Source organism: Phyllobates terribilis, unplaced genomic scaffold (genome assembly GCF_046119375.1).
Source record: "Phyllobates terribilis strain yellow unplaced genomic scaffold, ASM4611937v1 Scaffold_8__6_contigs__length_399053987, whole genome shotgun sequence".
NCBI lineage: Eukaryota > Metazoa > Chordata > Amphibia > Anura > Dendrobatidae > Phyllobates > Phyllobates terribilis.
This window is the reverse complement of record NW_027362768.1, coordinates 82,434,458-82,722,815: the sequence shown is the minus strand read 5'-3', so window position 1 is coordinate 82,722,815 and position 288,358 is coordinate 82,434,458. Positions and strand designations below refer to the sequence as shown.

Sequence of the window (288,358 nt, the reverse complement as noted above, 5' to 3'; positions counted from 1 at the left end):
AGTGGTTAAACCAGAGATAGAGATAGATAGATAGATAGATAGATAGATAGATAGATAGATAGATAGATATGAGATAAACCATTAAAAAAAAGTGAAGGGGTCTTTATTTATTCCAAGGTCTCTCAAGTTTAGCGCAGATGCAGACAGCTCAGTATTTTCTCATCTGAGAGAATCGGGTCATTCTGCAAATCTGGTCAAACTCTGAGAAGTTGAGAAGAAGATGGAGAAAAAATGTCTCCATCTTCTCCATTCTGTCAGTCTTTGGAAATTGGTCTGAACTCAGATTTTATCTGAGTGCAGTCTGATGATTTCCACACACTCATTGATTTGCACGGCCGAGTGCGATCCGAATATCAGATCAAACTCAGGCATGCTTCGATTTTTTCCCTAGGCCGGCTCAGTCCAAGGAAAAAATCAGACATGTGTATGACCCCATTGAATAACATTGGTCTGAGTGAGATCTGATGTTTTGTCGGATCGCACTCAGACTGAAAATACGGCCGTCTGCACGAGTCCTTATGGTGGAACTGAAAAGTTGCTGCTGTAAGTCATGGTTTAAATAAAGCCACCTTTGCTTTTTTGTACCTTGACTTTGGAGTGCCGCCATATTTTGGCGCTGTATTTATTGAGAACCTGGTTAAGGCCCTGGGTTTTGTACCCGCTACTATTATGGGTTTGCTTTAAAAATAACTTTTTCTAGATAGATAGACAGATATATATATATATACTGTATATATATATATATATATATATTTATATACAGTATACAGTACAGACCAAAAGTTTGGACACACCTTCTCATTTAAAGATTTTTCTGTATTTTCATGACTATGAAAATTGTACATTCACACTGAAGGCATCAAAACTATGAATTAACACATGTGGAATTATATATTTAACAAAAAAAATGTGAAACAACTGAAAATATGTCTTATATTCTAGGTTCTTCAAAGTAGCCACCTTTTGCTTTGATGACTGCTTTGCACACTCTTGGCATTCTCTTGATGAGCTTCAAGAGGTAGTCACCGGAAATGGTTTTCACTTCACAGGTGTGCCCTGTCAGGTTTAATAAGTGGGATTTCTTGCCTTATAAATGGGATTGGGACCATCAGTTGTGTTGTGCAGAAGTCTGGTGGATACACAGCTGATAGTCCTACTGAATAGACTGTTAGAATTTGTATTATGGCAAGAAAAAAACAGCTAAGTAAAGGAAAACGAGTGGCCATCATTACTTTAAGAAATAAAGGTCAGTCAGTGCGAAAAATTGGGAAAACTTTGAAAGTGTCCCCAAGTGCAGTTGCAAAAACCATCAAGTGCTACAAAGAAACTGGCTCACATGAGGACCGTCCCAGGAAAGGAAGACCAAGAGTCACCTCTGCTTCTGAGGATAAGTTTATCCGAGTCACCAGCCTCAGAAATTGCAGGTTAACAGCAGCTCAGATTAGAGACCAGGTCAATGCCACACAGAGTTCTAGCAGCAGACATCTCTACAACAACTGTTAAGAGGAGACTTTGTGCAGCAGGCCTTCATGGTAAAATAGCTGCTAGGAAACCACTGCTAAGGACAGGCAACAAGCAGAAGAGACTTGTTTGGGCTAAAGAACACAAGGAATGGACATTAGACCAGTGGAAATCTGTGCTTTGGTCTGATGAGTTCAAATTTGAGTTCTTTGGTTCCAACCACCGTGTCTTTGTGCGACGCAGAAAAGGTGAACGGATGGACTCTACATGCCTGGTTCCCACCGTGAAGCATAGAAGAGGAGGTGTGATGGTGTGGGGGTGCTTTGCTGGTGACACTGTTGGGGATTTATTCAAAATTGAAGGCATACTGAACCAGCATGGCTACCACAGCATCTTGCAGAGGCATGCTATTCCATCCGGTTTGCGTTTAGTTGGACCATCATTTATTTTTCAACAGGACAATGACCCCAAACACACATCCAGGGTGTGTAAGGGCTATTTGACCAAGAAGGAGAGTGATGCGGTGCTACGCCAGATGACCTGGCCTCCACAGTCACCAGACCTGAACCCAATCGAGATGGTTTGGGGTGAGCTGGACAGCAGAGTGAAGGCAAAAGGTCCCACAAGTGCTAAGGATCTCTGGGAACTCCTTCAAGATTGTTGGAAGACCATTTCCGGTGACTACCTCTTGAAGCTCATCAAGAGAATGCCAAGAGTGTGCAAAGCAGTCATCAAAGCAAAAGATGGCTACTTTGAAGAACCTAGAATATAAGACATATTTTCAGTTGTTTCACACTTTTTTGTTAAGTATATAATTCCACATGTGTTAATTCATAGTTTTGATGCCTTCAGTGTGAATGTACAATTTTCATAGTCATGAAAATAAAGAAAAATCTTTAAATGAGAATGTGTGTCCAAACTTTTGGTCTGTACTGTATATATATATATATATATATATATATATATATATATACAGTAGATGGATGGATATATAGATAGATGGATAGATGATATATAGATAGATAGATGGATATATAGATAGATATATGGATAGATAATAGATAGATAGATAGATAGATAGATAGATAGATAGATAGATGATATATTGATAGACTTTCCAGATAACATAGGCTCCAAATATGTTTTATAAAACGGTGCGCCATACAATTAACAATTTTCCATATTGACCATTTTTCATTTTTTTGCTACTGTCCTCCAGGAGCCATAGCTTTTTTATTTTCACATCGACATGGCCTTATGCAGGACATGGGGAATTATTTTCTATAAGATCTGATATAATAAAATATTGTACTGACAAACAAATTAAACAAATTCCTTTGTGGGGCAAAATAGTGAACTCTCCTCCCTGGGATCCTGAAATTGTTGCTTGAGTTTAGTTTTCATGGTATGCACTCCATTGTTAAAATAGGCAAGTAATTCTGCACGTCAGTATGAGGTATTACAGCAATAACACATTTATGTCTCTTATTGTAATGGTTATTGCTTTTAAAATAATAAAAACGTCCAAAAATTAACATTTTGGTTTGTCATCTTTTTCTGAGACCATAACTTTTTTTTATTTTATGATTGACAGAGAGGCATCTAACACGCTAGATTTATATTTGAACATATAACATCCTCCCTGCACAGCGACTGCGGCATTTGGCACAGAGCGCGCTCACGACGCTCTCCCATGGAAGTCTCCTGTCTCAGTTTTGTTTTGTCCAGTTGCTGCTAAACGGCAAACCTCTATGATTGCTGTACGGAAATAAGATGGCTGTCCCCATAACCATGTTATGAAAACAAAATAACCTCGTCCTGGATTTGTATTAAAGTTTACGTTCAATTTCAGGACAAGTAAAATTTACTGTGTTGTTAAAGGAGTTGTACGGCACAAAACAATTGATGACCGATCTATAAAATAGGACCACCACCGATCTCATATTGATAACCTACCGATCTTCTTTGATTGACATTGAGCCAGAGATGTGCGGAGATAGATGGAAACCAAGAACATGGGAAGTTGTATCTAAATGTTTGGCCGTGCCATGAAGCACCGAGCTCCTGTACTTGGGTTGAACAGTCATTCTCTGCTGACAGAGTCCCAGAAATTTCAACTTGGCTCTAAATGTGGTTGTCTTCTGTATGGCTATGTGCCCACGATGCAGAAATGCTCCGGATTTTTCCTGAGCGTTTCTGCATCTCCCTGGCAGGAAAAACGCATGCGGATTGTACATGCGGATTGTACATGTGTTTTTTCCTGCCAGGGACATGCGGATGTGAAGCGTTCTTCACATGCATTTCTGCATGCAGGTTGACAAGCGCTTTCCAAGTGATTTTAGCATCACTTGGAAAGTGCTTGTCAACTTGGTCACACTATATAAATCCATGCAACCGGCATGGATTTATATACTGTGACCTTAAAGAATGGTTAAAAATAAAAAATAAATCTATACTTACATTCTGATGGCCCCTGCAGTCTTGCTTCGCTCCGTTCTCCCTTGCTGGCAGATCGCAGTACACTGCACTGAAGGACCTGCCGTCACATGACTATGACATCAGCGCAGGTCCTTCAGTCCACCGCGATCTGCCGGCAAGGGAGGAAAAGCACAGCGGGGGCCATCAGAAGGTAAATATAACATTTATTTTTTATTTTATTCTTTTTTTCACAGGTTCTATGGTACCCGGGTCCGGAGGAGAGAGTCTCCTGTCCTCCACACCGGGGTACCATCCGCACATTGGAAAGCATGGATTCCGCATCTACAGATCCAGTGATGCGTAATCCAAGCGTTCCAATGCAAGTCAATGGCGGCGAAAACGCAGCACTTCCGCAAAATAATTGGTAGTGCTGCGTTTTTTTCCGCAATGATAATCCGCAGCGGAAATTTCCGCAGCATGTGCACAGCACATGCGGATTATCATTGGGGAACATGGCAGGCCTTCTACCAGGCATTTTTTAAGCGTTTCTGCAGCGTTTTTGCCGCTGCGGAAACGCTTAAAAAAAAGCATCGTGGGCACACAGCCTATCAGAGGCTGGTTCCACCAGAAGAGACTTTGTCCAGAATCCTTGCAGCATGTGAAGTGAGTCCTCTTGTACATCACTGTACACGGTGTTAGAATAAGGATCCAGATAGCAGATCTACAAAAACCCTATGTGTAGTAATTCTAGTTCATTTATGTACACTCTTTTATTTGCATTAGTTCTGGTTCATTCAGGACAGTTTGAATGTAAAAGGTGGGAAAAGTATCAAGGAAAGTTGCAGAGAGAATTGGAATTTGTAACTGTCCTCGCAATGTTATACTTTGGTCAATGACTGGTTGGCTTCATATGAGATGCTTGAATGGATCAAACATTTTCTACACCAGGTCCATGAAAGAGAGAATGAAAGAGACTGTGAAAAATCATTAGGCCACGGCCCCACTATCAGTATTTGGTCAGTATTCGGTCAGTATTTTTTCTCAGGAGTGGGAGCCAAAACCAGGAACAATCAGAGAACAGGTATAATAGAAACAAGTCACCAATTCTGCATTTATCGTCCACTCCTGGTTTTGGCTTCCACCCTGAGAAAAAATACTGACCGAATACTGACCAAATACTGATAGTGGGGCCGTGGTCTCAATGTGACCTTGGAGATAGCTGAGCAAAGTATTCGACCAAGCTTCAGTAACTTCATTGAAAATGAATGTGACGCGCCCCCTGGGACATATTCCTTTTTGAGGGGAATACCCGGCACCGGATCAGATGGGGGGGTTTGTAGTCTCCGAGCGGCTGTGACCCGGCCCGTGCCCAGGGCGTCAACCTCAGTGTTATGTGGCAGTCCTACAGATGTTATTAAGAGTTCTTTTGTGTCGACTACGCCACCCGTTGTGATGCGGTCACTGTGGCCGCCGCTGCAGCAGGGTCCGCTGAGGCTGATGGTGGGTGCGCAGCTTGGTGGGATAAACCCCAACGGGAGGAGTATAGCCTCAGAGGGGACAGGCGCAGAGGATGGGGGTTGTGGTGGTGTAGTGCAGACGGCAGTGAAGACAGAGTCGGGTTGTGCAGTTAAGGGTGTTTACTTACTGCAGATGTTGTACTGGTCACTCCAGCTGCTAGTGACCACCCGAGCCGTGCTGCGTCCACCAGGTCCTGGATCCAGCCAACCCCCAAACAAGTCCGGAGCGTGGCCCTGAGCTCTCTTTCTGTCCCGTTCTCTGGCCGTCCCCACCAGTAATCCACCTAGGTCCAGCTCCCTCGGGCCTTCTGTTGGGACACCCTTGGCCCTGGGTTCCCTGACCCTTCATGTGGTGTGCCTTCGGGGTGGATGTGATGGGTGACCGTGGCAGACGCTGCCCACGGTCTCCGGTCTCTGGCTGGGGAATGTTTTTACCCCCACCAGCTTGGGTTCCGGTACCCTGATGCCGACTCTTCACCCGGTGCTTTGAGTTGGGATCTCAGAGTCCTTCTCTTCTGTGCTCTGGGTCTCTCTCTTTTCTCCTCTCTCACTCTGGGTCTTTGTCTTTCTTCTCTCCTCTGCTCCTGACTTGTTCTCTGCAGCTGACTGACTCTCTGCATCTGATCCTCTGCATCTGACCCTGATCTTAGTTGGTGCCCACCTTATATACACCCTCTATGTGTGAGCTCAGGTGACCAGCACCCAATGAGCTCCTATCTTTACCCAGGCTGCTCCCCCTATCTGCCCCTACACTACATGGGATGTACCACCCCCCTCCCACTCCAGCCAGGAACAGACTCGGTCGTACCTGCACATTTCTAAGTGGGAGTACCGTCGGCCTGTTCCCCGGAAATGGGATGTGTGTAGTGCATGCAGCCTACCGAGCTCAGTTCCACTCTCCATCCTTACCCGGGAGTGGAATATCACACCTCTGGGTTGAGGTGCAATACTCCTGTAGCAGCCGAATCCTCAGGGTGCTACATTCCCCCCTGGTAAATCACAGCACGTCCTCGGGCTGTAAAGACAAAAACACCAAAACATACAAAAATTTTTTTTTTCATATAAACATAATAAAACATATAAAACATTATATATATAAAACTTTTCATATAAACATTCTCGTCGTCTCTTGTTTCAGGTTCCTCCTCCGGACACTGTGCAACGTGTGTCCGGGAAAAGTGCGACAGTCTCTTAGAAAAACTGGTTTTCCTATTAAACCGGTAGGGGGCGCTTTAGGAAGCGCAACTATATACAGGGGAAGTTGGCCGCTCTCAGTCCTCGGCCAGGTAGAGGGAAGGGAATGGCTGCTCACAGTCCTCAGCCTGTGGGATTAAGGGGTTAACGGGTAAACAGTTCACTCCGCTGGTCCCAACGGGGACTATATATATATATATCAACAGTTTCTTTGGTACCCGGTCGGGTAACTATTTACATCACTTGCTCTGCCGCACTCAACGGCGTCTTCCTCCTGCTCTTTGCTTGTAGCTGGTTGTAACTTCAGACCCGTCCGGCCATGTGAGCTGGCTGAACAAGTCCTCCCCCAGGTGTGGCACCCTTGGTTTTACGGGCGCGGGCGCGGTGGTGGTGGCGCCCGGGTTGCCCAGGCCTTGCGGCCAGGCCTGGGGCACCTGGAAGGTGAAGGGCACCGTTAATACGGCGGCGCCCTGGGCTACCTGGCCTTGCGACCAGGCCGGAGGCTCCGCAGAGGTAGGGGGCGCTGTTGGTGTTGCGGCACCCGGGAATTCTAGGCCCTGCGACCAGGCTGGTGGTACTTCCTGCTTGGTCACGCTCGGGGTCGAGGCGTGTGACGTCACAGGGGTCGCGGCGGCGGCTTCCGGTTGGGGCCTAGTCTGCGTCGGTGACATGGCGTTTTCGGGCACAGCAGGGGGACTTTCGGGCTCTGCGACGGGGAGCTGGGGCAGGTAAGCGGTGTCACGGCTTGGGGTATAGGCGTCCCCTTTACCTGCCTCCATGCGTTCGGCTCCCTCCTCGGCGCCGTCTCCGGCCTTGGGTCCTCCCGCGCCATCCTCAGAGGCGGTCTCCTTCCTCATCTCGGCTGGCGTGCTCCGGGTCTTGGTTTCAGCTTGCGTCTTGGTTTCAGCTTGCTGGGCCATCTCCCGGCTCCATTCCGCCAATATCTCGCGCTGTACCCGGGCCATCCTCCGTGCGAGGCCCTCCAGGGCAGTCTGCGCACACTCCCGGTCTCGGGGGAGCTGTGCAAGGACCTCCACTAGGCCTAGTGGGGTCGTGGTGTCCAGCAGGCTCCTGACCAACGGGTCGGTGCTGCTCTGCTCTTCTTCCAGCAGGCTCCTGGCCAGCGGGCCGGTGCTGCTCTGCTCTCTGGACATCTCCGGGTGAGCTTCTCTGCTACTCCTCTCCAGACTTCTTGTCTCCGGGTGCGCTCGCTCCAGACTGCTCCAGGCGGCACCCATCTTTGTTCTCTCCTTTCGTCTCCTCCCACTTCGAGGGCGGTCCCGGGGCAACTCGGTGACTGTCAGCTCCAGGGGTAGTTCTTTCACGCTGACAGACACCTCCAGCATCACAGTCTCTGTTGGTGGGGGCGGTTTCCACTTTTGGCGCCATTTTCTGTCCTGGCCCACGATGGGAGGCGGCCTCCTGCCCTCCTTTGGCACGCCCATAATGGCGTCCGCTGCTCTTCCAAGGCGGGAAATCTGCGGTTTTGGCGGGAAGCGTCGCCCAGTGGCGGGAAACTCTGCAGATGGCGGGAACAAGTTGGAAATGGCGGACAATCGGCGGGAAACGACTGGTGATGGAGTCCGATGGCGTGGACCCTCCAGAACCGGCGGGAGACTTCTTTCTGAGGTAAACTTGCACTTTTCTTCAGGCACGCAGTACCCGGGTGTTGCGGGCACGTAATCCTGCCGACTACGCCAAAGTTGACGCGCCCCCTGGGACATATTCCTTTTTGAGGGGAATACCCGGCACCGGATCAGATGGGGGGGTTTGTAGTCTCCGAGCGGCTGTGACCCGGCCCGTGCCCAGGGCGTCAAGCTCAGTGTTATGTGGCAGTCCTACAGATGTTATTAAGAGTTCTTTTGTGTCGACTACGCCACCCGTTGTGATGCGGTCACTGTGGCCGCCGCTGCAGCAGGGTCCGCTGAGGCTGATGGTGGGTGCGCAGCTTGGTGGGATAACCCCCAACGGGAGGAGTATAGCCTCAGAGGGGACAGGCGCAGAGGATGGGGGTTGTGGTGGTGTAGTGCAGACGGCAGTGAAGACAGAGTCGGGTTGTGCAGTTAAGGGTGTTTACTTACTGCAGATGTTGTACTGGTCACTCCAGCTGCTAGTGACCACCCGAGCCGTGCTGCGTCCACCAGGTCCTGGATCCAGCCAACCCCCAAACAAGTCCGGAGCGTGGCCCTGAGCTCTCTTTCTGTCCCGTTCTCTGGCCGTCCCCACCAGTAATCCACCTAGGTCCAGCTCCCTCGGGCCTTCTGTTGGGACACCCTTGGCCCTGGGTTCCCTGACCCTTCATGTGGTGTGCCTTCGGGGTGGATGTGATGGGTGACCGTGGCAGACGCTGCCCACGGTCTCCGGTCTCTGGCTGGGGAATGTTTTTACCCCCACCAGCTTGGGTTCCGGTACCCTGATGCCGACTCTTCACCCGGTGCTTTGAGTTGGGATCTCAGAGTCCTTCTCTTCTGTGCTCTGGGTCTCTCTCTTTTCTCCTCTCTCACTCTGGGTCTTTGTCTTTCTTCTCTCCTCTGCTCCTGACTTGTTCTCTGCAGCTGACTGACTCTCTGCATCTGATCCTCTGCATCTGACCCTGATCTTAGTTGGTGCCCACCTTATATACACCCTCTATGTGTGAGCTCAGGTGACCAGCACCCAATGAGCTCCTATCTTTACCCAGGCTGCTCCCCCTATCTGCCCCTACACTACATGGGATGTACCACCCCCCTCCCACTCCAGCCAGGAACAGACTCGGTCGTACCTGCACATTTCTAAGTGGGAGTACCGTCGGCCTGTTCCCCGGAAATGGGATGTGTGTAGTGCATGCAGCCTACCGAGCTCAGTTCCACTCTCCATCCTTACCCGGGAGTGGAATATCACACCTCTGGGTTGAGGTGCAATACTCCTGTAGCAGCCGAATCCTCAGGGTGCTACAAATGGACTGGGGGTGCGTATGATCTACCACCACTTGATTCACATGGGACTCTTCGATCCCTGTTTTCAAGATCAGTGGGAGCCCCAGCATTTGGACTCCCAGCGATCGGAAAGTTACCCTCTATCCCAAGCATGCATTATGTTTTTAATTATTTCTTTCATGACAGAAGTATTATCCCTGCTATCAGAAAACTACATATCCAAGTCCAATAGTGTGACTAAGCAAAAAAAGAAGTGCAAAAAAAAAAATCAAAGTACAAAATTATAAATCAGCATTTCCTCATAAAAAGTCCTTTATTATAGAATGAAATAAAAAAATTAAGAAAGCTAAACATATTAGTTATAGTCAGTTTCGTAACTATAAAATTAGAAACATAATTGCTGAAAAAATTGAATAAGAAGCTGTGGCGCCCCTGCGGGTTCAGTCGCCACAGAGGTACTGCATCTCACCCAGAGGTGTGGTATCTCACTCTCAGGTAAGGATAGAGTGCTGCCCGGGACCCTAACACCTGCATCCAACACTACACTACTCCAGACCGGCAGGAGGGGTAAGATGCACTGCTCCTCTGCTGAGCCCTGCCCCTGGCTGGAGTGGGGGGAACCAAAGTAGGGGGAACCATGTAGTGGGTGTAGGTGGAGGAAGTAGTTCAGGGGAGCTCAGTAAGAAGCGATATAAAAGAGAGGGTGGAACATTCTAGAGGGAGTCTGAGGAGATTGAGTCAGAGGAAGAGTTGGGAGCAGGAGCTCTGCAGGAGCTCTGCTCAGGGAAGCGCGGGCCTGAGTGAGAGAGGCCCAGGAGGAGGAAGGAACGGGAGCAGAGAGAAGGCTCCAGGAGTGAAGAAGGGATCCCAGGGGTACGGGCAGTGCTGGAGGCCACCCGTACGCCCGAATCTACCAGGCGGTGGAGGGATTGATCCCCGGAAGGGGACCGGCCCCTAGACTCTGTTTGCAAGGCGCAGGGGAGGAAGGGTGAGAGCCAGCGCAGGAAGACGGCTGAGAAAGACATCTAGAACGGGGTTCTGTCAGGCACTCTGGAATTACCTGAGGGATTGCTGAACCCTTGCCCGGTGAACGCAGCACGACGTGGGAGCTGGCAATTGTAACCAGGAGCAAAGAGAGAACTGTGAGTAAATCCTGAAGACTGTACCCCACTGTCTCTGTGAATTATTGCTCCATCACCCCCTGCACTACAACGTCCAGCATCATCTACCTCATACAACATCTACACTGCCCTGGAGCTAAGCTCTACCTGTGGAGAGCCACACCATCTCTGCTGCACTCACATCAGTTCCAGAGGACCTGCTCCGCAGTGGCAGCTCCCTTTAGCCGCATACCACAGGTGGTGTCACGAACATTATATAAAAACTATAATCCCCTTTCCCAAATTCCCCTTTTATTGACCGCCCTGGGTCACGGAGCGGGTCACTGCCACTGTGACATCCCCAGCCCCAACGAAGGCCCGGCTACCGAGTACCCCACCCAGGGGGCGAGTCAAAGCAATCAAATTGTCACATGAACTCCAAAATGATATCAATAAAAAAGTTTGCCATACAGAAAACAAACTCTCATACAGCTGAATGAGTGAAAATATGAATATTGCGACGAAAAAAACACAAAACATTATTTTTTTAGAAAACTTAGATTTTATTGTAAAAAAAAGTAAAAAAATAAATAAACTATGCATACACCATAAAAAACATAGCCACAATTGCTGTTTTTTTAGACACCTTGCCTTCTAAAAAAGTGAAAAATGCACATGTAACTCAAAATAATACAAATGAAAACTATTGCTCGTTGCGCAAAGTCCTCATACACCCCCATTGCACAAAAAAAGGTGTAGCTCAATATAACAATGCAAGGAAATATATATTTTTTAAACTAATAAAGCATAAAAATACACATAATAGACTTCATTATGTCTGTAACAACCATTTTTGCCTCCCAAAAAATGTAATAAAAAGTGATCAATTTATTATTTGAACCTCAAAACAGCATTAATGAAAACTACAACTTGTCTTGCAACACAGAAAAATAAAAGATGACTACTACAATTTGGCAATTTGTTTTTTTTTTTTAAGTGTTTTATGGCCACATTCACACTATCAGTATTTGGTCAGTCTTTTACCTCAGTATTTGTAAGCCAAAACCAGGAGTGGGTGAGAAATACAGAAGTGGTGACGTGTTTCTATTATACTTTTCCTCTGATTGTTCCTCTCCTGGTTTTGGCTTATAAATATTGAGGTAAAATACTGACCAAATACTGAACGTGTGAACGTGTGACCTTATTGTGCAGACATAATAAATTATAAATAAAACTATATAAATTTGATATTACCGTAATAATACTGACCTGCATAGTACAGTTAACATTACACTTTTACCGCATGTCATACATTCATTTCTCGAAGACACTTTTAGAAGATGCCCCCTTGTCCCGTCTCTGGCCTCAGAGTAAAAAGATCAGTAGAAAGGTCTTTGTACTGTCCCCTCATATACTTGTACATAGTAATAAGATCACCCCTAAGCCTTCGTTTTTCCACAGTAAATAACCCCAAGTGTAATAACCTGTCTTTGTATTGCAGACCCCCAGTCCTCTAATAACCTTGGTCGCTCTTCTCTGCACCCGCTCTAGTTCAGCTATGTCTTTCTTATACACCGGAGACCAGAACTGTACACAGTATTCTAAGTGTGGTCGCACTAATGACTTGTATAGAGGTAAAATTATGTTCTCCTCATGAGCATCTATGCCTCTTTTAATGCATCCCATTATTTTATTTGCCTTTGCAGCAGCTGCCTGACACTGGCCACCAAACGTGAGCTTGTCATCCACCAATACACCCAGGTCTTTTTCAGTGACAGTTTTGCCCAGCGTTTTACAATTAAGCATATAATTATACATTTTATTTCCTCTGTCCAAGTGCATTACCTTACATTTATCCCCATTAAAGCTCATTTGCCATTTATTAGCCCAAGCTTCTAGTTTACATAGATCCTCCTGTAATATAAAATTGTCCTCCTCTGTATTGATTACCCTGCAGAGTTTAGTGTCTTCTGCAAATATTGAAAAACTACTCTGTATGCCCCCTACAAGGTCATTAATAAATATGTTGAAAAGAAGCGGCCCCAATACTGACCCCTGTGGTACCCCACTGTTAACTGAGACCCAGTCTGAGTGTTTTCCATTAATAACCACCCTTTGTTTCCTATCACGGAGCCAATTCTTAACACACTTACATATATTTTCCTCTATCCCCATTGTTCTCATTTTATGTATCAACCTTTTGTGTGGAACCGTATCAAAATCGTTTGAAAAGTCCATATACACAACATCCACTGCATTTCCTTGGTCCAGTCCAGAACTTGCCTCCTCATAAAAACTGATCATATTAGTTTGACAGAAACGGTCCCTCGTAAACCCATGTTGATATTGGGTTATTCTTCTTCAGATATTCTAGTATAGCATCTCTTAGGAAACCCTCCAGGATTTCACCCACAGTAGAGGTTAAGCTTACTGGCCTATAATTTCCAAGTTCAGTTTTTGTCCCCTTTTTGAATATTGGCACCACATTTGCTATACGCCAGTCCTGTGGTACAGACCCTGTTATTATGGAATCTTTAAAGATTAAAAAAAATGGTCTATCTATGACGTTACTTAATTCCTGCTGTACTCGCGGGTGTATCCCATCCGGGCCCGGGGATTTGTCAACTTTAGTGATTTTTAGACGCCGCCGTACTTCCTGCTGGGTTAAGCAAGTGACATTTAAAGGAGAATTTTTGTTATCACTAATCATGCTTTCTGTCATGCGATTTTCTTGTGTATATACTGTTGAAAAAAAATCATTTAGCATATTGGCTTTTTCCTCATCCTCATCCACCATTTCACCCAGACTATTTTGAAGGGGGCCAACACTATCGTTTCTTACTATCTATGTAGTTAAAGAATATTTTGGGATTATTTTTACTTTCTCTGGCAATGAGTCTCTCTGTCTCAATCTTTGCTGCCTTGATTTGGTTTTTACAGAATTTATTTAATTTTCTGTATTTATTTAATGCCTCATCACTACCTACTTGCTTTAGTTCTCTAAATGCTTTCTTTTTGTCACTTATTGCGCCTCTTACAGCTCTATTTAGCCATAGTGGTTGTAACGGGTCTGGGAGGCGGAACCTCTGAGCAACTATACAAGGGGGCGGTCCTTGTAAGGAAGCGGGTGGCTCCCAGGGAAGACGGGCAGGTAGTCACGGCAAGTGACAGGGACAGTCTCTGGGTAGAAGGGCAGGTAGTCACGGCAAGTGACAGGGACAGTCTCTGAGTAGAAGGACGGGTACTCACGGCAAGTGACAGGGACAGTCTCTGGGTAGAAGGACGGGTTCTCACGGCAAGTGACAGGGACAGTCTCTGGGTAGAAGGACAGCAGGCAGGTGGCTGGTGAGCGCTCCCAGGTGAGCTGGCAAGAGTCTTTGGACAGGCAGGTGGTCACGGCAAGTGACAGCGGAGCCTCCAGGTAGGCTAGCAGACAGGTAGCAGGTGAGCGCTCCCAGGTGAGCAGGCAAGAGTCTCTGGACAGGCAGGTGGTCACGGCAAGTGACGGCGGAGCCTCCAGGTAGGCTAGCAGACAGGTAGCAGGTGAGCGCTCCCAGGTGAGCAGGCAAGAGTCTCTGGACAGGCAGGTGGTCACGGCAAGTGACGGCGGAGCCTCCAGGTAGGCTAGCAGGCAGGTAGCAGATGAGCGCTCCCAGGTGAGCGGGCAGGCTGGTCCATAGACAGACTGACAGGTGTCGGAAGGCAGACCGTCGGACCGCAGGCTTGCAAGCAGGTAAACGGATATCAGGCAGGTATCAAGCAGGAATCTGGGAGGTGACTGGCAGGTAACAGGTAACGGGACCTGAGGGCTGAAGCAGAGTGAAGGCTTTGCAACAACATTGCTCGGGCACCTCCATTTTGGAGGAGGTGCCTTATATATGGTGAGGTCCTCCGGCCATTGGCCGGGGACTCCTTAGGACGGCGCGCGCGGCCCCTTTAAGAGAGGGGGAGCGCACGTGCGCCCTAAGCACAGTGGCCGGGAAGCAGCGCGCGCTGCCAGCAGAGCGGGAGGAGGACGCCGGGCACGGAGTGGAGAGGTGAGTGGAACAGCGTCCCTGCCTAGCAGGAGGCAGGGACGCCGACGCTACAGTGGTTTCCTCCTATTTCTAGCATGTTTATTCCCATAGGGTATATATTGTGCACAGGTCCTATTCAGGATGCTAATAAATGTCTCCTATTTGCTTTGTGTAGCTTTATGTCTCAGGATATCGTCCCAGTTTATTACACTAAGATCATCTCTCAACCGTTGGAAATTTGCCTTCCTGAAGTTTAGTGTCCTTGTAACCGACTCCAGCTCAGCTGGACATTCCTAGTAGGGGATTATCTTTCTCCCCCACATCCAAATTTGACTATTTTACAGCATTAAAAGATTAACAACTGTTCGCCCGCAAATTACTGTGTAAAAAGATGTTTCATAAACCAACTGACAATACATTTTCAACTCCAGAAGAACAAGAAGCGGCGAGGATTTTGGAAAGCCTGTTGGATGAACAATCTGCTCCACAAACAGGTAGGTTGCCAAAAAGTATTATTCCTACATCTACGAAATTTCCCCCTCTATCTATGTATCCGAACATAGACCTTTTTGTACAACTGGTAAGTGCCGAATTTAAAAGAATCTCAACCACACTGCCATATGATAATTTGAGTAGGGAAGAAAGAAAAGCCCTTAATGAGTTGAAGACATTGGATAATATTACAATCAAGGCATCAGATAAAGGGGGCAATGTAGTACTTTGGCCTATGACTATGTATAATAAAGAAGCGAAACATCAATTGAAGGATATATCTACATACAAGAAACTTACCGTACCTACAACCCTCTCTCCAAATTCCAGGATGAAATTCTGATTCTCCTTCAGGATGCAGTACTCACTGTAACAATTACAGAAAAAGATTGCCTTATCTACAAAACCCCAAAAGTATTTGCTCTTTACCTACTACCCAAGGTCCATAAGGACCCGGTGCATCCTCCAGGTCGACCCATAGTCTCAGGAGTAGAAAATATATGTGAGCCGATTTGCCGGTCCATTGATCATATTTTAAGAGCTCATGTTGCGGCATTACCCGTTTACCTTAAAGATACTTCTGATTTGCTTAAAAGAATGGATGGACTAGTGGTAGACGTCAACACTGCACTAGTTGTTTGTGACGTAGAATCCCTCTATACATCCATAAATCACAGTGATGGTTTAAGAGCTGCCCGATATTTTCTGGAAATGTCCAATCATGATTTGTCATTTGTTAACTTTGTCCTTGACCTCCTGGCCTTTGATTTGACACATAACTTTTTTCCTTTTTGACGGGTCCATCTACCTGCAGCTCCAGGGCACAGCAATGGGGGCGGCCTGCGCGCCCTCATATGCCAACCTGTTTCTTGGGCTGTGGGAGAATGACACCTTTTCATCTGAATCTATGCCACATTTGGATAAGATCTTATCATGGCATCGTTACATAGATTACATTTTGTTTCTATGGCAGGGCTCAAGTGATGAACTTTTCGTTTTTATGCAGGCCTTGAACACTAATGCCTTGAATATTAAATTGACCTACAAGATGGGACGCAGGGATATCGATTTCTTAGATGTGCGGTTAGAAATTGACAATTCTGGTACCATTCAAACATATGTCTATAGAAAAGAAACGGCTGCTAACTCCCTGCTACATGCAGATTCTTCACATCCGAGGAAACTTATTGATAGCATACCCATAGGTCAATTTTTAAGAATGCGCAGGATTTGCTCAAAGGATTTGAGAAACAGTCACATGATCTTACTGAACGCTTTCTAGAACGTGGCTACTCTGACAAACCTATACAACGCGGGTATCGCCGTGCAAAATTTACAAAAAGAAACACACTCCTATATAATACCAAATATAGGGAGGGCAATGACATTGTCAGATTTATATCTACATTCAACTCCAGGAGCAAAGATATTTGGTCTAGCTTGAATAAATATTGGGATATACAGTTATATGAAAAAGTTTGGGCACCCCTATTAATCTTAAGCTTATTGTTTTATAAAAATTGGTGTTTTTGCAACAGCTATTTCAGTTTGATATATGTAATAACTGTTGGACACAGTAATGTTTCTGCCTTGAAATGAGGTTTATTGTACTTACAGAAAATGTGCAATCTGCATTCAAACAAAATTTGACAGGTGCATAAGTATGGGCACCTCACCAGAAAAGTGACATTAATATTTAGTAGATTCTCCTTTTGCAAAAATAACAGCCTCTAGTCGCTTCCTGTAGCTTTTAATGAGTTCCTGGATGAAGGTATTTTTGACCATTCCTCTTTACAAAACAATTCCAGTTCAGTTAAGTTTGATGGTCGCCGAGCATGGACAGCCCTCTTCAAATGATCCCACAGATGTTCAATGATATTCAGGTCTGGGGACTGGGATGGCCATTCCAGAACATTGTAATTGTTCCTCTGCATGAATGCAGAGTACATTTGGAGCGGTGTTTTGGATCATTGTCTTGCTGAAAGATCCATCCCCTGCGTAACTTCAACTTTATCACTGATTCTTGAACATTATTGTCAAGAATCTGCTGATACTGAGTGGAATCCATGTGTCCCTCAACTTTAACAAGATTCCCGGTGCCGGCATTGGCCACACAGCCCCAAAGCATGATGGAACCTCCACCAAATTTTACTGTGGGTAGCAAGTGTTTTTCTTGGAATGCTGTGTTTTTTTGCCGCCATGCATAACGCCTTTTTGTATGACCAAACAACTCAATCTTGGTTTCATCAGTCCACAGGACCTTCTTCCAAAAAGAAATTGGCTTCTCCAAATGTGCTTTTGCATACCTCAGCCGACTCTGTTTGTGGCGTGCTTGCAGAAACGGCTTCTTTCGCATCACTCTCCCATACAGCTTCTCCTTGTGCTGAGTGCGTTGTATAGTTGACTGATGCACAGTGACACCATCTGAAGCAAGTTGATGCTGCAGCTCTCTGGAGGTGTTCTGAGGATTGTCCTTGACTGATCTCACCATTCTTCTTCTCTGCCTTTCTGATGATTTTCTTGGCCTGCCACTTCTGGCCTTAACAAGAACTGTCCCTGTGTTCTTCCATTTCCTTACTATGTTCCTCACAGTGGAAACTGACAGGTTAAATCTCTGAGACAGCTTTTTGTATCCTTCCCCTGAACAACTATGTTGAATAATCTTTGTTTTCAGATCATTTGACAGTTGTTTTGAGGAGCCCATGATGCCACTCTTCAGAGGAGATTCAAACAGGAGAACAACTTGCAAGTGGCCACTTTAAGTAGCTTTTCTCATGATTGCATACACCAGGCTATGAAGTTCAAAGCTCAATGAGGTTACAAAACCAAAAAAAGTGCTTTAGTAAGTCAGTAAAAAGTAGGTAGGAGTATTTAAAACAAGAAAATGATAAGGGTGCCCATACTTATGCACCTGTCAAATTTTGTTTGACTGCAGATTGCACATTTTCTGTTAGTACAATAAACCTCATTTCAAGGCAGAAACATTACTGTGTCCAACAGTTATTACATATATCAAACTGAAATAGCTGTTGCAAAAACACCAATTTTTATAAAACATTAAGCTTAAGATTAATAGGGGTGCCCAAACTTTTTCATATAACTGTACTTACGATGGATCCTATCCTCACGAATCATGTTACAAAACATCCAGCAATTATCTATCGAAGATCACATAATTTGAAATACTTATTTGTACAGAGTTATGTAAAGAAAGATGACCAAAAAACATTCTTCAATATTGGCAGGCCTAATTGGGGTTGTAAACCCTGTGGATCTTGTGTGGCCTGTCTCAATATTATTAAGACTGACTCTTTCACAGATTCATCGAATGCTAAAAACTATAAAATTACTCATGTAATTTCTTGTAAAACCATTGGTATTATCTACCTGGCCAATTGTCCCTGTAACAAATACTACGTTGGTTTAACCACACGTGAATTTAAAAGGCGTGTTAGAGAACACGTTTTGGACATAGAAGCAGCCAAAGATAGTACAGATTCATCGAAACTGAAGACCCTACCACGTCACTTTAAACACTATCATAATTGTGACAGCTCCAAACTAATGGTCAGGGGCATTGGTAGGGTATATATTGATTCAAGAGGTGGTGACTGGAAGAAAATTCTTGCGCAGAGGGAAGTAAAATGGATCACCCTACTTGACACTCTTACACCGAAGGGTCTTAACGAAACTGTGAGCTTTGTTCCGTTTTTATAACTGTATTTATAGTGAGATATATGCGGTCGCTATTCTTTCTCTGGTTTTAATTGTTTTTATCTTTGTTGTTTTCACCCACTGTTTTTATTTTTCTGTTTGTAGTTCTTTCGCCAACGAGAGGTTCTTCCATTCCATTGGCAGGATGATGAATACACCCGGACTGGTGATCTTCATTGGAGCTGCTATGTGTCCCTATCTTAAATGAATTTTGTTATAATTCTTATTTAACACTATTAATATGGGATTTTACTAACATCTTTCTATATATCATACTAAGCCTCTTTATGGTTTATTCTTTGTGGTCATTCTGTGGTGGGAGTAGGTATTTTGATTTAAATATTTATATAACATTGATTGCTTTATTTTGTAATGCCGTTCCTGCACCTATTTATTATATTACTCATTTTTGATTATTGATTTTTGTTTTATAATCTATGGGAAATTGATTATCACACTATGCACTTTATTCATTGGAATTAGTTTCCTCTTTCTGTGACCACTTATGATATATTTGGTACTGTTCCCACCTCCAATACTCCCGTCCGGTTTCTCAATCTATTGCGTTCCATTGGGATGCGCATTCCTTACAACTTCCGGGATGCCACATTCCATCTTGCGTTCCACGGTGGAACGCACTCCGACGTCACTTCCGCTCCCATGCCGCAACCTCATTGGTCGGATCATGTGATACGGATGTGACACCAGTGTTTACAGACGGCCCCGCGCAGCTACCAGCTGCGGGTGCTCTCTCTGATTACCCCATCTCCATTGGCCAATGGACAGTATACAGTATATTGATCTCATACCTATTCTTCCACAATCCCTCGTTAAAGCCCGCAGCGGCGAAACGTGCGCCGGGAAACGTTGTGTGGGGCACCAGTATCTCGGCAGTAAGCATGTCTATCTGACTACATTGGTTCTTCCTAACCATGGGTTGATGTACTACTCCAATTTTGGATAATGGTTGACTAGGTCTTATGAGCTCTCTATTTATTTTTTGCACACTTGCACCTTCTATGCACAGTCACTTTATTAGATTCTCTCACTACCATGTGAAAACCAGCCCGTGTAATGTTACTCCACTAACCAGTGGATTGTATATGTAGAGGTGCTTTTTCTTAATATATGTATACGGTCCTTGTTATTTACTACCTCTGAGCTCCTGGCACCCCTTTTATCAACACGGATGAACTTATACCATTTGGTTTGTCTCTTACCTGCCTTGTGATTATTATATTTATTTTCATGGGTACTCTATACAATATAATATGGTTAATCATGTATAATATGAAAGTCTATTACTATTTCTAGTGCTCCGCCTTTTGAATACCACCTGTTGGATTCTGTTTTGTTGATTCTGTTTGTCTAATTTTACAAAATAAAGTTGTTCTATTTGCTTTCATTTGCTGTTGTGCAATCCATTTATAGGTTACTACGTTTTCGCATTTGCACGGCCACCATATGTTGATTCATATTTTTTGCTATTCTTACTATTTATGTAGTTAAAGAATATTTTGGGATTATTTTTACTTTCTCTGGCAATGAGTCTCTCTGTCTCAATCTTTGCTGCCTTGATTTGGTTTTCACAAAATTTATTTAATTTTCTGTATTTATTTAATGCCTCATCACTACCTACTTGCTTTAGTTTTCTAAATGCTTTCTTTTTGTCACTTATTGCGCCCCTTACAGCTCTATTTAGCCATAGTGGTTTCCTCCTATTTCTAGCATGTTTATTCCCATAGGGTATATATTGTGCACAGGTCCTATTCAGGATGCTAATAAATGTCTCCCATTTGCTATGTGTAGTTTTATGTCTCAGGATATCGTCCCAGTTTATTGCACTAAGATCATCTCTCAAACGTTGGAAATTTGCCTTCCTGAAGTTTAGTGTCCTTGTAACCCCTCTACTACACATTTTATTAAAGGATACATGAAAACTTATTATTTTGTGATCACTATTACCCAACTCGTATATTTGATATGCGGTCTGGCCTGTTGGTTAATATTAGATCTAGCAGTGCCCCCCTTCTTGTTGGGTCCTGAACCAGTTGTGGTTCATTTGGCTTGGCTCAATTACTAACTATTCTTCAGCCTGATGATTTAATCCCTATCCTTAAAGGGTGAAGGCCAGGGCTCCCATAAGACTTGCTAATCAGAGTAGTCAGCATAAATTCTGTCCGTGGTTGACCTTTTTAAAGGTCATATATCCCAAATAATGATAAAATACAAAAACTTTATTAACATGATCAAGTAAAGGAAAAGGGGGGAAAGGAGGTAAATGCATACCTGCAAGCAGGGGAACAACAAGAGATATTTAATGCATATCAATATAGATAGTACGTTCAAGTATAGGCACTATAATCTATCTAACCCAGATAAATTGCAACATCCCATATGGCCGAAAACATTGTGTAATATATAGTATACATAATCCACTCCGAGGTATAGTACTGTGGATAACAATCACCAAATGTATCCAATCATATATATACCTCAGTCGATGTAGCCAGACGAGTAGTGGGATCCCTGGTGGACACGCGCCCACCCTGACGCGTGTTTTGGCAGAGCCTTCGTCAGGGGGCCTATGTACTATGTTAGAAACATGCATATACTCCCTATGAGTTATTTATACAATATATGGGGTGCTGATATGATATCTATGGGACAGATTGAAATACTCAGTTTGTAAAATCCATTTGGACTAATTTCTTAAAAACACCAGTGGAGTCAAAACACCCACTTCAACCCTTGATAAATGCCTTTAGTGTAGCGTATTAGTTTTCATCCGTAGGGCTCAAGCACATGACTGTAATAATTGGACGAATGTTATCTGTCGTTTTGATGCATAGCACTCGTTGATCCATTTATTTGACAGATATCACTCGTCCCCATGTAATTCAATGAGGCTGTTGCATATGTCTGATTTTTTCCTGGGACCGAGGAAAAAAATAGCAGCATGCATCATTTGCCTCCGATAGTCGAATCGTACTCAGACATCCAAGTTTATGGGTCCTTGGAAAACATCAAACCACATGTATTATATTCGAGTGTAGCACAGTTTTCACGGACAGACTGAATGAAGAAGGTGGAGAAACTTTTTTTTTTCTCCACCTCCGAGAAAATCGAGTCAAACTCTAATCAGCGTGTGATTAGCATAATTGGCCCGATTTTATTGAATGAGAGAAAATGGGTAGTGTGACCCTAAGCTAAAACTGATGAAATTATTGGGCAGTATTGTGTAAATCACCAAGTTAGGTCTCAAGTGTTCATGGTGCTCTTATACTCCTGAGTCCTGTCATATGTGCAGCCAAAAGATTAGGGTCACATGTAGGGTGTTTCTAAAGCAGCAAACAGAGCAAAATAATTAGAGAGCTGTCTTGTCACAGTGGCACAAACTGGGAACAACAAACTGGGGGCTGCGATGGTATAGCTATGGAAATTAGCAATTCCTCCCCTGCAACCTCCATTGGACACTAATTTTTGGAAAACACCTATAGAGTCAAAATGCTCACCTCACCCTTATATGAATGCCTTAAGGGGCGTAGTTCCTGAACTGGGATCACTTATGGGGGTTTCTACTGTACAGTTACCCCAGGGCTCAGCTCATGTGACATGGTGCAGAATATAATTTCAGCAAAATTTGTGCTCCAAAAACCAAATGGTCCTATTCTGTGCCCAATCAGTAGTGTAAGACCACATATAGGTATGGTCGTACTTGAGAGAAATTGTGTAATAAATTATGGGGTATTTTTAATTCTAATTATCTCTTATAAAAATGAAACATTTTAAGCTAAATCTACATATTATTTCAACAAATGTAATTTTCCATTTTCACAGCCCAATAAAAATCTGTGAAATGTGGGATAAAAATATGCACTACGATGCTAGATGAGTTCCTGAAGGGGTGCAAGTTTCCATAATGGGGTCCCTTTTTGGGGTTTTCCACTGTGCTATAACCTTTGTAAATGCAACATGACAATTAAAAACCATACCAACAACATTTGTACTCCAGAAGCCAAATGGTGCTCCTTCCCATATAAGCCCAAATAGTAATATATGACCACATATGGGGTATTGCTGTACTTAAATTGTGTAACAAATTGCAGGGTACTTTCCCTTTGTTTTACTACTAGTCAAAAAAAAACGAAAAAATTTTCTTTAAAGAATATAATTTTACATTTTCACAGCTGAATGCTACAGACATCTATGGAACACCTGTGGGGTCAAAATGCTCATTATACCCCAATAAAGTCCTTGAGGGGTACAGTTTCCAATTTGATTTTTTTTTTGGAGTATGTTTCTCATAATCCAAAGGAGGCCCCAAAATCCAAAAAGTTCTCATTTATTGTCCAGGCCTTTGTCTAATTAGCACACTAGGGTCACATAAGGGATGTTTGTAAAAACGGCAGAAGTGGGGTAATAAAAATTATGTTGCATTTGGGGAATTGGACCTTCCAGGAGTTTGATAGTCTGGGTTAGGTGTCCCTATATAATTAAGAGATTTTCAGCCTCTTATTGTTCCTTGTCTTTGCTGAAACTCAAGTCCATGACCTGTTGTATGGGAGACAGAAACTATAACAGTGAGCCACAGGCTGCACTGTTCTGTACAATAGCATTGTCTCTGCCTAAAATCCTCAATAGTTATTCTTTTCACAGGCATAATACACAAACATATAAATATATACAGTATTTCCACTTGACAAGTACTGGAAATAAAAAAAGCTTAATTGTAAAAGCTAGGGGTATTTTTTTGTAAAGTTAGTAAAAAATTGCTGAACACTGTGGAGTCCCACTACTGGGGCTTTTACCGACCATGAGAATCAGGGTCCTGTGTTCCCCTTGTGAATGCCGATGGTCGAGCAAGCGAAATGGCATGGAACTCGGTCTAAAGGCTATGTGACTGAGGGAGATAGCAGTTATGGCTATGAAAGTGGAAAAGCAAAAAAACAAAAAAATAAGTACAGCACCCAAGTTTCTATTGGTTCAGAATTAGAGAATGAATTAACAAATATGGCATACAGACAGCCGCCTTTTTCCTTTTAGGTTCACATGTGGTGTTTTTTTAAGTATTCGTGGACAGAAATTACAATAATATATATTTATGTTCTGAAGAAAAAAAGCTTACATGCTGGATGAAATTTAAAGGGTTATTCCCAAAATATAAGTTATCCCCTACCATATCCATTAAAAAGGGGATAACTTACTGATTGCTAGGAGTGAGACCGCTGGGACTCCAGAGATCCTGAGATTGGGAACCCCAAGAAAGAGGTTCCATAGCCCTGACCTGGATGGAGCAGAGGTGCTGCACTCGGCAGTCCAGTCCCAAAGACAATAAATGGAGCAGAGGCAGCGCATATGTACCTCCACTGCTTTGAGGACAGGGCTGCAAAGCCCCATTCTTGTCCAAAGTCCAGATGTCGGGATTGCCGGGGGACCCAGCAGTCGGATCCCCTGCGATCAGCAAGTTATCCCCTATCTCAAAGATCAGGGATATCTTGATTTTGAGATATACTGATGATCACATTGCCTTTATCTTACAAGGGCCAACATAAACTTGAGGTCAGTGCTGCTTGCAAGGTACAAGTATATGGGGGAATCTGCAGACCTCTTGTTCGTACTCCCATGCAGACTCTTGACCAAGAGTGGGACTGGCAGGTGTCAAAAGTTGTGGGTGTTGGTGGGCCAACAGCAGAGTATAAGAAACTGGACAACTCCCGGGACTGCACAGCTGATTTAAAGGGATTGCAGTGGCTGAGCCACCTCCAGGAGTTGACATTGCCAGCCTCAGGCTACATGAGTACCGCTCCATTAGCCCTCGGATTCTATAGTATATACAGTAACTGTTCATACATGGCTAATTACACCACTGAGGCTTCTCTAGCAAAATTAAGACAGAAGTGGAGGGTCTCTGGCCCCCTGCATATACTAGTCCTTGTGTGACTTATATTCAAGGAATATCTCCTGTTTGTCAGACCGCTCATGGGGCCATTAACAGTTGTATTGGCTTACAAGGGACTGGATCTATCCGTATTATGGATTTGCCATACTTCCCACATTATACTGTGCCCTCGATGTTATGACGCATACTCATCGTAGGAGTTCTGATTACTTGTCTTTGAGTATTTCGCAGCGCCACATTGTGGTATGTGACTACATTGCAGGGTTTACAGCTTATTTACAATACAGACGTCCTCTCCATTTTTTCTGACCCTTGTTCTGTTTTGCTTTGCCTTGTATTTTTCATCATACAGTATTGATGCATTGTTTTTACAAATGGTCTAATAATGTATATACATATTTCTTGACTTGCCTTGCATGGATATATCTTGGTGTTCTTTTTCTGGAGAATTGCCATTGACAGTTATATCCATTCACCACTGCTGCCAAATTCAGCATCTGAAAGTTGCGCCTATGGCTCGGTGATTACCTCTGCTGTTCTGTCTGTCTGCGGATGCTGGGAAGTATGGTTCTACTAATTCAAGTATGTCAGGAATCCGGCCCTGGAACAATGTGGCCCCCCGCAGCAGGACAGCCCCATGTGTAGGGGGTGAGAAGGCTCCATCCTTCTCTTATTATTATACCCCCAGCTCTTGGCGGCATGTCACTTATCCCAATATATGCCTGCATAGTGGAATATATTGCAGACATCCAACTGAGATACACATCAGTAGTTCTCCTGAAGTATACCTTCAACAGAAAGTTTATTCCTTGGTCAAAACCACCTATATGGGTATGTGCACACTGAGTCTTTTTGCTGAGTTTTTGAATCAGAAACTCTCCATATCCTCAACAACTTGGAGTTTCTGCCCTGTTTCTGCTAAAAAAAAATCCACAAAATGACTCAGTGTGTACATATCCTATTGAAGCTACCCTTGAGGCTTCCCCTAACTAAAGCTCATTCTCCACCATTGCTGTGCACTCATTTCTCAGAGGCACCCAATCTAAAAAGGCAGATCTACAATGGAGAGGAGAGCCACAGCCTAGAGCTATGATGAAACAGGAGGTGTGTCTCAGACTACCACAGACTCCCTGTAGGCACTGTAGGTAAACTGTAGAGCGTCGGCTCCCGGCCAGCACAATTACAATGAAACAACCTCTTTGGGGCTGATTCCCACCCGTCATTCCATAGCAGTCCTTGTGCATTTTATGCGGCAGTGTCTTATACAAGGGGCTAAAACACAGCAGCCAAATGACGGTTGAAAATCTGTAGTCTAGTATAGATGATCATATAGTTTATAGGTTTGGTCAGTGGCTGCTTAGTGCCATTATGGCATCCAGTAGTCAGTAGTGTTTCTCACCAACACTATGTACTAAAAATGTGACATTTTTTCAAAAACCACCTGGTGATTCACCACTACGATGGTTATATGGATAAGCACAGCAAAGTGATTTTGACATTGCTGCGCAGATTATTTTAGTCATTTTTACTATTTTAAACACTATTTCAAGCAGGTTCCAGGTTTATTTTGCCTGTAAAAGACGTTGTGTGCACATACCCTAAGAAGATATGTTTCTTCATAATTAATACAGTGCTGCTCACCATTATTGGCACCCTTCATTTTTTTCATAGACTGTACAATATCTTCAGAAATAAATGAATATGTACCAAAGTTATATCCTCAGGATTTTTTAATTAGTTGTCCAAATTAATACAACAATAAAACATTGTTTTTCAACTTCCATGTTGCAATTTCAAAGAAGAAACAGAAAAAACAGCATGTGCAGCAATAAAGGCACCCCTAATTAATACTTGGTTGCACACCCTTTGACATTGATGACAGCCAAGTTTTCTTATACTGGGTAGGACATTTTGCTCTAAAATCTCTTGATAATTCTCTGATTTCATGATTCCTGTGATACGGTCAAGGACTCCAGTACCAGACGCAGCAAAGCAACCCCACAGCATTATGGATCCTCCACCATGTTTAACTGTTGGTAAGGTGTTATTTTCCTTATAAGCTTCATTGCGCCGTCTGTAAACAAACTGTTTCTTTGCATTGCCAAAAAGCTCTATTTTTGTTTTATCTGTCCACAAAACATTTTCCCAGAAGGATTGTGATTTGTGAAGGTACTCCTCTTTGGCAAAGATCAGTCGTTCCTTTTTATGTCTTTTCTTCAGCAATGGTTTCTTCCTTGGCCTTCGCCCATTAAGCTCTGCTTGGTTTAATGTGCAGCGTATGGTACCTGTTGAAACCATGACCCTAGACTGTTCCAGGTTGGCCTTCATGTCTTTGGATGTTTGACGTGCTGTTTTTTCCACCATTCGCACCAACCTTCGAAGACATCTCTTGTCACTTTTCCTGTCTCCCCACGTCAAGGGAGGTTCTTGACAGTTTCATGCTTGGCAAACTTCTTAATAACCATGAGCACTGTTGAAACTGGGATACCAAGGTCTTTGGAGATGGCCTTATACCCTTTGGAAGTCTTGTGTTTGCTAATAATAGTAGTTCTGATGTCCTCAGATAGCTCCTTTGTCTTCACCATTGTGACAAAGGAACAGGGCCTACTATGTGGCTTTTTAAAACAATGAAGTCATCATTCATTGGCTAATTCATGTCACAAGGGCACCGACAATTAATCACAGGTGAATCTCTTTTGTGATTTACCACAGTCGAGTCAAAATGTGTTTCCATACTACATTAATGTAAAGGGTGCCAATACCAGTGTCATGGCAAGCTTTAGGTTTTTCTATTTTTCCCTTCTATTGTTTTTGTATTAAATTATTATTTATCATTTGCTCTTTTGTATTTAACACGAGTCTCTATACAAAAAACTGTTTCACTTGATTCATTTTTTTCAGGAGATATTCCACATTATGTACTTAAACTTCATGGGTGCCAATAACGATGAGCAAGACTGTACTTGTACCTTTGCAGGATTTATACTTGGATCCGTGGCTTAATGCTTACAGGCCTTTTAATTGTTTATTTAAATTATCGACTCACTCTTCCACGAATTGTGCTGCTGACCCCTCCTGGTAATGAAATTAATGTATGGTCACTGGAGTATTGCAAAGAAGCAACGCTGGAGTAATTAATAGTGAGACAGTGCCCTCTAGCTGTCAAGATTATTGTGTGACTACGCATGTGCATTATGGTGATTATCGCACTGCAAAATATTATTTCTGTCTGAAACAAATCCTTATTTTATTATATATTGGATTTTAGCAAAGGAGATTTTCTGATAATGTTGATTTTGCTAAAGTCAACCCAATCTAACGTAAAATAAGAGCTAGTTTACACTCGTGTTTATGTAATTTAAAAAGTGATCATTGATCTCATATGAAACGCATGGTCATCTGAAACACACTCATAACTAGTGTTGAGCGATACCTTCCGATATCAGGAAATATCGTATCGGATTGGATCGGGCCGATACCCAAAAAGTATCGGATATCGCCGATTCCGATACCGGAAACCAATGCAAGTCAATGGGACACAAATATCGGAATGAAAATAAACCCTTTCTTTCCTTGTAGGTTAATTCTACATGAAGTAAAACAACTAAGAATAATGTAGAATGACATGAAAAGCCGGCAATTCATCAGCGGCATTCACCGGTACCCGACAATTTACAACAGAAAGAATAGAGCTTCACACATAGATTAGGTAGATAGAAACATGTCAGTCACATATATAAGAAGTACAGTGACAGTGTTGCTTACTGTACTTGTCATTTAGTGTAAAGGATTTATTTTAAAAAATATTAGTGTTTTCGTGCACCGTCTCTTTAAAAAAGCCGGCCGGCAATTCAGCAGCGGTACCCGACAATTTATAACAGACAGAATAGAGCTTCACACATAGATTAGATAGATAGAAACATGTCAGTCACATATATATGAAGTACAGTGACAGTGTTGCTTACTGTACTTGTCATTTAGTGTAAAGGATTTATTTAAAAAATTATAGTGTTTTCATGCACCGTCTCTTTAAAAAAGCCGGCCGGCAATTCAGCATCTGTACCCGACAATTTAGAATAGAAAGAATAGAGAATCACACATAGATTAGATAGATAGAAACATGTCAGTCACATATATATGAAGTACAGTGACAGTGTTGATTACTGTACTTGTCATTTACTGTTAAAATAAAGGATTTATTTAAAAAAAAAATTGGCGTGGGGTTCCCCTTAATTTTAGGCTCTAGCGGAGGTTAAGCAGACAGCTGGGGCAGATGTTTGAAGCCTGGGAAGGGGGTAATATCCACGGAGCTTCCCAGGCTACTAATATCAGCCCCCAGCTGAATACCTAGCTTTTATTAGCTATTAAAATGGGGGACCCCCCCCAAAAAAATAACGTGGGGTCCCCCCTAATTTAATAGCTAGCAAAGGCTAGGCAGACAGCTGGGGGCTGATTTTAATAGCCCAGGAAGGGTGCCATGAATATTGGCCCCCTCCCAGGCTAGAAACACCAGCCGTCAGCCGCCCCAGAAATGGCGCATCCATAGGATGCGCCAATTCTGGCACTTAGCCTCGCTCTTCCCACTGCCCTGTAGCGGTGGCAGTGGGGTAATAGGGCTGGGGTTGATGTCAGCTTATAATGCCAGCTGACATCAAGCCCAGGTTAGTAATGGAGAGGCGTCTATAAGACACCCCCATTACTAACCCCATAGTCAAAGTTAAAAGAAAACACAAACACCCAGAAAAAAGTCCTTTAATTGAAATAAAGACACAATCCTTTATTGTTCTAAATTAAACCATACTTACCGTCACGCCCATTCCAGCTGAAGCCAACGATCTCCTGCAATAAAAGAAAAATAATAAAGCAACCTCATCCTTACCTTTCCATGGTTCCCACGACAGCTTCAGCTCTGCTACATCGAGATGACAGGCTGGACCGCAGCAGAACGCTGCCATCCAGCCTGTCATCCCGCAGACACTGAGAAGCGCAGGCATGCTTGCGCTCCTCAGTGTCTCTCTGTGACGTCATCCAGATGAGCCGAGTTCATGTCCAATGAACTCAGCTCACCTCATGCACGTCACTGACAGCGTGGGAAAATTCTCACGCTGAAGCGCTGAGTGCAGGAGAATTTTCCCACGCTGTCAGTGACGTGCATGAGGTAAGCTCATGTCCAATGAACTCAGCTCACCTCATGCACGTCACTGACAGCGTGGGAAAATTCTCACGCTGAAGTGCTGAGTGCAGGAGAATTTTCCCACGCTGTCAGTGACGTACATGAGGTGAGCTCATGTCCAATGAACTCGGCGCACCTCATGCACTTCACTGACAGCGTGGGAAAATTCTCACGCTGAAGTGCTGAGTGCAGGAGAATTTTCCCACGCTGTCAGTGACGTGCATGAGGTGAGCTGAGTTCATTGGACATGACCTCGGCTCATCTTTATGCCGTCACAGCCAGACACTGAGGAGTGGAAGCATGCCTGCGCTTCTCAGTGTCTGCGGGATGACAGGCTGAATGGCAGCGTTCTGCTGCGGTCCAGCCTGTCATCTCGATGTAGCAGAGCTGGAGCTGTCGTGGGAACCATGGAAAGGTAAGGATGAGGTTGCTTTATTATTTTACTTTTATTGCAGGAGATCGTTGGCTTCAGCTGGAATGGGCGTGATGGTATGTATGGTTTAATTTAGAACAATAAAGAATTGTGTGTTTATTTCAATTAAAGGACTTTATTCTGGGTGTTGTGTTTTTTTAAATACTTTACTAGAAATTCATGGTGGTCATGTCTAATATTGGCGTGACCCCATGAATTTGGGGCTTAGGGCCAGCTGATAATGCCAAGCTGGCCTTAACCCCTTTATTACCCAGTGAGCCACCGCACCAGGGCCCTGGATGAGTTGGGTACAGCGCCAGAAGATGGCGCTTCTATGAACGCGCCATTTTCTGGGGCGGCTGCGGACTGCAATTTGCAGCGGGGGTGGCCCAGAAAGCTTGGGTCTCCCTGCGCTGCGGATTCCAGCCCCCAGCTGCCTAGTTGTACCTGGCTGGGCACAAAAATAGGGCGAAGCCCCACGCATTTTTTTTTTTAATTATTTCATGAAATTCATGAAATAATTAAGAAAAAAAGGGCTTCCCTATATTGTTGTGTCCAACCAGGTACAAATAGGCAGCTGGTGGTTGGGGGCAGCCCGTTCCTGCCTGCTGTACCTGGCTGGACACAAATATAGTGCGAAGCCCCACGTCAATTTTTTTAAAATCATTTCATGAATTTCCTGAAATAATTAAAAAAAATTGACGTGGGGCTTTGCACTATATTTGTGTCCAGCCAGGTACAGCAGGCAGGAACGGGCTGCCCCCAACCACCAGCTGCCTATTTGTACCTAGCCGGACACAACAATATAGGGAAGCCCTTTTTTCTTAATTATTCCATGAATTTCATGAAATAATGAAAAAAAAAAAAAACGTGGAGCTTCTCCCTATTTTTGTGTCCAGCCAGGTACAACTAGGCAGCTGGGGGCTGGAATCCGCAGCGCAGGGAGGCCCAAGCTTTCTGCCCCCCTCCCCCCCCCCGCTGAAAATTGCAGTCCGCAGCCACCCCGGAAAATGGCGCGTTCATAGAAGCTGGATGCTGTACCTGGCTGGCATACAAAAATATGGCGAAGCCCACGTCAAAAGTTTTGGGAAAAATTAATTAAAAAATAAATAATAATTTAGGGACTGCATCTTTATTAACTCCTCAAATGTCATTTAGTGTTAAAATAAAGGATTTATTTAAAAAAAAAATGGCGTGGGATCCCCCATAATTTTAGTCTCTAGCGGAGGTTAAGCAGACGGCTGGGGCAGATGTTTGAAGCCTGGGAAGGGGGTAAAACCCACGGAGCTTCCCAGGCTACTAATATCAGCCCCCAGCTGAATACCTAGCCTTTACTAGCTATTAAAATGGGGGACCCCCCCCAAAAAAATGACGTGGGGTCCCCCCTATTTTAATAGCTAGCAAAGGCTAGGCAGACAGCTGGGGGCTGATATTAATAGCCCAGGAAGGGTGCCATGAATAATGGCCCCCTCCCAGGCTAGAAACACCAGCCGTCAGCCGCCCCAGAAATGGCGCATCCGTAGGATGCGCCAATTCTGGCACTTAGCCTCGCTCTTCCACGCTGCCCTGGTGCGGTGGCAGGGGGTAATAGTGGTGGGGTTCATGTCAGCGCCAGCTGCCATGAAGCCCAGGTTAGTAATGATGGGCGTCTATAAGACACCCCCATTACTAACCTACAAAGTGTTAAAAAGAAAAAACACACTACACCCAGAAAAAAATAATTTATTTGAAATAAAACACACCATTTTATTTAATTCTTAGTTCACTAAAAATAATAGTTACCTGTCCACGTTCCTGTGCTGATCTCCCATGCACAGCTGTCACATCTGGAGATGGTGACAGCTGTGCATGGCTGCTGTAAGCTCACACTGCCGGGAACACGTCCGCTCCCGGCAGCGGGAGCCACTGACTGAGGTCACCGGAGTGCATTCAGGCAGCGCAGCTCCGGAGACCTCCTTTACGGCAGTGCTGTACCGTGGGAATTTCTCACGATACAGCAGGGCCGTAAAGCAGCTAACCGGAGCAGCGCTGCCTGAACTCCGGTGAACCCGCTTATGCAATGACGGGGCTGCTTTACGGCCCCGTCATTCTAGCGGCGGCAGCGGTTCAGAGCGGTCACATTCTATGTGGCTGCTCTGAACTGGAGATCTTCGTGGGACACTCGTGGACTACTACGGAGGGGTAAGGATAAGGTTGTGGTTTATTATTTTATATTTTATTACAGGAGATCGATGGCTTCGGGGAATTAGGTGTCTAGGTGAGTATAGGTGTAGTTTTTTATTTTTTACTTTATTTTAGGTGGCGATCGGCGGGGACAGGTAATGTATGAACTAATTTATTGTAGGTAACCACTGGCCACCAATGACATGTATTTAACATTTATTGGGGCACAGTAGGGCAATTTAAATAGCAGGATCAGACTGATGGGAACTACTGCTCCCATCGAGCTGATCCTGCTGGCACGAGTGGACGGGGGACAGACATAGGCCGATGGGAGTAGTAGTGTCACATCGGCCTATGTCTGCCTGCACGCACAGACACCCGCACAGACACCCGCACAAACATCGCACAGACACCCCGCACACAGACACCCCGCACACAGACACCCCGCACACAGACACCCCGCACAGACACCCCGCACACACACTAATCATGACCGGTCTGATGGTCTGTGAGGTGTGGCTGACCTGTGCGGTCGTGGGAAAGTTCATGTGAGTTCATGCAGTCAAGCATGAACTCACATGAACCCTCTGAGGGCACCGCGGCTACTTCAAATGAACAGCTGATCGGCATCACCTGATACCTCAGCTGTTCATTTGAAATAACCGGCGGGAAAGCGCAGCACAGAACGGGAAAGCCGGCGGTGAAGTCTTTTCACTGCCGGCTTCCCCGCCCGGGTCCTTCGCTCCTTGGTGCTGCGCTCCCTGCCCGGTCCTAACTTACGATCGGGATGGGAGGTGGCGAGGGGAGCGGAGGATCGGGGTGGGAGGCTGTGGGGAAGCAGTATGGGGCTGTGTGATTGTTTAAAAGCCGGCGGCTTTTTACCGCGCGCCGGCTTTTAAACAATCAGGAGAATTCTCCCCCGCTGGGATGGCATTCTGATGACAGGCTGGATCGCGCTGCCATCCAGCTTGTCATCCTTCACAGACACTGCAGAGCGCAGGCATTATGGGAACTTCCGATTCCGGTATTCGATATTGTAAAAGTATCGGAATTAAGTATCGGAATTCCGATACTGCGAATATCGGCCGATACCCGATATTACAGTATCGGAATGCTCAACACTACTCATAACTCAATATCTGACTACCAAATCGTGGAAAATTTTATGTCCCACATTCCCAAGCAGTTCAGGTATTTGTTGAGTCTTGGCAAATTTGCACAAAACACAACCATTCAAGATCCTTTTTATGGGCCCTCCAATTTTCATGATTTTTTTGAGTTATAATTGTTGCTTTTTTGGTCCCCCATGCCCACATATGTTGTGCTATCACAAACTAAGGGAAATTCAATTTACCTGTTGGATTTTCGCTCCCAGTGCTGGACTGTCTTGAATCATGGATCTTCTTACATCCTGGATCTTCTTCCAAGCTCTTGAATTTCTTTGGTTCTCCTATGCTTTGCAAGCCTTGTCAGTGGCTCTTGAGGCCCTCGGTATTTTTGGTGCCCTCACTTCAATGGTATGTGTTTCCTTGGGGTAGTACTGTTTTCATGACAATTTCTAACATTCTTGAGACCATGGGATCTCTGATGTCTTTCGAGCACTTGATGTTTTTTAGCCCTTTAACAGAGTAAAGTTATGGTGCCTTAGGGCAAGTGTTCCCCAACTCCAGTCCTGTGGGGGGGCAATCCAACACCTCTACTTCAATGTCATTGAACCATTTCTTTGGCAATCGCAACATATGCTTCGGGTCGTTGTCCTGCTGGAACACTATGTCGTCCTTTTCATACTCATAGTACTTGAGTGTACGAAGTAACCCATCTTGTAGGACACTCACATATAGCTCAGCATTGAGACCACCATCAATTTTGATCAAGAATCCAATGTCTTTGGCTGTGAAACATCCCCTTATCATGAGGCTTCCTCCACTGAACTTGACAGTTCCTTCAATTTCTCGATCCATTAGTCCCTTTTCCCTTGTTTCTTCCAGACCTATTTGCGCCTATCAGAGCCTAGTCTATTGACTTTCGTCTCATCGCTGCAAATTACCAGTTTCCAATCTTCTACTGTCCACTTTTTGTACTTGTTTGCAAACTCAAGGCTTCTTCACCTTCTTTTGAGCCACCACCCAGACTTGTGTAAAGTGCGTCACATGGTGCTTGCATGGACGTCTGTGATCTATTACAAAACATACGAGCCCCCTCCACTGCCGTGTTTGTTGCACCAGAACTCATAGACCTTGTGATGAACCGACTTGTTGATTCCGATATTTTGCCTGGACGTCCACCCCTTGGCTTTTGAATGGATGGACGAACTTCATTTCATATTCTTCCAGCTGTCATGAAACTCACATGATGTAGTTTGGCAATTTTCTTGGCCGAGAGACCGCTATCGATGAGCTAGATGATGCTGTTTCTCTTTTCTTGGGAAATCTTCTTCATGGCTGCTCATAGATTCGAAGCAGTGACCTTTTGGTTGGGGATCAACCTAATAACACACTGAGCTATTAGGGAATGTGAGAACATTTTGTAATTTGTAGTACACAGGAAGAGAAAGATTTTTCCACAACCTGGAGCATAACAGTAACAATGCGGTGACATGGCAAGAATATTATTATTATTATATTATTATTATTATTATTATAGTGCCATTTATTCCATGGCGCTTTCCATGTGAAAAGGGGTATACATAGCAAAAACAATTACAATAATCTTGAACAAAACGTGACGGTGACTGGTACAGGAGGAGCGAGGACCCTGCCCGCGAGGGCTCACAATCTACAAGGGATGGGTAAGGATACAGTAGGTGAGGGTAGGGCTGGTCGTGGAGCGGTATGGTGGAGCGATGGTTAATGCAGGTTGTAGGCTTGTCGGAAGAGGTGGGTCTTCAGGTTCCTTTTGAAGGTTTCCATGGTCGGCGAGAGTCTGATATGTTGGGGTAGAGAGTTCCAGAGTAGGGGGGATGCACGGGAGAAATCTTGTATGCAATTGTGGGAGGAGGAGCCAAGAGGGGAGTAGAGAAGGAGATCTTGTGAGGAGCGGAGGTTGTCTGGCGCCCCTGAGGGTTCAGTCGCCACAGAGGTACTGCACCTCACCCAGAGGTGTGGTATCTCCTTCTCTCAGGTAAGGAGGGAGTGCTGCCCGGAACCCCAACACCTGCATCCAACACTACACTGCTCCAGGCCGACAAGAGGGGCAAGATGCATGTGCACAGTGCTGAGCCCTGTCCCTGGCTGGAGTGGGGGGAACCCAGAGGTAGGGGGAACCAGTAGTGGGTGTGGGTGGAGGAAACAGTTTAAGGGAGCACCATTGTAGGAGGTATATAAAGGGAAGCCATCTTAGGGTGGCATGTCGGTCAGTCAGTGAGAGGAGAGAGTGAAGACAGTCCGGAAGCAGAGTCTCTTTAGGAGCTCTGCTCCACAAGGTGGGGCCTAGATATAGAGGCCCAGGAGGGGAGCAGAGGAGGAAGGCTCCGATCTATAGAAGGGATCCCAGGGGGTATGGCGAGTGCAGGACGGCGCCCGTACGCCCCGAATCTGTCAGAAGACAGAGGGATCGTAGGCCGCAAGAAAGGGACCAGCCCCTGGACCAGCCGTGTTACTTCAAGATTAGGCTGGAAAAACTGGAGGCTTCTGGCTTATATAGTTCAGTTGCCAAAGCCTCATTCTAATCTCCGTGAGGGTCAAGCAGGTCCGGGAACTCCAGTTAGACAGGAGGGACTTCAGAGCACCCGAGCGGGACTGAGAGTGGGGAAGCGCAGAGCAGGAGGGAGAAGACCCAGCGTGAGGAACACAAGAAAGCGGGGTTCCGTCAGGTACTCCTAACCTACCTGAGGAAGAGCTGAACCCCTGGTCTGGTGAACGCAGCGTGACGTGGGAGGCTGGCACCCGCGCAGTGTATCAGTGGAACGTGCATGAGAACTGTGAGTAAAGACTCGGATGACTGCACCGCACTGCCTCCGTCCATTATTTCAGCTGCGTCATCTTTCCCCCTGCACTACAACGCCCAGCGCAACCAACAATATCTACACTGCTCTGGAGCTAGCTCTTCCTGTGGAGAGCCACACCATCCCTGCTGCAGTAACATCAGCTTCAGAGGACTGCTCCACAGCGGCGGCTCCCTTTAGCCGCATTACACAGGTGGGGTGACGAACACTTCCTAAAACTACAAACCTCTTACAAATAACATTCCCCTTTTTGTTGACCGCCCTGGGTCACGGACCGGGCCAGCCACCGTGATATCCCCCACCAGCATCCATAGGCCCGGCTGCCGAGTACCCTACGGCTCTGGGGGCGCGTCATCTTTGGCGTCACGAACAGGATTTTGTGCCCGTTGCAACGAACAGGATTCCGTGCCCATTGCCACAGGGTACTGTGCACCTTAAAAGACTGTAACACTTACTGTGGTGAAGATTTCCCGCCATTCCCGAAGTTTCCCGCCATTATCCGCCATTTTCCTGTCGCCGCGCGGGAAGAAGAGAGGCGTAACCGCGGGAATCGGAGAGGCGTAACCGCTGGAAGCGTGCGAAGCCCAGGCCCCGCCTTGCGCCTTGATGCCAAACCAGGAAGCGTCAGGTCCTAGAAGGAGACCGTTGTCAAGCGCACGCTCTGACGTCAGCCGCGAGGGAGACGCAAGGTCCTGGAAGGAGACCGTCGCCTGCGGAGCTGCGGCCTACCTGATAAAAGAAACAGGAGGTAGGCTACGGTTCACTAGGGGGGCGCAACCATGGCCGATGACCAGCAAGCCGCCGGAGCACCGGTTAACGCTCCTGATGCTCAACTCGCGCCTGGCGCTGCTCAGGCCGGAGCAACCGCCACACCAGCAGGGGTCGCGATTCCAGTCATGGACATGGCCCTGCCGTACATCCCCGGAGCAAAATGGCTTCCCCAGTTCGACAGAGACATTTTTGTAAATCGGCGGAATGTCGAGTCCCACCTGGAACAGGGCCACCCCGACCGGAACCTGTCCCCCGGTGACCGTGTCACTTACACTCGGCACCACGGGGAATGCAGGTGGTATGCCCTCAAGATGTACCACGTGATCGAGGACACCCCCTGCAGGACATCGCTGAAGACCCGGCTGGGTCCAGCAAAAACCAAAAGTACCTCAGGGGGGGGGCCCCACTACTAGTACAGTAGGTGGGACTAAACTGTACATAGTCACCCGTAAGGGTACAGACATTTAAAATTTAAAATAATGTTTTTCTCATAGTGTGTTTTCATAATTACCCATCAGGGTATACAGACTCCAGGCTGAGGACTGTGAACAGCCAAAAACTGATATTGTACATAGTTCTGCACTTCTTGAAGTGCTCCCTATTGGTTTTATGAGTGCAATCAAGTGACCTCAGAAGAAAAACTCGTTTGGCGTGGCGGAAGACGTGGTTCAGCACCAGGATCACCTATGCCCTGCAGCCACGCCCAGGGCCTACGTTGAGGGCTTGCGGACGGGTCCCTCATGCTGCTACCTTAGCACTCTTTTACCGGTAAAAAGGACACCCTGTTACAGAATGTTATTGAAAAGTGTTTATAATGTTATGATAACCTGTAACGTTGAAGTGATGTGCCTCCCATAAAGGGAAGAAATTTTTTATTATCTTATATGCGAATGCATTCTTAAAAATCTTGCTTGTCTAATTTACCGTGTTTTGCTCAGTTCCAGCCCGCGGACGTGCTGTGTTTTACCAGGGGGGAGTGAGGCGCCCCTGAGGGTTCAGTCACCACAGAGGTACTGTACCTCACCCAGAGGTGTGGTATCTCCTTCTCTCAGGTAAGGAGGGAGTGCTGCCCGGAACCCCAACACCTGCATCCAACACTACACTGCTCCAGGCCGGCAGGAGGGGCAAGATGCATGTGCACAGTGCTGAGCCCTGTCCCTGGCTGGAGTGGGGGGAACCCAGAGGTAGGGGGGAACCAGTAGTGGGTGTGGGTGGAGGAAACAGTTTAAGGGAGCACCATTGTAGGAGGTATATAAAGGGAAGCCATCTTAGGGTGGCACGTTGGTCAGTTAGTGAGAGGAGAGAGTGAAGACAGTCCGGGAGCAGAGTCTCTTTAGGAGCTCTGCTCCACAAGTTGGGGCCTAGATATAGAGGCCCAGGAGGGGAGCAGAGGAGAAAGGCTCCGATCTATAGAAGGGATCTCAGGGGGTACGGCGAGTGCAGGATGGCGCCCGTACGCCCCGAATCTGTCAGAAGACAGAGGGATCGAAAGCCGCAAGAAGGGGACCGGCCCCTGGACCAGCCGTGTTACTTCAAGTCTCGGCTGGGAAAACCGGAGGCTTTTGGCTTATATAGTTCAGTTGCCAAAGCCTCATTCTAATCTCCGTGAGGGTCAAGCAGGTCCGGGAACTCCAGTTAGACAGGAGGGACTTCAGAGCACCCGAGCGGGACTGAGATTGGGGAAGCACAGGGCAGGAGGGAGAAGACCCAGCGTGTAGTCGGTCTAGAGAGGAACACAAGAAAGTGGGGTTCCGTCAGGTGCTCCTAACCTACCTGAGGAAGAGCTGAACCCCTGATCTGGTGAACGCAGCGCGACGTGGGAGGCTGGCACCTGCGCAGTGTATCAGTGGAAAGTACATGAGAACTGTGAGAAAAGACTCGGATGACTGCACAGCACTGCCTCCATCCATTATTTCAGCTGCGCCATCTTTCCCCCTGCACTACAACGCCCAGTGCAACCAACAATATCTACACTGCCCTGGAGCTAGCTCTTCCTGTGGAGAGCCACACCATCCCTGCTGCAGTAACATCAGCTTCAGAGGACTGCTCCACAGCGGCGGCTCCCTTTAGCCGCATTCCACAGGTGGCGTCACGAACACTTCCTAAAACTACAAACCCCTTACAAATAACATTCCCCTTTTTGTTGACCGCTCTGGGCCACAGACCGGGCCAGCCACCGTGATATCCCCCACCAGCATCCATAGGCCCGGCTGCCGAGTACGCGTCAGTTGCGTGCAGGTATGTACCGGGAGACTAGGTCACAGATGTATGGAGGAGACAGGTTGTGGATGGCTTTGTATGCCATGGTTAGGGTTTTGAACTGGAGTCTCTGGGCAATGGGTAGCCAGTGAAGAGATTGACAGAGAGCAGAGGCCGGGGAATAGCGGGGGGACAGGAAGATTAGTTGGGTAGCAGAGTTTAGGATAGATTGGAGGGGTGCGAGAGTGTTGGAAGGGATGCCACAGAGCAGGAGGTTGCAGTAGTCGAGGCGGGAGTTGGTGAGGGCGTGCACTAGTTTTTTTTCAGATTCATGGTTGAGAAATGTGTGGATCCAGGATATATTTTTAAGTTGGAGTCAGCAGGAAGTGGAAAGGGCTTGGATATGTGGTTTGAAGGAGAGTTCAGAGTCCAGGGTTACCGCAAGGCAGTGCACTTGAGGGACTGGGGAGAGTGGACAGCCGTTGGCGCTGATAGATAGGTCAGGTGAGGGGGTTGAATGAGATGGCAGAAAGATGATGAATTCTGTTTTGTCCATGTTAAGTTTTAGAAATCTAGCAGAGAAGAAGGATGAAATAGCGGACAGACATTAAGGGATTTTGGTTAGTAGGGAGGAGATATCGGGTCCAGAGACCAAGAATCTGCACAACTAATCATATGTTAAATAGTTGCAAGTGAAATTTATGTATGAGTGTCATGCTAGGTATGGGAAGAACCCAGGGTACGATGATGGGAGAAGGGGGGAAGCCCAGCAACTAGGGAAAGGGGGAGTGGAGACCCCTAAGCAGATCTAACAACACTGACTCCCTTATCGTCCCTAAATAGGTTCCTCACCTATTGCCGAGCAGGATACCTTAGCCCTGGCTGACCCAAGAGCTAGGCCCTAGGTAGGGAGCGGGAGGGGTGAGCACTAGTCAGCCTCACTGCAACTAAAGGCAAACAAGGGAAACATACAAGGGGACACACTTAGCTTTGAGAAGACACCAGAGAGATAATGACTACAATCCACAAAGGAACTCCCAGAAGAATCTAGCCGACTGATAGAATTCCAGACCTGAACAGAGGATTTAACTCTATCACCAGCGATTCTCTGGAGAAACTGAGTGTATTTAAAGATGCAGCAAGGGTATGTCAATTAGCAGCAGAAGGTGGAGGTCACCGCTGGATCCTAGAGAGGGAGGTATGATGAAAGGATCAAGAAGGTGTCTGCAAGGCCAAATGCAGCGACCTTCTACAGCCGGATCCAGAATAAATGTCTGTCAAACCTGACACAGCCGTAACAATGAGATAGTCAAGATGATTGTCTATAAAATGATGGCAGTCTCACGTTCGAAGCAGTAGTGGATGGTGAGATATGGAGCCTAAAAGTCAAAAGTTCAACACATTGTTACTCTTTTGTTCATCAGTGTATGCATGGAAAACTCTTGTAATTGACACAACATATGCTTATGCTCATTAAAATGATGGGAAGTAGTAGATTTGTGTTTACATGGTCTCTCTTTCGTCTGAAGGGATGTCTCTCCCACATATAAAAGCCAAATGGCCATTGAGGAATATACTCCAGGGGTGAAAAATGAACTGCTATCTGTGAAGCTTCAGTAGTAGGGATATCATGAGAAATTGCTCCTTTCAGAAAAAAATAATCCGTAGGGATTCCGAAAGGAGTAAAATTGTCTTTGTGAGCAAGTTTCACCTTGGTCACAAAAAAATCCATTCAGTGTTCTTAAAACATTAGGGTGCTTTATCTTCATCATATCCAAGTTAAAAAATGTTAAGATTCCTGCCTAGCCAAGCTGATGTGGGCATTAAGAAAAAGATATCAAAGCAGCGTTTATTATATATGATGCGCCCCCTGGGCCGTGAGGGCACCCGGAGCCGGACCTTGTAAATGCTGGGGGTTGTAGTCACCGTGGCGGTGACCCGGTCCGTGACCAGTGGCAGTCTATGTGTATAGGTTATATAGTCCGACTACGCCACCTGTGGATTGCGTTTATGGAGAACCGCCGCTGCGGAGCAGTCCACTGAAGCTGGTGGTATGTGCAGCAAGTGTAGTATAACTCCCCACAGGAAGAGTGTAGCTTCAGGGCAGCGCAGGTGAATGATGGTGGTTGTGCGGGGCGTCCCAGTGCAGTGAGTGCTGGCGCGGTAAGAAACACGGAGAAAAGATGATGCAGTCCCAGGGTCTTTACTCACGGTTGTCAGTTTCCAAGTTATACTGCAGATCATAACTTCCCACATTGAGCTGTGCGTACTCAGGACCCCGTTCTGTGTACCTTTCTCTGGCCTCTCTCCTTGTACCTCACACCTAGCGGCACCTCTGTCCAGTGTCTTCGGGCCTTGGCGGGCGACGTGTGTTCCGTCCCCTGGCCCTATGTGGCTACCTTCCTGATGGCTGGTGTGGACAGCCTGCTGTACTTAAAGTGCTGCAGCCTACGGTTCCCAGTTGAGCCCTGTAGTCTCTGCTGGTTGAGGGATCCGGTTCCCTTTCTTCTGGCCTGACCCCCCTACCTCCTGGCAGCGGCGGGCGTACGGGTGGCAGCTGCACGGCCCGTACCCCTGGGGTCCCTTCGGTTCCTGTCCTGGAGCCTTCCTGCTCCCTCTTTCTCCTTCAGGCTCAGGCCTCTTGACTAGGCCTGCCTGTGGAGCAGAGCTCGTACAGAGCCTCTGCTCCTTTCACTTCCACTTCCTCTACTCACTAACCAACTAACCACTGAACCAAAATGGTTCCTTACTTTTATACCTCCTACTCCAGTGCTCCCAGGATCTACGTCCTCCACCCATCCGCTACCTGGTTCCCCCTCTCTAGGTGGTTCCTCCCCACTCCAGCCAGGGATCAGGGACAGTTGTGCTCTCCCGTAGGAGCATTGTCGCCCTGTCCCCCGGAAATGTGGTGTAGTGAATGTAGTGTTAGGGTCCTGAGCCATACTCCTTCCTTACCTGAGAGTGAAATACCACACCTCTGGATGAGATGCAATACCTCTGTGGCGACCGAACCCTAAGGGGCGCCACATATACACCATAAGTTACTGGAGTGTTTCCTTGTTTACTGTTATGCACACGCCCGGGCTAAGCGGCGTGTGCGTGTGATTGGTAGTGATTCCACTGGACCGTGCCGGAGAGTGAATGCCTGGAGGGGCGTGACTAAGTATTCACCCGATCCGACCAGGGTCGCACGACGGCATACGACGCCAGTGCACCAAGGAGGAACCGAGCAGAGGGACCAGGTGCTACTCCAGGACAGACCCCGGACACGGCTGTTGACCCACACAGGGGAATACAGGAACAGGCTGGTAGGCTGGCACACAGACTGGTGGGTATAGGCAGGCACGACTGGTATGCAGGCAGGCGGGTATGCAGGCAGGGGGGTAAAGGCAAGCACAGCTAGAGTGCAGACAGGGAGGCACTAGCAGGTAGGAACACAGGCGGGATAGGACCCAGTACACACCGGGACTCAGGAACAAAACAGGCAGAGGGTTACAGGCAAGCACTGCTAGAGTGCAGACAAGGCTGAGCAGGGAGGACAGGGCTCTGTTCACACGGAACAGACAGGAAGGGAAAGACAGAGCCAGATACTCACACAGTACTTGCAGAGAAAACAAGCAGGAGTTAGGTACGAGTTCAGACTCTGCAGAAAAAGGAAGGGAACGGACATAGAGGCAAAACAGGTAAAGGACAGGAGAGTGTTCAGACTGGAACTGAGTGTACGGAGGAGACCGACACTGCAGCGGGATACAGGAGCGGGTCTGGGAATACGGCCCCCAGAGAGGCGGAACGAACAGGCAAGGAGCGTGTTCAGACAGGACAGACCAGAAACAGGAGCGGGTCTAGGAAATCGGCCACTAGAAGGCGGAACGAACAGGCAAGGAGCGTGTTCAGACAGGACAGACAAGAGAACACAGAAAGGACTCAGTTCAGACACGGGAACTAATACCGCAAAGCAGGAGACATACAGGACTTAGTTCAGACACGGGAACTAATACCGCAAAGCAGGAGACATACAGGACACAGTTCAGACACGGGAGCTGATACCGCAAAGCAGGAGACATACAGGACTCAGTTCAGACACGGGAACTGATACAAAAAGCAGGAGACATACAGGACTCAGTTCAGACACGGGAACTGATACAAAAAGCAGGAGACATACAGGACTCAGTTCAGACACGGGAACTAATACCGAAAAGCAGGAGACATACAGGACTTAGTTCAGACACGGGAACTAATACCGCAAAGCAGGAGACATACAGGACTAAGTTCAGACAGGCCTGGAAATACAGCCTCCAGGAAAGGCAGACAAGGAAACAAAGACGGGACCTGGCACCTTCAGAGTGCAAGCACACACTGAAGGAAAACACTATGCTCAGGCAGGGATAGAAGGGAGCTGCTGAGCTATATACCAAGTGTCAGACAGCAATAGGCTGAGGACGCACAAGGGGTGTGACCCACAGCAGGTACAAAAAGCAGGAAGTGATCGGGCGCCGCCCTTAAGCAACAGAGACAGACACAAACAGACAGCATGGAGGGAAGCCAGAGAGACATTCCGGACAGGAGATCAAGTGCGCGCTCCTGCACAGTGGGAAATGGACCACTATGCAAGGACGCCGCCAGGTATGTTACAGTACCTCCCCCCTTACGCCCCCTCTTCTTCAGACCTGCCAGAATCTTCCGCAGGGAATTCGAGGACCAGTCGTTCACTGGGTTGGAGGGGGACAGAGACTTGAGGGTAATCTCTGCTTCGAGGTACATCTTGTCAAGCTCACAGGAAAAAATAGACGGGTTATCAGGTACATAATGAGGAAAAGTCACTGTCTCTTTGTTATCTGGTGGTACCCCGGAGGATTCAGGAAACAACTGGAGGTCCTCCACCGGGTCAGAAGAGTGCAGAGGCTCAGAGAAAACAACTGCTTCAGAGTACACTAGGTTGGACTCACTGGAGGAAGCAGGCGAGGTATCAGGTACAGAGTATAGGAGAGTCTCTGTCCTTTCGTTACCAGGTAGCACCCCGAAGGGTTCAGGAGACAACTGGAGATCCTCCGCCTGGTCGGAGGGGTGTAGAGACTCGGAGGTAACTACCACTTTGGGGTACCCATTGTCAGGCTCACAGGACGAAGCGGACAAAGTATTGAGTACCGGGTGTAGAGAAGTCTCTCTCCATTTGTCATCGAGTGGTATCCCGGAGGATTCAGGAGGCAACAGGGGATCCTCCGCCAGGTAGTAGAGGTGCACAGACTCAGAGGTAACCACAGCTTTGGAGCATCCTTGGACATGCACACCGGTTAAAGAGAGAGAAGCATCTGATGCCGGGTGCAGGAAGTTCTCCTGTGTGGAGTCTGGATGGGCAGAAGTCTCTTCGGGCAGGAGAACTGGTGCACTACCCACGCACATTACCCATTGGGGTTTCTCCGGGATACAGGGAGATGAAGCTTCAGTAGGGACTTCAAGGTTGGGGTCAGGAGGTCTCAGGGAGGACAGACCCTGGCGTGACGGCTTGCCTCTACGTCTAGCACGTCTGGACTGCCTCTTGAGGTTGAGAGAAGTATTCCGGAAAGCGTAGTCACCCTGTGAGGATTCTGGGTGGGCAGTAGTCTCATTGGGCTGGAGGACTATTGCGCTACCCACACACATTACCCATCGGGGCTGCTCCGGGATATTGGGAGGTGAAGCTTCAGCAGGAGCCTCCGGGTTAGGATCGTCGAAGACCATTAGAAAGGCCACCAGGAAGGCCATTAGGTCCCAGAGGATCGGATCCTGTGTTTCATATAGGGGGTTGATCCATTCCAAGGCATCACCCGCCAGGTAAGACATCATAAAGGCCACTTTAGCCCAATCGGAAGGAAAGTAGAGAGGGTAGGCCTTAAAGTGTAGCATGCATTGCTCCACAAATGCACGACACTGTCTTGGATCCCCATAGTAACGTGGCGGATCCGCAGGAACGAGAGCTGATAGATCCATCTGGACGGGTGCGTAATTCGCCTGGAACTCAGCTAAAGGGGGAAAAAAATTTATTTATTTTATTTTAATGCATGTATTCGCTGGAAAAACTTCTCAAAGAGCGAAGGCCGTGGGGCTCAACGGGAACCATGGCCTGAGCATGCTGTTATGCACACGCCCGGGCTAAGCGGCGTGTGCGTGTGATTGGTAGTGATTCCACTGGACCGTGCCGGAGAGTGAATGCCTGGAGGGGCGTGACTAAGTATTCACCCGATCCGACCAGGGTCGCACGACGGCATACGACGCCAGTGCACCAAGGAGGAACCGAGCAGAGGGACCAGGTGCTACTCCAGGACAGACCCCGGACACGGCTGTTGACCCACACAGGGGAATACAGGAACAGGCTGGTAGGCTGGCACACAGACTGGTGGGTATAGGCAGGCACGACTGGTATGCAGGCAGGCGGGTATGCAGGCAGGGGGGTAAAGGCAAGCACAGCTAGAGTGCAGACAGGGAGGCACTAGCAGGTAGGAACACAGGCGGGATAGGACCCAGTACACACCGGGACTCAGGAACAAAACAGGCAGAGGGTTACAGGCAAGCACTGCTAGAGTGCAGACAAGGCTGAGCAGGGAGGACAGGGCTCTGTTCACACGGAACAGACAGGAAGGGAAAGACAGAGCCAGATACTCACACAGTACTTGCAGAGAAAACAAGCAGGAGTTAGGTACGAGTTCAGACTCTGCAGAAAAAGGAAGGGAACGGACATAGAGGCAAAACAGGTAAAGGACAGGAGAGTGTTCAGACTGGAACTGAGTGTACGGAGGAGACCGACACTGCAGCGGGATACAGGAGCGGGTCTGGGAATACGGCCCCCAGAGAGGCGGAACGAACAGGCAAGGAGCGTGTTCAGACAGGACAGACCAGAAACAGGAGCGGGTCTAGGAAATCGGCCACTAGAAGGCGGAACGAACAGGCAAGGAGCGTGTTCAGACAGGACAGACAAGAGAACACAGAAAGGACTCAGTTCAGACACGGGAACTAATACCGCAAAGCAGGAGACATACAGGACTTAGTTCAGACACGGGAACTAATACCGCAAAGCAGGAGACATACAGGACACAGTTCAGACACGGGAGCTGATACCGCAAAGCAGGAGACATACAGGACTCAGTTCAGACACGGGAACTGATACAAAAAGCAGGAGACATACAGGACTCAGTTCAGACACGGGAACTGATACAAAAAGCAGGAGACATACAGGACTCAGTTCAGACACGGGAACTAATACCGAAAAGCAGGAGACATACAGGACTTAGTTCGGACACGGGAACTAATACCGCAAAGCAGGAGACATACAGGACTAAGTTCAGACAGGCCTGGAAATACAGCCTCCAGGAAAGGCAGACAAGGAAACAAAGACGGGACCTGGCACCTTCAGAGTGCAAGCACACACTGAAGGAAAACACTATGCTCAGGCAGGGATAGAAGGGAGCTGCTGAGCTATATACCAAGTGTCAGACAGCAATAGGCTGAGGACGCACAAGGGGTGTGACCCACAGCAGGTACAAAAAGCAGGAAGTGATCGGGCGCCGCCCTTAAGCAGCAGAGACAGACACAAACAGACAGCATGGAGGGAAGCCAGAGAGACATTCTGGACAGGAGATCAAGTGCGCGCTCCTGCACAGTGGGAAATGGACCACTATGCAAGGACGCCGCCAGGTATGTTACATTTACGATGTGAACTTTGTTCTAGCGATATTAAAGGAGAAAAGGTCCAATATCCACGCACATGCAACACATTCCTGAACAATAAATTCTTCACTGGTGACAGTAATTTTAAGTCAAAATTCTTAAAGGGAATCTGTCAGTAGGATCCTCCCTCCTAAGCCATCTATATGGGCTTTTAGGTCATAGAAAGTTGAATAAAATGATACCTTGATATCTGCGATCTGAAGTCTTATTGTAGAAAAAGCAACATTTTTATTAAAGGGGTTGTCCACTACTGTTTAAAATATGCCAAAGCATTTTTATGATGAAAAGAAACTTCTTTATAATTACCTCCCTCTGCCTTTTCTGCCTGTGAGCGGCGCTATCACTGGCCGCTCACAGGCAGCACGTGACCCCCCTCTGACTTCCCATCTATTGAGGCGTGACTGAGCGCTGGGGTTCCCGTGGTGGCTGCTGGGCTGTGGGCGGGGTTACCAATGAATGGGGAGAGGGAGAGCGCGCGGTGGATGCTGGGTGGGACTCGCAGGGATAACCTAGCCCACAACCCAGCAGCCACCGTGGAACGCGGAAGAGAGAGATGTCAGAGCCCGCTGCAGCCGGGGGTCACGTGATGCCTGTGAGCAGCCAGTGATAGCGCCGCTCACAGGCAGAAAAGACAGAGGGAAGTAATTACAAAAAAGCTGCTTTTCATCATAAAAATGCTTTGGCATATTTTACATAGTAGTGGACAACCCCTTTAATATGTAAAATAGGTGTTAAAATCTATGGGCAGAACATAGATCTCCCTGAGAATCTGCCTCCAGAGCTTATTTTAAATGTTATCAATGTGGGACATGTACAGTCATGGCCAAAAGTTTTGAGAATGACACCAAAATTATATTTTCACATGATCTGCTGGCCTCTGGTTTTTATTAGTGTTTGTCTGATGTTTATATCACATACAGAAATATAATTGCAATCATATTATGAGTACCAATAGGTTACATTGACAGTTAGAATGAGTTAATGCAGCAAGTCAATATTTGCAGTGTTGCCCCTTCTTCTGCAAGACCTCTGTAATTCTCCCTGGCATGCTCTCAATCAACTTTTGGACCAAATCCTGACTGATAGCAGTCCATTCTTGCATAATCAATGCTTGCATTTTGCCAGAATTTGTTGGTTTTTGTTTGTCCACCCGTCTCTTGATGATTGACCACAAGTTCTCAATGGGATTAAGATCTGGGGAGTTTCCAGGCCATGGACACAAAATCTCTATGTTTTGTTCCATGAGCCATTTAGTTATCACCTTTGCTTTATGGCAAGGTGCTCCATCATGCTGGAAAAGGCATTGTTGGGTGTCAAACTGCTCTTGGACGGTTGGGAGAAGTTGCTCTTGGAGGACATTCTGGTACCATTCTTTATTCATGGCTGTGTTTTTAGACAAGACTGTGAGTGAGCCGATTCCCTTGGCTGAGAAGCAACCCCACACATGAATGGTTTCAGGATGCTTTACAGTTGGCATGAGACAAGACTGGTGGTAGCGCTCACCTCTTCTTCTCCGAATAAGCTGTTTTCCAGATGTCCCAAACAATCGAAAAGGGGATTCATCAGAGAAAATGACTTTGCCCCAGTCCTCAGCAGTCCACTCCCTGTATCTTTTGCAGAATATCAGTCGGTCCCTGATGTTTTTTCTGGCGAGAAGTGGCTTCTTTGCTGCCCTCCTTGAAACCAGCCCTTGCTCAAAGAGTCTCCGCCTCACAGTACGTGCAGAAGCACTCACACCAACCTGCTGCCATTCCTGAGCAAGCTCGGCATTGCTGGTAGTCCGATCCCGCAGCTGAAACAGTTTTAAGATACGGTCCTGGAGCTTGCTGGTCTTTCTTGGGCGCCCTGGAGCCTTTTTGACAACAATGGAAGCTCTCTCCTTGAAGTTCTTGATGATGCAATAGATTGTTGACTGAGGTGCAATCTTTGTAGCTGCGATACTCTTCCCTGTTAGGTCATTTTTGTGCAGTGCAATGATGGCTGCACGTGTTTCTTTAGAGATAACCATGGTTAACTGAAGAGAAACAATGATACCAAGAACCAGCCTCCTTTTAAAGTGTCCAGTCATGTCATTCTTACTTAATCATGACTGACTGATCGCCAGCCCTGTCCTCAAACCAGGGGAGGAGTCCTGAGGAGATAATTTGCATATTCCCACTGCATTTTGGGGTAAGTGAAGAGTCTCCGCGAGCTCAAAGAACACTGGATTTTGGCTATTGGAGCTGAAAAGAGGACATCGGTAAACCGCATCTTGAAGCTTTTTTTTTAAGCTTTTTTCACTGTTTTCAGAACATTAACAATAAGAACATGGGAGAGTCCAGGAGCCATTTGGTGAGCTGCATATCCTGCTACATGTTCACAGACTTGCCAGTGGAAAAGCCAAACTTCACATGCCAGAAATGCAAGCTTGTGTCCCTGTTGGAGGAAAAGTTGCGAAATCTAGAAGAGAGGTTAACTACCTTGAAAATCATTAAGGAAGGTGAAGAGTTCTTAGACAGAGCAGAATTATCTCTTCATGATTCAGAAAGAGAAGAAATTCGAACTGCACCTGACGAAACAGAGGAATGGAAGCATGTGACCCACAGAAGCAGGAGGATCGAGAGGCAGTCAGCACCTATACTGCTCAGGAACCAGTACCAGGCTCTCACGCAGGAGAACCATGAAGAAATACAGCAAAATAAGACTTTGCCAGCAATGAATAACCTTGTAAGCCCTCAGAATCCTCCTGGATGGAGAAAGAAGAATGTTGTGAAGAAAAAACGGAGAGTGGTGGTCATGGGGGATTCCCTGTTAAGAGGAACAGAGGCCGCTATCTGCAGACCAGACATAACCTCAAGAGAAATGTGCTGTCTTCCAGGAGCAAAAATTAAAGATGTGTCTGACAGCATATCAAGACTCTTCAGACCTACAGATCACTACCCATTCCTGCTAATACATGTGGGGACAAATGACACCGCAGGAAAGGACCTGGAAACCATCTGCAGTGACTTTGAAGACTTAGGCAAGAAAGTGAAAGAATTGGGAGCGCAGGTGGTCTTCTCATCCATCCTCCCAGTGGATGGCCATGGAACAATGAGGTGGAATAAGATTCTACAGGTGAACAACTGGCTACGTCGATGGTGCCGTCAACAAGGATTTGGATTTCTGGATCACGGAATGAATTACCTATACGATGGACTACTTGCTAGAGATGGGGTGCACCTTACGAAGACTGGAAAACATGTATTTGGAAGTCGCCTTGCTACACTCATCAGAAGAGCTTTAAACTAGAACAATGTGGGAAGGGAAGCAAAAGGCCAGAAAAAGCCATACAGCTGACAAATACTATTGAGATCTCTGCTACTGGAAGTGGAAAAGAAGAACAAAGACAAAAAAATCTAAATAATAAAAATATGGGAGGAAGAGAAACCAATCACAAACTAAAATGTTTTTATACAAATGCACAAAGCATGGGCAACAAACAAGGAGAATTGGAACTACTAATGCAGGAAAAGGAATATGATGTCATTGGAATCACTGAAACTTGGTGGGACGATACACATGATTGGAATAAAAGGCTAAAAGGATACAACTTATTTGCAAGAAACAGACTTGATAAACGAGGAGGAGGTGTTGCATTGTATGTTAGAAAAGCGTATATCTGCACAGAGATTGAAGCTTCAGAGACTGGGAGTTCTGTGGAATCTGTTTGGGTAAGAATACAAGGAGAGAACAACAGAAAGGACACCATTGTAGGCATTTACTACAGGCCACCTGGGCAAGCTGAAGATATGGATGAACTCTTTATGTATCAAATGACCAAGTTCTCCAAAAAATATGACGTAGTGGTCATGGGAGATTTCAACTATCCAGACATTTGTTGGGAATCTCTCTCAAGTAAAACTAACAGGTCAAGCAAATTCTTATCCTCTCTTGCTGACAACTTTATCTTCCAAAAGGTAGGGGAGAAAACAAGGGGATCTGCTACTTTGGATCTAATCCTTATAAACAGGGAGGAAATGGTTGAGGAGGTAAAGGTGGCTGGGACCCTAGGAGGCAGCGATCATGCTATTATAGAATTTTGGATAACTAGAGGAGGAAGACATGTGAAGACTCAAACTTCAAGGTTAGATTTTAGAAAGGCAGATTTTAAGAGACTCAGAAAGAGAATAGGAGGGATCCAATGGCTGGATGTCCTTAAGGACAAAAATATCCAGGAAGGATGGGAAATTTTTAAAAATGAGATTCTCAAAGCACAATCGTTAACAATCCCGAAAAGTAGGAAGAATGGGAAGCATTTAAGGAAACCAGGATGGATGAACACAGACCTTAAACACATGCTAAAAAGAAAGAAAGAAATGTTTATTAAATGGAAAGAGGGAGGCATATCTAAAGAAGATTATAATGCAGTCTGCAGATCCTGCAGGGCACGTATCAGGTTAGCTAAAGCTGACAATGAATTAAGGCTTGCAAGAGATGTCAAAAGCAATAAAAAAGGATTTTGGGGGTATGTCAAAAGTAAAAGAAAAGTCAAAGATGCTATAGGATTTTTACAGGATGCAAATGGAGAAATGGTAAGAGAGGATGTTGAGAAGGCCGAACTTTTTAATTCCTATTTTGCATCTGTTTTCTCTCAGAAAGAAAATGTAACATCAACTGATCTTCACTGTCCTTTTAAAGGAATAGAGGAATCCAAGTTATCTGTAAACAAAAAGATTGTTAGGGAATATTTAGCTAACATAAATGAGTTCAAGTCTCCAGGTCCAGATGAATTACACCCCAGAGTACTGAAGGAGATCGTAGAAGAAATTTTAGAACCACTCTCCATAATCTTTGAAAATTCTTGGAGAACAGGAGAAGTCCCAGAAGACTGGAGAAGAGCAAATGTTGTTCCTATCTTCAAAAAGGGGAAGAAGGTGGACCCAGGGAACTATAGGCCGGTGAGTCTGACTTCTATACCAGGAAAGATCTTTGAACAAATTATTAAACAACATGTATGTAAGTACATGGATAAGAATGAAGTGATTAACCAGAGTCAGCATGGGTTTGTAACTAACAAGTCATGTCAGACTAACTTAATTTCCTTCTATGACAGAATCACTGACTGGGTGGATCAGGGAAATGCTGTAGATATAGTATATCTTGACTTCAGCAAAGCATTTGACAAAGTATCTCACACCATCCTTATTGAAAAAATGACCAAGTATGCAATGGACCAGGCAACTGTTAGGTGGATTCATAACTGGCTTAGTGATCGGACTCAAAGGGTGGTTGTAAATGGCTTCACATCCAGCTGGATGAATGTCTCAAGTGGGGTACCACAGGGCTCCGTCCTGGGACCTGTATTGTTCAACATCTTTATCAATGATTTAGATGAAGGAATTGAGGGTAAACTGATTAAATTTGCTGATGACACAAAGCTAGGAGGGATAGCTAATACTAGAGAAGAGAGAGAGAGAGAGGATTCAAAAAGACCTAAATAAACTGGAGCAGTGGGCAGCAAACAACAGAATGGTTTTTAACAGGGAAAAATGCAAAGTACTACATCTGGGCAATAAAAATGAAAAAAGCATATACAGAATGGGAGGAATAGAGCTAAGCAACAGTACATGTGAAAAAGACTTAGGTATACTAATAGATCATAGACTGAACATGAGTCAACAGTGTGATGCAGCAGCAAAAAAGGCAAATACAATTCTGGGATGTATTAACAGAAGCATACAGTCTAGATCACGTGAAGTCATTTTCGGTCTTTACTCCTCTTTGGTCAGACCTCATCTGGAATACTGTGTACAGTTTTGGGCACCACATTTTAAAAAAGACATAGACAAACTGGAGCAAGTTCAGAGAAGAGCGACCAGAATGGTGACTGGTCTGCAAACTATGTCCTATGAGGAACGGTTGCAGGATTTGGGAATGTTTAGCTTGCAAAAAAGAAGACTGAGAGGAGACTTAATAGCTGTCTACAAATATGTCAAGGGCTGTCACATTGTAGAAGGATCATCTTTATTCTCATTTGCACAAGGAAAGACTAGAAGCAATGGGATGAAACTAAATGGGAGGAGACACAGATTAGATATTAGAAAAAACTTTTTGACAGTTAGGGTGATTAATGAGTGGAACAGGCTGCCACGAGAGGTGGTGAGTTCCCCTTCAATGGACGTCTTCAAACAGAGGCTGGACAGACATCTGTCTGAGATGATCTAGTGAATCCTGCTTTGAGCAGGGGGTTGGACCAGATGACCCAGGAGGTCCCTTCCAACTCTACCATTCTATGATTCTATGATTCATCAACACCCACACCTGTGTTAATGGATCAATCACTAAAACGATATTAGCTGCTCCTTTTAAGGCAGGACTGCAATGATGTTGAAATGTGTTTTGGGGGTTAAAGTTCATTTTCATGGCAAATATTGACTTTGCAAGTACAGTAATTGCTGTTAAGCTGATCACTCTTTGACATTCAGGAGTATATGCAAATTGCCATTACAAAAAATGAAGCAGTAAACTTTGGAAAAATTACTATTTGTCTCATTCTCAATACTTTTGGCCATGACTGTACATCAGGAGAGCAGACTGGCAATCACTACATGTCTCACACTGGTAACACTTCCTTTTCATTTACAATACTGTAAGCTCTGGAGGCAGATTCTCAGGGAGATCTATGTCCGGCCCATAGATCTTATCAGCTCATTTACATATAAGAAAAATGTGGATTTCTCTGAAATAAGACATCAGATCCCAGATATCACGGTATCACTTTATTCAACTTTCTATGACCTACATGCCCATATAAAAAATATAAAACATACATTATAAAAAAGCACTCCCAAGAAATGTTTTATTCACTAAACATGTCTAATGGCTCATTCAGATGTCCGTTTTTCAGGTACAAGTTCTATCAGTGTTGCTCACGGATATAAGTGGAGAGTGGAGGAGAATGGATTCACCTTTTAGGCCACGTTCGGTATTTGGTCATGTTACACGCACGCCACTAGGTTCAGATAGGGCGAGACGGGTTTCATGAATTCTTTGGAATCCTGGGGGAACCGTTACTCAGGTCGACCATAGGCTGCAGCTTCTCTCAGGCACACGATAGATTCAATTGCTGACCTGACACATCTGACAAGAGTCTTTTTCAACAGTTTAACAGTAGAATTTAATCTGAAGCACAGCCAGTGCAATTCAGGGATATTACAGCAACAATCTTCATTACAGAACAGTCTGAGTTTCTTGAGCAACCGGCTCCTGTAACAATACAGTAGTTTCTTCACAAGGCACAGTATTACAGTCTCTTCAGTAGCGAAATTCAGCATAGATTAGATCTCTTAGCAGCACACTTCTATGCATACACAACCACAGGCTTTTCCTTCACAAGGCCACAGTAGTACACAGCATTCTTTATCCTGCATCGAGATGGAGGGGGTGGAGGGTTTGTGACATGCAGAAGTGCTGTGGTTTCAAAAGCATCCAGCAACTATTACAAATAACACAAGCACAGGAGACAGGAAGTGTTGTGCGTCAGAAGCATCCAGCAACTAGAGAGGTTAACACAGTCACAGGAGACAGGGAGTGTTTTAGCAGAGCCCCAGGGGGATTGTGGGGAACTTGTTATTGTAGTCTGGCTGAAGCTGAAGAGAAAGGTGGTGGTGTGTTATCTGGATCAGACAGAAGGTAACTGAACAGGATTCAGATCAGGAGAGAAACTAAACACAGGTCAGATAAACTCCCTGAACTAACAGTGCAGAGTATTATCGAGCAGGAGGATAAAGACTGGAAGGAATTGTGTCACAGGGATCATCTCCCTCATCAAACCCTTCCCCCCTCCACGGCGCAGAGCGGCCCCCCTGTTAGCACGGCGCAGAGCGGCCCCCTGTTAGCACGGCGCAGAGCGGCACCCCTGTCAGCACGGCGCAGAGCGGCCCCCCTGTCAGCACGGCGCAGAGCGGCCCCCCTGTCAGCAAGGCGCAGAGCGGCCCCCCTGTCAGCACGGCGCAGGGCGGCCCCTCTGTCACCACGGCGCAGAGCGGCCTCTCTGTCAGCACGGCGCAGAGCGGCCTCTCTGTCAGCACGGCGCAGAGCGGCCTCTCTGTCAGCACGGCGCAGAGCGGCCTCTCTGTGAGCACGGAGCAGAGCGGCCTCTCTGTGAGCACGGAGCAGAGCGGCCTCTCTGTGAGCACGGGGCAGAGCGGCCTCTCTGTGAGCACGGGGCAGAGCGGCCTCTCTGTGAGCACGGGGCAGAGCGGCCTCTCTGTGAGCACGGGGCAGAGCGGCCTCTCTGTGAGCACGGGGCAGAGCGGCCTCTCTGTGAGCACGGGGCAGAGCGGCCTCTCTGTGAGCACGGGGCAGAGCGGCCTCTCTGTGAGCACGGGGCAGAGCGGCCTCTCTGTGAGCACGGGGCAGAGCGGCCTCTCTGTTGGCACGGGGAAGAGCGGCCTCTCTGTTGGCACGGGGCAGAGCGGCCTCTCTGTGAGCACGGTGCAGAGCGGCCTCTCTGTTGGCACGGTGCAGAGCGGCCTCTCTGTTGGCACGGGGCAGAGCGGCCTCTCTGTGAGCACGGGGCAGAGCGGCCTCTCTGTGAGCACGGTGCAGAGCGGCCTCTCTGTTGGCAAGGGGCAGAGCGGCCTCTCTGTTGGCACGGTGCAGAGCGGCCTCTCTGTTGGCACGGGGCAGAGCGGCCTCTCTGTTGGCACGGGGCAGAGCGGCCTCTCTGTTGGCACGGGGCAGAGCGGCCTCTCTGTTGGCACGGGGCAGAGCGGCCTCTCTGTAAGCACGGGGCAGAGCGGCCTCTCTGTGAGCACGGGGCAGAGCGGCCTCTCTGTTGGCACGGGGCAGAGCGGCCTCTCTGTTGGCACGGGGCAGAGCGGCCTCTCTGTTGGCACGGGGCAGAGCGGCCTCTCTGTTGGCACGGGGCAGAGCGGCCTCTCTGTTGGCACGGGGCAGAGCGGCCTCTCTATTGGCACGGGGCAGAGCGGCCTCTCTAATGGCACGGTGCAGAGCGGCCTCTCTGTGAGCACGGTGCAGAGCGGCCTCTCTGTTGGCACGGGGCAGAGCGGCCTCTCTGTTGGCACGGGGCAGAGAGGCCTCTCTGTGAGCACGGGGCAGAGAGGCCTCTCTGTGAGCAAGGGGCAGAGCGGCCTCTCTGTGAGCACGGGGCAGAGCGGCCTCTCTGTGAGCACGGGGCAGAGCGGCCTCTCTGTGAGCACGGGGCAGAGCGGCCTCTCTGTGAGCACGGGGCAGAGCGGCCTCTCTGTGAGCACGGGGCAGAGCGGCCTCTCTGTGAGCACGGGGCAGAGCGGCCTCTCTATTGGCACGGTGCAGAGCGGCCTCTCTATTGGCACGGTGCAGAGCGGCCTCTCTGTGAGCACGGTGCAGAGCGGCCTATCTGTTGGCACGGGGCAGAGCGGCCTCTCTGTGAGCACGGGGCAGAGCTGCCTCTCTGTGAGCACGGGGCAGAGCGGCCTCTCTGTGAGCACGGGGGCAGAGCGGCCTCTCTGTGAGCACGGGGCAGAGCGGCCTCTCTGTGAGCACGGGGCAGAGCGGCCTCTCTGTGAGCACGGGGCAGAGCGGCCTCTCTGTGAGCACGGGGCAGAGCGGCCTCTCTGTGAGCACGGGGCAGAGCGGCCTCTCTGTGAGCACGGGGCAGAGCGGCCTCTCTGTGAGCACGGGGCAGAGCGGCCTCTCTGTGAGCACGGGGCAGAGCGGCCTCTCTGTTGGCACGGGGCAGAGCGGCCTCTCTGTTGGCACGGGGCAGAGCGGCCTCTCTGTGAGCACGGGGCAGAGCGGCCTCTCTGTGAGCACGGTGCAGAGCGGCCTCTCTGTTGGCACGGGGCAGAGCGGCCTCTCTGTTGGCACGGGGCAGAGAGGCCTCTCTGTGAGCACGGGGCAGAGAGGCCTCTCTGTGAGCAAGGGGCAGAGCGGCCTCTCTGTGAGCACGGGGCAGAGCGGCCTCTCTGTGAGCACGGGGCAGAGCGGCCTCTCTGTGAGCACGGGGCAGAGCGGCCTCTCTGTGAGCACGGGGCAGAGCGGCCTCTCTGTTGGCACGGGGCAGAGCGGCCTCTCTGTGAGCACGGGGCAGAGCGGCCTCTCTGTGAGCACGGGGCAGAGCGGCCTCTCTGTGAGCACGGGGCAGAGCGGCCTCTCTGTGAGCACGGTGCAGAGCGGCCTCTCTGTTGGCACGGGGCAGAGCGGCCTCTCTGTTGGCACGGGGCAGAGCGGCCTCTCTGTTGGCACGGGGCAGAGCGGCCTCTCTGTTGGCACGGGGCAGAGCGGCCTCTCTGTTGGCACGGGGCAGAGCGGCCTCTCTGTTGGCACGGGGCAGAGCGGCCTCTCTGTGAGCACGGGGCAGAGCGGCCTCTCTGTCGGCACGGGGCAGAGCGGCCTCTCTGTCGGCACGGGGCAGAGCGGCCTCTCTGTGAGCACGGTGCAGAGCGGCCTCTCTGTTGGCACGGGGCAGAGCGGCCTCTCTGTGAGCACGGGGCAGAGCGGCCTCTCTGTGAGCACGGTGCAGAGCGGCCTTTCTGTTGCCACGGGGCAGAGCGGCCTCTCTGTTGGCACGGGGCAGAGCGGCCTCTCTGTTGGCACGGGGCAGAGCGGCCTCTCTGTGAGCACGGGGCAGAGCGGCCTCTCTGTGAGCACGGGGCAGAGCGGCCTCTCTGTGAGCACGGGGCAGAGCGGCCTCTCTGTGAGCACGGGGCAGAGCGGCCTCTCTGTGAGCACGGGGCAGAGCGGCCTCTCTGTGAGCACGGGGCAGAGCGGCCTCTCTGTGAGCACGGGGCAGAGCGGCCTCTCTGTGAGCACGGGGCAGAGCGGCCTCTCTGTGAGCACGGGGCAGAGCGGCCTCTCTGTGAGCACGGGGCAGAGCGGCCTCTCTGTGAGCACGGGGCAGAGCGGCCTCTCTGTTGGCACGGGGCAGAGCGGCCTCTCTGTGAGCACGGGGCAGAGCGGCCTCTCTGTGAGCACGGGGCAGAGCGGCCTCTCTGTGAGCACGGGGCAGAGCGGCCTCTCTGTTGGCACGGGGCAGAGCGGCCTCTCTGTTGGCACGGGGCAGAGCGGCCTCTCTGTTGGCACGGAGCAGAGCGGCCTCTCTGTTGGCACGGGGCAGAGCGGCCTCTCTGTGAGCACGGGGCAGAGCGGCCTCTCTATTGGCACGGGGCACAGCGGCCTCTCTGTGAGCACGGGGCAGAGCGGACTCTCTGTGAGCACGGGGCAGAGCGGCCTCTCTGTGAGCACGGGGCAGAGCGGCCTCTCTGTGAGCACGGGGCAGAGCGGCCTCTCTGTTAGCATGGTGCAGAGCGGCCTCTCTGTTGGCACGGGGCAGAGCGGCCTCTCTGTGAGCACGGGGCAGAGCGGCCTCTCTGTGAGCACGGGGCAGAGCGGCCTCTCTGTTGGCACGGGGCAGAGCGGCCTCTCTGTTGGCACGGGGCAGAGCGGCCTCTCTATTGGCACGGGGCAGAGCGGCCTCTCTGTGAGCACGGGGCAGAGCGGCCTCTCTGTGAGCACGGGGCAGAGCGGCCTCTCTGTGAGCACGGGGCAGAGCGGCCTCTCTGTGAGCACGGGGCAGAGCGGCCTCTCTGTGAGCACGGGGCAGAGCGGCCTCTCTGTTGGCACGGGGCAGAGCGGCATCTCTGTTGGCACGGGGCAGAGCGGTCTCCCTGTGAGCACGGGGCAGAGCGGTCTCTCTGTGAGCACGGGGCAGAGCGGCCTCTCTGTGAACACGGGGCAGAGCGGTCTCTCTGTGAGCACGGGGCAGAGCGGCCTCTCTGTTGGCACGGGGCAGAGCGGTCTCTCTGTGAGCACGGGGCAGAGCGGCCTCTCTGTGAGCACGGGGCAGAGCGGCCTCTCTGTGAGCACGGGGCAGAGCGTCCTCTCTGTGAGCACGGGGCAGAGCGGCCTCTCTGTTGGCACGGGGCAGAGCGGCCTCTCTGTTGGCACGGGGCAGAGCGGCCTCTCTGTTGGCACGGGGCAGAGCGGCCTCTCTGTGAGCACGGGGCAGAGCGGCCTCTCTGTGAGCACGGGGCAGAGCGGCCTCTCTGTTGGCACGGGGCAGAGCGGTCTCTCTGTTGGCACGGGGCAGAGCGGCCTCTCTGTTGGCACGGGGCAGAGCGGCCTCTCTGTGAGCACGGGGCAGAGCGGCCTCTCTGTGAGCACGGGGCAGAGCGGCCTCTCTGTGAGCACGGGGCAGAGCGGCCTCTCTGTGAGCACGGGGCAGAGCGGCCTCTCTGTGAGCACGGGGCAGAGCGGCCTCTCTGTGAGCACGGGGCAGAGCGGCCTCTCTGTGAGCACGGGGCAGAGCGGCCTCTCTGTGAGCACGGGGCAGAGCGGCCTCTCTGTGAGCACGGGGCAGAGCGGTCTCTCTGTGAGCACGGGGCAGAGCGGTCTCTCTGTGAGCACGGGGCAGAGCGGCATCTCTGTTGGCACGGGGTAGAGCGGTCTCTCTGTGAGCACGGGGCAGAGCGGTCTCTCTGTGAGTACGGGGCAGAGCGGCCTCTCTGTTGGCACGGGGCAGAGCGGCCTCTCTGTGAGCACGGGGCAGAGCGGCCTCTCTGTGAGCACGGGGCAGAGCGGCCTCTCTGTGAGCACGGGGCAGAGCGGCCTCTCTGTTGGCACGGGGCAGAGCGGCCGCTCTGTTGGCACGGGGCAGAGCGGCCGCTCTGTTGGCACGGGGCAGAGCGGCCTCTCTGTGAGCACGGGGCAGAGCGGCCTCTCTGTGAGCACGGGGCAGAGCGGTCTCTCTGTGAGCACGGGGCAGAGCGGTCTCTCTGTGAGCACGGGGCAGAGCGGTCTCTCTGTGAGCACGGGGCAGAGCGGCCTCTCTGTGAGCACGGGGCAGAGCGGCCTCTCTGTGAGCACGGGGCAGAGCGGCCTCTCTGTGAGCACGGGGCAGAGCGGCCTCTCTGTGAGCACGGGGCAGAGCGGCCTCTCTGTGAGCACGGGGCAGAGCGGCCTCTCTGTTGGCACGGGGCAGAGCGGTCTCTCTGTGAGCACGGGGCAGAGCGGTCTCTCTGTGAGCACGGGGCAGAGCGGTCTCTCTGTGAGCACAGGGCAGAGCGATCTCTCTGTGAGCACGGGGCAGAGCGGCCTCTCTGTGAGCACGGGGCAGAGCGGTCTCTCTGTGAGCACGGGGCAGAGCGGTCTCTCTGTGAGCACGGGGCAGAGCGGCCTCTCTGTTGGCACGGGGCAGAGCGGCCTCTCTGTTGGCACGGGGCAGAGCGGCCTCTCTGTTGGCACGGGGCAGAGCGGCCTCTCTGTGAGCACGGGGCAGAGCGGCCTCTCTGTGAGCACGGGGCAGAGCGGCCTCTCTTGTTGGCACGGGGCAGAGCGGCCTCTCTGTTGGCACGGGGCAGAGCGGCCTCTCTGTTGGCACGGGGCAGAGCGGCCTCTCTGTTGGCACGGGGCAGAGCGGCCTCTCTGTTGGCACGGGGCAGAGCGGCCTGTCTGTGAGCACGGGGCAGAGCGGCCTCTCTGTGAGCACGGGGCAGAGCGGCCTCTCTGTGAGCACGGGGCAGAGCGGCCTCTCTGTGAGCACGGGGCAGAGCGGCCTCTCTGTTGGCACGGGGCAGAGCGGCCTCTCTGTTGGCACGGGGCAGAGCGGCCTCTCTGTTGGCACGGGGCAGAGCGGCCTCTCTGTTGGCACGGGGCAGAGCGGCCTCTCTGTTGGCACGGGGCAGAGCGGCCTCTCTGTTGGCACGGGGCAGAGCGGCCTCTCTGTTGGCACGGGGCAGAGCGGCCTCTCTGTGAGCACGGGGCAGAGCGGTCTCTCTGTGAGCACGGGGCAGAGCGGTCTCTCTGTGAGCACGGGGCAGAGCGGCCTCTCTGTGAGCACGGGGCAGAGCGGCCTCTCTGTGAGCACGGGGCAGAGCGGCCTCTCTGTGAGCACGGGGCAGAGCGGCCTCTCTGTGAGCACGGGGCAGAGCGGCCTCTCTGTGAGCACGGGGCAGAGCGGCCTCTCTGTGAGCACGGGGCAGAGCGGCCTCTCTGTTGGCACGGGGCAGAGCGGCCTCTCTGTTGGCACGGGGCAGAGCGGCCTCTCTGTTGGCACGGGGCAGAGCGGTTTCTCTGTGAGCACGGGGCAGAGCGGTCTCTCTGTGAGCACGGGGCAGAGCGGTCTCTCTGTGAGCACGGGGCAGAGCGGTCTCTCTGTGAGCACGGGGCAGAGCGGCCTCTCTGTTGGCAAGGGGCAGAGCGGTCTCTCTGTTGGCACGGGGCAGAGCGGTCTCTCTGTGAGCAGGGGGCAGAGCGGTCTCTCTGTGAGCACGGGGCAGAGCGGTCTCTCTGTGAGCACGGGGCAGAGCGGCCTCTCTGTTGGCACGGGGCAGAGCGGCCTCTCTGTTGGCACGGGGCAGAGCGGCCTCTCTGTTGGCACGGGGCAGAGCGGCCTCTCTGTTGGCACGGGGCAGAGCGGCCTCTCTATTGGCACGGGGCAGAGCGGCCTCTCTATTGGCACGGGGCAGAGCGGCCTCTCTGTGAGCACGGGGCAGAGCGGTCTCTCTGTGAGCACGGGGCAGAGCGGCCTCTCTGTTGGCACGGGGCAGAGCGGCCTCTCTGTGAGCACGGGGCAGAGCGGCCTCTCTGTGAGCACGGGGCAGAGCGGCCTCTCTGTGAGCACGGGGCAGAGCGGCCTCTCTGTGAGCACGGGGCAGAGCGGCCTCTCTGTGAGCACGGGGCAGAGCGGCCTCTCTGTTGGCATGGGGCAGAGCGGCCTCTCTGTTGGCACGGGGCAGAGCGGCCTCTCTGTTGGCACGGGGCAGAGCGGCCTCTCTATTGGCACGGGGCAGAGCGGCCTCTCTGTGTGCACGGGGCAGAGCGGCCTCTCTGTGAGCACGGGGCAGAGCGGCCTCTCTGTTGGCACGGGGCAGAGCGGTCTCTCTGTGAGCACGGGGCAGAGCGGTCTCTCTGTGAGCACGGGGCAGAGCGGCCTCTCTGTGAGCACGGGGCAGAGCGGCCTCTCTGTGAGCACGGGGCAGAGCGGCCTCTCTGTTGGCACGGGGCAGAGCGGTCTCTCTGTGAGCACGGGGCAGAGCGGTCTCTCTGTGAGCATGGGGCAGAGCGGTCTCTCTGTGAGCACGGGGCAGAGCGGTCTCTCTGTGAGCACGGGGCAGAGCGGTCTCTCTGTGAGCACGGGGCAGAGCGGTCTCTCTGTGACCACGGGGCAGAGCGGCCTCTCTGTTGGTACGGGGCAGAGCGGCCTCTCTGTTGGCACGGGGCAGAGCGGCCTCTCTGTGAGCACGGGGCAGAGCGGCCTCTGTGTGAGCACGGGGCAGAGCGGCCTCTCTGTGAGCACGGGGCAGAGCGGCCTCTCTTGTTGGCACGGGGCATAGCGGCCTCTCTGTTGGCACGGGGCAGAGCGGCCTCTCTGTGAGCACGGGGCAGAGCGGCCTCTCTGTGAGCACGGGGCAGAGCGGCCTCTCTGTGAGCACGGGGCAGAGCGGCCTCTCTGTGAGCACGGGGCAGAGCGGCCTCTCTGTGAGCACGGGGCAGAGCGGCCTCTCTGTTGGCACGGGACAGAGCGGTCTCTCTGTGAGCACGGGGCAGAGCGGTCTCTCTGTGAGCACGGGGCAGAGCGGCCTCTCTGTGAGCACGGGGCAGAGCGGTCTCTCTGTGAGCACGGGGCAGAGCGGCCTCTCTGTGAGCACGGGGCAGAGCGGCCTCTCTGTGAGCACGGGGCAGAGCGGCCTCTCTGTGAGCACGGGGCAGAGCGGCCTCTCTGTCAGCACGGGGCAGAGCGGCCTCTCTGTGAGCACGGGGCAGAGCGGCCTCTCTGTGAGCACGGGGCAGAGCGGCCTCTCTGTGAGCACGGGGCAGAGCGGCCTCTCTGTGAGAACGGGGCAGAGCGGCCTCTCTGTGAGCACGGGGCAGAGCGGCCTCTCTGTGAGCACGGTGCAGAGCGGCCTCTCTGTGAGCACGGGGCAGAGCGGCCTCTCTGTGAGCACGGGGCAGAGCGGCCTCTCTGTGAGCACGGGGCAGAGCGGCCTCTCTGTTGGCACGGGGCAGAGCGGCCTCTCTGTTGGCACGGGGCAGAGCGGCCTCTCTGTGAGCACGGGGCAGAGCGGCCTCTCTGTGAGCACGGGGCAGAGCGGCCTCTCTGTGAGCACGGGGCAGAGCGGCCTCTCTGTGAGCATGGGGCAGAGCGGCCTCTCTGTGAGCACGGGGCAGAGCGGCCTCTCTGTTGGCACGGGGCAGAGCGGCCTCTCTGTGAGCACGGGGCAGAGCGGTCTCTCTGTGAGCACGGGGCAGAGCGGCCTCTCTGTGAGCACGGGGCAGAGCGGCCTCTCTGTGAGCACGGGGCAGAGCGGCCTCTCTGTGAGCACGGGGCAGAGCGGCCTCTCTGTGAGCACGGGGCAGAGCGGCCTCTCTGTTGGCACGGGGCAGAGCGGTCTCTCTGTGAGCACGGGGCAGAGCGGTCTCTCTGTGAGCACGGGGCAGAGCGGTCTCTCTGTGAGCACGGGGCAGAGCGGTCTCTCTGTGAGCACGGGGCAGAGCGGCCTCTCTGTTGGCACGGGGCAGAGCGGTCTCTCTGTTGGCACGGGGCAGAGCGGTCTCTCTGTGAGCACGGGGCAGAGCGGTCTCTCTGTGAGCACGGGGCAGAGCGGTCTCTCTGTGAGCACGGGGCAGAGCGGTCTCTCTGTTGGCACGGGGCAGAGCGGCCTCTCTGTTGGCACGGGGCAGAGCGGCCTCTCTGTGAGCACGGGGCAGAACGGCCTCTCTGTGAGCACGGGGCAGAACGGCCTCTCTGTGAGCACGGGGCAGAGCGGCCTCTCTGTGAGCACGGGGCAGAGCGGCCTCTCTGTGAGCACGGGGCAGAGCGGCCTCTCTGTGAGAACGGGGCAGAGCGGCCTCTCTGTGAGCACGGTGCAGAGCGGCCTCTCTGTTGGCACGGGGCAGAGCGGCCTCTCTGTGAGCACGGGGCAGAGCGGCCTCTCTGTGAGCACGGGGCAGAGCGGCCTCTCTGTGAGCACGGGGCAGAGCGGCCTCTCTGTGAGCACGGGGCAGAGCGGCCTCTCTGTGAGCACGGGGCAGAGCGGCCTCTCTGTTGGCACGGGGCAGAGCAGCCTCTCTGTTGGCACGGGGCAGAGCGGCCGCTCTGTTGGCACGGGGCAGAGCGGCCTCTCTGTTGGCACGGGGCAGAGCGGCCTCTCTGTTGGCACGGGGCAGAGCGGCCTCTCTGTGAGCACGGGGCAGAGCGGTCTCTCTGTGAGCACGGGGCAGAGCGGTCTCTCTGTGAGCACGGGGCAGAGCGGCCTCTCTGTGAGCACGGGGCAGAGCGGCCTCTCTGTGAGCACGGGGCAGAGCGGCCTCTCTGTGAGCACGGGGCAGAGCGGCCTCTCTGTGAGCACGGGGCAGAGCGGCCTCTCTGTGAGCACGGGGCAGAGCGGCCTCTCTGTGAGCACGGGGCAGAGCGGCCTCTCTGTGAGCACGGGGCAGAGCGGCCTCTCTGTGAGCACGGGGCAGAGCGGCCTCTCTGTGAGCACGGGGCAGAGCGGCCTCTCTGTTGGCACGGGGCAGAGCGGCCTCTCTGTGAGCACGGGGCAGAGCGGTCTCTCTGTGAGCACGGGGCAGAGCGGTCTCTCTGTGAGCACGGGGCAGAGCGGTCTCTCTGTGAGCACGGGGCAGAGCGGCCTCTCTGTTGGCAAGGGGCAGAGCGGTCTCTCTGTTGGCACGGGGCAGAGCGGTCTCTCTGTGAGCACGGGGCAGAGCGGTCTCTCTGTGAGCACGGGGCAGAGCGGTCTCTCTGTGAGCACGGGGCAGAGCGGCCTCTCTGTTGGCACGGGGCAGAGCGGCCTCTCTGTTGGCACGGGGCAGAGCGGTCTCTCTGTGAGCACGGGGCAGAGCGGTCTCTCTGTGAGCACGGGGCAGAGCGGTCTCTCTGTGAGCACGGGGCAGAGCGGCCTCTCTGTTGGCACGGGGCAGAGCGGCCTCTCTGTGAGCACGGGGCAGAACGGCCTCTCTGTGAGCACGGGGCAGAACGGCCTCTCTGTGAGCACGGGGCAGAGCGGCCTCTCTGTGAGCACGGGGCAGAGCGGCCTCTCTGTGAGCACGGGGCAGAGCGGCCTCTCTGTGAGCACGGGGCAGAGCGGCCTCTCTGTGAGAACGGGGCAGAGCGGCCTCTCTGTGAGCACGGGGCAGAGCGGCCTCTCTGTGAGCACGGTGCAGAGCGGCCTCTCTGTGAGCACGGTGCAGAGCGACCTCTCTGTTGGCACTGTGCAGAGCGACCTCTCTGTTGGCACGGGGCAGAGCGGCCTCTCTGTGAGCACGGGGCAGAGCGGCCTCTCTGTGAGCACGGGGCAGAGCGGCCTCTCTGTGAGCACGGGGCAGAGCGGCCTCTCTGTGAGCACGGGGCAGAGCGGCCTCTCTGTTGGCACGGGGCAGAGCGGCCTCTCTGTTGGCACGGGGCAGAGCGGCCTCTCTGTGAGAACGGGGCAGAGCGGCCTCTCTGTGAGAACGGGGCAGAGCGGTCTCTCTGTGAGCACGGGGCAGAGCGGTCTCTCTGTGAGCACGGGGCAGAGCGGTCTCTCTGTGAGCACGGAGCAGAGCGGCCTCTCTGTTGGCACGGGGCAGAGCGGCCTCTCTGTGATAACGGAGCAGAGCGGTCTCTCTGTGAGCACGGGGCAGAGCTGCCTCTCTGTTGGCACGGGGCACAGCGGCCTCTCTGTGAGCACGGGGCAGAGCGGCCTCTCTGTGAGCACGGGGCAGAGCGGCCTCTCTGTTGGCACGGGGCAGAGCGGCCTCTCTGTTGGCACGGGGCAGAGCGGCCTCTCTGTGAGCACGGGGCAGAGCGGCCTCTCTGTGAGCACGGGGCAGATCGGCCTCTCTGTGAGCACGGGGCAGAGCGGTCTCTCTGTGAGCACGGGGCAGAGCGGCCTCTCTGTGAGCACAGGGCAGAGCGGCCTCTCTGTTGGCACGGGGCAGAGCGGTCTCTCTGTGAGCACGGGGCAGAGCGGTCTCTCTGTGAGCACGGGGCAGAGCGGTCTCTCTGTGAGCACGGGGCAGAGCGGCCTCTCTGTGAGCACGGGGCAGAGCGGCCTCTCTGTGAGCAAGGGGCAGAGCGGCCTATCTGTTGGCACGGGGCAGAGCGGTCAGTCTGTGAGCACGGGGCAGAGCGGTCTCTCTGTGAGCACGGGGCAGAGCGGTCTCTCTGTGAGCACGGGGCAGAGCGGTCTCTCTGTGAGCACGGGGCAGAGCGGCCTCTCTGTTGGCACGGGGCAGAGCGGTCTCTCTGTTGGCACGGGGCAGAGCGGTCTCTCTGTGAGCACGGGGCAGAGCGGTCTCTCTGTGAGCACGGGGCAGAGCGGTCTCTCTGTGAGCACGGGGCAGAGCGGTCTCTCTGTGAGCACGGGGCAGAGCGGCCTCTCTGTTGGCACGGGGCAGAGCGGCCTCTCTGTGAGCACGGGGCAGAACGGCCTCTCTGTGAGCACGGGGCAGAACGGCCTCTCTGTGAGCACGGGGCAGAGCGGCCTCTCTGTGAGCACGGGGCAGAGCGGCCTCTCTGTGAGCACGGGGCAGAGCGGCCTCTCTGTGAGCACGGGGCAGAGCGGCCTCTCTGTGAGAACGGGGCAGAGCGGCCTCTCTGTGAGCACGGGGCAGAGCGGCCTCTCTGTGAGCACGGTGCAGAGCGGCCTCTCTGTGAGCACGGTGCAGAGCGACCTCTCTGTTGGCACTGTGCAGAGCGACCTCTCTGTTGGCACGGGGCAGAGCGGCCTCTCTGTGAGCACGGGGCAGAGCGGCCTCTCTGTGAGCACGGGGCAGAGCGGCCTCTCTGTGAGCACGGGGCAGAGCGGCCTCTCTGTGAGCACGGGGCAGAGCGGCCTCTCTGTGAGCACGGGGCAGAGCGGCCTCTCTGTTGGCACGGGGCAGAGCGGCCTCTCTGTTGGCACGGGGCAGAGCGGCCTCTCTGTGAGAACGGGGCAGAGCGGCCTCTCTGTGAGAACGGGGCAGAGCGGTCTCTCTGTGAGCACGGGGCAGAGCGGTCTCTCTGTGAGCACGGGGCAGAGCGGTCTCTCTGTGAGCACGGAGCAGAGCGGCCTCTCTGTGAGCACGGAGCAGAGCGGCCTCTCTGTGAGCACGGGGCAGAGCGGCCTCTCTGTGAGCACGGGGCAGAGCGGCCTCTCTGTTGGCACGGGGCAGAGCGGTCTCTCTGTGAGCACGGGGCAGAGCGGTCTCTCTGTGAGCACGGGGCAGAGCGGTCTCTCTGTGAGCACGGGGCAGAGCGGTCTCTCTGTGTGCACGGGGCAGAGCGGCCTCTCTGTTGGCACGGGGCAGAGCGGTCTCTCTGTGAGCACGGGGCAGAGCGGTCTCTCTGTGAGCACGGGGCAGAGCGGTCTCTCTGTGAGCACGGGGCAGAGCGGTCTCTCTGTGAGCACGGGGCAGAGCGGTCTCTCTGTGAGCACGGGGCAGAGCGGCCTCTCTGTTGGCACGGGGCAGAGCGGCCTCTCTGTTGGCACGGGGCAGAGCGGCCTCTCTGTTGGCACGGGGCAGAGCGGCCTCTCTGTTGACACGGGGCAGAGCGGCCTATCTGTGAGCACGGGGCAGAACGGCCTCTCTGTGAGCACGGGGCAGAACGGCCTCTCTGTGAGCACGGGGCAGAGCGGCCTCTCTGTGAGCACGGGGCAGAGCGGCCTCTCTGTGAGAACGGGGCAGAGCGGCCTCTCTGTGAGCACGGGGCAGAGCGGCCTCTCTGTGAGCACGGTGCAGAGCGGCCTCTCTGTGAGCACGATGCAGAGCGGCCTCTCTGTTGGCACGGGGCAGAGCGGCCTCTCTGTGAGCACGGGGCAGAGCGGCCTCTCTGTGAGCACGGGGCAGAGCAGCCTCTCTGTGAGCGCGGGGCAGAGCGGCCTCTCTGTTGGCACGGGGCAGAGCGGCCTCTCTGTGAGAACGGGGCGGAGCGGCCTCTCTGTGAGAACGGGGCAGAGCGGCCTCTCTGTGAGAACGGGGCAGAGCGGCCTCTCTGTGAGAACGGGGCAGAGCGGCCTCTCTGTGAGCACGGGGCAGAGCGGCCTCTCTGTTGGCACGGGGCAGAGCAGTCTCTCTGTGAGCACGGGGCAGAGCGGTCTCTCTGTGAGCACGGGGCAGAGCGGTCTCTCTGTGAGCACGGGGCAGAGCGGTCTCTCTGTGAGCACGGGGCAGAGCGGCCTCTCTGTTGGCACGGGGCAGAGCGGCCTCTCTGTTGGCACGGGGCAGAGCGGCCTCTCTGTTGGCACGGGGCAGAGCAGCCTCTCTGTTGGCACGGGGCAGAGCGGCCTCTCTGTTGGCACGGGGCAGAGCTGCCTTTCTGTGAGAACGGGGCACAGCGGCCTCTCTGTTGGCACGGGGCAGAGCGGCCTCTCTGTTGGCACGGGGCAGAGCGGCCTCTCTGTTGGCACGGGGCAGAGCGGCCTCTCTGTGAGCACGGGGCAGAGCGGCCTCTCTGTTGGCACGGGGCAGAGCGGTCTCTCTGTGAGCACGGGGCAGAGCGGTCTCTCTGTGAGCACGGGGCAGAGCGGTCTCTCTGTGAGCACGGGGCAGAGCGGCCTCTCTGTTGGCACGGGGCAGAGCGGCCTCTCTGTTGGCACGGGGCAGAGCGGCCTCTCTGTTGGCACGGGGCAGAGCGGCCTCTCTGTTGGCACGGGGCAGAGCGGCCTCTCTGTGAGTACGGGGCAGAGCGTTCTCTCTGTTGGCACGGGGCAGAGCGGCCTCTCTGTGAGCACGGGGCAGAGCGGCCTCTCTGTTGGCACGGGGCAGAGCGGCCTCTCTGTGATAACGGAGCAGAGCGGTCTCTCTGTGAGCACGGTGCAGAGCGGCCTCTCTGTTGGCACGGGGCAGAGCGGCCTCTCTGTGAGCACGGGGCAGAGCGGCCTCTCTGTGAGCACGGGGCAGAGCGGCCTCTCTGTTGGCACGGGGCAGAGCGGCCTCTCTGTTGGCACGGGGCAGAGCGGCCTCTCTGTGAGCACGGGGCAGAGCGGCCTCTCTGTGAGCACGGGGCAGAGCGGCCTCTCTGTGAGCACGGGGCAGAGCGGCCTCTCTGTTGGCACGGGGCAGAGCGGCCTCTCTGTTGGCACGGGGCAGAGCGGCCTCTCTGTGAGCACGGGGCAGAGCGGCCTCTCTGTGAGCACGGGGCAGAGCGGCCTCTCTGTTGGCACGGGGCAGAGCGGCCTCTCTGTTGGCACGGGGCAGAGCGGTCTCTATGTGAACACGGGGAAGAGCGGCCTCTCTGTTGGCACGGGGCAGAGCGGCCTCTCTGTTTGCACGGGGCAGAGCGGCCTCTCTGTTTGCACGGGGCAGAGCGGCCTCTCTGTTTGCACGGGGCAGAGCGGCCTCTCAGTTTGCACGGGGCAGAGCGGTCTCTGTTTGCACGGGGCAGAGCGGTCTCTGTTTGCACGGGGCAGAGCGGCCTCTCTGTTTGCACGGGGCAGAGCGGTCTCTGTTTGCACGGGGCAGAGCGGCCTCTCTGTTGGCACGGGGCAGAGCGGCCTCTCTGTTGGCACGGGGTAGAGCGGTCTCTCTGTGAACACGGGGCAGAGCGGCCTCTCTGTTGGCACGGGGCAGAGCGGCCTCTCTGTTGGCACGGGGCAGAGCGGTCTCTGTTTGCACGGGGCAGAGCGGCCTCTCTGTTTGCACGGGGCAGAGCGGTCTCTCTGTGAGCACGGGGCAGAGCGGCCTCTCTGTTGGCACGGGGCAGAGCGGCCTCTCTGTTTGCACGGGGCAGAGCGGCCTCTCTGTTTGCACGGGGCAGAGCGGTCTCTGTTTGCACGGGGCAGAGCCGCCTCTCTGTTTGCACGGGGCAGAGCGGTCTCTGTTTGCACGGGGCAGAGCCGCCTCTCTGTTGGCACGGGGCAGAGCAGCCTCTCTGTTGGCACGGGGCAGAGCGGTCTCTGTTTGCACGGGGCAGAGCGGCCTCTCTGTTTGCACGGGGCAGAGCGGTCTCTGTTTGCACGGGGCAGAGCGGCCTCTCTGTTGGCACGGGGCAGAGCGGCCTCTCTGTTGGCACGGGGCAGAGCGGCCTCTCTGTGAGCACGGGGCAGAGCGGCCTCTCTTGTTGGCACGGGGCAGAGCGGCCTCTCTGTTGGCACGGGGCAGAGCGGCCTCTCTGTTGGCACGGGGCAGAGCGGCCTCTCTGTGAGCACGGGGCAGAGCGGCCTCTCTGTGAGCACGGGGCAGAGCGGCCTCTCTGTGAGCACGGGGCAGAGCGGCCTCTCTGTTGGCACGGGACAGAGCGGTCTCTCTGTGAGCACGGGGCAGAGCGGTCTCTCTGTGAGCACGGGGCAGAGCGGCCTCTCTGTGAGCACGGGGCAGAGCGGCCTCTCTGTTGGCACAGGGCAGAGCGGCCTCTCTGTGATAACGGAGCAGAGCGGTCTCTCTGTGAGCACGGGGCAGAGCGGCCTCTCTGTGAGCACGGGGCAGAGCGGCCTCTCTGTGAGCACGGGGCAGAGCGGCCTCTCTGTGAGCACGGGGCAGAGCGGCCTCTCTGTGAGCACGGGGCAGAGCGGCCTCTCTGTGAGCACGGGGCAGAGCGGCCTCTCTGTTGGCACGGGGCAGAGCGGCCTCTCTGTTGGCACGGGGCAGAGCGGCCTCTCTGTTGGCACGGGGCAGAGCGGCCTCTCTGTGAGCACGGGGCAGAGCGGCCTCTCTGTGAGCACGGGGCAGAGCGGCCTCTCTGTGAGCACGGGGCAGAGCGGCCTCTCTGTGAGCACGGGGCAGAGCGGTCTGTCTGTTGGCACGGGGCAGAGCGGTCTCTCTGTGAGCACGGGGCAGAGCGGTCTCTCTGTGAGCACGGGGCAGAGCGGTCTCTCTGTGAGCACGGGGCAGAGCGGCCTCTCTGTTGGCACGGGGCAGAGCGGCCTCTCTATTGGCACGGGGCAGAGCGGCCTCTCTGTGAGCACGGGGCAGAGCGGCCTCTCTGTGAGCACGGGGCAGAGCGGCCTCTCTGTTGGCACGGGGCAGAGCGGTCTCTCTGTGAGCACGGGGCAGAGCGGTCTCTTTGTGAGCACGGGGCAGAGCGGCCTCTCTGTGAGCACGGGGCAGAGCGGTCTCTCTGTGAGCACGGGGCAGAGCGGCCTCTCTGTTGGCACGGGGCAGAGCGGTCTCTCTGTGAGCACGGGGCAGAGCGGTCTCTCTGTGAGCACGGGGCAGAGCGGTCTCTCTGTGAGCACGGGGCAGAGCGGTCTCTCTGTGAGCACGGGGCAGAGCGGCCTCTCTGTGAGCACGGGGCAGAGCGGTCTCTCTGTTGGCACGGGGCAGAGCGGCCTCTCTGTGAGCACGGGGCAGAGCGGCCTCTCTGTTGGCACGGGGCAGAGCGGCCTCTCTGTGAGCACGGGGCAGAGCGGACTCTCTGTGAGCACGGGGCAGAGCGGCCTCTCTGTTGGCACGGGGCAGAGCGGCCTCTCTGTTGGCACGGGGCAGAGCGGCCTCTCTGTGAGAACGGGGCAGAGCGGCCTGTGAGAACGGGGCAGAGCGGCCTCTCTGTGAGCACGGGGTAGAGCGGCCTCTCTGTGAGCACGGTGCAGAGCGGCCTCTCTGTGAGCACGGGGCAGAGCGGCCTCTCTGTTGGCACGGGGCAGAGCGGTCTCTCTGTGAGCACGGGGCAGAGCGGCCTCTCTGTGAGCACGGGGCAGAGCGGCCTCTCTGTTGGCACAGGGCAGAGCGGCCTCTCTGTGATAACGGAGCAGAGCGGTCTCTCTGTGAGCACGGGGCAGAGCGGCCTCTCTGTGAGCACGGGGCAGAGCGGCCTCTCTGTGAGCACGGGGCAGAGCGGCCTCTCTGTGAGCACGGGGCAGAGCGGCCTCTCTGTGAGCACGGGGCAGAGCGGCCTCTCTGTGAGCACGGGGCAGAGCGGCCTCTCTGTTGGCACGGGGCAGAGCGGCCTCTCTGTGAGCACGGGGCAGAGCGGCCTCTCTGTGAGCACGGGGCAGAGCGGCCTCTCTGTGAGCACGGGGCAGAGCGGCCTCTCTGTGAGCACGGGGCAGAGCGGTCTGTCTGTTGGCACGGGGCAGAGCGGTCTCTCTGTGAGCACGGGGCAGAGCGGTCTCTCTGTGAGCACGGGGCAGAGCGGTCTCTCTGTGAGCACGGGGCAGAGCGGCCTCTCTGTTGGCACGGGGCAGAGCGGCCTCTCTATTGGCACGGGGCAGAGCGGCCTCTCTGTGAGCACGGGGCAGAGCGGCCTCTCTGTGAGCACGGGGCAGAGCGGCCTCTCTGTTGGCACGGGGCAGAGCGGTCTCTCTGTGAGCACGGGGCAGAGCGGTCTCTTTGTGAGCACGGGGCAGAGCGGTCTCTTTGTGAGCACGGGGCAGAGCGGCCTCTCTGTGAGCACGGGGCAGAGCGGTCTCTCTGTGAGCACGGGGCAGAGCGGCCTCTCTGTTGGCACGGGGCAGAGCGGTCTCTCTGTGAGCACGGGGCAGAGCGGTCTCTCTGTGAGCACGGGGCAGAGCGGTCTCTCTGTGAGCACGGGGCAGAGCGGTCTCTCTGTGAGCACGGGGCAGAGCGGCCTCTCTGTGAGCACGGGGCAGAGCGGCCTCTCTGTGAGCACGGGGCAGAGCGGTCTCTCTGTTGGCACGGGGCAGAGCGGCCTCTCTGTGAGCACGGGGCAGAGCGGCCTCTCTGTTGGCACGGGGCAGAGCGGCCTCTCTGTGAGCACGGGGCAGAGCGGACTCTCTGTTTGCACGGGGCAGAGCGGACTCTCTGTGAGCACGGGGCAGAGCGGCCTCTCTGTGAGCACGGGGCAGAGCGGCCTCTCTGTTGGCACGGGGCAGAGCGGCCTCTCTGTGAGCACGGGGCAGAGCGGCCTCTCTGTTGGCACGGGGCAGAGCGGCCTCTCTGTTGGCACGGGGCAGAGCGGCCTCTCTGTTGGCACGGGGCAGAGCGGCCTCTCTGTTGGCACGGGGCAGAGCGGCCTCTCTGTGAGCACGGGGCAGAGCGGACTCTCTGTTTGCACGGGGCAGAGCGGTCTCTCTGTTGGCACGGGGCAGAGCGGTCTCTGTTTGCACGGGGCAGAGCGGCCTCTCTGTTGGCACGGGGCAGAGCAGCCTATAACGTGTGAGGCTGCAGAAAACTTAATTCAGAGACCACTGTAGACACTAGACTGTGTATACTGGAAATTGTACGTTGTCCTTGGTTTAATAAAGTTGACAGAAAAAAAATTTGAATCAACTTTATTGTCATCCAAAAGAGAGACACGGAGCATTCTGGGAAGAGCTGAGGTGACAGGAAGGTGAGAGGTGTTTCTATATGGAGATGAGCTCGCGGAGCCGGCAGGGTTAACCCCGCAATGCCGGGGCGGCTGTTATACTTCTGGGACTTACACTGGGGGTCTGTCCCCGCGTACACTGAACTGGGGGTCCTCCCGGCTCTATATAACCTGCTGGCTGGTGCAGTTATTGGGCTTCTACATAGAGAGTAACAGGAGGAGACATTATACACGGGGATGCAGAGGAGGTGACACAGAGTGTACATTAGAGCATGGGGCCCCATAGCAAGAGCCCGGAGTGGGCTTACCCCCAAAATATAGGTATATAGCTAGGTCAGGACACATAGGCGCAGTCACTGAAGGGCACGACTCACAAGTTTTAAAGGGGTTGTCCACTACTGAGTCACTCACTTCCCAAATCCTATGTTTCCCCTGTCTGAAATAATAACACTTTTGCTCCATTCTGGTGTTGGCATCATCCCAGCAGTGCCGGCACTGTCTCCCCCTGGCGATCACGTGACAGTGTGATCGCTGCGGCCAATGAGTGTTGGCGTCACCCTCCCCGCCATCGGACAAATCGCTTACATCTGCTCTCTCGCTTCCTCCGGATGGAAGTGAAACGTCCCAGTAATGGACAATCCCTTTAAACACATGAAGAGGAACATGTATTGCAGCACATACACAGAAATAGTGCCCTACTGAAGCCCCTTAGTGTTCTCACCCACTACCATACACCTTTCATAGTCCCCATACAGTTTGATGCTTCCAAACAGTATGATACCACCACAGTGAAATCCCACAGTACCCCCCACACAGTATGACAACCACACAGTATGATGCCCCCTACACAGTATAATGTCCCCACATGGTATGATGCACGCAAAGCCCCCCTCATGCAATATAATGTCCCTACAGCCCCCACCCCACAGTATTATGTCCCTACAGTATAATGTCCCCATAGCTCCCCTACGCAGGATCATGCCCTCACTGTGAAGTCTCCCACACAACTTGCCCCCATAGTACCCTCCATGTATACAGTATGACGACACCACAATATGATGTCCCCACTGTCCCCCACCCAGTATTATGACCCCACAATCCTCCAGGGTGATGCCCTCAAAGTCCCCTCGCGCAGCAAGATGCCCCCACAGCCACCCCACACATTGCATGATGCCCCGATAGCCCCCCACAGATTTTGATGCCCTCATAACCCCCCAAATATTATATAATGGTCCCCATAATTAATGTATAATAAAATATATTAAAAAAAAGACTGGCCTCCCCCTGCTCCCCTTATGTGTGCTGTGATCTGTGCAGTGTATGGCCTGAGGCTCCACGCAGCAGGCACAATGTAGTCTCATAATTCCCACTGCTGGGAGTCTCAGATCTCAGACACACAGGCTGAGTGGTGGAGAGGAGCTAACAGCTCCCTGCTCCACTGTTGTCTTTAGGTCTATGCATCTGTCAGATACAGATACTGTTTAAAATCGGAATTCACAGCGGAAATGTCAGAGGGAAGGTGCCACTTGGCACAGACCCTCCCAGCTCACAGGTCCAATAGTGTACCATGGGCTGCCACTATGAGTGGGCTGCCCCTACGCAGCTTTATATACAGGGATATGGAGTATGACAGGAGGAGGATTTCATGTCAGCTGCTTGAATGTTCAGGCAGTTGAATGTTATGCACTTTGTGTTCACATACACAATGCTCAAGAGCAGGGGTGGGCAATTAACTTTCCCGAGGGGCCACATGAGAGGCTGTGACAGTTGTGGAGGGTCGAACCAATAGGCTGAAATTAGTTCTGCTCCATATTAATATATTAATTATAATTATTATATTAATATTAATTGCATGACTTAATATTGAGCAAAAGTAAGTATGCTGACATCCCCCTATATACCGTTTGAACCCGAATACAACCCATTCTATATACCGTATGAGCCCCATAACCTCCCCACATCCAGCATGAGAGCCCGACACAGCTTCCCCACCTCCAGCATGAGAGCCCCACACAGCCTCCCCACATCCAGCATGACACCCCAGTAGCCTCCCTATGTCCAGCAACAGACCCCCCCATAGTCTCCCCATGTCCTGCAACAGACCCCCAGACCCTCCCTATGCCCTGCAATAGACCCCCATAGCCTCCCCATGTACAGCAACAGACCCCGGACCCTCCCCATGTCCAGAAATAGACCCCCAGACCCTTCCCATGTTCAACAACAGACCCTCAAAGCCTCCCTATTTCTAGCAACAGACCCCCAAAGCCTCCCCATGTTCTGCAACAGACCCCCATAGCCTCCCCATGTCCTGCAACAGACTCCCATAGCCTGCAACAGACCCCCATAGCCTGCCCATGTCCTGCAACAGACCCCCATAGCCTGCCCATGTTCTGCAACAGACCCCTATAGCCTGCCCATGTCTTGCAATAGACCCCCATAGCCTCACCATGTCCTGCAATAGTCCCCCATAGTCTCCCCATGTCCTGCAGTAGAGCCCCATAGCCTTCTCATGTCCTGCAATAGACCCCTATAGCCTCCCCAATGTCCTGCAATAGAACCCCATAGTCTCCCCATGTCCTGCAATAGACCTCTATATCCTCCCCATGTCCTGCAATAGACCTCTATATCCTCCCCATGTCCTGCAATAGACCTCTATAGCCTCCCCATGTCCTGCAATAGACCACTATAGCCTCCCCATGTCCTGCAATAGACCCCTATAGCCTCCCCATGTCCTGCAATAGACCCCTATAGTCTCCCCATGTCCTGCAATAGACCCCTATAGCCTCCCCATGTTCTGCAATAGACCCCTATAGCTTTCCCATGTCCTGCCATAGACCTTTATAGCCTCCACATGTCCTGCAATAGACCCCTATAGCCTCCCTATGTCCTGCAATAGACCCCTATAGTGTCCCCATGTCCTTCAATAGACCCCTATAGCGTCCCCATGTCCTGCAATAGACCCCTATAGCATTCCCATGTCCTGCAATTGACCCCTATAGCCTTCCCATGTCCTGCAATAATCCCCCATAGTCTCCCCATGTCCTGCAATAGACCCCTATAGCCTCCCCAATGTCCTGCAATAGACCCCCATAGCCTCCCCATGTCCTGCAATAATAATAATAATAATTTTTATTTTTATAGCGCCAACATATTCCGCAGCACTTTACAAATTTTAGGGGGGACTTATACAAACAATACAGAATAAACATATCTCATATCGAAAGGAGTGAGGGCCCTGCTCGCAAGCTTACAGTCTATGAGGAAATAGGGGAGACACAAAAGGTAGAATGTACATATAATGCAGCCTTGATATACTATATAGGATAAATAATACATGGACTGGTCGCCTGCCAGTATGTGTGCAGTCCTGACCGAGCCTATTATGTGCATGGTTGGTATGAACCTGAAATTGAAGAAGATTTTAATATGGGGGAAAACTGGGACGGACAACTGAGATGTACAGATAGTGTGTGGAGGCGATGTGCCAGTCTAAAGAAATGGGTTTTTAGGGTCCGCTTGAAACTGTGGGTATTGGGAATTAATTGAACTGTCCTGGGTAGTGCATTCCAAAGAATTGGCGCAGCACGCGAGAAATCTTGGAGACGGGAGTGGGAAGTTCGGATTATGGAGGATTTTAGTTTTAAGTCACTGGCAGAACGGAGGGCACGTGTAGGGTGGTAGACTGAGACAAGGGAGGAGATGTAGGGGGGTACTGAAGCATGGAGCGCTTTGTGGGTAAGCGTGATAAGTTTAAATTGAACTCTATATTGGATGGGTAACCAATGCAATGACTGGCACAGGGAAGAAGCATCGGTGTAGCGGTTGGCGAGGAATATGATCCTGGCTGCTGCGTTAAGGATGGATTGGAGAGGGGAGAGTTTAGTAAGAGGGAGCCCGATAAGTAGAAATTTGCAGTAGTCCAGACGAGAATGAATAAGAGCAACAGTAAGAGTTTTTGCCGAGTTAAAGGTGAGAAAAGTCCTGATTCTTGAGATGTTTTTGAGGTGTAGATGACATGAACGAGCGAGTGATTTGATGTGAGGAGTGAAGGAAAGATCTGAGTCAAAAATTACCCCAAGACAGCGGGCTTGTTGCTGGGGAGTAATGGTTGAGCCACAAACGGAAATGGCAGTATCGGGCACAGGTAGGTTAGTGGAGGGAGGAAAGACAAGTAATTCAGTTTTTGACAGATTCAGTTTTAGACAGAGGGAGGACATAGTGTTAGACACAGCAGAAAGACAATCACTGGTCTTTTGTAGTAATGCAGGGGTGATGTCCAGAGCAAAGGTGTATAATTGGGTGTCATCAGCATAGAGATGGTACTGGAAACCGAATCTGCTGATTGTTTGTCCAATGGGAGCGGTGTATAACGAGAAAAGAAGGGGGCCTAGGACTGATCCTTGAGGAACCCCTACAGTAAGGGGAAGGAGAGAGGAGGAGGAGCCGGCGAAAGACACAGAGAGAAGGAGCGGTCAGAGAGATAGGAGGAGAACCTGGAGAGAACAGTGTCCTTGAGGCCAATAGTGCGGAGCATAGTGAGGAGGAGCTGGTGATCCACAGTGTCGAATGCTGCAGAGAGATCCAGGAGAATCAGCAGGGAGCAGTGACCATTAGATTTAGCTGTTAGTAGATCATTAGAGACTTTAATGAGGGCAGTTTCAGTAGAATGTAAAGAGCGGAAACCAGATTGTAAAGGGTCAAGAAGAGAGTTGTCTGAGAGATAGCGGATTAGACGGGAATGGACCAGGCGTTCCAGGAGTTTAGAGATAAAGGGAAGATTGGAAACAGGTCTGTAGTTGGCCGTGCAGTTCTGGTCAAGGGATGTTTTTTTAAGTAATGGATGTATGCTGGCGTGTTTAAAAGAAGAGGGAAAGATACCAGATGAGAGGGAGAGGTTGAAAATTTTAGTTAGGTGAGTGGTGACAGCTGGAGGTGGTAGGGCGAGAAGATGCAGGGAGCCTGATCACTTCATCTTCCGTGACTGGTTCGAAATCAGAACGTGAGCAAGATACAATGTGGCGGGGGAGAGCATGCATAACGTTTGGGGATTGGAAGAAAATTTCCTCTCGGATATGGTCAATTTTTTCTTTGAAATAATTGGCCAGATCGTCTGCGCTGAGGTCGGTGATCGGGGCCTGTGCTGTTTGATTGAGGAGAGAATGAAACGTGTCAAAGAGTTGTTTAGGATTATTGGAAAGTGAGATTATGTGGTTGTTAAAGTAGGTTTGTTTGGAGAGGTAAAGGGCAGAGTTGTATGTTTTCAGCATAAATTTATAATGGATGAAATCTTCGGGCAGATTAGATTTTCTCCACAGCCTTTCAGCACACCTGGAACACCGCTAGAGAAGACGTGTTTGAGGCGTGTGCCAGGGTTGTCGCCGTCTATGCTGAATTGTTCTTTGTGTAGGAGGTGCAGCTTCATCCTGGGCGCATAGCATTATTTAGTTATAATGCTTTAATGCAGAGTCGGGACATGAGAGGGAGGAGATTGGGGCCAATGATGATTGCAACTTTTTCATAAATTTCTGGGTGTTAATGACGCGTATATTTCTATAAGTGTGGAATGTGGGGGGTCTTGAGTAGAGTCACAGTTCTTGACAGAGAATGAAAGAAGATTATGGTCAGACAGTGGAAGGGGAGAGTTAGTAAAGTCATGTACTGAGCAAAGGCGGGAGAAGATCAGTTCCAATGTGTTCCCGTCTTCACGTGTAGGAGAATTAGCAAGCTGTGAAAGGCCGAAGGAGGAGGTTAGTGATAAAAGGTGAGCGGCAGATGGAGATAGAGGATCGCCAATTGGGATGTTAAAATCTCCCATGATTATCTTGGGGATGTCGCAGGATAGAAAATTTGGAAGCCAGGCAGCAAAGTGATCCAGGAACTGACGGGAGGGACCTGGAGGGCGATAGACAACCGCCACTCGCAGGGAGAAGGGCCGGTAGAGTCTGACTGTGTGGGCCTCAAAAGAAGGGAAGATAAGGGAGGGTACTGGGGGGATAACCTGAAAAGTACATTTTGTTGAAAGAAGCCGACAAGCAGACCAACACCTCCACCTGATCTGTTGTCAGGTCTCGGAGTATGAGAGAAGTGTAGGCCACCATAGGAGAGAGCTGCAGCGGCGGTGGTGTCCGACTGCTGGATCCAGGTTTCAGTGAGAGCCAGAAGGTTGAAGGAATTAGAGAGGAAAAAGTCATGGCTGTAAGAGAGTTGTTACATGCTGAGCTCGCATTCCAAAGGGCACAGTTGAATGAGACAGAAGATATGCAGGGAATATTAATGAGATTAGCAGGGTTACTGAATGTAACAGGGAAAGAGTTAGTGTTATTATTACTGGAGGGTCCTGGATTAGGAGAAATATCAGCTGCGACTAAGAGAAGGAAGATACAGAGAGTGAGCAGGTGGTTGAGTGATTTGTGAGAGCGTTTCCTGTGTTGTATGGTGGGAATGAATGGATCTGTGTGGTATAACATTGTGAAGAGAGCATGAGAGCTATACATAGGAGAAGAGAGGAGTGAGGGGTTAATATGGATGAAGTGTGCAGAATTTGTGGGAGAACGGTGAATGTGGATGATTGTAGCAGCCAGAATATAAATGGCACAGATACAAATGGTGAATACTCTTTGCCAAAAAGATGAACTGGAAGCAAGTTTGTTTAATTGTCTTGCATGTCTTACCTGTCTCCTGCCCAACTGCCATACCTAACTGCCGAGACACTTTGATAAATTATGGCACATCGATAAAGTATGCATAAATGCCCCCCGCATAAATGCTGCCCCTTGACTATGTCTCAATATATAGGGACGTATCTGCTTAGATCTACACAGATTTAATTCGTTAGCAATCAATCAACTAGCTTAAGACAACAGGAGACCATAAAACTGCAGAAAAAAAACAGACTGGCAACTCTACATCGATCATAAACTGTTAAAGTAAGTGTGATGACCTTAAAGTATCATGGATTAAACAACGTAGAGGAGTGAGAAATACATACCAGTGATTAGCTGCAGAGCATTGCAAGGAACATGGAACCTCCCCATGTTCTGCAATAGACCCCTATAGTGTCCCCATGTCCAGCCAAACATCCCATACACATTAAAAAAAGCACATATTCACCTCGCTGCCATTCCCCCGGTGCTGTGCCTCTGCTGGTGTGTCTCCGATGCACTGACAGAAAAATCTTTAAATGAGAAGGTGTGTCCAAACTTTTGGTCTGTACTGTATATATATACACATATATATATATATATATATATATATATATACACACACACACATATATACTTTTTAACATAGAAATGGCACTACTAAGAAGGAAAAGTCGTGGATTTATGGAAATGACAGGATGATAGACATGTTAATGATATTAAAATGAGGAAAAATTGGAAGGTGATTTATCGGGGACGCTGCAGGCCAAGGTAGCATTTTTAGGCCCCGCACACTACTCACAGTAGCACAAGCAACATGTGGCCTGGTGTTGTAGTGTTATGTCACCCTACAACATAATTCCGGAAGTATAACCGGTGTGAGGCTTCCTCGTGAAGGCCTCTTCATGGCGTTGCCCACATGGTCTCAACAGATTTGAAGAATGGCTCGTACTGATCCCTTCTGTACTACAAGCCAAATTAGACATCACATAAAAAGCCTAAGGCATCAGATAGTGTCTACACAAGCCATCAGAGGCATCTGCAGGACATTGGGCTACGAGTCAGAAGTCCAGCTACAGGTGTTCCATTATGTACATGTACACTCCTATACATTCAAATTGCAACACCAATGAGGAAAAGTTGTGGAAATATGGAAATCATTGATTTATCTGTGTAAGGACTCATTCACACAACCGTATTTTTGGTCTGAGTGCTGTCCATTGCACTGAAAACAATGTTATTCAATGAGGCAGTGCAGACAAGTGATTTTTTTTCTAACCTAATCTGCGTGTGAAACGAATCACAGCATGCAGTAGTGTCTTCCTTAAATCGGATGAGACTCGTCCATTCAGGTCTACGGGTACGCAAAATAAAATGGATTCCATATGTATAGAATCTGATTTTGACAGATACATTGCAGTTCTGTAACATAGAAAACTGTGAATGGTCTTCTAAATGATTAATAGGTGTAAAAAAAACAGATTGCATACGGTTTACAGGTGAGAAAAAGATTGATGAAACTAACGATTTTTTTATACATTGGTGTGAACGTGGACCGAGTGCTTGTACTTCTGCTCATACTCTATACTGAATAAATAGAGATGTTTGAAAAAATGTTTCCATTTCTTCATCAACAAGTCTATCCATCCTGTGATTGCTGTAAGTCCATGACTTTCCTTTCTTGGTGTTTCCATGTCTATGACTGTATACACCCTGTATAATGTTTGCTTCTTGTACATGTACTGTGAGATTACAGAAGTGCTGCTTTTGTGTATCACCAAAGCCCCTTTTTGGTCTCCGTTTTAGCACTGCTTAGATAATAAAGTGTTTTTTTTTGTTTTCTGTGGGTTTTTCCTTTCTTACATCACTTTTCTTCTTCAGTGAAAATCTAAACGTTTTGTGACCTTCTTCTTTTTTTGCATTTGTAGGAAAATCTTCCAGGGCCGTATTCTTCTGTATCCTGCGGTAATAATGATATGACCAAGACATCATCTGAGAGCACTGAAGGCATCCAATCCATTAGGTTATAGATTGTAAGGGTTTCCAGGTATGTGAGCTTTGCATATTATATTGTCCCCAATTCACACCCAAAACAAAGTCTTTTAGTGCTAGTAAAATAATGAAGTTCATTTATGGACATGATGACTCTGGTGGTTCCTTCCAACTCTAACATTCTAGGATTCTATGAAAAAAGATGTTATCTTGGTTGTAACTAGATCATAGTACCAATCCACTGGATTTTTTTAATATTTAGTTTGGTGACATTATAATGGTTGGTTAGAGTCTTTGTTTTGTTCTATGATGACCTGTTGACAATGGTCAGGATATCCTGCACACATTTATAAAGCCTTCTATATTTTCTTCTATAGAATGACAGGAAATCTGTCACCAGGTTTTATTCTACCCCATCTGAGAGCATCATGATGTAGGGGCAGAGACCCTAATTCCAGCAGTGTGTCACTTACTGGGCTCTTTGCTGCAGTTTTGATAAAATCTTGTTTTTTTCTGCTGCCCATCTAGCAGTTCTCTGAATGCTGACCCCTCTATAACCCCATACACTCCTGTGATTGGCAGCTTTCTGTGTACACTGTGCATAGGCAGAAAACTGCTTATCAGTGGTGGGGGTGGGGTTATACGGAGCTCATGAATATGGAGGACAACATGGCAGCAGGTTTACTAGTCCTCTATTTACTAGTTTTATCAAAACTACAGCGAGCAGCCCAGTAAATGACACATCGCTGGAATCAAGGTCTCTGCCCCTACATCATGCTGCTCTCAGATTAGGTGTCAAAAACTTGGTGAGAGATACTCTTTAAACATCAATTGATTTTTTTGCAATGCAAGAAAAGGGAGATGAATGGCCCAATATCACTACACTTTTTGGCATTAGAAATGATCAGAAAGCAAATTGTTGGTCTATTACTTTTTTGAAAGCATGACAACAGCTAGCAGGTTCTTATTGCGGGTCTCCCAGCCAGAAAATATGGTCAGGGATTTCCCTGGAAGATTCCCAACAGTATGGAGAATGTTGTCATAGAGGCAGGTAAAATGAATCAGCCTGTACATAGGTAGTGTCCTGCTCCCAACTCCATGCTGAGCCGTTCTGAGATAGGCGTTCTTATCTATTTTACCATGGAATACCGCCTATCAATGTATGTTATATGTTTCAGCAGAATCACTTCTTCTAGCAGCAGTAGAGATAACACAGCAGAGCAGCTCAGGGAGCGAGAATTCCCCACAGCTTCTGCGGGACCAAGCTATTTACTTTCTAGTTTACTTGTATGGTCGCCATATTAAGACCCTTAGGTTCTGTGCAGATTGTGTTTGAGCCATGCATGCAGTAGCATAAATTAGCCTTTGAGTCCCATTGTGAAAAAAATAATAATACTTCTTGGTCTACTTTCTTGCCAATGCCCTCTGTATAGAAATATGCTGTCTGCTGCACTTTCTTAGGCCCCCTTCACATGTCCTGATTTTACCTGTTATCAGGGTTGTTTGTCTGTGTGAAATATTCGTGGGTCATCCGTGTGCTGTCAGTGTGACACCTACCGGAATATAATGCAGAATAGAAATTACAGATGTTTAGGTGTTAAAGATATGCAAAGATAGATAGATATCCATGAGATGTATAGTTAGTGCCTTGCGTGTGTAGTTTACTGTACATGTATTAAGCAAATAAATAAGTGAAAAAAACAACTTTTGATCTCCCCCATTTTTGATAACCAGCGAAGGTAAAGCAGACAGCTGTGGACTTATATTATCAGGCTGGGAAGGACCATGGTTATTGGACCCTTCCCAGCCTAAAAATACCAGCCCGCACTTAAAAATGACACCACACGTATCGAAAACACTGACGTGTGAATGGGGCCTTATACAGTATGCTGATGGGAGTTGAAAGGACACTTTTCCATTTTTATATTCCAAAGAAAAAGCTTGCCATACTCCTATTCATTCATTTGCCATACACATGTTCATTCAGACATCTGTCTTTCCTGACTCCCCGATTCATGTGAGCCTCGGCCAAACATACATGTGTTTTCAACACGGAGAGAATAGAAGCCGCTAGCAGACTTGTCTCCCATGAAAGTAAAAGGATTGGGTGTTGAAATTACAGCTGCAAGTTAAAGTTAGCCTTATCTTATATTACTGTCCATTGTGTGCCATTATGCGACTGTGTACCATAATACTAAGACTGCATTTAGACAACCTGATTGTGGCTGTTAAACATGACTGGTAAATGGCTAAATGTATAAACAGGCTGACCGCACTTCCATGTTAATCATCGTTAATACAATCATTCTGTGTGCATAGATCATAATGTTTCCTCTCGACAATGTGCTGCCGAGAACGATTATTTAATCAACCTTAGAGAGGCTGATAATCGAAAAACTCTGTGGCAATGAACATCGAGACTATACTTATGGCAAACACTTGGTTATTTATTTTAACTTATTTATTAAAACAACGTCATAGTGAAAGATCTATAAAGAAGGCACAGAAAAGAGGAGTTCTGAAAAAAGTGCTCCAAGAGAATAAATAACAGTCCAAATCATATCCAGTAAGTTGTGTTATATTGCACTATTGTATCTTTATCCAGACATGTTGAAATACCAACAGAATAGTATTATAGATATGTAGAAATATTCCAGCATAGAAAAGCAACACTTGTGGTTTACTATAGGCAGAATCTTTAAGTACAAAGCACAGATGAATTTTAGGAATCTATTTACACATGTTTTTTCCACTCTTTGACAGATTGGCCTGCAGAGAACAATATAGGTAGATGTGAGGTGTATAGCTGTGCATACATACAGATTAGGAAGGGCTCTGCCAGTTATATCTGTCTGGGCCTGCCCTACCCTACAATACCTGGGAAGCTGATTGTAATCCATTCATTGTCATAGGCCACAAGTAATTCTGATTTAAAGGGAACATGTCACATCATTTTGCCAACTAAACTGCCCCTATTGCTGTATAAGTAATGTAATGTGCATCCCTAATATGTGTGTAAAGTAATGGGAGGAATAGGGCTAAGCAACAGCACATGTGAAAAGACTTGTGTATACTAATAGATCACAGACTGCACATGAGTCAGCAGTGTGATGCCGCAGCAGCAAAAAAGGCAAATACAATTCTGGGATGTATTAAGAGAAGCATACAGTCTAGATCACGTGAAGTAGTTATCCCCTTCTACTCCTCCTTGATCAGACCTCATCTGGAATACTATGTCCAGTTTTGGGCACCACATTTTAAAAAAGACATAAAAAAACTGGAGCAAGGTCAGAGAAGAGCGACCAGGATGGTGAGCGGTCCGCAAACCATGTCCTAAGAGGAACGGTTAGAGGATCTGGGATTGTTTAGCTTGCAAAAAAGAAGACTGAAAGGAGACTTAATAGCTGTCTACAACTATCTGAATGGATGTCACAGTGTAGAGGGATCAGCTTTATTCTCATTTGCACAAAGAAAGACTAGAAGCAATGGGATGAAACTGAATGGGAGAAGATACAGATTAGATATTAGAAAAAACTTTTTGAGGCTATGTGCCCATGATGCAGAAATGCTCCGGATTTTTCCTGAGCGTTTCTGCATCTCCCTGGCAGAAAAAACGCATGCGGATTGTACATGTGGATTGTACATGCGGATTGTACATGCGGATTGTACATGCGTTTTTCCTGCCAGGGACATGCGGATGTGAAGCTTTCTTCACATGCATTTCCGCATGCGGGTTGTCAAGAGCTTTCCAAGCGATTTTAGCATCACTTGGAAAGTGCTTGTCAACTTGGTCACACTATATAAATCCATGCAAACGGCATGGATTTATATAGTGTGACCGTAAAAGAATGGTAAAAAATAAAAAAATAAATCTATACTTACCTTCCGATGGCCCCCGGAGTCTTGCTTCGCTTGGTGCTGACTGCCGGCAGATCGCGGTACACTGAAGGACCTGCTGACGTCAGCATCACATGAGCCGTCACATGACTATGACGTCAGCGCAGGTCCTTCAGTCCACCGCGATCTGCCGGCATGGGAGGACGAGCGCAGCGGGGGCCGTCAGAAGGTAAATATGATATTTATTTTTTATTTTATTCTTTTTTTCACAGGTTCTATGGTACCTGGGTCCGGAGGAGAGTCTCCTCTCCTCCAGACCCGGGTACTATCCGCACATTGAAACGCATGGAATCCGCATCTACAGATCCAGTGATGCAGAATCCAAGCGTTCCAATGCAAGTCAATGGCGGCGAAAACGCAGCGCTTCCGCAAAATAATTGGTAGTGCTGCGTTTTTTTCTGCAATGATAATCCACAGCGGAAATTTCCGCAGCATGTGCACAGCACATGCGGATTATCATTGGGGAACATGGCAGACCTTCTACCATGCGTTTTTAAACGTTTCTGCAGCGTTTTTGCCGCTGCGGAAACACTTAAAAAACGCATCGTGGGCACACAGCCTGACAGTGAGGGACTGAGTGGAACAGGCAGCCACGAGAGGTGGTGAGATCTCCTTCAATTGAAGTCTTCAAACAGAGGCTGGACAGACATCTGTCTGAGATGGTTTAGTGAATCCTGCATTGAGCAGGGGGTTGGACACGATGACCCTGGGGGTCCCTTCCAACTCTAACATTCTATGATTTCTATGATAAACACCCCAGTAACTAAGTGAAAAAGCTATTTTAATCTTTAATCACCTTCAATGTAAATCTGTGCCTCCCAGTCACGTGGGAGGAGCTGGACATCGGCCCAGTTATGCTCCCTCGGTTAATAATAGCGCCCACCGCAGTTTGATTGATGGCCTGGACTGCTCGATGTCCTGAAGCTTTGCTAGGAAATCCCGCTCCTGCGCGCTGACAGCCGGCTCCTGTGCGTGTGCATTGAGGCTGGATGTGTGTCCCCAGCTTTTCGATCTGCACATGCCCTGGAAACCGCAGGTGCTCAGAAGCATCTTGCAGCAGCTTCCGGAGCATGCTCAGATCGAAAATGAAGCTGGGGCTGTTTACCCATCATCAGTACGCATGCCCAGGGAGCTGGGTGTCAGCGCACGGCGTGATATCGGTGCAGTCAATGCCATCAAAAAAATGCGTTGGCATTCACTGCTGATCGGGGGAGCATGACTGAACTGATATACAGTGCCAATCTTACAGACACGTTAGGGATGCACATTACATGTTCTCTATGGCATTGGGGGCTGTTTAGTAGACCAACATGATGTGACATGTTCCGTTTAAACCCCTTAATTTCTCGAGACCATTAGGTATGTCAGCACTGACCGCTTCTCTAGGTCACCAGCGGTTTCGACATTACCAATATTAACTGCCTTAGACCACTAAAGATGTTACCATTGACCGATGCACTGTCCTAGGCTAATACGGCGTTTGCCACGGACTCGCTCATTGCCTTAGCCCACCTGCTGAACACTTGCACCAGTGACCATGAGAGGCTACACCTCTGTGCACATCTGGATCATGTAATGGCAACTGGAAAACACTTTACCCAAAATTGTGGGACTTTATTTTGCAGTGACAGTAGAACTTAAAGGGTTATTCCCATCTTCATAAATGGGTATTGCCGGATACGGCTTGTCAATAGAAGCAATTTCTTGAGATGTTAACACCTTTCTTGGCTTTCCTTTACAGCTCATTGCCATGGAGACCGACCACCGCTGCTAGACAGCAGAAGAGACGCAGCGTTGGCGTTCTTTTTTCCATTAAGCCTGTAAACACTGTAAAGCTGGCCAGGATCCCTGCATTGTGCTGTTACCTCTTACAATTGGCCAGGTTCAGTGCAGTGCTTATGAGCTAGACAGCAGGGGGGGGGGGTCGCTCTCAAAAACAAAAGGGTTAATATCTCAAGACTGGCTACAAATTTTAGCAGAAAATTGCAAAAGTGCTGTTTTTTCAAGGACTATTCTACATTATCTATGCATGAAGATGGGAATAACCCTTTAACCTGGCAATGGTGTAACTAAGGGGTTGCAGTGGTAGCATTTGTATCTGATCCCTGCCAAGTTAAAAGGACATTATTAAAATGAATAGCAAGAGATTGTTTTTTATGTACTATGTTACTTCGCACAATATTGTTTTGGTTACCAAACTTTACTCAAGCCTTTTTTGCTTATTAAAATGGTTGTTCAGCATTAGGCTACAAGTCTGCAGTCACTCTATGTGCTAGGCAGCGCATGTCTAGTCGGCTTGTGACAGCATGTATGGAAATGTATCTGGAAATCGGGAAATCCTTACAGCACGCAGTGTGCAAGATGTGAAGATTCACAAGTAGTGGCTGCAGACTTGTACCCTAAGGCCAGACAGCCCCTTTAATCTTAGAGCTATTTATAAGGTATTTTGTGAACTGCGACATATATCACAATGTGCTCTTTTTATTAATGTTATACCTTGTTCTATTATGGTTTCAGAGGAATCTGTTGCTCGACCGAAACACATTTAACCTTGATTATAAACGTGAAAAAGCTGGTAAAATGTCTTTGCAGTTGTTTTTTACTTCTTTAGATCTCATTGAGCCTGTCTAAGCGGGGTTTCTTTTTACTGCAACCGAATAGAAATAAAACAACAAGAGACAGGAAGCTGAAATATATGCTCCAGGCCGCAACAAGCTGCTTTGTGTCACCTGCAAGAAAAAAGTAAAATCAGTTTACATCAGTTTTTTAATCTGTAACTGTTTCATCTCAATCAGAAATAGAAACCATGAGGTCCCACCAGGGCTGTGGAGTCGGAGTCTGTGTCCATTTTGGTGGAGTCGGTATAAAATGGACCGACTCCAACTCCTAAAATATATAATAAATTGGGTACAGTAGTTAAATGCAGTTTGTGAGGAATATTTTTTTCATAAGAATTTGGGGAAGTTATGAAATGTCCTATAAATGTCTGTCCTATTCCTGATCTAAGGGTCTAGACTTTTAGCTGAGATTAATCTGTCCTACAGTAAATTTATCACTTAAACATGAGCCATGTATGAGGGAGTCGGAGTCGTGGAGTCTGTGTCATGGAAATTGAGGAGTCAGAGGCTTGGCTTACCGACTCCACAGCCCTGGGTCCCACAGCAAAAGCCCCCTTCATCAATATTTGTGCAGATTTCACAAAGTATACCAGCAAAGTTGAAGTTTGGAGCAGAAAAGAGAATGCTTTGGATTTTTAATAGCATTCGGATATTTTTTTGCATTGTGAAACTTACAGGAAATTTTCCCAATGTGAACATGCCCTAATGCGGAGGCTTCCCAGCCGTCCTCTGATCTAGGGCTTGTTCACAGGTCGCTGTTTCTTTACCTCCTCTTCTTTCACATTCACTATGAGCACTTTTTGTGTTCCAGTTTGTCACCCGGTAAGTTCATGTTTATTGTAATTGCTTGGTATTTTCCTATGTTATGTTCTGCACTTAAAAGGAACCTGACATCACCAGAAATGGTATTTACCTGCAGACATAGGGGTAATCTGCAGATGAACAGCTTTAAAACCTTGTGTATCCGGCTGACTTGAAGTGCGGCTACACAGAGAAAGTGACATTTCCATCAGGGTAGGTAGGGTGACACGTCCGTTTTCTCCACATCCGAGAAAAACTGTACGATTGTTCTGATCAGACCGATCAGATTTTCTCAGATGTGGAGAGAAATCAAAAAAGTTTCTCCATCTTCTTCATTCTGTTAGTCCATGAAAATCGGACCACACTCGGATGACCCATAGACTTGCATTGACGATTTTGATCAAAATCGGACATATCTCCAATTTTTACCGCAGACCACTCAGTCAGAGGAAAACTTCAGACAGGTGAACAGCCCCATAGAATATCAAAGAAAGCACAGATAGCACTCGGACAAGAAAATCTGTGGTGTGCATGAACCCTTTACGGTGTGATCTCGGTGTAATGATGCTCTTGGAGTCACCGGGGCCGTGCCGGGGATCATCATCACCGCTCAGTATACCAGGAGGGCCGCTGTACTCACAGCCCCCCACTTTGAGTGACAGCTGCCTGCAGCGTGTGTGGGCAGAGAAAACTTACAAAGAGGCGTGGCTCACATGGTAATTATCCAGAGCATCCTAAAGACACGCCCACAAGATCCTGTGAGCCAAACCCCTTTGTAAAGAACATAAAAATTAACACTACGTTAAAAGGCTCATATCTCTGGAACCTTTTGGCAGATTTAATAAAAAATAAAATCTGTAAACTCAGGGGAGCAGCAGGAATAAATGAAGAGGGGCCACTTTTGATCCATTGACAGTACAAAGGTGAATTGTCAATACATACTGTATATCCATAATAATCAGGTTTTATGTAATTCTGGATGATGGGTATGTTCCTATTGATAGGGGAATGTTGGTTATTGTACCTGAAGTATCATATTAGCATTAGCTGTATAAGCTGATATGGCAGGATTATGCCCCCGATGTGGGGGGTTATTTGTCAGTTCTTGCCATAAGGCCACGGCTTCACTATCAGTATTCGGTCAGTATTTTTTCTCAGGAGTGGGAGCCAAAAACAGGAGTGGGTGATAAATGCAGAATTGGTGACTTGTTTCTATTATACCTTTTCTCTGATTGTTCCTCACCTGGTTTTATCTCCCACTGCTGAGAAAAATTACTGACAGAATACTGATAGTGGGGCCGGGGCCTAAGAGACCCACTATACCCCTGATACTCCACTTTGGCTCCCTTTTTTTCTGGACCATTTCTAAGGTGGTTGGTTTTATTACATATGTAATCAAGCTATGTGATAACTGGTTATTTCTCTGTGAGTTTTCGTGGATAGGGCCAGATCTCTGTTCCTTATTTCCTTTCTGTCGCTGATTCCTATCTGTTGCAACATACAATCTTGAACCTCCTATCAATTCAGAAAACTCTTATTTCAGATGTATAGTAACGCTGAATCTGTGTTTGGATATCAGACCGCTTCTTTGTTATTGCTCTATGCAGGTATGGTGTAGATTTATGTTATGTGCTTTGTTGATTTGCTGTCTCTGGGAGACGTTTGACAATTTTCCGTGTGTGTGTTGCTTAGTTGTGGAGATGACTATCAATCATGTCACTATACGGTAGCGTTCACATGAGCAGGTTTTACCTTTCCACTCCTGGGCCACATCCAGGCGTCTGGTGCAGCACTTGTGCGCAGGTACTCGGCTCGGTGGAGACGGTATCATCCAGCAGCTATACTCCCCGGCATCCGCAGACCTGATCCTGGTCACTGTCAGGGCGGCATCTCTGCGCTGCAGCCAATCCTTGTGCATTGCAGTCCTATGTAAATAATCTGCACTTTGGTTGGGAAATGTTTCGCCTCTGTCATACACCACAATGGCTTCAGCTCCTTCCGTTATCTTCTTCCAGATTACTGTGAGATTATTCGTAGACTTTCTGTAGGAGAACTGACAAGACAGGACCGCAGAGTCCCCTACACTGGCTGTCACTATTTGCTTTGAAGAGCAGACGGGGAGAGCTGGGTGAGAAAAACAGAGAATTTATGTCCAGGTAAAATACGATGAGGACAAACAAACATTATATATACAGAAAATGTTATGTCCTGTCCCTTTAAATGCTCAGATGAGGTGGGGTAATAGGAGAACAATGTCACCTACCTGATCCTGCTGCGGAGGACACTGCAGAAAAGGCAAAGAAGTAGAAGAGGGATGCCATCACCATCAATGTTATCTGGACGGGACTGTCTGGGGTAGATGACTCCAAGTGTTGTGGGTTGTACTGATCTGTACAGATTAATAGGAAGCTGTCATTGTTTTCACTTTCATTTCATTTACAAGACATTACAGTAAGGAAACAATCAGCATGTCATCAGTCAGAAGGAACATTAACCATCTCTTATCAATATACAAACCTGGTTTACATTGCTAAACATACAAATTAATAGTGATTCCCCGAGCTACAAGGACCACGAAAGAAGCAAAATTAAGTAGCACTCCACGCATCAGAAAAAGGGGAGAATGTGGTAACCTGTAATGGGCTATTAGCCAGGGGCGGACATACCATTGGTGCGACCTGTGCAGCCACACAGGGGCCCACAAGGTAAGGGGGCTACTATCACCTCCAGAGCAGGTGGCCTTATGCATTATGATGAGACACTGGATTGAAAAGGGCCCAAATATTGTTCTTGCACACAGGGCTGTGGAGTCGGAGTCAGTGTCCACTTTGGTGGAGTCGGTATAAAATGGACTGACTCCCAACTCCTAAAATATATAATGAATTGGGTACAGTAGTTCAGTACAGTTTGTGGGGAATATTTTTTTCATGAGAATTTGGGAAAGTTATGAAATGTCCTATAAATGTCTGTCCTATTCCTGATCTAAGGGTCTAGACTTTTAGCTGAGATGAATCTGTGCTACAGTAAATTTATCACTTAAACATGAGCCGTGTATGAGGGAGTCGGAGTCATGGAGTCGGTGTCATGGAAATTGAGGAGTCGGAGGTTTGGCTTACCGACTCCACAGCCCTGCTAACACAGGGGCCTTCTGTCTGCGTCCGCCCCGGCTATAAGCAGAGCCCTCCATTCTCGCTCCATTCTTTCTCAGTGAATGATAAATAGTAACATAGGTTGAATAAAGACCTAGGTCCATCCAGTTCAACCTACAAATCACAATATTCGCAGAATTGGTGGTAGAATGAAGTACAGCATAAAAGACACATGAAACACTAGTGGACACCAAAGGACCTCCGGCCTGACTCAATTTGGAGAATGTATACTTGGATACCAATTTTGATGATTTTATTACATTACTTTGGATGACATTGTATAAAGTAGATCATTGTAGGGACCTCCCTTCCAAACACTGCAGTGACCTGTCATTTTTTATTATCCCTACTATAAGTTACTTGCTATGCTTCCATCCCTTCTTTATCATATTACCGTACAGTAAGAGGACATTAGCAGTGTTTCTATAGTGCATGAACAACACAGTGTTCCTCAGCTCATGCAATCACTGTATGCACAATAGTAATGGGACAACGACCATTGCACCTACAGTAACGGAGCTTTTACCACATCCCTTTCTAAACCTATTAGTATGGCGTTGGTTCCCCCTTTGCAGATGTAGCAGCGTCCACTTCTTTGGGAAGGTTTTCTACAAGACTTCGGAGGCATCTGTGGGAATTTTTTCCCATTTAATCCAGAAGAGTATTTATGAGGTTAGACATTGATGTTGAAGGAGAGGGCCTGGTTTGCCATCTCCGTGTGGGCCAAGTTCTGGCACACCAAAATCATCCAGCTACGGACCTTGCCTTCTGCACTAGGGCACAGTCATGCTGCAACAGAAAAGGGTCTTCACAAAAAGATCCCCAGAAAGTTGTAAGCTGCAATTGTCAAAAATGTATTGGTATGCTGGACTAGGACTAAGGGGTCCAGGCCGATCCCAGACAAACAACCCCATAGCATTATTCTTTCTTCTCCGAACTTTACAGTAATCACAGTGCAGTCAGGTGGGTAACAGTCTCCAATTTGCACCAATATACAAATGGGGCCCTTATGGGGGGTTTTTAACGATAGCAAATACACTCTGTGTAAAGGATCTTTGAAAAACAAACTTTTCAAATGCAATCCATTTTCAAATTTGTTTGCTCTGTTACAGGCTGCTAAGGATATACAGTCATGGCCGAAAGTGTTGACACCTTTCAAATTGTTCCAGAAAATGAAGTATTTCTCCCAGAAAATTATTGCCATTACACATGTTTTGTTATACACATGTTTATTTCCTCTGTTTATAGTGGAGCAACACAAAAGAAACAGAGATAAAAAGGCAAAGTGGACATAATTTCACACAAAACCCCAAAATGGGCCAGACAAAATTCCTGGCACCCTCAACTTAATATTTGGTTGCATACCTTTTGGAATAAATAACTGTAATCAATCGCTTCCTATAACCATCAACAAGCTTCTTACACCTTTCAACTGGAATTATGGATGTCTTTTCTTTTGCAAACTGCTGCAGGTCTCTCATATGTGAAGGCGCCTTCTCCTGACAGCAACTTTTAACCTTGATATTGCTAATATTTTACAACAGTTTTGGTTTTCTAGTCCTCAGACAGTTCTCTTCTCCTCTTTCTGTTCTCCATGCTTAGTGTGGCAAACACATACACGCAATACAAAGATTGAGTCAACTTCTCCCCATTTTAGCTGGTTTCGGGTGTGATTTTCATTTTGCCCACACCTGTTACTTGCCAGGTGAGTTTGAACGAGCATCACATGTTTGAGACTAAGCTTTTTTGGAAAGATGCCAACAGTTCTGTCTGGTCCATTTTTTGAGTTTTGTGTGAAATTATGTCCAAGTTGCCTTTTTTTTCTCAGTTGTTTTTGTGTTGTTTCAATACACACAAAGGGAATAAACATGTGTATAACAAAACATGTGTAACTGTAATAATTTTCTGGGAGAAATGCTTCATTTTCTGGAACACTTTCATGACTGTGTAGCTCAGCCAGTAGTAAGGTTCTCCTGATCTGGTCCAGCATGCGCAGATGTTTTTCTGTAGTAAATGGGTTGTGTGTGCGGAGACTGAGGCGCACACCTCTCACTGTTAGTAGCGCTAAGGTCACGTTCACATGGTCAGTATTTGGTCAGTATTTTACATCAGTATGTGTAAGCCAAAGCAAGGAGTGGAAGAATCGGAGGAAAAGTATAATAGAAACACGTCACCACTTCTGTATTTATCACCCACTCCTGGTTTTGGCTTACAAATACTGATGTAAAATACTGACCAAATACTGAACGTGTGAATGTGGCTTTATAACACTGCTCAGAGAGGAAATCAGCGGACAACCTGCACTAAGTACTGATAATAAGCAGTTCTTCTGCCCCGATCAGACAGCGTTGTTCTGCAATAACTGGAGCATACGCAGCAGTGGCCAGCAGTCACGGATGAAGGGCTCATTATCGGTTCTCGTGATAGGGCAGGCAGACAGCTGGATATAACAGCGCTGCCTGCCTCATATGCTGATTTCCTCTCTGAGAATTGCTGTGGCCTCTACCCACAGTGGGTGGTGTGTTCCTTGGTCTCCGCACACATAAGCCATTTACTATAGGAAAACCATCTGCGCATGCTGGACCAGATCAAGAAAACCCTGCTACCGGCCGAGCTGTATCCTTAACAGCCTGTGATAGGAAAAGGATACAATTCTGAAAATGGATTGTATTTAAAAAGTTTATTGTTTTTCAAAGATCTTTTACACAGAATGCATTTAGAATCATGGTAAAACGCCTTTAATGAAGGAACAGAGGACATCCTTCTCTGACACTCCACTAGAGGGCACTACAGCACATGCATAGGAAGTGTCATTATTGCCAACAGTTTTTTGGGAGCAAAAATGGTGCAGAATTTGCAAAATGTGTTTCAATTCTACAAGATGTGCACTATGATGTATGCAATTTGATGTTGAACAATATTTTTAAGCACACTTCCTAAACTCTAAAATGACACAAAATATAAACAATGGACACTCCACACAGTGCACATATCCATGCTGTCTTTATAGACAAGTATTGATGGTGGCATCAAGTTATACTAAGGAGCTCAGCTCACCCTCTCACCCAGGTTATTTTCAATGTTTGTACTTTTGTTTTTTTTTGCTTTATTTAAAGGGAACCTGTCATGTGAAAAAATGCTATTAACACTAGAACTACTGATGGAGTCATTTTGACTCATTTCGTTTTTTATTTCTCTTCTGTGACTACATTTTTCAGAATTCCAGCTTGAAACTCGGTGACTTTTCCTCAAATATGATGTGAAAAAAGATTTTGTGAGAATAAATAATTTTGGTGAAAAATTTGCGCGATTTTTTCAAAATTTACCAAGAACTACTGAAGGGAGTTATTTTGACTCCCTACTATATTTTGAGGTCCTTTTGTCACTAAATGTTGCTATAAAGTTTTGTGCATAATTTTTTCACTCTGTCTTATTTACCCTGATGTTCATATAGATGTAGTTCAATTTACATGTCAACTTTTCACATTTTCCTTGTGTTTTACCTGCTTGTATTACTGTGTAATGCTGAACAAACTCTATCTGATGAGGAGCTAGATGCATTCATTGCGATATTCTATGCTCGTGGAATATCTGGCACGAACCGTCACTCGATTAGCAGTATTTGGTGTAATGACTGGGGAATACCGTTTTGCAAAGCGACAATGTCTAGGGACCGCTTTGTTGAAATTATGAGGTTTCTCAGATTTGATGAGAAATCTACTCGATCGGAGAGACTGCAAACGGACAAGTTTGCTCTATATTCTACTGTGTGGGACAGGTTTATTGAAAATTGTATTGCGTGTTACAAACCTGGTCCATACATAATGGTGGATGAGCAACTTTTCCCAAGCAAAACTAGGTGTCCATTCACGCAGTACATGCCTTCCAAACCAGATAAATATGGCCACAAATATTGGCTAGCTGTTGATAAGAGAAGCAAATATCTGGCAAATGGCTTCCCTTATCTAGGCAAAGATGACACACGCCGTGCTGAGGACCGTTTAGCTGACCATGTGGTAATGAAGTTATTGGACCCGTTTTTGAAAAAAGGTCGCAATGTTACAACCGATAATTATTTTACTTCAGTAAAATTAGCTAAACAGCTAAAAAGCAAAGGCACAACCATCGTGGGAACACTGAACAAGATAAGGCGAGAAGTGCCTAAAGAAATAAAATCCATGAAAGAGGAATTGTACAACACTAAAGTGTTTAGAAATGAAGACAATTTTACACTTATAGTATATCAAGGAAAGCCCAACAAAAATGTTGTCATTTTGAGTTCCGTCCATCCAGATGTTGTTGTTGCGTCTGATTCCGCTAAAAAAACTCCAGAAACGGTAAAGTTTTACAATGAAACAAAATATGGAGTAGATGTAGTGGATCAGATGGCACGAAAATATACCACACGAACATGCACAAGGAGATGGCCTGTTCATGCATTTGAAAATGCCTTAGACTTTGCGGGTATAAATGCATGGATAATATTCAAGGAGATTACCCACCAAAAAATGTCACGCAAGGCATTTTTGCAAACGCTTGTGAGAGAGTTGAGTGGTCCTTATGTCACAGATAGGGAAAAGGGTTCCACGTCCCAAGTTTCTACATGCTCAGAAGTGATGGTTCAAACAAAATTTTGCCAGATCAAAGAAAAGTGCAAGAAAAATAGATCTGTCGGAAATTGTAAGACTTGTGGTAAGTCTTTGTGTGGGCAATGTACTGCCATAAATCAAAGGCAATGCCTAAAATGCGAAACACCAAATGTTTAGAAGGTGAATTCTGCGCCATATTTTCATTTTTATGCTCCTCCACCTACATTTTCTCTGCTTTTTGTTCTTCAGTTGTTGTTTATATGTGTGCACTTGAATAAAAAAAAATGTTTGAAAAACGTCTATTATAATTATTGTTATTTTCTGTAGAAAAATAAGAAAAGCAGAAAAAAAACAATCAAAAGCATTACTGTTGGATCTCACAATAATAATACATTACAAAAAATATAATTATTAATAAATAACCACAAATGAAACTCTAAAAATAAACAAAAACAAGCAAGGAGTCAAAATGACTCCTTTCAGTAGTTCTAGGCGGGGTCACGAGTCCAGTAGTCCTAGTGTTAACATGCAGATATGGGGTTGGTCTGCAGATTAATAGTGCTCTGAACCTGCCCGGCGCTGACACTTACAGCCCCGCTGCCGGGAGGAAATGAAGTTTATTTTCCCCGGCAGCGTTCGGGGTTAAGTCATGGGGGTGGCACCGTCGCTGGTTCAGTCACTGTTCAATTGGGTGTGAACTGGCTCTTATCCACAAGTCAATGCGTAAAATTTCTGATCTGCTAGATCTGCCCAGGCAACTATACCTGCTAAAATTTTGAAGTGGAAATGTGCGAATAACTACTGGTCTGCCATGATTTGGTGGAAGCTGAGAGCAGAAACATGGCGGTAATAAAAGCTCTTATCCCACATCCCTCACTACTGATTTCCATAGTAAGCAGAAGAAATTAATGAAATAGGTTTTGATGGACGGTACGTAATGCCAAGCGTCCACTGGAGTGGTTTAAAGCACACAACTACTGGATTGTGGCGCTGTGGAAACGTGTTCTCTTTAGTGGCGAATCACTTTTTTTCTTCCTGGTGGTCTAATGGACAATTTTAGATTTGACAGATGCCAAGGGAATAATACCTGCCAGAATGCATATACAATAAAGACATTGGGCTTTAAACATTTGTTTGCATCCAACTTTGTGGGAACAGTTTGGTGAAATGCTCTTTTCTGTTTTGGGATGCACTGGCAAGGTCTACACATACAAGGCTTGAGTAGTCTACACATACAAGGCATGAGTGACCTACACATACAAGGCATGAGTGACCTACACATACAAGGCATGAGTGACCTACACATACAAGGCTTGAGTGACCTACACATACAAGGCATGAGTGACCTACACATACAAGGCTTGAGTGGCCCACACATACAAGCCTTGAGTGGCCCGCACATACAAGGCATGAGTGGCCTACACATACAAGGCATGAATGACCTACATATACAAGGCTTGAGTGGCCCACACATACAAGGCTTGAGTGGCCCACACATACAAGGTTTGAGTGGTCTACACATACAAGGCTTGAGTGGCCCACAAATACATGGCTTGAGTGGCCCACACATACAAGGCTTGAGTGGTCTACACATACAAGGCTTGAGTAGTCTACACATACAAGGCATGAGTGACCTACACATACAAGGCTTGAGTGGCCCACACATACAAGCCTTGAGTGGCCCGCACATACAAGGCATGAGTGGCCCACACATACAAGGCATGAATGACCTACACATACAAGGCTTGAGTGGCCCACACATACAAGGTTTGAGTGGTCTACACATACAAGGCTTGAGTGGCCCACACATACAAGGCTTGAGTGGTCTACACATACAAGGCTTGAGTGGTCTACATATACAAGGCTTGAGTGGCCCGCACATACAAGGCATGAGTGGCCCGCACATACAAGGCATGAGTGGCCTGCACATACGAGACTTGAGTGGTCTACACATACAAGGCTTGAGTGGCCCACACATACAAGGCTTGAGTGGCCCACACATACAAGGCTTGAGTGGTCTACACATACAAGGCATGAGTGGCACACACATACAAGGCATGAGTGGCCCACACATACAAGGCTTGAGTGGCCCACACATACAAGGCTTGAGTGGCCCACACATACAAGGCTTGAGTGGCCCACACATACAAGGCTTGAGTGGCCCACACATACAAGGTTTGAGTGGTCTACACATACAAGGCTTGAGTGGCCCACACATACAAGGCTTGAGTGGTCTACACATACAAGGCTTGAGTAGTCTACACATACAAGGCATGAGTGACCTACACATACAAGGCTTGAGTGGCCCACACATACAAGCCTTGAGTGGCCCGCACATACAAGGCATGAGTGGCCCACACATACAAGGCATGAATGACCTACACATACAAGGCTTGAGTGGCCCACACATACAAGGTTTGAGTGGTCTACACATACAAGGCTTGAGTGGCCCACACATACAAGGCTTGAGTGGTCTACACATACAAGGCTTGAGTGGTCTACATATACAAGGCTTGAGTGGCCCGCACATACAAGGCATGAGTGGCCCGCACATACAAGGCATGAGTGGCCTGCACATACGAGACTTGAGTGGTCTACACATACAAGGCTTGAGTGGCCCACACATACAAGGCTTGAGTGGCCCACACATACAAGGCTTGAGTGGTCTACACATACAAGGCATGAGTGGCACACACATACAAGGCATGAGTGGCCCACACATACAAGGCTTGAGTGGCCCACACATACAAGGCTTGAGTGGCCCACACATACAAGGCTTGAGTGGCCCACACATACAAGGCTTGAGTGGCCCACACATACAAGGCTTGAGTGGCCCGCATATACCAGGCTTGAGTGGCCCGCACATACAAGGCTTGAGTGGCCTGCGCATACAAGGGTGTGGATGGCCCGCACATACAAGGCTTGAGTGGCCTACGCATACAAGGCTTGAGTGGCCCGCACATACAAGGCTTCAGTGGCCCGCGCATACAAGGCTTGAGTGGCCCACGCATACAAGGTTTGATTGGCCTACGCATACAAGGCTTGAGTGGCCTGCATATACAAGGCTTGAGTGGCCCACACATACAAGGCTTGAGTGGCCCGCATATACAAGGCTTGAGTGGCCCACACATGCAAGGCTTGAGTGGCCTATGCATACAAGGGCGTGGGTGGCACGCACATTCAAGGCTTGAGCGGCCCACGCATACAAGGTTTGATTGGCCTACGCATACAAGGCTTGAGTGGCCCGGATATACAAGGCTTGAGTGGCCCACACATACAAGGCTTGAGTGACCTACACATACAAGGGTGTGGGTGGCCTGCACATACAAGGCTTGAGTGGCCCGCACATACAAGGCTTGAGTAGCCTACATATACAAGGGTGTGGGTGGCCTGCACATACAAGGCTTGAGTGGCCCGCACATACAAGGCTTGAGTGGCCCACACATACAAGGCTTGAGTGGTCTACACATACAAGGCTTGAGTGGTCTACGCATACAAGGCTTGAGTGGTCTACGCATACAAGGCTTGAGTGGCCTGCGCATACAAGGCTTGAGTGGCCTGCGCATACAAGGCTTGAGTGGCCCGCGCATACAAGGCTTGAGTGGCCCGCGCATACAAGGCTTGAGTGGCCCATGCATACAAGGCTTGAGTGGCCTACGCATACAAAGTTTGATTGGCCTACGCATACAAGGCTTGAGTGGCCCGCATATACAAGGCTTGAGTGGCCCACGCATACAAGGCTTGAGTGGCCTACGCATACAAGGGTGTGGGTGGCCCGCACATGCAAGGCTTGAGTGGCCTACGTATACAAGGCTTGAGTGGCCCGCACATACAAGGCTTGAGTGGCCCGCACATACAAGGCTTGAGTGGCCTACGCATACAAGGCTTGAGTGGCCTACGCATACAAGGTTTGATTGGCCTACGCATACAAGGTTTGATTGGCCCACACATGCAAGGCTTGAGTGGCCTACGCATACAAGGCATGAGTGGCCCACACATACAAGGCATGAATGACCTACACATACAAGGCTTGAGTGGCCCACACATACAAGCCTTGAGTGGCCCACACATACAAGGCTTGAGTGGTCTACACATACAAGGCTTGAGTAGTCTACACATACAAGGCATGAGTGACCTACACATACAAGGCTTGAGTGGCCCACACATACAAGCCTTGAGTGGCCCGCACATACAAGGCATGAGTGGCCCACACATACAAGGCATGAATGACCTACACATACAAGGCTTGAGTGGCCCACACATACAAGGTTTGAGTGGTCTACACATACAAGGCTTGAGTGGCCCACACATACAAGGCTTGAGTGGTCTACACATACAAGGCTTGAGTGGTCTACATATACAAGGCTTGAGTGGCCCGCACATACAAGGCATGAGTGGCCCGCACATACAAGGCATGAGTGGCCTGCACATACGAGACTTGAGTGGTCTACACATACAAGGCTTGAGTGGCCCACACATACAAGGCTTGAGTGGCCCACACATACAAGGCTTGAGTGGTCTACACATACAAGGCATGAGTGGCACACACATACAAGGCATGAGTGGCCCACACATACAAGGCTTGAGTGGCCCACACATACAAGGCTTGAGTGGCCCACACATACAAGGCTTGAGTGGCCCACACATACAAGGCTTGAGTGGCCCGCATATACCAGGCTTGAGTGGCCCACACATACAAGGCTTGAGTGGCCTGCGCATACAAGGGTGTGGATGGCCCGCACATACAAGGCTTGAGTGGCCTACGCATACAAGGCTTGAGTGGCCCGCACATACAAGGCTTCAGTGGCCCGCGCATACAAGGCTTGAGTGGCCCATGCATACAAGGTTTGATTGGCCTACGCATACAAGGCTTGAGTGGCCTGCATATACAAGGCTTGAGTGGCCCACACATACAAGGCTTGAGTGGCCCGCATATACAAGGCTTGAGTGGCCCACACATGCAAGGCTTGAGTGGCCTATGCATACAAGGGCGTGGGTGGCACGCACATTCAAGGCTTGAGCGGCCCACGCATACAAGGTTTGATTGGCCTACGCATACAAGGCTTGAGTGGCCCGGATATACAAGGCTTGAGTGGCCCACACATACAAGGCTTGAGTGACCTACACATACAAGGGTGTGGGTGGCCTGCACATACAAGGCTTGAGTGGCCCGCACATACAAGGCTTGAGTAGCCTACATATACAAGGGTGTGGGTGGCCTGCACATACAAGGCTTGAGTGGCCCGCACATACAAGGCTTGAGTGGCCCACACATACAAGGCTTGAGTGGTCTACACATACAAGGCTTGAGTGGTCTACGCATACAAGGCTTGAGTGGTCTACGCATACAAGGCTTGAGTGGCCTGCGCATACAAGGCTTGAGTGGCCCGCGCATACAAGGCTTGAGTGGCCCGCGCATACAAGGCTTGAGTGGCCCATGCATACAAGGCTTGAGTGGCCTACGCATACAAAGTTTGATTGGCCTACGCATACAAGGCTTGAGTGGCCCGCATATACAAGGCTTGAGTGGCCCACGCATACAAGGCTTGAGTGGCCTACGCATACAAGGGTGTGGGTGGCCCGCACATGCAAGGCTTGAGTGGCCTACGTATACAAGGCTTGAGTGGCCCGCACATACAAGGCTTGAGTGGCCCGCACATACAAGGCTTGAGTGGCCTACGCATACAAGGCTTGAGTGGCCTACGCATACAAGGTTTGATTGGCCTACGCATACAAGGTTTGATTGGCCCACACATGCAAGGCTTGAGTGGCCTACGCATACAAGGGCGTGGGTGGCACGCACATACAAGGCTTGAGCGGCCCACGCATACAAGGTTTGATTGGCCTACGCATACAAGGCTTGAGTGGCCCGGATATACAAGGCTTGAGTGGCCCACACATACAAGGCTTGAGTGACCTACACATACAAGGGTGTGGGTGGCCTGCACATACAAGGCTTGAGTGGCCCGCACATACAAGGCTTGAGTAGCCTACATATACAAGGGTGTGGGTGGCCTGCACATACAAGGCTTGAGTGGCCCGCACATACAAGGCTTGAGTGGCCCACACATACAAGGCTTGAGTGGTCTACACATACAAGGCTTGAGTGGTCTACGCATACAAGGCTTGAGTGGTCTACGCATACAAGGCTTGAGTGGTCTACGCATACAAGGCTTGAGTGGTCTACGCATACAAGGCTTGAGTGGCCTGCGCATACAAGGCTTGAGTGGCCCGCGCATACAAGGCTTGAGTGGCCCACGCATACAAGGCTTGAGTGGCCCACGCATACAAGGCTTGAGTGGCCTACGCATACAAGGGTGTGGGTGGCCCGCACATACAAGGCTTGAGTGGCCTACGCATACAAGGTTTGATTGGCCTACGCATACAAGGTTTGATTGGCCTACGCATACAAGGCTTGAGTGGCCCGCATATACAAGGCTTGAGTGGCCCGCATATACAAGGCTTGAGTGGCCCACACATACAAGGCTTGAGTGGCCTACTCATACAAGGGTGTGGGTGGCCCGCACATACAAGGCTTGAGTGGCCCGCACATACAAGGCTTGAGTGGCCCGCATATACAAGGCTTGAGTGGCCCACGCATACAAGGCTTGAGTGGCCTACGCATACAAGGGTGTGGGTGGCCCGCACATACAAGGCTTGAGTGGCCTACGCATACAAGGCTTGAGTGGCCTACGCATACAAGGCTTGAGTGACCTGCGCATACAAGGCTTGAGTGGCCCGCACATACAATGCTTGAGTGGCCTACGCATACAAGGCTTGAGTGGCCTACGCATACAAGGTTTGAGTGGCCCGCGCATACAAGGTTTGAGTGGCCTACGCATACAAGGTTTGATTGGCCTACGCATACAAGGCTTGAGTGGCCCGCATATACAAGGCTTGAGTGGCCCGCATATACAAGGCTTGAGTGGCCCGCATATACAAGGCTTGAGTGGCCCACACATACAAGGCTTGAGTGGCCTACTCATACAAGGATGTGGGTGGCCCGCACATACAAGGCTTCAGTGGCCTACGCATACAAGGCTTGAGTGGCCCGCGCATACAAGGCTTGAGTGGCCTACGCATACAAGGGTGTGGGTGGCCCGAACATACAAGGCTTGAGTGGCCCGCACATACAAGGCTTGAGTGGCTTGCACAGGCCTTACGGAACAACCAATTCCAAGTCAGGACTACTTTATCATCTGATCCATCTTTGACACAAATCCTTTTAGACACACTACATAATCTTATGGAAAAACCGACATGTAATCTATTTTGGGAGAAAGAGATTAACTATAAGGGGAGAACCTCCCCTGATTGTAAGTTATATCTCGATCCGCCTATTGGTAAACCCAAAATGACATAAAAGGGATTTTGTATCATAAAATGTAAATTTTATTAAATATTGTTTTAAGTTACATAAAGACAGTGAATACGAGAAAGGGAGGGTAGGTAAGGGAGAGGACAGCTATAGAGGCAGGATAAGATAGAAAAAATCCTGCAAGGAGACTAACATCCCCAAACCAGCATAGATTATATGACAAATATAGGTATATATTGCCAGCCAGGTAACATAATGATAAAAAATATTTCCAAGCCTAGATCATATCAAATAATACCTTAAAATGAAGGGCATCATTAGCAGTAAGTAGGTATAATATTTAGCGTTCAAGGCAGTATCCTTATAAGGTAAGTCAGTGACAGTAAAGGGTATAGCGTGTAGCATGAAAAAAAGCCATAATAGACTATAGATTCAGAGGTTACACTGTAAGAGTATCCTTATTGTCAAATCTAGAGCAGCACGCACCCCCCAGCATCTCAGTGCACGCTGCCTTAGATCACATTGACATGGCACAAGGTAATGGAAACCTTATAGAGCTGCTGCTCTAGATTTGACAATAAGGATACTCTTACTCTGAATCTATAGTCTATTATGGCTTTTTTTCATGCTACACGCTATACCCTTTACTGTCACTGACTTACCTTATAAGGATACTGCCTTGAACGCTAAATATTATACCTACTTACTGCTAATGATGCCCTTCATTTTAAGGTATTATTTGATATGATCTAGGCTTGGAAATATTTTTTATCATTATGTTACCTGGCTGGCAATATATACCTATATTTGTCATATAATCTATGCTGGTTTGGGGATGTTAGTCTCCTTGCAGGATTTTTTCTATCTTATCCTGCCTCTATAGCTGTCCTCTCCCTTACCTACCCTCCCTTTCTCGTATTCACTGTCTTTATGTAACTTAAAACAATATTTAATAAAATTTACATTTTATGATACAAAATCCCTTTTATGTCATTTTGGGTTTACCAATAGGCGGATCGAGATATAACTTACAATCAGGGGAGGTTCTCCCCTTATAGTTAATCTCTTTCTCCCAAAATAGATTACATGTCAGTTTTTCTAGTTTTATAGGGATCACGGACCATATATTACATGGTCGGCTTGTAGGTTTTCATAATCTTATGGAAAGCCTTTATAAAATGATAGCCACAAAAGAGGTCAACCTCCATATTAATGGTTTTAAAATGGGACTATTTTACAAGCTCAGTTAATAGTGATGCTTATTTGTCCGGTCTCCCCATATTGTGGTAACCATAGCATGTTGAATATATGCTCAGTGTGGCTGAAGACCAAAAAACACTTGAAGAAAATGCAATTTTCCACGCTACTACAGCTATGGGCCCATGGCAGGGATAGAATCTAATGAGCACTACACTATACAACAACAGGCCTTCATAAGGCTATGTCACTAGAAAAATAAAAATGGTATGGCTCTTGGAATTCAAGAAAAAAAAACATTACTTGATTCTTACTATCAAAAAAGGCCCTATAAATTTAAAAATAAATTATTTTTTCGCAGCGACTTTAGCTATGGTGGTCCGTCAGCTTTTGTTTTGCCCACGATAGCCTTTAGAACCATCGGCACATCATGACGGGCTATGTCTGGGGCTACAGGGCGAGCCTTCCTCTTCTCTTAATATAGACGCTGCAGTCCTACAATTATCCACCTGTCCTACTGCTCATTGGCAGTGAGCTAATCAAGCGCCAATTAAGCGCACAGCTGTATAGCATTAACAAATGTCATCCGAGTGCAGTCCGATTACCATGGACAGAGACAATGGAGAAGATGGAGAAATTACTTTCTTCGTATCCTCCGCAGCTGTGCTGCAATTCTTTCATGCGAGAGAATCGGAGCACAGAGCACTGGCACTTGGATCAAACTCTGATGGAGTTTGATCCGAGAATATTTGCATAATTGGCCCCGATTCTCTCGCATGACAGAATCGACGGCAGTGTGACCCCAGCCTTACTATAGTTATATCTACTGCACGTTAGGCTTTCTGATATTTCCCATGGTGCACATTAGTGGAAAGTGCTTTATTGAATCATTCCCACAGACAATGTAAGTTAAAGGGAATCAGTCACCAGGTTTATGTCCCCAGCATGATATAGGGGCAGAAACCCTGAATTCAGAAATGTGTCACTTACTTGGCTGTGTGCTGCAGTTTTGATTAAAAACTATACTGCTGCAGATGTAGCAGTTCTCTAAATGCTGAGCTCTGTATAACCCCGCCCACACTCCTGATTGACAGCTTTCTGTGTACGCTGTGTATAGGCAGAAAGCTACCAATCAGTGATGGGGGTGTGGTTGGACTACATAACAGCAACTTAACTAGTCCTCTAGTGATAACATCCTGCTGATAAAACAGTGATTTTTATAAAAACTACACTAAGTAACCCAGTAAGGGACACATCACTGGAATCAGGGTCTCTGCCCCTTATATTATGCTGCTCTCAGATTAGGTAGCAGAAACCTGGTGACTGATTCCCTTTAGATGCATATTACCAAAGTAAATATATGCTACTGTTAACTATTGAAGAGGCCGTGGGGAGCTTAAAGAAAGGTTCACGTTAAAAAAGGAGATCCTGTCATCAGATTCATTCTGCTCAAATCACAGGCAGCATGAATCAGACACTATGGCACCGATTCATCAAGACCAGCGTTGTTCACACCAGTGTTGAAGAGGGGACATGCTGGAGCCAGACATTCATGATCCATTAAGAGACACACACCTCTTACTGGATCCAGCATGTCTGAAAAGTGGTGAGTGCCTCCCCACTAGTCTTACTCCAGTTATGGCACCAGGAACGCTGCTGCTCGTCATGAATTTGGCGAGCAGGGGTTGCCATGTCCCTCTCTCACCCCAGCTCTGGCCACTTTGTTGTTGTTTGGCGGAAAAAGCATGAGACCGCCAAAAGTCGCAAAGTGTTAGCACAGCCTCATGTTGCACCAAAATTTTGCGCCAGACTTCGTAAAAGCTTTGATGAATCGGGACCTACAGTACAGACCAAAAGTTTGGACACACCTTCTCATTTAAAGATTTTTCTGTATTTTCATGACTATGAAAATTGTACATTCACACTGAAGGCATCAAAACTATGAATTAACACATGTGGAATTATATACTTAACAAAAAAGTGTGAAACAACTGAAAATATGTCTTATATTCTAGGTTCTTCAAAGTAGCCACCTTTTGCTTTGATGACTGCTTTGCACACTCTTGGCATTCTCTTGATGAGCTTCAATAGGTAGTCACCGGAAATGGTCTTCCAACAATCTTGAAGGAGTTCCCAGAGATGCTTAGCACTTGTTGGCCCTTTTGCCTTCACTCTGCGGTCCAGCTCACCCCAAACCATCTCGATTGGGTTCAGGTCTGGTGACTGTGGAGGCCAGGTCATCTGGCGTAGCACCCCATCACTCTCCCTCTTGGTCAAATAGCCCTTACACAGCCTGGAGGTGTGTTTGGGGTCATTGTCCTGTTAAAAAATAAATGATGTTCCAACTAAACGCAAACCGGATGGAATAACATGCCGCTGCAAGATGCTGTGGTAGCCATGCTGGTTCAGTATGCCTTCAATTTTGAAGAAATCCTCAACAGTGTCACCAGCAAAGCACCCCCACACCATCACACCTCCTCCTCCATGCTTCACGGTGGGAACCAGGCATGTAGAGTCTATCCGTTCACCTTTTCTGCGTCGCACAAAGACACGGTGGTTGGAACCAAAGATCTCAAATTTGGACTCATCAGACCAAAGCACAGATTTCCACTGGTCTAATGTCCATTCCTTGTGTTCTTTAGCCCAAACAAGTCTATTCTGCTTGTTGCCTGTCCTTAGCAGTGGTTTCCTAGCAGCTATTTTACCATGAAGGCCTGCTGCACAAAGTCTCCTCTTAACAGGTGTTGAAGAGATGTGTTTGCTGCTAGAACTCTGTGTGGCATTGACCTGGTCTCTAATCTGAACTGCTGTTAACCTGCAATTTCTGAGGCTGGTGACTCGGAGAAACTTATCCTCAGAAGCAGAGGTGACTCTTGGTCTTCGTTTCTTGGGACGGTCCTCATATGAGCCAGTTTCTTTGTAGCGCTTGATGGTTTTTGCAACTGCACTTGGGGACACTTTCAAAGTTTTCCCAATTTTTCGCACTGACTGACCTTCATTTCTTAAAGTAATGATGGGCACTCATTTTTCTTTACTTAGAATTTGTATTATGGCAAGAAAAAAGCAGCTAACAGTCTATTCAGTAGGACTATCAGCTGTGTATCCACCAGACTTCTGCACAACACAACTGATGGTCCCAACCCCATTTATAAGGCAAGAAATCCCACTTATTGAACCTGACAGGGCACACCTGTGAAGTGAAAACCATTTCCGGTGACTACCTCTTGAAGCTCATCAAGAGAATTCCAAGAGTGTGCAAAGCAGTCATCAAAGCAAAAGGTGGCTACTTTGAAGAACCTAGAATATAAGACATATTTTCAGTTGTTTCACACTTTTTTGTTAAGTATTTAATTCCACATGTGTTAATTCATAGTTTTGATGCCTTCAATGTGAATGTACAATTTTCATAGTCATGAAAATACAGAAAATTCTTGAAATGAGAAGGTGTGTCCAAACTTTTGGTCTGTACTGTATATGCATGATTGCAGCAATGTATGTGAAACTCTACTGTGCTTCAAAGAAAATATAGATGCTGTAACAGCTGGTTACTATGTGTCTCGGCTGACTAGTCCAATGTAAACCCAGGCCAGTTTATCCCCTCCCCCATCCCTTTGACTGACATGTCTCTCTTTGTACACAAATAGCGAGACTTGTTAGTGAGTTGGAGTGGGGTGGGGAGAAGCCGACCTGGGTCCACATTGAAGTGGTCCACCAAGGCACTTAGTATGTTTTCTCTGGAATGCCTTAAAGGGGTTGTCCGGTCTAAGATGATAAGTCTGCTATCAATCTGTGTGACTGCAGACTTATGAATCTCCCCCAATACATGCACTGTGCACTGCGAGGATTGGCCGGTTTCTGAGCCGGGACCGGCAGTGATATATGCTTTATGCATTCTCCAGGCCAGAACCCAACTAGTAGGCATGACCTCGCTCGCTCCATACACTTGTATTGAGCCAAGGCCGTCAAGTGACGTGGCCGTCAAGTGGGCGCAGCCTTGCTCAATACAAGTGTATGGAGTGAGGCCGCGCATACTGGTCGGGTTCTGGCCTGGAGTATGCTTATCGAATATATCAACGGCTGTTCCCAGCTCAGAAACCAGCCAATCCTCGCAGCACCCAGGTCTAATATGATAAGTCTGCATGCAGTCTGCGTGACTGCAGACTTATGAATCACCCCAGATTCATAAGTCTCACACGCCTTGTCGCGGTTGCTCGGCATGCATGAGTTGGCCAATTTATGTGCTAAGTATCTTTGTGATATCATTTATTTTGATAGATCAGGTAGGGGAGTTAGGTGAGATGGAGGAAAGATGATGAGTTCAGTTTTGTTTACATTGAGCTTTAGGAAGCATGATGAGAAGAAGGAGGATATGGCCGATAGACAGTCATGGATTTTGGACAGCATAGAGGTGACATCTGGGCCAGAGAGGTAGATCTGGGTATCATCAGCGTATAGATTGTACTGGAAGCCATGGGACTTCATGAGTTGTCCCAGGCCAAAAGTATAGATTGAGAAGAGTAAAGGTCCCAGGACAGAGCCTTGGGGGACACCAAAAGAGAGAGGGTGGATGAGGAGGTAGTATGGGAGTGGGAGACGCTAAATGTGCGGTTGGAGAAGTATGCGGAGATCCATGGAGAGGGTTAGGTCTTTGATGCCAAAGGAAGAGAGGATCTGTAGTAGGAGGTAGTGGTCAACTGTGTTGAAGGCCGAGGACAGGTCTAGAATGAGGAGTATAGAGAATTGTCTGTTAGCTTTGGCGGTAAGTAAGTCATTAGTAATTTTGATCAGGGCAGTTTTAAACGAGTGGTAGGGGCGGAAGCCCAAGGATGCTGGTACCAAGTCTCCAGTTACTCCATGTGAGCCCAGCAGCCAGTCAGGAGCCACTATGGGACTGCTGCGCTCATACTACTTCCTCTTTTCCGAGGGAAGTGAGTGCACAGCAGCCCAATTGCGCTCGTGATTGGCTGCAGGGCTCACATGTCATAACAATGTCACACAAGACTCAGTGCCGACATCGCTGGGCTGACACCGGTGCAGTAGGTGGGTATATGTTACTTTTATTTTACAAGGGGGGGCTATTTAATTTAAAATGTGGCTGCCCATGTAGTGGACATCCCCTTTAATTTTTCACATGTCCGTGTTTCCAGTACGTGTGGTGACAGTTTCCACACGTACTGGAGACACTGAGGCTATGTGCCCACGTTGCGGAAATGAAGCAGAAAATTTCTGCTTCATTTCTGCATGTCCTTTCCCGGAAAAACGCATGCGGAATTCCGCAAGCGTTTATCGCGCGATTTCGACATGCGGAATTGCCTTGCGTTTTTTATTGCATTGGAAAGGCAATTCCGCATGCGGAAACGCAAAATTAAATGACATGCTGTGGATTTTTGTGCGCATCAAAAACGCTGCAGAAAAATCTGCAGCATTGGCATAGAACTTGCGGATTCTCATTGGGGACCATGGGGTGCGGATTAACAAGCGTTTTACAAGCGTTTCCGCTGCAGAAATTCCGCATCAAATACGCTTGTAAAACGCTACGTGGGCACATAGCCTCACACACACAGACCCATTCAAATTATTGGGTCTGTGCACATGGCAGTGTGTTTCCACGGCCCGTGTGCTCCACACGCTGACATGTCTGTTTTTTTGCGTGTCATCAGTGTGACACGGACTGGCTCCTGGGGATCAGTGTACAGTTCGCTCCGTTCCCAAGCGCCGCGTGCTGAACTCTGCCCTCATCATGGTTCCTGCCGGCACTGTGATCAGCACCAGCAGGGACAATGCCGGGGAGAATGAGCCGCTCCAACTCTGGGGCCCGCTCGCTGGAGCGGCTCATTCTCCCCGGCATCAGTGGTCCGAGAATTACAGCGGGGGACACTTAGAACAGATGAGTATACGGATTTTATTATTTTAATCTTATTTTTACACAGGGGCACTGTGGGAGCAAACTACTACTACCCTCATCATTGTCCTTGCTGGTGCTGAGCGCAGCACTGGCAGGAACCATGATGAGGGCAGCGTTCAGCACCCGGCGCTTGAGAACAGTGTTAACTGTACACTGATTCTCAGTCGCCAGTCCGTGTGATCCTGATGCGGCACACGGTTGCCACACGTGTGATACACGGGACATGGATATCTCCGTTACCGGTTTTTCCGGTATCGGAAATATACAGATATGTGAAACCGGCCTTATATAAAGGCGCAATTTGAGCAAAATTCTGAATTAACCTTTAACAGGTGTATTGAATGTGTTTAAAAAATGTGCTGACGTAATGTCTGTCAATGTATCATTAAGGTGCTGCATTTAGGGCAGCACAGTGGCTCAGTGGTTAGCCTGTTGCTTTGTAGCGCTGGGGTCTTGGGTTCAAATCCCACCAAGGTCAACATCTGCAAGGAGTTTGTATGTTCTTCCCGTGTTTGTGTGAGTTTCCTCTGGGTTCTCCGGTTTCCTCCCACACTGCTAAGACATACTGATAGGGAATTTAGATTGTGAGCCCCAATGGGGACAGTGATAATAATGTCTGTGCAGCGCTGCGGAATATGATGGCGCTTTATAAGCAAAGCATAATAATAGTAACATTTGGTAAATATTGGGTTTTGGAGCCAAAGTAAGTACTCAACATATTTCATTTAAAATGTTTCTGTCTTTGATAAATGTGGGCCAGAATGTTGCATCTGATCTGTATTGTTGCCATTTTTAGCTCATTAATGTCACTTATCTAGAAAATGAGACTTTTTTTTGCAAATGTATTAAAGAAACTCATTCTTAAATATGTTGTGTACACCAAATGGTTATTGACGCATCCTTTTCTTGTCATATCTAAGTGTTGGTGCAGGTATTAAAAATAGAGTATTAAATGGTGTAAAACATCGTAAAATTCAGCAGACAAACTTATGACAAGGAAATGTCTTAAACTGCGCAAAAATTAGGGTACAAACAAAATGCTAAATGTCCGATATTTAGTTTAATTTAATAATGTTCCATGTTTGCACAGTTCATATATGTATTGTTCTATTTTTACCATTGATATTTCTTCAACATTACAAAAAGAGCAAAACAAATGAACAAATACCGGTGAAATACCGACTACTCGGAATACAATACAGAACAAGAACTGCTATAAGGGTATGAGCAAACGTGAAGTATTTGCTGCAGACATTTCTCCATCAAAAACATGCCTCTTTCTAGGAAGAAGAATGTATTAAAAAAGTATGTTTTTGACTCATTTTTGCGTACTTTTTAATGTGTTTTTTAATGTTTTTTTCATGTTTATTTGCATGGCTGAAACCTTTGCAAAAGCTCTGAAAGAATTGACATGCTGCAGATATGAACCAACTTCATATTGGCAAGAAATAAAATAACCAACATGTGATATGACATCTCAGAAACCATGCACTTTGCTGGGAAAGTAAAATGCTGCACTTTTCGTGGCAAAAAAAAAAGCAAGACGACGTGTGAACAAGCCCTAATACAGAAAAAAAGTGTAAAAATAGAAAAGATCCATGAAATTTATATGTATTTCATTTGCATTTTTGCTCCTGAATTTTTTTTTATGGGTTGCAGTTTTTAGAGGTTTTTTTAGGGAAAAATGCATTATTCTGTCACAATAGTTTTTAGGGTTCAATTTAGGGTGGTGGTGGGCAAATGCGCCCCAGGCACTATGTGTGACTATACACAAGTATGAATGAGATAAGCACATTGCAAAGTCATATGGAAAAGCATCACTGCTGTATTATCAAATAATTGTATCATAGTAAATATTGTTGGAACAGTAGAATGATTTTTTTTTACCCAGAAAACAATAGCCGGTATCACACAGAGCATGATGTTCTGCCCCCTAGTGGGCAGCTAACACTGGTGGGGGGTTAATCTGTTCTTATGATTAGTTTACTCCATGATATGGCTAGTATCAGTGAATATATGCCATGGCTGGGAGGTGTGAGCTATGGACAGTGTGTGTAATATCCTCCCAGCTAGGAGGGAGGGCCCAGGCGCTGCGTGTGTACATGGCCCAGAGGAGGAGGACACTGGGAGGTCCCTGCTCTTTGCACTGTCCTGACTCTGTCCCTCTCTGCACGTCCTACATTCTGTCTGAGCCTCAGGGACATTTAGAGGGTCTTTGAAGGGGGAGTCCGTGAGGAGGAGGTGAGATGCATATATATTTAGATTGTTTGCTGGATAACAGGGATGGTTTACATGCCAACATGGTGTTATTAGTGCTTCTGCTATTCCTTGGGCACACGGACTGTGACAGCGCCTGTGTGTGGCTGCACACCTTCCACACTGATCCCAGCCCGCAGTGTAGGGTCTCCTGGTTATTTCCCTGCAGGGACGCCGGCCTGGGCTTCTCATTGCTTAGCTGGGACAGGTTTCAGCAATGTAAGCGTGCACTCTCCTTAATGGAGCACGCCAGTTTTACTTTTTTCTATTGGCTCTTGATTTGATTTTAGCATTTTTTTTTTTACAGGGGTCACTTGTACGTTATTGTTACACCTGCCCGCGATCTGATAAGGACACCAGAGCCAGGACGCCACAATGGAGCCCGCTAAGCAGGTCCGGGTACTGATGCTAAACGACATGGAGAAGTTGGAGAAAAGACTCTTTAGGCTCGAACAAGGTAAAACCCCCGGACAGACTGTGGCTCTCAATTACTAATGTTATGTAAGCCTACCCAGACATATATTATGGCGCTGCTCAAGTAGCAGTTTTTTAATATTGGGTCATCTCAATCTGCACACTGGATTCAAAGAGAATTTTTTAATACATTATAGTTACTGTAGAAATATGTCTGGACGTCTGGTGTGTGTATGGGCCCCAGAGCTGACAGATCTAGGTGCAGAAGGGGAGAACCTAATGTTCCTCTAACCCGGCTTATGTATCTTTAGCAAATAACTGTTATAAAAATATATAATTATTATGCTATCAGTGTTTAGAGATTGCAATTTAAGCAATTCTCATCGAGTTGACTCAGCTGCACAGTGCAATAAAATAATACCGCACTGCTGTTACAACACTCGCAGTGTGGAAAGCAATTACAAAATGTAAAACTGCAGACAACTGTTCCTTTATGTTTGCAGAAGATCCCAGAGCGGATATGTAACAAAGTGTCAGACTCCAACCTTTGACACAACAAATAAACCCATGCTGATTATCTATCTATCTATCTATCTATCTATCTATCTATCTATCTATCTATCTATCTATCTATCTATCTATCTATCTATCTATCTATCTATCTCTTATCTATCAGTAAGACAATGTGGATGCTGGTGTGACACCAGGATCTTGCTCTGATCCCAGCCCCCAGCTGCTCCTTTGTATTATCCCACCCTGTCTTTGCTGACTCTTTGCAATCACTAACATGTGCTAATTGGCTTGTAATCCACCTGGACCAGATCTTGAAGGTTTATGTAAAGTAACCTGTTTTCCAAGCTAGGAACAGCTGGCCACAGACCTGAGATGTTAAGTGGAGGGCAAATGGTTTAGTCTTCCTACTGTACCTTTGTCAGATACGACCACTAAAGCCCCTCATAGAGGTCAGATCACTGTCGACTGACCCGATTGTTCGGGCAGCAGCTGTCTCCCCATCTAGCCAATACACAGGAACATTTCTGTGTTCTCTATGAGGGAGCCGCTGACGGACCCCTCTAGCGGTGGCTTTTCTCTCTGGGAGCACAAGGATCGGATTTGCCGCACTCTTATCTCCCCTATGCACATTGGACTGTCAGCCGAACCTGCCGATATTAGCGGGTGATGTTAGTCTAATGTGTCCGAGGGGGCCTTAACATTCATGGCCCCGCAGAGTCAACTATTGTTCTTTGTTTTGCCTTTTTAACGACAGATTGGCTTTCAGTCAGCCGACCTTGACACATTAAAATTTCAGCAGATTATCCATGGATATCAGTCATTTGTACACAAACATGGGGCCATTTGCAGGAGAATGCCATATATACAGAAATTATTTGCAATAGTTAATGTCTTAATAATAAACATAATTTTGTATATTTGAGATAATTGAATGATATTGATATAAGATATACTTTTGGTTTTGTGGTGGTATAAGCTGTCTTGGTGTTAGAGCCATAACATGGGCAAGTCACAGGATGAACTTCACACATTATTCACTTCCTAATCCTCATGTAAGACGTATCGTACAGATTTTCTTGCAGATTTCCCAGTTCTGCAGCAGTAATTTTTGGATGTGTCCAAAAATATAGACCTTATAAAGTGTTCCTGCTGCACAAGACGTTCTGAGCCACCGCTGAGAGTGTACCGATATGCCGATATGTACATTCACATATGATCCGTCCCATCCCATACACATTAGACTAACGTCAGCTGAAGCTGCCGATACAATAGCTTCAGCCGACAGGCTGATGTGTATGGGGCTCCCGAGGGAGTCAAGGATCCGGCGTGTCCGATTTCGGACTGGTGATCCCATTGTTCTCCCTGAGATAAGCCTCCACCAGAGGAGTCTAGGCAGAACGAGCGCTGTTGTGTTTGGGAGAGCCAAGCGAGATAGTCGCCGGCGAACGATCGGCTAAACCATTGTTCGGGCCACAGCTATGTAACTTGTATGGTTTGCATTTGTCTATTGGCGGGTTCAACCAACATTTATCTAATGTGTATGTCCAACGAAGGCCGGACCATAGGATAAGGAATACCGTACTGATCCCTTGAGGTCCCCCAGCAATCCCAAGAAGAGGGCTCTGAAACTCTAGAACCAGGCTCTGCAGAGCTCCTTCTTGAATGGAGTAGAGGTGGACATGCTCGACCTCAGCACCATTCATTATTTATGAGACGTGGGTAGAAAGCCCAGGACAGCACTCGTCTATTTCTGGCAGTCCCATAGATAATGAATGAAGTAGAGATTGAGCAGCATGGTGGCTCAGTGATTAGCACTGTTGCTTTGCAGCATTGAGGTCCCGAGTTCAAATCCCACATCCCACAAAGGACAACATCTGCCAGGAGTTTGTATGTTCTCCCCATGTTTGCCTGGGTTTCCTCCGGGTTCTCCGGATTCCTCCCACACTCCAAAGACATACTGGAGCCAACAAATCTGAGCATGTTAATATTAAAGATATTTTTCCTGAGACACACCTAAACTATAGATTACCAACAAAGAAATAATATGGTGCACTAAAGTCTCATAAAACAACTTTTATTGGAATTATAAATAAATATAAAACAATCAATAAAACAGCAGAGTAACCCAATGAAGGACCAGATGTATTAAATATACAAACACTAAGCTGTATATTGTTAGGTAAGAGAAACTTCCTAGTGTCAAGATAGATTTACAATAACTGTGTATTATACTCCAGTGGGAAGATAAGCATATCAAGAATATAATAGTAATAAGGCACTTACATGTTGTACACGTTTCACCCTTTCTTCATCAGGGGGCATGACTTTAGTGCACCATATTGTTTCTTTGTCGGTAATCCAATGACATACTGGTAAGGAATTTAGATTGTGAATCCCAATGGGGACAGTGATAATAATGTCTGTAAAACGCTGTGGAATATGATAGCGCTATATAAGCAAGTAACATAAACAAGTAAAAGAATATGCACTTCTTAGGGTACTTTCACACTACGTTTTATCACCATTCGTTGGTCCTGTTGGGGCTTACGTCCGAACCCCCTGCAAAACTGGATTCAGCCATATACGCCGATGGGGCCATAGACTATAATGGTGCCGATAGTGAACGTGCGCTCTGACGTGCATCATCTCCGGGCATGTACGCTTACTTTAGGTGGACACTCAGACGTAGTAGACTACATCTGGGTGTCCGTCACCAGTAGGCATACATGCCCGAAAATGATGCATGACAGAGCGCATGTTCACTCTGCCGGCATCATTATAGTCTATGGCCCCATCGGCGCATATGGCTGAATCCAGTTTTGCAGGGGGTTCGGACGTAAGCCCCAACAGGACCAACAAACGGTGATAAAACGTAGTGTGAAAGTACCCTAAATCATTCAAGATGGAGCTCTGCAGAGCCTAGTTCTTGAGTTTCAGAGCTCCCTTCTCCGAATTGTTGAGGGACCTCCAGCATTCATTCCATTATCCCTCATCCATTACTATGTAACCTATGGAGCCAGCATGTTCTTCTTCGACACTGGAAGCAATATACAGGGCTGTCTCCTTAGTTCTAGATGTAGGCCCTGCCAGATACCATCCACAAATAATTCTTCTTTTTCAGATGTAAGGTAATAATAAAATATGCTTCCAGTTTTTCAAAATAATACTATCACACAGTGACCAAATAATACATTGGTGCCGAATCACATCGTTGTTCAATAAGTAAGTAGCAGCACCCCACTCATAGTGACTGAGTAATACTATACAGGGACTGAAAAATAACAGCATATTATGGCTGAATAATACCACCAGACAGTGACTGAACTGAATAATACCGCCAAACAGTGACTGGACTGAATAATACCACAAGACAGTGACTGGACTGAATAATACCGCCAGACTGTGACTGGACTAAATAATACCGCCAGACGGTGACTGGACTGAATAATACCACTGTGACAGCTGTAACGTTAACATCAACCTTTGTGATTCAGGTATATAAATGACACGTGCATTAAAATGCTAACAGCTGCATATTTAGTGCCTGCTAGTGGGTATTACATATATAGTGCCTGCCAGGACTGCATATACATAGTGCCTGCCAGGACTGCATATATAGCGCCTGCTAGTGGGTATTACATACATTGTGCCTGCCAGGACTGCATATAAAATGCCTGCTAGTAGGTATTACATATATAATGTCTGCTAGTGGGTGTTACATACATAGTGCCTGCCAGGACTGCATATTTAGTGCCCGCTAGTGGGTATTACATATATAGTGCCTGCCAGGACTGCATATATAGTGCCTGCTAGTGGGTATTACATATATAGTGCCTGCCAGGACTGCATATATAGTGCCTGCTAGTTAGTATTACATACATAGTACCTGCCAGGACTGCATATATACTGCCTGCTAGGGGGTATTACATACATAGTAGATACACAGTGACTCAACCCCCTGTCACCCCCGTTACCTACACACAGAGTCACTAATAAACCTTTACATTACATAACGTTCTTCTACAAAAAGAAGTTTGTGTCAAAGACATCTGTGATCACTCAGCCGTAGACCATAGCTAATCGCGTCTCTGTCCTTTGGATGCATAATTATTTTATACAGATGATTTCATAATTCATTTTACCAACCATATGGAGGCATTAATCATCCAATTCGTCATGTTTGAGACTTGCATTCGGTAAATTTAAGAAAATACTTATAGTTTCCACCTATTCTATAAAATTATAGAATCAACTGATCATTTATACATATATATGTGTATGAAAGATTATATGAATGTGTGTGTGTGTATATATATATATATATATATATATATATATATATATATATATATATATACATATATATATATATCTGTCTGACCACAGATTCTCAATTGGATTAAGATCTGGGCTTTGACTAGGCCACTCCAAAACATTTACACGTTTCCTCTTAAACCACTCGAGTGTTGCTTTAGCAGTATGCGTTTGGTTATTGTCTTATTGGAAGGTGAATCTCCATCCAAGTCTTAAATCACTGACAGATTAAAACAGTTTTTGCTCAGAACTATCCCTGTATTTCGTACCAACCATCTTCTCCTCGACTCGGACCATTTTCCCTTTCCATGCTGCCAAAAAACATCCCACAGCATAATGCTGCAACCACCATGTTTCACTGTGGGGATGGTGTTCTTGGGATGAGGAGCTGGGTTGCTTTGGTGCCAGACATAGCGTTTACCTTGTTGGCTAAAGAGTTACATTTTTTCTCATCTCACCACAGCACCTTCCTTCATACATTTGGGGAGTCTCCCACTTGTCTTTTGGCAAACTCAAAACGAGCCTTACAATTTTTGTGTGTAAATAAAGGCTTTTTTCTGCCCACTCTTCCATAAAGGCCATCTCTATGGAGTGTACGGCTTATTGTGGTCGTTTGAACAGATACGCCAGTCTCTGCTTGGGAACTCATCAGCTCCTTCAGGGAAACCTTTGGTCTCTGCTCTGCCTCTCTGATTAATGCCATCATTGCCCGGGCTGAGAGTTTTGGTGAGTGGCCCTCTCTTGGCAGGTTTGTTGTGGTACTATGTTCTTTCCAATTGATGATAATGGATTTCATGGTGCTCCGTGGATCATCAGAGATTGGGTTATTTTTTATAAACCGACTCTGACTTGTACTCCTCAACAACGTTGTCCCTGACTTGTTTGGAGATCTCCTTGGTCTTCATGGTGTTGTTTGGAGATCTCCTTGGTCTTCATGGTGGTATTTGGTTAGTGGTGCCTCTTGCTTAATGGTGTTGCAGCCTCTGTGGCCTTTCAGAAAAGGTAAAGTGTATATACTGACAGACTATATGACACTTGCACAATATGGGCTTCCTTTCACTAAGCATGCGACTTATGAAGGGAATTGTTTGCACCAGAAATTTTTAGGGTCTTCATAGCAAAAGGATTGAATACATATGCACATGCCAATTTTTAGTTATTTGATCCCATAAAATTAATTTATACCTATATTTTTCTCAATTCACCAACTTAGACTATTTAGTGCTGATGCATCACACACAAATCGGATTACAAAAATATTTAAACACAGGTTGTAATATATATAATATATATATATTATGTAAGTATACATAAAGAAACAAAAACGCATAGAATAGTGTAGTAGACCATGCTTTTCCATCCTGCAAGATCCTGTAAAGACTTTACTATGAAACTTACTTTTTATTTAAAAAATGGAAGTTTATGGCTAACGGGTGAATATGTTAGAACCTCCGTATGACATAGAAGTGTGAAGCTTTTCTCAGCCTATATGTTAAACAGTGGTCCTAAACCGCAGTGTGAACATAGCCTAAAATATATAGATATATGAAATGCATACAGTGTATACGTAACGTAGATAGAAATAACAGACAAAAACACAAAATGAAGGCCAAGAAGCAAAATATAGCTTGGGTGAAGCCTTCAGGTCCACCAAGCATCAATATATATAAGTAAAAAATTAAGTCAGCTCCAAAGTTAATCTTTTCGCACAGGAGAAGGCTCAGTTTTGGAACAAAGTCTTGGAGAATTTTGTCATGTAATAGTTGATGACCTTTTCACCATTCATATATAGGAATGCTGCCTGTTCTATATTTTTAGATGGATGGTCAGGTAGAATTTATGATTTCGGAGTATGCTTTTCTTCTCATCGTCGTGAGCTAAGCCTCCATCCTGTATGAGGACTGTACTGCACATATTTAACCTTATCCCAGGCTTCATGACGGCCGACCTCTCTTTGTTGGTGAAAGGCCAAGTTAATTTAAGACAAATATTCCCCTGGTGTCATCGCCCTTAGAAACAAGACACCGATGACTTATAATCTTGCAGGGCAGGCTAATATTAGCGGTCATTGCATGAACCGGGCTGGAATTGGGCCTGGAGGTGACCTTTTAGTGTCATACACTTGTTTCATTATAACCTGATGTAAGCGAATGTCACGGCAAGTGTAGATATCGTGGATGTGCTGCCGCTGAAATGATGGCGAATTTTCATTTGTGTTCGATAAATACTTATCCATGCTTGCAGATAAAATAAGTTGATCACATTGAAGGGATGTTTCCATCTCATACAATTTTGGCTTATCCACAGGATAAATGTACTGTAGATCAGGGGTCTCAAACTCGGCTGGGTATATGGGCCGCACATGGAAAAAATTTGAATTTGGGGGGCCGCATTCTTTGTTCAATGTGACATTTTTAGTGATACCATTTTTTTTTGTATACACCTTTTGAACATTTTTTCCGTGTTTATTTTTTTATGGCTTGGGTCGTTATGGATGTGGCGATAATAAACGTGCACTTTTTTGTGTTTACTTTAGTTTACATATAAAACAGCATTTTTAGTGCCCAATATTTTTTCATGCTTTATTTTTATTTTTTTGATTTTTACAATTTTGTTTCCCCCAATTGGCCACATTCAGTAATATTGTCTTACAATTAGCATCATATAGTAATAATGGCAAACATCTTGTAGTAATGTTCCCCATCCAAGTCCCCATCTTGTACTAATGTGCCCCATCCAGGTCCCCATCCTGTGGCTATGTGCCTCATCCAGGTCCCCATCTTGTGGCTATGTGCCCCATCCAGGTCTCCATCTTGTGGCTATGTGCCCCATCCAGATCCCCATCTTGTGGCTATGTGCCCCATCCAGGTCCCCATCTTGTGGCTATGTGCCCCATCCAGGTCCCCATCTTGTGGCTATGTGCCCCATCCAGGTCCCCATCCTGTGGCTATGTGCCCCATCCAGGTCCCCATCTTGTGGCTATGTGCCCCATCCAGGTCCCCATCTTGTGGCTATGTGCCCCATCCAGATCCCCATCTTGTGGCTATGTGCCCCATCCAGGTCCCCATCTTGTGGCTATGTGCCCCATCCAGGTCCCCATCTTGTGGCTATGTGCCCCATCCAGGACCCCATCCTGTGGCTATGTTCCCCATCCAGGTCCCCATCTTGTGGCTATGTGCCCCATCCAGGTCCCCATCTTGAGGCTATGTGCCCCATCCAGGTCCCCTCTTGTGGCTATGTGCCCCATCCAGGTCCCCTCTTGTGGCTATGTGCCCCATCCAGGTCCCCTCTTGTGGCTATGTGCCCCATCCAGGTCCCCATCCTGTGGCTATGTGCCCCATCCAGGTCCCCTCTTGTGGCTATGTGCCCCATCCAGGTCCCCATCTTGAGGCTATGTGCCCCATCCAGGTCCCCTCTTGTGGCTATGTGCCCCATCCAGGTCCCCTCTTGTGGCTATGTGCCCCATCCAGGTCCCCTCTTGTGGCTATGTGCCCCATCCAGGTCCCCTCTTGTGGCTATGTGCCCCATCCAGGTCCCCATCCTGTGGCTATGTGCCCCATCCAGGTCCCCATCTTGAGGCTATGTGCCCCATCCAGGTCCCCTCTTGTGGCTATGTGCCCCATCCAGGTCCCCTCTTGTGGCTATGTGCCCCATCCAGGTCCCCTCTTGTGGCTATGTGCCCCATCCAAGTCCCCATCCTGTGGCTATGTGCCCCATCCAGGTCCCCTCTTGTGGCTATGTGCCCCATCCAGGTCCCCATCTTGAGGCTATGTGCCCCATCCAGGTCCCCTCTTGTGGCTATGTGCCCCATCCAGGTCCCCTCTTGTGGCTATGTGCCCCATCCAGGTCCCCTCTTGTGGCTATGTGCCCCATCCAGGTCCCCTCTTGTGGCTATGTGCCCCATCCAGGTCCCCATCCTGTGGCTATGTGCCCCATCCAGGTCCCCTCTTGTGGCTATGTGCCCCATCCAGGTCCCCATCTTGAGGCTATGTGCCCCATCCAGGTCCCCTCTTGTGGCTATGTGTCCCATCCAGGTCCCCTCTTGTGGCTATGTACCCCATCCAGGTCCCCTCTTGTGGCTATGTGCCCCATCCAGGTCCCCATCCTGTGGCTCTGTGCCCCATCCAGGTCCCCTCTTGTGGCTATGTGCCCCATCCAGGTCCCCATCCTGTGGCTATGTGACCCATCCAGGTCCCCTCTTGTGGCTCTGTGCCCCATCCAGGTCCCCTCTTGTGGCTATGTGCCCCCTGTGCTGTTCTTCACACACATAAAAAAAAAAAAAAGATGATTCTCACCTGTCCTCCGTTCCCTCGGCGGCCTTCCTGCAGATGTGGCCCGCAGGCACCACAGAGTCAGACCCCTTGACGATCCCGACCTGGTCCAGGAGGAGCCGCCGACAGCAGCGCTGCATTGCCGCACAGAGACTGTCTCCCAGCACAGCATTTTCAATGTCAGCCGCCGGCCAATCAGAGGCCAGCAGCTGACATCTGCATATGGCAATGACGTCATACTCGCTGCGCCGACACGCAGATATCAGCTGCTGGCCTCTGATTGGCCGGCGGCTGGCATTGGAAATGCAGTGCTGGGAAACAGTCTCTGTGCGGCAATGCAGCGCTGCTGTCGGCGGCTCCTCCTGGACCTGGTCGGGATCATCAAGGGGTCTGTGCCTGCGGGCCGCATAAAGCAGCCTCAGGGGCCGCATGCGGCCCGCGGGCCGCGTGTTTGAGACCCCTGCTGTAGATGATGGTACCACCAATGGGACCCACATCTATCCCTAAAGCTGATAAATTGAAGGGTCAGTGCAGCCATATGGTCGTCACATGTTAAACTGCCTCATTAAGTGAAGGGTTGGTCAGAATTTTACTTACACATGAATTCTGACCATCGCTCCACTAACGGCGGTACACATCGTGGCCCCATTCTCTATATAGATGCTGGAAACAGTGGATATACCATGTATGCACTAGATGATGATCCTAGTATACTAGATCAGGACTGGACACATCCCTGCAGACAGGTAACCAATGCACCTAAAATATGTTTCTGATTCTTTTCTTTCCCATGTAAAGTCACCTGGACTCACCTTGCTGTCTTCATTTAGGGTTCGAACTCCAGTTCCGGTTAGGACCCACCTTACAAGGAAAAGATGTCACTGTGTACTCCAACTACCCGCCACTTGGTGGTAGCTTTGACCGTCAGACCTTCCATCTTCTGCAGTGGCACAACCCAACGGGCCGAGAAGAAGACTCCGACAAATTTTGTAAAGTTGATTTGCAGATTGCTGGATCATTTCAGTATCGATTTAACCTATCGTAAGTAAATACTACGAGGTTTATTTATAAGCAGTCGTGCACTACAGTGGTTTTACATCGCTTTATTTTAGATCTTTAGCTGACAGCGGTCTTTCCCATCTCCTCCATACGCTGGCAGTAGACCACGTGAAATTTTGTCATGGTCACAATGTAAGAACCCAGCCCCGTGGTCCGTGCTTGAAGACTTTTCTTGATCTTTAACAACAGACACAAAATTTGATGTATTTATTCCCATGATCATTTTTTCCCCAATGTCCTGATTGCAAAAAAAGCAAAACCTTTATGCTGGGTTTAGACTTGCCGACCATCACCATTAAATGACCACCCATTGACTGTCGATCAGCTGTCACTTAATGGCCTGCTTAGACAGACCGACCACGTTTATATATGCACAGAATTATAGAATGCATCACTGATACAATCGTCCTGTATACAGACAATATCATTCTTATTGGCAGCATATTTATGGTTTAGCCAAGGTGATCTTCTGCCGACAACGCACCCCACAAACTCTCATTTTCCCTATTATTTGCCCGGTTACATGGGCCTTTAGTGATGGGTAAATCTGTATGTGTATGGGCAACTTTAGCAATATAAAAATATAATTAGTGAACATGAGGTTTGCAATAAATTATATCCATGTAAAGTGACTACAAGGCACCTTTGTCTGTAAGCAGCCATTGTTGATATGCACATAATGCAAATCAGTGGCCATTGTTAAAGGCTGAGAAAGTTCTTTGAGCTCTGTGAAGTGTCTGGGGAGAGCAGACTGCTGTGTTGGTTTTTCACAGGTTTTTTGGCAGATTTGGGACAGTGGGAGGAGGGGAGTTGTACAGCAGTGCAGTATATTGTCTAAATCAAGGGTCTCAATCTTGGCTGGGTATATGGGCGGCACATAGAAAAAATGTGAATGTGAAAGGCCGCATTCTTTGCAGGACTAGATGACCTTTTTAGTGATACCATATTGTTTTTTCTATATACATTTTGATAATTTTTTTGAACATTTTTGGCTTCTTTTTATTTTATTCTTTTAAATGGCATTCATCGTATAGGTTATGGTACAGTTTCATAGCTTGGATCATTATAAGTGCACTTTATTGTTTACTTTAGTTTATACATAAAATGGCATTTTTAGTGTCCCCAAAAAATTGTCATACTTTATTTTGATTTTTTTTTCTTTTTTACAATTTTTATTTCCTTTTTGTGTCCCCTAATTGGCCACATACAGTAATTTTATCTTTAAATTAGACCCTTATAGTAATTCTGACCAACATCTTTTAGCAATGTCTCCATCTTTTAGTAGTTTCCGTATCTTGTAGTAATGTCCCCATCCTGGTCCTCATCTTGTAGTAATGTGCCCCTCCTGATCAGCGTCTTGTAGTAATGTCCCATCCTGGTCAGTATCTTGTAGTAATGCCCCATCCTGGTCCCTATCTTGTAGTAATTTCCAATCCTGGTCCCTATCGTGTAGTAATGTCCCATCCTGGTCCCTATCTTGTAGTAATGTCCAATCCTGGTCCCTATCGTGTAGTAATGTCCCATCCTGGTCCCCATCTTGTAGTAATGTCCAATCCTGGTCCCCATCTTGTAGTAATGTCCCATCCTGGTCCTCATCTTGTAGTAATGTGCTCATCCTGGTCCCTATCTTGTAGTAATGTCCCATCCTGGTCCTCATCTTCTAGTAATGTGCCCATCCTCGTCCCCATCTTGTAGTAATGTCCCATGCTGGTCCTCATCTTGTAGTAATGTCCCATGCTGGTCCTCATCTTGTAGTAATGTGCTCACCCTGGTCCCCATCTTGTAGTAATGTCCCATCCCGGTCCCCATCTTGTAGTAATGTGCTCATCCTGGTCCCTATCTTGTAGTAATGTGCCCATCCTGGTCGCCATCTTGTAGTAATGTGCTCATCCTGGTCTCTATCTTGTAGTAATGTGCCCATCCTGGTCCCTATCTTGTAGTAATGTGCTCATCCTGGTCCCCATCTTGTAGTAATGTCCCATCCTGGTCCTCATCATGTAGTAATGTCCTATCCTGGTCCTCATCATGTAGTAATGTGCTCATCCTGGTCCTCATCTTGTAGTAATATGCCCATCCTGGTCCTCATCTTGTAGTAATGTGCCCATACTGGTCCCTATCTTGTAGTAATGTGCCCATACTGGTCCCTATCTTGTAGTAATGTGCCCATACTGGTCCCTATCTTGTAGTAATGTGCCCATACTGGTCCCTATCTTGTAGTAATGTGCCCATCCTGGTCCTCATCTTGTAGTAATGTGCCTATCCTGGTCCTCATCTTGTAGTAATGTCCCATCCTGGTCCTCATCTTGTAGTAATGTGCCCATCATGGTCCCTATCTTGTAGTAATACCCCATCCTGGTCCTGATCATGTAGTAATGTCCCATCCTGGTCCTCATCTTGTAGTAATGTGCCCATCCTGGTCCCTATCTTATAGTAATACCCCATCCTGGTCCTCATCATGTAGTAATACCCCATCCTGGTCCTCATCATGTAGTAATGTCCCATCCTCGTCCCCATCTTGTAGTAATGTGCCCATCCTGGTCCCTATCTTATAGTAATACCCCATCCTGGTCCTCATCATGTAGTAATGTCCCATCCTGGTCCTCATCTTGTAGTAATGTGCCCATCCTGGTCCCTATCTTGTAGTAATGTGCTCATCCTCGTCCCCATCTTGTAGTAATGTGCTCATCCTGGTCCCCATCTTGTAGTAATGTCCCATCCTGGTCCTCATCATGTAGTAATGTCCCATCCTGGTCCTCATCTTGTAGTAATGTGCCCATCCTGGTCCCTATCTTGTAGTAATGTGCCCATCCTGGTCCTCATCTTGTAGTAATGTGGTCATCCTGGTCCCCATCTTGTAGTAATGTCCCATCCTGGTCCCTATCTTGTAGTAATGTGCTCATCCTGGTCCCCATCTTGTAGTAATGTCCCATCCTGGTCCCTATCTTGTAGTAATGTGCCCATCCTGGTCCTCATCTTGTAGTAATGTGGTCATCCTGGTCCCCATCTTGTAGTAATGTGCTCATCCTGGTCCCCATCTTGTAGTAATGTCCCATCCTGGTCCCCATCTTGTAGTAATGTGCTCATCCTCATCCCCATCTTGTAGTAATGTGCTCATCCTGGTCCCCATCTTGTAGTAATGTGCCTATCCTGGTCCCCATCTTGTAGTAATGTCCCATCCTGGTCCCCTTCTTGTAGTAATGTGCTCATCCTCGTCCTCATCTTGTAGTAATGTGCTCATCCTCGTCCTCATCTCGTAGTAATTTCCCATCCTGGTCCCCATCTTGTAGTAATGTCCCATCCTGGTCCCCATCTTGTAGTAATGTGCTCATCCTGGTCCCCATCTTGTAGTAATGTCCCATCCTGGTCCCCATCTTGTAGTAATGTGCTCATCCTCATCCCCATCTTGTAGTAATGTGCTCATCCTGGTCCCCATCTTGTAGTAATGTGCCTATCCTGGTCCCCATCTTGTAGTAATGTCCCATCCTGGTCCCCATCTTGTAGTAATGTGCTCATCCTCGTCCTCATCTTGTAGTAATGTGCCCATCCTGGTCCCCATCTTGTAGTAATGTGCCCATCCTGGTCCCCATCTTGTAGTAATGTGCCCATCCTGGTCCCCATCTTGTAGTAATGTGCTCATCCTGGTCGCCATCTTGTAGTAATGTGCCCATCCTGGTCCCCATCTTGTAGTAATGTGCCCATCCTGGTCCCTATCTTGCAGTAATACCCCATCTTGGTGCTCATCATCTAGTAATGTCCCATCCTGGTCCCCATCTTGTAGTAATGTCCCATCCTGATTTGGATCTTGTAGTAATGTCCCATCCTGATATGGATCTTGTAGTAATGTCCCATCCTGATATGGATCTTGTAGTAATGTCCCATCCTGATATGGATCTTGTAGTAATGTCCCATCCTGATATGGATCTTGTAGTAATGTCCCATCCTGATATGGATCTTGTAGTAATGTGCCCATCCTGGTCCCTATCTTGTAGTAATGTGCCCATCCTGGTCCTCATCTTGTAGTAATGTGGTCATCCTGGTCCCCATCTTGTAGTAATGTGCTCATCCTGGTCCCCATCTTGTAGTAATGTCCCATCCTGGTCCCTATCTTGTAGTAATGTGCCCATCCTGGTCCTCATCTTGTAGTAATGTGGTCATCCTGGTCCCCATCTTGTAGTAATGTGCTCATCCTGGTCCCCATCTTGTAGTAATGTCCCATCCTGGTCCCCATCTTGTAGTAATGTGCTCATCCTCATCCCCATCTTGTAGTAATGTGCTCATCCTGGTCCCCATCTTGTAGTAATGTGCCTATCCTGGTCCCCATCTTGTAGTAATGTCCCATCCTGGTCCCCTTCTTGTAGTAATGTGCTCATCCTCGTCCTCATCTTGTAGTAATGTGCTCATCCTCGTCCTCATCTCGTAGTAATTTCCCATCCTGGTCCCCATCTTGTAGTAATGTCCCATCCTGGTCCCCATCTTGTAGTAATGTGCTCATCCTCGTCCTCATCTTGTAGTAATGTGCCCATCCTGGTCCCCATCTTGTAGTAATGTGCCCATCCTGGTCCCCATCTTGTAGTAATGTGCCCATCCTGGTCCCCATCTTGTAGTAATGTGCTCATCCTGGTCGCCATCTTGTAGTAACGTGCCCATCCTGGTCCCCATCTTGTAGTAATGTGCCCATCCTGGTCCCTGTCTTGCAGTAATACCCCATCTTGGTGCTCATCATCTAGTAATGTCCCATCCTGGTCCCCATCTTGTAGTAATGTGCCCATCCTGGTCCCCATCTTGTAGTAATGTGCTCATCCTGGTCGCCATCTTGTAGTAATGTGCCCATCCTGGTCCCCATCTTGTAGTAATGTGCCCATCCTGGTCCCCATCTTGTAGTAATGTGCCCATCCTGGTCCCTATCTTGCAGTAATACCCCATCTTGGTGCTCATCATCTAGTAATGTCCCATCCTGGTCCCCATCTTGTAGTAATGTCCCATCCTGATTTGGATCTTGTAGTAATGTCCCATCCTGATATGGATCTTGTAGTAATGTCCCATCCTGATATGGATCTTGTAGTAATGTCCCATCCTGATATGGATCTTGTAGTAATGTCCCATCCTGATATGGATCTTGTAGTAATGTCCCATCTTGATATGCATCTTGTAGTAATGTCCCATCCTGGTACTCATCTTCTCCTCCGCAGCCTGGGCGGCACATGGCAGTGATGTCACACGCTGCCCGTGCTGGCCTGCCAACGTCAGCTGCCGGCCTCTGATTGGCTGGTGACTGGTACCGGTATTGCGACACAGAGAGCCGGTATCTGCACTGTGATACATTTTTAATTGAATGGGTGTCCAAGGATGCACATTCAGCTGAAAGGCATCGCTGACGTTGGCAGGCTCCTGGCCCAGGCCGCAATCATCACGGGTAGCTCCGGTGCCTGCGAGCCATGTGACACCCCTTGTCTGAAGGTTTACATACATATCATTACAACACTAAAACCTTAAAGAAACACTAAATAAAGGGATGTTTGTGTTAACTCTACAGAGATGCCACTGACTATTAAAGCTTCCATACACATTAGACTAATGTCGGCTGAACCCACCAAATTCAAACCCGCTGACTGATCGTCTAGGAAGATGTCGATCAGGCATGTCCAATTTTATTTCTCTCCTGGAGATAAGCCACTTTCTCATATTCTGCCAAATAAGCACTCCTGTGTATGGGAGAGACGGATGAGATGTCCGCCGGCCGAATGATCGTCTGAAGCATCATTTGTCCGATTGGGCAGCATGAATCAGATCCTGGCTGCACGATTGCAGCCCTGTATTGTTTTTTCTCTGAAATGTTCCAGTGTTCCAGAGAACACAAGAAAACGTAGTTTAAAGATCCAAGGCTATATTCAATGATGAGACTAGTCCGGCACTGCTGCTGGCCGACTTCTCACCGCTCTGCTAGAGATGATTGTCATGTCTCTCGCTAAGTACACTTATGGAAGAGACCTCTCAATCACTTTCAGCAGTTTCTTTAATTTAAAGAGCGGCTGGATCTTTAAACTATGTTTTTTCTGAAAGACAAGAGCCATCGGTCAGCCAGGCTTTGATTCCTGCTGCCAGTGATTTGGACAGCATGAATCGACCGATAGCTTCTCTTTAATACTCACACACCTCTTAATGCATTTGGCACATCTTACTCCAGTGTACCCTACATCAAGACTGGAGTGCAAAAAGCCAGTCTTGATGAATAAGGACCTAAATGTAAAAAATACAGAATGCCAGCTGTTTCTTCCCTCTATCCTCTTCTGTGTTGATCCTATTCGGTCTTAAATTGTGATAAAAGCATAAAAATTCTTTTAGGTGTCACAAAGATCAACAATTTGCTTCCTCATGCTTGTCTAAAACTTCACAGTGGAGCTGTCTGTGTAAGTAGCTGAAGCAGGAGACCTCCCCCACTGCCCTATCTGCAAAAAGTGGTCTGTTAGCCGATGTTTGAAGCCCATGTTCTCTGTAAGGTTTCTACCAGACTTTGTTTTAGAGGCATACCGAAGATCCTACAAACACTGTTGTAGCTTTTTACTCTTACTATTTTTATTATTGTAGGTTAACCACTTCGCGCCAGAGCCTGTTTTAGCCTTCGTGACTTGGCCAATTTTTTCAATTCTGACCACTGTCACTTTATGAGGTAATTACTCTGGAACGCTTCAACGGATCCTCCTGATTCTGAGATTGTTTTTTCGTGACATATTGTACTTCATGATAGTGGTAAAATTTCTTCGATATCACTTGCGTTTATTTGTGAAAAAATCAGAAATTTGGCGAAAATTTTGCAATTTTCAAACTTTGAATTTTCATGTCCATAAATCAGAGAGATGTGTCACACAAAATAGTTAATAAATAACATTTCCCACATGTCTACTTCACATCAGCACAATTTTGGAACCAACATTTTTTTTTGTTAGGAAGTTCTAAGGGTTAAAAGTTGACCAGCGATTTCTCATTTTTCCAACAAAATTTGCAAAAACATTTTTTTAGGGACCACATCTTATTTGAAGTGACTTTGAGTGGCCTTTATGACAGAAAATACGCAAAAGTGACACCATTCTAAAAACTGCACCCCTCAAGGTGCTCAAAACCACATTCAAGAAGTTTATTAACCTTTCAGGTGCTTCACGGGAATTTTTGGAATGTGGAAGAAAACAATGAACATTTAACTTTTTTTCACAAAAATGTTACTTTAGACACAATTTTTTTATTTTCACAAGGGTAACAGGAAAAAATGGACTACACAATTTGTAGTGCAATTTCTCCTGAGCACGCTGATACCCCATATGTGAGGGAAAACCACTGTTTGGTCGCACTGCAGGGTTCGGAAGGGAAGGAGCGCCATTAGACTTTTTGAATGTAAAATTTGTTTGAATAATTAGCGGACGCCATGTTGCGTTTGGAGAGCTCCTGATGTGCCTAAACAGTGGAAACCCCCCACAAGTGACACCATTTCGGAAACTAGACCCTTTAGGGAACTTATCTAGATGTGTGGTGAGCACCTTGCACCCTCAGGTGCTTCACAGAAGTTTATAATATTTAGGCATAAAAATAAAATTTTCACTTTTTCCCACAAAAATGTTTTTCATCCCCCAATTTTGCATTATCATAAGGGTAACAGGAGAAATTGCACCATGAAATTTGTTGTGCAATTTCTCATTACAGGGAATCTTCCGTCATGGGTTCCATCTGAATCACATATTTCAGAGATTTACACGGAAACTCTGGTGTAAGTGCTCAGCGCAGAGCACAGGATAAATGTGAGCAGAGCCTTACTGGGATCTTTGGGAGACATAATAAACAAATCAGTAGCAGGTGAAGAATTCGTTTTATTTATTTTATTTATTTTTTACGCTGTTCCTCGTGTGGTATAACTGATAAGATTACTTTATTCTTCGGATCGGTGCAATTACAGAGATACCAGATTTATATCGGGTTTTTATGATTGACAGCTGTCACACACTAAAAGACTTTTTTTTGCAAAATCCAGTTTTTGCATCGCCATATTTGGAGAGCTATAATTTTTCCATATTTCTGCCGACAGTGTCATGCGAGGACTTGTTTTTTGCGGGACGAGTTGACATTTTTATTGGTACCATTTTTGGGTGCGTGACATTTTTTGATCGCTTTCTATTCTGTATTTTGGGAGGTAAAATGAACAAAAGACAACAATTCAGGAATTGTTTTTTGAGGTTTTTTTTATGCCGTTCTGCGTGTAGTAAAAGTCATAAGGCAGCGTTATTCTTTGGGTCAGTACGTTTACAGCGATACTACACTTACAGTATATTTTTTTTTAATGTTTTGGCGCTTTTACACAAAACAATTTTATAGAAAAAATATTTTTTTTACATTGCTTTATTCTGAGAGCTATAATTTTTTTATTTTTCGGCTGATGGAGCTGTATGGCGGCTTTTTTTTTGCGGAACAAGATGACGTTTTCAGCGGTACCATTTTTATTTCCATTTTGCTTTTTGATCGCATTTTATTCCACTTTTTGTTTGGCAATATGATGAAAAAGCATTGTTTTTTGCTCCGTTTTTTTTTACGGTGTGCACAGAAGGAGTTAATTAGTGTGACAGTTTTATTGATCGGGTTGTTTCGGACGCGGCGATACCAAATATGTGTACTTTTTTTGTTTTTGCATAAATATACGGATTTATTGGTTTAATATTTTATTTATTTATTTTTATTTATTTTGTGATTTTTTTTAACAGTTTGAAAACATTTTTTAGACTTTTTTTTTACATTTTTACTTAGTCCCTGTAAGGGACATTAATTTTTATTTTTCTAATCACTGTTCTCATGCAATGCAATAGACATGTATTGCATTGCATGAGAGCTTTGCTGACAGTTTCACACTGTCTGTGTCTCCTGCTAGACTTCAGCTGCAGGCTGAGTCTAGCAGGACACCGTACATGGCAGACCCGGAGGCGGTTATGTGACCTCTGGCAGCCATGACAACGGCACGTCCTCTCAGACATCAGGGGGCCGTCTGAGAGGTAAGTGGACGACCCCCTCTCCTCTCACTTATCTTCTAAATGCCGCGATCACTATAGATCGCGGCATATAGAAGATAGCAAAGGGTTAACATCATTGAGACCTGATCCAATCAGGTCCCAATGATGTCCCATGTCAGAGCTGTCGCTCTGCACCGCACCCGCAGCACTTGCAAGACCCTGGGGGTCCTGAGGGCTGCGGGACCACCGACCGTTTATAAACATCGGCGCTGCACAGAGCCCAGCAAGCGCCGACGTTTATGTACAGTGGGCGGTTGGGAAGCGGTTAAGTGTTCCTTATACATAGCAGACCGCAGTTTGGGTGTTAGAAGGTTAAACTGCTGCCCAGCTCTGAAATGTCTAAAAAAAAGTCTAAGGGTATGTGCACATATTGCGGATTTTCTACGGTTTTGACGCTGCGTTTTTATGCGGCATCAAAACTGCAGCTTCCAGATGTTACAGCATAGTGGATGGGATTTCTAGAAATCCCATGCCCACTATGCGTTTTTGTACACCCTGCGGAAACTGACATGAGGCTCGTCAGTCCAGAACGCAGCATGTCAATTTCTCTTGCGGAAACGCATGCGGATTTTCCCATAGATTGAGGAAAATCCGCATGCATAAAAACCGCATGTGTGTTTCAATAGCGTTTCTGCAGTGGAAACGCACACAAAAACGCTACATGATGATCAATAAAGTTTGTTTAAAAAAAACCCTATTCTCTGAAACTCTGCAAATTTCAACATGAAGACATGAAAAACGCATGCATAAAAACGCATCAAAAAATGCAGTTAACCTAAATTACATATTAGGTGTGGAAATGGTGCAAAAATTCTGCAGCGTTAAAACAGCAGTAAATCCGCTCCGTGTTCACATACCCTAAAAGGTGTAGGGATCCTCGCTCTCGCTGACAGCGGTTTAAGTAGGCATAGCCAGCAATTTCTTATGTGCAAATGGAGAGTGATTTATTAAAAGTCCATAAACCATTCCAGCTCACAAAATGAAACAGCCTTGTCTTGGCACAAATGTAGAAAAACAATCAAAATAGTCCATACACATATCATGAGCTCACCCGCTTAAATATCAGTCCTGCACTCACAGAGAGACTGAGCGACACAAACATGGTTTTTGCTTCTCCACACAAAGACCAAGAATGAAGCAGCTGAGCTGCTTTAAATAGGCCATTCAACTACCGGGGTGGAGATATCCCGCCCATCTCTTTCTGACTACTCCTAAAAATGCCAACCCTTGTTACCCTCCTAAAAAAAACCTCTGAGCATTAATTGTGATGGGGCCTGCTTTCTTGGCTTTACATCACCGAGGCCAACCACCTCGGTGACACATATCTCCCATTGAGGACCTGTCCAGTTGCTATTCTGCAAAGCAAAGCTTAGATAGGTTTTAGCTGCCAATGACATATATATATATATATTTTATTTTTTATTTAATGGCATGCTCTTTTGGCTGATTTGCTGGAATCTGTTCAGAACTGGATCTGTCATAGCTGTCATGGTGCTGTAAACTGCAATATTTGAGCATGACCACTAAACAGTGTTTGGAGCTGTGATGTTGTGACTCTATATCGTGTGATACCGGACCCTGATGATCTGATATTGATGGATGATTTATACAAAGAATAGCCATTATCATATTAACTATACTATTTATAGTACTAACTAACAGTATAGCACAATGTTCCACTATGTCCAACCAAGTGTGGCATTTATATATTATTGGCTTTGATATCTGTACCTCATATACTATACTGTCTCCAAATAGCTGTTCTCACAGTTGTATTTGTTTCTGCTACAGGAAACAGAAGAGCGGTGAAGGATACATTGTGGTGAATCCGGTACTGAGGGTTGGAGCTGATAACCGAGTTCTTGCCTTGGATTGCATCACGATTCAGACTTTCCTCTCCAAATGCCTGGGGCCGTTTGATGAGTGGGAGGACAGACTGAGAGTAGCCAAGGAGTCAGGTAACACCAATCACTGACACTGCTCATTATTGATGCTCATGGTCTGCAAGTGTTCTTCATGGCATTGGAGATCTTCTCCATTATCAGTTTAGTTGATATATTTTTTTATTTTGTAGGCTACAATATGGTGCATATTACACCCCTGCAGACCCTGGGAACTTCTCGGTCTTGTTATTCATTGGCTGATCAGCTACAACTAAATCCAGACTTCTCCAGAGCGGGGAAAACCTATAACTGGAGTGATGTTGGGAGACTGGTGGAGAAGATGAGGACGGAATGGAATTTGCTGAGCATCACTGATGTGGTCTATAACCACACGGGTAAGACTGCAGGGCAGGGCTGGCACTTGCACATCAGGTGCCATCAGCTTTCTAAGACTTTAGTATAGAGCAAAATCTAACACCTCACCAAGATTTAATTAGTATAAGTAATTAGAGATAGGGGATGGGGACACAGTGAACTTGGCCCTACAGGCAGCACAATGGCTCAGTGGTTAGCACTGCAGCCTGGTAGCACTGGAGTTCTGGGTTCAAATCCCAACAAGGACAACATCTGCAAGGAGCTTGTATGTTCTCCTCATGTTTGTGGGGGTTTACTCTGGGTTCTTACAAGGGAGTAAAGCGGCACCATGTCTCCTCTTCAGCCTTACAATCTGTAACCTCTTACCGGAGTACAGAACCTAACCGGCGCGCTGCATACAGGAGGTGCTCGTCAGAAGCAAAAGCTATTTATCACAAATGAGATTAGAGCAGAAAGACAGCACTCACCAACAGTTGCTGAAACAGAGTCCTTTAATCCAGACTGGACATTTCAGGAACAGCGGATGGCTAGGGGGTGTGGGGGTGTGATGAGGACGATGGCCGTTTGACGCACCAAACTGTGCTTCTACGGGACGGTCCATTGGACCTGTAGTAGTGCAGTTTGGTGCGCGAAACGGCCGTCGTCCTCATCTCACCCCCGCAACCCCTAACCATCCGCTGTTCCTGAATTGTTCTGGGTTCTCTGCTTTTCTCCCACACTCCAAAGATATACTGATAGGGAATTTAGATCGTGGGTAATGGGGACAGTGATGATATTGTCTGTAAAGTGCTGTGGAATTAATGGCGCTATATAAGCGAGTAAATAAATAAGTAAAATATGTACTGTAGAGTAATGTCGTGTTCCGCCAAAGACTCTCTTTTTGTATATACATCCATTGTTAAATTCCTGTATAACTTTGATAATGGCTCAACATCATCTGTGGCAGGGATGGGGAACCTCCGGCCCACAGGCAGCTTAAAGGGGTTTTCCCACAAACAAAAGTTCATTTTAAAAATTGTCTGTGTCTGACCGTGTACGGAACATACCACAGCTCCTGGGCAGGGGAGGAAGCAAAAGACAATACAGACAGAGCACATGCATGTAGTGTTCACTATTGAACACTGCAGCGCATGCATTGAAGGATTACGTCCTGATGCTGGTCTGGACGTAGTTTGGGGCAGACTTAGCGTGTGATACGCTCTCGTTCCACAGATGAAGATAGCAGTGGCAGCCCCAGTGTCTCCTATGTGATGTGTATGCTCCAGCTCCAATGTCTCCTGTTATATGTGCTCCAGCCCCGGTGTCTCCTCTGATATATATGCTGCAACCCTAGTGTCTCCTATTGTATATACTTCAGCCCCAGTGTCTTCTATGTGATGTATATGCTCAAGCCCCGATGTCTCCTATGTGATGTATATACAGCAGACTCTGTATCTCCTATGCTATACATATACCGCAGTCTTGTGTGTTTGGTATATTATGCGGTCTCAGTGTCTACTACTTAATATATATTCAGCAGTCTCTGTGTCTCCTACGTGATGTATATTCAGCAGTCTCTGTGTCTCATATGGTGTATACACAACAGTCTCTGTGTCTTCTATGTGATGTATATGCAGCAATCTCAGTGTATCCTATGTGATGTATATACAGCAGTCTCAGTGACTTCTATATGATGTATATACAGCAGTCTCGGTGACTGCTATGTGGTGTATACAACAGTTTTGGTGTCTCCTATGTCATTTATATACAGCAGTCTCGGTGTCTCCTATGTGATGTATACACAGCAGTCTCAGTGTATCCTTTGTGATTTATATACAACAGTCTCAGTGTATCCTATGTGATGTATAAAGAGTAGTCTCAGTGTCTCCTATGTGATGTCTATACTACAGTCTCATTATATCCTATATAATGTATACACAGCAGTCTTAGTGTCTCCTATGTGATGTATACACAGAAGTCTCGGTGTCTCCTACACACGTGGTCAAAATTGTTGGTACCCCTTGTTTAATGAAAGAAAAACCCACAATGGTCACAGAAATAACTTGAATCTGACAAAAGTAATAATAAATTAAAAATCTATGAAAATGAACAAATGAAAGTCAGACATTGCTTTTCAACCCTGCTTCCACAGAATTAAAAAAAAATTAAACTCATGAAAAAGGCCTGGACAAAAATGATGGTACCCCTGAAAATAATGTGACAAAAGGGACATGTTAAATCAAGTTGTGTCCACTAATTAGCATCACAGGTGTCTACAATCTTGTAATCAGTCAGAGGGCCTGTATATAGGGCTACAGATACTCACTGTGCTGTTTGGTGACATGGTGTATACCACACTCAACATGGACCAGAGGAAGCAAAGGAAAGAGTTGTCTCAGGAGATTAGAAAGAAAATTATAGACAAGCATGTTAAAAGTAAAGGTTATAAGACCATCTCCAAGCAGCTTGATGTTCCTGTGACTACAGTTGCACATATTATTCAGAAATTTAAGATCCATGGGACTGTAGCCAACCTCCCTGGAAGTGGCTGCAGGAGGAAAATTTATGACAAATCAAAGAGACCTATAATACAAATGGTAACAAAAGAGCCCAGGATAACTTCTAAAGAGATTAAAGGTGAACTTCAAGCTCAAGGAACATCAGTGTCAGATCGCACCATCTGTCGTTGTTTGATCCAAAGTGGACTTCATGGGAGACGACCAAGGAGAACACCATTATTGAAAAAAAATCGTAAAAAAACAGACTGAAATTTGCCAAACTACATGTTGACAAGCCACAAAGCTTCTGGGAGAATGTTCTATGGACAGATGAGACAAAAATGGAAGTTTTTGGCAAGGCACATCAGCCCTATGTTCACAGACAGAAAAATGAAGCATATCAAGAAAAGAACACTGTCCCTACTGTGAAACATGGAGGAGGCTCTGTTATGTTCTGGGGCTGCTTTGCTGCATCTGGCACAGGGGGTCTTGAATCTGTGCAGGGTACAATGAAATCTCAAGACTATCAAGGAATTCTAGAGAGAAATGTGCTGCCCAGTGTCAGAAAGCTTGGTCTTAGTCGCAGGTCATGGGTCTTGCAACAGGATAATGACCCAAAACACACAGCTAAAAACACCCAAGAATGGCTAAGAGGAAAACATTGGACTATTCTGAAGTGGCTTCTATGAGCCCCGACCTAAATCCTATTGAGCATCTTTGGAAAGAGCTGAAACATGCCGTCTGGAAAAGGCAACCTTCAAACACGAGACAACTGGAGCAGTTTGCTCATGAGGAGTCGGCCAAAATACCTGTCGAGAGGTGCAGAAGTCTCATTGACAGTTACAGGAATCATTTGATTGCAGTGATTGTCTCAAATAGTTGTTCAAAATATTAAGTTAAGAAGAACCATCATTTCTGTCCAGTCCTATATCATGAATTTATTTATTTTTTTTAATTCTGTGGAAGCAGGGTTGAAAAGCAATGTCTGACTTTCATTTGTTCATTTTCATAGATTTTTAATTTATTATTACTTTTGTCAGATTCAAGTTATTTCTGTGACCATTGTGGGGTTTTCTTTCGTTAAACGAGGGGTACTAACAATTTTGACCACGTGTGTATTTGATGTATATACTGCAGATCTCCCACTGCTTGAGTTCTATAAATGTAACGTGAACAGTGATGAATTTCCCCCTGTAAGGAGACCTGCAGTGTAATATACATCTGTGATCGGAACAACTTACTACTATGAGTTCTTTACAAAAGTTAATATCGCAAAGAGTCCACTACGCTCCAGACCAGTGTAAACCTGGAAAAGCAGTTACAAGTAGCAACATCATCATTACCAGCTAACATCGCAGCCGCACCAAAGAGAAGCAGCTTCAGTCATCACATTAGGGTGGAGTTAAATCTTTGACCAAATACAGCAGGATAATTTTCAAGTTGATATTGGTAATTTTGTATGGCCCATGAATAATGATATACATATCTAAATGGCCCTTGGCAGAAAAAAGGTTTCCCACCACTGATCTATGGCAATTCCAGCATAAATTAATTAATATTTTGTGGGAGGAGAGAGGCCCTGATCCTTCCACTAATCCTACCTTTATGAAAAAAAATGTCAAGAATGGCATAAAAAAGACACCCATTTTTCTCAAATGAGGGCAGTGACAATATCTTAAGTAAAAAAGTTTTCTTTTCCTGCTCACCTGTCCCTTTGTGCCTGGCTGCAATCCCAAAGAGTCCAATAGAAATATGAAGAAGTCCGGCACCAAAGCAATATGTTCCAAAGCTTTATTCCAAAAAGTTCGTAGGTATAAAAACACAGGCCAACATTTTTTGGAGGTGGAGGGCTTAATCCAGCAAGGTCCCAGGACACTGGTTTACGCGTTTCAGGGCTATATGTGCCCCTTAATCATAACCTAGCTGTATGGCTAGCCGGGCAAACATGTCCCGCCTCCCTTGTCACATGACTTACAAAACCACTGTATCAAACACATTTTAAAATGCCAATACAAAACACATATACAAGTTTAAAAACAAATTACAATAGTGTGACAAGGTGCTATAAATGTGATTCGTGAACAGATCTAATAGAATAGAATCAAATCCGAGCGTTTATTCAGGCCGGTGGGGTGGGCGGTCTCCATCATCAGAATCCAGTAGGTTTCCCGACTCAGGAGTTTCTGTCTCCAAGCCCCCCCTCTCCTAGGCTTATTCACTCTTTCTATGTCAAAGAATTGGAAACCCCTCAGATCTCCTCCATGTACTTGAAAAAAATGCTTGGATACATCGGATGGATTAGAGGCTTCACCGTTCACTGAATCACGAAGATTTCATTAATACGCTGTCGCAATTTCCTCGTAGTGCAGCCTATGTATGAGAGATTACAGACATTGCAGGTAATTATATAAATGACATATGAGCTACTGCAGTGGACAAAATTCTGAATTTTAAACATTTCTGGTTACGCTATTTTCTGAAATTGTTTAGTATTCACTGCATATCTACATGTACCACACCTATTATTACCACATTAAAAAAAAACCCTTGTAGATAGCCATGTTCTATTTCCCAAACCTGTCATCAGCAGACTTGGTGATAAAAGATTGGACAAAGTTGGAGCTTTCCTAGTTGAAAATAAGCAGCCTTCCTTCAGAATGTTATCTAGGATTTGGTCACTTTTTAACATTGGCAAATATTTTTTAATAATTGATTCAATCTGACTATATTCCTTACTGTATGTTGTTTCAAATACCGGCTTTTTATTTTTTTTCTGTCTCTGCTGATTTTTACACTTGCCCACCATATCTAACCGGGGAATTTTTTCCACTGATTTAATTGCTCTGGTAAGAGACCAGTCCTGATAACCTCTTTTTTTGAGTCTACTGCAGATATCATTTCTCTCCTGGATATAACATTCTTTCTTTTAGATCTATACATCTCACCCCTTGGAATATTAACCCTTACGTGTCTTGGATGACAAGAGTCAGCTCTGAGGATAGTATTTCCCATGGTTTCCTTACGAAAAGTCGATGTTTTTACTTTACCATCAGATACATTTGCAGAAATTTTTAAATCCAAAAAACTAATCTCTGCCTTACTGCACCTGTAAGTAAAAAAAAGATTGCAATTGTTGACATTAACATATTCCATAAATTGGGGAACATTAGCAACGTCTGTGGACCACAAAATGATGATATCGTCCATATATCTAGCATAATGTGATATACTGGACTGGAAAGGGTTGTCAGCTGAAAAAATACTTGACTCTTCCCACCAAGAAACGAACAAATTAGCAAAAGACTGAGAAAATTTTGCGCCCATTGAGGCACTCCGGCATTGTAAAAAATATTTATTATCATACAGAAAATAGTTATGGCTTAATAGGAAGTCAAGTGCCAAACAAACAAACGAAATCAAGTCCGGGGAATAATTCGAATATTTCTGCAACATCTCAGAGACTGCTTTTATTCCCAAGGCATGTGGAATACAAGAATAAAAGGATTCAATATCACATGCAACCCTTGTGTAGTTTTCCTCCCATACAACCTGTTCCAAAAGGGTTAACAAGTGATTTGTATCCTTTATATAGCCTGGACAAATTTGTACCACTGGCTGCAAGAGAGAGTCCACCCATTCGGACAAATGTTCACTATAAGACCCTATCCCAGAGACAATAGGTCTCATGGGTGGGGGGGAACCTCCCCTTATGCAGTTTAGGTACCGAGTGGAAAATAGGGACAACCGGTTCACTTACATATACATACTCTGCCTCTTTTTCAGTCATAACCCCCATAGATTGACCCATAAGTAATTTGTCCAATCTTTTATCACCAAGTCTGCTGATGACAGGTTTGGGAAACAGAACATGGCTATCTACAAGGGTTTTTTAAATGTGGTAATAATAGGTGTGGTACATGTAGATATGCAGTGAATACTAAACAATTTCAGAAAATAGCGAAACCAGAAATGTTTAAAATTCAGAATTTTATCCACTGCAGTTGCTCATATCTATATATATAATCGTCTGATCCCGTCTGTCTGTGTGTCTGTCTGTCCAGGAAATCCCGCGTCGCTCATTGGTCCGGCAGCGGCCAATCAGCGCCGGGGGATTTCAAAAAAAAGATGGCGGCCGTTAGCGGCTCATCTGCGGGACGGAGCTGAGCGGCGATGCAGCCGGGAGATGACCGGCGCGAGGCGCTCATCTCCCGGCCGGCAACAGCAGAAGGAACCCGACCGCCGGACCCATCTGCGGGACGGAGATGCAGCCGGGAGATGAGCGGCGTGAGGCGCTCATCTCCCGGCCGGTAGCAGCGGAAGGACCGCCGGCGTCGCTGACCTCCATGCGGAAGGGAGGACCGGGGACCAGCGCTGCGGGTCGGGATACTTCTGCTGCGAGCGCCCGCTATGTCCCGGGTTCTCGCAGCGGAAGTAGCCGCACAGGCAGCGCCGCTCCCCGGTCCTCACCAAGACGATTCGATGATTGGTCGCGGTCTTCAGACCCGACCAATCACTGATCTTAGCGCAAAACTTAAACACCACTGTGCTGATTGGTCGCCGACGCTGCCCGCGACCAATCACCGATTTGGGCGCCACATTTAAATATCGGCCGCGACCAATCACCACAGCGGTGTTTAAATGTGGAGCCAAGATCGGTGATTGGTCGCGGCCGATATTTAAATTTGGCGCCCAAATCGGTGATTGGTCGCGGCCGATATTTAAATTTGGCGCCCAAATCGGTGATTGGTCGTGGTCAGCGTCCGCGACCAATCAGCACCGTAGTGTTTAACTTTTGCGGCAAGATCCGTGATTGGTCGTGGGCCAAGACAGCGACCAATCACCGATTTGTGCGGCACTTTTAAATAGCGTCCGCGACCAATTGGATGTCAGCGGCGCTGCCTGTGCGGATACTTCCGCTGCAAGAACCCGGGACATGAGCAGGCGCTCGCAGCAGAAGTATCCGGACTCGCAGCGCCGCTCCCCGGTCCTCCCTTCACAACCTAGCCACTGATGTCCCCACAGTATCCGCGACCAATCACCTATTTGGGCGCCAAATTTAAATATCGGCCGCGACCAATCAGCACAGCGGTGTTTAAATGTGGAGCCAAGATCGGTGATTGGTCGCGGCCGATATTTAAATTTGGCGCCCAAATCGGTGATTGGTCGCGGGCAGCGCCAGCGACCAATCAGCGATTTTTAACACAAATGTCCGGACCTTTGTAACACCATGCGGATACTGTGGGGACATCAGCGGCTAGGGTGTGAAGGCAGGACCGGGGAGCGGCGCTGCGGGGCGGGATACTTCTGCTCCGAGCGCCCGCTCATGTCCTGGGTTCTCGGAGCGGAAGTATCCGGACAGGCAGCGGCGCTGACATCCATGCGGCTAAGGCGTGAAGGGAGGACCGGGGATCGGCGCTGACATCCAATTGGTCGCGGACGCTATTTAAAAGTGCCGCACAAATCGGTGATTGGTCGCAGTCTTGGCCCACGACCAATCACGGATCTTCCCGCAAAAGTTAAACACTACGGTGCTGATTGGTCGCGGACGCTGCCCGCGACCAATCACCGATCTGGGCGCCACATTCAAATATCGGCCGCGACCAATCACCGATCTTGGCTCCACATTTAAACACCGCTGTGCGGATTGGTCGCGGACGCTATTTAAATGTGGCGCCAAAATCGGTGATTGGTCGCGCCCAGCGTCTGCGACCAATCAGCACAGCGGTGTTTAAATGTGGAGCCAAGATCGGTGATTGGTCGCGGCCGATATTTAAATTTGGCGCCCAAATCGGTGATTGGTCGCGGGCAGCATCCACGACCAATCAGCACAGTAGTGTTTAACTTTGGCCGCAAGATCAGTGATTGGTCGCGGGCCAAGTCGGCGACCAATCACCGATTTGTGCGGCAGATTTAAATAGCGGCCGCGACCAATTGGATGTCAGCGCCGCTCCCTGGTCCTCCCTTCACGCCCTAGCCGCATGGATGTCAGCAGCGCTGCCTGTGCGGATACTTCCGCTGCGAGAACCCGGGACATGAGCGGGCGCTCGGAGCAGAAGTATCCCGACCCGCAGCGCCGCTCCCTGGTCCTCCCTTCACACCCTAGCCGCTGATGTCCCCACAGTATCCGCATGGTGTTACAAAGGTCCGGACATTTGTGTTAAAAATCGGTGATTGGTCGCTGGCGCTGCCCGCGACCAATCACCGATTTGGGCGCCAAATTTAAATATCGGCCGCGACCAATCACCGATCTTGGCTCCACATTTAAACACCGCTGTACTGATTGGTCGCGGACGCTATTTAAATGTGCCGCCAAAATCGGTGATTGGTCGCGCACAGCGTCGGCGACCAATCAGCACGGCGGTGTTTGAATTTGCCGCCAAGATCGGTGATTGGTCGCGGCCAGCGCCAGCGACCAATCAGCGATTTTTAACACAAATGTCCGGATCTTTGTAACACCATGCGGATACTGTGGGGACATCAGCGGCTAGGGTGTGAAGGGAGGACCGGGGAGCGGCGCTGACATCCAATTGGTCGCGGCCGCTATTTAAATTTAAATGTGGCACCAAAATCGGTGATTGGTCGCGCCCAGCGTCGGCGACCAATCAGCACAGTGGTGTTTAAATGTGGAGCCAAGATCGGTGATTGGTCGCGGCCGATATTTAAATTTGGCGCCCAAATCGGTGATTGGTCGCGAGCAGCGCCAGCGACCAATCAGCGATTTTTAACACAAATGTCCGGACCTTTGTAACACCATGCGGATACTGTGGGGACATCAGCGGCTAGGGTGTGAAGGGAGGACCGGGGAGCGGCGCTGCGGGTCGGGATACTTCTGCTCCGAGCGCCCGCTCATGTCCCGGGTTCTCGCAGCGGAAGTAGCCGCACAGGCAGCGGCGCTCCCCGGTCCTCACTAATACGATTCCGCTCCCCGCTCCTCACCAATACGATTCGCTGATTGGTCGCGCTCTCCACACCTGACCAATCAGTGATCTTGGCGCTAAAGTTAAGCAACGCTCTGCTGATTGGTCACGGCCGCTGCCCGCAACCAATCACCGATTTGGGCGCCACATTTAAATAGCGGCCGCGACCAATCACCGATCTTGCCGCCACATTTAAACACTGCTGTGCTGATTGGACGCGTCCAATCAGCGAGATTGGCGCCAAATTTAAACAACGCTCTGCTGATTGGTTGCGGACTCCAGCCGCGACCAATCAACGAGATTGGTGCCAAATTTAAGCAACGCTCTGCTGATTGATCGCGGTCGCTGGCCGAGATCAATCAGCAGTATTGGCGCAAAATTTAAACACCGCTCTGCTGATTGGTCGCGGTTGTCGGCCGTGACCAGTCAGCAGTATTGGCGCCAAATTTAAACCTCACTCTGCTGATTGGTCGCAACCACCGGCCGCGACCAATCTGCGTTTTTTGTGCCAAATTTAAACAACTCTCTGCTGATTGGTCACGGTCGCCGGCCGCGACCAATCAGCAGCATTGGGGCCAAATGTAAACCCCGCTCTGCTGATTGGTCGCGGTCGCCGGCCGCGACCCATCAGCATTATTGGTGCCAAATTTAAACCCTGCTCTGCTGATTGGTCGCGGCCGCCAGCCACGAACAATCAGCAGTATTGGCGCCAAATTTAAATCTCACTCTGCTGATTGGTCGCAACCACCGGCCGCGACCAATCAGCGATTTTGGCGCCAAATTTAAACCCCGCTCTGCATCGCTCTGCTGATTTTTCGCGGTCGCCGGCCGCAACCAATCAGCACTATTGTCGCCAAATTTAAACACCTCTTTGATGATTGTCGCGGTCGCGACTAATCAGCGATTTTGGTGCCAAATTTAAACACCGCACTGCTGATTGGTTGCGGCCGCCATCCGCGACCAATCAGCGAGATTGGCGCCAAATTTAAACAACGCTCTGCTGATTGGTCGCGGTCGCCGGCCTCGACCAATCAGCGATTTTGGCGCCAAATTTAAACAACGCTCTGCTGTTTGGTCGCGGCCGGCGACCAATCAGCGATTTTGGCGCCAAATTTAAACCCCGCTCTGCATCGCTCTGCTGATTGGTCGCGGTCGGCGGCCGCGACCAGTCAGCAGTGTTGGCGCCAAATTTAAACAACGCTCTGCTGATTGGTCGCGACTAATCAGCGATTTTGGTGCCAAATTTAAACACCGCACTGCTGATTGGTTGCGGCCGCCATCCGCGACCAATCAGCGAGATTGGCGCCAAATTTAAACAACGCTCTGCTGATTGGTCGCGGTCGCCGGCCTCAACCAATCAGCGATTTTGGCGCCAAATTTAAACAACGCTCTGCTGTTTGGTCGCGGCCGGCGACCAATCAGCGATTTTGGCGCCAAATTTAAACCCCGCTCTGCATCGCTCTGCTGATTGGTCGCGGTCGGCGGCCGCGACCAGTCAGCAGTATTGGCGCCAAATTTAAACAACGCTCTGCTGATTGGTCGCGACTAATCAGCGATTTTGGTGCCAAATTTAAACACGCTCTCCAGTCCTCACTAACACGGTTCGCTGATTGGTCGTGGCCGCCGCCCGAAACCAATCATCGATATTGCCGCCAAATTTAAACACTGCTTTGCTGATTGGTCGCGGTTGCCGAACGCGACCAATCAGCGATTTTGGCGCCAAATTTAAACACAGTTTTGCTAATTGCACCCGGTCGGCCGCATACCTATTCTAGAATACCCGATGCATTAGAATCGGGCCACCATCTAGTGTCATTTATATAATTACCTGCAATGTCTGTAATCTCTCATACATAGGCTGCACTACGAGGAAATTGCGACAGCGTATTAATGAAATCTTCGTGATTCAGTGAACGGTGAAGCCTCTAATCCATCCGATGTATCCAAGCATTTTTTTCAAGTACATGGAGAAGATCTGAGGGGTTTCCAATTCTTTGACATAGAAAGAGTGAATAAGCCTAGGAGAGGGGGGGCTTGGAGACAGAAACTCCTGAGTCGGGAAACCTACTGGATTCTGATGATGGAGACCGCCCACCCCACCGGCCTGAATAAATGCTCGGATTTGATTCTATTCTATTAGATCTGTTCACGAATCACATTTATAGCACCTTGTTACAATATTGTAATTTGTTTTTAAACTTGTATATGTGTTTTGTATTGGCATTTTAAAATGTGTTTGATACAGTGGTTTTGTAAGTCATGTGACAAGGGAGGCGGGACATGTTTGCCCGGCTAGTTTAAAATCCCCATGCCACAGCCATACAGCTAGGTTATGATTACGGGGCACATATAGCCTTGAAACGTGTAAACCAGTGTCCTGGGACCTTGCTGGATTAAGCCCTCCACCTCCAAAAAATGTTGGCCTGTGTTTTTATATCTACGAACTTTTTGGAATAAAGCTTTGGAACATATTGCTTTGGTGCCGGATTTCTTCATATTTCCAGTGACAATATCTGCTACTGTTTACAGCCACAATTCTGACACATAGCCCTAGTTTGAGCTGAACCTGTCTCATTATTTTGGCCTTCTAAACCGCCCCCAGTACCATGTAAGTTATTCTAACCTATGTCCCCCATCATGTTGCTATAATGCTAAATGCCCCCAATTGTTAGTGAAAAAAACTTAAATTACTGACTTAAAGGGGTTTTCCCACAAACAAAAGTTCATTGTAATCATAGATCTTGGAATAATAATAACTTTCACAATTGGATGTTTAAATAAAATGTTCCTGTGCTGAGATAATCTTATAAATGTGCCCCTGCTGTGTACTGTGTAATGGCTGTGTCTGACCGTACAGGAACATGGTCTGATCATACCACATCTCCTGGGCAGGGGAGGAAGAAAAAGAGTATACAGACATTACAGCAGGGGATCACAGCTGATTCTTTTTGTGAGATAAAACATTTCCCTGTGTTTTTAAACAATGTTTTACTCCAAAAGAAAGAATCATTTGTGATCCCATGCTGTAATGTCTGTATACTCTTTTGATTCCTCCCCTGCCCAGGAGCTGTGGTATGATCAGACCATGTTCCTGTACGGTCAGACACAGACATTACACAGTACACAGCAGGGGCACATTTATAAGATTATCTCAGCACAGGAACATTTTATTTAAATACATTCAATTATGGAAGTTATTATCATTCCAAGATCTATTGATTAAAATGAACTTTTATTCGTGAGAAAACCCCTTTAAGCATGTTAAGTGGAATGTTCTGGATCCCGGTACTGTCTTCAGAGCCCGTAATTATGCCCACCAGGGTTTGATTGTTGAACTGAACACAGTGCGAAGTGACTTAGCTCACTGTAGAAAGCTGGCAGTCAGCGAGCATGTGTGAGATTTCTGCAGGAGACTTTGAGCAGTGTGCAGCCCATCAATTAAACCCCGGAGGGCAGTATTCCTGGCTCTGAAGCTCCACTGTTCCGGGATCCAGCACGTAACTGGCAGCCGGAAATTAATTTATCGTGCATCAAAGGATTAGAAGTGTTTTTTTTCAATGATATTTTGGGGTGTGTAGCAGTGGTTCACAGGGCCAAAATGAGGAGATAGGTTCACTTTATATTCTACTCAAAGGGTTAACACTTATCAAAAACCAGAGAAAAAAATTATACGCTAGGGAATCAGAAATGAATAATTTAATACGGAATACTCTGGAGTTTCCATTTTTATATTATTGTACATTTTTCTGTGCATTTACATCTGAAACTTGTGGAATTGCTGCATGTACTTTAAGGGCCCCAAAAGTTGATCACTAGTCGAGAGGTAGTTTTACACGCAGATAAATACAGATGTCATACAGATAAATGATGAGATACATCTATAGATGGCTCAATACTCATCCTGTGCACAGCACGGTGGCTCAGTGGTTAGCACTGCAGCCTTGAAGCGCTGGGGTCCTGCGTTGAAATCCCACCAAGGACAACATCTGCAAGGAGTTTGTATGTTCTCTCCTTGTTTGCCTGGGTTTCCTCCAGGTTCTCCTGTTTCCTCCAACATTTCAAAGACATACTGATGGGGAATGTAGATTGTGAGCCCCAATAGGGACAGTGATGATGTATGTAAAGCGCTGTTGGATTAATGGCGCTACATAAGAGAGTAAAATAAATAAATCTAGGAGTGATCTCCTGCATGGACGAACAGGTAAATCACTATGTCCTTTCTCATCCAGAGAGCGTTCCTCATTGTGATCACTGTGATGAGGCTCTTATTTCTCAGCTCTCGCTTTTGCTGCTGGATCAGCTTCATTCAATCATCATTGCATAATAATTATTACACCTAAGATTGCACGTTGTTGGTAGAAATCCAGATATTTGGATTTTTTTCCATATCCATTACAAAGTGTACCCGCCCTGATTTCCCTCCATTTGTCACCAGCTTCTAACAGCAAATGGATCCAGCAGCACCCGGAGTGTGGATACAACCTGGTGAACTCCCCCCACCTGAAGCCGGCGTGGCTCCTGGACAGAGCCCTGTGGCACCTGACCTGCAATGTGGCGGATGGGAAGTACGCTGCCCGGGGGCTACCAGCACTGATTGAGAATGACCAGCAGCTAAACGTAGGTCACAGTGAGCGAAGTGTCACTGCCCGTACAGGTTTTCAGTCCTCAATAGAGTTTTATTCACTGTATTGTAAAAAGCGATACTAACGCTGTACGATACGATACAATACACTTATTGGCCTCAAGGACACGGTTCTCTCCTGGTTCTCCTCTTATCTCTCTGACCGCTCCTTCTCTGTGTCTTTTGCCGGCTCCTCCTCCTCCCTACTTCCTCTTACTGTCGGGGTTCCTCAAGGATCAGTCCTAGGCCCCCTTCTTTTCTCCTTATACACCGCTCCTATTGGACAAACAATCAGTAGATTCGGTTTTCAGTACCATCTCTATGCTGATGACACCCAATTATACACCTCTGCTCCGGACATCACCCCTGCATTACTACAAAAGACCAGTGATTGTCTTTCTGCTGTGTCTAACATTATGTCCTCCCTCTACCTAAAACTGAATCTGTCAAAAACTGAACTACTCGTCTTTCCTCCCTCCATTAATCTACCTGTGCCCGATATTGCTATCTCCGTTTGTGGCTCAACCATTACTCCCCAGCTACAAGCCCGCTGTCTTGGGGTCATTTTTGATTCAGATCTTTCTTTCACTCCTCACATCAAATCACTCGCTCGTTCATGTCATCTACACCTCAAAAACATCTCAAGAATCAGGACTTTTCTCACCTTTGACTCGGCAAAAACGCTTACTGTCGCTCTTATTCATTCTCGTCTTGACTATTGCAACGCTCTACTAATCGGTCTCCCTCTTACTAAACTCTCCCCTCTCCAATCCGTCCTGAACGCAGCAGCCAGGATCATATTCCTCGCCAACCGCTACTCAGATGCCTCTTCCCTGTGCCAGTCATTGCATTGGTTGCCCATCCAATATAGAGTTCGTTTTAAACTTATCACGCTTACCCACAAAGCGCTCCATGCTTCAGTACCCCCCTACATCTCCTCCCTTGTCTCAGTCTACCACCCTACACGTGCCCTCCGTTCTGCAAATGACTTGAAACTAAAATCCTCCATAATCCGAACTTCCCACTCCCGTCTCCAAGATTTCTCGCGTGCTGCGCCAATTCTCTGGAATGCACTACCCAGGACAGTTCGATTAATTCCCAATACCCACAGTTTCAAGCGAACCCTAAAAACACATTTCTTTAGACTGGCGTATCACCTAAACACACTCTGTCCATCCCAGCTTTCCCCCATATTAAAATCTTCTTCAACTTCGGGTTCAAACCAACCATGCACATAAAAGCCTCTGTCAGGACTGCACACATACTGGCTGGCGACCAGTCCATGTATTATTATTTATCCTATTCAGTATATCAAGGCTGCATTATACAATATATGTACTTTTTACCTTTTGTGTCTCCCCCACTTCCTCATAGACTGTAAGCTCGCGAGCAGGGCCCTCACTCCGTTCGATATGAGATATGCTTATTCTGTATTGTCTGTATAAGTCCCCCCTAAAATTTGTAAAGTGCTGCGGAATATGTTGGCGCTATAAAAATAAACTATTATTATTATTATTATTATAATTGATCCCAAGGGAAGTTGTAGAAACTGGCATGCTACTGGTTTAGCATGCCAGTTTATGTGGCAACATGAAGTGTACATGCTGAGACCACATTGATAGGTCGGTTTGGGACTTTTATCAGGGGCGTACATAGAAATCATGGGGCCCCATAGTAGAAGTTCTAATTGGGCCCCCCAATCCCTCCCCCCCAAAAAATTAAATAATTGTCGGAGTCACAGAAGATCATATCTCACAACTTTCCAGCCTTTACATATGCAAATTGTCTCTTCAGAGAGGAAGATGGCTAGAACTCTAGTGCCACCTACTGGAAGTAGCAATCCTAAAAGTCAATATCGACCCTTTAACGAGCCTTGTCACATGACTTAGGATATAAGCCAGAACCAGAAACTCAATTTGCAGACACTGTGTTTTGGGGTATTGCCCCTCATCAATGCAAAGTGTGAGTTCTGGTTTGGCTGGGTGAGAGGCTTAAGAATATTAATTGGTCTTGGCTTACGTGCGATGTAGTGGCACTATATACAAGTATCCCCCACCACATAGCCATTTCTGCAGTTGATCATCATGTATTTAAATTCAGCCCTTATTCTCCTGATTTTCAGTCTTTTATTAAATCTGTTTTGAGTTTCTTTGTTAACTCACAATTATTTTATGTTTAATAAAAAAAAAAATTCTTCAAAATAATGGGAGTTTCCATGGGGGCTAAATTCTCCCCTTTAGTAGCGAATTTAGTAATGGCGTGGTGGGAGGAATGCTTCATATATAGTGTCCACAATCCTTTCTGTTCCTGTATCATTATTTACACCAGATTCATTGATGATTTTTTAATTGTCTGGGGTGGTAAAACCAATGATATTCCAAAGTTTTTATCCTATCTAAACAATAATGAGTTTAATTTGCGTTTTACATGCTCCACAGATAAAATTAAAATAACATTCTTAGATTTGAAACTAATAGGAGAAAATAATGCCCTCTTCATACAAAAACTTTCATAAAGCCCTATTCAGGGAACACTATTTTACATGTAGACAGTTTCCATCCTCCTCATGTTCTGAAGGCAATTCCAGTTGGAGGATTAACTAGAGCAAGGAGAAACTGCAGTGATTTTGCTTCATTCCAGAATGAAGCTAATTTGATTGATTTCAGGTTAACAGTTTAGAAGCAATCCATGTTGGACACTTAACTCCAAAGTGGTGACAGATTCTCTTTATCAGACCTCTACTATGGGCATACAGGGTATAGAAAAGTAAATCTATACATACCTGTATGGCTCATAGTAGAGGTCTGATTGCAGAGAAAAGCACTTTAATCAATTCTATTTTGTTCAGGTTTTGTGTCCGAGGGATGCCGAGCAATGCCCTCCTATGTGCTTATTATTCCCCCAAATCCGCGCCTATATGCTTAGTTATCTTATTCCCTCCCCTGCACGTCACAGGGCCCTGTGACCTGCACTGTGCTCCCTGACTTCCCGGGCATGCGCAAAGCACCCCTCACATAGAGCTCACATAGAGCGCGCTTTGCTTCCTCCCGGCCCCATCTGCCTGTGCTCTGCGCCGCAGGTTTCTATTGCGCAGGCGCAGGAAAGTGACAATGACTCCCCGGCACCTGCGCAATAGAACCCTGCGGCGCAGAGCACAGGTAGACGGGGCCAGGATGAAGCAAAGCGCGCTCTATGTGAGCGGCTCTTTGAGCATGCCCGGTAAGTCAGGGAGCACAGTGCACGTCACAGGACCCTGTGACGTGCAGGGGAGGGGGATATAATAATTAAGCATATAGGCGGGGATTTGGGGGGAATAATAAACAGATGGGCGGGGTTTCTTGGCGTCTCCCGGACGCCAAGCCTGTACAAAATAGAATTGATTAAAGCTCTTTTCTCTGCAATCAGACCTCTACTATGGGCCATACAGGTAAGTATAGATACTTTTCTATACCCTGTATGGCCATAGCAGAGGTCTGATAACTCCAAAGTGGTGACAGATTCCCTTTAATCGTGCAAAGAATATTGTGGACGCAAAAAAAAAGGGAGGATTTAATTTCTAAAAAAATTAATCATAGTGGAAATAAAAATGGGAATGCAATGGAAATGAAAACACAGATTCCTACATTAGTCCTCACTTATATTACACATTATTCTGCCATTTCAGATAAAGTGAAAAGGAACATTGACATTTTGAGAGAAGATGGTATTATGGACTCAATCCTAAAAAAAGGAATTAGAGTAGTACCCCGCAGAGCACCTACAATTGGAAATAAATTGTCCCCTAGCCTTTTTAATTACACTCCCCCCACAAAAAAGATGTAGCTATCAGTGAATGGTTTTCATAAACTGTTTTTCTAACAACACTAATTCTAAAACATTTCCAATTAAAAGTTCTGTAAGCTGCAATTCAGACTATGTGGTATTTGTGATTGAATGCACTATCTGCAGACTGAAATATGTTGGTTCCACCACCAGAAAGTTCAAAATAAGATTGAGAGAACATTTATATGATATAACCCATTGTTCTATTCGCAGTGTCTCTAGTGCTTCCAAACACTTTATTAATCACCATAATAGGAACACACCAGCTTGTCAACTTATGTTATTGAACATGTACAGTACAGACCAAAAGTTTGGATACACCTTCTCATTTAAAGATTTTTCTGTATTTTCATGACTATGAAAATTGTACATTCACACTGAAGGCATCAAAACTATGAATTAACACATGTGGAATTATATACTTAACAAAAAGGTGTAAAACAACTGAAAATATGTCTTATATTCTAGGTTCTTCAAAGTAGCCACCTTTTGCTTTGATGACTGCTTTGCACACTCTTGGCATTCTCTTGATGAGCTTCAAGAGGTAGTCACCGGAAATGGTTTTCACTTCACAGGTGTGCCCTGTCAGGCTTATTAAGTGGGATTTCTTGGCAAGTAAATGGGGTTGGGACTATCAGTTGTGTTGTGCAGAAGTCAGGTGGATACACAGCTGATAGTCCTACTGAATAGACTGTTAGAATTTGGATTATAGCAAGAAAAAAGCAGCTAAGTAAAGAAAAACGAGTGGCCATCATTACTTTAAGAAATGAAGGTCAGTCAGTCCGAAAAATTGGGCAAACTTTGAAAGTGTCCCCAAGTGCAGTTGCAAAAACCACCAAGCGCTACAAAGTAACTGGCTCACATGAGGACCGCCCCAGGAAAGGAAGACCAAGAGTCACCTCTGCTTCTGAGGATAAGTTTATCCGAGTCACCAGCCTCAGAAATCGCAGGTTAACAGCAGCTCAGATTAGAGATCAGGTCAATGCCACACAGAGTTCTAGCAGCAGACACATCTCTACTAGTGTTGAGCCACCCCCGTAGTGTTCGAGTTCAGTTCGGTTCGTCGAACACCCGTGTGTTCGCCGAACTGTTCGTCGAACTGTTCGTCGAACACCTTCGAACACCGTTAAAACCAATGGCAGGCAAACAAAAACACATAGAAACACATAGAAAACACCTTCAAAGGTGTCCAAAAGCTGACAAACTGCTCAGAAGACACAACTAACACATGGAAAAGTGACAAGTACATATAGTCATGCGAAAAGAAAAGAGGTGGAGGAGTAAAAGGAGGGGGAGACACAGATATAGGCATGTCATGCCCTTCTAAAATCCAAAAAGTGAGAAGCCGAGACGGCCAGTCCGCTCCTGCCCGTGCCACCTCCGTGTCGCCGGGTTTGTGCCAGAGCCGCGGTGAACCCTGACGGCCAGCCCCCCTCTCCCAATACTGGTGCCTGTCCGCTGGTGGGTCTTGAGAGCCCCCCTGTGGTGGAGGCAGCTCTAAGCTTTTTAATTTAAATTGTCCCTCTAATTTGAATGAATACACTTTAAATCCATTTACAAGGATCTATTGGAGGGCAAGTCTCATGCCAGCAGCCGCTTAATTCCAGCTCCAGTAGCGTCCACTAAAGCTGCTGCAGTTAAAAAGCTTTTATAAGGATCGAGCTCGGCTGTCCACCGCAAGGCATCCTAGTGCCAGTCCCAGCCCCTATGCCTTGGGGTGCCTCCTGATGCTCTTCACTGAGTATCCCGTGGTCCCGAAGCATTTCCTTTGAAAAAATTAAGTGTCCAAACTACAGGTGGTGTAGCTTGCTTAACAGCCGGGATAATCCGCTGACTAGCAGACACTGCTACTAGGCACAAAGTATTTCCTGGGCTAGATGCAGTTAAAAATTTGTAAGTAGATACTCTCGTTGGATGCTGAGAAAGCATTCCATAGAGTCTCCTGGCACGCCATATATGATTCTCTTAAAAAGCTTGGGGTAGGGGTCTAGGGGACCCTTTTATAGCCAAAATCACGGCCCTGTATCACAATACGTCACCTAGGCTGAAGATAAATGGAACTGTAGCACCGAGGGCTCGGTTGCTACAGACGTATTGCACCTCACCCAGAGGTGTGATATCTCACTCTCAGATAAGGATGGAGTGTGGATCAGGACCCGACACCTGCATGCATTACACCACATTGCCGTGGGGCAGGGCGACCAATATGCCCCTGAGATGGGCACGACAGTCCCTGTCCCTGGCTGGAGTGGGGGGAGGGAACACTGAGGAAGGGGAACCCTGCAGTGCAGGAGCAGGGAGGAAGCAGTTCCTGGGTGCATTGAGAAGGGAGTATAAAAGGTGGGCACCATCTTAGTTCAGTGCAGAGAAGTCTGAGCAGAAGTGGCAGGGAGCAGGGGCTCTGCATGAGCTCTGCTCCGGAGGCGGGCCTAGTAACAGAGGCCCAGGCCTGCAAGAGGGAGAAGGAAGGAAGAGGAGCGGAGAAGGCTCCAGGAACGAGGAATGAAGGGATCCCAGGGGTGCGGACGGGCGAGTCGCCACCGCACGCCCGAATCCACCTGCGTGGAGGGGTCAGGCCAAAGGGGGAGACCGGTCCCCGAACTAGTGGAGGCAGGAAACGACCCTCAGCTAGAAACCGGAGGCTCTGACATTTTATGTGGCGCAGCCCCTTGCTCCACCCGCTAGGAAGGCACCACATAGGGTCAGGGAAACTGGCGCCAAGTTTACCAAGAGGAGGCCCGAGGCAGCCGGACAGAAGTGTTGGTAAGAAAGGCCAGACAAAGGACACACAAAGGGGGTCCTGTGAAGCGCTCCAAAGTTATCTGGGAGTTGTCTGAGCCCCTCACCTGGTGAGCACAGTACGACGTGGGCAGCCGTTACCTGCAGACGTGGTCTGGATAATAAGAACTGTGAGTAAAGGCCCTGAACTGCATCACTGACTCCGTGTCGTTACTGCTGCTGCCCTGCACCATCACCCCCATCCTCCGCATACACTGCCCTGAGGCTATACTCCTCCCGTGGGGAGTTATGCTACGCTCTGCTGCACCCACAACACCAGCCTTAGCGGTCTGCCCTGTAGCGGCGGTTCACTCTGACCGCAATCCACGGGTGGCGTAGTCGGACATTTAAACATCAAAACCACATAAATAGTTCCGCCACTGGTTTGACCGCCCTGAGCCACGGAACCGGATCGCCGCCACGAAGACTACAACCACCAGCATCCACCAAAAAGGGTCCGGCTCCGGGTGTCCCAAGGCCCAGGGGGTGCGTCAGAACATTTTCATCACCTTTCACAATCACCAATGGGACAAGGCAGGGATGTCCTCTGTCCCCTCTCTTATACATCCTAGTGACGGAGCACCTGCTCTCATCAATTCGCCATAACCCCAATATTAGGTGGATTGAGGTGGGAGGCACCGAGTACAAGTGCTCTCTATTTGCTGATGATGTCCTAGTATATATCACTCAATCACATATATCCATCCCTGCTGTTATGGCTGAAATAGATCACTTTGTTACATGGTAAAATTTTAAAATCAATGCAGCGAAGTCTGAGGCCCTCGATGTCTCCCTCCCTAAATCCATATAGGATTCCATCCAGTCCAACTTTCCCTTTGCCTGGCCCTCACAGGGTATCAAATACTTAGGAATTCCTATTCATAGAGACCTCTCCCATCTATGTTATCTTAATTTTGGGCCCTTTATTGAACAATTCCATACAGACCACGGTTGGCAAGTTAGAACTGTAAGATTCACTACGTGAACCACTGGTGTTTTGTGGAAAAGCACATGTACACCGCGTTCCAAATTATTATGCAAAAAGTGTTTAGGAGTGATAAGGGAAGAATTTGTTTGTTTGTCAGTTAAACTCATTGATGGTGATGTGTGTCAGGGCTCTTTATATCACTGTAAGCAATTGCAGACACCTGTGCTAATTAGTTTGGCAGGTGTGTCCAATGAAAGGCAAGACTACTTAAGAAGGCTGTCTCACATTATTAAGCAGCCTACATTTTCTGCCAAAATGGGAAAGAAAAAGGATGTGTCGGCTGCTGAGAAGCAACAAATTGTGGAGTGTTTAGGTCAAGGCATGACTACAATCAACATTGTGCGATGATCAGGATGAAGTGTCTTGGCAATCAAGAAGTATGTAGCTGATTCACAGTACACACGTGTGCGTGCTGATAAGGGCAAATTGAGGACTCTTTCCTACAGGCAATTACGTCAGGTTGAAAGAGCAGCGGCAAAAAAGCCTTGTCATAGCAGCAGACAAGTTTTTGAAGCTGCTTGTGCCTCCAACGTCCCCCGAACAACAAGATGCAGGGTCCTTCAGAGGTTTGCAGCTGTGCATACGCCATCCTGTCGACCTCCTCTATCCACTTCACACAAGCAGAAACTGCTCCAGTGGGCCAAACATTACATGAAGACTGATTTCAAAACTGTTTTGTTCACGGATGAGTGCCGTGCAGCGCTCGATGGTCCAGATGAATGGAGTGGAGGATGGCTGGTTGATGGACACCCCACGCAAACACGGCTACAGCGCCAACAAGGAGGAGGTGGAGTAATGTTTTGGGCTGGAATCATGGGGAGAGAGATTGTCGGCCCCTTTAGGATCCCTGAAGGCGCTAAAGATGAACTCCATAATGTATGTGGATTTTCTCAAACAGCACTTCCTGCCATGGTTCAAGAAGAAGAACCGTGTATTTCACAGCAAGATCATTTTTCTGCATGATAATGCACCATCTCATGCTGCACATAAAACATCTGCATCTCTGGCTGATATGGGCATAAAAGGGGACAAACTTATGGTGTGACCCCCATGCTCCCCTGACCTCTACCCCATTCAGAACCTTTGGAGCATCATTAAAAGGAGTGTCTATGATGGCGGGAGGCAGTTCACATCTAAGCAACAGCTCTGGGAGGGTATTCTGTCCTCATGCAAAACAATTGAAGCAGAAACCATCCAAAACCTGACAAATTCAATGGACGAGAGAGTTCAGAAGCTCCTTTCGAACAAGGGGTCCTATGTGAAAATGTAACATCACCTAGAATAAAGTTTTGAGTTGAAAACTGTTTGATTTCAGTTTCTAACAACCTGCTAATGCTTATAATTTCAAAAATGACCATTTTTTTGGTCTTTATTAAAATGAAAAGGTTGATCGAAAAGTTTGGGGGATCTAAGAGTGTGGCAACCCAGTAGTCATGATTACTTCGAATTCTGACAATATGAGGGTCATGCTGCAGGTAGTGCAGCAAGAAGGCACTTATGTGTCTTGCGCATCTCGGAGCCCCAAAATTATTTTCCGGGCTAGATGCAGCTAAAAATTATTTTTAATTTTAAATCTGGTGAAGCTTATTATAGATGGCCTAATAGGATCAGTGCTGCACACTGCTACAAAGCCCAAATTATTTTCCAGTCAAGATACAGATAAACATGATTAGTAATTTGAAAGCTTAAAACGGTTGGTAGGGTGATTTTAACCAATCATCAAGCTTTTACTCTCCCCAGGATGACACAGGGGTAGAAAAGTCGTTTCGGATCCATGATTTGTTCATCTTTATGAACGTGTGTCTGTCTACATTATCAGTGGAGAGCCGCGTGCGCTTATCTGTCAGCACACCACCAGCAGCGCTGAACACACGTTCAGACAGAACGCTGGCTGCGGGGCATGACAAGATCTCCAAGGCGTAAGTGGCTAGCTCCGGCCATTTATCCAGATTGGAAGCCCAAAAAGAGCAAGGGTCCAGTGACACAGTCGTGGCTTCAATGTTTACTTGGAGATACTCCTGTACCATCGTCTCTATGTGTCAGACTTCTTGTCTCCTGTGGCCTTGCAAAGGATGGGCTAAAAAAGTGGTGAAATGATTCCGCAAAATTGATGTTACCAGCAGATACTGTGGTTCTGTTCGGTTTGAGTGCTGAACACTTGACGGTCCCACGGTTGGCAAGTTGGAACTGTGAGATTCACTACGTGCACCACTGGTATTTTGTGGAAAAGCACATGTAAGATTCTGCAACAGTCTCTGCTGATACTCCTGCATGCGTGCATCCCTTTCTATGGCAGGAATAATTTCTGCAAATTTACTTTTGTACCGGGGATCTAACAGTGTGGCAACCCAGTAGTCAGGATTATTTCTAATTCTCACAATTCGAGGGTCATGTTGCAGGTAGTGCAGCAAGAAGGCACTCATGTGTGTTGCGCATCCAGGAGCACCAAGTCCCTGTTGTGTTGGTGGCGAGGTAACAATCATGCTTCCTTCTTCTGTCCTCTCCCCCCAACCTCGCACAACAGAAATGTGATCAAGGTCTCCCTCATCTGATGAGTCTTCCATCAGTTCGTCCTCCACTTCTTCCTGGGCTCCTGCACCTTCCTCACTAGTTTGGCTGCTACCATGCGCCCTGGTAAAATCATCTCCCCCACCCTCACATGCCTGCCGCCTTGGTGCTGCCGACCGTCTGGACCTTGCAGATGTTAGCCCTTCCGCATACAACTCCTCCTCCTCTACTTCCTCCACCTCCTCTTGTGCCACCACCTGACTCCGAATTCTGTTTAACATGTGCTCCAGCATGTAAATCACCGGAATAGTCATGCTGATAATGGCATCGTCAGCACTAAACATCTTCGTCGCCATTTCAAAACTGTGCAGAAGGGTGCATAGGTCCCTGATCTGAGACCACTCCTCCAGCGTGATTTGCCCCACCTCTGAATCTCGTTGGCCCAGGCTATACGTCAGAACGTATTGCACCAGGGCTTGTCGGTGCTGCCACAGTCGCTGCAACATGTGCAGAGTTGAATTCCACCGGGTAGGCACATCGCATTTTAGCCGGTGAAGTGGCAGGCCCAACGACTTCTGTAGAGATGTAAGTCGCTGAGCTGCGGGATGCGAACGGCGGAAGTGAGCACACAGCGACCGTGCCCTCTGCAGAAGGCCATCTAGTCTGGGATAGTGGGCTAAAAATTGCTGGACAACCAGGTTCAACACGTGAGCCATACAAGGCACGCGTGTGACATTGCCCCGGCGAAGGGCCGCACCCAGGTTTGCAGCATTGTCGCACACGGCCTTCCCTGGTTTCAGGTCCAGTGGAGACAACCATTCATGAAATTGGTTCTCCAGAGCTGACCACAACTCCTCAGCTGTGTGACTCACATTTCCCAGACATTTCAATGTAAAAACCGCCTGATGACGTTGAGCCCTACTGCCAGCATAGTATGGAGGTGTGCAGGATCCCTTCTGCGCAGTTAGAAAGCTTGTGGCATGACCAGACAGGCTTTGGGTGCAGGTGGAAGACCGAGAGGAGGTTGAGGAGGCAGAAGCAGTGGAGGAACTTTGACATAAAGAGGATTGACGCACAACTCGTGGGGACGGCAAGACTTGGACAGCAGCCCCTTGTCCTGCTGTCACCATAGTTACCCAGTGCCCAGTCAGCGACATGTAACGCTCCTGTCCATGCCTACTCGTCCAAGTGTCTGTGGTGAAATGCACCCTGTCACACACAGAGTTTCTCAAAGAAGCGGTGATGTTGTGTGCGACATGCTGGTGGAGCGCAGGCACACCTTTCTTTGAGAAGTAGTGCCGACTGGGCATCTGGTACTGGGGCACTGCGACGGACATAAGGTCTCGAAAATCCTCTGTGTCCACCAGGCGGAAAGGCAGCATTTCTGTAGCCAAGAGCTTGCAGATGGTGAAATTCAACCTCTTAGCTTTCTCATGGCTAGGAGGAAATGGTCTTTTACTTGTCCACATCTGAGGGACCGAGGGCTGGCTATTGTGCTTAGACGGGGTTGATAATGGTGTCCCCGGCAAACTGCCGGTCTGTGAGGAAGATGCAGGCGGACATGTTAGGTTGCCTTGATCCAAAGGTGGTGCTATCGATGTCGGACAGCGCTCAAGACCAGCTGGTGTTACCACCTCCAAAGAAAATGATGACCTGCCAATCACGCTGGCTGTTGCGGGTAAAGAGGTGGCAGGTCTGCGCCCCAAAACAGGTGTGACTGCTGTCCCCCCAGTCACAGAGGATGAAGAGGCCGCGGATGCACAAGATATGGCAGACGGTGGTTGGCCCGGCCGGCTAGGCCGCATTGTAGCACACTGAGCTTCCCACTGCAACTTATGCTTCATGTCCATGTGCCGGTTCATGCATGAAGTACTCAAACTATGTATTTTTTGGCCTCTACTTAGCTTTTGCTGACAAATGTTACAGATAACACGAGTTGGGTCATCTTTATCGATCTGAAAAAATGCCCAGGCTATGCAAGGCTTAGCACCCATGCGACCTGAAGAGCCACCACGACTTGTGGTGAGAGGCAGAGTTGTGTTTGAGGATGCAGTTGTTGACGTGCTTCCAGTACTACGTCTCTGTCCAGGAAGGCGCAACCTGACCTCGTCGTCACTAGCATCTTCCTCCACCTCCTCTGCTGACCTCATCTCTTGGCTGACTGTGGGTTGACAGTAAGTGGGATCTCCGACCTCATCATCATCACCCTGTGCGTTATCACACCCGTCGTCCTCAGAGCCAACCTGTTCCTGCCCTGACAAAAAACTAAAGTTGTCGCTCCAATCAGGTATTTGAGTCTTATCATCGTCTTCCTCATTGTCTCCACCAACAGGAGTTACAGTTTGGGAATGAGGGTCTACATTATGGTCAGAACCTTCTGCGTCTGGTCCTGGATCCGACTCATAAAGATTCTGGGCATCAGTGCAGATCATTTCCTCGTCTGGATTCACAGAAGCGCTGGAGTCGACCTCTGATTCCCAGGCTATAGTATGAGTAAACAGCTCTGCAGACTCAACCATCTGTTCTACCTCATACTCAGACGGGCAGCTGGAGATTTGGGAGCTGTGAGGAAGCAAGTGCGATTTGGGTGACACCTTTGAGGACTGGAGTATTTGTGATGTTGAAGTTGATGTGGAGGAGAGCCCACTTAAAGGAGCACTTGATATCCGTTGAAGCACCTGCTGTTTTTGTGCCTCATCTGGAATTTGTAGCGATTGGCGTGGCCGTAAGAAAGGGATCTTATCACATTGTCCGCTAAAAGAAGTAGACATTTTAGTTTGGCTGGAAGATGGTCTTTCTTCTGCACCTACCCCACGGACACAACCTTTTTTCCCCTTCCCAACACGCCTATTCCCCTTTCCACCAGCAGCAGGCCTTTTTCCACTCATTTTGGTGGTTAACTAATTCACAACTCTGGAGTTGTTTGCACAAAAAAACAATGGATGGTAACCGAGCAGAGCTGAGTGGCCAAACTGTGGTATTAGGCCAAAACTATTGGCTGGGTTAGATGCAGAAAAAAATTATTTTTAATTTGCAACCTGATGGAGGTCAGTATAGATGGACTAATAGACCAAGTCCCACACACCGCTAGAAGCCCAAATATTTTTTCAGAGCTAGATGCAGAAAATTTTTTTATTCAATTTGCAACCTGATGGAGGTCAGTATAGATGGACTAATAGACCAAGTCCCACACACCGCTAGAAGCCCAAATATTTTTTCAGAGCTAGATGCAGAAAAAAATTATATTCAATTTGCAACCTGCTGGAGGTCAGTATAGAAGGACTAATAGAACAAGTCCCACACACTGCTAGAAGCCCAAATATTTTTTCAGAGCTAAATGAAGAAAAAAATTATTTTTAATTTGCAACCTGATGGAGGTCAGTATAGATGGACTAATAGACCAAGTCCCACACACTGCTAGAAGCCCAAATATTTTTTCAGAGCTAGATGCAGAAAAAAATTATTTTTAATTTGCAACTTGATGGAGGTCAGTATAGATGGACTAATAGAATGATGCTATGCCCAAAAGATTTTACTTCACTAGGTGCAGTAAAAAAATTGGTATTCTATACACAGGTGGTATATTTTGCAACACAGATAGGCTACTCCACTGACTAACACACTCTGCAATAGGCCAAAAAGGATTAGCTTTGCTAGATTCAGCCAAATGCTGTGAAAAAAACTTGCACAGCACTGGCACAGACCTGCCTGGCAAAAACTGATAGGAACTGATGTAACCTAGTCCTGAAAAGGACTCCAATTACAATTAGTCTTTACTCCCACAATCTATCTATTTAAGAGCACAGACCTGCTTGATAAAAGTCGTAGGAAATGCTGTAACCTAGTCCTTAAAAGGACTGCAATCACAACTATTCCCTACTCCCAAGCTATCTGTATATTTGTGCGAAAATTGGCTTGAAATTAACAAGGTATAGCGCACACAGCAACAGCGGTGCCGTCTAACACGCAGCTGCAGCAGTGAGAAAATGGTGGCGACGGGGAAAATGGCTTGGTCTTATAGGGCAAGGACATGTGACATACACTGCCAATCACACATGCCCTTGCTTGTGTGAAAAAAAGCACTTCGCTCCGTGTGTGCGCTGCTGATAGGCTGACAGATTGCACCTCCCCACTGCAAATGCGGGAAAGAGAAAAAAAAATGGAGATCTTCATTGTTCCTGCAGAGATCCATCCCCTGCCCCTCCCCCCACCCCGCTGTACACTCAAACTGCGTATTAACATTAATTTTCATCATTACTGAGAAAAAATCCAGTTATGATTTTGGTGCACGAACAGTTATCGAACATAACCTCGAACAGCCGAATTTTTCTCAAATTGTTCGTGTTCGCCGACCGGCTCGAACACCGCCCAAAACAGCTCGAATTTGAGATTGGCGAACAGTTCGAGTAGAACAACGCTCATCTCTAATCTCTACAACAACTGTTAAGAGGAGACTTTGTGCAGCAGGTCTTCATGGTAAAATAGCTGCTAGGAAACCACTACTAAGGACAGGCAACAAGCAGAAGAGACTTGTTTGGGCTAAAGAACACAAGAAATGGACATTAGACCAGTGGAAATCTGTGCTTTGGTCTGATGAGTACAAATTTGAGATCTTTGGTCCCAACCACCGTGTCTTTGTGCGACGCAGAAAAGGTATACAGATGGACTCTACATGCCTGGTCCCCACCGTGAAGCATGGACGAGGAGGTGTTATGGTGTGGGGGTGCTTTGCTGGTGACACTGATGGGGATTTATTAAAAATTGAAGGCATACTGAACCAGCATCTTGCAGCGTCATGCTATTCCATCCAGTTTGCGTTTAGTTGGACCATCATTTATTTTTCAGCAGGACAATGACCCCAAACACACCTCCAGGCTGTTTAAGGGCTATTTGACCAATAAGGAGAGTGATGGGGTGCTACGCCAGATGACCTGGCCTCCACAGTCACCAGACCTGAACCCAATCGAGATGGTTTGGGGTGAGCTGGACCGCAGAGTGAAGGCAAAAGGGCCAACGAGTGCTAAGCATCTCTGGAAACTCCTTCAAGATTGTTGGAAGACCATTTCCGGTGACTACCTCTTGAAGCTCCTCAAGAGAATGCCAAGAGTGTGCAAAGCAGTCATGAAAGCAAAAGGTGGCTACTTTGAAGAACCTAGAATATAAGACATATTTTCAGTTGTTGCACACTTTTTTGTTAAGTATATAATTCCACATGTGTTAATTCATAGTTTTGATGCCTTCAGTGTGAATGTACAATTTTCATAGTCATGAAAGTACAGAAAAATCTTTAAATGAGAAGGTGTGTCCAAACTTTTGGTCTGTACTGTATCTCGACATATCGGTTATGGTAATAGACAAGAAACGCTTCGTAATCGCGAGGCTTATTGGGATCTTTGAACTAGACACCAGGATTCCCCTGGGTCTTAATCTTAGGAGAGAATTCATGTTGCACTACTAATCTTGGTATCTCAGTGTTTTTAACTTCACGTCACTCTCCGCAAGGAGAAATATTACCCCTAGATACCGATCTGACGCCTCTCATCCAGCCAAACCAGAACTGACACTTTGCACTGACGAGGTTCAGTACCCCGAAACACACTGTCTGCAAATTGAGTTTCTGGTCTTGGCTTTTTATCCTAAGTCATGTGATAAGGCTTGTTAAAGGGTCTCTATTGACTTTTAGGATTGCTACTTCCTGTAAGTGGCACTAGAGTTCTAGTCATCTTCCTGTCTGAAGAGACAGTTTGCATATTTCCCAGAGGAGCGCTGCTGCTTTAAAAGTCTCCTCACCTGACGTGCTTAACATGTCACTCTCCGCAAGGAGAAATATTACCCCTAGATACCAGCCTTTACATAGTAATTTTCCTCCTGCTGAAGTCCTACATTCCTCTTTCATTGCCCCATAAAGTATTATGCCAACAAAAGTGTCCCCCAAACACAGTATGATACCCCCATGATGAATTCGTCCACATTAGCCTCTACTTGCACAGTATAATGACCCTACTGTACCCCACCTCAACTCCCAAGGCAAAGTATGGTGATGCCAACACAGTATGATCCTCGAACTGTGACCCCTACGCAGCTTTCCATGCACTATAATGGGCCTACATACAGTATAATGGCCCCACACTGTATAATAGCCCGCACTAGCCCTCTAAACAGTATAATGGCCCCCACACAGTATGATGGACCCCACACAAACCTTCACACTGTTTAATTGGTTGCATACAGTATAATGGACCCCCACATATATCATAATGACCCCACATAGCCCTCCATATAGTATAATGCACTCCCAATGGTCCTCCATAGAATATAATGCTCTCCCCATGGTCCTCTATATAATAAAATGCTCTCTCCATTGTCCTCCATACAATATAATGCTTCTCCCCATGGTCCTCCATACAATATAATGCACCCCCCATGGTCCTCCATACAATATAATGCATCACCCATGGTCCTCCATATAATATCATGCACCCCCCATGGTACTCCATACAATATAATGCGTCCCCCATGGTCCTTCATACAATATAATGCACCCCCATGGTCCTCCGTACAGTATAATGCACCCCCCCCATGTTCCTCCGTACAGTATAATGCGCCCCCCCATGGTCCTCCACACAATTTAATGCACCCCCATGGTCCTCCATCCCATATAATGCTCCCACCATACTGTATTATGGCCATCGGTCACTGATTTAAAAAATAAATACAATACTCACCTCTACTGGTTATACCCGCTGTTCCAGTCTCCTCAGCGTGCGGTGGGAAGCGCCAGACATCTCAGAGCAGCGGGCGCCCTTGTATTGATGTCATCCTACCCGCTGCACTGAGACGTTAGACGCCAAGGAAGAATGAAGGGGGTGGAAGTGTCTGCTGATGCTCCCTCCTCCATCATCATTGCTTGCATGGGGCCTTCCCTCCGGCCGTCAGATTGATAAATGATGATAGAGGAGGGAGCATCAGCAGACACTTCCACCCCCATCATTCTGTGCAGGCGGGCAGGGGTTCTCCACTAGTAGGACAACCCCTTCTTGATCTAAATGTTTGGTCCCGATGCAATAATAAAGCTTATACTCCCCTCCCGTGCCGTTGCTGTTTCCGCAGTGTCAGCACTCGCGGTCCTGGGGTCCCCATGCGGTGTTGTGACATGTGACCCTGGCGCCCAATCAGCGCTGGTGTCATTGGCCCCGCCTTCTGTCAAATCGAACATGAAGAGGAAGTCCGGGCTGCGGCTGATCTCGGAATTCCTCTTCATGTTTAATTTGTCCGAAGACTGAGACAGTGAGGCCAGCGCTTATTGGGCACCAGGGTCACGACGTGTCATAAAAAACGCACGAGAGCTCCGTGACTGCGAGTAGTGGACGACTTCTTTAAGCTTGATTGATCGCTCCCTGTCTGTGAGACATCAGGCGCCAGGCAAATAAATTAGACAGTGAGCTGTCAATCAAGCGAAAGAGTGTGGACGGGGGCACAACTTGGGGAGGCCGCGGCTTTTTAAGTGCTCTGTCACATTGAAAGCACTTAACACCTCCTTTTTCATATGAGTGAAAACGCTATGTACTGAGGAATACAGCAACAGATAGAAGATATAAAGGTGCTGATGGATTTACACTCCAAAGCCTTGCATGCACGTATATGCAGTGTGGGTGGAGGGGTTGATATTACTGACAGGGCTCATTCATATAACCGTATTTTATGATTTTATGCTGTCCGTATGCAAAACAGCCAACTGCTGAGCTGGGCACAATGTGTGAAAACATAGGTCAAGAAAAGTGATCAGTCTGTGATTCATTGAACTTGTAACGTTGCCAAACCTGAAATCTGCGGGGCTCCGGGTCTTGGCAGGTCACTATTCCCCAGACCAAAAGCCTTGGCCGCTCCTGTTTGGTGATGTCTGATTTTCAGTGTGATACAATGTACATGCCTCGATGAGTACATAGAATGTTATAGCGTATCTGAGCATGAAATATTGATATATTAGGTGTGGCTTCTGGAATAAAAGCAAGATAAGGCGATTGTATGTAAACACCTCTGCAGGAAAGAGTGTTTGCATTGTGCAAAGCAATGGGGCAAAAATGTGTGTATTACAGGATGGTCCACAGACCCAACCCCATGCCTCTGATATGCCGTGACCCCCTCATTTATGTTATGCTTCTTGCAGAATATCCGCGGCATCATATGGGAAGAGATATATCCGAAACTCAAACTCTGGGAGTTTTACCAAGTCAACGTGGCTAAAGCTGTGGAGCAGTTCGGAGCCCTGCTCACCTCTGGTGGTAAGGAGGCCACGTACATTACTTATACAGAGCAAAGCCGTATTCAGTCACACACTCCACAACACAGAGCAGGGCTTATGTATTTGTACCGCAGGTGCCCAGAGGCTGGGAGCAAAGTCTGATAAAAAGCAGTTAGTGATTGTCCAGGACCCAGAATATAGACGCTTCGGAAGCACCGTTGATATGGACACCGCTCTCAGTACTTTCGTACCAAACAGGTTGGTGTCAGTTTTCAGAATAGATAGTTAGATTTTATGCAGATTTATTTTTAGTTTACCATTATATTTGTAGACTCATGTGTACCTTATTTGTGATCGCAGTAATGGGCCCGCAGCTATAGAAGAATGCTGCAACTGGCTCCGCAAGAGGCTGGAAGAACTTAATGCTGAGAAGCACCGACAGATCAACTTCCACCATGAACAGGTCTCTTTAGAAATGTCAGCATGATATTAAAAGGAACTTGTCATTAGATTCGTTCCACCAGAGAAAACATAGTTTGATAACCTATCCGGGATGTCATTGGGACAGTCACATCTCTCCCTATAATCCCCCGCTGGCTTCTTCCTGCACCGCACCAAGTGTTTGTCAGGTCTCTCCTATGTATGTGAATCCTACAAATACATGGAGTCAATCGTCCACCAAAGTTAATAGACAAAAAAGTTTATTGAGAATATCAAAAGTAAATGGCATAAAACATACATTACCAGAGTATATATATACATATACAATATACAAATAAGAGGTCACTAAATAGACAGTATATGGGGCTGCCAGCGGGTGATCTTACATAGGTAGTAATGGGTGAGATATTAGTTCTCAAATACTGATAGTCTATTTAGTGACCTCTCATTTGTATATTATCTATGCTTACTTCAGTCTATCGGCTTTGTGACTGGTATAGTCTTTACATGTTTTCATATATGAATTAACAATAACTTGTACTAATACTGCCCCCATTATATTATATGTGTAGACCTTGTGCCTTTTTCACCTGAGTCTTCACTACAGATTTTATTACTACTCTATTAATGTATGTTTTATGCCACTTACTTTTGATATTCTCAATAAACTTTTTTGTCTATTAATTTTGGTGGACGATTGACTCCATGTTTTTTGTAGGATTTATTATTAGCTCTAGGAAGGAGTCGCCCACCTTATATAGTTTGGCCATTTTTTGGCACATGGCTTTTCAATTTTTTTCATACTATATTATCAGTTTGGATGATATGGATCTCTCCCATGTATGTGCATAGGGAAGGACCTGTCAATCATCTGAAGCGGAAGCCGGCTGATGATGTAAGGAACTTACCTTCATGCGCTGCACCTTTCGATTGTTTTTTCCTAACTTGTGACATATTATTAAAGGTCTAGAGAAGTAACTACAGCACAGAACTTGGAGATCACAGCTGTATATATGTGCTGCGGTACATCTATAGTTACATTAGCCATTTCCATCTAAAACTTTTAGATCTATTAAAGTCTAAAGCTGTGTGGGTATGATTGTTGGATGTGATGAATCAATACAGCAATGTCCATTAAGCTCTGTCATAGTCGTATATATGGGAGTTGACCCGACTTCTTGCAGTTTTACCCTTAAAATGACACAATATTACTGCTGCTTCTTTACAAGTTTTCTAGTGTGGCATATATTATATAAATCCTCCGTGCATCACATCTCAGCAACACCTTTCCATTTGTCCTATTGTGGCATATGGACAGTATAGAGGGTGGTGCTGCCCCCTAAGTTTCTCCTTAGAGTGCACATTTTACATTTTGTTTATGTCTTCTTGCATTTAGGCAGTGAATTGCATTTTGGGGACCATGACATATGAACGTTTGGCAAATCAAGGTCCAAGGCTTGGAGCCATAACTAGGAAAGATCCTATTGTTACCAGGTAACGGCTATTAAACAGGATTGTTGGGAATCTGTCTCATCAGGTATCCGATTTTCACATACAAGTGCTATCCATGTTTTCACAGATAGCACTCGTACCTGTGATAGTCTATGGGGTCATTCACATGTCCGTGGTTTTTCGCGGATTGAGAAAATTAGGAGTCATGTCCAATTTGAACCCAAGGGTCGGATTAAAATCGGCAATGCAGTCAGTGGGTCCTTGAAAAAAATCGGATCACACTTGGATGAGTGAGGTCCAATCTTCATGGACTGTCAGAGTGGAGAAGGTGGGGAAATTTTTTATTTCTCTACATACGAGAAAAACGGATGACACTGAGACCACACTCTGATCAAAAGCTGATCATAATAATTGGTCCGTTTATCTTGTACGTGGAAAAGTCGGGCGAGTGAATGAGCCCTTCAGCTGTGAACTGATATCAAGATTATCCCAGATCCTATATACATGGCTACCATTTTTGCTATCTGAACAGTGATTCTCCAAAGGTCGCAATGACTTTTTAATTGATCTTAATTATTGAGCTATTCAGGTGTTACTAGTGTATTTCATGTTCAGTAAGGATATTGAGTCCATTAAAAGTTTTGTTCCGTCATTTTCTCTGTCCATTCAGGAGTCTCACCGATCCAAAACTTTGCTCCTGTCACTCATAGTACAAGTATGTCGCTGCTAATCAGCACAATACTTTTTATATGTGAGCCACGGAATACAAACGGCTTGAAGAGAGTGAGAAAAAAAGTTTTAAAAAATATGAGAAAAACCATAAAAATTCCAGTAACTCCTCGTTTGCCTATCCAAAAATAAAGACAGTAAAATAAGCGTATTTGGTATTGCTACATCTCGTAAAAGTCAGATTTATCAAAATATAAAATCATTTAACCCAGAAGATAAATGCTGCAAACAAAACAAAATCAAAATGCCAGAATTGATATTTTTGGCTGCTATACCTTCCCCCCCAAAATACAATAAAAACTTTGTGAATACCCCAAAATAGTACCAATAAAAAGTACAGATCGTCACAAAAAAACAAACAAACCCTTACACAGCTCCATCAACAGAAAAATCATAAAGTTATGGGTCTCAGAAAGTGGTGACACAAACCAAATTGTATTTTTTTTTTACAAAGTTCAGAACTTTTCGAGCTGCTAAAATAATATATATATGTGTATGTATGTGTATATATATATATATATATATGTATATATAAAAAAATTTGGTATTGTTGTAATTGTACTGACCCGGAGTAACATATTACAATGCTGTTTTGACCTCACAGTGAACACCATAAAACTGAAACCCTAACAATAATGGCCTTATTGCAATTTTTAACCATTTCACAATTTTTTTAAATGTAGAGTGAATGGTGTCATTGAAAACTATAACTCATCCCACGAATAACAAGTTATGTGGAGGGAAAAATGTAATAGTTATGGCTCTTGGAAGACAGGGAAGCAAAAGCGAAATCTCCAAAACTGCGTCCGGGGTTTTTAAAGTTGCATAAAAGTGACCCAGCTGCTACTTTTCACCCTAATGTTAATGCTGATGTCTATGTATTTACGTCCTGTATTTATAGCTATTCGCTTTTTACTCTTTTGAATACTACGCACATTTACATTAACTTGCACTATATTTTTGTCGGAGAAATCATTTATTTTGTGGTGTCGGACTTTTTTGGGTTGTTTCATTAGTCACTGACGTTATAGTCTAGTCCAGACCTTGCAGTGAAACGTATTATTTTTCTTTTTAGCTATTTCACTTTCCCATTTGGAAAAATGACCTTAGAAGAGGAGGAGCCGCTCATGCACCAGCCCGACAAAGGATGCTACTTCATGGCTCACAATGGCTGGGTCATGGGGGATGATCCTCTGCGAAATTTTGCTGGACCAGGTACAGTTCAATTCACTGCGTACTGTAGATGTCGCTCTGAAATATTCTGATATATGACCTTTTTTTGCATTAATGACTTAATTGGTTTTGGAAATTGGCTGCAGAATCTAAAGTTGGAACTATTATTATACTGAAATTGTACAAGATGCTGGAGGGAATCAGCACTGAGTAGAATACAGTGGGTACGGAAAGTATTCAGACCCCTTTATTTTTTTTCACTCTTTGTTTCATTGCAGCCATTTGGTAAATTCTAAAAAGTTCATTTTTTTTCTCATTAAAGTACACTCTGCGTCCCATCTTGACTGAAAAAAAACAGAAATGTAGAAATTTTTGCAAATTTCTTAAAAAAGAAAAACTGAAATATCACATGGTCATAAGTATTCAGACCCTTTGCTCAGACACTCATATTTAAGTCACATGCTGTCCATTTCCTTGTGATCCTCCTTGAGATGGTTCTACTCCTTCATTGGAGTCCAGCTGTGTTTAATTAAACTGCTAGGACTTGATTTGGAAAGGCACACACCTGTCTATATAAGACCTCACAGCTCACAGTGCATGTCAGACAGAATGAGAATCATGAGCTCAAAGGAACTGGAGCTCAGAGACAGAATTGTGGCAAGGCACAGATCTGGCCAAGCTTACAAAAGAATTTCTGCATTACTCAAGGTTCCTAAGAGCACAGTGGCCTCCATAATCCTTAAATGGAAGAAGTTTGGGACCACCAGAAGTCTTCCTAGACCAGACCATCCAGCCAAACTGAGCAATCGTGGGAGAAGAGCCTTGGTGAGAGAGGTAAAGAAGAACCCCAATATCACTGTCGCTGAGCTCCAGAGATGCAGTAGGGAGATAGTTGACTTTGTGGAACTTTCTCCTATCACTGCAGCCCTCCACCACTTGGGCCTTTATGGCAGAGTGACCCGACGGAAGCCTCTCCTCAGTGCAAGACATGAAATCTCGCATAGAGTTTGCTCAAAAACACATGAAGGATGCCCAGACTATGAGAAATAAGATTTTCTTGTCTGATGAGACGAAGATAGAACTGTTTGGTGATAATTCTAAACGGTATGTGTGGAGAAAACCAGGCACTGCTCATCACCTGCCCAATACAATCCCAACAGTGAATCATGGCGGTGGGAGCATCATGCTATGTGGGTGTTTTTCAGCTGCAGGGACAGGACGACTGGTTGCAATTGATGGAAACACTAATGCTGCCAAGTACAGAGATATCCTGGATGAAAACCTCTTCCAGAGTGCTCTGGACCTCAGACTTGGCCAAAGGTTCACCTTCCAACAAGACAATGACCCTAAGCACACAGCTAAAATAACAAAGGAGTTGCTTCAGAACAACTCTGTGACCATTCTTGACTGGCCCAGCCAGAGCCCTGACCTAAACCCAATTGAGCATCTCTGGAGAGACCTGAAAATGGCTGTCCATCAACGTTCACCATCCAACCTGACGGAACTGGAGAGGATCAGACAGGAAGAATGGCAGAGGATCCCCAAATCCAGGTGTGAAAAACTTGTTGCATCGTTCCCAAGAAGACTCATGGCTGTACTAGCTCAAAAGGGTGCTTCTACTCAATACTGAGAAAAGGGTCTGAATACTTATGACCATGTGATATTTCAGTTTCTCTTTTTTAATAAATTTGCAAAAATTTCTACATTTCTGCTTTTTTTTCAGTCAAGATGGGGTGCAGAGTATACTTTAATGAGAAAAAAAGGGACTTTTTAGAATTTACCAAATGGCTGCAATGAAACAAAGAGTGAAACATTTAAAGGGGTCTGAATACTTTCCGTACCCACTGCATATTGATATTGCCTCTTGCTGTGCCTACGTTTCCTAGTGAGTATTACACATGGCTGCCCATATAATAGCTGGTAATGATCCTTTCTTCCTAGATTCCAACGTGTACCTGCGCAGAGAGCTGATCTGCTGGGGGGACAGCGTGAAGCTGCGTTATGGTGACAAGCCATCAGACTGTCCATATCTATGGGATCATATGAAGAAATACACAGAAATCACTGCCACATACTTCCATGGAGTCCGACTCGATAACTGCCATTCTACCCCTATTCACGTGGCCGAGGTAGGCAGCGCTGCATATGGCAGAATGCAAAGCATCAGGTGCGATGTGTGTGTGACACGTGAGTGTCAGTGGTGATTCCTAGACCATCGTCTAATATGGCCAATTAACCCCTTTCAGCACATAGTGCTGGAGCATTTTTCCAGGTTCATATCACTGAGGCTAACATTCTTAGTGACACATATCAGGGACGTTTTAACAGTAGTTAAAATTCATTTCATAATTGCAATTCCCCCAAGCTTCCATGTCAGAAGGATAGTGTCCCAGGCAGCGTATTCTCTGCTAGCAAAATTGCCCGCAATAATGGAAAACTTACTTTCCTTGTCTAATATTTATGCAGGTTCTCTATACTTTACATTTCAATCTAAAGGAGGGGAGTTTAACGAGGTTTCGAAAGAGATGTTACTTAAAATTTAGAAATCTTTCTTTCATAGGCTATAAAAATGCAAACAGAGTATTACTTACCCACCCTCCCCAGGTCTAACTGCCCGGTCTCTGCTGTTTGTCTTCAGTACTGTCATCATGTGAGTTCAGCAGCTTGTGCTGTGTACATGGGCTGAGCCGCTTTGTTCACTGATTGTCTGCAGCGCTGTTGAGGTGACATAAGTGCTTCAAACAAACAGCAGAGAACAGGGCAGTGACAAAGAGCTGGTGCTGGACCTGAGGAGGTTGGTTAAGAAATACTCTGTGTCTTTTATAGACATTGCAGAATATGAAATAGAGGTTGTAGCGTTTCAGAAAACCTTCTCAGTGTGTGCACATGCTATGTACATGCTTTGATATATATACATTTTTAAATGTGGCTGCTCACATAAGAAAATATGTTTGGTTGTTCCATCATCTGAGAATGCAGCCATGGATGAACATCCGCACTAGCACACCGTTCACACTGGGGACTTTGTGACACCTGTTCTCATGATTGGGAGAGGGCGCCAGCAGTTAGACAGTCATTGTTCCTCATTTCTAACCCATCCCGTTGATAATTGATTGAGGTTTAGTCAGAAGACCCCTTTAAGTAAATTGATCAGTGTGTAAGTTGTAATTGACAAGGGAAGACCTGATAATCAAATGTTTTCCCGGTAACATTTGCCAATTCCATGGCGGTCAGTATAACAAATAACCAGCCTGGGTGCCCCGGAGGAAGAGCCTTTTTTTAATGTGACGTTGGCTCATAGCAGAGGACCCCAAGCAGAGATCTCATTCTATGACGTCCATATAAACTAATGGGGTATATGGATGGGAATTGTCAGAGTGCCGGTGATAATGTGCACAGACATAGCCCAGGATATGCGCTATAGGATATGAATATGTGGTCACCGCTTATACGGGGTAGGCCATTTATATGGATACACCTAAATTAAATGGGAATGGTTGGTGATATCAACTTCCTGTTTGTGGCACATTAGTATATGGGAGGGGGAAAACTTTTCCAGATGGGTGGTCACCGTGGCGGCCATTTTGAAGTCGGCCATTTTGGATCCAACTTTATTTTTCTCAATGGGAAGAGGGTCATGTGACACATCAAACTTATTGAGAATTTCATAAGAAAAACAATGGTGTGCTCGGTTTTAACGTAACTTTATTCTTTCATGAGTTTTTTACAAGTTTATGACCACTTATAAAATGTGTTCAAAGTGCTGCCCATTGTGTTGGATTGTCAATGCAACCCTCTTCTCCCACTCTTGACACACTGATAGCAACACCGCAGAAGAAATGCTAGCACAGGCTTCCAGTATCCGTTGTTTCAGATGCTGCACATCTCGTATCTTGATGGTATGGTGTTGTATATGGGGTACAAAGATAGTGGGGCCATTCTTCATCAATGGAAACCTCAATGCCACTGGATATCTGATATTGCTACATGATGATGTGTTGCCCTCTTTATGCACTGATGATGGCACGTTCCCTGAGTTTTTCCAACAAGATGGTGCACCACCACACTATGGGTGTCAGGTCCGAGCATTCCTACATGAACAGTTTCCTGGAAAGTGAATTGGTCGTCTTGGGCCAGTTGAATGGCCACCAAGGTCTCCCAATCTGACCCCCTTAGACTTTTATCTTTGGGGTCATCTGAAGGCAACTGTCTATGCTGTGAAGATACGAGATGTGCAGCATCTGAAACAACGGATACTGGAAGCCTGTGCTAGCATTTCTTCTGCGGTGTTGCTATCAGTGTGTCAAGAGTGGGAGAAGAGGGTTGCATTGACAATCCAACACAATGGGCAGCACTTTGAACACATTTTATAAGTGGTCATAAACTTGTAAAAAACTCATGAAAGAATAAAGTTACATTAAAACCAAGCACACCATTGTTTTTCTTATGAAATTCTCAATAAGTTTGATGTGTCACATGACCCTCTTCCCATTGAAAAAAATAAAGTTGGATTCAAAATGGCCGCCACGGTCACCAGCCATCTGGAAAAGTTTTCCCCCTCCCATATACTAATGTGCCACAAACAGGAAGTTGATATCACCAACCATTCCCATTTAATTTAGGTGTATCCATATAAATGGCCCACCCTGTAGTATGAACGAGTGCTTATATATGTGATATACGGTTCCTGCACTTCACGTTTGTATTAATCTCCCTCCTGTAATATGGCTGATATGAAGCACTCTTATGTCTGTAGAGAAGTAAATGTAAGAGCCGTATAACCTGTGTGTGAACAGTGTCATACGTAGCACTTTGTATCTGTAGGAAATGCTGGCCGCAGCCCGGTCAGTCAGGCCCAATCTGTATGTGATTGCTGAGCTCTTCACAGGCAGTGAATATATCGACAATGTGTTTGTCAACCGCCTGGGGATAACCAGCCTCATCCGAGGTATCTGCTCGCCGAGCTGCTGCTCTGGAGAATGTTAATGCTGCATTCAATTACTAAATGCTGCCATGTTTTTCTTTTTCTCCCCATAACTCTCTGCTCCTTGCTGTTTTCTCCCATCTCCCATTGACTGCTGTGTGTGCATGGACACGACCTCCATGTCCACCCTGACCACATCTGTGCCTGGCACGTCACCTCCCCTATTCCTTCTCTTCCCACCACGTCTTTCCTTCCTGTCTCATCTTCTTTCTTTTTTTCTGTCTTTCTGTTTTTCTTTTTATTCTTCCTCTTTGTTTCACCTTTTTTTACTCCTTTCTTTTTGTTCTTTCTTCATTTTTCTTTTTTGTATTTTGCACTTTTTCTTGTCGGTCCTTATCCTCTGCGCCTTGCGTTCTTGCACGCTCCCTCTCTTGTTCCTCTTGCGTTTCCTGCTACTTGTAGTACTTGCTGGATGCTGCTCGGACGCTGCGCCCGGACTTGTATGTAGTGGCTGAGCTGTTCACGGGGAGCGAGGATCTGGACAATGTGTTTGTCACTAGGCTGGGCATTAGCTCCCTCATACGAGGTAGGCTGCTGGTTTTCGGCATGCATTAATTCTGCTACGACTTCTGCTTTTCTAACTGGATAATCCCAATGTGACATCTGTAATCCCGCTCTGTAATTCTGTAACATAAATCTGCTGATATCGTAAAGTTTGCTACATGATAGACTCCTTACACTCACAATAGGATTTACTGTTCAATATCAACATCAGATTATAGTGTAGAAACCTTTATGTTCCACCCCAGGAAGACCCAAATCTGTGCAGAACTTCCCGTTTATGGGGAAGGTTTGCATGAACGTCACTTTTTTTTTAGATCAGGACATGTGTTAATTTGCTGGAATTGTTCCTGAAAATTCGTGACAGTTCCGACAAATTTAAGACATTTGATAACTATGCTTTTAGAAAGGGAGTCTGATATAATACACACTCATAGAGGACGAACAGTGGCGACACAGACAGGAGAGGCCCCTGGGCAAGAACAGTGTATGGGCCCCTGCAGTCCGATATCTCATCATTATGCACAATTGCCTATGTTTGGAGGTGTTAGTGGCCCCCTGACCTCTTGGGCCCCTGTGCGATTACATAGGTTGCAACAGTTATCTGTCCGCCCCTGAGTGCATACCCACCTAAGCATGGCCTCAGTCACATGTCTCTATGGCTCTGTAGTACGAAGCCATAAACCCTCCATATTCTGCCGTATGGTGCCTTTGTATAGCACTGTATTGCAGAGATAAAGGTCCCCTATTACAACTCCATTCAACTCTAAGATTGTACAGTGCTAAAGTAAAAACATGTGCTGGAGGCATAAGCCCCCCATAAACGTCAGACAGCGGTCAGCTGGACTATGGCATGGTCGATCGTACGGACGGCAGCCATCTCGCCCAATTCTCCCATACACAGAGGCGCCCACTCTGCCATACACAGTACACTATCGGCCATCAACATCAGCAGCTTCTGCCGACATTGGTCTAGTGGGTATGGGGGCGAACAAGGATTTTTTATCTTATTTGTATCAGTCATTGCTACTTTTTGCATTAACCCGATCCCAGCATTTAAAGGGTGCTGGTTTGGGGTTTTATAGAGAGAACACAAGGTATGGCTGTATGACCACCCATTCCAGAATCCCTGATAACACATATGGAACGACTGGCCTCTATTAGTCATTGCCGTCATACTACATAAGGCTCCGAGCAAAGGTGACGTAGCCTTAAATGCCCCAAACACATTAGATGGTTCTGCCCACAGCTATCCCCCCATACACATTAGATGGTTCTGCCCACAGCTATCCCCCCATACACATTAGATGGTTCTGCCCACAGCTATCCCCCCATACACATTAGATGGTTCTGCTCACAGCTATCCCCCCATACACATTAGATGGTTCTGCCCACAGCTATCTCCCCATACACATTAGATGGTTCTGCCCACAGCTATCTCCCCCCATACACATTAGATGGTTCTGCCCACAGCTATCCCCCCATACACATTAGATGGTTCTGCCCACAGCTATCCCCCCATACACATTAGATGGTTCTGCTCACAGCTATCCCCCCATACACATTAGATGGTTCTGCTCACAGCTATCCCCCCATACACATTAGATGGTTCTGCCCACAGCTATCTCCCCATACACATTAGATGGTTCTGCCCACAGCTATCTCCCCCCATACACATTAGATGGTTCTGCCCACAGCTATCCCCCCATACACATTAGATGGTTCTGCCCACAGCTATCTCCCCCCATACACATTAGATGGTTCTGCCCACAGCTATCCCCCCATACACATTAGATGGTTCTGCTCACAGCTATATATAGGAATATATATGGAAATTGCTGATTAAATATACACATAAAACACTGGAATACTACAAATTATATCAGCATATCTTTTAAACTCATAGCTGTGATAGAAATACATAGGTGTCACCATAATAGCATTATAATAGCACAGTACACTACTAAATTCCGAGTTCCTCCAGTGCGTGCACCAGTCTTATGGGCTGCTGCTTAATCATTCACCATCTAGGTGGTTTTTTTATATTCTCCATATCTGTGACATCTCTACTTAATAAGTTGTAAGGTAGAAGGTTCTTTTCTCCGCAGAGGCCATGAGTGCATACAACAGCCATGAGGAAGGCCGGCTGGTATACCGCTATGGGGGGGAACCAGTGGGGTCCTTCGTACAGCCGTCGCTCCGACCGCTCGTCCCTGGAATCGCTCACGCACTGTTCATGGATGTTACACATGACAACGAGAGTCCCATCACAGTAAGAATCTTCTCATTCATTATTCAGTAATCAGTATAGAAAGGAACATATAGTGGTTGTATGAGGCTGAAAAAGAATTATATAGAAACTGTATGGCAGTATAATGGGGGCATTTCATGGCAGTATTACAAGGAACCCATCAGCACTATTTTACTACTCAAACTAGTGGTAAGGCTGTATAGGTCATAGAGTAGTGATAACAATTATCCCTGTTTTGTCAGCACTGAGCCAGTGTGTGAATCCATATGTAAATTAGCCTGGAAGTGCACGTAGACATGCACTGTGGGCATGTTCATGCATTTTGGGTGCACTGACACGCCCCAGGGCACTTACACTTGGCTTCATATTCAATATCTTCAATATCATCAGCCTCTTCCTGAACAGCAGGCGCCTTGCCAGCTATAACCTGCAAAGTTGAAGATATAAATGGCAAATGTGTAGCAAGTGTGAATCTGTATCACGTCCCAGTGATGTAACCGCCTCTTGTCTTCCAGCATCGATCTGCTTTTGACTCATTGCCCAGTTCAGCCATTGTGTCTATGGCATGCTGTGCCACTGGGAGCACACGGGGATATGATGAGCTGGTGCCACATCAGGTGGGTTATTACATGTCACATCTGTGTAAAAGATCTGTATCTGTGTGATAAATATCGCAGACATCTGGATTGAATTAAAGAGATAAATGGCGCATGGAGGTCCACAGAGCATTGTATTTTCTATCTTTTTGTTTTGGTGGTGTTTAGTTCCATAATTTTATAAGGTTCAATGTAGACTTGAAGGGGTACTCTGGGGAGATAAAAAAAATGTTGTACTGTGCCTGCCCTCCTAAATTATAACGATTAGTGTTGAGCGAACATGCTCGACACTGCTCGGTACTCGCCCGAGCATCACGCTACTCGGGATGTTCGGCGAGCCCCGAGCATTTCCGGGTTACTCGGGCGGAAGCTCGGGTCTCCGCCCTCCATGTTTGGCGCTCTTTACAGAGCCAATGAACATGCAGGGATTGCCTGCCAGTCACTGTAATGCTGCAGTCATGTTGGTTGTGGGCATTACAGTGATTGGCTGGCCGCACAGCGTCACCTCGAGTATTTAAAACCGGGCGCCGCCATCTTGGACACAGTCGCTCCGGATTAGACAGTGTAGGGACAGCGCTGCTGATTTAGGGAGAGATATAAACTGCGAAATAGTTAGTGTAGGGTCTGTAAAGGCTGCCAGAACAAACAAACAGTCCTTCTCAGGACTAATATCCATCCCAGATACCAGGCAGGCAGGCTGTATAGGAGACACAGTGGTTATACCAGCAAACGCTGCATTACAGTCCTGTGTGCTTCTGTTGCTGAAATTGCTGGACTTAGCACCAGGTGTCGGGGGCCAGGAAAAATCCTTTTTTTTCATCTAAATCCTCCTTTTTTTTCCTCCTTCACACTGTACAAATACCCGTCTTATTAACCTTTTGGTGTGTCCCCCTCCCCCCCAAAAAAAAGCGTGTCTCTGATTTTTCAGACACAAATATAACTGTTGAAAATAGTCTGGTGTAGGCTAGAGAAACAGAAGTGTTGTTTTGCACTTCCACGGTTCAAACCTCTGTATTATCCATTTTGGGCCATTTGTATCTAAACAAAAAAAACGTTTGAGTGTGTCGCTCACTGTTCAGCCGCAAATATCTTTATTTAAAAAAGTGTGGTATACCCCAGTAAACAATAACTGTGGTTTTGCCATCCCACGGTAAAAAATCTCTATTATTCAGGTTTTGGTATATTTTCCGTAAAGAAAAACAGTAGTGTCTCCTGACTGTTGTGACACAAAAATATATCTGTTGAAAATAGTCTTGTGTAGGCCCGACATCCCAGTGTGGTTTCGCAGTTCCACGGGTCAAATCGCTGTACTATCCAGTTTTGGGCCTTTGGTATCTAAAAAAAAAGTAGTTTGAGTGTGTCGCTCACTGTCCAGCCGCAAATATCTCTATTTAAAAAAGTGTGGTATACCCCAGTAAACAATAACTGTGGTTTTGCCATCCCACGGTAAAAAACCTCTATTATTCAGCTTTTGGTAGTTTTTTCCGTAAAGAAAAACAGTAGTGTCTCCTGACTGTTGTGACACAAAAATATATCTGTTGAAAATAGTCTTGTGTAGGCCCGACATCCCAGTGTGGTTTCGCAGTTCCACGGGTCAAATCACTGTACTATCCAGTTTTGGGCCTTTGGTATCTAAAAAAAAAGCAGTTTGAGTGTGTCGCTCACTGTCCAGCCGCAAATATCTCTATTTAAAAAAGTGTGGTATACCCCAGTAAACAATAACTGTCGTTTTCCTCTTCCACGGTTCTAATCTACTCTTTATTACCCTTTTTCCATTGATAGTGCAAGTGTTAGCTATTTTACTTCATTTACAATGGGCAAGGCGCGTGGCAAGGGACGTGGAAGTGGATGTTCTGGTGATGGTTCGTGCAGAGGACGGGGCCGTGGCCAAGGTGAAAATGTGCCACAACCAACAGCCACATCTTCTCGCTCCCACTTCTTGACCGAATTACTAGGGAAGCACAGAACAACACCAGTATTGAGAACTGATCAGTGTGAACAGGTTATTAATTGGATAGCAGATAATACTTCCAGTTACCTGGGCACCACCACCTCCGGTCTGTCTTCCACACGGTCAACTCTTAGTAGCCGTGAGTCTCGACCGCATACTCCTCCTCACCCTGATGCTCCTTCCTCCCACCATGCCGAGTGTCGTCAGACAGCAAGTGATCCCACACTTGGACACTCTGAAGAGCTGTTCACTGGTCCATTTCCATATTTGGGCCCCTCGCCTGATACGCTTGAAGTGGTGGAAGAGGAGATCCCATGTTGCAATGCCCAAATATTTGAACAGCCACGGCCACAGGAAGTCGACGTTGGCAATCTGTCACAAGAGGTGGACGATGACAGACACAATTGCCAGGAAATGAGGAGGAGGATCGTGGTGCGCAAGTGGAAGAGGAGGAGGTGGTGGATGATCTAGTAACTGACCCAACGTGGAAGGAGGACATGCAGAGTGAGGCCAGCAGCACACAGAGGGAGGGAGGCAGAGTACCACAACAGGCAGGAAGAAGCAGTGTGGTGGCCGCAGACAGAAGGCAGGCAACCGTTCCCCTTAACACCAACACGAGGGACGTTGCCAGTACAAGCGGTAGGTCTTCCAGAGTCTGAAATTTTTTTAAAGACTCTGCTGATAACCCCAAAAAGGCCATATGTTCCACCTGCCATGCCACCATCTGCAGGGGTGACAAAACTACCAGCCTGACCACCACCAGCATGATCAGGCACATGGCAGCAAAGCACCCGACTTTGTGGGGCGAAACCCAGGGTCCACAACCAGTGTCAGCGGGTGTCACCACTGCTTCTTCCACTGTTGTGCGTGCAATAGAACCCCCTGTTGTGTGTGCAAGGCAATCCCCTGTCCATACTGCATGTAAAGATGCCCCCTCCTCTCACTCTTCACTTGTTATGGCAGTTTCTCAAGAAACAGCATCCACGTCCAAGTCCCACCGCAGCGTTCAATTGTCCATATCCCAGACCTTTGAACGAAAGCAGAAATTCGCAGCTAACGCCCCACAGGCCACAGTCCTAAATTCGCACATTTCACGACTGCTTGCGTTGGAAATGCTGCCTTTTAGGCTGGTGGAGACGGAATCCTTCCGCAATCTTATGGCGGTGGCCGTCCCTCGGTACTCGGTCCCCAGCCGACACTATTTTGCCCGGTGTGCCATCCCCGCACTACACAAGCACGTGTCCCAAAGCATCTGCCGTGCCCTCAACAACGCAGTTACTGGGAGAGTCCACCTGACAACGGACACGTGGACAAGTGCTTGTGGCCAGGGACGGTACATCTCTCTGACGGCACACTGGGTAAACATAGTGGAAGCCGGGACCCAGTCGGACCTTGTGACGGAACACATCCTCCCCACACCGAGGATTGCGGGCCCTATGTCAGTCTGAGTTGCCCCCACAGTGTACAGCTCCTGCGCATCCTCCTCCTCCTCCTCCTCATGTTCAGCCTCCATCTCAGATATCACCACATCAGTTACAAGCTGGAAGCATTGCAGTACTGCCTCCGCCAAGCGGCAACAGGCTGTGCTGAAACTCATAAGCTTAGGTGATAAACCTCACACTGCTTGTGAGTTGTGGACAGCTGTGAAAGAGCAGGCAGATCTGTGGCTGAGACTGCTGAACCTACATCCCGGCATGGTCGTGTGTGACAATGGCGGTAACCTGGTGGCGGCTCTGAGGCGAGGTGAGATCACACACGTACCATGTGCCTGGCTCATGTGCTTAACCTCGTGGTTCAGCGGCTTCTTAAATCGTACCCCAAGTTGCCAGATCTGCTCGTGAAAGTACGCCGCCTGTCAGCTCATTTTTGCAAGTCGGCTACAGCTTCCGCCGCCCTTGCTGTGTTGCAGCAGCGTTTGCAGCTTCCGGCACACCGACTGGTGTGTGATGTCCCCACACGTTGGAACTCTACCCTCCACATGTTGCAAAGGATTTGTGAGCAGAAGTGAGCAGTTGTGGAGTACCAGCTGCAACAAGGCCGTCGATATTCAGGTCAGACTCCACACATAAGACCTCAGGAGTGGACCTGGATGTCTGACATATGTACCATCCTGACAAACTTTGAGGAGGCCACCAAGATGGTGAGTGGCGATGGCGCCATCATTAGTGTCAGCATCCCACTTGTCTGTCTTTTGCAACGCTCTCTGCAGAGAATTAAAGAGGAGGCATTGCAGCCAGAGTATGATGAGATGGATCAAGAAGCCGTAGCGGGCGATTACACACAGCCCAGCCTCATGTCATCCCAACGTGCATTGGGGGACAATGAGGGAGAGGAGGAGGAGGAGGAAGAACAGGAGCTGCTATCATGCGTTGTAGACGGTAGTACCTGTACAAGTGTCATACCGTCGGTTCAGCGTGGGTGGCCTGAGGACAGGGGGGAGGAGGAAGAGGAGGAGGAGGAGGAGAGCATTGACAGTGGTCATCTTGGTGAGGACACGGAAATCTTGCCCGTTACCAGTCTGGCACGCTTGGCTGACTTTATGTTACGCTGCCTTAACCGTAACCCTCGCGTTGTCAGAATGTTGGGTGACAGTCATTACTGGTTGGTGACACTTGTAGACCCCCGCTACAAGGAGAACTTTCACTCTCTTATTCCTGAGGTGGAGCGGTCTACAAAAATGGGGCAGTACCAGAAGGCCCTTGCTGCAGAACTCTTAAAAAAATTCCCATCTGAACACACTAGCGGCAGAGGTCACAGTTCGTTGCCCAACCAAGGCGTACAGGCGAGAGAGATGCAACTCCAATCCAGCAGAGGCAGGGGAACACTGTCAACGTTCTGGGACAGTTTTCTGACACCCGCCCAGCTTACAGGCCCTGAGGCGCGGGGTACTCTCTCAAGGAGTGGAAAGTTTCAAAAGATGGTGAGGGAGTACCTTGCCGACCTTACCAGCGTCCTCCGTGATTCCTCTGTGCCTTTTAATTATTGGGTATCCAAGCTGGACACTTGGAATGAACTCGCTCTGTACGCTTTGGAGTCCCTGGCCTGCCCTACCGCTAGCGTGTTATCGGAGCGTGTTTTTAGTGCCGTTGGGGGAATTATAACTGAAAAGCGCACTCGACTGTCAACTGACAATGCTGACAAGCTGACCCTTATCAAAATGAACAAGGGCTGGATTGGGCCAGACTTCTCATCACCACCAAATGACAGCAGAGTAACATAAAGTCAAATCCACTGTGTTATTTCGGGAGGTTTATTCACATGCACCGCTTCACACCCACACATGGGTATACTCTTCCTCGTTTTCGGCTGTTTCATCTTCTTCTCCTTATCCTCAGCTTCCACCACCACTATACCACCAGGGTGCCAGCATTGCAAGTTCCTCCGTCCTTATTTTTGGCAGCTTTTGCTTGCAAGGCATAAGCAAATACTATGGGACACCCACTCCCCAATAATGGGACTTATGTTTGTAATATGCTGTACTGCATGGCTCTTGTAAGGGGCATTGCAAGTTGCTCCGTCCTAATTTTTGGCAGCTTTTGCTTGGAAAGCATAAGCAAATACTATGGGAGACCCACTCCCCAATAATGGGACTTATGTTTGTAATATGCTGTACTGCATGGCTCTTGTAAGGGGCATTGCAAGTTGCTCCGTCCTAATTTTTGGCAGCTTTTGCTTGCAAGGCATAAGCAAATACTATGGGACACTCACTCCCCAATAATGGGACTTATGTTTGTAATATGCTGTACTGCATGGCTCTTGTAAGGGGCATTGCAAGTTGCTCCGTCCTAATTTTTGGCAGCTTTTGCTTGCAAGGCATAAGCAAATACTATGGGAGACCCACTCCCCAATAATGGGACTTATGTTTGTAATATGCTGTACTACATGGCTCTTGTAAGGGGCATTGCAAGTTGCTCCGTCCTAATTTTTGGCAGCTTTTGCTTGCAAGGCATAAGCAAATACTATGCGAGACTCACTCCCCAATAATGGGACTTATGTTTGTAATATGCTGTACTGCAGGGCTCTTGTAAGGGGCATTGCAAGTTGCTCCGTCCTAATTTTTGGCAGCTTTTGCTTGGAAAGCATGAGCAAATACTATGGGAGACCCACTCCCCAATAATGGGACTTATGTTTGTAATATGCTGTACTGCATGGCTCTTGTAAGGGGCATTGCAAGTTGCTCCGTCCTAATTTTTGGCAGCTTTTGCTTGCAAGGCATAAGCAAATGCTATGGGAGACCCACTCCCCAATAATGGGACTTATGTTTGTAATATGCTGTACTGCATGTGACGCGCCCCCTGGGCCGTGTGTACACGTGTGTGGGATACCCGGTGCCGGGTCTCTGGGGTCTGTAGTCTCCGTGGCGGTGACCCGGTCCCGTGGCTCAGGCTGGTCAAACCAGTGGCAGTCTTTCTTAGGTTTTGAGGTTAATTGTCCGACTGCGCCACCCATGGATTGCGGTCAGGGAGTACCACCGCTGCGAGGCAGACCGCTGAGGCTGGTGTTGTGTGCGCAGCAGAGAATGGGATAACTCCCCACGGGAGGAGTATAGCCTCAGGGCAGTGAGTGTGGATGATGGGGGTGATGGTGCACGAGCGCAGCAGGAACGACTCAGAGTCTTTGCAGTGCAGTTCAGGGTCTTTACTGATGATTATAAGGTAGACCCTCCCGGGAGTACTGGCTAGCATAAGAGGCCTGGTCAGTCTGTGAGCAAGCAGGAGTTCCCCTGGCCAGGTGGAGTTGTAGGCCTCCCCGTCTGTCTGCACTCTTCCTGGCTACCTTGCTGTAAGCGGGTAGAAGTAGCCCACGTCCCTGAGTGTACCGTGTAGTGCTCACCAGTATGGCTGGTGACTTGGGGCCTTCTGTTAGCCTCCGCTCCACGACGGCGGTGCTGGTCCCTTGCTTGTGACTGAGCCTCCGGGCTTCTATGGCCAGAGGACCTGAAATCCCCTGCCGGCTGGTTTCTGCTGCTGGATATATAAGTCCTCACAGCCTCGGACTCCTGTGTCCGGTTCCTATTGTCTTCTGCCAGGGCGAGCTCTGCTCAGCTTCCAGCCCCTGGTCTTTAGCTCCTAGCTCCTACAGAGCTCCTTGCTGTTACTTTCCCTTGCTCTCACTCTGACTCTGACTGTTCTGACTCTCTCAACCCCGCCCCAGATCCAGTTTATAAGAGCAGAATTCTCCCCTCCCAGGACTGGGGCAGGAGGATGTTGCATGTTTAAGGGATCCTGACCAGGAAACCTCCCACTTGCTCTCCGACGTAATATCTCTATTACTGTGGTGACCAGACCCCTGGGGTGCCACACATGGCTCTTGTAAGGGGCATTGCTGTTCCTCATAATTTTTGGAAAGCCTTCCATTCACTGCTTAGGCCAACAGTGCACAGGAGACCCAGTTGCTATAAATGGAAAAAAAGGTTTAGTTAACACCCTCTGACCTCCATGTCATTTCCAAGGGGCATTGGAGTGCCTCGAAATTTTTGGTAGGCATTGCACTCACTGTATGCCCTATAACTGTGTAGCCGAACCGCTCCTTTTGTTACAGAAACATATCCTGCAAGACATATCTGGTTGACTGGCCTGATATTGATGTGAATGGTCCCTGTTCCTCCTGCTCTTTCTCCTTTGCCACTACCTCATCCATCATTTATCACCTGAAGCTTTGTTTTAACGGGAGTCATAGAACTTGGATAGTAGCAGGAAAACATCCAGCAATCCTCGGAGGAGATAGGATATGCGCCCAAACGCTGACCACCTCAGGCCTAGCCGCTACTGCATACATGCGCTTGCATTACAACAAAACAAAGCAGATGCTAACTTCGATCATCCTCATCATGCTCCTCACCTTGGCACTCTCAACTCCCCTGATTGAGAAGCCAGGGCCCACCGGAGGAGTCTGATAGTCCAGTGGGCTCGGCCAATGCTGCCCTAAAGCAGGCCACGCTAAGAAAAGTGTGGGGAAGGTTACCGGGACAATTAGGGGCGGCTGGGGACCGAGTATGGACAGCCGGCCGCCCCCTGGCGGCTGGGGACCAAGCGTGGATACCTGGCCGCCAGGCGGCTGGGGACTGAGTATGGATTCCAGGCCGCCAACACAGCCATGACGTGGTGGCCAGATTTCGCCTCCACATGCCTAAAAGGCCCAATTTCAAGTTCAAGCAAGCAAGCAGTATGGTATTGCAGCCTGGGGGTGGGTGGGTGGCAGGCTGCATACTTGCGCTTGTATTGCAAGGAATGGGGAGGTACAATTGAACACTGCCCTGGGACTAGAACTTGCATGGGGATAGTTGCAAGTCTGCATCTTCTGATGCGGCAAGGATCACTTATGATGGGCACACTTTTAGACAGTGACCTGGGAGTCAGAGATGCTTCCAGGGGTCTTCCCCATGCTGTTCCCATGTCTTTTCAGCACTTTATGCATGTGTCACACAGCACATGGCCAGATAAGGTTGTAAAATGTTAAAATGACATTTCCCGGTGAATGCATTTGTCATAGTTGAAAGTAATACAAAAGTGCAAAAACGCATAAAAAATGCTACTTGTGAACATAGCCGAAGGTGTGGAGGAGTATTTTTGTTTTTGGTCATTTATTTCAACTTATACACAAGTCTTTTCCCTGGAAAGGATGTTCCTTAACATATTTCCAAGGAAAAAAGTTTCACTTTCGTTTTTGAACGTTTTATTGTGAGCCCGTAAAAGTGGCTTAATACCTCTGACCACGTTGTTGACAGCAGTGACCTGGGGGTCAGAAATGCTTCCTGGGGTGATCCCCATGCTGTCCCCATGTCATTTGAGCACTGTCACTATCGTTTTGGGCACTTGTTAGGCTTTTAAAAGACTGCCGGGGGTGCCAACGCAAAAATGCTCGAGTCTCCCATAGACTAACATTGGGCTCGTTGCTCGTGTCGAGCACCCGAGTATCACGGCGAGCTCGGCCCGAGCTTCGAGCACCCGAGCATTTTAGTGCTCGCTCAACACTAATAACGATGATATACACAGTGCAGTTCTACTATCTTTATAACACTTTTAATTCAGTGTGACAGGAGCTGCTCCTTACTGCTCCCCCCTTCCGTCTGGGACAATACGTAACACAGCAGTGTGCAGCTCCCCGCTGTGAGTAACTGCCAGTCTGAGAAGAGGTAGCGTGCCCACACCCCTGCTAAACAGCTATTATCAGGAGACTGGTTCATAGTAGCAGCATGGAGCTGCACAGCCAGTCTCTTGATAATTGCTGTATCTCCTCAAAGCACATGGGTGTGGGCACGCTACCTTTTCTCAGACTAGCTGTTAAGGCCCCGTCACACATAACGAGATCGCTAGCGAGATCGTTATTACGTCACGGTTTTGGGATCGCTGGAGAGTCGTTTCGTGATCGCTGGGGAGCTGTCAAACATGCAGAGCTTCCCAACGATTTCGGCCGCCCCAGCGATCTAACTAACGATCTCGGCGGTTGTTGGGACGCTTTCACAAAGCAGCTATTTCAACGATCCACACCTTGATAGGGACTGTACTGTGTCACAAAGGCGTGCATAAAATTACACAAAATCAGGACTCAGTCGAATGAACAGATATCAAAAGCCCGGAGAATTCTGCTAGGATCTGCAATCCAGCACAAGGTCAGAAACAAAGGATGGAATCGCTATTCTGTTGCCTTCTTTATGCACGGTGGAAAATGAGAACGCTGTAGCGACCACCAATCGGGAACGAGGGGCGCGGAAAAGTCCAATTTATCGCTAACGAGGTCGTTGATAAGGTGTCAAATACAGCGATGCACACTTCCCATTGGGAGCGCAACGACCAAGGAATGGTCCAGGAAGCTTTGTAACGATCAGCGATCTCACAGCAGGGGCCTGATCGTTGCTACCTGTCAGACATAACGAGATCGATAGCAAGATCGCTATTGCGTCACAAAAACTGTGACGTATCAACGATCTCGCTAGCGATCTCGTTATGTGTGACGGGGCCTTTACTCACAGGGGAGAGCTTCACACTGCTGAGTAACATTGTCCCAGACAGGAGGGGGGAGCAGTGAGGAGCAGCTCCTGTCATACTGAATTAAGTGTTGTAAAGATAATAGAACTGCATGGGGTATCTCTTCTTTATAGTTTATTAGGGCAGGAGCTGTACAAATTTTTTTTATCTCCCCAGAGTTACCCTTTAAGTCCATCGAGTTCAACTTATAGCCTAACATGTTGATCCAGAGGAAGGCAAAAGCCCCATGGGGCAGACACTAATAGCTCCATGTTAGGGGAAAAATTCCTTACCAACTTTACATGCGGCTCAGACTAGTTCTCCGGATCAACGTCCCATCACATAATCTAGTGCCCGTAACCTGAAATTTTATATTTATCAAGAAAGGCACCCAAGCTTCTCTTGAATTTTAGTAGTAAATCATCCATTATGTCATCATGTGGCAGAGGGTACAGTAAGGAATTTGCATCTGTGATTTAGGTTCCTTTTGACTGCACAGTATTGTATTGGTCATTAGTATATGCTACATTCCCCTGCAGATTTCTGTGGTGTCTGAGGAGAGATTTTACACTAAGTGGAACCCCAGTGTGGCGGTCCCCGGGGCCGGAGAGGTGAATGCTGATAGTGGCATTATATCAGGGAAGAAGGCTTTGAACAGACTCCATCAGGAGCTGGCAGCCCGCGGCTTCATCCAGGTAACTACACCAATACACTCTTGTGTACCTGCACCATATTCATCAGGACACATTGAAATCTTTTTCTTTGTTCCCATTTTCCCACAAGGTTTATGTGGATCAAGTGGATGAGGATATTGTAGCCGTCACCCGTCACTGTCCCCATACACACCAGTCCGTGGTTGCCGTGTCTAGGACGGCTTTTAGAGACCCTAAAACTTCATTCTACAGCAAGGAGGTCCCACAGATGTGCATTCCAGGTACTGTCCGGGTGTATGACGACTAGGACAAAACTGCGTCTAGAAATTGGTACTGTGGATTTAAAGTAATAAAAATGTCTGTGAATTAAAGGGGTTGTCTCAACATGATCAATGGGTAAAACTACAAAGTGCTTGTAAAACCAATCAGTTTACTTGTTATTAAAAATCCTCTCTTTTTCCAAGAGCGGCTGGATTTTTAATTCAATAGTTTACTGCTTGTTGTCTATGTTACTGTCCACTTCAGTAGTCTTATCAGAGGTGACTAATTTAAGTAAGGAGAACAGTGCTTACAAGCTCTTTGTCTGGGTCGTTGGATTCAGCCAGCTTCAATGCCCCTGCGCTCCTTAATCCTTCTGTTAACAGCAATAGACACCGACGGCTCAACTATGTCACCGGCCCAAACTGTCAGTCATCAGGAGCGCACTTCGGGAAGCCAGGAGGCAGGGGAGCGGTGTGCCCCTTCAGACTCCTCTTCAGAGAAACCCTTTGAAGAAAAGTTAGTTCTACAGTAACTTCTGCACTGTTCTGTACATTCATCCCAATGAGATAAACCTTACAAGTATCGACCAGGGATCTAAAGCTTTTGGGAAAGTGCCATATTCAGGATGCTTAGTCTTGGTGTAAAATCTTTTCAACTTCCCAACCTGTCGGATACATTTCTGTTGGCCAAGCCTGTGCAATGGAGGGGAGCCTTGCTTTCCTTCATTCTGGTTGACTAAAAAAGAAGAGTGAAAGTACCTTTTGGATGACAGAAAAACAGTGCTGTATGAGAGATGTTATGGATGGAAGGAAGTTACTTCTACGAGAAAGATGTGTCATGGTTGGCTTTTTCATTTTATAGCCAAATTATCATAGTGGAGCAATTTTAATGTTTGTTAGCTTTCTTTATTTTAGTATAAAATTCTGTATCATTAGTGTGACATTGTTTCTCTGTGTGAAGGAAAAATTGAGGAGGTAATACTAGAAGCCAGGACTGTGGAGCGGAGCGCGGAGCCATACAGACAGGACGAGCATTTCATTAACGGCCTGCCACAATACACTGTCGAGATCAGGGAACACATTCAGGTAAGAACAGCTGCTGTTTTATTGTATGGTTCTGTCAAATTCCACTTTAGAGAAAAATAATGAAAATTGTTTTTACCCTGCAGCTCGCTGACAGTAAAATTGTCCGACAAGCTGGGGTGACGACAAAAGGACCCAATGAATATGTCCAAGAAATAGACTTTGAGAACTTGACCCCAGGAAGTGTCATTATATTCAGGTATTAACCTATAGATTATCTTAGTGTGATGATAATTTCACATCCCCTAGCTGGCTACGAGTATACAATGACTTGCTTCACGGGCAGTCTCCATGCTGCTGTAGCGGCTTTGCTGGTGTCATGTCATACTATATATTTCAATAAGTTTTCAGGATCACAGTTTTCAGGGACTACTTTGTATAGGCCATCAGTATCAGACTAATGGGGGCTAATTCTCAACACCCACCAGAACAGCTATATGAAGAGATTACAGTGCTTGTGCACTCTCTGCAGCCTCTGCGATGTTTGCATGGCTCTGTCTACCTGCACTTCATCTACGCAGTAGCAGCTGTGATTGCAGCATTATCCTGTTCACTGTAATAGGACTCAGCATTGCTCAGCAGTCACTACCAGGCAGACATTGCCTTTGGGTGATGACTTAGATCCACACAATTTCTCTCGGACTATATGAAGCCGAGCACTGATGAGGATCTAGTAGGGGTGCTGCCGGTGGATTCGGGGTGATGACTTCAAGTGCGTTTTTTTCTGTTGGTGCAAGGCTCGTTAAAGGGTCTATATTGACTTTTAAGATCACTGCTTCCAATAGATGGTGCTAGAGTTCTAGTCCTCTACCTCTCTGAAGAGACAATTTGCATATTTAATTTCCCAGAGGAGCATGGATGGCTTATAAGTCTCCTCACTCTGACATGCCATGCTTGTTTCTTTCCACAAGGAGAAATGTTACCCCTTAGACCCCACTTTCTGTTGGTGTGTAGTTGCTTCGGTTTCTAATTATTTGATCAGTAACATTCGTGATTGTGTTTTCATTTTCCTTCTTTATTACATTTATTCCCCCAGATTTGATGTATAAAGTCTAATGTGTGCATTTCCTGCAGGGTAAGCTTGGATCCCAATGCTCAGAAATCTGTGGGGATCTTACGCAATCATTTGATCCAGTTCAGGCCACATTTCAAGTCTGGCAGCCTGACAGATGACCAACAGTATCCAATCTTGAAGGTTTCCTTTGAAACGTGAGTGTTGTGCACAGATTATGTGTGATTCTTTTCTTATTTGGGATTGGTTTGCTTATATACACTGTAACGACGCTACGCACTTGGGAGCGATCTGAGGTATCACAGGAACCGTTTCTATTTAAAGTTCAGTTGGTTTATTTCAATCCACATAAACCACATCACACGAAAACTTAAAGGGGTTTTCCCACGAATAAAAGTTGATTTTAATCAATGGAATAATATCAATTTCCACAATTGAATGTATTTAAATAAAATGTTCCTGTGCTGAGATAATCTTATAAATGTGCCCCTGCTGTGTACTGTGTAATGGCTGTGTCTGGCTGTGTATGGAACATGGTCTGATCATACCACAGCTCCTGGGCAGGGGAGGAAGCAAAAGAGTATACAAACAGGACAGGATAGGATCACAGCTGATTCTTTTAGTGAAATAACGCATTTCCCTGCCTATTTTTAAACAAAGTTTTACGTCAAAGAAAGAATCATTTGTGATATCCTGCTGTAATAAGAAAAGAATTTTGGCGAGTCCCAAAAATAATTAGAATCCTCAATTTATTTCAAAATAATTTAAAAGATCATACAGGTTGGAAATACATCTCTGAGATGTATTCCCAACCTGTATGATCTTTTAAATTATTTTGAAATAAATTGAGGATTTTAATTATTTTTGGGACTCACCAAAATTCTTTTCTTATATGAAGACGTAAGTCACGGCTACTGGTTAGAGACCCCCAGCATTATAAGACGGACTGAATCATATAAATAGGACACGGTGAGGTTGCTTTTTTGTTTATTTATCCTGCTGTAATGTCTGTATACTCTTTTGCTTCCTCCCCTGTCCAGGAGCTGTGGTATGATCAGACCATATTCCTGTACAGTCAGACACAGCCATTACACAGTACACAGCAGGAGCACATTTATAAGATTATCTCAGCACAGGAACATTTTAATTAAACACATTCAGTTGTGGAAGTTATTATCATTCCAAGATCTATTGATTTAAATGAACTTTTGTTCGTGGGAAAAGCCCTTTAACCCCTTTACAACCCAAGGTGGTTTGCACGTTAATGACCAGGCCAATTTTTACAATTCTGACCACTGTCACTTTATGAGGTAATTACTCTGGAACGCTTTAACGGATCCCCCTGATTCTGAGATTGTTTTTTCGTGACATATTGTACTTCATAATTGTGGTAAAATTTCTTCGATATCACTTGCGTTTATTTGTGAAAAAAACGGAAATTTGGCGAAAATTTAGAAAATTTTGCAATTTTCCAAATTTGAATTTTTATGCCCTTAAATCAGAGAGATATGTCACACAAAATAGTTAATAAATAACATTTCTCACATGTCTACTTTACATCATTTTGGAACCAATTTTTTTTTTATTAGGGAGCTATAAGGGTTAAAAGTTGACCAGCAATTTCTCATTTTTCCAACAAAATTTACAAAACCATTTTTTTAGAGACCACATCACATTTGAAGTCACTTTGAGGGGTCTTTATGACAAAAAATACCCAAAAGTGACACCATTCTAAAAACTGCACCCCTCAAGGTGCTCAAAACCACATTCAAGAACTTTATTAACCCTTCAGGTGCTTTGCAGGAATTTTTGGAATGTGGAAGAAAAAAATTAACATTTAACTTTTTTCACAAAAATGTTACTTTAGATCCAATTTTTTTTATTTTCGGAAGGGTAACAGGAAGAAATGGACCCCAAAATTTGTTGTGCAATTTCCCCTGAGCAAGCAGATACCCCATACGTGGGGAAAAACCACTGTTTGGGCGAACGACAGAGCTCGGAAGAGAAGGAGCGCCATTTGACTTTTTGATTGTAAAATTTGCTTGAATAATTAGCGGACGCCATGTTGCATTTGGGGAGCCCCTGATGTGCCTAAACAGTGGAAACCCCCCACAAGTGACACCATTTTGGAAACTAGACCCCTCAGGGAACTTATCTAGATGTGTGGTGAGCACCTTGAACCCCCAGGTGCTTCACAGAAGTTTAGAACATTGAGCCGTAAAAATAACATTTTCACATTTTTCCCACAAAAATGTTTTTCAGCCCCCAATTTTGCATTTTAATGAGGGTAACAGGAGAAATTACACCATACAGTTTGTTGTGTAATTTCTCCTGAGTAAGCAGATACCCCATATGTGGGGGAAAACCACTGTTTGGGTGCACTGCAGGGTTCGGAAGGGAAGGAGCGCCATTTGACTTTTTGATTGTAAAATTTGCTTGAATAATTAGCGGACGCCATGTTGCATTTGGGGAGCCCCTGATGTGCCTAAACTGTGGAAAACCCCCACAAGTGACACCATTTTGGAAACTAGACCCCTCAGGGAACTTATCTAGATGTGTGGTGAGCACCCTGAACCCCCAAGTGCTTTACAGAAGTTTATAACATGGAGCCGTGAAAATAAAAAAATCAAACTTTTTCCACAAAAATTAGGTTTTAGCCCCTATTTTTTTATTTTCACAAGAGTAAGAGGAGAAAATGGACCCCAAAATTGTTGTGCAATTTCTCCTGAGTACGCCAATACCCCATATGTGGAGAAAATACAGTGTTTGGGCGCACGGCAGAGTTCAGAAGGGAAGGATTACTGTGTGACTTTTTGAACGCAAAATTGTCTGGAATTGAGAGCGGACGCCATGTCTCGTTTGGAGAGCCCCTGATGTGCCTAAATAGTGGAAACCCCCCACAAGTGACCCCATTTTGGAAACTACACCCCTCAAGGATTTTATCAAGGGGTATAGTGAACATTTTGAACCCAGAGGTACGACACAGAATTTGATAACATTAGGTCATCATATTGAATAAGTTGTCTTTAGTCTTGAGCGCAAGTGCTCGCTACTTGAGTTTGCATCGGGTACTCGGGTATGCATCAAGTATCACGGGTGCTCAAGTGAAATGCTCGAGTCCCCGCCCGCATGTTTCACGGTTATTAGACACTCAAAAAAAAACATGCGGGGATCGCTCGTGCATGGCAGGCAATCCCCATGAGGTTTTTTGGCCACGAACCACGAGCATGTCACTCGAGCACCCGCGATACTCAGTGCATACCCGAGCACCCGATGCAAACTCAAGTAGCGAACATTTGCGCTCAACAGTTGTCGCCATATCGTCATCTTTTTTACTTTTGAAAAAAATCCCAACCGCAACCCCAACCCTAGCCCAACCGTAACCCCAACCCTAGCCCAACCCTAACCCTAGCCCAATCCTAACCCTAACCCTAGCCCAATCCTAACCGTAACCCTAGCCCAACCCAAACCCAACCCTAACCCTAGCCCAACCCTAACCCTAGAGTTTATTTTTTACGCCTTTCCTCATGTGGTATAAGTGATTAGATGACTTTATTCTTCGGGTCGGTTCGATTACAGAGATACCAGAATCATATCGGGTTTTTATGATTGACAGCTGTCACACAATAAAAGACACATTTTTTTGTAAAATCTAGTTTTTACATCGCCATATTTTGAGAGTTATAATTTTTCCAGATTTTGGCCGACAGAGTCATATGACGGCTTGTTTTTTGTGGGATGAGTTGACGTTTTTATTGGTACCATTTTCAGGCACGTGACATTTTTTGATCGCTTTCTATTCCGATTTTTGGGAGGCAGAATAAGCAATAACCAGCAATTCCTGAATTGTTTTTATGTTTTTTTTTATGCTGTTCTGCGTGTGGTAAAATTGATAAGGTAGCTTTATTCTTTGAGTCAGTACGTTTACAGTGGTACTTCATTTATATCGCTTTTTTGTGTTTTGGCGCTTTTACACAATAAAAAATATTTTTTTTGCATCGCTTTATTCTGAGAGCTATAACTTTTTATTTTTCGGCTGATGGAGCTGTATCGTGGCTTGTTTTTTGCGGGACAAGATGACGTTTTCAGCTGTACCATTTTTATCTATATTCGTCTTTTTGATCACGTGTTATTCCATTTTTTGTTTGGCGGTATGATGGTAAAGCTTTGTTTTTTGCTTCTTTTTTTATTTTGTTTTTTTACCGTGTTCACTAAAGGGGTTAACTAGTGGAACAGTTTTATAGGTCAGGTCGTTCTGGACGCGGTGATACCAAATATATGTACTTTTATTGTTTTTTTTTATTTTTTTTCATAATATTTATTGATGGGTACATTATATTTTTATTTTTGGTGGATTCTTTTTTTTATTTTTTTTTTCATTTTTTAACACTTTTTGGGCTATTATACTTTGTCCCACTATGGGACTTTCACTTTTTTTATTCTGATCGCCTGTATAGCACAGGGATGGAGCACCATCCCTGTGCTATACTGGCTGTCATCGCTGCAGAAGATACTTTGGTCATGCACTTCACGTGACCAAAGTATCTTCCTGCTGTCTGGTGACCCGGATGTTGTCATGACAACATTGGGTCGTCATGGCAATGACGCGCCCCCTGGGCCGTGGGGAACTCGGTAGCCGGGCCGGTCGATGCTGGGGGGATGTCACAGTGGCAGTGACCCGCTCCGTGACCCAGGGCGGTCAATAAAAGGGGAATTAATAGTTTTTATATATAATGTTCGTGACGCCACCTGTGGTATGCGGCTATATGGAGCCGCCGCTGCGGAGCAGGTCCTCTGGAGCTGTTGGTAATGCAGCAGAGTTGATTCAGCTCTCCACAGGTAGAGCTAAGGTCCAGGGCGGTGCTGTGATGGTTAATGAGGTAGATGTTACTGTGCAGTGTAATGCAGGGCTGGTGGTGGCGCAGCAATAATTCACAGAGACAGTGGGGTGCAGTCTTCAAGGTTTACTCACGATTATCACGTTGCTCCTGGTTACAACGGCCAATTATCACCACCCACGTCGTTCTGCATTCACCGAGGCAGGGGTTCAGCAATCCCTCAGGTATTTCAGAAGTACTTAACGGGACCCCGTCTGTGTGCCTGTGCCTTTCTCGGTCGTATTCCTGCGCTGGCTCTCACCCTCCTGCCCTGCGCCTCGCAACCAGTGTCCAAAGCCGGTAACCTCAGATCTTGTTGACAACCTGGAGTTCCCTGGATCCTGTGCGACTACCTTTTTGGCGATTTATTGCGGCTGTGGGCAACTACACCTCGAAAATGTAGAAGCCTCCGGTTTCTAGCTGAATGTTGTAATTCCCACTAGTTAGGGGCCGGTCCCCTTTGCGGCCTGATCCCTCCACGTCCTGGTAGATTCGGGCGTACGGGTGGCCTCCTGCACTTCCCGCACCCCTTATATCCCCTCTTTCTTTCTGGAGCCTTCCTCTCTGCTCCTCTCCTCTCTTCAGTCTGACCTCCTGGGCCTCTCTCACTCAGGCCCACTCCTCCTGAGCAGAGCTCCTGCTCCTTTCACTGTCCTCCTCTGACTGTCCCCTCAGACTGTTCTGACCACTCCCAAGATGGCTCCCCTTTTTATACTACTCCTGAAGTGCTCCCCTGTACTTCTTCCTCCACCCACACCCACTACATGGTTCCGCCCTCCAGCCAGGGACCAGGGACTGTGCTCTCCCTTAGGAGCAATCTCGCCCTGCCCTCTGAAGTGGAGTGTATTGGATGCAAGTGGGTGGGTCCCGGGCAGTACTCCATCCTTACCTGAGAGTGAGAACCCACACCTCTGGATGAGATGCAGTACCTCTGTGGCGACTGAACCCTCACGGGCGCCACAGCAACGTCCGGGAAGCCGCGGCAGACAGCTTTGGAGGCCGGGAGAGGAGGTGAGTATTGCGATCACCTCCCCTTGCCCCCGCAATGCTGCGATCGACTTCGATCGCAACATTTCAGGGGTTAATGTGCCGGGAGCGGTGCAGGACCACTCCCTGCACGTAGCACCGGGTGTCAGCTGTGACTATCAGCTGACACCCGGTGGCAATCGCGCCCGCACAGCCTGTGTGCGGGCGAAATCAACAGGGCGTACTAATATGTAACTGGCTCTTACAGCCCAGGGCGCAGGTACGTATTAGTACGCCTTGGGCTGTAAAGGGGTGAAATACAGCCTTTGTCCGGCACAAAATGACACATAAAGTAACAAGTCCATACAATAGTCTGGTTAACCCGCCTGGCTTAGAGTCCAGCTTCTTAATCCTTTAGCAAAGGCACTCAATCCAGGAGATCTGCACACCTCCATACCCATAGCCATGTATGAGACAAACAGGTATCATTTTACCAAGTGAACCACACCCAGAGGTGGAGATATGGTGAGTAGCCGTTCAGCTGCTCATAATCAACCTGTCATGGATGGCTGTTTAACCACTTTTAGTCCTATATGTACCAAAGCATTACTCCAGGTTTATCTCCCATCCACTGTACACCTTACAACACATTATAGTAAAGCTTTGTACAGACGTCAGATGGAAGGCTTGCTCATTTTATGTGCGGGCAAGCATTCCTATATGGGCATGTCCAAGGCTGCAAACCCAGCAAGCACGTGAGTGAAGCTAGTAAGAGGCTGGAAAGGAAGATCTGTCAGATGCAGACCATCACTAAACTTTTAGCGGATGATGCCTCTTTTTCTCCTGCTCCGAGTATCACTTGTGGACATGTCTTCACAATGACTTATGTGTAGGCTCAATAAAGGCCACATTCTAGAACCTCTCTGTAAGACAGAATTGGCTTCACTTTCATACTGTTGTGGCCATTTCATTCACAAATCTCTATTTCTTTTCTTTCACATTTAGCATTGCATCTAATCTATCTCTGTCTGACCTTAACCAAGTACTGTACCGCTGTGATTCAGAGGAGCAGGAAGATGGGGGCGGTTGTTACAACATACCAAACTGGACACCCTTAAAGTATGCAGGTTTGCAAGGTGAGGTTATTGCACTTAGTACTGTGCATTGTTTAAACTTCAGTGTTGGTGAAATTTTGTATATTTTTTAATATAACCAAAAAATATGTTCAAACTAACAAATATCCCAATATTAGTGAGTTCATCCGACTTTAAGTTAATATGTACGGGGACCATAAAGGGAATCTCTCACCAGGTTTTTGCTACTCCATCTCAGAGCAGCATGATGTAGGAGCAGAGGACCTGATTCCAGCGATGTGTCACTTACTGGGCTGCTTGCTATTGTTTTGATGAAATCATTGTGTTTTCTGCTTCAGATCTAGCAGTTCTCTGAATGCTGAGCTCTGTACAGCCTCGCCCACACCACTGATTGGCCGCTTTCTGTGTACACTGTGCATAGGCAGAAAGCTGCCAATCAGTGGCTGAGGCGGGGTTATGCAGAGATCATGAATTTGGAGGACTACATGGCAGCAGGTTTATTAGTCCCCTATTAGTAATCTCCTGCTGATAAAGCAGCAATTTTATCAAAACTACAGCAAGCAGCCCAGTAAGTGACATATCCCTGGAATCAGATTCTATGTCCCTACATTACGCTGCTCTCAGATTAGGTGGCAAAAATCAGGTGACAGATTCCCTTTTAAACATGAATTGGCTTTTTTGAAATGTAAGAAAAGGGGGATAAATAGTCCACACTTTTTTTGCATCTTTTTGATGCCTTAGTTCTGAACCAGTAGAGTCTATGTATTTTGTCTGAAAGGGGATAACCTAGGATTACAATAACAATGTCCCAATAATACATAATGAATGCTGCACAGATGAATGAGATTCTCGCTATCCTGTGCTGGCCAGCTGCTGTGTTGTGTGTAGGTTTATTACGTCAGATTACTAAATATAACACTTATTTGTAATTGTATCTGATCACATTTTATACGTTACCAGGCTTAATATCTGTCATGGCTGACATCAGACCTAAGAATGATCTTGGACACCCGTTTTGTGATAATCTGCGTTCTGGAGATTGGATGATTGATTATCTGAGTAACCGCCTGATTGCTCGAGGAGGAGCATGTGCAGAGGTAAGAGAAAGGCAATGTGGAGAGTAACTGTAGTCTTACAATCTTCTCAGTAAATCATCGACTGACCAGAATGACACAGTCCTAGCTAATCATAAAACAGAGGTTTTTGCTATACAATCGGAGATCAGCCTAATATAGGGCAAGAGAGCCTGATTCCAGCGATGTGTCATTTACTGGGCTGCTTGCTGTAGATTTGATACAATCACAGTTTTATCAGCAGGAGATTATCACTAGAGGACTAGTAAACCTGCTGCCATATAGTTCTCCATATTCATGAGCTCTTTATAACCCCACCCCCACCACTGACTTTCTGCCTATGCGCAGTGTACACAGAAAGCTGTCAATCAGTGATGTGGGCGGGGTTATACAGAGCTCAGCATTCAGTGAACTGCTGGATCTGCAGCAGATAAACCTGGGATTTTATCAAAATTGCAGCATGCAGCCCAGTCAGTGACACGTCGCTGAAATCAGGGTCTCTGCCTGTACATCATGCCAATCTCAGATGGGGTAAAAAAACCTGGTGACAGATTCCCTTCAAATGTATTGAAACTCACCGTAATGGTTTTTTGGAATCTGAATATTATATTTCAGCATTATATTTGAGGTATTCGCTGCCTTGACGGCTTTGAATTTGTTTTTAAGGTGGGCAAATGGTTTGCAGCAATGTTCGCTTACCTAAAGCAAATTCCACGTTATCTGATCCCCTGTTATTTTGATGCCATATTAATTGGAGCTTACACAACTCTATTGGAAGCGGCTTGGAAACAGATGTCCAGGTATGAGACCTACAACTCCATAATCCCTATCTTTTCCATGTACCTGAGTCTGCACAGAGTAAACTAGTAAATTGTCATTTATCTCTTTACTTACTCTAGTGTAAATTAAAGTATGTCAGTTTGTATAAATCGGTCATGTCCTAAATGCTATTAACTTGCAGATATGGGGTTAATCTTCAGGTAAATGCTGCCTGACCGCTGCACTGAAAACCCATTTGCAAGGAGGAAATGAACTTTATTCCTTGCAGGAGTCGCCAGCTTTCAGTCATAAAGATGCAGGCGGCGCAGCTACAGTCATCACTCAGTACACAATGAGCTGCAGCTATAAGCACGCCCCAGCATTTTGATTGACAGCTTGTGGGGCAGTACACCTGTGGAGAGCGAGCTGTCAATCAGAGTGCTGTCACACACTGTGTACTGGGCGATGACAGTAGCCGTGCCGGCCGCGCCTCTATGACTGAAAGCCGGCGACTCCCAGCAGGCATAAAGTTCATTTTCTCCAGTAGCCACACTTTCAGTAAGGCGACCGGGCAACATTGTAACGTTATGAACATACAGATTAACCCTATATTTGCTGGTTAATAACATTTGGGGACATGTCAGTTTCCCTTTAAAGAATTTTTACTCCTATTATAAGATAATTATGAAAAGCCCAACACTCTGCTATAGTTCCTGAGCTAAAGTAAATCTGCATTTATCATGGGCTATTTCATCCAGGAGACCTCAAAGAGTGCAGATGTTGGTGAATCCATGCTCATGTACAGTAGCTAAAGGCATTTTATAATTTAATCTATTACTGAATACAACAGAAAATTATCTGATCTCTCCTGGAAGATCACAGTATAAAAACATCTGTACCTTCATATTGAATATTTCTAAGTATTATATTTATTTATTTTCCTTGCTTATATAGCGCCATTAATTCCACTGCGCTTTACAGACATTATCACCGCTGTCCCCATTGGGGCTCACAAGCTAAATTCCCTATCATTATGTCTTTTGGAGTGTGGGAAGAAACCGGAGAACCCGGAGGAAACCCAGGGAGATATGGGGAGAACATACAGACTCCTTGCAGATGTTGTCCTTGATGGGAATTGAATCCTGGACCCCAGTATATGGAATATATAGAATATTTTATAACTATGTGGACTTTTTACTGTGCATAAAGATATTCATATACTTTGGGCAGCATGGTGGCTCAATGGATTAGCACAGTAGCTTTCCAGCACTGTGGTCCTGGGTTTAGATCCCACCAAGGACAACATCTGCAAGGAGTTTGTATGTTCTCCCCGTGTTTGTGTGGGTTTCCTCCGGGGTCTCCGGTTTCCTCCCACACTCCAAAGACATACTGATAGGGAATGTAGATTGTGAGCCTCAATGGGACAGTGATGATAATGTCTGTAAAGCGCTGCGAAATATGATAGCGATATATAAGAAAAGCATAATAAATGTATCCATTAAATGTGTCCTTTACATATCAGTCCTGATAGAGGTAAGGCATCGTAGTATGTACTAATACTGAATTCAGTGATTGCTTGAGGACTGTAAAAGCACAGTACAATCCTAATCTTTTTGATGGAGATCTTTAGGAGCTTTAGTGTCTCGTTCCCTTTTTTCCCTATAGTATTATCTAGTCTGCTTTTTTGGCCTCATTCTTTATTTAGTATTGCACAGCACCCAAATGTACATATCCCAGCGAAGCCTTCCAGTAATCACCTATAGACTTGTTTGTGTATCTGTCCCCTATAGCTTTGTACAGAACGGGTCTACTTTGGTGAAGCACTTGGCTCTGGGGTCGGTGCAGATGTGCGGAGTTGGGAGATTTCCTGCCCTGCCGGTCCTGTCACCTTCTCTAACAGAAGTGCCATACCGTGCCAACAACATTACACAGGAGAAGGAGCAGTGCTGTCCTTCATTAGCAGCTGGTAAGCTTTCAAGTTTCATAATGTTACGTTTGAAAGGAAATACAAGTTTTCAAGTCTTAACATGTAACCTAAGATCTTGATCCAGAGGAAGGTAAAAGACTGATAATAATAATAATAATCTTTATTTATATAGCACCAACATATTCCGCAGCGCTTTACAATTCAGAGGTTCATATACAACAGTCATAAGTAACATAGCTAAAGATAATACAATAATTAAAGCAAAAATAATGACGAACCTGCTCGTAAGAGCTTACAATCTACAGTGAGGTGGGGGTGACACAAAGTACAGGGGCTTATTTACAATTATGGTCCAGCCATCTTGAGGGGATAAGGGATAGATAAAGGCTGCATGAGCTCATCACCAGCCAGTATCTGTAGTGCTTTTGGGTTCGGTGGAGACTTATGTTTGGAGAAATAAGGAATGGGCTATAACAATATAAAAGGACTTTGATTAAGGAACTTGATAGGTCGCCCTAAACAGTTGTGTTTTTAGGGAGCGCCTATAACTGTGTAAGTTGTGGTTCGTCCTAATTTCTTGGGGTAGAGCATTCCAAAGAATGGGTGCAGCTTGGGAGAAGTCTTGGAGCCGGGAGTGGGAGGTACAGATGTTAGTCGAAAGTGGCTTGCGGAGCGTAAAGAACGGGTAGGCCAATAAACAGAAATGAGGGAAGAGTTGTAGGGGGGTGCCGCACTGTGGAGAGCTTTGTGCGTGAAAACAAGCAATTTAAATTGGATCCTATAATTCATGGGCAGCCAGTGCAATGACTGGCACAGAGCAGAGGAGTCTGAGTAACGATTAGCCAAATAGATGACCCTGGCTGCAGCATTAAGGATGGACTGGAGAGGGGAAAGTCGAGTGAGGTGGGTGTCAATTAACAGAGAGTTACAGTAGTCAAAGCGGGAGTGGATCAGGGCAACAGTGAGGGTTTTTGTTGTTTCCAAGGTGAGAAAGGGGCGGATTCTAGAGATGTTCTTCACATGCAAGCGACAAGAGCAGGCAAGAGATTATATATGGAAGGTGAAGGAAAGATTGGTGTCAAACACAACGCCCAGACAACGCGCCTGCTGGCTCGGTGTTATTGTGGTGCCACACATGGAGAGGGAGATGTCAGATTTAGGGAGGTGAGTAGATGGCGGAAGGAGAAGAAGTTCAGTTTTGGAAAGGATGAGTCTCAGATAGAGAGCGGACATGATGTTAGAAACTGCGGCCAGACAGTCACTGGTGTTCTCTAGTACAGTGGGGTTAAAGGTCAGGGGATGAGGTGTATGTCATCAGCATAAAGATGGTACTGAAAAACAAATTTGAGATGGTCTGTCCAATTGGGGCTGTGTAGAGAGAGAAGAGAATAGGGCCAAGGACTAAACCCTGAGGAACCCCTATAGTGAAAGAAAGGGGGGAAGAAGTGGAGCCAGCGAACGATACACTGAAAGAGCAATTGGATAGGTAGGAGGAGAACCAGGAGAGAGCAGTGTCCTTTATGCCGATTGAGTGGAGCATAGAGAGTAGGAGGTGGTGGTCAACGATGTCGAAAGATGCAGAGAGGTCAAGAAGAATGAGCAGAGAGTAGTCACCTGTATGTTTTGCTGTCAGAAGGTCATTGATTACTTTGGTGAGTGCAGTTTCTGTAGAATGTAGAGGGCGGAAACCGGACTGTGATGGGTCTAGAAGAGAGTGAGTGGAGAGGTAAGGTGGGAGTAGACCAGGTGCTCCAAGAGTTTAGAGATGAAGGGAAGATTGGACACTGGTCTGTAGTTGTTTGTGCAGGAAGGGTCAAGGAAGGGTTTTTTAATAATGGAGTAATGATGGAGTGTTTGAAGGAGGAGAGGAAGATACCAGAAGAGAGGGAGAGGTTGAAGATTTTAGTTAGGTGACTAATGACGACTGAAGAAAAAGACAGGAGTAGATGTGAGGGGATGGGGTCATTGGTGCAGGTAGTGGGATGAGAAGAAGAGAGGAGCCTGTAGACTTCTTCTTCTGTGACTGGGTCAAATCAAATATGGAGAGTGATCCAGAGGGGATGAGGGGAGGGATGGGAGTCACGGCACTTGGTGGCTGGGAGCTGATTTCCTGATGGATGGTGTGTATTTTCTCTGTGAAGTAGGCTGCCAAGTCCTTAGCACAAATGTCCGTGATGGGGGCCTGGGCTTTAGGACAGAGGAGGGAGTGAAAGGTGTCGAAGAGTTTTTTGGGGTTGTTGGATAGTGAGGAGATCAGGGTGGTGAAGTAGGTCTGTTTGGCGAAGTGAAGGGCAGAGTTATATGTTTTTAACATAAATTTATAGTGGATAAAGTTTTCTAGTGTGCGAGTTTTCCTCCATAGGCGTTCGGCACTTCTAGAGCATCGCTGGAGAAATCGGGTTTGCGGTGTGAGCCAGGGCTGTTTTACTCTGTGTTTAGAGGTTCTGAGGGTGAGGGGCTCTAATTGGTCCAGCGTGCTTCTGAGAGTGTCATTGTAGTGGTTTACAGCCAGATCAGGACAGGACAGAGAGGAAATTGGAGACAGTGATGAGTGAAGGAACTCTGTAAGTGTATGAGGGTTAATGGCTTGTAGATTTCTGAATGTGTGATAGGTAGGAGTGTGCTGGGGCGGGTGAGGATTTGTGAGCGTGAAGGGGAGAATGTTATGATCAGAGAGGGGAAGAGGGAAGTTATTTAGGTGGGGGATTGAACAAAGCCGGACGAAGACCAGATCAAGGGTGTTTCTGTCTTTGTGTGTCTCAGAGGTTGAAAGCTGTGAAAGGCCAAGAGAAGTGCTTAAAGATAGAAGCTGGGATGCGGATGAGGAGGTGGTGCTGTTTATGGCTATGTCGAAGTCTCCCAGGATAAGGGTTGGTAAATCTGAAGACATGAAGTGCGGCAGCCAGGCAGAAAAATGGTCAAGGAACAGGGTTGGTGAGCCTGTGGGATGGTATACGACCGCTACTCGGAGGGAGAGGGGATGGAAGAGCCTGATGGTATGGACCTCAAAAGAAGGGAATGAGAGTGATGGAACAGGGGGGATGACCTGGAAGGTGCATTGTGGGGACAGGAGTATGCCGACTCCACCACCAAGTCTGTTTGCAGGTCTTGGGGAATGGGAAAAATGCAAGCCGCCATGAGAAATAGTGGCAGGGGAGACAGTGTCAGAATCCTGAATCCAGGTTTCAGTGAGGGCCAGCGGATTGAGAGAGTTGGTCAGAAAGTAATTGTGCAGGAAAGGAAGCTTATTGCATACAGACTGTTGATTCCACAGTGCACAATTGAAGGAGGGAGATGAAGGAGTACAGCTGATGTTAATAAGGTTAGCAGGGTTTCGATGTGAGATGGGGGAGGGGTTGAGGTTGGCGGAGGGTGGATCGGGGTTAGGAGAGATATCCCCTGAAATGAGTAGTAGCAGTAAAAAGAGAAAGAGCAGATAGTTTTTGGATTTGTGACGTGGTTTCTTGTGCAATACCTTTGGATAAGATAGAGTGAGATTTTTCAGGAAGTTCAGAAGAGCATGGGAGCTGTACATGGGAGAGGGCAGGAGAGAGGGGCCGATGTGGATGAGTGGTGATGGAGGGGGGATAGGGCGGTGAATGTGGATGAAAAAAGCACTCAGGAATATGGATGCAGGAATAAACTACAGAGTGTGGGTTACCTGACTCCTGCCCTGAATGACTGCCATTGAAATGACTGTCAGGCTATGTGCCCATGATGCAGCTTCATTTCTGCATCTCCTTGCCCGGAAAAACGCGTGCGGAATTTGACACGCGTTTTTATCTCGATTTTCAAGCGTTTTGCACATGCGGAATTGCCTTGCGTTTTCTAATGCATTGCAGATGGCAGTTCCGCATGCATAAACGCACAAATAATGGACATGCTGCGGATTTTTCCGCACATCAAAAACGCTGTGGAAAATTCCGCAGCATGAGCATTGAAAGTGCGGAATTTCATTGGGGACCATGGGAGGCGGATTACCAAGTGTTCCCCAAGCGTTTACGCTGCAAAAATTCCGCAGCATAAACGCTTGAAAAACGCATCATGGGCACGGACCCTTAGACACTTGTCGAATAGGACACGTGCATGTACCCCTTATGATGCATCTAGATTTATAGGAAGGACTATAGCATCAGGTGAGAGGCATTGTGGGAGCTGCTTGTGACTAAATTTTCAGCTGCTCAGCTCACCAGGGGTGGAGAGCTGATCAAAGACACAGACCTAACACCTTATGCCTGACACGGTATATAGCACCTTCCATCAGATAGAGTTTACAATGATGGAAGGACAGACATATATCAGTAAATATTGAATACAATGCATCAGATAACAGAGCACAAATACAGCAAGCAGAGATGTTATACCATAGAAATAGTTTCAAGATGAGAATTCAGCAGATGACATAGATACAGCAAGCAGACACATTATACCATAACATTTTTCAAGATGGCTTATAACCGCATATTAGGGGAAAAGTGTCTTCCTGACCCCACATACCGCAATCAAACTAGTTCCCTGGATCAACACCCTATCACAGAATCCAATGCCATAACCTGTAATATTATATTTATCAAGAACATCCTCCTTGTACTTTGTAGTGAATTAGTCATTACCACATCATGTGGCAGAGAGGTCCACAGGCTCACTGCTCTTACAGTAAAGAATCTGCCTCTGTCATTATGACTAAACCTTCTTTCCTCAAGACGTAGAGGATGGCCCTTGTCACCATTGTAACCCTACTTGTAAAAAGATCATTGTACAGATCTGTACTGTCCCCTCATATATTCATACATTATAATAAGATCGCCCCTATGTATTACATATAAAAATTATATTTTAATAAAGTAGAGATATTTTCTTGTTAATTTATTAGGTAGGCTCCCAAGTATCACTTAGCAAGTAGCAGGCTGAGGCATCGTGCACAGCACAGGGATCCAAAAAAGAGAGTACACGTGTGAATGCAATGCCTGCTAGGCCCTGTGCTAGAAAGGTTACATTACGTCAGCTTTGTCTGGAGCCTTTCTCTAGTCTAGACTGGGTTAGCAGCTCATATTGGGTTTCATTGAGTAACACTGTTTTAAAGTGATCCTGACAGCAGATACATGCTGCCCGATCAACGGAGAGCATGTATCAATCATGAGCTGTATGATCTCAGCCAGGTATGCTCAACTCTGAAACACTGCAACAATTCAGAAAAAAACATACTTTGAAACCCGACTGGGGTCCCCGGCAGCTGCTCCCCCTCGCTCTCCCTGAGTGACAGGTCTCTTCCTGCATGCGTGTATAGGGAGAGACCTGACAGCACTGGGAGCGGGCGGGGAGAAAGCATCGGGAACTCACCTGTCCGACTAGTCTCCTGCAGCTTTTACATGTTTTACAGCATGTATCAGCTGTCAGTTTCCCTATAATGCAAATGAATGAAAACACTAATTATTCCGGATGCAGCAACAGATAAAAGATATAAAAGTGTCCATGGATTTACATTTCAAAGACCTGCATGACATACATGGTGGTATGGTGGCGGGTTTATCTTACTTACAGATTCCTTTTAGGTCACTCTTCCCTGCCTCCCTATCACTAAATTGCTTAACCTCAGCTGATAATAAACTGTACTGCTGGTCTGCAGTTTATCACCACCCGCTTCCAGTGTTTTCATATAGGACATAAAGAATAGCTTTTCATACAATATCCTGTTTTATGAGCTTACATGAAGCTGTATTTGGGTACTGAATTAATCTATACAAATAAACGTCCTAGAAAAGTTTTGGGTTTACGGAGCCCTGTGTAATCTTGATTGCCTGTTTTTTTGTAGGTCTTCCTCACTTCTCCTCTGGAATCTTCCGCTGCTGGGGCAGAGACACTTTTATATCCTTGAGAGGTTTGCTTCTCGTCACCGGACGACACATCGAGGCGAGGTCAGAGAAAAACTTCTTATACCGGCCATCTATTTGTACACAATAGGAATTGTAGCTCTTCCATTATTAATCAGCGTGAATGTATCGCTGCGTCTCACTGCCAGCCATGTCCTGCAGCTCATGTATGTGTATGGACAAACACACTGCAAGAAACAAAATCTCCCAATTTGGCCAGAATCTTCATTCTGGGGTATTACACACAGCTGCTCTCAAATAATTTCTGTTCTAACATTTTCTTAGTCCAATCAGTAATTCATTCTGCTTACGGTTATTTTAATTATGAACAACTTAGACTTTTGCAATATTGTGATCAGATGAAGCATGGTGCAACTTGGCCCGTCCGTTCTTAGTCACTGTCTGGCCGGTTGCACATGTGGATTCAATGCAGACATTTTTTTTACTTATCTGCAATGTTTCCGCATAAAAATTTGCACGTCTTACATGCTGATTTTGTTGTGAATTTCACCACATGCATTGCAAGAGTGAAGACCGCAATAAATTATGCACAAAGAATGAACATAAAAGAGACAGGGAAGAGGGGGAAGGTTGGAGCTGTAGTATAGTATATGGTAGTATAGATGGATCCGTTGCTGTAATTAGAAACCAGTGTGTGCCGTACCTGCTGGTGATTGCAGCTGACAGAGGAAAACACTAGGTTAGTTTCTGGCATAACCAACTGGATAAAAACTTATTGAATCAAGTTAAAAGTCCATTAAAAGTTTAAAACCTCAACCTGAATGGACATACTGCAGATTTTAGAATCCACAAAGCAGGTAGGTCAAGGTGCAGAAAATTTCCACAATGTGTAGATGAGATTTTTAAAACCGAGATTTTACTGTATTAGGCTGCCTTCCTTCTGGACAGAAAATCTGCATCAAATCTGGAACGTGTGTAACTTGGCTAAATCCACAAAGAAAATAATGTGATTGCTATGATGTACTTGTCACATTTGTTTTGCAATGGTTTCATTACACAGTCTCATTACATAGTGGTGTTTTAGGTCCTGTTTGCACTGTATTTCTGCAGAGGGTTCGGGGAATCCCACCAAAACAGGATTTAAAAGAGCCCCTGACACTGACGGGAATGGAGTTGAAATGAATTCCATTTATGCTACATGTCTGATATGATTGACATTTTCAGAAAGAAAAAACACAGAGTTCATTTGAACTGTTTGTGTAATTGCAATAGATGGCCCCATCGGGGGTTCATCTGCATCCTGTTTTTAGGGGAGAACCTCCGAACCCAATTCAGACATGCAGTGTGAACAGAACCTTATTGTTTTCTGCTTCATTATCCAGCAGTGATATCATGTGTGAATGTAACTTCAGGTTTGGATCACAGCAGTATGTGTAACTGTTGTATCCGCAGGAACATTATTCTTGCATTTGCTGGCACTCTGAGACACGGGCTGATCCCCAACCTTCTTGGCCAGGGCACCTACGCCAGATATAACTGCAGAGATGCCGTGTGGTGGTGGCTGCAGTGTATACAAGATTACTGCAACATTGTGCCTAATGGCTTATCCATACTGAAGTGTCCAGTCTCCCGGATGTACCCCAAAGATGATTCTTCTCATTTGCCCGCTGGACAGGTGGTATGTATTTTGTATGCTTGCTTACACATCTGACTTGTGATCTTACAATGAGCTGCAAACACATGAGCAGATAATTTACAGCAAGCTGCCAGAGCTATTTGGCTATATCCAGTCATGGCCCAAAAGTGTTGGCATCCTTGAAATTGTTACAGAAAATGAAGTATTTGTCACAGAAAATTATTGCAATTTCACATGTTTTCTTATACACATGTTTATTTCCTTTGTGTGTATTGGAACAACATGAAAAATCTGCGAAAAAAAGACAAATTGGACGTAATTTTACACAAAATCCCAAAAATGGGCCGGGAAAAATTGTTTGCACCTTTCTAAAATTGTAGATAAATAACTTTGTTTCAAGCATGTGATGCTCATTCAAACTCACCTGTGGCAAGTAACAGGTGTGGTCAATAGGAAAATCACACCTGAAACCAGATAAAAAGGGGAGAAGTTGACACAATCGTTGCATTGTGTGTCTGTGTGTTTGTCACTAAGCATGGAGAACAGAAAGAGAAGCGGTCTGAGGACCTAAAGCCCCCGTCTCACATAGCGAGATCGCTGCTGTGTCACGGTTTTGGTGACGCAACAGCGACCTCACCAGCGATGTCGCTATGTGTGACACTTTGCAGCGATCAGGCCCCTGCTGTGAGGTCACTGATCGCTGCAAAGTGTCCTGGACCATTTTTTGGTCATTGCCCTCCCGCTGGTCAGCACACATCGCTGTGTGTGACCAGCGAGAGCAGCGATCAAGCTGGTAACCATGATAAACATCGGGTTACTAGGGGCACACACGCACCTAGTAACCCGTTGTTTATCATGATTACGAGCCTGCTAAAGTGAGCGGTAACCTCCCGCTCACCGTAGCAGAGTGGTAACCATGATAAACAACGGGTTACTAGGTGCGCTTGTGCCCTTAGTAACCCGATGTTTACCATGGTTACCAGCCTGCTCCTGCTTCAGCAGGCTGGTAACCAGGAGCAGGAAATCGTGGAAAGATTCTTTCCACGATGTCGCTGCTCCCCTGATCGCTGGTGAGCCTGCCTGTTTGACAGCTCACCAGCGACCACATAGCGACGCAGCAACGATCCCTGACAGGTCGTATTGTTGTCGGGATCGTTGCAGCGTCGCTAAGTGTGATGGGGCCTTAAGAAACAAAATTGTTGAACAATATAAAAAATCTCAAGGTTACAAGAATGTCCAATAATTTACTTCTTGATAGTGTCTCAGTCCAATATTTGCTGCCTTCTGCTGACCGGCATCTGATGAGTTGTAGGCTCTCCCATGCTCCGGCCACTGATTGACAGTTTCTTCCCTTTGCACAGTAATAGGGAATAAGCTACTAATCAGTGGCTGGATGAAGGGCTGCGCTGGCATCTCAGGGGTACATCACTCCTCACTCTCTGCTCTGGCAGCTATCTGCAACAAATATACTGTTGGTTTAGCTGGAATATACACGCTGATGCAAGAAAATACAAGGCTGCAATCAGTGTGCCTGACACTGCCCTCAGAGAAGGTCAGACAGGTTCCCTTTAACAGCACTAAAATTGTGTTGTTTGTATACAGCCAAAATGTAGCGGTCCTGCTGCAATCCGATTGACAGTGCTTGCATCCATGCTACAAAACCCATCCATAGTGCAATTCACCAAATCTCAGGACTTCCCTGGTGTTTGAAGAAGCAGATAAGATGTACACATTGCATCTACTCTACTTATTAGCAATTCACTCATAGATTGGAATATGTCCTTTATTACAGAGAATGTTATTTTCAGTAGAGTTTCCATATTTTTGTAAGAACCAGAAGAAAATTGTTGCTTTTCCTGGTGTGAGGTACATGGACCTCAGAATGTGGGAGTTCAAAAGCTTCAGAAAGCAAACGATCTGCTCTTTTTGTCTTGCTCAAGTGATGGAATATTTCATATACACTTGTACCAGACATATTAACCCCTTCACTACTTTTGACGTGCTTGTACATCAGAAGTAGTGTCCCTGCCTTTGATGCGGGCTCACACGCTGAGCCTGCATCCTTCCCTGCACTTGATGGTGATGTAATCAGCCATCAATTGCCTCTAACAGCCACAGGTGGAGTGATGCTCTGTCAGCGGCTGCTAACCAGTTAAATGCCTGTGACATGATCATGGGACGCCTAGCGATTGTCATGACATCCGGGGGTCTGCTGATGACCCCTGTGGCTGTCATTACGAGCCTTATAGGAGATTGTGATTTTTGCTATACATAACAGTGCAGACGCCCTGCTGTGTGTAGCACAAGCGATCAGACGATCGCAGCTTCAGTTCTCCTGGGGGGACTATTAAATACAGTAAAAAGTGAAAAAAAGTTTTTAAAAATATGAAGAAAAAAACCCACTAAAGTTCAAATCTCTCCCCTTTTGCCCCATTAAAAATAAAACAATTAAAAAAAATCACATAATTGGTATCGCTGGGTTCAGAAATGTCCAATCTATCAAAATATGAAATAAATGAAAGTAACGTCATAACGAGAAAAAAAATCATAACGCCAGAATTACGTTTTTTTGGTCGTCGCGACATTGCAATAAACTGCAATAACAGACAGGCGATCAAAGCATCATATCTACAGTACAGACCAAAAGTTTGGACACACCTTCTCATTTAAAGATTTTTCTGTATTTTCATGGCTTTGAAAATTGTACATTCACACTGAAGGCATCAAAACTATGAATTAACACATGTGGAATTATATACTTAACAAAAAAGTGTGAAACAACTGAAAATATGTCTTATATTCTAGGTTCTTCAAAGTAGCCACCTTTTGCTTTGATGACTGCTTTGCACACTCTTGGCATTCTCTTGATGAGCTTCAAGAGGTAGTCACCAGAAATGGTTTTCACTTCACAGGTGTGCCCTGTCAGGTTTAATAAGTGGGATTTCTTGCCTTATAAATGGGGTTGGGACTATCAGTTGTGTTGTGCAGAAGTCTGGTGAATACACAACTGATAGTCCTACTGAATAGACTGTTAGAATTTGTATTATGGCAAGAAAAAAGCAGCTAAGTAAAGAAAAACGAGTGGCCATCATTACTTTAAGAAATGAAGGTCAGTCAGTGTGAAAAATTGGGCAAACTTTGAAAGTGTCCCCAAGTGTAGTTGCAAATACCATCAAGCGCTACAAAGAAACTGGCTCACATGAGGACCGCCCCAGGAAAGGAAGACCAAGAGTCACCTCTGCTTCTGAGGATAAGTTTATCCGAGTCAACAGCCTCAGAAATCGCAGGTTAACAGCAGCTCAGATTAGAGACCAGGTCAATGCCTCACAGAGTTCTAGCAGCAGACACATCTCTACAACAACTGTTAAGAGGAGACTTTGTGCAGCAGACCTTCATGGTAAAATAGCTGCTAGGAAACCACTGCTAAGGACAGGCAACAAGCAGAAGAGACTTGTTTGGGCTAAAGAACACAAGGAATGGACATTAGACCAGTGGAAATCTGTGCTTTGGTCTGATGAGTCCAAATTTGAGATCTTTGGTTCCAACCACCGTGTCTTTGTGCGACGCAGAAAAGGTGAACGGATGGACTCTACATGCCTGGTTCCCACCGTGAAGCATGGAGGAGGAGGTGTGATGGTGTGGGGGTGCTTTGCTGGTGACACTGTTGGGGATTTATTCAAAATTGAAGGCATACTGAACCAGCATGGCTACCACAGCATCTTGCAGCGGCATGCTATTCCATCCGGTTTGCGTTTAGTTGGACCATCATTTATTTTTCAACAGGACAATAACCCAAACACACCTCCAGGCTGTGTAAGGGCTATTTGACCAAGAAGGAGAGTGATGGGGTGCTACACCAGATGACCTGGCCTCCACAGTCACCAGACCTGAACCCAATCGAGATGGTTTGAGGTGAGCTGGACGCAGAGTGAAGGCAAAAGGGCCAACAAGTGCTAAGCATCTCTGGGAACTCCTTCAAGATTGTTGGAAGACCATTTCCGGTGACTACCTCTTGAAGCTCATCAAGAGAATGCCAAGAGTGTGCAAAGCAGTCATCAAAGCAAAAGGTGGCTACTTTGAAGAACCTAGAATATAAGACATATTTTCAGTTGTTTCACACTTTTTTGTTAAGTATATAATTCCACATGTGTTAATTCATAGTTTTGATGCCTTCAGTGTGAATGTACAATTTTCATAGTCATGAAAATACAGAAAAATATTTAAATCAGAAGGTGTGTCCAAACTTTTGGTCTGTACTGTACACTAAAGTGGTATCAATAAAAACTTTTTGCAGTTTCAACACACTTGATTTTTTTTTTTTACTCTTTTCCAGTTCATTACATGATAAAACTAATGGTGTCATTCAAAAGTACAACTCGTCTCACTAAAAAAACAAGCTTATATGGCCAGAAAGGACTCTTGGAAGAAGGGGAGGAAAAAATGGAAAATTGCTGAGTAGTGAAGGGGTTAAAGAGACAAGAGTGAAAAGAGAGAAAAATATACAGAATAACAGAATCATTTTAACAAAAAAACAAAGCGTAGAGGAGTGTATGGGAATGGACTTTACTGGTATCTGTAACCTACACATTGGGGAGCAGAGCTGATCCTCATGTCGCAGCCGTTTGTTACAGGCGTACTATTAGTCTCTGAGTACATCTGTCATCTATTTCCATATTTCCAGTGATTTCGTGGAAAGTAACAGGATTATGTCCTCTCTCTGTCTTTTCAAAAGGACCAACCCCTGTATGAAGTTATCCAAGAAGCCCTGCAGCGCCACGCCCAAGGGATCAACTTCAGAGAGAGGAACGCCGGGCCCCAGATTGACAGGAACATGAGAGATGAAGGTGAGTTCTGTAAATCAAGATCTATATCACTATATCTATACGGTAATATATCATGCACTTTATCCCTGTTTTCATTCTTTAGGTTTTAACATCAGCGCTGGAGTTGACCCAGTCACTGGCTTTGTGTATGGAGGGAATCGACTAAACTGCGGGACATGGATGGACAAAATGGGGGAAAGCGAAAAGGCCCGAAATAAAGGGATCCCAGCAACACCAAGGTGCTCATCTTTTTTGTCTATTTATGTAATATTATTCAATAAGACAACTTTTTCCAGTTGGAAAAGAGACGCTTAATGATGGCACTATTCTCAGGAAACACTGCCACGCTGCTCAGTTCAGCAAGATGGTGCAAGTGATGTACAGCACCCCTTAATTGCCCCGTGAGAACTCGCACAACGTTTTTAATTACTTTGTTTTTGTTTCACTCATCTGTTTGTAGATCTGTGCTTGCTGTCAGTGTACACGAGCTGATTTTTGTGAACGAGCGCTCCTACGAATGCTTGTTTCCCAGTAATTGGCCAATGTAAACCGTCTGCCAATCTCCTGACAAACAATTAAAACGTTTGTTTGTCGGGTGAAATTACTTTTTAAAGGAATTGCCACATGAGAGCTGTAGCCTATCAGGAGCTGCTAATGGACTGCAGCGCTGACACTTCCCTCATTGGCTGCAGCACCCGCATCTTCCAATCAGCAACCGCTGATTAGCCGCAGTTCTCATGTGGCATAAAATGTCATGCTAGAGCCACAGACCCGGTGTCAACATCAAGAGGTTGATCTCAGCAGCACATTGTCTTGTGGAAACAGGACCTGTACTGCCGAGAACAATGATAGTCCATGAGCACAGAACAATTTATTACTGATCGTTTTGTGCATATTGGAAGCACGGTTGGCCTGTCTAAACGGCATATTAAATGACCGCTGATCGTCAGACATCGGCGGGTGCTTACAGCCTCGGGTCGGCTAGTTTCACACATCTACTATTTGTTCCAACAGATTTTGTCAAATCCTGGGTTGCATGAATCCTAGCCTGGCTGCAAGATTGCAGACTGAATGGGAGACCTTTTCAGAGAAAATATAGTTTAGAGATTTGTCCAGGGACTATAGTAAGAGACGAGATGAGTCTGGCGCCACCACCGGCCAGCTTCTCCCCGCACTGTGTGTGTACATGAGGAGAGATGGAGTGGTGCGGGTAGAAGCCAGCCAGGGCAGTTCAGAGACCTGTCAGTCACCCGGAGTAATGCAGGAAGAAGCCCGCCAGGGGCAATGCAGAGACCTGTCAGTCACCCGGAGTGGTGCAGGTAGAAGCCGGCCGGGGGCAGTGCAGAGGCCTGTCAGTCACCCGGAGTGGTTCAGGTAGAAGATGGCCAGGGCAGTGCAGAGACCTGTCAGTCACCCGGAGTAGTGCGGGTAGAAGCCGGCCAGGGGCAGTGCAGAGACCTGTCAGTCACCCGGAGTGGTGTGGGTAGAAGCTGGCCGGGGGCAGTGCAGAGACCTGTCAGTCACCCGGAGTGGTGCTGGTAGAAGCTGGCCAGGGGCAGTGCAGAGACCTCTCAGTCACCCGGAGTGTTGCGGGTAGAAGCCGGCCGGGGCAGTGCAGAGGCCTGTCAGTCACCCGGAGTGGTGTGGGTAGAAGCCGGCCAGGGGCAGTGCAGAGACCTGTCAGTCACCCGGAGTGGTGCAGGTAGAAGCCGGCTAGGGCAGTGTAGAGACCTCTCAGTCACCTGGAGTGGTGCGCGTAGAAGCCGGCCGGGTGCAGTGCAGAGGCCTGTCAGTTACCCGGAGTGGTGCGGGTAGAAACCGGCCGGGGGCGATACAGAAACCTGCCAGTCACCCGGAGTGGTGCGAGTAGAAACTGGCCAGAGCAGTGCAGAGAGCTGTCAGGCACCCAGAGTAGTGCGTGTAGCAGCCGGCCAGGGCAGTGCAGGATTAGACTCATCTCTGGCTATGGTCATCGGTCGAAACTTTACCTATACTTTCTCTATAGTGCTGCAGTAGATCGTACCTGTCTGCAATTGGGCAGTCAGGCTCTGATTCATGCCGGCAGCATAAACTAGGTTACAGCTTCTCTTTAACATAACTGCAACAATCAGTCTTCTGTCTCAGACTTCAGATTGTCAGCTCTTCATTCTGTATGTCGATACATTGTAACAAAGCGCAGGTGTGACCTGAGACTATTGCGCCTGTACATATTGGAATTGCATGGCAGAGGTCTGGAGGTATACATGGCCAACAATGCAATGTACACTGGCGCTGCTGTGTGGTTAGATGTAGACATCACATGATGAGTTGGAATCCAATGTAAGGTAAAAATATATGAAATGGACAAACAATCGAAAGAGGATCAGCTCACCGTCCTAGAGGCATTGAAGCTGCATGGATCAAACTGGTTCCCTGATTCCTGTTCAGAAGTGGAAAGGGAAATTCCAGCAACACTACATCACATTTAATAATTTATTAATAAAACCAAACAAAATGGTGTTACTGAAAAGGGAGAACACTCTTCCTACGTGTTTTCAACCCATTGTGGGTCCTATTCAAATGTATGACACAAGTTAGAGGGCTGAGTGAACAACTCACTTTGTGCCTGCAGGTCTTAATTAGCTTTTTAGCAATAGGCTGTGCTGCCTTTATTGTGACGCTAGATGGCGACATCTCACTTCTTAATCTCCTATTCAGGGATGGTTCTGCTGTTGAGATCGTGGGGCTCAGTAAGTCTACGGTGCGCTGGCTCAGTGGCCTGAATGAGAAGAGTGTGTATCCATATAAAGGGGTCACCGTCCGGAGAGAAGGTGAGAAGCTGCAGGAGACATTACTGCATAATACATTGCGTGAAAAATTGCAATACTTGGCTGGTTTTGTCACCTAGGCAGTGTCAGGTTAATCATACATGTTTAATTTCTGATCTATGTTAACAACTATGGAATTCTATCCCTATCTTCAGCCAGAGAATTGATTCTTAACAAGGTTGTCCAAGATTAGAAAAACATGGTCTCCTATGAGGACCTCTGCGGTCCTTCCCCAGTATTGGGGTCTCCTATGAGGACTCCTGCAGTCCCTTCCCAGATCTGCAGGCGGCGTACGGTCTGCTCTGGTTATCGTCCCCACCCCCTGTGTACATTACATCCTAAGATACAACCACTTGTCCACTATTTATGTTCGTTATCTTTGTGCCCCCCATATTAGAGCATCCGCTCCAGGCAGCTGCAGAGTGTGTGCTGCAGACACGAGATGGAGGTGTTTAATGCAGTATGAGGTCACCTCACACTGCCCCCCAAAGGCCGTGGCGGGAGAGTGCTCCCCTGGGGCAGAAAGAAAAATCTGACTAAAGGAAAAAAAAAAAGGAAAACATGGTTGCTTTCCTTCAGAAACAGCCCCCCCCCCCCCCCCATTGACCATGGGTTGTGCATGATATTGTAGCCAGGCTCCATTGACTTTTATCAGGGGTGAGTTGCAACACCAGACACAAACTATGGTCAGAGGTGGCGCTGTTTCTGAAAGAAAGCAGCTAAATTTTTTCTAATAGAGACAACCCCTTTAATGTTCTGGTTGTGACAAATAATGCTGTGCAGGGGAACAGCAGCAGGGAATATGTGGTGATGGCAGTATTGGGCTATGTACTGTCTGTACTGCATCTTCGGGTCTTAGATCATCTACAATTTTTCCACTTCTCTTTACACTTTGATCCCGATTCCTGATTTATCATTTGAGGGAGTTTTTTTTTTAAATCACTTTTTTCTTTTTTTGTCTTTTTCTTTTTTGACTTTTTCGCTCCCAATTCTTCTAAATGACATATGTGGTTCATCAATTTTGACTAAACACAAAAATGCTTTTTATTAATGCCTATAATCTTTTTTGTAACTTTTTAGCACACAAAACCTTATATGTTCCTCCAAAATGTCACAAAAGTAGTGCAAAAAATTCAAGTATAGAAAAAATCATTCCAGGAAGGGACTGGAGTAGATTAGCTCAAAAAGTTTTCAACTTTTCAAAAAGTCAGAATTGACAAATTAGCGGAAAACTTATGAATACCCCAAACCCCTCCCACAATTGCAAATATAAAATAGAGGCAAACACATAAATCTCATTTAAAAAAAAAGAGTAAGTTGCATAGTGAAAAATGGCAAAAACTAGACACAAAAAAGGCTCAAATATATTAGTGATTCGGACCCTTTGACTCTACCATGTTGTATTCCTCTTTGTTATATTTTCAGGGAAAGACGTATTGCTTACGTTCTGCGAGTGGAATCAGCTCATACAAAATCACTTTGAAAGAAACTTCTATGTCTCCGAGAACCCGTCTGATCCTAATGAGCAACGGCCAGACCTGGTTCACAAGCGTGGCATCTATAAAGACAGCTATGGAGCATCTAGTCCCTGGTGTGATTACCAGCTGCGGCCAAACTTCCCTATTGCCATGGTGGTGGTGAGTGTTTATTAGGGCTGAGACTTTTCTTTTCAATGACATTTTTTCAGTCTACAAACATTTGCACCAATAACATTGATGGTATATTAATTATCTATACCATTATTATATGACCATTGGGAGCCTATACAGAAGTACCGCACCCATCCTAGAAAGGACAGCCAATGTACAAGTTAAAAAAACACGAACCATTCAGCTTCTTCCCTATACAGCACCACTTTGGACCAGGCACTGTGTGAAAATTATGTTGCAGCTCCTTTTTCACTTCCGATCAGTGAGTATCCCAGTAATTAGTCCTCCACATATCAGACATTGATTACCGTACATATCTGGTCAATATGCCATCATTGTTCTTTATCAAAACCCTTTAAAGAGGACCATTCACTGGATTTTTTAACGTTTAATCTGAGTACATCCTGCAATTGCCGCTGCTCCACTAATTCTGGAACTGTTTTTCTTTTTCTTCTGTGCCCCTTCGTTCCAAAGTTAAGCCCCTCGCAAATTTGTCCTTTAACAAACTGGGCGTGTATCATAGAACTTCTGTGTGGGTGTTTGCTTTTTCTCTTCTGATGCTGGCCAATCAAAACATGGCCACACCCACAGAAATTATGTGGTGCACCCCCAGTTGATTGAAGGGAAAATTTGCATCTTTGTTGGAGGGGACATAACTTCGAAACAGAAGGTCACAGTAAAAAAAGAAAAACTGTTTTAGAATCACTGGAAGAGCACCGATAAGGGAAAGTACTCTGCTTGAATTAAAAAATCCAATGACACAACCTCTTTAAATACTCAGCTGTCTTAAAGTTTTATTAACTTTATAACATAGGACAGAAGCACCAAGCTGAACACTTCACCCCTAAGGTTTAAAATTTGGTTGGTGTCATAACCTGTAAACACTCATAACATGTCATTATGACATCTCTAGAATTTTATAAAAAATATATGCTCTTTACACAAGATGGTCTTTCTATCAGAAACGACATTTTGCTCTGTCCTCACATGACCACTGACCACCTCTCCATGGTCCTGTTTCAGGCACCAGAGCTCTTTACAGCATCCAAAGCATGGAAAGCTCTCGAAGTGGCTGAGCAGAAATTAATGGGACCTTTGGGAATGAAAACACTGGATCCAGAGTAAGTGAATGGCCAAGCACAATTTCCTTTTCTTTTATGAAATGTATGTATCATTGAAATGTATGGTAGGTTCTGCAGCCTTTGGTATCGATACATCTGAAATAGGTCATTTTGAAAATCTCAGCACATACATTAAATGGGCTTATATTGGAAAAAGAGCATTTTTTGGCATAAAAACTGCCAATCAATGTTGTATAACATTGTCCTGCTCTTATGAAAGTTATGTATAAGGTAGAAATTTCTGGGAATTGAAAAAAAGAAAGAACATTATATTTGCACAGGGCAGGGACTGTTCCTATATCATTTTACAAGATACTGACATTGTGAAAAAGGTATAATTTTAAAGCAGCTATAAAGACCAGAAGCTAATGACCTTAGCTCTCTTGTATCACAGATAAGAAAAAAAGAAGTAAGTTTCAATAATTGTCATAACCACGCAGATTATTTGATTTTACACCTTTGTCCTCCTTTGCAACTACAATCATTAGCGTATAGCACTGATCTAACCTGACAAATGCTGAAATTGCGAGCACCCACTCATCCCCCAAAGTCATGCTAATATGGTCCCTGCCAACAACTGATAGTACATTTTCTTAGTCTGTCCCAATGGGCCTGATTCATCAAAACGCTCCAGCAGAAAATTGTCCTTCTCCATATCAGCCGATCTCAGTGCAGCTTCATTCTTCTATTGCAATTAAACCTACACGAAGTAACTGAATGACCGCCGATCAATAAACGTTTACCAGTCGGCGGTTGTTTCATCGCCGGTTTAGCCTGCGATCTGTAATAGCTCGCTCACTGCACATAGGCTGCCATGGTCTTCGCAATGTGAGTCCTGTCTATACGGGACTATGCTAGAATGATGATCTTTTGTGCTGCACAGAAGATCATTTCACCAGATGAACGAGCGTTTTCCTTATTCATCGGATGACCGGCCGCCTGCTTACATTGAAAGATTATTGAGAAATTATCGTTCTTAAAAGGAAACTGTCATATCCCCAAATTACCGTATATTCCGGCGTATAAGACGACTTTTGAAGACTGAAAAATCTTCTGTCTAGTCTGGGGTCGTCTTATACGCCGGTAATGCTTTTGAACTTTCAGAAATTGACATGCGGGGATACTCTGGGGGTGTTAATAAGCTGCCGTGGCCGTATCCCTGCCATGTCGGAGTTAATATAAGGTGGAGGGAGTTAAAATACGGCGGCGGTAGGTCCAGACAGTCAGCGCTTCTGTGCTGAAACGGACACATCGCTGCGTATTCCCAGCTCCGGACACAGCGCAGGACTTCTGTGCCGACAGCTTTCACTTGTCACAGAAGCGCTGCGCTGTGTCCGGAGCTGGGAAGTTCGCATCGCTTCTGTGACAATATATGAAAAGCCGGCAATTCAGCAGCGGCATAAGCCGGCACCCGACAATTTAGAATAGAAAGAATAGAGCATCACACATAGATTAGATAGATAGAAACATGTCAGTCACATATATATGAAGTACAGTGACAGTGTTGCTTACTGTACTTGTCATTTAGTGTAAAGGATTTATTAAAAAAATAATAGTGTTTTCATGCACCGTCTCTTTAAAAAAGCCGGCCGGCAATTCAGCATCTGTACTCGACAATTTATAACAGAAAGATAGAGCATCACACATAGATTAGATAGATAGAAACATGTCAGTCACATATATATGAAGTACAGTGACAGTGCTGGTTACTGTACTTGTCATCTAGTGTTAAAATAACGGATTTATTTAAAAAAAAATTGGCGTGGGGTTCCCCTTAATTTTAGTCTCTAGCGGAGGTTAAGCAGACGGCTGGGGCAGATGTTTGAAGCCTGGGAAGGGGGTAATACCCACGGAGCTTCCCAGGCTACTAATATCAGCCCCCAGCTGAATACATAGCCTTTACTAGCTATTAAAATGGGGGACCCCCCAAAAAAAATGACGTGGGGTCCCCCCTAATTTAATAGCTAGCAAAGGCTAGGCAGACAGCTGGGGGCTGATATTAATAGCCCAGGAAGGGTGCCATGAATATTGGCCCCCTCCCAGGCTAGAAACACCAGCCGTCAGCCGCCCCAGAAATGGCACATCCATAGGATGCGCCAATTATGGCACTTAGCCTCGCTCTTCCACGCTGCCCTGTAGCGGTGGCAGTGGGGTAATAGGGCTGGGGTTGATGTCAGCTTATAATGCCAGCTGACATCAAGCCCAGGTTAGTAATGGAGAGGCGTCTATAAGACACCCCCATTACTAACCCCATAGTAAAAGTTAAAAAAAACACAAACACCCAGAATAAAGTCCTTTAATTGAAATAAACACACAATTCTTTATTGTTCTAAATTAAACCATACTTACCATCACGCCCATTCCAGCTGAAGCCAACGATCTCCTGCAATAAAAGTAAAATAATAAAGCAACCTCATCCTTACCTTTCCATGGTTCCCAGGACAGCTTCAGCTCTGCTACATCGAGATGACAGGCTGGACCGCAGCAGAACGCCGCCATCCAGCCTGTCATCCCGCACACACTGAGAAGAGCAGGCATGCTTGCGCTCCTCAGTGTCTCGCTGTGACGGCATCCAGATGAGCCGACAATGAACTCAGCTCACCTCCTGGACGTCCGTCACTGACAGCGTGGGAAACTTCTACTGCGCATGCGGGGAGCAGGAGAATTTTCCCACGCTGTCAGTGACGTGCATGAGGTGAGCCGAGTTCATTGGACATGATCTCGGCTCATCTGGATGCCGTCACAGTCAGACACTGAGGAGCACAAGCATGCCTGCGCTTCTCAGTGTCTGCCACATGGCAAGCTGAACGGCAGCGTTCTGCTGCGGTCCAGCCTGTCATGTGAATGTAGCAGAGCTGGACCGGTCCTGGGAACCATGGAGAGGTAAGGATGAGGTTGCTTTATTATTTTACTTTTATTGCAGGAGATCGTTGGCTTCAGCTGGAATGGGCGTGGCGGTAAGTATGGTTTAATTTAGAACATTAAAAAATTGTGTCTTTATTTCAATTAAAGGACTTTATTCTGGGTGTTTGTGTTTTTTTTAATTACTTTACTAGAAATTCATGGTGGTCATGTCTAATATTGGCGTGACCCCATGAATTTCGGGCTTAGGGCCAGCTGATAATGCCAAGCTGGCCCTAACCCCTTTATTACCCAGTGAGCCACCGCACCAGGGCCCTGGATGAGTTGGGTACAGCACCAGAAGATGGCGCTTCTATGAACGCGCCATTTTCCGGGGTGGCTGCGGACTGCAATTTGCAGCGGGGGGGGGCCAGAAAGCTTGGGTCTCCCTGCGCTGCAGATTCCAGCCCCCAGCTGCCTAGTTGTACCTGGCTGGACACAAAAATAGGGCGAAGCCCCACGTCTTTTTTTTTAAAATTATTTCATGAAATAATTAAAAAAAAAAGGGCTTCCCTATATTGTTGTGTCCGGCCAGGTACAAATAGGCAGCTGGTGGTTGGGGGCAGCCCGTTCCTGCCTGCTGTACCTGGCTGGACACAAAAATATGGCGAAGCCCACGTCAACATTTTTGGGAAAAATTAATTACAAAATTAATAATAATTTAGGGACTGCATCTTTATTAACCCCTCAATTGTCATTTAGTGTTAAAATAAAGGATTTTTTAAAAAGAAAATTGGCGTGGGATCCACCATCATTATAGTCTCTAGCAGAGGTTAAGCAGACGGCTGGGGCAGATGTTTGAAGCCTGGGAAGGGGGTAATAACCACGGAGCTTCCCAGGCTACTAATATCAGCCCCCAGCTGAATACCTAGCCTTTACTAGCTATTAGAATGGGGGACCCCCCCAAAAAATGACGTGGGGTCCCCCCTATTTTAATATGTTTATGAGTGACAGTTTTCCTGCTATATACCTGCATGTCATAAGAATTTAAATTAAAAAAGGACCATGTTAAATTCAAATCTGTTTTTTTTTAATTTTTACCGGTGTTTGGTATGCGTTGGAAAAGGGGTAGTCTTATACGGTGAATATATCCTAAACTCTATATTTTAACAGGAAAGTAGGGGGGTCGTCTTATACACCAGGTCGTCTTATACGCCGGAATATACGGTATATAAACATGCAGATATGGTGTAATTCTTCAGCTTATTAGCGGTCTAAAGCTGCTCCGCCGGTGTACTGAATGCCCGGCTACTGGGAGGAAATGAGCTTTTTCTCGTTCTTCTCATTGAGGCACACAGAACCATGTGATAGGCTGCTGCCACCTGGAGGCTGACACTATTATTGCATTTAAATAAAATTAGCTCCTCCCCAGCAGACTATACCTCGCCTGCTGGAGCCAGGCTCCCTCAGTTCTTTGTAGTGTCAGTTGGAGGCAAGGTCTGTCTCAGACCTGTATTAGGTTAGGCGCTAACCATTTTTGCTTTGTGTTTTTCAGATAGATGTCTCTGGGTATCAGAGTGTTATTGTGCACTCTGTTTCACCCATGTAGCGGTGGAGAGAAGAGGCTGTAATTGTTTAGTCCCTATCCTCTCGCGTCGGTGTGGCCAGACCAATGTACCTTGACACTATCTGTAGTGAGGTACTGGGGCGGAGATCCATATGCCAACTAGCTCCTGCCCGCCGCCCCACATAGCATGCATGTGTGTAGGGCAGAAGTTAAAAGGATCTGCATCTTCAGGACAGGTAAGTATAAACCTGTCATGAGCCATTCCATCCCCCCTGTTCCCCGCTCCTCCCCTCCTTCTATTCCTTTCCTTGGGGTGGTAGTTACCAGTGTATGACTCCGGAGGACAGAAGGGGATGGTCCTTGTGCAGGGGCCAGGTGCTGCTGCTGGCTGTTCTACTTGTCCATCTGAGCTCCCTTTGGCCTTAGCTGGTCGTTGTTAGGCAGGTCTGAGTGGGACCTTGCCGCGGAGCTACCTGTGTATCTGCGGGCGTCTGTCTCTTCAGGCTGGGTGGTAGCAGACCGGTCGCTGTTGATGCGGGTCCAATTCAAACTGGCAGAACGGAAGGGCGTGTGGCCATGGAGCGCTTGGTCAATTGGTTGGCTGAAATTTTCCAGCCAATCATCAGGTGGGACGTTTCCAGCCAGTCGGCGACCGTGTTACTCCCAGCCTATAAGCGGTGGTGTTGCAGCATGCCAGGTTTTCGCCCCGTCTTCTTCCTCCTTGTGGCACGGCACTTTTTAATTGGTGTGAAGCATAGAAGCACCTCGGCATCTTCCTCCTAGTAAGATAGCAAGCCCACGGGGGAACAGATTCCTGCAATGTAGATGTGGTACACTGTTGGCTACTGGGGGATACTAAGCACTCTAACAATTTTGTGTCACTGTTTAGTGGACTCATCTAGTTTCTTTCTGCCCTTTCTCTATCACTCATAATGTCTGAGTCTAGAGATGACCATGCACGGCCATTAGCGCAGTCTGCACTTGTCACTTTCTTTGCTTGTGTAACTTGTAATAGTAAGTTTTCCACCAGTCAGTCTGTGGCCTATTGTACCGCCTGTACCTCTCCTGCTATCTTGCTGGTAGCTGTCCAGGGGACCTCTATGACATCTGAGGAAAATATGGCTCCTTTTGCCTGGGCTCGTGATTTAGCTCAGTATGTAGCCGAACTATCCAGGGTGTCTAGGACGCTGGTTACAGTTGTGGAACGATTGCCTGATTGGACTGAGGAAGCAGGGTGCTTTCCCCACCTGTAGCTTATGAAATAATCCCAGGGGAGCTACCTTTAGACAAACACCCGCCGGACGTCCTTTTGGATTAGTGGCTAGGGTCTCTGGGTCCAGAGGCAATGAGAAGGTCAATGCTTGACGGCTGGACCCCACTCAGGGATTCTTCCCAGGAGAGTGGCCGTCTCCTTCTTTTTCAGGAGGCATGGTTTGGGGAAATCAGGGAGGTCATCTCTTCGGGTTACAGACTAGAGTTCACCACTCTACCTTAGGATCATTTCTTTTGCTCTCGCCCTCCCAGGTCTTCCAGCATGAGAGTCAGTTTCGACCAGGCAATAGCTTCCCTGCTTGTAGGTGTTCCTACTTCAGAGCGCTTCAGGGGTCTTATTCAAACCTATTCGTCATCCCCCAAAAGGATGGCTCGGTGTGGCCTATTTTAGATTTAAGCCACCTGAACAAATGGGTTCGGCTTTGTCGCTTCAAGATAAAGTCACTCCGATCAGTGATTGCATCCATGGAAGCCGGGGAATTATCTTCTCTAGATATTCAGAACTCTTATCTGCATGTGCCAATTTTTCCAGCCCATCAGCGATTTCTTTGCTTTGCAGTCAATCAAGATCACTGTCAGTTCAGGGCGCTCCCTTTGGGACTGGCCACAATGCCCAGGGTATTCACAAAGATCCTGGCCCCAGTTATGGTGCTGCTGCGGTCCAGAGGGATAATGGTTTTCCCCTGTCTGGATGATATTCTTGTCAAAGCACCATCCTTTGCTCAAAATCTAGAGAGCCTGCAGATCGTTCTACAGACTGTGGAGCGATTCGGTTGGATTGTCAACAGGGCAAAGTCTATTTTGGTCTACAGCAGCTTTGGTTTCTGGGAATAGTGTTTGACACCGTTCAGACATGAGTATTTCTTCCAGGGAGAAGAGATCATCTCTTCAGTCTTCCATCAGAACTTTTAAGCATTCGGGCAGGCATTCAATTTGATTTTGCATGAAGGCCCTAGGAAAGATGGTGGCAACATTCGATGCAGTGCCGTTTGCTCAATTTCGGTCAAGCCCTCTACAGGACACGCTTCTAGCCTCTTGGGACAGATCAATACAGTCCCTGGATCTGCCTATTCATATGCCCCATCGCTGTTGCCAGTCTCTCAGGTGGTGGTTAACGTCACCCCTGTTAACTCAGGGTCGCTCTTTTCTTCACATTCAGTGGCAGGTGCTCACCACAGATGCCAGCCTTCCTGGCTGGGGAGCAGTCTTTTGTCATTTCACAGTCCAGGGAGTCTGGAGGAGTCAGGAGAGACTTCTCCCAATCTACGTGCAGGTGAACTGTCCATCTGGATCTTTTACATTGGCAGCACTTAGTCCGAGGGTTGCCGATCAGGGTTTAATTAAACAAATTTACTACAGTGGCCTATATCAATTGCCAGGGAGGCACATGAAGCCCATCTGCCATGGCGGAGGTCGCAGGGATTTTGGAGTGGGCAAAGGACAAGGTTCCTCTAATCTCGGCAGTTCATATACCAGGGGTAGACAACTGAGAGGCAGACATTTTTTTAAGTCGCCAGCAGCTATCCGCAGGAGAGTGGACTCTTAACCCGAAGGTGTTCAGGCAGATTTCTCGGTGGTGGGGTACATTGGATATTGATCTATTGGCATCAAGACTAAACCACAAGGACAAGGTGGCGAAATTTTTGGCCAGGTGCTCTGTCCCTCAGATTATCACAGTCGACGCCCTGCTAATCTCTTGGTCTCAGTTCTCTCTGCCTTAACTCTTTCCACCTCTAACGCTTTACCCAGAGTTCTCAAGAAGATCAGGGCAGAGGGTATTCCAGTCATTCTTAGTTTTTCCAGACTGGCCTTGGGGGGCCTGGTATTTGGATGTTATCAATATCCCATGGGCTCTTCTGGACCTTCTGTCCCACGGTCCGTTCTTCCATTCAAATTTACAGGGTGCTGAATTTAACGGTGTGGCTGTTGAAGCCGCAACTTTGAGGGCAGCATGTCTGTATGAATCGGTCATCCAGACTATGATTAGAGCCCAGAAGTCATCCTCATTGTGAGTCTACCATCGCACTTGGAAGGCTTAATTTTGTTGATATGAGTCTACCACTACTTCTCCATTGTCATTTTTCTTGCCTGCGCTACTCTCCTTCTTACAGTCCGGTTTGAAGGCATGGCTGGCACATAACTGCCTCAAGGGTCAGGTGTCCGCCTTGGCTATTCTGTTTTTGAGGGATTTGGCATCTAAACTTCAGGTTAAGACTTTTCTCCAGGGGGTGGCGGGCTTTAGGACACCCTATGGGACTCCCCTGGATCCCTGGGATCTGAATCTTGTTTTGGAAGATCAGTCTCTGCCTTTTGAGCCTATTAAGAGAGTTATTTACAATTTTCTTTTTTATAAGGTAGATTTCCTTATAACCATTATAGGTTATATTTTATTAGGAGGGTCTCAGAGCTTGCGGTTTCATGACACACTCCTTACCTTATTCTTCATCAGGATAAGGTAGTTTTGAGGCCAGTTCTGTCTTTTCTCCCGAAGGTGGTCTCGGGTTTTCACCTTAATGAAGACATTATTTTACCTTCCTTTTGTCCGGCACTGTCTCATCCTATTGAGAAGGCTCTGCACAGGTTGACATTGTTAAAGCTGTAAGGTACTAATTATCTGCCACTGCCTCATTCAGGCGGTCTTATTCCTTGTTTATTATACCAGAGGGCCCTTGTAGGGGTAAGGTCACTTCTGAAGCAACCATTGCCTGCTGGATGAAGATTGCTATTATCCAGGTCTATAGCGCTAGTGCCAGGGTGGCCCCATTTAGGATTAGGGCACACTCTACGCAGGCGGTGGGAGCTTCCTGGGCTGTTCGTCATCGGGCATCGCCTTTGTAGCTCTGTAAAGCAGCTACTTGGGCATCGGTGCATACATTTTCTGAGTTTTATAGAGTCCACACTTTCTCCTCGGCAGATGCAAACCTTGGTAAGAAGATACTGCTGGTGGCAGTAGTCCAGACTTCGACTTAAGTTAAGGCGGAAGACTAAGTGGTAACAGAATGAGATTTAATTCTTTCCCACCCTAGGGACAGCTTTAAGACGTCACATGGTTCTGTTTCCCCCAATGAGATGAACGAGAAAAGTGGATTTTTGGTACTCCACCGTAAAATCTGTTTCTTGTAGTCTTCATTAGGAGACGCAGCTCCCTCCCTTGGTTGCCCGGTTGGGCGTGCAGTTATGTTTCTTTTTGCCTTAATTCATTTCTTTTCTCCTCCTACTGCTTTCTCACAAAACTGAGGAAGTCTGACTCCAGCTGGCGAGGTATAGGCTGCTGGGGAGGAGCCAATTGTAATTAAATATAATAATAGTGTATTAATAATACTATAATAATAATAGTTAATAATAGTTATAATAATAGTGTAATAATAAATATAATAATAGATGGCAGCAGACCATCCCATGGTTCTGTGTTCCCCAATGAGAGTACGAGACACAGATTTTATGGTGATTAACAAAAATCTACTTATTCCTACTGGCAGCCTCTGTCTTTCAGTCATAGCGGCAAGCCTGGTGCGGCTTCAGTCACCACTCAATATATAGTGAGCAGTTGCTGTAATTAACCCCTGACACTGACTGACATCCAGCTCTGCACTGATATTCAATGTGCCAGGATGTGGTTACAGCCTCCGCTCACTTTATATTAAGCAGTGACTGAAGATGCGCTGGTCGCACCTCGATGACTGAAAGCTGGAGGCTACCCAGAGGAATAAAGTTACTTTCCCCCGGTAACTGGGCTTTCAGTGCGTTGGCCCAACAGCTTTAGAGTGCTATTAACCTGCAGATTAACCCTATTTTTGCAGGTAAATGGCGTTTGGAGACATTACAGGTCCCCTTTAAGAACTATAATGCTTATGGTGTGATTGGTTGCACAAGGCAGCGCAGATCTATATGAATGTGCTCTTATTACTTCTAATCCTAATTTAAGATCGGGAATCCCTTATCACATAAAAGCCAATAGTAGCAAAGCCCATGTGTGAGAATCACCTGTGAGCAGATGGTAGGTGCCGGCTTAGTGGTCATTATTGCTGGCTTTGCTGTATTCTCTTGGGTTCTTACAAAATACAGAGATGTGAACACAGACTAAATAGATCTAATTTTCCTAACTTCAAGGCGACTTTACAAAGTTCCTGCACCCCGAGTGCAGAACTCATGTTTTATTTTCTGCTTTTAACAATGAAGCAATTTCACCTTTTAATCAGACGTTTATGAGAAGCCCTCGCTTTACGCTACAGTATTAAGCTCTGCGCCAGGTCTGACTGACAGCGAGGACAGAACTGTGCCCTTCATAAGTGTCACGCGAGCCGCCATTCACAGACCTCACCCTGTCACACCTACATCACAATGCATTTTATCTGACGATAGATGTTTGCAGAGATACAAAGCTTTCCAACAGAGTTACCATAGGTCTCTTACACTACCCTGATCCTGGGCACTATATAGCGGCACCCAGTGCCCACCTCTCTGGGGTACAACGCTGCAGGGTCTCGGAGGCCTTCCTTGTTGGCGGTAATCATGTGTCGGGCTGTCGTTATGTAACCCCTGCACTGTCTGCATGAAGACTAATTAATGTTTCCTTTGCCTTTTCTAGTGACATGGTTTACTGCGGAGTATATGACAATGCTCTGGATAGTGACAATTATAATATTGCAAAAGGATTTAATTACCACCAGGGACCAGTAAGGCTGCTTCTCCTTTTTTCTCCTAAATCCCTGTCTGTGCTGAGCCAGATCTTGACAGTAAGTCTGCTCTGTTTTCCAGGAATGGCTCTGGCCCATTGGGTACTTCCTGCGTGCCAAGCTGCACTTCGCCAAGAAGATAGACCAGGAGGCGTACCAGAAAACAGTGGTGTTAGTGAAGAATGTACTGTCTCGTCACTACACACATCTGGAGAGGTGAGGACACACTTATAATGGCATATAGGACGCTGTTCACATGCCTCATTCTTTACCTCTTCACCAGCACCATCGTCTGGTCATTTCTCCACTCACCCAACCATCCAAGGTGAAAATGTTCTTTGTGGTCCAACCTGTGACATAAGCAGCGGAAAATGGAATAAAAATATATTTGGCAGAACCTTTTAAAGGCAATCTGTCACTAGGTTTTTTGCCAGCTAATCTGAGAGCAGCACCCTGATTCCAGTGGCGTGTCACTTTTTTAGCTGCTTGTTGTAGTTTCAATAAAATCAGCGTTTTATCAGCAGTAGATTATCACTAGAGGACTAGTAAACCTGCTGCCAGGTAGTTCTTCATATTCATTAGCTCTGTATACCTACTGATTGGCAGCTTTCTGCCTATGCACAGTGTACACAGAAAGCTGCCAATCAAGTGGTGTTGGCAGGGTTATACAGAGCTCAGGATTCAGAGAATTGGGAGATCTGCCGCAGAGAAAACAGGGATTGTATCAATACTGCAACAAGCAGCCCAGTAAGTGACACTGCTGGAATCGGATTCTCTGCCCCTACATCATGCAGCTGTCAGATAGGGTGGCAAAAACCTGGTGACAGATTCCCTTTAAATGATCTTAACTGTTTAGATCAAGAAGACGACTCCCTAAAGCCGGCTTAGTGGTTAACTAATTACCAGAAGTCAAGCTTATGAAATGTGCGGTGCTCAGCTGTTGTTATAAGCCGAGGTTGTGGCCAAAAGTGTTTTCCCCCTGGGAAATGTTAATTTATATCTTCTGAATCAATAGCCACCCATGTCATTTATGGATGGGCTGGATCCATTACTACTTAGTGATACTCCAGCTCATAGAGGACGATTCTCCAGCAGACGTCAACCTCCATAATGACTATTTGCCCAAATGAGGCATTATATAGCTATCTCTTCCATCTCCATGCACAGGAGTGCTCGGCCCAGCCCAGCGTTCTTGTGTCCTGTATAGGAAAGCAGCAGATTATTTCCTGCAGAATACAAGGATCAGTTTATGAAATTCAACAGCCGAATCCTTCTCTCCTCCAACGTCGTCATCAGTCAGGGAGTCTCCATGCACATTAGATGGTTGGCCCATCCTGACACAGGGCTCCGCTGACTTTCATCCAACATGTATGGCATAAATGTCAAACTCTTGCCCGGCAGGGTGATTATATTTGGCCCGCGACACCAGAACCACCACCCTTATATGGGGACATTATTCTGTATGGAAGACTGTGTGGGGCCATTATTCTGTATGGAGGACTATGTGGGGCCATTATACTGTATGGACGACTATGTGGGGCCATTATTCTGTATGGACGACTATGTGGGGCCATTATACTGTATGGACGACTATGTGGGGCCATTATACTGTATGGAAAGCTATGTGGGGCCATTATACTGTATGGAGGATTATGTGGGGCCATTATACTGTATGGAGGATTATGTGGGGCCATTATACTGTATGGAGGATTATGTGGGGCCATTATTCTGTATGGAGGACTATGTGGGGCCATTATTCTGTATGGAGGACTGTGTGGGGCCATTATTCTGTATGGAGGAGTATGTGGCCCATTATTCTGTATGGAGGACTATGTGGGATCATTATTCTGTATGGAGGACTATGTGGGACCATTATTCTGTATGGAGGACTGTGTGGGACCATTATTCTGTATGGAGGACTATGTGGGGTCCATTATTCTGTATGGAGAACTATGTGTGGCCATTATTCTGTATGGAGGACTCTGTGGGGCCCATTATTCTGTATGGAGGACTATTATTCTGTATGGAGGACTCTGTGGGGCCCATTATTCTGTATGGACAACTCTGTGGGGCCCATTATTCTATATGGAGGACTATTATTCTGTATGGAGGACTATGTGGGGCCATTATTCTGTATGGAGGACTATGTGGGGCCATTATTCTGTATAGAGGACTATGTGGGGCCATTATTCTGTATAGAGGACTATGTGGAGCCCATTATTCTGTATAGAGGACTATGTGGGGCCATTATTCTGTATAGAGGACTATGTGGGGTCATTATTCTGTATGGGGCTGTTATACTGTATACTGAGTGGCCCGCGACTTTGTCCAAGATTTTAATTCTGGCCCTCTGTGTGTTTGAGTTTGACATCCCTGATGTACGGGGACCTTAGGTTAAACCTTTTAATATCATTAACACCTTAATCCATTTTATTGAGAAAATGAGCAACTTTGTAAACATTGTACACTGCGTTACCGTACTTATCTTGTACCAGGAGCAAGTGCGGCTGCATTCACCTTATTAAAGGTCCATATTTGCACAGTGGTATTCTTGCCAGAATTAGGAGCGAATCCTATCAGATACAGATGGTTAGTCTGCATTATGGCTAAAGCTACATTTATAGATCAGCAAACCTCCATTCTTGGCTCAGTGACTTGCAGAATGTGCATTCTGGGGTGCGGTCTCATTTTGACTGTAATCTGATGGATGAATGGCTGGCTGCCATACGGTATAGCTCAGATATGGGTGTATTTGTTAAGAAGCTTATTGTCACAGCTAATAGATTAGTGATTACAGCTCTGAGGTACGATACAAGAGCAGCATATAAAAGAAAAAAAGGAAAACTTCGACACAAACAGTCCAATTGTTATCACATAGAATATATTAAACTTTATTAAAGTTTAAAATCAGATGTGAACATGGATTACAAACACAAGGGATATTTAAAGTAAAAGCTGTAAGGGGACGCCAGATAGGAGTGTACAATATAAGTGGGATAAGGGAGCTGAGTCACCATCAATCTGATATAACATAATATATAAATATATATACATCTAATGAAAATTCCATGATGCTAATAAGTATAAAATTAATACAATAAAGTGCAAGTGCCTATGTAGTATTTAAACAAAAGAGTTGATCATCCAATTTCTAGGAGCAAAATATACAGAATGAGGAGCTGGTGCTGTAGTGATCAGGATCTATCTGCTTTACCATGTGGCAGATGAATTGCTTACTATTGATCTAAAAGTGCGTTGTTAGCAGCTCTGTATTTTATGTAACAAACCCAAATCCTCAAAGAAGTGCATCAGCGATAACTATTATAGGTCAAAGGGTGGCATATATAATCTGATTATTATAGACCCACTCCTCGATGGCGCACACCCCGACGTGCGTTTCGGCTTAGCAGCATTCATCAGGGCATATACAGTATAATAACCTGTATTCACAAAGCCATTCATCTTATGCTTGTATGTAGGCACCATTGTGAACATGTGTATTAATACTGTAATCTGGAGGAGCGTAATCACGCTCAGCCACTCGCTTCTAGATAACTGTGGTGGTACATGACGTGTCTTCTGCTTTAGTAATGTTGCTTTCTTTCCCTTTTCCAGATCCTCCTGGAAAGGTCTTCCAGAACTCACCAATGAGAATGGTCAGTACTGTCCGTTCAGCTGTGAGACACAAGCCTGGTCTATATCTGTAGTGCTCGAGGTGCTACATGACCTGTAGGACGCTCCACTTGTGTCACCTGTGAAGAAGTAGCAGGATGAATGGTCACGAGCGCTGGAGGACCTGTATGTAAGGCACTGACCTCCCTGTGAGGTGACTTACCGCAGGGAGTAGATATTTGTTGTGTGAAATGCTTGTTTACTTTGCACATAACCCATCGGTCCTGCCATAAGTACATGAGGACCCGCTGGTCACTGTGCTTTAGGAGTTTTCTGTTTTTAATGATGTAAATACAGTCATCAGTTTCCTGACCACAATGGTGCTGCAGCAGAAGATCTCACAATATAGCGGAGCGCTTGGACAGTACATAATGAACTAGGATTATAATTGCTGAACATTACTGTACGATGGGGTCAGACATTAGAAAATCTCTTTTAATGTTGAGGAGGCATGAGTAGAAGTGCAGAATACATTGGGGTCGGAGGTATCTATTATAACTAGGGTAACATCTTATTTACCGTAGTCTGTTACAAAGGAATATTCTTGTCCTCCTGGCCATATAGGTGGTTAGTGTAGACACAGCGTGTGAGATACTGCATGGTGTATACCTTACCTAAGACTGTAATAATCATGTCTGTCTGTGATCTCCTGTAAATCTGTGCAATAAAGCCTTCACTATTAGTGCTTCTTGTCTCACTTCTCGTACATGCTATCTCCCTATGAGCAGTATTTCTTTTGTCGTTTCCATAAATAGTACTTTATTTAGCCCTATAATATAAAAGTCTTGCTGCGTGTACACAGTATGTCATTTACCAGATTACACTGTTAATCGACAATATGCAGATTGATGTATCTGTCTCCAAGCGTGCCTAATATGATATTCCCATAAATCAGTAGACTGTGATTACATAAAACATATCAATACATTTTACTAGGGGTAAGTTGCACCTTCCTGACCTGCTAGCTGCCTGTGCCCATACACATTAGGTGTAGGTTGTCTGATCTCTCCAATTTCAGCAGGATTAGCCAAACTAATATTATTGTGTCCCAAAGCCTCCCTGACAGCAAAAACTGGGGTAAAAAAAGATCAGGTGCATTAGATTTCAGCAAGTGGTGAAGAATAGCTATTGCCTAAAAAATCTCAGCCGGTAGATTCTGTATGTGTATGGGCTTAGTGAAGTGTGCCTATTAGTCAGAATAAGCTTTTGTATGTGGGCATGAAGAATAACACTATCTCTGGACATTTTGTGAATTATATATGTGAGATTTTCATTAGTTTTCCCCTGTGCAGGTTCTAGCTCCAGTTTTCTACCTCCAATAGGTTTTTAATTAGTGAGTGAGGACTATCTGCTAAGAAGTCTTCCATACACAGTAGAATAAACGGCGAGGTGTTGGTGCTCTACCTGATAAAAAGGTACAATACTCAGCGAATTATAGGCTCCAATATTTAGCCGAAAACCGGTTTGTGTCCATTGTACTGGTGACTTCCAATAAAGGTAACTTATAGTTTGCTGAGCATTGTATATTTTTATCGGGTACCGCACCAACACCTCCCCATCTCGTCTATCAGTTGTTAATCCGCTCCTTCCCTAAGAGAGTTCTTTTCTGGTGCTGTCTCCCATAGCAGAGGTGAAAACTCTTCACACACCACCTTTTATTTTACCACCTGAGCACCACCTAAACTACATCTCTTCATCCTATACACAGTACACAGGCAGAGGGATTCCTGCTCCTTTTCTGCAGCACTCTGACGGAAGCATTAGTAGCATAGGCATAGGGGACATTATTAAGCGGTACTGAGCTGTGTGGCTGTGAATCCAGCTCTGGAGTGAAATAACTTTGCTGCAGCACAATCTGCCTTATCTCTGTGTGCTGAGTGCTCCTCTCTTTTCTTCCCCCACTCTTCTCTATATAGATTAATAGGAGCTATAGCCTGATACTTTTGGAAGCTGGCAATCTGTTTTATTTTGATGCTTTTTTGTGATTGATCACTGCTGTTATTTATAGATGTAGGAATCTAGTGGGAGAAGAAAACTAAACTGTTCCTTTAAAATGATAAATCAAATCAGTGAAATTCATCCTTTTAACATGCAGTTTTACTACTGATTGTGCTGATAGATGAACATAGGGCACTTGATGCAACAGAAAGGTGGCTTGCTGCTCGCCTGCCGAGCTTGCAGCTGTGTTATATTTCTTTAGTAATGATTTTTATCTTGATCTGTGCACAGAATAGGTCTCAGACATTGTGCAAATTCCTACTTACCATCCATCTTGTCAAAGTGTCGATAAATCTGTTCTTGTCATCAAAAGTCAATGTTATATAATGAGGACATACAGTACCCAACAACAATAAGATATGGATCTTTTAATGTCGAGATGACTGTACAGTGACATTTATTTTATCTTCTCCATTCTGTACACTTTTTACTTACCAGCTATAAGCACTCATCACATCGACGTGACCTCTGCCCGTCCTCAGACCCACAGAGCTTAGCTTTACAGATTACAAGACCTGCCTAAAGCATGGAGGGGGTATCAAGAATACTGTTAAAGATGCATGCATTTATGTACAATTTATGGTAAAAAGTGCAATTTGCAATAAATGTTTAAAAATGGCAGTGGCCCATGTGGCTTGAGCAAAGCAGTAACATGCCGGGCATGTAAGGCACCTTATGGTTGATGTACGTATACAATAATATTAATTTATCCACATATTTAACACTTCACAACATTTTCAGCCTTGCAGATTTTTATACACTTTTCAAAACTGTTGGGATTGATGCAAAAAGAGTCGCAAACACAATAAATTTGTCATATAGCATGTACTCATTTTATAAGCACAATTTGTAACTTACTTATTGTCACCTTACGGAAACACTGTAGGAATCTTGCCTGACCTGCAATAACCAAGCAAAGTTTAATCAACCCTGAAAGTGAAAGGAAGATAAAACTCCAGTGATAAGTCCCCCATACACATTACACTGTAAGCCAAACCTGCCAATATTGACAGATTGGATCAACAGTCTAATGTGTATGGGGGCGCCCGACAACTGATCATTTAGGAAGATGTCGATCAGGCATGTCAGATCTCTGACTGACGATAATATTGTTCTCCAGAAGAGATGTCAGACGGTGGCTTTCTCATAGGGAACATAGGCGGAATGAGTGCTTCTGTGTATGGTAAAGATGGATGTCAGCCAAACTATCGACTAAAGCATCCACTTAATGTGTATGCCCGGCTTTAGATTTTTCTAGGTAGTTCTAAACTATAATCGGCACTAATAGAAGATTAGTACTTTCATAATTAAGTGATAACATTTAACTGTTTGTGCAGGTATATACAGTGGGTGAAATAAGTATTGAACATGTCACCAATTTTCTAAGTAAATATATTTCTAAAGGTGCTATTGACATGAAATTCTCACCATATGTAACAACCCATCAAATCCACACAGGCAAACAAATCAAACCATAGATGTCCATATATTAAGTAATGTGTAATAATGAGAAATGAGACCAGGAAAAAGTATTGAACACACATACAGAATTTTAATTAATACTTCGTACAAAAGCCTTTATTGGTGATAACAGCTTTAAGACACATCCTGAATGAAGAAACCAGTCACATACATTGCTCAGGTGTGGTTTTGGCCCATTCTTCCATACAAATCCTGAAGGTCCTGTGGGCTCCTTCTATGAACTCTGAGCTTTAGTTCCTTCCATAAATTTTCTATTGGATGGCTGGGCCATTCTAGCAGATTTATTTTCCTTCTCTGAAACCAACTGAGAATTTCTTTGGCTGTGTGTTTGGGATCATTGTCGTGCTGAAATGTCCACCCTCATTTCATCTTCCTGGTAGATGGCTGCATATTTTTAGCAAGAATGTCTCGGTACATTTGTCCAACTATCCTTCCTTCAGTCATGTGAAGTTTGCACTGACATATGCTGAAAAACAGCCCCACACCATGATGTTCCAAACTCCACTCTTGGTACAGTGTTTTTGGGGTGATATGCATTGCCTTTTGGCCTCCAAACATGGTGTGTATTATGGCATTCAAAGAGTTTAATTTTGGTCTCATCTGACCAGACTATATTCTCCCAGTATTTCACAGTCTTGTCTAAATGTTGTTGAACAAACTTTAACCCCTTAATAACATCTGACGTACTAATACGCGTCTGTGCCCTGGGACTTAAGAGCCAGACCCGTATTAGTACGTCATGGCGATCGCGCTCGCACACAGGCTGTGCGGGCGCGATCGCCACCGGGTGTCAGCTGATTGTCACAGCTGACACCCGGTACTATGTGCAGGGAGCGGTCCTGCACCGCTCCCAGCACATTAACCCCCGCGATGCTGCGATCGAAGTCGATCGCGGCATTGCGGGGGCAAGGGGAGGTGATCGGCGATACTCACCTCCTCTTCCGGCTTCCAGCGCAGTCTGCAAAGGCTTCCCGGGTGTTGCCATGACGACCCGATGTCGTCATGACAACATCCGGGTCACCAGAGAGCAGGAAGATTGCTTGGGCATGCGCAGTGCATCTCCAAGCAATCTTCACACTGTGCACTTCTGACAGCCTTCATGGCATAGGGATGGTGCTTCATTCCTGTGCCATGCAGGCGATCAGAAAAAAAAAAGTGAAAGTCCCAGAGTGGGACAAAGTAATAAAGTGTATAAACTGTGTGAAAGTGGAAAAAAAAAAAAAATGTGCAAAAATATAATAAAAAAATAAAAAAAATAATACATCAAAAATAAAAATATAATGTACCCATCAATAAATATTATTATAAAAAAAACAATAAAAGTACACATATTTGGTATCGCCGCGTCCGGAACAACCTGACCTATAAAACTGTTGCACTAGTTAACCCCTTCAGTGAACACGGTAAAAAAAAAAAAAAAAAAAACGAAGCAAAAAACAATGCTTTATCACCATACCGCCAAACAAAAAGTGGAATAACACGCGATCAAAAAGACGCATATAAATAAAAATGATACCGCTGAAAACGTCATCTCGTCCCGCAAAAAACAAGCTGCCATACAGCTCCATCAGCCGAAAAATATAAAAGTTATAGCTCTCAGAATAAAGCGATGCTAAAAAATATTTTTTTCTATAAAATAGCTTTTATTGTGTATAAGCACCAAAACATAGAAAAATGATACAAATGTGGTACCGCTGTAAACGTACTGACCCGAAGAATAAAGCTACCTCATCAATTTTACCACACGCGGAACAGAATAAAAAAATAAAAAAAAAAACAATTCCTGAATTGTTGGTTTTTGTTTATTCTGCCTCCCAAAAATCGGAATAGAAAGCGATCAAAAAATGTCACGTGCCTGAAAATGGCACCAATAACAACGTCAAGTCATCCCGCAAAAAACGAGCCGTCACATGACTGTCTGCCAAAATCTGGAAAAATTATAGCTCTCAAAATATGGCGATGCAAAAACTAGATTTTACAAAAAATGCATCTTTTAGTGTGTGACAGCTGTCAGTCATAAAAACCCCATATGATTCTGGTATCGCTGTAGTCTCACCGACCCGAAGAATAAGGTCATCTAATCACTTATACCGCATGAGGAACGGCGTCAAAAATAAACTCTTGGGTTAGGATTGGGCTAGGGTTAGGGCTGGGTTTGGGGCTAGGGTTGTGCTGGGGCTAGGGTTGTGCTGGGGCTAGGGTTGTGCTGGGGCTAGGGTTGTGCTGGGGCTAGGGTTGTGCTGGGGCTAGGGTTGTGCTAGGGCTAGGGTTGTGCTAGGGTTAGGGCTGGGGTTGGGATTTTTTTCAAAAGTAAGAAAAAAAGATGACGATATGGCGACTAGTGTTGAGAGCAAGTGCTCGCTACTTGAGTTTGCATCGGGTGCTCTGGTATGCATTGAGTATCGTGGGTATTTGAGTGACATGCTCGAGTCTCTGCCCCATATGCTTCGCGGCCAAAAAACTTTACGGGGATTGCCTGCCATGCACGAGCGATCCCCGCATGTTTTTTTTGGGTGTCTAATAACCGTGAAACATGCGGAGCAGGGACTCGAGCATGTCACTCGAGCACACGCTGTACATGGTGCATACCTGAGTACCCGATGCAAACTCAAGTAGCGAGCACTTGCGCTCAAGAATAATGACAACTTATTCAATATGATGACCTAATGTAAACAAATTCTGTGCCGTACCTCTGGGTTCAAAATGTTCACTATACACCTTAATAAAATCCTTGAGGGGTATAGTTTCCAAAATGGGGACACTTGTGGGGGAGCTCCACTGTTTAGGCACATCACGGGCTCTCCAAACGCGACATGGTGTCCGCTAACAAATTGAATGGAAAATCGGCTCAAATTGTTAGCGGACGCCATGTTGCGTTTGGAGAGCCCCTGTGTGCCCAAACATTGGAGCTCCCCCACAAGTGACCCCATTTTGGAAACTAGACCCCCCAAGGCACCTATCTAGATGCATAGTGAGCACTTGGAACCCCCAGGTGCTTCACAAATTGATTCGTAAAAATGAAAAAGTGAAAAAAAAAACACTTTTTCATTTTTATGAATCAATTTGTGAAGCACCTGGGGTTCCAAGTGCTCACTATGAATCTAGATAGGTGCCTTGGGGGGTCTAGTTTCCAAAATGGGGTCACTTGTGGGGGAGCTCCAATGTATGGGCACACAGGGACTCTCCAAATGCAACATGATATCCGCTAACAAATTGTCGGCTCAATTTGTTAGCGGATATCATGTTGCATTTGGAGAGTCCCTATGTGCCCAAACATTGGAGATCCCCCACAAGTGACCCCATTTTGGAAACTAGACCCCCCAAGGCACCTATCTAGATGCATAGTGAGCACTTGGAACCCCAGGTGTTTCACAAATTGATTCATAAAAATGAAAAAGTGTTTTTTGTTTCACTTTTTCATTTTTACGAATCAATTTGTGAAGCACCTGGGGGTTCCAAATGCTCACTATGCATCTAGAAAGGTGCCTTGGGGGGTCTAGTTTCCAAAATGGGGTCACTTGTGGGGGAGCTCCAAAGTTTGGGCACGGAGGGGCTCTCCAAACGCAATGTGGTGTCCGCTAACAATTTGAGCCGATTTTCCATTCAATTTGTTAGCGGATACCATGTTGCATTTAGAGAGTCCCTGTGTGCCCAAACATTGGAGCTCCCCCACAAGTGACCCCATTTTGGAAACTAGACCCCCCAAGGCACCTATCTAGATGCATAGTGAGCACTTGGAACCCCTAGGTGCTTCACAAATTGATTCGTAAAAATGAAAAAGTGTTTTTTTTTCACTTTTTCATTTTTACGAATCAATTTGTGAAGCACCTGGGGGTTCCAAGTGCTCACTATGCATCTAGAAAGGTGCCTTGGGGGGTCTAGTTTCCAAAATGGGGTCACTTGTGGGGGAGCTCCAAAGTTTGGGCACAGAGGGGCTCTCCAAACGCAATGTGGTGTCCGCTAACAATTTGAGCCGATTTTCCATTCAATTTGTTATCGGATACCATGTTGCATTTAGAGAGTCCCTGTGTGCCCAAACATTGGAGCTCCCCCACAAGTGACCCCATTTTGGAAACTAGACCCCCCCAAGGCACCTATCTAGATGCATAGTGAGCACTTGGAACCCCTAGGTGCTTCACAAATTGATTCGTAAAAATGAAAAAGTGGTTTTTTTTTTCACTTTTTCATTTTTACGAATCAATTTGTGAAGCACCTGGGGGTTCCAAGTGCTCACTATGCATCTAGAAAGGTGCCTTGGGGGGTCTAGTTTCCAAAATGGGGTCACTTGTGGGGGAGCTCCAAAGTTTGGGCACACAGGGGCTCTCCAAACGCAATGTGGTGTCCGCTAATTATTCAAGCAAATTTTGCAATCAAAAAGTCAAATGGCGCTCCTTCCCTTCCGAGCCCTGCCGTGCGCCCAAACAGTGTTTTTTCCCCAAATATTGGGTATCTGCGTGCCCAGGGGAAATTGCACAACAAATTTTGGGGTCCATTTTTTCTTGTTACCCCTGTGAAAATAAAAAAAAATTGGGTCTAAAGTAACATTTTTGTGAAAAAAGTTAAATGTTCATTTTTTTCTTCCACATTCAAAAAATTCCTGTGAAGCACCTGAAGGGTTAATAAAGTTCTTGAATGTGGTTTTGAGCACCTTGAGGGGTGCAGTTTTTAGAATGGTGTCACTTTTGGGTATTTTCTGTCAAAAAGACCTCTCCAAGTGACTTCAAATGTGATGTGGTCCCTAAAAAAATGGTTTTGTAAATTTTGTTGGAAAAATGAGAAATCGCTGGTCAACTTTTAACCCTTATAGCTCCCTAACAAAAAAAAATGTTGGTTCCAAAATTGTGCTGATGTAAAGTAGACATGTGGGAAATATTATTTATTAACTCTTTTGTGTGACATATCGCTCTGATTTCAGGGCTTAAAAATTCAAATTTTGAAAATTGCAAAATTTTCAAAATTTTCGCCAAATTTCCGTTTTTTTCACAAATAAACGCAAGTGATATCGAAGAAATTTTTCCACAATCATGAAGTACAATATGTCACGAAAAAACAATCTCAGAATCAGGGGAATCCGTTTAAGCGTTCCAGAGTAATTACCTCATCAAGTGACAGTGGTCAGAATTGTAAAAATTGGCCCGGTCATTAACGTGCAAACCACCCGCGGGGCTTAAGGGGTTAAACACTCTTGAACATGCATTTTGTCCAGCCATGGAGTCTTGTGTGGTGAGCATGCATACAGGCAATGGAAGTAGAATGCATTACTTATTGTTTTCTTTGAAACAATTGTGCATTCTGTTTCCAGGTCTTTCTGTAGCTCTCCACAGGTGGTCCTTGGATCTTGAACAACTCTTCTGATAATTCTTTTCAATCCTCTGTCTGAAATCTTGAGGGGAGCACATGGTCGTGGCCGGTTTATGTTAAAATTATTATTTGTTATTATTATAGCGCCATTTATTCCATGGAGTTTTACATGTGAAAATGAGTATTCATAAAAAAAAACAAGTGCAATAATCGTGAACAATACAAGTCACTGACTGGTACAGGAGGAGAGGGGACCCTGCCTGGAAGGGCTCACAGTCTACAAGGGATGGGTGAGGATACATTAGTCATGCACCGGTACAGTGGAGCGAAGGTTACTGCAGGTTATTTCCACTTCCAGATTATATACCCAACAGTGCTCACTGGAATCTTCAGTAATTTAAAACTTTTTCTCTAACCAATGCCATCAGTATGTTTTTCAACAATAAGGTTACAAAGGTCTTGAGACGGCTTACTGGTTTTACCCATCATGAGCTGTTTCTTGTGTGGCACTTTGGTAAAGAGACACCTTTTTATAGGCCATTAGTTGAACCAGCTGATATTATTTTTCACTAAGTGGCAGTATTGCTTTCTAATTACTGATAGATTTCAGCTGGTGTCATGATTTTCCATGGCTTTTTGCACCTCTCTTTCTTCTTGTGTTCATTACTTTTTCCCCGTGTCATTTCTAATTATTACACATAACTTAATTTATGGACAACTATGGTTTGATTTCTTGCTGTGTGAATTGGATGGGTTGTTGTCGAAATCTGGTGAGAATTTCATGTCACTAGCACCTTTAGAAATATATTTACTTAGAAAATTGGTGAATTGTTCAATACTTATTTCACCTGCTGTATACACACGTGGTCAAAATTGTTGGTACCCCTCGTTTAATGAAAGAAAAACCCACAATGGTCACAGAAATAACTTGAATTTGACAAAAGTAATAATAAATTAAAAATCTATGTTATATTGTTATTATTATGTTATATTAAAATCTAAACAAATGAATGTCAGTCATTGCTTTTCAACCCTGCTTCCACAGAATAAAAAAAAAATTAAACTCATGAAATAGGCCTGGACAGAAATGATGGTACCCCTGAAAATAATGTGACAAAAGGGACATGTTACATCAAGTTGTGTCCACTAATTAGCATCACAGGTGTCTACAATCTTGTAATCAGTCAGTGGGCCTTTATATAGGGTTACAGATACTCACTATGCTGTTTGATGACATGGTGTGTACCACACTCAACATGGACTAGAGGAAGCAAAGGAAAGAGTTGTCTCAGGAGATTAGAAAGAAAATTATAGACAAGCATGTTAAAGGTAAAGGTTATAAGAACATCTCCAAGCAGCTTGATGTTCCTGTGACTACAGTTGCACATATTATTCTGAAATTTAAGATCCATGGGACTGTAGCCAACCTCCCTGGACGTGGCCGCAGGAGGAAAATTGATGACAAATCAAAGAGACGGATAATATGAATGGTAACAAAAGAGCCCAGGATAACTTCTAAAGAGATTAAAGGTGAACTTCAAGCTCAAGGAACATCAGTGTCAGATCGCACCATCCGTCGTCGTTTGATCCAAAGTGGACTTCATGGAACACGACTAAGGAGAACACCATTGTTGAAAAAAAAATCATAAAAAAGCCATACTGGAATTTGCCAAACTACATGTTGACAAGCCACAAAGCTTCTGGGACAATGTCCTATGGACAGATGAGACAAAAATGGAAGTTTTTGGCAAGGTACATCAGCTCTATGTTCACAGACGGAAAAATTAAGCATATCAAGAAAAGAACACTGTCCCTACTGTGAAACATGGAGGAGGCTCTGTTATGTTCTGGGGCTGCTTTGCTGCATCTGGTACAGGATGCCTTGAATCTGTGCAGGGTACAATGAAATCTCAAGACTATCAAGGGATTCTAGAGAGAAATGTGCTGCCCAGTGTCAGAAATCTTGGTCTTAGTCGCAGGTCATGGGTCTTACAACAGGATAATGACCCAAAACACACCGCTAAAACACCCAAGAATGGCTAAGAGGAAAACATTGGACTATTCTGAAGTGGCCTTCTTTGAGCCCTGAACTAAATCCTATTGAGTATCTTTGGAAAGAGCTGAAACATGCCGTCTGGAAAAGGCAACCTTCAAACACGAGACAACTGGAGCAGTTTGCTCATGAGGAGTCGGCCAAAATACCTGTCGAGAGGCGCAGGAGTCTCATTGTCAGTTACAGGAATCGTTTGATTGCAGTGATTGCCTCAAAAGACTGTTCAACAAAATATTAAGTTAATAGTACATTCATGTCCAAGCCTATTTCATGGGTTTAATTTATTAAAAATTTCTGTGGAAGCAGGGTTGAAAAGCAATGTCTGACTTTCATTTGTTCATTTTCATAGATTTTTAATTTATTATTACTTTTGTCAGATTCAAGTTATTTCTGTGACCATTGTGGGTTTTTCTTTCATTAAACGAGGGGTACCAACAATTTTGACCACGTGTGTATGTGGAGAATTTCCTGATGTATGCTGCTGTAAACGCTTAAAGCGGTACATCAACGGTAGACTGTCATGTTAAATAATATATACCCAACAGTATTCTTTACAACAAAAAATTGTATTAAAACCTAAAGTAGCCTGATAAGACACTCCTCTTTTTTTAACAATTCTCCTCTGTGCCTATACATATGTTTAATGTACAGTGGGTACGGAAAGTATTCAGACCCCTTTAAATTTTTCACTCTTTGTTTCATTGCAGCCATTTGGTAAATTCTAAAAAGTTCATTTTTTTTTCATTAAAGTACACTCTGCACCCCATCTTGACTGAAAAAAACCAAAAATGTAGAAATTTTTGCAAATTTATTAAAAAAGAAAAACTGAAATATCACATGGTCATAAGTATTCAGACCCTTTGCTCAGACACTCATATTTAAGTCACATGCTGTCCATTTCCTTGTGATCCTCCTTGAGATGGTTCTACTCCTTCATTGGAGTCCAGCTGTGTTTAATTAAACTGATAGGACTTCATTTGGAAAGGCACACACCTGTCTATATAAGACCTCACAGCTCACAGTGCATGTCAGACCAAATGAGAATCATGAGCTCAAAGGAACTGCCCAAGGAGCTCAGAGACAGAATTGTGGAAAGGCACATATCTGGCCAAGGTTACAAAAGAATTTCTGCATTATTCAAGGTTCCTAAGAGCACAGTGGCCTCCATAATCCTTAAATGGAAGAAGTTTGGGATGACCAGAAGTCTTCCTAGACCTCACCGTCCAGCCTAACTGAGCAATCGTGGGAGAAGAGCCTCGGGGAGAGAGGTAAAGAAGAACCCCAAGATCATTGTGACTGAGCTCCAGAGTTGCAGTAGGGAGATGGGAGAAAGTTCCACAAAGTCAATTATCACTGCAGCCTTCCACGAGTCGGGCATTTATGGCAGAGTGGCCCAATGGAAGCCTCTCCTCAGTGCAAGACATATGAAAGCCAGCATAGCGTTTGCTCAAAAACACATGAAGGACTCCCAGACTATGAGAAATAAGATTCTCTGGTCTGATGAGCATAAGCTGCTACTGTGGTCTGCACCAATACCTGAAGAGATAATGTCTTACTGTTTAGTCAGACCTCTGCAGCCAATGAAAGACATATATTTCTTTTCCAATACCTCTTTTAGTGATTGCTTAAGAAATGGTAAAACGGATAGAGAGAGCAAATAGTTAGGTTATTTTGTGTTCATGTAGGAGACATTTACAACAATGAGTGCACCGAGTCTTAGTGAGTAAGTGGATATAAATTACAACATACGTCACATAAAAGGAAGTGATTAGCGTTTGACCTAAAGCTGCTCTAGTTACCTGATCTCATATCTTTGCCAAACGGAACAAATCCAAATAAAAAGGAACTATGACACAAGTGATGGTGCAATTCTGGGTACTGCTATGTGAAGAAATAATTGTGTTAGTTGGTAACTGTGCTGTCACACTCTCAGTTTACACCATACCGCCCACAGATTAACCAACTTCTTCCTGAGCATAGAGCATTTCATCTGCCTGATTTTTCTTAGAATATGCACTGTGCAATGTAAGATACTACGCAATCACCTTCACTTTAAAGGGAACCTGTCATGTTAGTTGGAGAATGTAAACTGCCCCCAGGTTGTAACATGCTTTTTGCATTAAAATCGATGTAATCTTTTGTAAAATCCACTTTATATACTTACATCTAACACTGCACTGTATGCTGTCACCCACGCTTGCGCAATGTGCGACGTGCACAGTGACGACCGGCTCCCACGCTCCAAATTTAAAAATAAAGAAAGGAACACCCCTATGACCAAACGAGCTAGTAAGATATAAGTATATAAAGAGGATTTTACAAAAGATTACAGCACCGATTTTAATTCGAAAAGCGTGTTAGTGATATATATTGCAGTGGGCAGTTTACATGTTCCAAATGACATGACAGGTTCCATTTAAAGATCAGACTTAGATTCACGAAAGTCGTGTTAGACTATGTGCACACGATGTGGTTTTAATGCGTTTCCGCAGCTGTTTTTCCGCCGCGGAAACGCATTAAAACCTCTTGTCAATAGGTCTGCCATGTATAGCAATGGTAATCCGGATGTGCTGTGCACATGATATGGAAATTTCCACTCCGGATTACCATTGCGACAAAAACCACAGCAGGGCCATTTATTGCACGATTTCGCCACAAATTCGCGTCCATTGACTTGCATTGAATCGCAGCAAACCCTCATGTATAATATCTTTACATGCGGATTTGCTGCATTTCAATGACAGTCAATAGGCGCGAAATCGCTCTGGAAACGCACTGCGGGTGGTACCCGGGTAGGGAGAGGAGGCTTTTACTCCTCTCGTCCGACCGCCGCTCTGGCTAAGAACAGCGAGAGCAGCGTGGATGGGAGGAGCAGTAGTAGCTCTTCTCAGCCCGCATGCCTGTGGTACTAAAAGAAAAGAAAAAGTTAAAAAAAAGCAAAAAACCTCATACTCACCTGTCCGGTGGCCCCCGGTGTCCTCCTGGACCCCGGCAGCGATCCGATGCTCCCAGCGCCAGCGACACTGCGGGGAGCAGGCTTGCTCCCAGCAGTGTACTTCGCAGCCAGGACCTGCGCTGATGTCACCCATCACCTGATGGTCACTCGACCATCAGCTGATCGGTGATGTCAGCAATCAGCTGATGGTCACATGACCATCAGGTGATCGGTGACGGCAGCGATCAGCTGATGGTCATGTGACCGATCAGCTGAAGCTCACCTGACCCTGGGAACATTTGCAAGAATGTTCTCAGGGTGGTAAGTTCATCGGGGCTCATCAACTGATCTTCAGCTGATGAACCCCAGTGACCTTCTGCAGCATGTATACTGACAGGTGATTTTACACCCCTGTCAGTATACGGTGTTATATTCCACAGCTGTGACATCAGTGATTGCTGATGTCACAGCTGTAGAAGTGACCTAGATAGTCGTGGGACACTTGACGGTACGTGGACTGTTTCGTTGACGGTGGACAGGTGAGGAATATTGTTTGTTATTTTATGTTTTTTTCAGGAGATCGAGGGCTTCGCGGAGGCATACAATAACAAAAAAATTAAAAACCGTGTGTTTTTTTATTTCATTAAAATACTTTATTCTGGATGTGTTTTTATTGAAAAGGCGCGACTATTTTACCACACGGTTAGTAATGGGGGCGTCTTATAGACGCCCTCCATTACTAACCTGAGCTTCACGTCAGCTGCCAATACAAGGCTGACATGAACCCCATTACCCCACTCTCACCGCTACTGGGCAGCGGGAAGAGCGAGGCTAAGCACCAGATTTGGCGCATCTTATGGATGCGCCATTTCTGTGACTGCAGAGTGGTGATATTAATAGCCGCGGAGGGGGCAGGTTTCCATGGCTATTAATATCAGTCCGCAGCTCTCTAGTTTAGCCTTTGCTGGTTAGATTTTATAGGGGGACCCCATGTCATTTTTTTTCTGGGGTCCTCCTATAATCTAGCCAGTAAAGGCTAAACAAACAGCTGTGGGATGATATTAATAGCCAGGCTAATGGCCCCTTCCCCGGCTACTAATATCAGCCCCCAACGGTCGGCTTTCCCTCTGCTGGTTATTAAAATGACGTGGGAGCCAATGCCATTTTTTTTTAAATTTTAGGCTTTGTCCCTACGATCCAGACGTAGCAGCGCTTTGGACGCATATTTTTGCTGCATCAAAAACGTTGCATTCTATTGAACGCAGGTAAATCTACATGTGTTCACTGAGCCATGCGGATTTACTGCATTCAATACTTTCTAGTGATCACATTTCTGTTGCGCAGACTAGCAACTCCGCAAGAGAATTTGACATGCGGTCCTGAAAGACACGCTGCAAGTCAGTGTCCACGGGTGATTCGCAGCCTCTGATGCATGCATAGTGGACATGGGATTTCCAGAAATCCCATCCACTATGCTGTAACATCTGGATGCTATGGGTTTGATGTTGTGTAAACACGCAGCGTCAAACCTGCAGCAGTTTCTGACCGTGGTCATATACCCAAACTCACCCGCAGGATGTCAATTTCTGCAGCGGACACGCCAGTCTTTGCTGCAGATTCTGACCGATTGAAGTGTCATTATATGTGGTGGATTCACATTTACCGACAACAAGAGTGCGGTATTAGAACACCGCGTTTTGGACGCAACATAAATATGTTGTGTCCACAGCGCTGCTGAGTGCTGATCAGGGGATGTAGTGGCTAACGAACCAGCTGTGAGATGTTAATTATGGCCAGGGAAATTGTTTGCCTAATGGCACCTTCCCAGGCTAAAATTAGCAGCTCACAGCAGTCGCATAAATTACATGAATAGAAATGCTAATGAAGATTGGGTGAATGGGACTAGCTGACACCTAGCTCTTTGTTTGGTGATGACAAGGTGTCAATCATACCTTTTCATGACCAAACTTAATTAAAGTAAAGAGTTAAGTAAACAGACACAGTGTAAACACTTTATTTCAAATACAACACCTCAGTTCTTAATCCAAGGGTTTAAGCAATGTCCCACCAAATAACTTTACTTAGCTCCAAAAAGCATTCATTGATGTACAAAAAAGCTTAAAAAAATGCATGCAAAATGCATCAAAGACGCGTCAAAAACGCATGTAAATCCGCGTGTGTTTTTTCTGCCAGGGAGAGGCAAAAACGCTCAGGAAATTTCTGCTTCAAATCCGCATCATACGCACGTAGCCTTAGTCTGCAATGTGCTGCCAAGCTGAAAACTGGTTGACAAAACCAGAAAAGTTTACTGTGATTTGTTGCTTTTTTTAACATTAAGGGGCAGATGAAGCACATACAAATCACGTGCCGGGTTCATAAGAGCGTCTAAAACGTCATCAGGGTTTCATTCAGAAAGCTCAGACCATTTTGTTCTCATTTTTCATCTGCATAAAATCCTTTTTATACAACAGCAGTTAATAATGTACAAGACCAAATACAGTTTCCTACTGTATGTTAGAGAATTGCAATAATATACTAATGTATTTTCAGTCTGTGTGTTATTCGTGCGCGGACACAAGAGACTGCTCCCAAAAGCAATATTAACCTAACTCATGGCCGAAAGTGTTGGCACCCTTGAAATTGTTCCAGAGAATGAAGTATTTGTCCCAGAAAATCATTGCAAATTATTGCAATTGCATGTTTTGTCATAAACAGGTTTATTTCCTTTGTGTGTATTTAACAACACAGAAAAATTACAAATTCAACATAATTTCACGCAAAACCCCCAAATTGTTGGCACTCTCAACTTAATATTTAATTGCATACCCTTTGGAATAAATAACTGTAATCAATCGTTTCCTTAACCGTCAACAAATCCAGCCTAAACCACAGTGGTTTCTTCTTCCTTTTTCTTTTGCTAATTTGTATAACAAAAACTACCACCACATCATAGAACAGTTTACTCCTGTGAGATATATGCATGCTTTTATTGTCTATTGCAGTCAGTAAGGAAAAATAGAATTATTAATGCCAGACACATTAGCTCAATTGTGCAATGGACACTACCACACTATGTGAAAGGGAGTGTTACATTCATCACTGAAGTACATGCAATGTCTGTAACATTTGGTTGCTGTATTGGTTAAAACGCAATTTCACATAAAAAAAAGCCACATCTGATGCTAAACTATAAGTAAGGGTTAAAAATAAAGATGGAAATATTCAATTTTTCTTGTTTTACAGCACAGAGACAATCACATAGTACAGGAGCTCTGGTACTTAATAACAGGTTACTATCTAGAGATTTCATCACAAAGAGTCTTTGTTGAAGTGTTGGGTGTGATCTGTGAACCTGCAGCTACAGGATCACCGTGAAGGGATCCATTTTCATCTGTGAATGACTGGGCTGGAGGAAGTTCATTAACAAAGAATGAAGACCTAGGAGTTTTCTGTGTATCTGGTAGAACACAACATCTACGTATATTACATTTCACCAGAGGAGAGAAACTAGGATATGTACTCTAAAGAATGTCAGTAAAGAACAAATGACACAAAACGGTTATCAGAACAAAAGACAAACAAGCCTAGTCAAGTGCCGGTTGTCATAAAAACCCACCTGATCCTAAGGGTTTATGCATCCTGACACAAAACCTGCACCACTGCTTTAGTAAGAAGAAAACTCTAACAATGGATTCACTTGGACCGGAGAATATAAAGGAAGAACTTCTACCACCTGTTGGATTCACTTCTGGCTCTAGATCAAAATGCATAATTTATGTGAAAGAAAAAAGGTTAAAACTAGAGATGAGCGTTGTTCTACTCGAACTGTTCGCCAATCTCAAATTCGAGCTGTTTTGGGCGGTGTTCGAGCCGTTCGGCGAACACGAACAATTTGAGAAAAATTCGGCTGTTCGAGGTTATGTTCGATAACTGTTCGTGCACCAAAATCATAACTGGATTTTTTCTCAGTAATGATGAAAATTAATGTTAATACGCAGTTTGAGTGTACAGCGGGGTGGGGGGAGGGGCAGGGGATGGATCTCTGCAGGAACAATGAAGATCTCCATTTTTTTTTCTCTTTCCCGCATTTGCAGTGGGGAGGTGCAATCTGTCAGCCTATCAGCAGCACACACACGGAGCGAAGTGCTTTTTTTCACACAAGCAAGGGCATGTGTCATTGGCAGTGTATGTCACATGTCCTTGCCCTATAAGACCAAGCCATTTTCCCCGTCGCCACCATTTTCTCACTGCTGCAGCTGCGTGTTAGACGGCACCGCTGTTGCTGTGTGCGCTATACCTTGTTAATTTCAAGCCAATTTTCGCACAAATATACAGATAGCTTGGGAGTAGGGAATAGTTGTGATTGCAGTCCTTTTAAGGACTAGGTTACAGCATTTCCTACGACTTTTATCAGGGAGGTCTGTGCTCTTAAATAGATAGGTTGTGGGAGTAAAGACTAATTGTAATTGCAGTCCTTTTCAGGACTAGGTTACATGAGTTCCTATCAGTTTTTGCCAGGCAGGTCTGTGCCAGTGCTGTGCAAGTTTTTTTCACAGCATTTGGCTGAATCTAGCAAAGCTAATCCTTTTTGGCCTATTGCACAGTGTGTTAGTCAGTGGAGTAGCCTATCTGTGTTGCAAGATATAACACCTGTGTATAGAATACCAATTTTTTTACTGCACCTAGTGAAGTAAAATCTTTTGGGCATAGCATCATTCTATTAGTCCATCTATACTGACCTCCATCAGGTTGCAAATTAAAAATAATTTTTATCTGCATCTACCTCTGAAAAAATATTTGGGCTTCTAGCTGTGTGTGGGACTTGTTCTATTAGTCCATCTATACTGACCTCCATCAGGTTGCAAACTGAATATAATTTTTTTCTGCATCTAGCTCTGAAAAAATATTTGGGCTTCTAGCAGTGTGTGGGACTTGGTCTATTAGTCCATCTATACTGACCTCCATCAGGTTGCAAATTAAAAATAATTTTTTTCTTCATTTAGCTCTGAAAAAATATTTGGGCTTCTAGCAGTGTGTGGGACTTGTTCTATTAGTCCTTCTATACTGACCTCCAGCAGGTTGCAAATTGAATATAATTTTTTTCTGCATCTAGCTCTGAAAAAATAGTTGGGCTTCTAGCGGTGTGTGGGACTTGGTCTATTAGTCCAGCTATACTGACCTCCATCAGGTTGCAAATTAAAAATAATTTTTTTCTGCATCTAGCTCTGAAAAAATATTTGGGCTTCTAGCAGTGTGTGGGACTTGGTCTATTAGTCCATCTATACTGACCTCCATCAGGTTGCAAATTAAAAATATTTTTTTTCTGCATCTAGCTCTGAAAAAATATTTGGGCTTCTATCAGTGTGTGGGACTTGGTCTATTAGTCCATCTATACTGACCTCCATCAGGTTGCAAATTAAAAATAATTTTTTTCTGCATCTAGCTCTGAAAAAATATTTGGGCTTCTAGCAGTGTGTGGGACTTGGTCTATTAGTCCATCTATACTGACCTCCATCAGGTTGCAAATTAAAAATAATTTTTATCTGCATCTACAGTACCTCTGAAAAAATATTTGGGCTTCTAGCAGTGTGTGGGACTATTTGTATTAGTCCATCTACACTGACCTTCATCAGGTTGCAAATTAAAAATATTTTTTTTCTTCATTTAGCTCTGAAAAAAATTTGGGCTTCTAGCAGTGTGTGGGACTTGTTCTATTAGTCCTTCTATACTGACCTCCAGCAGGTTGCAAATTGAATATAATTTTTTTCTGCATCTAGCTCTGAAAAAATAGTTGGGCTTCTAGCGGTGTGTGGGACTTGGTCTATTAGTCCATCTATACTGACCTCCATCAGGTTGCAAATTAAAAATAATTTTTTTCTGCATCTAGCTCTGAAAAAATATTTGGGCTTCTATCAGTGTGTGGGACTTGGTCTATTAGTCCATCTATACTGACCTCCATCAGGTTGCAAATTAAAAATAATTTTTATCTGCATCTACAGTACCTCTGAAAAAATATTTGGGCTTCTAGCAGTGTGTGGGACTATTTGTATTAGTCCATCTATACTGACCTCCATCAGGTTGCAAATTCAAAATAATTTTTTTCTGCATCTAACCCAGCCAATAGTTTTGGCCTAATACCACAGTTTGGCCACTCAGCTCTGCTCGGTTACCATCCATTGTTTTTTTGTGCAAACAACTCCAGAGTTGTGAATTAGTTAACCACCAAAATGAGTGGAAAAAGGCCTGCTGCTGGTGGAAAGGGGAATAGGCGTGTTGGGAAGGGGAAAAAAGGTTGTGTCCGTGGGATAGGTGTTAAAGCAACAGTAACATCTGCAGAAGAAAGACCATCTTCCAGCCAAACTAAAATGTCTACTTCTTTTAGCGGACAATGTGATAAGATCCCTTTCTTACGGCCACGCCAATCGCTACAAATTCCAGATGAGGCACAAAAACAGCAGGTGCTTCAACGGATATCAAGTGCTCCTTTAAGTGGGCTCTCCTCCACATCAACTTCAACATCACAAATACTCCAGTCCTCAAAGGTGTCACCCAAATCGCACTTGCTTCTTCACAGCTCCCAAATCTCCAGCTGCCCGTCTGAGTATGAGGTAGAACAGATGGTTGAGTCTGCAGAGCTGTTTACTCATACTATAGCCTGGGAATCAGAGGTCGACTCCAGCGCTTCTGTGAATCCAGACGAGGAAATGATCTGCACTGATGCCCAGAATCTTTATGAGTCGGATCCAGGACCAGACGCAGAAGGTTCTGACCATAATGTAGACCCTCATTCCCAAACTGTAACTCCTGTTGGTGGAGACAATGAGGAAGACGATGATAAGACTCAAATACCTGATTGGAGCGACAACTTTAGTTTTTTGTCAGGGCAGGAACAGGTTGGCTCTGAGGACGACGGGTGTGATAACGCACAGGGTGATGATGATGAGGTCGGAGATCCCACTTACTGTCAACCCACAGTCAGCCAAGAGATGAGGTCAGCAGAGGAGGTGGAGGAAGATGCTAGTGACGACGAGGTCAGGTTGCGCCTTCCTGGACAGAGACGTAGTACTGGAAGCACGTCAACAACTGCATCCTCAAACACAACTCTGCCTCTCACCACAAGTCGTGGTGGCTCTTCAGGTCGCATGGGTGCTAAGCCTTGCATAGCCTGGGCATTTTTTCAGATCGATAAAGATGACCCAACTCGTGTTATCTGTAACATTTGTCAGCAAAAGCTAAGTAGAGGCCAAAAAATACATAGTTTGAGTACTTCATGCATGAACCGGCACATGGACATGAAGCATAAGTTGCAGTGGGAAGCTCAGTGTGCTAGAATGCGGCCTAGCCGGCCGGGCCAACCACCGTCTGCCATATCTTGTGCATCCGCGGCCTCTTCATCCTGTGTGACTGGGGGGACAGCAGTCACACCTGTTTTGGGGCGCAGACCTGCCACCTCTTTACCCGCAACAGCCAGCGTGATTGGCAGGTCATCATTTTCTTTGGAGGTGGTAACACCAGCTGGTGTTGAGCGCTGTCCGACATCGATAGCACCACCTTTGGATCAAGGCAACCTAACATGTCCGCCTGCATCTTCCTCACAGACCGGCAGTTTGCCGGGGACACCCTTATCAACCCCGTCTAAGCACAATAGCCAGCCCTCGGTCCCTCAGATGTGGACAAGTAAAAGACCATTTCCTCCTAGCCATGAGAAAGCTAAGAGGTTGAATTTCACCATCTGCAAGCTCTTGGCTACAGAAATGCTGCCTTTCCGCCTGGTGGACACAGAGGATTTTCGAGACCTTATGTCCGTCGCAGTGCCCCAGTACCAGATGCCCAGTCGGCACTACTTCTCAAAGAAAGGTGTGCCTGCGCTCCACCAGCATGTCGCACACAACATCACCGCTTCTTTGAGAAACTCTGTGTGTGACAGGGTGCATTTCACCACAGACACTTGGACGAGTAGGCATGGACAGGGGCGTTACATGTCGCTGACTGGGCACTGGGTAACTATGGTGACAGCAGGACAAGGGGCTGCTGTCCAAGTCTTGCCGTCCCCACGAGTTGTGCGTCAATCCTCTTTATGTCAAAGTTCCTCCACTGCTTCTGCCTCCTCAACCTCCTCTCGGTCTTCCACCTGCACCCAAAGCCTGTCTGGTCATGCCACAAGCTTTCTAACTGTGCAGAAGGGATCCTGCACACCTCCTTACTATGCTGGCAGTAGGGCTCAACGTCATCAGGCGGTTTTTACATTGAAATGTCTGGGAAATGTGAGTCACACAGCTGAGGAGTTGTGGTCAGCTCTGGAGAACCAATTTCATGAATGGTTGTCTCCACTGGACCTGAAACCAGGGAAGGCCGTGTGCGACAATGCTGCAAACCTGGGTGCGGCCCTTCGCCGGGGCAATGTCACACACGTGCCTTGTATGGCTCACGTGTTGAACCTGGTTGTCCAGCAATTTTTAGCCCACTATCCCAGACTAGATGGCCTTCTGCAGAGGGCACGGTCGCTGTGTGCTCACTTCCGCCGTTCGCATCCCGCAGCTCAGCGACTTACATCTCTACAGAAGTCGTTGGGCCTGCCACTTCACCGGCTAAAATGCGATGTGCCTACCCGGTGGAATTCAACTCTGCACATGTTGCAGCGACTGTGGCAGCACCGACAAGCCCTGGTGCAATACGTTCTGACGTATAGCCTGGGCCAACGAGATTCAGAGGTGGGGCAAATCACGCTGGAGGAGTGGTCTCAGATCAGGGACCTATGCACCCTTCTGCACAGTTTTGAAATGGCGACGAAGATGTTTAGTGCTGACGATGCCATTATCAGCATGACTATTCCGGTGATTTACATGCTGGAGCACATGTTAAACAGAATTCGGAGTCAGGTGGTGGCACAAGAGGAGGTGGAGGAAGTAGAGGAGGAGGAGTTGTATGCGGAAGGGCTAACATCTGCAAGGTCCAGACGGTCGGCAGCACCAAGGCGGCAGGCATGTGAGGGTGGGGGAGATGGTTTTACCAGGGCGCATGGTAGCAGCCAAACTAGTGAGGAAGGTGCAGGAGCCCAGGAAGAAGTGGAGGACGAACTGATGGAAGACTCATCAGATGAGGGAGACCTTGATCATATTTCTGTTGTGCGAGGTTGGGGGGAGAGGACAGAGGAAGGAAGCATGATTGTTACCTCGCCACCAACACAACAGGGACTTGGTGCTCCTGGATGCGCAACACACATGAGTGCCTTCTTGCTGCACTACCTGCAACATGACCCTCGAATTGTGAGAATTAGAAATAATCCTGACTACTGGGTTGCCACACTGTTAGATCCCCGGTACAAAAGTAAATTTGCAGAAATTATTCCTGCCATAGAAAGGGATGCACGCATGCAGGAGTATCAGCAGAGACTGTTGCAGAATCTTACATGTGCTTTTCCACAAAATACCAGTGGTGCACGTAGTGAATCTCACAGTTCCAACTTGCCAACCGTGGGACCGTCAAGTGTTCAGCACTCAAACCGTAACAGAACCACAGTATCTGCTGGTAACATCAATTTTGCGGAATCATTTCACCACTTTTTTAGCCCATCCTTTGCAAGGCCACAGGAGACAAGAAGTCTGACACATAGTCAACGCCTAGAGACGATGGTACAGGAGTATCTCCAAGTAAACATTGAAGCCATGACTGTGTCACTGGACCCTTGCTCTTTTTGGGCTTCCAATCTGGATAAATGGCCAGAGCTAGCCACTTACGCCTTGGAGATCTTGTCATGCCCCGCAGCCAGCGTTCTGTCTGAACGTGTGTTCAGCGCTGCTGGTGGTGTGCTGACAGATAAGCGCACGCGGCTCTCCACTGATAATGTAGACAGACTCACGTTCATAAAGATGAACAAATCATGGATCCGAAACGACTTTTCTACCCCTGTGTCATCCTGGGGAGAGTAAAGCTTGATGATTGGTTAAAATCACCCTACCAACCGTTTTAAGCTTTCAAATTACTAATCATGTTTATCTGTATCTTGACTGGAAAATAATTTGGGCTTTGTAGCAGTGTGCAGCACTGATCCTATTAGGCCATCTATACTAAAGCTTCACCAGATTTAAAATTAAAAATAATTTTTAGCTGCATCTAGCCCGGAAAATAATTTTGGGGCTCCGAGATGCGCAAGGCACATAAGTGCCTTCTTGCTGCACTACCTGCAGCATGACCCTCATATTGTCAGAATTCGAAGTAATCATGACTACTGGGTTGCCACACTCTTAGATCCCCCAAACTTTTCGATCAACCTTTTCATTTTAATAAAGACCAAAAAAATGGTCATTTTTGAAATTATAAGCATTAGCAGGTTGTTAGAAACTGAAATCAAACAGTTTTCAACTCAAAACTTTATTCTAGGTGATGTTACATTTTCACATAGGACCCCTTGTTCGAAAGGAGCTTCTGAACTCTCTCGTCCATTGAATTTGTCAGGTTTTGGATGGTTTCTGCTTCAATTGTTTTGCATGAGGACAGAATACCCTCCCAGAGCTGTTGCTTAGATGTGAACTGCCTCCCGCCATCATAGACACTCCTTTTAATGATGCTCCAAAGGTTCTGAATGGGGTAGAGGTCAGGGGAGCATGGGGGTCACACCATAAGTTTGTCCCCTTTTATGCCCATATCAGCCAGAGATGCAGATGTTTTATGTGCAGCATGAGATGGTGCATTATCATGCAGAAAAATGATCTTGCTGTGAAATACACGGTTCTTCTTCTTGAACCATGGCAGGAAGTGCTGTTTGAGAAAATCCACATACATTATGGAGTTCATCTTTAGCGCCTTCAGGGATCCTAAAGGGGCCGACAATCTCTCTCCCCATGATTCCAGCCCAAAACATTACTCCACCTCCTCCTTGTTGGCGCTGTAGCCGTGTTTGCGTGGGGTGTCCATCAACCAGCCATCCTCCACTCCATCCATCTGGACCATCGAGCGCTGCACGGCACTCATCCGTGAACAAAACAGTTTTGAAATCAGTCTTCATGTAATGTTTGGCCCACTGGAGCCGTTTCTGCTTGTGTGAAGTGGATAGAGGAGGTCGACAGGATGGCGCATGCACAGCTGCAAACCTCTGAAGGACCCTGCATCTTGTTGTTCCGGGGACGTTGGAGGCACAAGCAGCTTCAAAAACTTGTCTGCTGCTATGACAAGGCTTTTTTGCCGCTGCTCTTTCAACCTGACGTAATTGCCTGTAGGAAAGAGTCCTCAATTTGCCCTTATCAGCACGCACACGTGTGTACTGTGAATCAGCTACATACTTCTTGATTGCCAAGACACTTCATCCTGATCATCGCACAATGTTGATTGTAGTCATGCCTTGACCTAAACACTCCACAATTTGTTGCTTCTCAGCAGCCGACACATCCTTTTTCTTTCCCATTTTGGCAGAAAATGTAGGCTGCTTAATAATGTGAGAGAGCCTTCTTAAGTAGTCTTGCCTTTCATTGGACACACCTGCCAAACTAATTAGCACAGGTGTCTGCAATTGCTTACAGTGATATAAAGAGCCCTGACACACATCACCATCAATGAGTTTAACTGACAAACAAACAAATTCTTCCCTTATCACTCCTAAACACTTTTTGTATAATAATTTGGAACGCAGTGTACATGTGCTTTTCCACAAAACACCAGTGGTTCACGTAGTGAATCTTACAGTTCTAACTTGCCAACCGTGGTCTGTATGGAGTTGTTCAATAAAGGGCCCAAAATTAAGATAACATAGATGGGAGAGGTCTCTATGAATAGGAATTCCTAAGTATTTGATACCCTGTGAGGGCCAGGCAAAGGGAAAGTTGGACTGGATGGAATCCTATATGGATTTGGGGAGGGAGACATCGAGGGCCTCAGACTTCGCTGCATTGATTTTAAAATTTTACCATGTAACAAAGTGATCTATTTCAGCCATAACAGCATGGATGGATATATGTGATTGAGTGATATATACTAGGACATCATCAGCAAATAGAGAGCACTTGTACTCGGTGCCTCCCACCTCAATCCACCTAATATTGGGGTTATGGCGAATTGATGAGAGCAGGTGCTCCGTCACTAGGATGTATAAGAGAGGGGACAGAGAACATCCCTGCCTTGTCCCATTGGTGATTGTGAAAGGTGATGAAAATGTTCTGACGCGCCCCCTGGGCCTTGGGACACCCGGAGCCGGACCCTTTTTGGTGGATGCTGGTGGTTGTAGTCTTCGTGGCGGCGACCCAGTTCCGTGGCTCAGGGCGGTCAAACCAGTGGCGGAACTATTTATGTGGTTTTCATGTTTAAATGTCCGACTACGCCACCCGTGGATTGCGGTCAGAGTGAACCGCCGCTACAGGGCAGACCACTGAGGCTGGTGTTGTGGATGCAGCAGAGCGTAGCATAACTCCCCACGGGAGGAGTATAGCCTCAGGGCAGTGTATGCGGAGGATGGGGGTGATGGTGCAGGGCAGCAGCAGTAACGACACGGAGTCAGTGATGCAGTTCAGGGCCTTTACTCACAGTTCTTATTATCCAGACCACGTCTGCAGGTAACGGCTGCCCACGTCGTACTGTGCTCACCAGGTGAGGGGCTCAGACAACTCCCAGATAACTTTGGAGCACTTCACAGGACCCCCTTTGTGTGTCCTTTGTCTGGCCTTTCTTACCAACACTTCTGTCCGGCTGCCTCGGGCCTCCTCTTGGTAAACTTGGCGCCAGTTTCCCTGACCCTATGTGGTGCCTTCCTAGCGGGTGTAGCGAGGGGCTGCGCCACATAAAATGTCAGAGCCTCCGGTTTCTAGCTGAGGGTCGTTTCCTGCCTCCACTAGTTCGGGGACCGGTCTCCCCCTTTGGCCTGACCCCTCCACGCAGGTGGATTCGGGCGTGCGGTGGCGACTCGCCCGTCCGCACCCCTGGGATCCCTTCATTCCTCGTTCCTGGAGCCTTCTCCACTCCTCTTCCTTCCTTCTCCCTCTTCCAGGCTTGGGCCTCTGTTACTAGGCCCGCCTCCGGAGCAGAGCTCATGCAGAGCCCCTGCTCCCTGCCACTTCTGCTCAGACTTCTCTGCACTGAACTAAGATGGTGCCCACCTTTTATACTCCCTTCTCAATGCACCCAGGAACTGCTTCCTCCCTGCTCCTGCACTACAGGGTTCCCCTTCCTCAGTGTTCCCTCCCCCCACTCCAGCCAGGGACAGGGACTGTCGTGCCCATCTCAGGGGCATATTGGTCGCCCTGCCCCACTGCAATGTGGTGTAATGCATGCAGGTGTCGGGTCCTGATCCACACTCCATCCTTACCTGAGAGTGAGATATCACACCTCTGGGTGAGGTGCAATACGTCTGTAGCAACCGAGCCCTCAGGGTGCTACAGTTCCATTTATCTTCAGCCTAGGTGACGTATTGCGATACAGGGCCGTGATTTTGGCTATAAAAGGGTCCCCTAGACCCCTACCCCAAGCTTTTTAAGAGAATCATATATGGCGTGCCAGTAGACTCTATGGAATGCTTTCTCAGCATCCAACGAGAGTATCTAATTACAAATTTTTAACTGCATCTAGCCCAGGAAATACTTTGTGCCTAGTAGCAGTGTCTGCTAGTGAGCGGATTATCCCGGCTGTTAAGCAAGCTGCACCACCTGTAGTTTAGACACTTAATTTTTTCAAAGGAAATGCTTCGGGACCATGGGATACTTAGTGAAGAGCATCAGGAGGCACCCCAAGGCATAGGGGCTGGGACTGGCAGTAGGATGCCTTGCGGTGGACAGCCGAGCTCGATCCTTATAAAAGCTTTTTAACTGCAGCAGCTTTAGTGGACGCTACTGGAGCTGGAATTACCGCGGCTGCTGGCATGAGACTTGCCCTCCAATAGATCCTTGTAAATGGATTTAAAGTGTATTCATTCAAATTAGAGAGACAATTTAAATTAAAAAGCTTAGAGCTGCCTCCACCACAGGGGGGCTCGCTCGACCCACCAGCGGACAGGCACCAGTATTGGGAGAGGGGGGCTGGCCGTCAGGGTTCACCGCGGCTCTGGCACAAACCCGGCGACACGGAGGTGGCACGGGCAGGAGCGGACTGGCCGTGTCGGCTTCTCACTTTTTGGATTTTAGAAGGGCATGACATGCCTATATCTGTGTCTCCCCCTCCTTTTACTCCTCCACCTCTTTTATTTTCGCATGACTATATGTACTTGTCACTTTTCCATGTGTTAGTTATGTCTTCTGAGCAGTTTGTCAGCTTTTGGACACCTTTGAAGGTGTTTTCTATGTGTTTCTATGTGTTTTTGTTTGCCTGCCATTGGTTTTAACGGTGTTCGAAGGTGTTCGACGAACAGTTCGACGAACAGTTCGGCGAACACACGGGTGTTCGACGAACCGAACCGAACTCGAACACTACGGGGGTGGCTCAACACTAGTTAAAACATAGTGGCAGGAATGAATGGAACTCCGTGTGGACAACGGCCGTTTCGCACTACACTGCGCTTCAACGGGTCCTGTATTAACAGGACCCGTTAAAGCACAGTGTAGCACGAAATGGCCGTCGTCCACACTGAGTTACACTGCCACTATGTTTCAACCTTTTTTTTTTAATAAAAGGACATTTTAATGGACTTTGAGTGCCACTTTTTTCGTTCTCACAAATTATGCATTTTGCCTATTTTTGAGTGTCACCCGAGTTCTCTGTTGATTGGAAGTTTTCTCCCATTGAATATAGCTGTAAAATCAAGGGAAGCACATGATCTCCTCCCCTGAATCCTGTATATCAGGGTGCAGAATCTTTTTTCCGCCAAGGGCCATTTGGATATTTATATCATCCTTTGCGGGCCATACAAATTGCGCGCTTAATCCACTCACAAAGTACGTCCTGACACTGGCACTGATGTCAGAACATAATCTTTCATTGCACGCTCCTCCGAGTTCAGTAGTGAACACTGCTGCACTTGCTCACAGAGCAAGAAGAAATTGATGGGCTGGCGGCCATCAAAATACAGCTGCCAGCCCAAGCACTGCGGTTCCCGGGAATCAGCCTGGGGGCCAGATAAAAGGTCATCAAGGCCGCGGGCCTGAGGTTCCCCACCGTTGCTCTAGATCAAACACTTCATAGCTTCCAGTCTAAGGATATGTGCACACTGTCTTTTTCAGGCAGGCGCTTCAATAGCCACCTGAAAAAGTGCTCAAAAGTCTAAACGTATGGATCTCTATATAAAAATGACTTGCTAATCATATGTGGAGGCTTTTGGGCATCTTATAGCCGCTTCTGGTTTCCAAAGACACCAAACTATTAAAAGAAGTGAGCAAAGCATTCTTCAGGCGTTTTCCACTCTGAAGCTGCTCTATACTTACAATACTAGTAAATGGGAAGGCTAAGAAGACGTCCAGGTGTCTTTTTGAGCATTTTGCCTGTGTTTTTGCTTGAAAAACCACTAACAGTTTCTTCATTGTTGAACTAAAAAAGACACTTCAGGAAAAAAAAATATTTTTGTTTTCAAAAAGTCGGTGGATTCGCCCACCTAAAAAAGATGTCATGTGCACATTTTCATTCATTTTTTGACCTTGAGATAGGAGCCGGTTTGGCGCTGAAGTGCTTTGATACTGTTACGGGGCGGGTGATTGAACCACTGTGCCGTAGTGCAAGGAGAGACGGGAGGGGCGTGACCTAAATATCAGGGCTAAAATTCTTTTTGCTCTTAATCCTGATTATTTGCTTGAAGAGCAATATAATACACAATTTTACTGCTCCATTTGCTTGTTAACAGCATACAGCGAGATTTGTTGGATTTTATTCGTATTGCTGTATTGTGGAAGCAGAGAAACTTGTCCAGCATCAGACGTGATCAGATATTACACTGCGGTAATAATCGTGACATTTTGGGGAGCGTGGCTAATATTATACTCCATTTAAAGTCTGCTAGCTGTGTGTTGTTCAACCTATTCACACTTGGTCGCAGACCAATACCATACTACAAAGCCACTGTCTAAAACCATGGCCATCAGACGTGATCTGATATAACTGCAGTAATAATCGTGACATTTTAGGGAGTGTGCCAAATATTATTCTCCATTTAAAATGAGGATCTGATTGATTCGCTCCACCTTTCCATTGGACTGCGGATATAGGCCGATGAGAAATCCAATGTGACATTCAGCAGCTTGCATGTGGCCCTCCAGAAGTGAGAGGTAAACTGGACCCCTCTATCCGAGACAATATGAAGAGGCAGACCGTGGAAGCGAAAAGTATGAAGAAAGAACTTTTCAGTGAGCACAGGTGCGGATGGGATACCGAACAAGGGAATAAAGTGAGCCATCTTGGAGAAGCGATCCACAACCACCCAGATGACAGTACAACCGGCCGATACAGGAAGATCCATGATGGAAGTCCATCGCAATATGCTGCTAGGGAGCGGAGGGTACTGAAAAAGGAAGTGACCGACCGGTCGGAAGTTGTTTAGAAGTTTTTTTTTCGGGCAAAAAGAGGAACAAGCTGAGACGAAATCCACCACATCCTTGCATAAGGTCGGCCACCAGTAATGTCGGGAAATGAGCGGAACTGTTTTCTTTTGTCCGGCATGATTCACCAGTTTAGACGAGTGCCCCCAAAGAAGGACACGCTTCCTGTCTGGTGCGGCCACATACAATTTACCCGGAGGAAGCTGAGACAGATCCAATGGAGCGACTGTAATAATGTTGGAGACCTCAGTGATGTATTGCGGTTTCTCCTCCTGATCAGACGACAGAAAAGCTGGAAAGTGCATCCGCTTTGGTGTTTTTATCCATCAGCTAGAAGTCGAGGGAGAAGTTGAAGTGAGTGAAGACAAGGGACTCTCTGGCCTGTCGAGAATTATTCCATTGGGCGGACTGCAAGTAGGCAAGATTCTTTATGGTCCGTGTGGATAATCAATGGATGCAAAACCCCCTCAAGTAAATATCGCCACTCATCCAGTGCCAATTTGATCGCCAGGAGTTCCCGATCTCCAATGGAATAATTGCGCTCCGAAGAGGAGAAGAGTTTGGAAAAGTGATCGGATGAGGACATCTGGGTGAGGACGGCTCCGGCCCCTGAGGAAGAAGCACCCACCTCCAGGAAAAATTACTGTCAGAACGATGCAGAACTGGAGCAGAAGAGAAGGATTGTTTTAAGGACACTAAAGCACTTTCGGCCTCAGGGGTTCAAATCTTAGGATTGACCCCCTTGTGAGTCAGGGCTGAAATGGGAGGGATGAATAGGTGATAATAATTTGCAAAACCGAGAAACCGCTGAATCGCCTTCAGACTGTCTGGCCGAGGCCACTTAAGAATGGCCTTTTAGGGATCCATTTTCAAGCCCGTCTCTGAGATTATGTACCCCAGAAATGGAAGAGAAGTCTGCTCAAAAACGCACTTTTCAAATTTGGCATACAGTTGGTTCTTCCTAAGCCTCTGCAGAACCTGGTGGTTGTCTCCTTGGTGTGGGGGCAGGTCAGGAGAGAACACCAGGATATCATCCAGATACACTACCACGCACGTGTAGAGGAGATCCCGGAAGATGTCGTTCACCAGATCTTGAAAGACTGCTGGTGCATTGCAGAGTCCAAACAGCATTACCTGATACTCATAGTGGCCATCCCGAGTATTGAATGCTGTCTTCCATTCATCTCCCTGCCGAATTCAGATCAGGTTGTATGCCCCTTGAAGGTCGAGTTTAGTGAAGACTTTAGAGCCTTTAAGACGATCGAACAGCTTGGAGATGAGAGGCAGAGGGTACTTATTTTTTATATTTATTTGATTCAATCCCCTATAATTGATATAGGGCTGAAGAAAACCATCTTTCTTCTTGACGAAGAAGAATCCTGCACCAGCTGGAGAGGTGGATTTCCGGATAAATCCCCTAGTAAGATTCTCCTCTATATAATCAGACATGGCACGGGTCTCGGCCTGCGACAGGAGATAGATTCAACCTCGACGAGGAGAAGCACCGGGAAGAAGGTCAATAGGACAGTCATATGGCCTATGGGAAGGTAGAGTCTCAGCCTCCTTTATGTCAAAGACGTCCACATACTTCCAGTAAGGTGCTGGCAAGCCAGGAAGATTGGACAGAGAAGCTGGAGGTCAAGCAGGGCGAATGGGAACCAGGCAGGTTTTGTGACAATTCTGACACCAACGGAGCACTTCTCCGGAACTCCAATTCAAGACTGGTTTGTGCCTCCACAACGATGGTAAACCTAGAGGCTGGACATCACATAAAAGGAAATCTTCTCCGAGAGGAGCATTCCTACCTGGAGCACCATGGGCTCAGTAGCAAACAGGATGGTCTCCGAAAGGGCCCTCCAATCTACTGAAGAGGAGGGTGCCGAGGCAGAGGCTAACTGTGAGACTGGCCTTTGAAAGGTAGGTGCCAGGCATGGAGATCTCTCTGGGACCACCTCCTTGGAACTGAAGTCAACTGATAGGCCAAGACTTCGAAGTGCAGCGTGTACTGATTCACAAATCCACAGCATAGAGCAGAATCCTCACCATAGCGTGGAGGAGCAGTCAGTCATAGTCCCGTACCGCCACAGGGCTGAGATGCCGCTGAAGTAGGTACTGTTCGAGTAGGGGCAGGTGCTGTGAGTGTAGTCAGTGTGTCCAGGTGGGAGTTCACAGTCTGCAAAAAGGACAGGATTGTTTCCTGTTGGGATATCTGGTGGGAGATCTCCTGGTAAAGGTCTGCGATGGAAGATGCCTGGGAGCAAGCGGATTCCATGGCATATGCAAACTATAATGGGGCGGTTGGTGGAACTACTGTGCTGTGGTGTAAGGATAGACTGGAGGGGCCTCACCAAATCTGACCTCAGATCTACGGCGGCTTATCAACTCCGTGATCCGAAGAGGGATGAGGGAGGTGGACCAGTTGCTACTCCAGTACTGACCTCGGGTGTATGGCAGCTGACCCCCAAGGATAGGAGGCGGGCACAGTCAAGCATGGCTGATGGACAGGCAGACTGGCATGGCTGAGAGACAGGTAGACGGACACAGCAGATGGACAGGCAGGTGGACACGGCAGATAGACATGCAAGCGGGCACGACTGATAAACAGGCAGGCGGACATGACTGATAGACAGGCAGGCGGGCACGGCTGATAGACAGGCTGGCGGACACAGGTGATATACAGGCTGGCAGGCACAGCTGATAGACAGGCTGACGGGCGCATGCACTGGGACCTGAGAACTGAGCAGAGTGTTACAAACAAACCAACAAAGTTGCACAGGTACCTCCATATTGGAGGAGGTGCCTTAAATAGTTAATGTCCTCCAGCCATTAAGAAGAGGGGAGCGTGCACGCCCTAAGCACAGTGCCCCGGAACCTGTGCGCACCCCGGACGGAGTCAGCGGGGTGAGAGGACGCCGGAGCAGGACCCTCCTGCCGGGGGGCCACAGCGGTAAGGAGGACGGCGTCTCTGCCGGGGAGCAAGGGCAGGAGGCAGAGACGCTGGCACTACAAGTACTAAAAAAAACCTTATCTAAAGCTCCACATTTCCAGCAGCACAGCCTGTCTAACGTAATTCTCTCCATTCAGGTAAATGTGTACAAACCATAACATATCACCAATGTTTCTACCAGACTCATTTAAAAAGTTCAGAAAGGTTCTATGCCTCCATATAAAATCTGAAGTATATAGTATCTATGAATCATAACAATTATTATTTGCCAGACGAGTTGTAGTTTCTAATGACACCATTCATCTTTTATATAATGTACTAAAAATATATTTTTTAGAACTTTTCTTTACTTTTCATTATTTTTTTTTAGTCCACATAGAGATTTGAACCTGTGATCGCAAGACCATTTGTATTAGTTCTTGCAATACTTCGATATCGCAGTACATAGTGAAAATCATGGTCACATATGAAACCCAGGTTCAGCAGGTGCCTAGCTGCTATGGAAATTATTACAGGAAGGTGTCCAGGATGGGGGACATTATTACAGGAAGGAGCCAGGATGGGGGACATTATTACCAGATAGGAACAGGACTGAGGACATTATTAGAGGAAGGGGTGAGGACAAGGGGCATTATTACAGATAGGGGCCAGGATTGGGGATACTATTATTACAGGATAGTGGCCTAGACGGAGGACATTATTGCAGAAAGGGGAAATTATTACTGGAAACATCCAGGACAGGGGACATTATTACAGGAAGGGGCCAAGACAGGGGACATTTTTACAGGAAAGGGCCAGGATGAGGGACTTTATTACAGGAAGGGGCCCAGGACACAAACATGCCATGTAGGCGACTCAGCTAGCTTGTGGAAGAAGGTGCTCTGGTCACATGAGGCCAAAGTAGAACTTTCTGGACTGAATGCAAAATTCTATGTGTGGCGGAAAACTAACACTACACATGACCCTGAAAACTCCATCCCCGCCATCAAACATGGTGGTGGCAGCATCATACTGTTGGGATGTTTTTCTTCAGCAGATACAGGGAAGCTTGTCGGAGTCGATGGGAAGAGGGATGGAGTTAAATACAGGGCAAACCTGGAGGAAAACCTGTTAGAGATTGCAACCGACTTAAAACTGGGGCATAAGTTTCCCTTCCAGCAGGACAACGATCCTAAACATACTGCCAGAGCTACAATGGAATGGATTAGATCAAAGCTTATTGCTGTTCACAGATGCTCTCTATCCAATGTCACTTTGAGAGCGAGTCTGCAAAGAAGAATGGGCAAAAATTTCAGGCACGAGATGTGTAAAGCTGGAGAGACAGACACCAAAAGACTTGCAGCCATAATTGCAGCAAAAAGTGGTCCTACAAAGTATTGACTCGGGGGGGGGGAGGGGTCCATTGCACATTCTATCTGCTGCTGTTACTGATATCCATAGCCTTAGATATCAGGGCTAATATTCTTTTTACTCTTAATCCTAATTGTTTGCTTGAATAGCAATATAATACACCACTTTTACTTCTCCACTTGCTTGTTAGCAGTATACAGACAGATTTATTTGATTTTATTCGCATTGCTGTATTGTGGAAGCAGAGAAACTTGTCCATCATCAAACGTGATCCAATATTACAGAGGTAATAATCATGACATTTTTGGGAGCGTGCCAAATATTATGCTCCATTTAAAGTCTACCAGATGTGTGTTTGATCAACCTATTCACGCTTGGTCGCTGACCACTACCATACTACAAGGCCACTACCTAAAACCGTGGTCATCAGACGCGATCCGATATTAGTGCTGTAATAATTGTGACTTTTTGTGAGCGCGCCAAATATTATGCTCCATTTAAAGTCTACCAGATGTGTGTTTGTTAAACCTATTCACACTTGGTCGCTGACCACTACCATACTACAAGGCCACTACCTAAAACCATGGTCATCAGACGTGATCCGATATTACTGCGGTAATAATCGTGACATTTTTGGGAGCGTGCCAAATATTATGCTCCATTTAAAGTCTACCAGATGTGTGTTTGTTCAACCTATTCACACTTGGTTGCTGACCACTACCATACTACAAGGCCACTGCCTAAAATGGTGGTTATCAGACGTGATCAGATATTACTGCGGTAATAATCGTGACATTTTTGGGAGCATGCCAAATATTATACTCCATTTAATGTCTGGCAGTTATGTGTTGTTCAACCTATTCACACTTGGTCGCTGACCAATACCATACTACAAGGCCACTGCCTAAAACCGTGGTCATCAGACGTGATCCGACATTACTGCGGTAATAATCGTGACAATTTTGGGAGTGTGTTAAATATTATACTCCATTTAAAATGGGCAATGCACGTGGTAAGGGACGGGGAAGTGGATGTGATGGTGATGGTGCACGCAGAGGCCGAGGCCGTGGGCAAGCTGAAATTGTGCCTGCTGAAGGAGCACAACAAGCACCCACATCATGTCACCCTACCTTCCTGTCCCACTTTATAGGGGGCCACGGAACACCCCTATTGAAGCCAGAGCAATGTGAAAAGATTGTTGGTTGGATAGCAGATAATGCTTCCAGTCAGTTTGCCAATACCACTACCCTGTCTTCCACATGGTCCAGTCTCAGTAGCCGTTAGTCTGGACCACATATTCCTCACCCTGATCCTCCTTCCTCCCACTATGCCGAGTGCCCGGAGACAAGTGATCCCACACTTGGACACTCCGAAGAGCTACTACCAGCCTGACCATCACCAGCATGCTCAGGCACATGACAGCACAGCACCCGACTTGTTGGGCCGAACGCCAGGGTCAAGAAACAGTGTCTGTGGGTGACACCACTGCCTGTTCCGCTGTTGTGAGTGCACACCAATGGCGCAGGCGAAAATGCCTCCCACCCTGCACCTGTCATTGCACACTTGCAACCACCACCATCAGCAACCACGGCAGTTGTCCCTACCCCAATTCTTTGAACGCAAGTGCAAATACACAGCCAACCACTCATAGTCCACAGCACTAAACTGCCACATTTCTCGAATGCTTGCACTTGAAATGCTGCCTTTTAGGCTCGTGGAGATGGAATATTTCCGCAACCTCATGGCGGCGGCTGTCCCTCGGTACTTGGTTCCCAGCCTCCACTATTTCTCTCAGTGTGCCATCTCCGCCTTACACAAGCACGTGTCCCAGAACATTACCCGTGCACTCAACAACGCAGTTACTGGGAAGGTCCACCTAACCACGGACAGGTGGACAATTGCTTGGGGCTGTGCTGAAGCTAATATGCTTAGGGGACAAACCGCACAACTCTGCAGAGTTGTTGACAGCTGTAACAGAGCAGGCAGATCTGTGGCTGTCACCACTGAACCTACAGCCAGGTATGGTTGTGGTGACAGCTCTGAGACTTGGCAAGCTCGCACATGTACCATGCCTGGCCCATGTGCTCAACCTAGTGGTTCAGTGGTTTCTCAAAACCTACTCGGACCTGCCTGAGCTGCTTGTGAAAGTACGCCACGTGTGTTCCCATTTCAGAAAGTCAGCTACAGCTTCCGCCACCAACGCCATGCTTCAGAAGCTTTTGCAGCTTCCAGCTCACCTGTCACGGGTGTGTCGCCACGAAGATCGTCACGATTACACAGCCTGACTTCTCGCAGCTGAGTTTTTGGTGCTTTGTGTTTTTCGGCAGTGAGGGAGTTAACTCTCTCTCTCTCTGTGCTAGACAGGTCCAGCCTCGCCCAGCTGCAATCAATGCTGCTGTAGTGGGACTCCTTCAAATGCCTGCCGGTCTGTTAGGGAAGTGTCGGTGAAAGCATTTCATACAGACAAACAGAGCGGATCGTGGTGTTTTGGAGTTCTGAGCTAAGTGTATTTGGTGTGATTTTTCCTTTCCTCGCTTTATCATTTATCTCCTTTCCCGTTGGTGTTCCCTCTGTTGTTGTGAGTAGTTTTTGTATGCAAGGTAGTTTTTGGTTTGACCCTTGTACTGTCTCGTTCGTCTAAGTACTGAGTGTTGGCATATTATTTCCTGTCCCCTATTGTTGTGATCGGGGTCCTTCTCAGGACTAGATTACTGAGGTGCAGGGATCCTCAGGAGGTAGGGGTTACGCTGGCGGCCTGGACCTCTGTACCTTTAACAGTACCTCCAGGTAGAGGGATTAGTCAGGGCCCCAGCTTAGGGTCAGCTTAGGCCCCTGACCTCCTGTACACAGAGACAGCGTGACATTTTCACCGACCAACTAAGATTCTCTCCAGCTACCATGGATCCAGTAGCCAGTCTAGCTCGGCAGTTGCAGAGTTTGTCCATGGAGCTGGCGGACGTTAGGTCTAAGGTTTTGTATCCCCAGGTTCAAGCCGGACCAGAACCTAAAGTAGCTCTCCCTGACAGGTTCACTGGGGGGCGGGACAAGTTTTTTGTTTTCCGGGAGGCATGCAAGTTGTACTTTCAGCTGCGGCCTCGGTCATCGGGGAGTGAAGATCAAAGGGTGGGAATTGTCATCTCGCTCCTACAAGGGGACCCACAATCTTGGGCGTTCTCTCTTCCCCCGGGCTCCCCGGCTCTCCAGTCAGTGGATAGGTTTTTTGCAGCTCTGGGTCTCGTATATGATGACCCGGATCGGATCTCCCTTGCTGAATCTAAGTTACGTAGGATCCAGCAGGGAGATCGTCCAGCGGAGGAATTCTGTTCGGAGTTCCGTAGGTGGGCCACGGACACCCAGTGGAATGACCCGGCTCTTAGGAGCTAGTTTTGTCAAGGTTTATCCGACAAATTAAAGGATGTGTTGGCACAGTATGACCCTCCCGCGTCACTGGAAGCCGCTATGGCCCTTGCTATTCGCATTGACAGACGGCTTCGGGAGAGCTGCGGGGTAACTCCGCCCCCTGTGATGACTCCACCTCCTACAAGGTCCTCTCATATGGAGGTTCCCCTGGTCAGTCCAGAGGAGCCTATGCAATTAGGAGGGACATCATTTCGGGGGAGGGGACCGGTGGTGCGCCATAAGACAGGAAGGTGTTTCTTCTGCGGGAGAAAGGGACATTTTATTGGGGGGTGTCCATCCCGTCCCTTGCAGAGTGAAGAGTCGTTGGAAAACTGTTGATCCCAGGTTGTGTGGTGGACGGCAATCTGGGAGTAGGTATTTCGTCCCTAGGTTCGTCTCAGTTTCTCGTACCGGCGGAGGTGGTGGTGGGTACGAGAACTGAGAGGATATCTGTTCTTTTGGATAGTGGGGCCGGGGCTAATCTGGTGGACGCTCGGTTTGCCTGGGTTCAATGTATGCGATTGAGTGAGTTGGCTAAACCCATCCCCATATTCTCGATCGATGCCAGGCCTCTCGGTCAGGGAAGTTTTTTGCAAGCTGTGCATAACGTAAAACTTCAAGTGGGGGCGATACATAAAGAACTGTTGTCTTGCTACGTGTTGGAGGGTCTTCCTACTCCTATAGTGTTGGGCCTTCCTTGGTTAACTAAGCATAACCCGGTTATTAATTGGCAATCCAGAGAGATAAGCCAATGGAGTAAATTCTGTAATAAAAACTGCATGAATACGGTCATCGGTGCGGTTACTCCTAGGGTCTTACCTCCATTTCTGGCGGACTTTGAGGATGTATTCTCGGAGAAAGGGTGTCAGGAACTACATCCTCATCGCGAGTATGACTGTTCTGTAAAACTGCTCCCTGAGGCCAAGTTACCTAAAGCTAGGTTGTATAACCTTTCTGGTCCTGAGAGGCAGGCCATGAAGGATTATATTTCAGAAAGTCTGGCTAAGGGGCATATTAGACCTTCATCTTCACCGGTGGCCGCGGGGTTCTTCTTTGTTAAGAAGAAAGATGGAGGCCTACGCCCTTGCCTGGATTTCCGTGAACTTAATCGGATTACGGTCCGAGATCCGTATCCGCTCCCACTTATTCCCGATCTCTTTAATCAGATCATGGGCGCCAAATGGTTCTCTAAGTTGGATCTCAGGGGGGCGTACAATCTGATTAGGATGAAGGAGGGGGATGAGTGGAAGACGCCGTTTAACACTCCGGAGGGGCATTATGAGAACCTTGTCATGCCATTCGGTCTGACTAATGCCCCGGCGGTGTTCCAACACTTTGTTAATGACATTTTTCGCCGTCTGGTGGGACAGTTTGTTGTCATATATCTGGATGATATCTTAATTTACTCGCCGAATCTGGTGTCTCATCAGGAGCACGTTAGGCAGGTGTTACAGATCTTGCGGGATAATAAACTGTATGCCAAATGGGAAAAGTGTGTGTTCGCCGTACAGGAACTCCAGTTTTTAGGCTTCCTGGTTTCAGCGTCCGGTTTTCGTATGGACCCTGGGAAAGTGCGGGCAGTTCTTGAGTGGGATCGGCCAGAGAATCTTAAGGCACTACAACGTTTCCTGGGGTTTGCTAATTATTACCAGAAGTTCATTCGTAATTTCTCATCCATGGTTAAGCCTCTCACAGACATGACTAAAAAGGGGACGGATTTTTCTAGGTGGTCTGACAAGGCTTGTCAAGCATTCTCCTCCTTGAAAAAATGTTTTGCCTCGGCACCCATACTCATTCAACCTGATGCGTCACAGCCATTCATTGTAGAGGTAGACGCTTCCGAGGTAGGGGTGGGAGCAGTATTGTCACAAGGTTCGTCCCCTGGTAAGTGGCATCCGTGCGCCTTTTTCTCTAAAAAATTGTCGTCCGCTGAGAGGAATTACGATGTCGGCAATAGGGAACTCTTGGCCATTAAGTTAGCTTTTGAGGAGTGGCGCCATTTTTTAGAGGGGGCAGTCCACCCGGTCACCGTCATCACCGATCACAAGAACCTGCTATATCTGGAGTCCGCAAAACGTCTGAATCCCAGACAAGCTAGGTGGTCATTGTTTTTTACCAGGTTTAATTTTGTCGTTACATATCGTCCTGGGTCAAAAAATGTAAAGGCGGATGCCTTATCTCGTAGTTTCCCTGGGGCCGGGAATACGGACGACCCGGTTCCTATCCTTCAGGAGGGGGTGGTGGTTTCGGCAGTATGCTCTGAGCTTGAGGAGGAGGTATTGGAGGCTCAGGGGGACGCCCCTGTTGGACCTCCGGGGAGACTGTTTGTTCCAGATCAGTTGCGACAAAAGGTGATCGAGGCACACCATAACTCAGTTTTTGCAGGACACACGGGGAGTAAAGCAACGGTGGATCTCCTCTCGCGTCGGTTTTGGTGGCCTAACTTACATAAGGAGGTGGTAACTTTTGTCGGGTCCTGTGGGGTTTGTGCGCGCTCTAAGACCTCACATACCCGTCTGTCTGGGGCCCTCTTACCTTTGAAGATCCCGGAGCGTCCTTGGACTCATCTGTCTATGGACTTTATTACGGACCTCCCGCCGTCTTCGGGTAAAACGGTCATACTCGTTGTAGTGGACAGGTTCAGCAAGATGGCACATTTTATCGCTCTTCCTGCTCTTCCTAATGCTAAAACTCTTGCGCAGGTGTTCATTGGGGAGATTGTGAGGCTTCACGGGGTACCCTCTGAGGTGGTGTCAGATCGGGGGTCTCAGTTTGTGTCCAAATTCTGGAAGGCGTTTTGTACACGGCGGGGGATGCATTTATCGTTCTCATCGGCTTTTCATCCTCAGACCAATGGTCAGACGGAACGTATGAACCAGAGCTTGGAGACATATCTCCGGTGTTTTGTGTCAGAGAACCAGGAGGACTGGGCTTCTTTCTTACCTCTGGCAGAGTTTGCTCTTAATAATAGGCGGAGCGAGTCCACTGGTAAGTCCCCGTTTTTTGGGGCATATGGTTTTCACCCCCAGTTTTGTACTTTCAGTAGGGGGGGCTCTTCGGGGGTTCCTGAGGAGGAACGATTTTCCTCATCACTCGCTTCAGTATGGAGAGGGGTGCTGAAGAATCTGAATACTATGGGGAACCGATACAAACGTATGGCTGATAGGAGGAGAGTGTCTGGTCTGGACCTAAGTGTGAACGATCGGGTATGGTTGTCTACCAGGAATATAAAACTTAAGGTTCCCTCCTGGAAACTGGGTCCCAGGTTCATCGGGCCGTACAGGATCAGTTCTATAATTAATCCGGTGGCAATCCGTCTTGACCTCCCCCCTACGTTTAAAATTCACAACGTGTTCCACAGATCGTTGCTTAAGAGGTATGTGGCGCCGGTGGTACCGTCACCTTTACCTCCCCCTCCAGTGGTGGTCAATGGTAACTTGGAGTTCCAGGTATCGAGGGTCATCGATTCACGCTTTAATCGCCGGTCCCTTCAGTACCTGGTTCATTGGAAGGGGTATGGTCCTGAGGAGAGGATGTGGGTTCCTGCGTCGGATATTAACGCAGACCGATTAGTTCGGGCCTTCCACATGACTCACCCGGATAAACCTGGCCCTGAGGGTCCGGAGGCCCCTCGTAGAAGGGGGGGTACTGTCACGGGTGTGTCGCCACGAAGATCGTCACGATTACACAGCCTGACTTCTCGCAGCTGAGTTTTTGGTGCTTTGTGTTTTTTGGCAGTGAGGCAGTTAACTCTCTCTCTCTCTGTGCTAGACAGGTCCAGCCTCGCCCAGCTGCAATCAATGCTGCTGTAGTGGGACTCCTTCAAATGCCTGCCGGTCTGTTAGGGAAGTGTCGGTGAAAGCATTTCATACAGACAAACAGAGCGGATCGTGGTGTTTTGGAGTTCTGAGCTAAGTGTATTTGGTGTGATTTTTCCCTTCCTCGCTTTATCATTTATCTCCTTTCCCGTTGGTGTTCCCTCTGTTGTTGTGAGTAGTTTTTGTATGCAAGGAAGTTTTTGGTTTGACCCTTGTACTGTCTCGTTCGTCTAAGTACTGAGTGTTGGCATATTATTTCCTGTCCCCTATTGTTGTGATCGGGGTCCTTCTCAGGACTAGATTACTGAAGTGCAGGGATCCTCAGGAGGTAGGGGTTACGCTGGCGGCCTGGACCTCTGTACCTTTAACAGTACCTCCAGGTAGAGGGATTAGTCAGGGCCCCAGCTTAGGGTCAGCTTAGGCCCCTGACCTCCTGTACACAGAGACAGCGTGACATTTTCACCGACCAACTAAGATTCTCTCCAGCTACCATGGATCCAGTAGCCAGTCTAGCTCGGCAGTTGCAGAGTTTGTCCATGGAGCTGGCGGACGTTAGGTCTAAGGTTTTGTATCCCCAGGTTCAAGCCGGACCAGAACCTAAAGTAGCTCTCCCTGACAGGTTCACTGGGGGGCGGGACAAGTTTTTTGTTTTCCGGGAGGCATGCAAGTTGTACTTTCAGCTGCGGCCTCGGTCATCGGGGAGTGAAGATCAAAGGGTGGGAATTGTCATCTCGCTCCTACAAGGGGACCCACAATCTTGGGCGTTCTCTCTTCCCCCGGGCTCCCCGGCTCTCCAGTCAGTGGATAGGTTTTTTGCAGCTCTGGGTCTCGTATATGATGACCCGGATCGGATCTCCCTTGCTGAATCTAAGTTACGTAGGATCCAGCAGGGAGATCGTCCAGCGGAGGAATTCTGTTCGGAGTTCCGTAGGTGGGCCACGGACACCCAGTGGAATGACCCGGCTCTTAGGAGCTAGTTTTGTCAAGGTTTATCCGACAAATTAAAGGATGTGTTGGCACAGTATGACCCTCCCGCGTCACTGGAAGCCGCTATGGCCCTTGCTATTCGCATTGACAGACGGCTTCGGGAGAGCTGCGGGGTAACTCCGCCCCCTGTGATGACTCCACCTCCTACAAGGTCCTCTCATATGGAGGTTCCCCTGGTCAGTCCAGAGGAGCCTATGCAATTAGGAGGGACATCATTTCGGGGGAGGGGACCGGTGGTGCGCCATAAGACAGGAAGGTGTTTCTTCTGCGGGAGAAAGGGACATTTTATTGGGGGGTGTCCATCCCGTCCCTTGCAGAGTGAAGAGTCGTTGGAAAACTGTTGATCCCAGGTTGTGTGGTGGACGGCAATCTGGGAGTAGGTATTTCGTCCCTAGGTTCGTCTCAGTTTCTCGTACCGGCGGAGGTGGTGGTGGGTACGAGAACTGAGAGGATATCTGTTCTTTTGGATAGTGGGGCCGGGGCTAATCTGGTGGACGCTCGGTTTGCCTGGGTTCAATGTATGCGATTGAGTGAGTTGGCTAAACCCATCCCCATATTCTCGATCGATGCCAGGCCTCTCGGTCAGGGAAGTTTTTTGCAAGCTGTGCATAACGTAAAACTTCAAGTGGGGGCGATACATAAAGAACTGTTGTCTTGCTACGTGTTGGAGGGTCTTCCTACTCCTATAGTGTTGGGCCTTCCTTGGTTAACTAAGCATAACCCGGTTATTAATTGGCAATCCAGAGAGATAAGCCAATGGAGTAAATTCTGTAATAAAAACTGCATGAATACGGTCATCGGTGCGGTTACTCCTAGGGTCTTACCTCCATTTCTGGCGGACTTTGAGGATGTATTCTCGGAGAAAGGGTGTCAGGAACTACATCCTCATCGCGAGTATGACTGTTCTGTAAAACTGCTCCCTGAGGCCAAGTTACCTAAAGCTAGGTTGTATAACCTTTCTGGTCCTGAGAGGCAGGCCATGAAGGATTATATTTCAGAAAGTCTGGCTAAGGGGCATATTAGACCTTCATCTTCACCGGTGGCCGCGGGGTTCTTCTTTGTTAAGAAGAAAGATGGAGGCCTACGCCCTTGCCTGGATTTCCGTGAACTTAATCGGATTACGGTCCGAGATCCGTATCCGCTCCCACTTATTCCCGATCTCTTTAATCAGATCATGGGCGCCAAATGGTTCTCTAAGTTGGATCTCAGGGGGGCGTACAATCTGATTAGGATGAAGGAGGGGGATGAGTGGAAGACGCCGTTTAACACTCCGGAGGGGCATTATGAGAACCTTGTCATGCCATTCGGTCTGACTAATGCCCCGGCGGTGTTCCAACACTTTGTTAATGACATTTTTCGCCGTCTGGTGGGACAGTTTGTTGTCATATATCTGGATGATATCTTAATTTACTCGCCGAATCTGGTGTCTCATCAGGAGCACGTTAGGCAGGTGTTACAGATCTTGCGGGATAATAAACTGTATGCCAAATGGGAAAAGTGTGTGTTCGCCGTACAGGAACTCCAGTTTTTAGGCTTCCTGGTTTCAGCGTCCGGTTTTCGTATGGACCCTGGGAAAGTGCGGGCAGTTCTTGAGTGGGATCGGCCAGAGAATCTTAAGGCACTACAACGTTTCCTGGGGTTTGCTAATTATTACCAGAAGTTCATTCGTAATTTCTCATCCATGGTTAAGCCTCTCACAGACATGACTAAAAAGGGGACGGATTTTTCTAGGTGGTCTGACAAGGCTTGTCAAGCATTCTCCTCCTTGAAAAAATGTTTTGCCTCGGCACCCATACTCATTCAACCTGATGCGTCACAGCCATTCATTGTAGAGGTAGACGCTTCCGAGGTAGGGGTGGGAGCAGTATTGTCACAAGGTTCGTCCCCTGGTAAGTGGCATCCGTGCGCCTTTTTCTCTAAAAAATTGTCGTCCGCTGAGAGGAATTACGATGTCGGCAATAGGGAACTCTTGGCCATTAAGTTAGCTTTTGAGGAGTGGCGCCATTTTTTAGAGGGGGCAGTCCACCCGGTCACCGTCATCACCGATCACAAGAACCTGCTATATCTGGAGTCCGCAAAACGTCTGAATCCCAGACAAGCTAGGTGGTCATTGTTTTTTACCAGGTTTAATTTTGTCGTTACATATCGTCCTGGGTCAAAAAATGTAAAGGCGGATGCCTTATCTCGTAGTTTCCCTGGGGCCGGGAATACGGACGACCCGGTTCCTATCCTTCAGGAGGGGGTGGTGGTTTCGGCAGTATGCTCTGAGCTTGAGGAGGAGGTATTGGAGGCTCAGGGGGACGCCCCTGTTGGACCTCCGGGGAGACTGTTTGTTCCAGATCAGTTGCGACAAAAGGTGATCGAGGCACACCATAACTCAGTTTTTGCAGGACACACGGGGAGTAAAGCAACGGTGGATCTCCTCTCGCGTCGGTTTTGGTGGCCTAACTTACATAAGGAGGTGGTAACTTTTGTCGGGTCCTGTGGGGTTTGTGCGCGCTCTAAGACCTCACATACCCGTCTGTCTGGGGCCCTCTTACCTTTGAAGATCCCGGAGCGTCCTTGGACTCATCTGTCTATGGACTTTATTACGGACCTCCCGCCGTCTTCGGGTAAAACGGTCATACTCGTTGTAGTGGACAGGTTCAGCAAGATGGCACATTTTATCGCTCTTCCTGCTCTTCCTAATGCTAAAACTCTTGCGCAGGTGTTCATTGGGGAGATTGTGAGGCTTCACGGGGTACCCTCTGAGGTGGTGTCAGATCGGGGGTCTCAGTTTGTGTCCAAATTCTGGAAGGCGTTTTGTACACGGCGGGGGATGCATTTATCGTTCTCATCGGCTTTTCATCCTCAGACCAATGGTCAGACGGAACGTATGAACCAGAGCTTGGAGACATATCTCCGGTGTTTTGTGTCAGAGAACCAGGAGGACTGGGCTTCTTTCTTACCTCTGGCAGAGTTTGCTCTTAATAATAGGCGGAGCGAGTCCACTGGTAAGTCCCCGTTTTTTGGGGCATATGGTTTTCACCCCCAGTTTTGTACTTTCAGTAGGGGGGGCTCTTCGGGGGTTCCTGAGGAGGAACGATTTTCCTCATCACTCGCTTCAGTATGGAGAGGGGTGCTGAAGAATCTGAATACTATGGGGAACCGATACAAACGTATGGCTGATAGGAGGAGAGTGTCTGGTCTGGACCTAAGTGTGAACGATCGGGTATGGTTGTCTACCAGGAATATAAAACTTAAGGTTCCCTCCTGGAAACTGGGTCCCAGGTTCATCGGGCCGTACAGGATCAGTTCTATAATTAATCCGGTGGCAATCCGTCTTGACCTCCCCCCTACGTTTAAAATTCACAACGTGTTCCACAGATCGTTGCTTAAGAGGTATGTGGCGCCGGTGGTACCGTCACCTTTACCTCCCCCTCCAGTGGTGGTCAATGGTAACTTGGAGTTCCAGGTATCGAGGGTCATCGATTCACGCTTTAATCGCCGGTCCCTTCAGTACCTGGTTCATTGGAAGGGGTATGGTCCTGAGGAGAGGATGTGGGTTCCTGCGTCGGATATTAACGCAGACCGATTAGTTCGGGCCTTCCACATGACTCACCCGGATAAACCTGGCCCTGAGGGTCCGGAGGCCCCTCGTAGAAGGGGGGGTACTGTCACGGGTGTGTCGCCACGAAGATCGTCACGATTACACAGCCTGACTTCTCGCAGCTGAGTTTTTGGTGCTTTGTGTTTTTTGGCAGTGAGGCAGTTAACTCTCTCTCTCTCTGTGCTAGACAGGTCCAGCCTCGCCCAGCTGCAATCAATGCTGCTGTAGTGGGACTCCTTCAAATGCCTGCCGGTCTGTTAGGGAAGTGTCGGTGAAAGCATTTCATACAGACAAACAGAGCGGATCGTGGTGTTTTGGAGTTCTGAGCTAAGTGTATTTGGTGTGATTTTTCCCTTCCTCGCTTTATCATTTATCTCCTTTCCCGTTGGTGTTCCCTCTGTTGTTGTGAGTAGTTTTTGTATGCAAGGAAGTTTTTGGTTTGACCCTTGTACTGTCTCGTTCGTCTAAGTACTGAGTGTTGGCATATTATTTCCTGTCCCCTATTGTTGTGATCGGGGTCCTTCTCAGGACTAGATTACTGAAGTGCAGGGATCCTCAGGAGGTAGGGGTTACGCTGGCGGCCTGGACCTCTGTACCTTTAACAGTACCTCCAGGTAGAGGGATTAGTCAGGGCCCCAGCTTAGGGTCAGCTTAGGCCCCTGACCTCCTGTACGCAGAGACAGCGTGACATCACCGACTGGTGTGCGATGTCACCACGCATTGGAGCTCAACATTGCAGATGTTGGGAAGGATTTGTAAGCAGCAGAGAGCAGTTGATGACTACCAGCTTCAATACGCCCGTCGGTATTCAGGTCAGCCTCCGCACATTAGAGCTGATGAGTGGGCATGGATGTCTGACATCTGTGTCGTCCTTCAAAACTTTGAGGACACCACCAAGATGGTGAGCGATGATGCCGCCATAATTAGTGACACCATCCCGCTTCTCTGTCTACTGAAACGCTTGCTGCTCACAATTAAAAAGATGGAGCAAGGAACTATACAGGGTGATGCCGCAAAGTCCAGCTTCATCTCATCTCAACATGGATTGGGTGATAATGAGGATGAGGAGGAGGAAGAAGAGGAGGAGGAACAGGAGCTGTATTCCTACGCTACAGATGGTACTACCTAGGGCCAGCTGCAGGTTTTTGTGGGGCCTGGGCGAAAGCGTCTCAGTGGGCCCCTTTAACACATACCATGATTCATGATGCACAGATACCATAGAGAAATATAGCTATAGCACAAGGCCAAAAGTTTCACTTACTTCTTACATTATATGAGTGATACAGTTGTGCTCAAAAGTTTACATACCCCGGCAGATTTTTTGCTTTCTTAGCCTTGTTTCAGAGAATCTGAATGATAACAAAAAAACTTTTTCTCTACTCATGGTTATTGGTTGGGTGTAGCCATTTATTGTCAAACTACTGTGTTTTCTCTTTTTAAATCTTAATGATAACCAAAAACATCCTAATGACCCTGATCAAAAGTTCACATACCCCAGTTCTTAATACTGTGTATTTCCCCCTCTAACATCAATGACATCTTGAAGTCTTTTGTGGCAGTTGTGGAGGAGGTTCTTTATTTTCTCAGATGGTAAAGCTGCCCATTTTTCTTGGCAAAAAGCCTCCAGTTCCTGTAAATTCCTGGGCTGTCTAGCATGAACTGCGCGCTTGAGATCTCCCCAGAGTGGCTCAATGATATTGAGGTCAGGAGACTGAGATGGCCACTCCAGAACCTTAACTTTTTTCTGCTGTAGACCATGACAGGTCGACTTGGCCTTGTGTTTTGGATCGTTGTCATGTTGGAACATCCAAGTACGTCCCATGCGCAGCTTCCGGGCTGATGAGTGCAAATTTGCCTCCAGTATTTGCTGATGACGTGCTGCATTCATCTTTCCTTCAACTTTTACCAAGTTTCCTGTGCCTTTGTAGCTCACACATCCCCAAAACATCAGTGATCCACCTCCGTGCTTTACAGTAGGAATGGTGTTTCTTCCATCATAGACCTTGTTAACCTCTCTCCAAATGTAACGTTTATGGTTGTGGCCAAAAGGTTCAATTTTGGTCTCATCACTCCAGATTACCTTGTTCCAGAAGTTTTGAGGCTTGTCTCTGTGCTGTTTGACGTATTGTAGGTGAGATACTTTGTGGCATTTGTGCAGTAATGGCTTTCTTCTGGCGACTCGACCATGCAGCCCATTTTTCTTCACGTGCCTCCTTATTGTGCATCTTGAAACACCCACACCGCTAGTTTTCAGCGAGTCCTGAATTTCAGCTGATGTTATTTGTGGGTTTTTCTTTGCATCCCGAACAATTTTCCTGGCAGTTGTGCCCGAAATTTTCGTTGGTCTACCTGACCGTGGTTTGGTTTTTACAGAGCCCCTGATTTTCCATTTGTTAATCACAATTTGAACTACCTTTTCTCGTAGATTGACAATTCTTTTGCTTTCCCCGTGACTCACAATACAGAAACGTCAGAGGCTGGATGAAAGATGCAAGAGTCTGTCTGGATCCCAGAAACTCACTCAGCTTTTATGCACACACACTGATTATAAGCAAACAGGTCACAGGTGAGGACATTACCTTTAGTAGCCATTCAAACCCATTTGTGTCAAATTCTGTGCATGTTATCAGGCCAAAATCACCAGGGTATGTGAACTTTTGATCAGGGTCATTTGGATGTTTTAGGTTGTCATTAAGGTTTAAAAAGAGAAAACACAGTAGTTTGACAATAAATGGCTTCACCCAACCAATAACCATGAGTGGAGAAAAAGTTTCTTTATCATTCATATTCTCTGAAACAAGGCCAAGAAAGCAAGAATTCTGCCGGGGTATGTAAACTTTTGAGCACAACTGTATCTATTGTAAATTCTACAATACCTCAGAAATCCTCGCAGCTCACAGTGCAGAACGGACAATATAGTCCTCCATACAGTATTATGGGCCCCATATATTGCTCCATACAGAATAATGGACTCCATATAATGCTCCATACAGAATTATGGACACCATATAATGCTCTATACAGGATACTGACCCCCATAAAATGCTCTATACAGAATAGTGGCCCCCATATAACGCTCCATACAGAATACTGGCCCCCATATAACGCTCCATACAGAATTCTGGCCCCCATATAACGCTCCATACAGAATACTGGCCCTCATATATTGCTTTATGCAGGCTGGGCCCCCATATAATGCCCCATGCAAGCTGTGCCCCCATATAATGCCCCATGCAGGTTGTGCCCCCATATAATGCCCCATGCCTCCATACATAAAAAAAAAAAAAATCAAATACTCACCTCACCTGCTGCCACTGATCGCTGCCGGTGCTCTGCTCCGGACTCCTCAGCCACGTCGCCGTATTCCCACTCTTTGCACTGTGACTGCTCAGCAGAGGGCGCAGTGGAAAGATATCATCGCGCCCTCTGACCTCAGACTTCACAGTCAGGAGCTGCGGAAGATACAGGACCTGCTGCAGAGGCACAGGTAGAGGTAAGTATTGTGCCGGGGCCCTGAGAAAGCGGGAGGGAACCCAGTTGTGGGCGCTGGCATCGGACTCCTCCGCTCACGGGTCCCATAGCGCGAGTGGATCCCCCGCCTGCTCAAGGCCCCGGCACTTGCCCCTGTATGCCGGGTGCTGACGCCGGGCCTGGTACTACCCACATGACAATCATACCATTTGTTCAGCGTGGATGGCCTGAGGAGAGGGAGAACGAGGAGGAGGACCAAGAGGAGGTTGAGGAGGAGGAGAGCATGGACAGTCATCCTCTTGGTCAGGGCAGAGAAGTCTTGGCTGTTGAGCAAAAAAAGAACTAGCTTACCCACATTCCTTGGTGTCCTGAGGCACGGAACTCAAGGGACCACTTGCGGTATGAAGAAAATTAAGAAAGTTCCAGCTTCTTAAGTATGCTAAAGTTTAATGATTAAAAAGGAATTCCATGGAAAAAATGGACATAGCAATGCGTTTCAAACACAAGCCTGCGTGCTTTGACAAAGAATGCAGGCTTGCGTTTGAAACGCGTTGCTTTGTCCATTTTTTCCATGGAATCCCATTTTAATCATTAAACTTTAGCATACTTAAGAAGCTGGAATTTTCTTCATTTCCTTCATAACGCAAGTCTTGGCTGATGGCAGTCTGGCACACGTGGTTGACTTTATGTTTCGCTGCCTTTCCTGTGATCCTTGCGTTGTACCCATTTTGGGCAACAGTAATTACTGGTTGGTCACACTTATAGACCCACGCTATGAGGAGAACTTTCTATCTCTCCTTCCCGTGACAGAGAGGTCTAATAAAATGTTGCAGTACCAGAAGGCCCTTGTTGAAGAATTATTTAAAAAATTCCCATCTGAAAACGCTGGCGGCAGAGGTCCCAGTTTGTTGGACAACCGTTGAGTACAAGCGAGGGAGACACAAATACAATGCAGCAGAGGCAGGGGAACACTGTCAAAGGTGTGAGACAGTTTTCTCAGACCCTCCCAGCGTCCAGGCCCTGATACACAGGGTACTCTGACATGGAGAGAAAAGTTTTGGAAGATGCTGTAGGAGTACCTTGCCGACCATACCAACGTCCTCCGTCATTCCTCTGTGCCTTATATCTATTGGGTATCCAAGCTGGACACATGGCATGAGCTGGCTTCCTATGCATTGGAGGTCCTGGCCTGCCCTGCTGTTAGCGTTTTGTCAGAGCGGGTTTTTCGTGCCCTGGGGGTATTATACCTGATATGCAAATCTGCCTGTCAACTGAGAATGCTGACAAGCTGACTCTTATCAAAATGAACAAGGGCTGGATCAGGCCAGTGTTCTCAACACCACCGGATGATAGCAGCGGAACATAACGTCAAATCCAGTTGTTTTTTTTTTGGGGGGGAGGGCTATTCCCATGCACCTCTTCACACCCAGACATGGGTATACGCTTCCTGATTTGGTCTATTTTTTGTCACCCCCTACTTCTTCTCCTCATCCTCCACCACCATATCAACAGGGTGACCATCATGCAACACCCACATAATTTTTTTAAGGGTGTTTATGATTCCCGTAGAGGCTTCCCTTTAACATTCTATATGTTATACAGTATGTTAATGTATATCCATTTAGTGCATGGGCATTACCAGTATGGGAAGCCCACTCCTAATAATGGGAACAATTTTTTTAATGAGGACCTCCTCTACATCTCCTCAAAGAGGTATTAGAGTGCGTCCACATTTTTGGCAGCCCCTGCAGTGACTGCATGGGCATTACCTCTATAGGAGACCCACTCCTTAATAATGGGAACAATTTTTTTAACGAGGCACTCCTCTACATCTCTTCCAAGGTGTATTGGAGTGCGTCTAAATTTTTGCAGCCCTTGCAGTCACTGCATACGCAATAACAGTATAGGAGACCGACTCCTTTATAATAGGAACTTTTTTTTACTGAGATCCTCCTATACGTCTCTTCAAAGGGGTATTGGGATGCGTCCAAATTTTAGGCAGCCCTTGCAGTCACTGCATACGCAATAACAGTATAGGAGACCCACTCCTTAATAATGGGAACAACAAAGCATAGCCAGCTGATGGCCCTCTAACAATAGTGAGGGCTGCCTGATGACCTTGTAAAAATAGGCTTTTTGACTTTCAGAGTCCCATCTTCATAAAACAGGATGTGTTTGATCATGTCCCACACACACCACATGGCCAGAAAAGGTAGTAAAATGTTAAAATTGCATTAACTGGTGAATGTATTTTTCACAGTTGAAAGCAATGCGAAAGTGCAAAAATGCATCAAAAATGCTACGTGTAAACATAGCCCAGGGTGTGGAGGAGCATTCTTGTTTTTAGTTATTTATTTTGCCTTATATACAAGACATTACCCTGGAAAGAATGTTCCAGGAAAATCCATTTTGGCTTTGTTTTTGTATATTTTATTGTCAGTCCATAAAAGTGGCGTAATGCTCTGACAACATTGTTCACAGCAGTGACCTGGGAGTCAGAGATGCTTCCAGTGGTCCTCCCCATCTTGTTACAATATCATATGAGTACTGTTTTCATCGATTTGGCTAATTTTTAGGCCCCCTGCAGACCCCCGAGGGAAGGGGGGGGGCGCCGAAAGAATTGGGCTCGTTGCTCAGGTCGAGCACCCGAGCATTACGATTTGCTCGACCTGAGCAAGACCTGAGCAACGAGCACCCGAGCAGTTTAGTGCTTGTTCATCACTAATGCTAACTTGAAATAGACCTGCTAAACAAACCTCCCATGGACTACTTTGATGTACAGTACAGACCAAAAGTTTGGACACACCTTCTCATTTAAAGATTTTTCTGTATTTTCATGATTATGAAAATAGTACATTTACACTGAAGGCATCAAAACTATGAATTAACACATGTGGAATTATATACTTAACAAAAAAGTGTGAAACAACTGAAAATATTTCTTATATTCTAGGTTCTTTAAAGTAGCCACCTTTTGCTTTGATGACTGCTTTGCACACTCTTGGCATTCCCAGAGATGCTTAGCACTTGTTGGCCCTTTTGCCTTCACTCTGTGGTCCAGCTCACCCCAAACCATCTCGATTGGGTTCAAGTCTGGTGACTGTGGAGGCCAGGTCATCTGGCGTAGCACC

At 46.7% G+C, this 288,358-nt stretch overlaps 1 protein-coding gene across 5 annotated transcripts; it reads left to right on the top strand.

The window, feature by feature from the left end:
- The first annotated feature begins 73,181 nt into the window (after window positions 1–73,181).
- AGL (amylo-alpha-1,6-glucosidase and 4-alpha-glucanotransferase) lies at window positions 73,182–236,143 on the top strand. Of its 5 annotated transcripts, XM_073643068.1 has the most exons (35): window positions 73,182–73,249; window positions 81,795–81,913; window positions 113,896–114,045; window positions 123,931–124,141; window positions 134,995–135,161; window positions 135,278–135,481; window positions 149,291–149,472; window positions 167,740–167,854; window positions 167,949–168,072; window positions 168,175–168,277; window positions 169,652–169,749; window positions 171,512–171,651; window positions 173,551–173,738; window positions 176,996–177,119; window positions 179,203–179,366; window positions 179,861–179,962; window positions 190,399–190,554; window positions 190,643–190,793; window positions 191,734–191,858; window positions 191,942–192,054; window positions 192,930–193,064; window positions 199,716–199,846; window positions 200,765–200,901; window positions 201,544–201,677; window positions 203,427–203,602; window positions 209,376–209,478; window positions 210,847–211,072; window positions 215,763–215,874; window positions 215,957–216,092; window positions 218,551–218,663; window positions 220,086–220,297; window positions 221,333–221,430; window positions 231,699–231,786; window positions 231,869–232,002; window positions 235,402–236,143. In XM_073643068.1, the coding sequence occupies exons 3-35, from the start codon at window positions 113,964–113,966 to the stop codon at window positions 235,517–235,519; spliced, it is 4,602 nt and encodes a 1,533-aa protein (XP_073499169.1). In that variant the 5' UTR covers window positions 73,182–73,249; window positions 81,795–81,913; window positions 113,896–113,963; the 3' UTR covers window positions 235,520–236,143. The 5 variants fall into 5 exon arrangements, with proteins under 5 accessions (XP_073499169.1, XP_073499171.1, XP_073499168.1 ...); XM_073643070.1 differs by lacking the exon at window positions 81,795–81,913 and having other exon boundaries at window positions 73,226–73,249; XM_073643067.1 differs by lacking the exons at window positions 73,182–73,249; window positions 81,795–81,913 and adding an exon at window positions 113,401–113,573.
- Window positions 236,144–288,358: the final 52,215 nt, after the last annotated feature.

What these genes read in the sequence shown, in the direction of transcription:
- AGL (XM_073643068.1), top strand. Translation starts at nt 113,964, where the DNA reads ATGGAGCCCGCTAAGCAGGTCCGGGTACTGATGCTAAACGACATGGAG. An exon ending in ATGAGCTGGTGCCACATCAG is followed by an intron (nt 179,963 to 190,398) that starts GTGGGTTATTAC and finishes ATTCCCCTGCAG; the next exon opens with ATTTCTGTGGTGTCTGAGGA. An exon ending in TTAATTACCACCAGGGACCA is followed by an intron (nt 231,787 to 231,868) that starts GTAAGGCTGCTT and finishes TCTGTTTTCCAG; the next exon opens with GAATGGCTCTGGCCCATTGG.